The sequence below is a fragment of the Ostrinia nubilalis genome, chromosome 11, assembly GCF_963855985.1.
Source record: "Ostrinia nubilalis chromosome 11, ilOstNubi1.1, whole genome shotgun sequence".
Taxonomy (NCBI): domain Eukaryota; kingdom Metazoa; phylum Arthropoda; class Insecta; order Lepidoptera; family Crambidae; genus Ostrinia; species Ostrinia nubilalis.
Genome location: NC_087098.1, coordinates 6352758 through 6641115, shown reverse-complemented (window position 1 = coordinate 6641115; position 288358 = coordinate 6352758). Strand labels below are relative to the sequence as shown.

The following is a 288358-nucleotide window of genomic DNA, read 5'->3' as shown; positions in this document are numbered from 1 at the left end:
TATGCCGATCTGTGACACTGAATTTCACGCGGGTGAAGCCGCGGGCAAAAGCTAGTATGTCTATATTACCTCTTAAACTGCACTATGTAGCATTAACAATAATAGCTATGCAATTGCGTATAATATGCAATAACATTATAATAATGCTTATTGCTGTCATGTTTTCACGTTTCCATTTGCAGCAAGCTCTTCGTGAATACTAATCGACTCTAGCGCACTATGATTTTTGCCAAACAATAACATACAAAATTTTTATAACTTTAGATACCTAATCTGAGATGCAGGTAAAATGTCGCTTAATTTCTAACATCGCGTAAATAAGCTTAACAGGAAAGTGAAAACAGTGGAAAACTTTACCATATTTAGTAACATAACATTCTGAAAAAACACCGACATGATGTTGAATAAGCCATGTCCAATTAGCATAGGTTTTTAAAAAAAATCATCTTTCTTCTTTTTTCAGGATACGCAATACCCGCGAATAAGCAATAATTTTCCACCAGTATCATCATTCTCAATCTAATTGGTAAAATATTAGAAGAAAAACATAAAAGTCTGATAAAAGGTTCGCGATGCGGTAACGGCCCGTTCGACTATGACCCCTCATATTTTGACGGTAAACTAAATTTTTATGCGCGTGTATATCTCATTGTTTTCTCTCTGAAAAAGTTTACCGACCCAGAATAATAGGGTAAGGGACAAGAAACAAAGACGGCCCTGCAATATTTTATGATGAATTGCTAAAACCCCGGAAGAACTGACGGTTTTCATATTATCTTGCCAAACTTTATGCAACCAAACCGGCCTACCTTAAAAATAAGCAAACCCGACCCTTGAATTAATCGTAATTAAGAGATGACTCATCCTACTTCCTACTAATATTATAAATGCGAAAGTTTGGATGTCAGGATGTCTGGATGTCTGGATGTCTGGATGTCTGGATGTCTGGATGTCTGGATGTCTGGATGTCTGGATGTCTGGATGTCTGGATGTCTGGATGTCTGGATGTCTGGATGTCTGGATGTCTGGATGTCTGGATATCTGGATGTTTGTTACTCTTTCACGCAAAAACTAGATCGTAGATCAGGTGTTTCTGATATCATCCGTCAGCCTTAAGAAGTCCATTGCTGGACATAAGACTCGCACATGGGTCGTTTACATCTGTAACGGCTTCCCGCTACCTTTCTTTATCAGATCGGCCTACTCGGTGGGAAGGTCATACCCATTTAAATTATGGTAAGTAAAATCGTCATTTGTATAATCACAACATATTTCATCAGAAGATCCTTTAGTTATGAAACTTTCAAACTGGTCGCGTTATGACGTTGAGAGACCACATATGTGTGGTCTCTCAACGGACGCTATGGCAGAAACTTAGATGCAAATCAAAAGTAACTAGCAGTTGCAGTTTCGTTGCAGTTGCGTTTCACCGTCTGTTCTGGGCCTTAGTTATCAAAATATGTTCAGCTTAGATCATGATATCATTTTCGATTATGTTTTCACCAATAGACCGTCATGTAAATGCAATTTCAAATAACATTTTCAGTAGATCCAACTACTGGTACTAGATATTGGGAAATGCAGGAAATATTAAATCCATCAAAGCAAAACGACTTTTATGCAAAATGCTCCCAAAACGTTGTCAATTGACTCTTCGCGCCCTCTTTAGATAGCAAATATTGCAAAATTCAGCAGAAATTGAAATTTCAAATAGCCCCGAGTCTCCTTAAGGACCCGAGACCCAATATTAAAGGCACCGACATTGATTGTAAAGGAAAAGCTTTGCATACATTATTATAGAATTGTGAATTACATTTCTTGAGCCCATACAAATTACATGGTAGGTACTTACATTGAAAGCAGTAACTTTTCAAACTATTGCTGAATGACCCTCTGTTTCTAGAGATTTGAGAAAAGCTCTATACGAATATTTCAGCAGTTCAATCTCATTAATTGTTTAAAACACAGAAAATCTTGCCTTTAGTTTCATACGTGAACACTCTAAAAGTTGAAAAAGGTACTTAAAGGTAGACTTTAATGTACTCGTAGCTTTCCTAATTTATTACTTAAGTATTTATTTGAAGTAGGTAGGTACCTTTTCAGTGTCTGAGGTGTCACTTCTACTTAAAATAGCTGTTTTGTAACATCATGATTATAGACATGTTAATTTTGATCGTATTAACTTCCCAGAAGTTTTCATCGTCTACACCTAATATTCGGTGATCGTCAATACTTTCCAGTTAACAGAATTCACACCTAGGCACTTAGGCAATAAGTAACAATTTGCGATTAAAATACCCAATATTCTCAATTGACATTGTACCTTGAGCAATAGACATAAAGTTCAATTTTCAATTGCGGTATTTGCAATTTTGCGGTAAGTTAATGTGCTTATAGACCGCCACTAATTATTCACATTACGTTAACCGAAATAATTCGATCTCAAAGTCAACGTATTGTTTTACCAACCACCAAGGAGGACTATTTAGGTGAAACGTTTTGTACTTCAATATCGGTAAAAGGTATAGTAGAATAGTACGCGCTCAACTTAATAATCTGAATTTTCCAAAACTGTATTATGAGCTTTTGTTCTTATGCGATAATTAAAAACATACTTACCTGTATTTAGTTATGATTTTATGCATAGATCGCTTTTATTCGATCTTTGTGTGTGTGATCTTTGGCATATTAAATTCTATTTGAGTGATGAAACCCCGGGCGAAAGCTTGTACTTACTGATATAAAATTTTGAACATTTCATACTTATGGAAATTTTATATAAAAACTATCTTAGTTTTTTATATCAATCGATGGGTGTTATTAATTCTAAACATAATGATTTAAGAGATAAACAAAATATCTCGTACTTGTGATATCACTGTCACAGTATTTGGCAGCTGTCAAATGCTACATTACATGAATTATTTAGTCAATATTTTTGATTGGATTTTAAACGCTCATGGGAAACATAATATCAATTAGTTATCTCTAAATTAACAAATGATTTGATTTTGTTTTAACTGGAAAACTTATTTTAGAATGTTTTTATCAAAAAAATCAAGGGAATAAAATCGTACTGACATTAACACAACAAAAATAACTTTCAAAACTACGCAATTTCTAAAAAAATCAAACATGATGCTTTTAACAAATACAATATGCTACATGATATCAGCGACTGAGTATTCAAGCCCGCTAAATGCATTCAAAAATTCATCCGCAACGTGAACAGTGATTGTCATTTCTAATCCAAATGCCAGCAGCACACGTCCAAAATGCTAGTTTCAACCCAAATAGGAAATATGTGCAAACGTTGAAATCACTGAATCCAAAATTGAATCGCAATCAAATCAACTTTATACCGCTCACCGATGAGGTCACAATTTTGCGGTTAGTTTGCTAGCCATTCGGGTCACCGCAGAAAGTGAACAAAGGCTCGGATTGATAAAACAAAACTCTAAATAGAAAAGCAATGGACGTATTGTTATTCCACACCTTAGTTTGTTGGACGATATTTTTCTTTCCGTGCTACGACATTGACTCCCTGCCGACTACAGACATTTTATCGCCCGATAGTTTGATCGGCTTCTAATTTGTATATTTCAATGAATCGGCTGATACCAAATTGGCGTAATGTTAGTACTTTCATAATATAATGTAGATTAACTGCCTGACTAAACTATCAGCTGACAGAAAGTCCTTAGTCTGCGGGGTTTATTTAGGGTTTGCTCCCGGGAAATCCCGGTACTCATTTTTCCCGGGAATTCCCGATAATCTAATCCTTTATCTAGTTCCGGTACTGACGATGCAATTCCCGGGACTTTCGGTACTTTCGGGACTTCAATAATTTATTTTTAATAACAATTTTTTGACTAGATGCCATCATCTTTTTACGTACACACTATCAACAAATGAAAAAATATTAATACTTAATGTTCCTAATTCATTACTATCTTTTTAAGACTGATTGTTTTATCTGATTGTACTTAGATACTACATACTTATTATTTCTTTCAACAGCGTGTTTTTTTATAAACCTAATTTAGTTAATTTATGTTTTGTCCCTAAGAGTAGGCGCACACCGTTGATTTTACGTCGGCCGATAGTTTAGTCGGGCAGTTGATCAGTATGGGCATGTATGGGAGTGCGCACACTACGCCGATTCGATTTGGCCGATTCTTCATACAAATTTTGGGCATAACTATCGGCCAACTAAAAATCAACGGTGTGCGCCTACTCTAACTCTTGTCGCTGCCAGTATTTGACATTGATAGAAAGTGAGAAAACATATTTTAACTAAAATAGGTTGATTAAACGATTGTTGCTTTTTATGAATATGGCGGTTATGATTTTTAATAGGCATTTATAACTAGTTTTGTCGTGTTGTGTAACTGTTTGGACTGATTTATTATTAAGGTAACAAACCAATTGAACTGAACAGAAAAAGTTTAATATTTTTGTTAACCTATTTACATTTTTATTAAAATTACGTACAAATTAGGTAATTTGTTTTAATAAATAATAACCATTTACGTGGGTACCGAAATTCCCGAATTTCCCGGTTTTCCCGGTACTGGCTTAGACCTGGTACCGGGAATTCAGTAACACTCCTTAGTACCGGGACTTGCAACCCCTAGGTTTATTATGCATAAATCGACCAGATTTTGAAGAAGTCCAAGAAGTCTCGAATGAGTTCATAGTAACTTTAGTATTACCGGCTGAAAATTACCTATTCTTAATAACCACTAAGGTTCTTCGGAGTCAATCTGGTTTATCGTATTCAATTTGTATGACACACCAATGTAGCCAAAAAGTCCAACCCTTACCTAAACCTCCTTTGTGAAAGTCATGAGCTATGAGAATAAATCAAAGGCAAAAACAATTTCCCTTACAACTGGAGGTGTCATTACTTAGCCGCAGCCAGGGCAGGACCACGCGTGGGGGCTGCGATCTCCTGAATGATAAATATTACGAGCCGGAATAATGACGTCATCTGTTCACTTTTGGAATTAAGGGCTGTGCAAAATGATGCGGCGAAGTAAAATTGAGTGTTTTAATGTGTTTAACTTATTTTAGCTAGGTACTAATAGAAGTAATCAAAATTAAAGAAAAGTTCATAAATTAATATTAATTTTGATAGAACTGCTGAATGAACAGAAATTATTGCACTTCATTAAAATACTCGTAATTACAAAATTAAATGTTCTACTAGCTCAGCAATATTTTATTCAACCCATAAATTACGGAAAGGCCCGCAATACAATAAGTACGCCAACAGATCATAAATTATGGTCTAAAACAATCGATAATTTTAGCATTATAAATTCCAAATTCCAAAAGAATTGCAAATAGGTATTATTTGTTTTGTTCTTTTAACATACCTACTCATGAACTCGACCATTTTATAGAAGTACATAATAGTGCACAGCTTGACCGAACCATTAATCCATCACACGGCCGAGACACGTCCCTTCACGGAAGCGATACCGGGACCCCGTCCGGGAGGCGACAGCCCTCGGCCGACCCGTGATAAGAAATGAGCTTATCTCCCAGAAACATCGCGCCAATATCCGATGCAGCGGGAACATGCTTAATAAATCCGCCAGTCTCATCGTAAATCTGATACAATCGTCGCATTTTTTCCCTGTCAGGTCCTAAGGAGATATGGTTTGGTGACGCGTGTACTTTTTAGGGCTCAATACCTAAAGGGTGCGGTTGTTAGCCATGAGGTTCTGGCAGAGTAAAAAGAACTAACCCCACTCTTTCTTGGATGTCGTAGAAGACAATAAAGCAAACCAGACTAAAATGCATTGATCGCCATCGCTGCACGCCGGCTGATCGCGTGTGATCGCGTTGGTTTGGCCGAACCTTTAAGGGGCAAAATTACATATGCAAACATCAGGCCTCGTTACATCAGGCCTCGTGGGTGGTGTATAAGGCCAAATCCTCCATTTGCCTCTGGTAATTTAGACAAGGAATGAAGACCTAGATGAACTAATGACCCAAAGGGTGGCAACGTGACTCTTTTACCTGTGTCCAATCGTCTCTCGGTCTGTTAATGGACTGTATCTATCTTATAAATCCAGCATAGTCCAGCAGCCGAAGCGGAAAGAACTAGTGACTCCCGAAACGGTCATCATCATCATCATCTCAGCCATAGGACGTCCACTGCTGAACATAGGCCTCCCCCAATGCTTTCCATGTTACCCGAAACGGTCAGTCCGATCCGATGCCAAAACTGTTAAGTAATTTTGTCGTTTTAAGTCATTATTTTACACAGAATACTTACTTAAATACGTTCCAAAAAGACATCGCAACTTGATATCTCGGGTTTGTAGAACAAACCCGCGAATGTACAATATTTCTGAGAGCATTATTCTAATGAAGATGAATTCGTCGTTTTCCGTAAAGTCTGACGAATGAACCGAAATTAGGATCATGTATGCGGCCATAACTATAGAACAAATGTTAGGACCTCATTTTGAATCATTATTATACACGTATGAGATTGTGTGCGAATGGTAAATCAAAATGTTATTATAAAGCTATTGGCACGGTAATAATGTATTACCGTGCTATTGATTTAGCTGCCTGAGGTATGGAAGCGGCACAAGAGGGTGTTTTTGAGACGTCAAACCTCAGCGAGACTTCAGATACGCTTCAGATAAATTGTATGCTCTGTCATTACTTAATATGTCAATGTCACTGACCAACTAAAACACTAGAACTATAGTTTAGTTAGTGAGGAAACATCTAGATGCAGTTTTATTAAAAAACGTTTCCGTTCCGAATAAGCAACTGGAGTCTCATTCCGATAAAAACTGTCCACGGCATACAGAATAGAACTTAATGGCAAATGCAGTAGAATATAGGTACTATTAATTTTATATAGCAAAGCATTTTCCTTAATGGGCTCGTTATGTCAAGATTAACTGTTGCTAGGAAATTTGTTCTTTTAGCTAATGGACGAGGAAATGCGATGACGCGTCTTCATCGCCGAAATGCTGACCGAGCGCGGTTCTATGAATCAAGGTAGACGTCCACCAGTTCACACTAATTTTCCTTAATAATATTTTCTGGCGACGTAGAATAAGTCGTTATAATAAAGCGGTGCACTGACATAGTCGGCACTTTAGGCTATTGATTGATTACAAAGCCTCCATAAGTAAATTGAAAATGAGAGAATGGATTCGGCATATTTAATTTAATTAGATACAGGCTGACATTAGAAATGAAAATAAAGATAAGAATTTAAAATGAACGAGTTTATCTCAGGTAAACGAATAAACAAACAATACACGAAATAATTCCTGATTTAGGTACCCATAAGTAAATAATAAACCAACGCCTGTAAGAAACAGTTATCAAAGTAGCATCAATACAACAATGTATTAAATAACTAGGTAGGTATCTGGTTTATTATCACTCGTGGGAGTCGTAAACTAACAATGATAAATCGATTTACTCATAGTGATCACCATAAATCAGTCATATTATTCGATACTGTGGAGATACATAATAATAATTGTCATAAAGCTCTATCGATATTACCAATCGAACAATCGTAACATGACAAGTCTAGTAAGCACTCGTAGGACCTCAATAGAAGAAATGTTTCCACAGATTGAACATGTCAGAAGCCTTGTCGTTGAAGAAATCTTTTCTGAAAGATCTAATCAAGGCGATGTCTGGAAATTTTCACAACGAATTCACATGGTACACTTAATATTGATGACCAATGGTTGACCAGTTATCATAATAGTGTTTTAAAGAATGTGAATTTCAAGAAACTCAGTCAAATACGTAATACGAGGGATTTATGTACAAAAGTTACTTATTTTTATGTAAAACAATCACAAAAGCTTCCAAACATCCTTAAAATTAATAATCGTGTTATACCTACATGGAAAATCACAATTTCCTGCGGATCTAAGATATATTAAGTAATAAGTTTAAGAGCAATTTTTAGTGCCGAACACTATGTAAAGGGTTATGTGGCGAAACATCGACTAAGCTAACATTGTATGAACACCGTAAATGCGTGCTGCGGTTTGACAAGATTGGGTCAAGCCAAGGGTCGTGGTCGTCCCAAATTCTCTAATGCTATGGATAGTTCCTTAACTTACCTTTTCGAAACATAAATATAGATAGAAATACCTTTCCCTAGGATATCTTTATTTAATACGGTAAGTAGACTGGGTTGTCCCTCTTCAAAATTAACGACCTGCTCTTTTTCACTTTTTACGTAGCACCAAGCGATTTATTAGTTTTTACCAGTAACTTAATGGTTTGTTTATGGAAACTGCTGGGTTGTGTTGTTTTCTAGCGTCTGTCTTCTATGCTATTTAGGTACAGCCCAATCTATATAATAAAAGAAAGTCGTGTTAGTTACACCACTTATAACTCAAGAACGGCTGAACCGATTTAGCTGAAAATTGTCAGGGAGGTAGTTTAGAGCCAGGAGAAGGACATAGGATACTTTTTATCCCGTTCGAAATTAAAAAAAAGTCTGCTTATTTATTGCCATTAAGGCGGAACAAAGTTCGCCGGGTCAGCTAGTAATAAATAAAGCTAGTTTTAATGAGTATTTACATACTAGACGTAATGCTACCAAGAAGGAGAATTTTCTGTTGTTTGCAGTGACTGCTTCTTTTACTCGTAATATAAAGAGTGTATTTTGACCTTTTCTTTTTAATTATTTCTTTAATCGCAAATACATTATTGTATTTACTATTTATATTAGATATCATTTTTTATCTTAGTCCTCATCTTCACATAGTATCAGTCGAGATTGAGGTTGGACGAGTAAGTCCACTTCCTCATGTAAAAAAGATAAATCCATCGTCCATCGTAGCTTTTTATTTCAGAACTTCTATTTCACTTTGCTCACGGATCCGATTATATCCGTTTCTGACAAATTAAAAAAACCATGTTAAAAGTTTAACTGCTTAATTAAATTCAACTATAACTAGTTAATCTTTCATAATAATAGACTAGTCTTGAAAACGAATCGCTGCACTTTCTGATGCGAAAAGATGAGTCTGCAATTCTGCATTTCAGCAATTTTACGAGTAATTGGTTGTGAGGAAGTTTTGGATAGTTGGCAGATGATATTAAGTTAAAGTTTTAATGATAATACCGCTATGGTTAAATGAGTAATTGTATATGAGTGACATTTTATATGCTCAAATCCGACAGATTTTTGCACTTTAAAAACCAAAAATCCTGATAATTTATCTCGATAATTTGTTAGGAAATTGAAATTAAAAAAAATATACACTTTTAGTCTCTTATTACAGATCACTTGTCTGGTTGTAAAAGAACCCATAAATAATTATAATGAATTTAAAATCACCTGATGGCGAAAACCGTTCCAAAAACTCGACTCAATTATTCATTGGTTCATTTTAATCCCGCCCCATCAGTACAGTTATCTACACTAATATTATAAAGAGGAAAACTTTGTTTGTTTGTTTGTTTGTTTAGTTGTAATGGATAGGCTCAAAAACTACTGGACCGATTTTAAAAATTCTTTCACCATTCGAAAGCTACATAACTCACGAGTAACATAGGCTAAATTTTATTTTGGAAAACAATAGGGTCCCGTAAAATATTTGGGATTTTCATAGGACGTGGAAAAGCGCCATCTATCGTCATTGCTTAAAATCTTCTTGCGCCTGACAAAAATTTTTGAGGTACGTAAATATTCATGAAGGCAAAGCTGTCAAACGCCATCTATCGACATCATTAGTAAATTAGTAACTAAATATTACATGTACTATGAATAGCGCTGTTCGTAAATAATATTGAAAAATTAATAAATAAAGATATTTTATGTAATTGAACCATTCACTGTATGTACCTATTTGAATCATTCACTGTGTTTACACGAGCAAGTCAAAGTGTTAATTAGTGACTTTTTACAAACTTCCTTGCAAATTCTTACTATGTGCCGCCATCTACCGAGATGAATATTAGGGTACGGTTCAGCGGCGGACAAATGGGATGGGCGCGTGGGCGATTGTAGTTAAATAGGATAAGAATTACTTCGTTTTTATTTTCTGTATGTAATTTGTTAGTTTTTTGGTAGGGTCTTTATTTTAATTACTTAGGTTGGTAGGTACTTACTTATTTGATTTTAATGATAATTACTATAGGTACGTATAATTTTAGTAGAAAGAAAGGTAATTGAATGACTAAGTGACTCACTCACTCATCACGAAGTCTCAGAAACTACAAGTCTCACTGGCTGATCAAAGCCAGGTGATCAAAGTGGAATACACCTCCTTTTAGAACGTAAGTAGTCACTACGACGAAATTTTGCAAAATTCAACCCTTATGGGAGTTAAAAAGGGGGTTGGAAGTCTGTATTGCAGTCCTCGGTTTTTAAAGTAAGAGACTTGAACGTTAAAATGTACGCTCACTATGATCTCTAGATATTGTGGAGGTGTACATAATATACTGTTCGGTACACTGTGGTACTGTGTACACATCGGTTTGCCGACGATATTGTGGTCATGGCAGAATCGTTGGAAGATCTTGGAACAATGCTCGAAGACCTTAATCGATTTTCCCAACAGGTAGGCCTGAGGGCGAACATGGACAAAACGAAGCTTATGTCGAATGTCCATGTTGCGCCCTACCCAGTTTCAGTTGGGAGCTCAATTCTCGAGATTGTCGACAAGTAGGTATGTCTATCTCGGACAAACGATCCAGCTAGGTAGGTCCAATTTCGAGAAGGAGGTCAATCGTCGAATCCAACTCGGCTGGGCAGCGTTCGGGAAACTACGCAACGTCTTTTCGTCCAAAATACCTCAATGCCTGATTAACACTAGAGTGTATAGCCAATGTGTGTTACCAGTGATAACTTATGGCTCGGAAACGTGGCTTCTTACTATAGGCCGTATACAGAAGCTCAGTTGCACAGCGTGCTATGGAGAGGGCTATACTTGGTGTTTCTTTGCGAGATCGAATCAGAAATGAGGAGATCCGTAAACGAACCAAAGTCGCTGACATAGCCCAACGGATTAGCAAGCTGAAGTGGCAATGGGCAGGGCACATAGTATGCAGAACTGATGGCCGATGGGACAGAATGGTTGTGGAATGGAGGCCGCGTACCGGAAAACGTAGCATGGGACTTCCACCTACAAAGTGGACCGACGACATCGTAAAGGTAGCAGGGAAGCGCTGGACGCAGGCCGCTTCCAATCGATCAACATGGAAAGCATTGGGGGAGGCCTATGTTCAGCAGTGGACGTCCTATGGCTGAAATGGTGGTGGTGGTGGTGGTACATATACTGAAAATGTATCATTAGAAATCAACCACGAGGGCTAAGGAGATAAAAGGAGGGTTGGAAGTTTATGTTATGAAAGTCCATGTGTTTAAAGTAAGAAAGTTGAAATTTAAAATGTATGCGCTATAGATGCTAAGAGCGGATTTTACGAAACTCCACCCCTAATGAGTAAAACGAGGTCCACGCGTACGAAGTCGCGGGCGGCCGCTAGTAGGTAATAAAAACGATTGTTATTCAAATAGCGTCTCACACGACCATGAATAAAGCCCTGTAACATGTAGATAGACGAATCTGGGGACAAATGACGACGCAGTATCACATATCTCAATTTTTTATAGGGAGACGTATAGCCGTTTCATGTAGATGCTTACTGGAACAGCGACATGAAAGTTTTATAGATGTCCCTGTTTACGATTTAGGTTTAAAAGAGATAAAGGACGTGCTCTACGCCCGGTGATTCTTCAAAATGGATGTTATTTAAATTTCTTTGGCCCAAGAATTTTGTCGGCCATTCGTTTGACATAAAACGCTCCCTTTTTTCGGTCAGCAAAGTCGATGCATCAAAAGGAATGGTAAAAAGATGAAATAAAATTCAAATTGATGTTGCATGAACAATCGTAACAGAAAAAAATATTTTTGTATCCATTACACACCGAGTGTTGTTGGTGAAAAATCAGCAGTTTTATTAAAGTACTAGCGGCCGCCCGCGACTTCGTACGCGTGGACCTCGTTTTACTCATTAGGGGTGGAGTTTCGTAAAATCCGCTCTTAGCATCTATAGCGCATACATTTTAAATTTCAACTTTCTTACTTTAAACACATGGACTTTCATAACATAAACTTCCAACCCTCCTTTTATCTCCTTAGCCCTCGTGGTTGATTTCTAATGATACATTTTCAGTATATGTACCACCACCACCACCACCATTTCAGCCATAGGACGTCCACTACTGAACATAGGCCTCCCCCAATGCTTTCCATGTTGATCGATTGGAAGCGGCCTGCGTCCAGCGCTTCCCTGCTACCTTTACGATGTCGTCGGTCCACTTTGTAGGTGGAAGTCCCATGCTACGTTTTCCGGTACGCGGCCTCCATTCCACAACCATTCTGTCCCATCGGCCATCAGTTCTGCATACTATGTGCCCTGCCCATTGCCACTTCAGCTTGCTAATCCGTTGGGCTATGTCAGCGACTTTGGTTCGTTTACGGATCTCCTCATTTCTGATTCGATCTCGCAAAGAAACACCAAGTATAGCCCTCTCCATAGCACGCTGTGCAACTGAGCTTCTGTATACGGCCTATAGTAAGAAGCCACGTTTCCGAGCCATAAGTTATCACTGGTAACACACATTGGCTATACACTCTAGTGTTAATCAGGCATTGAGGTATTTTGGACGAAAAGACGTTGCGTAGTTTCCCGAACGCTGCCCAGCCGAGTTGGATTCGACGATTGACCTCCTTCTCGAAATTGGACCTACCTAGCTGGATCGTTTGTCCGAGATAGACATACCTACTTGTCGACAATCTCGAGAATTGAGCTCCCAACTGAAACTGGGTAGGGCGCAACATGGACATTCGACATAAGCTTCGTTTTGTCCATGTTCGCCCTCAGGCCTACCTGTTGGGAAAATCGATTAAGGTCTTCGAGCATTGTTCCAAGATCTTCCAACGATTCTGCCATGACCACAATATCGTCGGCAAACCGATGTGTACACAGTACCACAGTGTACCGAACAGTATATTATGTACACCTCCACAATATCTAGAGATCATAGTGAGCGTACATTTTAACGTTCAAGTCTCTTACTTTAAAAACCGAGGACTGCAATACAGACTTCCAACCCCCTTTTTAACTCCCATAAGGGTTGAATTTTGCAAAATTTCGTCGTAGTGACTACTTACGTTCTAAAAGGAGGTGTATTCCACTTTGATCACCTGGCTTTGATCAGCCAGTGAGACTTGTAGTTTCTGAGACTTCGTGATGAGTGAGTGAGTCACTTAGTCATTCAATTACCTTTCTTTCTACTAAAATTATACGTACCTATAGTAATTATCATTAAAATCAAATAAGTAAGTACCTACCAACCTAAGTAATTAAAATAAAGACCCTACCAAAAAACTAACAAATTACATACAGAAAATAAAAACGAAGTAATTCTTATCCTATTTAACTACAATCGCCCACGCGCCCATCCCATTTGTCCGCCGCTGAACCGTACCCTAATATTCATCTCGGTAGATGGCGGCACATAGTAAGAATTTGCAAGGAAGTTTGTAAAAAGTCACTAATTAACACTTTGACTTGCTCGTGTAAACACAGTGAATGATTCAAATAGGTACATACAGTGAATGGTTCAATTACATAAAATATCTTTATTTATTAATTTTTCAATATTATTTACGAACAGCGCTATTCATAGTACATGTAATATTTAGTTACTAATTTACTAATGATGTCGATAGATGGCGTTTGACAGCTTTGCCTTCATGAATATTTACGTACCTCAAAAATTTTTGTCAGGCGCAAGAAGATTTTAAGCAATGACGATAGATGGCGCTTTTCCACGTCCTATGAAAATCCCAAATATTTTACGGGACCCTATTGTTTTCCAAAATAAAATTTAGCCTATGTTACTCGTGAGTTATGTAGCTTTCGAATGGTGAAAGAATTTTTAAAATCGGTCCAGTAGTTTTTGAGCCTATCCATTACAACTAAACAAACAAACAAACAAACAAAGTTTTCCTCTTTATAATATTAGTGTAGATGAAGCTAGGTACTGCTTACCATGTTTACACCTATGTTCTTCGAAAAAAACAAAATTAAATGGTAAGCAACATGGAAAGGATTGATCTTGTTTCCGCCATTTGATCTGGTGGTTGGCGTGGTTTAAGCATCGGAGTTCAAATCCCGGCTGGATTTGGAGCAAATCTTTAACATTAATATTTAAATCCATCTATGTGACTGTCGAAACAATTTATCTCATAAAAGCATTTATCATCAGACATTATCTCCCTTTGTTCCAAAACTTCGCCCATAAATAACTTGAATACTGAAACATCAACAGCGTTGAGCTGTTACGAATATTGGTAAACTCCTGCGCCATCTTGTAATCCTACTTTGGAGAACAATGCGAACTAGCATTGTTAAATGTCAAGTCTGCAGGTACGGTAAGTAACTAGCGAAGTTAATTCTCTTCCCAAGTTGTTCAACTTGCTGCATAATTTTTAACTAGGCGACTGTACTTTTATTTTTGAACTAGCGGCCGCCCGCGACTTCGTACGCGTGGATCTCGTTTTACCCCCCCTTCATCTATCTTACGTGGTTCAGATTTTTTCATACAAATGTTTTTTCCCGCTAACTCCCGTTCCCATGGGAATTTTGCAATATCCTGTTGTAACTAAGCTTTAAGTTTACTAAGGTACTTGCATGCCAAATTTCAAGAGTCTATCTTACGCGGTTTAGATTTTTTCATACAAATGTTTTTTCCCGCTAACTCCCGCTCCCGTGGGAATTTTGCAATATCCTGTTGTAATTAAGCTTTAAGTTTACTAAGGTACCTGCATGCCAAATTTCAAGAGTCTATCTTACGCGGTTTAGATTTTTTCATACAAATGTTTTTTCCCACTTACTCCCGTTCCCGTGGGAATTTTGCAATATCCTGTTGTAACTAAGCTTTAAGTTTACTAAGGTACCTGCATGCCAAATTTCAAGCCTCTAACTTAAGCAGTTTAGATTTTTCATACAAAAGGATTTTCCCGCTAATTCCCGTTCCCGTGGGAATTCCTAAGTATCCTATAACCTGCCCAGGAGTATGAAGAATAATTGTACCAAGTTTCGTTAAAATCCGTCTAGTAGTTTTTGTTTCTATAAGGAACATACAGACAGACAGACAGACAGACAGACAGACAGACAGACAAAAATTTTACTCATTGCATTTTTGGCATCAGTATCGATCACTAATCATCCCCTGATAGTTATTTTGAAAATATATTTCATGTACAGAATTGACCTCTCTACAGATTTATTATAAGTATAGATTAAAGCGACAGCGATACTTGAAGATACAGAATGAAAGAAACGCTCATTTGATGAAACTGCTAGTTCATACGGCAAGATGAAATTTACAATTTCAATCATTAAAAAAGTTGTTATTTTATTAGATTAAAACCGCAGACGACGTCGTTAAAATCATCCATAATGTGACGCTAAAAACTAAATCTGATTTATAAATATAAAAAACAAAGTTACTACAAAATAAATCGACCTTCCATTTGCTTCTGCGAACCGTGTTGAGTAGTTATTTGGGAATAAGTATTAATTAATTTCATTAAGAGGGCGTCTTCTTAACATGACCTTCATCCGACTCAGACGAAATTCCAGGAGTTCCTAGTACTTATACCTAATTTAATAGATTAATACTTGATCATATTTCTAATAAGGTGTCTGATAATACTCGTAACACTTAAAATGTTCGTAATTTTTACGAGCTATCAATTTTTTCTAGAAAACATTCCAATAAAGCCAGTAACAAGTGCAAACATCAAAAATGATGTAAACCAATAAAAACACCCGTATCCGTGATATTTTTAATCAACTTGTGGGATTCAATAAATCATTTATGAGTGTTACTTGTGGGAAAGGAAATACGAATGTTTTCATCTGCTTCCCGAAAAATAAAAGCTGCCAAGTAAGGGATACTCACACCTTTATATGTCCGCATTAGTTCCGCTCGAGAGAAACCACCTTTTACATGGAGTTTCCTTCTTCGCTAAGATTTTTTCCTTTTCAACGTGTGGAATTGTTTTCAAGTAGCATTTAGACTTTCTTGTAAGCGGTTTCAATGTTCGGTTTTAAATTTCATTGAGTTACAGGTTTATCTGGTTTTACTAGATGGTTCGATTTTTAAAACGGTCCACTACTTATATTTTAAGACTGATTTTTATTACTTGGATGTTCTTAACTGGCTTTAGTGTAACAGCAGTGGTGGATGTAATGTTTAAAAAAAATTCGTGCCGATAACGGATGTAATCCACAAAGTCTATAACTTTAATACTTGAACGACAATTGGAATCAAAACTTCTGGACTAAGACACAATAAGAAAGCTTTTGATATCCGGAACTATTTCATCGAATGCGGGCTTTCACCATAATACACAAACTTCAATCTATACCTACTTATAATAAATCTGTAGAGAGGTCAATTCTGTACATGAAATATATTTTCAAAATAACTATCAGGGGGTGATTAGTGATCGATACTGATGCCAAAAATGCAATCAGTAAAATTTTTGTCTGTCTGTCTGTCTGTCTGTCTGTCTGTATGTTCCTTATAGAAACAAAAACTACTCGACGGATTTTAACGAAACTTGGTACAATTATTCTTCATACTCCTGGGCAGGTTATAGGATACTTAGGAATTCCCACGGGAACGGGCATTAGCGGGAAAATCCTTTTGTATGAAAAATCTAAACCGCTTAAGTTAGACGCTTGAAATTTGGCAAGCAGGTACCTTAGTAAACTTAAAGCTTAGTTATAACAGGATATTGCAAAATTCCTACGGGAACGGGAATTAGCGAGAAAAAACATTTGTATGAAAAAATCTAAGCCACGTAAGATAGACGCTTGAAATTTGGCATGCAGGTACCTTAGTAAATTTAAAGCTTAGTTACAACAGGATATTGCAAAATTCCCACGGGAACTGGAATTAGCGGGAAATTCCTTTTGTATGACTGACTCACTGACATACCCACGCACAGCCTAAATGGCTAAACGTAGGCACTTGAACTTTAAGTATAAGGGACGTAGCTTAGGTACCGTAGAGGTGCACTAAGAAAGGAATTCCCGAAATTCCCACAGGAACAGGAATTACCGGGAAAATCCTTTTGTATGAAAAATCTAAACCGCTTAAGTTAGACGCTTGAAATTTGGCATGCAGGTCCCTTAGTAAACTTAAAGCTTAGTTACAACAGGATATTGCGAAATTCCAACGGGAAGGGAGTTAGCGGGAAAAAACATTTGTATGAAAAAATCTAAACCGCGTAAGATAGATGAAGGGGGTAAAACGGGATCCACGCGTACGAAGTCGCGGGCGGCCGCTAGTTGATAATATTATGATAGCAACCCTTTGCATAGCAAATTCAGTCATGTAAAATAAGATAAAAGAAATAATATTTTGGTCCGTGAAAATTGGCGCTCCGCCTAACGACTCATTTTGGGTAAGTCCTCTTTTTTAATACCCAATCTAATGTTTTATGGTATTTTATGTGCCATCTGCTCCGAAATGAGAGTGATCTACGCCGAAATAAATCAGATGACTAATCCTCGTAGCGATTGCGTAAAAACGCTTCCAACCTTTTCATGCGATACTGATACTGTACCTGGCAGATAAAACCACAATCTGCAAGGGTACCCTTTTAAAATATATGCAGGTCACGTCCCCTGCTGGTAGGTTAGGGCCTGATAACTAAATCAAATTTATTCGTAAGAACGACCCGTCGGCAAAGTACCAACAAGTTTTGTAAGATGTTGCAAGTGGAGTCGCGTGGGTATTAAATTGATACTTAGACATAATTTTAAAAGATTGGACCGTTTTTTTAGAATGTGAGACGTATGTTTATAATCCTTGGGAGAGGAGAGGGAAAGATCAAAATACCTAATTAACTAAATTTTATGCGTTTAGGTCCATTATGTTTAGTCAACAGTCTATGTAAAATTAGGAGACCCGGGATAGCAAGATATATAATTGGAATAATTGGAATTAGATAACGATTTCAAAACAGGTAGTAATTTGTTTTTCCAAATTCAAGCTACGTTAGCAAGCTACGATTGGTCTTAATAAATTCAACTAGAATTCAAATTTAATCCTAAGGCTGAGTTGCACCACCTGACTTTAACTGTGACTATAACGATAACCGGTGTATTTTGTATGGAGTTTGACAGATTTTTGACGTTTGTCAAAGTTAAAGTAAGATGGTGCAAGTGCAACCCAGCCTTAATCTAGCTTATAAATGCATCGCTTAAAAATTCAAACCAAGCTAAATGTCCATCGGTTGAAATTTTTGTTCAGATTAAATAAATAAAGTTTGTTGCAAGTCACTACATTAACCAATAGGCAACTTTCCGATGCGAATGTCTTGGGGTCTATTCCCAGGTGACGCCTAAAAAGAAATAAAGAAAGGACTTTGTGGTGGTTCCTTGTTTACATTATTATTTGGACATTGCACGGAGATTTTGTCTTAAGAAAAATGATAGATGAGCTAGTCGAACGCCTGTGGTGACACATTAACGATAATGTTAGTGTAGACAGACACAAAAATAGAGCTATTATCCGAAACAAGCAATATTGACACATTAATTTGTATTTTGTATGTTAATAACTCTATATTACTACGGTTAATCCTTTTTAAATCTAGCGTCTAATTTACTAAGGGTTGCTTCAAATAAATTAGCCTGAGCAAGTTGGAATGAGAAAATGAAATTAAGTAAACAACACTGAACAATACCAAGAAACCACTATCCTCTCTAAAACCCAAATGAAAGCATTAAATGTAATCTACGGACTAAACGTTAAGCGCCTGAAACAGCAGAATAGCAAAAGTTCAGTGCGCAACATTTGCTTGGTGTTCGCTTTCAGGCGCCTATAATGCTCAGCAATAAGTTCGATCGTTTGATAACAAGTTGTAGCAAACAACAAAGATAAGAACGCAACACAACAAATAGAAACGATTGTGTTTCTAACTTTCCGTATGAAACGCATGGTTATTTGTTTCGAACGTTCTCATTTTCCTAATGTCCTATATCTACAAAATTAATAAGCCAAAGCTTTGATAACGACCTACTGTATTATTAGATTTCTGTTTAGCGTTATTTTGAACCACTATGTCTAATTGGTAAAAGAAAATCTTCAAACTAATCTCACTCACCAAATCTCACTTATGTTTGCGGTATAGGTAGGTGCTATTTTTCACCCCAAAAGTAAGTACTCGTAGTTATAATCTGATGTGCTGTCGATTTATGTCAATTAAGTAAGTAATAATTTATTTTATCTTTCTATCAATAATAACAAAATAAACACGTGTTATGTCTACATTCTCGTAACAAGGTTATGTATGATTTAACTCTCGAAATAGGTCATCACTAATTAATTGCATAGCAACAAAATAACGGAAATAATGAGCGTCGTGTATCGGTTTCGTTTAAAAGGGAGAGTAGACGACAATAGAGATTAATTCATTTAAGGCCGAGGTTTTTTAGCAAACAGCTTTGTGGGAGTCAATACCATCCATTAACAAAACCTTTGTGTTTTTTACATTGTTAGTTCTAAAGCCTTTACGTAAAATTTTATTTTTCTTTTGTGTTGCCTTTTCCATCCTGTTTATCAAATTCCAGAAACAGATAAAAATATATTTTAAGCCACATTAATGTTGTAAAAACCTGAGAATTACCAGCTCTCGATTTTAAATTGATAGATCGCCCGGAGTCCTGCCAGCAGGACTTAAAGTACTTCCGGTAGGACGCAAAATTAAAAGATCACAGTTTCGTAAGTATACATTGTACAAATTTCAAATTTACACGAAAAAATAGAGTGTTTCTCTCTCTTTCGCCCAATAGTGCCCAAGATCGAAAAACGCGACTAACCGTTAGTCGGAGCCCGATGGCGCACGAGTATATACGGGGGCAGCGCGTTCGCGCTCGCGCGACACATTTTGACGCGCCGGGCGTGGAGTCGGCAACATTTTGGCGATAATATTATAATGAATGTGAAGTATTCCAGCCTAATCAAACATTTATAATTTATTTCTTGTTTTTGTTTTTAATTTGTAGTGTATTTGTAAGTGATAGGTGTAATTTCTAATACAAAGTGACGTACCAAAGTAATTAATTTAAAGTTCCTTATTATAGTTCCTATTAGTTAAGGTGAAAGAAGATAAACAAGTTTATAATATATTAAGAAAAGTAAAATACTGGTTAAACAAAATGATTCTACGACATGACTTTTTATTTAAAAAACACTAACCAAGTGTTTACTACTTCTGGTGAGGATGAGTTCAAATTTGAAGGTCACCGTACTGCTGGAAGGACCAGCAAGCAAACACGTACAAATTGCGTACTGCGGGCAGGACTTGCGATAATCTTCTGGCAGGACGTTTAGAACAAAAGACCAGTCCTTCCAGAAGAGCTTCCAGCAGGACAAAGCACCGGGCGATCTATAAAAATGCTTAATTAAAAAACGAATTAAGATATTAAAAGTGTAGACCAATACACCCAGACAAAATAATCTAATTCGTAACCAAGGTGCACAATATTCTTTCTCTTATTTCACTACTCATTTTTTACTTCACAAAATAATCACTATAAATATACTATTTCAAGGCACAAACTTAAAAACATTTTCAGAAACACGTACAAATATAATTTGCTCAAATTGAAAGAAGACAGACAGTGATATATTAGGTATTGGTATTGAAAAATTCGAATATGGCTATTCAAAAAAAAGCTGTTCAATGAACCAATGATTGTAATCGTTTGATGAATTTCATCTTTAGAGAACAGCTGGAGTCGCCTTTGGGAACAGATACTTATTTACTGGAGACGTGACCTTATGAAGTCTTTTCAGAGTTTGTGCAAAAACCTCTGTTACTTTTTAATATTGGTGAATGGTGACGGCTGGGATATTGACCGGATAGGGTTCTGTCCCCTGCTTGCGGCTACCGTCCTATTAGTTTTAAAAAACCGTGGAACCATACCCACGTCCCACATGTTAACAAAACCGAAAGCCTGTCTGAAAAAAATGCTTTGATGCTTAGATTGATAACGCCTAGATATACATGTATAATCTTCAAGCAAGTGCTTAATCCATTTTCATCTTAACGTATGGAAAAGCTAAGCCACTTTTGAAGTGTCTCACTTTTCTTGCCGTTTCCGGATGTGTGACAGTGACATGACACTGACACTCCTAAATATTTGTAACTTTTTAGGGTTCCGTAGTCCTGACAAGGAACCCTTATAGTTTCGATATGTCTGTCTGTCCGAGGTTTTCCTTGGAAACTGTTGGCACTAGGGAGCTGTAATTTTGTGGAGGTATGTAATATTAATCACGCCGAAAAAACGGTAGATTTTTTTTTTAAATGATCCGGTTCTGATGCCAATAGTTGGACATGAACAGGCAACACGACCCTACCTCTGGAATCGGTTTACGTTGGCCATTCAATAAATATGTAAATTTCCGCCAATATCTACAGGACCAATGCGGGGACGATTTTGTACTTGCAAGTTGATCATAGATCTGTACTCGTATTGCTTGCCTAAATATGATTTAGGCCTTTTGGGAGCAAAATTGTTGGTGATAATACCGTAATATCTTCCTCGTATTTTTTTATCATAGCAATCTTCAATTTGGGTCCATTTTTTTTTTTTGTTAGGTATAGGTGACCTTTCTGGGGGTGTATTTCTGCCAATGTCGACTGGCGAGTGGATATTGATTATGTAGTAAGAGAATAGTGGGTGTTTTAATACCATTGTTTTTTCAAAGATTCCGTGGAGATCCCTTCAGCGGACGCCATCCAATGATTTAGATGAAGCTTATATAAACCTTCCTCAAATAAAACCAATCTTACTCAAATATTTTATGAAAAGATTAAGTAAAGTAAGGCATATGCATTATCAATTATGCCGACTATACAGGTTGGGCCAAAATTTTTAGTAATAAAGTTACACAAAAAGCACGATATTGTTTCATGAAGCTCTAAAATAGTGACTAAAATTCATGAAATTGTGCACAGTTTTCGAGATATAAGGCGTTGCAATTTACAAAATTTGGTCCATCCTGTATTTTTTTTTTACTTATCATGAGTCGCTGTAAGTTTTTTGTCTCTTGTATGTTAAAGAGACAATGGCCAAGCTTTATTCATTAATTATGTCAGAGATTACGATAAAGTGCCCACCGCTTGCTAACATTTGCAAATCTTTTTTTATCGGTTCGCATAAAAATACGTTTTCTTCGATATCCCAAAAAGAAAACTAACTACTCACACTCCTGTAAAGTGTTTCGTTGACTTAGGCGCGTAAATGGCTTTTTCAAGTCGCTTGCATCGTCGTAAGAATTTTGAATATGTTTGTATAGTGCCCAAAAGAAAAGGGAAAATATGGTTTTTCGATAAGAGTTTGATTCATGTGCATAATGTTGAACGGATGACGTCATATCAAGCTAAACACTGTGGGATCTTTTGTAGTCGTAATAAGTGGTATTATGGGTATAAATTCCAAAACATCCATTCAGCCGCAAGAATATTAGCCTACATTTATTTGAGTTAAATCAATAGTTTCAAGTAGGTACCTAGTAGGTCGAATCATGATTTAAATTAATTAATTTGGTATAAGAGTATGTAGATTTTGTTGTTCTATTTTATAATAGGTACTTCTTTTGATTATAATAAAATGTCTTGTCGAGTCGCTATCTAAGTATACAGCCGAATACACAGTTATTGATATTATAATAATAAACAATATCAAGTAAGAGATAAACGTCTAAAAGTAGGTATAATAACTGTTATATTTATTAAATTATCAAACACAATTATTCACACTTGTAACAATGAATTAGCATTTTAATCGAATGTTCGTTAAAAGTATACCTACCTACCTACTTATCTTTATCCAAAGTTATTGTTAAAATTATTAAAACAATCACATATTAGGAATCACAGTGGACAGCGATAATGATTGGGTTGATGACACCACTATACTTAATATTAGACTAAGACCTGGTGAACGCCAGACTAATTTTTGCAGTAGCTTTAACGGTATATTAATATACTGTAATTATATTATTAATAATAATAAGTTGCATCTTCATCAGCCAGATAGTTTTGATCGATCCAAACCTTTGCCAGACAATCATTTTAGGGTAGCTGCTAAAGCCACAATAACCCAAACTTTTTTCAGCTTTTATAGAATAACGCAGGTTTGGCGTTTACTAGCTCTTAGTCTATAATCAATTTTTTTTTCACATGCTGTCTTAATGCTATACGTCAAATAACTTCATTTGTTAACCAAGTAGTAAAGTAGGTACTAGCTAACCTATAGAATAATTGTTAACCAATTTAGAGCTAAAATTAAATGTTTTACGAGTGCCTAAAAATGATTGGTTACTAGTTCGATTTCAAAAATAAATCTTTAGGAAACAATAATTAATAGCTGTTGGAGGATCTTTTTAAATTTATTCATCGTTTACGCAGTCTGCATCAATCTAGTTTAGCTGGTAACCAAGGCTAAACTGCATAACAAGTTATTATGATGAACTCTTGTGACTGCTTATCTGTTATTCTCGCTTTTACTTATTCAAGTTACTTGATTATATTTTGTTGTTCTGTTAATTTGTTTCATCCATGGCCGATGATAAGTACTCGTAATTAAACTAGCTAACAGATAAAATGTTAATTCCAAGTATTGTGTTGGATTATTTTATGATAATAATTTTTGTGCTTAATTTGTTAGGTTTAGGTTAAGTCTGAAACTTTGCAAAATCATACTTAAAGTCATAGTTTGTTTCGTAGATTTATCAAAATTAATTCAGACATTGTATACTGTCGGAATAAGCTGCACTTCTGTTAATAAGTTAACTTACATACTAAAGAAACATGACTACATTTGACTAGAACTAGAACTATTAAAAGTGTGCTTGTAAAACATCTGAGAGTAATTTGTGCTTCTGAGTGCACAATCAAATCAAACCAATAAAAGCACATACTTAATCAGATTGAATCTCGATCGACTTGTTATTGATGTTTCAACAAGGTCGAACAAGTGCCTTCAGACTTCAAAGATATTTAAAAAGAAGCAAGTCACGCCTTTGTAAAAAAAAAATTCTGCCTACAGACTTATCAAGACGTCTGCTCCAGTTTTAAATATTTAAGTAAGTAGTCGAAGAAAATACGTAGGGGAAAGTCGGGTATATTGAACCGACTGCTAAATTGATTGGGCCACCTTAATATTTAGTAGTTTATTCTTTATTTATATGGTTGCAACGGCCACTATACTCAGCGATACATAACAAATTTTTCTGCATAACCCGAAGGTAAACTGCATGAGAATGTCTGAAGTCATTAAATTCGCCTAATGTTAAAATTTTGGCATTGAAGTACAGGGTGGCCCAGAAAGAAATTCACTTTTGAAAATTCAAGGAAAAAAATTCTGTGTAATTTTGTAGAACTTTATTCATTACAATTCAAAGAAAATAAAATGAAATTTATTTTTAAATTTACCTTCATTGAATTACATCGTCCAGGAGATTTCCTTGACGCTTACAACATTCGATCAACATACCTCAAAATCTTGAAATGCGTTCGTTAGAATTACCTCGAAACCCATTTTTCATTTTTTGCCGAATGTTCAGCTCCAGTTGCTGCATGGTTGTTGGATTATAAAAGTATACTCTATTCTTAAGGTAATACCACAAAAAGGAGTTTTCTGGAGTGAGGTCAGGGCTTCCTGGTGGTCAGGAGATGTCACCCCTGCCTGAAAATATTTTTTTGTGGGAACATGTCTCTTACCATCTAAATGCTCTCATTTGAAGTGTGACACGTAGCCCTATCTTGATGAAATCAAGTGTTCCTGTCATAGACTTGCGAATCTTGCCACTTTGAAATCAAAAAGCTTTTCAGCATGTCAGTATAGCGCTCTCAAAAATTAATCATCGTTTCGATGCAACAAACCAATTAAGCAGGGGTGAAATCTCATTGCCACTAAGAAGCCCTAATCTCATTCCAGCAGACTTTTTTTTTGTGGGGTTACATTATGAGCAGAGTATACTCTAAAAATCCAAAAACTCTGCAGCATTCATCCATCCTGAATCCATTTCAAGGTAACTCATACGAAAGTTTTCCAAAATGTTTATGTATGTTGACCGAATGTTGTAAACGTCAAGGGAATCACATGTACGATCAAATTTAAAAAAGAAAGTAAATTTAAAAATAAATTGCATGAAATTTCCTTTAAATTACGATAGTTAAAGTTCTACAAAAATTTACAGTTTTCGTTTTCTTAAGTTTTCAAAAGTGAACTTTCTTCTGGGCCACCCTGTATAAATAAATAAATTGATTTATCAGTATTTTTTTGCGTATCACTGTGTGAATAAATGATAATATGGATACAACATTTTGAAGGTGGTAAAATTTAACAGCCCGTCCAATATACCAGACTTTCCCCTAATTTCAGGGTTGTCTTGCCCTACCTAACTGGTTAAGTAAATGCCAACTAGAGACAAATAACTTATACCCACACCAGCGCCTGTTTTAAGTATATTTCAACAGACAGTCCTTTAGTGCTAAGATTTTGTTTGAGGCCATTTAATGTTTAGTTAATTTCTTTGTTACTTTTCCAACTACTTATACCGATTGGAAAAAAACCTATTCGTGGATACTAGACGTAATCAGCTGATAACAAAAGTACCTACTCGTAGCTAAAAACTTTTGCCTCTAAGTACCTATTTGTCGCTATTAAGTACCTACTCTTCGGAAGTGCTGCAACTCTTGTGCTGTGTGCATCCTGGATCTCTAAGTTAGATCCAGGGACAACCAAAAAATGAGAGCTAATTTAGATCCAGGAGCAAGTGAATGCTAATTTATCCATCCAGGGAATTTCCCTGTCAGTCAAAAATACTACTGTTTTTATATGATAGTCGAAATTTGGTAGGGCATCCATTATTTCAAAAATTAACATAATCATTTAAATAATTTATTGTTTCATTTATATGTCTATGAAGAAAGCGGTTTTCGGGAACACTCTCGCTGCAGCACGTAGGTTGTGTATGACAGTGACGTATGATTTCGCCATGATGACTGACAACAGGTCGCGACGGAGTTCTACGGATCGCTTTTCGTAGTCATTTTTCCTTGCTAACGTGTCTGGGTCTGAAACAATAACATTACTTAGTTTTGTTATTTTAAAGGCAAAAAAGAAAAGGCACTTATAGGGCAAGTAGGTATGTGCTACCCCCTTTATTACATCTACTCTTAAAATATCATCATGACCTGTCATCATCATCATCATTTCAACCACAGGACGTTCACCGCTAAACGTAAGCCTCCCCCAATGACTTCCACAGCGATCATATCGATGGGTGCCTGGAATAAAGCCGCAATAGCCATAGCAGCAGTTTTCCGATTAAGCGATTTTCGTAATCTGGGGGTCCCTATACACCTTGTGATTTTTTTTCAGAATTTTATCTTTGAAACTGGCTGATTTACCAAAAGCACTATGGATATTGAATCGTTATTCCCGGAAATTTGTTTACCAGAATAATCGTGGCATGTTCAATGTTAAAAGTTTTATTTCAAACTTCTACAAGTAACGGCCATTGCGGCTTTGTTCCCCGAAACAAACTATGTGTACCAAGTCACAATAAACATTACCTACTTGTACAATTTCTTTAAACTTTCTTAAGTAATAATACTTCATGGTGTTCTTCTATGCAATAAAAATATGTTGATTGGATTTACATTAAGCAATGCTGTGTACCTACCTGACAACTGCTGGAACACAGTAATGCTGTCAACATTATTGTTATGGCGACAGACTTAGGAAGATAATGGGGACTTAGGAAGAGAAGAAGGAGGGATATTTGGTTTATGTTCATTAAAGCTTATTTATAATAACAATATGTTTCGGCATTGGAGGTAGGAAGCCATAGTTTCTCTGTAGTTGAAGTTTCCTTCTACCTTGAGCCTGATCACAGTTTCCACCAGGTGTGATAAAGGGCAAAAGCTTCCTTGCTGAGAATAAAAACATGTTCTGTTCAGTTATTGTCTCTAAATCTGTTCTACGTAATGTAAACTTAGAAGATTGCCCATATTAATTCACTTTAAGAAAGTCAAAAACATTTAGCGACTTACCACTTTAGTGGAGCGATTACAAAAATAGTGGCCTATTAAGTACATGTTTTTTTTTATTATTATGAATGTCCAGAAAACTGCGCAGTTTTTAAAATTATTTTAGACCTATGAAAGTTCTCATTTTTTATTATTTAAACATTTAAGTTGAAATTTTGAGAATGTTCTGCTAAAAGCATTTTTTTTATGTTTCTAGCAAAAATTTTGAATCTTGCATCAAAGATAGGAAGGTGAATATTTTTTTCAAACATTTGCAATTAATAGCGATATTGTCAAAATAAAGAAATCTGAGATAAGTCAACCCGAAATAAAGATAAGTTTTTTTAAAGCCTACTAGGTCATGAAATTGAAAAAAAGTTACAAAATTATTGATAACTTCTAAACTACGAAAAAGCCGCGGGCAAAAGCGTGTAATATTATAATATTATCATTATGTACTAATGAATTCCACTACTTTATATAAAGATATTAACGAAACACTCTAGATATTCAACTTTGTACTCATTTCGATACGGACCATATGAACATAATAGTACACAGCATTCACCAGTACATTTTCCAAGTCGATCATTAAATTCAAGCAAACCGCTATTACTGTATTCGCCATACATCCTTCAGATCAGCGCACAACGCTGCAATGCACTATTGCTGTATGATTACTTTTGCACTTTTTACCGGAATAAAACCACAATGGACTCTTACGGAACCGACTTTCAATGTATGAAGCGGCAATATGTATTTCTACCTTTTTTAAGGTATATTCTAAGCACTATAACCTTATGCACATTATATGTTACTCCAGAAAAAATAACGCATCGTTTGATATACAAACCATTTGGATACGCCTCGTAGTTTAGTTATTATTCAAAAATTTCACTAAATCTCTTCTCCTGTAAAATTGTGTTTTGTCGATTGCGGCTTTATTCCAGGCACCCATCGATATGTGTGATTGTGGTCAAAACCTTACAATATCATTTTAATCTATTAGTTTTTGAAACTTTGATGCTGTTAAAATATTGGAAACTACGTAGTACAAAGGTTTGAATCTATAATTTAGTTTTCTAATTTACTTATTTTAAAATATTTACTTAATTATGCACTTAGGGTTATTGTAGAAACATTTTTGAATCAAAAATCATTGCATTTCTATCGACATCAAAGGGTTGATAGAGATGCAATAATGCATTACATAAATAAACATGACGTTTTACTCAACTTTAAAACTATTCAATCTAGTAAACCTTCATTTTAATAAAAATAAAGAAAATATTTTTACTTTATTAATACCATAGAAAAATAATAAATACTACGTACTACTGGTAGTACTTATTATTATTCTGTGCTACTACGAAGTAATCGATATTCATGCCGTCCAGACTTCCTGCTCTATTCTTGGAATTTCGAGTCCGATTCTGGCAGACAAGTTATTTATAGCCTCTTTGAAAAAAAGATGTTTAGTATTTTCCGCTAAATGGTTTAAAAAAGCTGCACTGACAATAGAGTATAAATTAAAATTTATAGCTATTGTCATAAAAGATTTATTCTTATTTATACCTACTTTTGTTTTGAGAGTTATTTGGAAATCAATAATCAGGAGTTAAGCAATTTGAATATGTATTCCCCGAACTGATCGATTTTTACACTGAGTTTTCGGAAGGAATTTGAGTGAGGTCTTGTCTCAGAAATGAGACCAGAGGTGGAATTGTGTAAAGCAATCGTAATCATTTGACAGTTCATAACGTACGATTATTCTATCAAACGCTTTGTTTAACTGGACTTTATCGTACGTTATGAACTGTCAAATGATTACGATTGCTTTACACAATTCCACCTCAGGTGGTAGGTAAGTACTATCTTCCTCAACCACAACAAATGCGGATATCAATACAAAGTATTACCAGAGTCAACAAAATTATCTCTAACGGGACGCAAATAGGAGGGTAAATGACTAACTATATGTCATTGTGGTAGGTCAACTAATCAGTTGATGATAGTCCACTACAGAACATAAAGCCTATCCAATTTACGCCGCAAAATTCGGCCTTTCGCCAAATTACCCCGTCAATATTAAACGACGAGCTTACAACATAACCTCCTCGTATATTTGGACGATCTTCCCAAGGCCAAAGGTCTACGCGCTTAAACTAAGAGTAGGCGCACACCGTTGATTTTTAGTTGGCCGATAGTTGTGCCCGATTTTAAATTGTATGAAGAATCGGCCAAATCGAATCGGCGTAGTGTGCGCACTCCCATACATGCACATACTGATCAACTGCCCGACTAAACTATCGGCCGACGAAAATCAACGGTGTGCGCCTACTCTAACAATAATTCTCGGTCATTCAACAAAAACATAATTATCTTCAAAATGTAGCGTTACTAAAATAAAACTTTAAGTACTTTAAGTAACGCTTTTTTAGTAGGTACACCAGTTTTTTTTACATTTTTATTCTGGTTCCATTGGGGAGGTATAATTATGTTTTTCTGCAATTGAAATGGTACGAAATTATTGCCCTTTACTTGAGTGTTGAAACATGTGTGATTGACCTCTACATATTTTTTAAAATTACTAGGTAGGTGCTCACAATTTCACATTAATTTTTAAACTTATTCACACGAGTATAGTACTATAATAATAATGATGACCTTACTTGTTAGGACTTATCGATAATTTTGGAACTTTTGTGAAAATTCATGTAAATCAATTTATAAATGCGAAAAAAACAAAATTAAGTTAATAATTATGTATACCTTACAAACTCATTACCCTCCTTTTCCAGAGTCGGGTAAAAACTACTTTGTATTTTATTAAACAGAGCTGAAATCTTTTTCTTGTTTATCTCAGATAAAAAGCTCTGAGAGTTGCGTTCTTTGAAAATCCTCAGAGAAAATCGAGGAAAATCAACAGACCTGCCATCCATCAGGATTTGCGTTGATTCAATTGAAAACAATGAATTTAGAAGTGTCTTTTTAAAGAAATCAACGGATTAGGGAGGCTAAAAATATTACAAAGGCTTTTTGTTTTTATGTTAATGGCATTACGTAACTCTTACACCTTTTAGAAGATGTTAGTAATACATAAATAGGAATTATATTTTCGATTAATTTTATTTATTGAGTTTTCAGTAAGTCACTTCAATCAATGACATTGACACATTTGTTTAAGTTTGGTATTATAATGAGACACGCAACTTATGAAATAACTCCGTTTGAATATTATTATCTTATTTTGTTCCCAACGTCTTGAATCACTGTCCAAATATAATTCTGTGCTTCAAAATATCATGTAGGTCTGATTGATATTTTGATCCTTGGTAGGTAGAAGTCACAACAACTCATAAAGTCTGCCACAAGGCAGACTATTTATTGTTACATCACAGCACACATAAATTATGTTAGTTGGCTTAGTATACAATTCCATGTAAACTTTACGAATGTAATAAAATTCGTGTTTTAGCTTGGATTTAAGTATTTGAGTTTAATGTTGCTACAGGTCTAGCGGTTAACTCAGTCAGTGTATGAGGTATGGAAGCGGCCCGGGAGGAGTGACATTGACATAATTATGACGTTACACAGCATACAAATCTGAAGCATATTTGAAGTCTTGTCTTGTCTTCCACCGCTCCCATCTCAGGCACTGGCTAAGTTAAGCGCCAGACCTGTAATTCTCACCTGTGGAGATAGCTTCCATGAGTTTGGAGTCCAGGGTGACCTCGGGAGTACCCAGGGTCTCGCACGTGATGGTCTCGGGGCCGACTTCGAAGTATTCCACACCCTCCTTGTTGGGAATCAGCTCGTAGTTGTATTTTGAGGTGACGAGAGCGGCTGTATTAAAAAAAGTAGACATTAAGAATTTATAAGGGCTGCAGACTAAGGCTGAGAGCTCATGGCGCGATTTTCACCCGCGCCCGCGGCGATTGCGGGCCCGCAGCTTCTGTAGAATGCAGATACTTATGTAAAAACTAATGCACAACTCACGACGCGGTTTTCGTCCGCAGTTTTCTTAGAATAACCGCGCCAATAACCGCTACCGTGAGTTTTGAAATAAAACCGCAATTCCACAACCGCCGCGGGCGCGGGTGAAAATCGCACCGTGAGTTCTTAAGAGCTAAGCTAAGTTATTAGATTAGTTCGCAGAGCTGACGCAGTTTTACTGCAAATTACGAGTATACAAACGCTATGGGAAACTGAGCTATGCGAGCTAAAGTAAGCCTAGGCGCAGACACACAGACTTTTAGTTGGCCGATAGTTGGGTCGGGCTGTAAGTATGGGTATGTAACAAAGTGCGCACATTACATCGATTTGGTATCGGTCGATTTTTCATACTAATAGAATCGGGCCCAACTATCGGCCGTCTAAAAGTCTATAGTCTGCGGGGAGGCTAAGGCTGAGTTACGCCATCTTACTTTAACTTTGATAAACGTCAAAAATCTGCCAAACTCCATACAAAAACACCGGCTATCGTTATATGTAGTTACGGTCAAAGTTAGATGGTGCAACTCAGCCTACTTAAGCGTTTTCAGTTTACTACAGACAGGCATTTGCAATCTGAACACTGTACACAATGTAGGATTATGGAGTTAAACAATTAGGCCCCTCAAAAGGCTCTACTAAAACACATAATAGTCTGTTTCAATAGAAATGAATTTAACTGGTATAATTCTGAAAACAAATAACCCGGCGAGCTTCAGCCACTGATACTAGTCTATGTTCATAGTATTTGATTGCTAAGGGAAATACTCAATGTAATCGTATATTTAGATTTCCCAATATGTATCAACAGAATTTATGGTTTTCTAAGAGCTTTCAAAACCACCAATATTGTTGTAACTAATTATTGTACTAATAAAGTACACTTTAGCCCTGCAATATTAAAAACCATCCATCGAAAAGCAATGTCATTGAAAATATTCTACAAAACATTGCAATCTGCATCGTTCCCGAAAGTTTCCCAAAACATGTCACTTTCTGAACTTACTTGTCTTAGCGTAGTAAGTTCCCGTGAAGGACTTCGATAGTTTCGGAATCTCCACCGTCATGTCAGCGACGATGTTGGCATCCACCCGAGTCTGCAGCACGACGGATTTGGCATCTCTGTCCATTCTAAAAAAAACAAAATTATTTAACTTTCACTCAAAGGCGTAAGACTTAGCGTCAGGAGGGCGAATTCGCTGCGAATCCTCCACGCGAACACGAAAAACGCGTAAATCTTTGCGTAAGTTAGGGCCGCCAATGATGGCTTTTTGCAAAATAAGAACTAGTTCATAAGATAAATTCTTGGATTCGTCCAAGGATAAATCGTATTAAATTATACTGATATGTTAATATGTTAAGTTTTTTATTCGTTAAATTAGCTCATTTTTGCTCAAAATACAGTGAGATTTAAAGGTGAAAGTGTTTTATTTTTCAAATTAAAGATAAATATAGCTCTGATGATAGAATACAGAAGCGTGACTCGATTGAGTGTAAATATTGGTTTATAATCTCGCTATGAAGCCTTTCCATAATTTTTCTGTTCTTAAAAGCAAATATTGTGTAAATAGCGAACTGCGACGTCGATTGGAAATCGTAATCGTTAAAATCTATTTTCGATTGTGTGAGATAATATCTTGAACGATTAATCCTACATTATCCAGATGCATCAATAATCGAATAAAATTATTCTTCATCACGTCCGCACACTTGACGTGGGGAATCCTGCCATTCGTCTTTTTGGGGTTTATCTAACTACTTCACAACTTTAATAATTTGCAAAAGAAATTCACGGTAGGACTTGTACCTATCAAGTACTGGGTAAAAGGATTTCCGTTAATGTCTACCGGGGAATTCCTTTTTGAGAAAGTAGGTACTCGCTTCAAGTTAATTATATTTCTCAGTCAAGGGCGCACTTATGGGGGAAGTTTATTTTCGTTATTTTGATCAAAGTTAATTCAAAGGACATTATGATGAATGTTAAAAAAACTGAAATAATTTTGGGATAATGCTTTGAAAATTGTTGTCACCAAGTCAAAAATACATACTTAGAGAACTATCACTCGAATAACACTTTACATAGATTTAGAAGCAAGTTTTACAGTCATAATCATAAAATATTTCGTCCAGCATTGCTTTCGCTTGGCTCGAATGCAATGTGTGAATTAAACATCTAAACCTTCTTCTGGAATCACTCTATGCTATTGATGAAAACCATTGCGTACTTTAATGAAAACAAGCCATATGAGTCGAAAATAAGCCGTAACCGTAACTTACCTAAAATCTGCGATCTTTTGGTTCTTCAAGCCTGTCACAGTTATATTCTTGAAGTGGAAGACCAAGTCTGACTGTGGAACCTCATAGGTCAGCTCTGAGATGACCAGGGGGTCTATGGCCTTGATGTTATAGGCAGGGATACCAGCGCAAGTTTTGCCTAGGAAGCTTTGGGTCGTGCTACTTAAGCAGTCCATGTCCTTTATTTTGCATGGGTGTAAAATGTTTTCTGTAACAAAATAATTATGAAAAACATGATTTTGTTCAGTAGTTCTGTGTACATCCATCTTAAGATTTTTAACATATGGCATATGTACGTAGTACAGTAATCTAAGAACTACCTATGTAGGTGTTTTTATATTGGAAATATTATGATTTTACGTAACCGTATAATTTTACCTTTAATCTGATACAGTTATAGATTACAGCCTTACTTTCTCAATATTATGACTAATGGTTTACTAAGTAAGTAGTAGAAAAAAGTTTGCTTTCGTACATCATTCATGTGCAATAAAGTAGGTAAAATAGTTAGTTCATTTGTAACTTTAGCAAAACAAACAAGTTGCCAGTGAAACTTGCTTAAATAATGCAACTATCGAGCTTTTATGTTTTAAGATCAATGAATAGCGATTCAAGAAAGATTTCTCAGAAGCACAAAATGCATCTTTAAAATGAATGTAAGTTGACATTAAGATGAGAACTTTGATGCAGTCGCGTCTGGAATTATAAACCGGTTGCATGCGGAAATTCGAAAATGTTTAACTCGCACAAAATTACTCAAATATTTAGTTGGTTTTGGTTTTATGAGCAAACGAGTTGCTCGTAATTATTATACTTGTTATAATATTAAGGACTCTACACATCAAGACAACACGGTGGCAGCTTATCTTCAAAAAATCATGTCGATGATTTGAACTTTCTATGACTTATGTCGGCGAGTCGGCGGGTTTTGTGAGTAGACTGTATCAAAAAGTCTTCTGAATAAAATACAATTTTAACTATCATCTAATAAGTATGTGTAAATGTACTGAAACACTTATTTACCTATTAGACTTTTTGGGAGGGCATAAGAGTAAGTAACTCAAATCCTTATTTATCGTTGCAAATTAAATTAGGTAGGTAAGCTTATATTGCCTCCTTTACCGGTTCTCATAGTAACAACGACTAGCCTACTTTCTAAACTCCTGATTTCATGTCGGTTAACAATAAAACAACTCTACATACCTTCTGATAGAGCACTCTTACATAACGCAAACAAGAAAAACAATTTTAGCACTTCCATTTTTCCACAAACTTTTATCAACTTTATTCACTTCTCAGTCGGTTCCAATTCGCGTCTGTTAGTGATAATTTAAACTTATGACTTCAATTATATACGGCTATAATAATTATCAGCGTAAACATAATAATTAACTGCGGATAAAAGGAAAGAATTCTGATATCATAGGTCAGAAATTATCTCCGACACATGTCCACAAATGGCGGTGGTGACTCGTGGCGATACTTATGTCATTATTAAGGTTCTTACACATAATTTTTCTATGCTCATTTACCATTTACCGCCGCTGGGGCAGGAAAGTTCTTGAGTGGCGACCACGAGCTGGAAGACGTAGCGTGGGCAGGCCTCCCACTAGGTGGACCGACGATCTGGTCGCGGGAGGTACCTGGATGCAAGCGGCGCAGGACCGGTCTTTGTGGAAATCCTTGGGGGAGGCCTTTGTCCAGCAGTGGACGTCTTTCGGCTGAAACGAACGAACGATTTACCATTAGAAAGAACATTATTGTACATTAAAGCAATAACTACTTAACAGCCTCGTATTTTTAACGGATAAAAAATATCTTTGAAATATTTATCTTACTTTTGATTATTGCGTTAATAATCCGAAAGAATCTTACCAAATAATTGTAGACATTAGACGAAAAACACACGACTTCTGTTATTAGACAAAGTTGCATTAAACTTTCATACGTTTCAGCTTGATACCTATTATGGTAAATGGTGGTTTCTAGTTCATTAACAATGGTATTAATCTTTATTTTAAGAGACCACTGGAAGCTTTCTTGGTGTCATTAACATTATTTACGGAATGGTAATCGGGCTTTAATATTAAATAGCCTAGCCATCGATTTTCCATTTAAATCAATTAGCACTGGATGCATTACCTAACTAATTGCCTGCAATTAATACCCATCCCGTCAGAACCATTATTATTTTATACATATACTTAATTAACTATAATATCATTAAGTATCAATATCACTTATGTAGGTCTCTTCTCCTCTATTTATAGAGGATTTCCTAATTAGTTAGGAAGGACTAAATGATGCTGAAATGTAACATTTAGTTAATTTAAACATTCATTCAGAACGTCAAGTCATTTACTATAAATTATTTTAAATCAATCACTTATTAAATAATTCCGTGAGTTCCGTCTCGTAGCCTAAATTGCTCACTCAAATGTGTTTATGATAAAGCTACGATCAGACCAATATTTACACTTCCAATTGATTCAATGAATTGGAATTTATTTAGGGTAGGTCAGGAACCTCGAGTGGCGACCACGGGCTGGAAGACGTAGCGTGGGCAGGCCTCCTACTAGGTGGACCGACGATCTGGTAAAGGTCGCGGGAAGAGCCTGGATGCGGGCAGCGCAGGACCGTTCATTGTGGAAAACCTTGGGGGAGGCCTTTGTCCAGCAGTGGCCGTCATTTGGCTGAAACGAACGAAGGTCAGGAACCAAGGCATCAAGTCACCACAAACTCTACATTTTGTTATAAAATAGCATCCATTACAAATAAATAAGATGCCTCTATCTCCAGCTTGATGTGCTGCCGTCTGTTGATCCAGTCTCACAGACAGTGCGTACTTATGATATGTGGTATTTATAAGACAATTGAATTTATGTCATACCAGACGATCGATTGGTGTAGTGGTTCGCATACCGGACTGCGATGCTAGGGAAAAATTTGAGAATAAGAACCTATTATAATCTATACAAATATTATAAATGCGAAAATAACTCTGTCTGTCTCGCTTTCACGCCTAAACCACTGAACCGATTTTGATGAAATTTGGCATAGAGATAGTTTGAGTCCCGGGAAAGGACATAGGATAGTTTTATGTTTTTCTGTGACAGACAAAATTTGGAAAGCTAGTTCCAAATAAATAAATACTCCTTTTTTATTAAGTCAGTTAAATTCTCTCTTCTCTCTTCTGGATTAACTACGATACTATTTACTTATTCCCTGCTTTCCTCATGTTACCAAATGTTCATCTAAGTATTTATTTTTCCTTTTCAAGCGTTTAAAATTCTGACGTTAATTTTATTATTAGATTTTTTAAATGCTTGTGGTTTTTACCAAATTACAATGACCTTGTCTACAGATTTCTTATGATACGTGTCTTTATTTAATTGCTGGGGATTTTATGAATGAATTTTGTAAAACCACATTTACCTACCCCATTTAAAAGTTATAATAAGAGTGGGTAATATTAACTGTAATTACTTTAACTTTATGAAAATAATTATAAGAAACCGTATCTCAAGACAATTTTATGTAAGTTTGAGATTAAGTATAATTGTTCTAAACTTAGTTGTCTAGACTTTTCATAAGATTTTATCATTAAGCGTAGATTTAACATCATTAAACTTGTAATTAAGCAAAAAGATTTTATGCAGCGCAGAAGAAAATTTACAGATTGAAATATTATGACAGAGGTCAAAGGTCGTGAGTTCGTGTGCCATCCATAAAGTTAATATTCCTTCCGCTAGGTTATACCTAAATCTGTCTTAGATGGCACCATAAAGTTAATATTAACAGATTTTTTCAGCCAGTTTTGAGATGATAATTGTACTCGTAATACCTATTTATTGAATTTACGTAGGCAGTTATTTAATCCTTTTGGATAAGTATGTAGGTACTTCATAAATAAACTTAGATAACATTTAATGGTTCATCATTACTCCTTCACAGATTAACATCTGTTGCTGTCCATTTAAATTGTGAATTACTTAGTGGTGACTCAAGTTTTTTTATAGGCGTATTTTTAGGGGTCTCTACTTTAGTGAGACTCTTTGGTGGAGTCACTTCCAACAGAATCATGTTTGCATAGCTGAAGAGGTTACCGGGAAAGTAATTTGTTTAGAGGCGATTATGGGAGAAATATGATAACCCAGGCCTGTGTCCATCTGGCTAGAACTTGGAAAGTCTAGGCCCAATCCTTCTTTATAATCTGGTAAATTGAATTGTGATGATGATGATGACGTGCAGTAGAAATTAGTCATGCTCGTTTAATTAAAAAAAGGAGTCAGCAATTCAATGTCCTCAACAAATATCAACGCCCCAACCCGTTTCGGACAGTGCACTGTTGGACTGGTTCTTTTGTTTTTCAGAAATAAAAGATCGTATAAGTATAACTCGCGGCATTGAACCGGTCGCTTCTTATTAGTGCAAAATGTTGTGCCGAAGTGTCCGCATCGTGGTTTGTGTGCTCTTGCTGGGGCAATGTGGTGGCCAGTTCATGTTCAAATTTAGGGAGAGACCTATGATGTGTGAGTAAACACTTTTTTTATATTGTAAAACTCATAATTTTTATTTTTGCAAGTAGTAAAAAGCACTTTACACGTCCAGTATTAGTCCTACCACTGCTTCGGGACATTAAATGGGCCAGTGCTGAAAAGAAGCAGCGCAAGAAACTTCGGAAGGTACTTGACCGTACCTACCGTGTTTTCGAAGTGTAAACAGTTTATAAACAAGTTTAGAGTGACTTGTGTGAGTAAATACTTTTTTGTAGAGTAGAAAGGTACTTGACCATATGTCACCGATATGATGCAGTTTTGGATGCAGTCGTACGTTACGTCTACCCGTCTCTACATTAACTGTGATGTCAGTGAACTTTTTTCATACATTGAGTACATATCTTTTACATTAATTATTTTGTATTTACTGAAATATTAAGTCACTACACTATGTATCGTCCGGGAGGATGGATGACTTGCCACTGAAGATCAGGCTAGGTGCTGGTCGATTTTTTCATGGACTTATGTCTGTGAATGCAAAACTTTTGTGAAAGTTTAATAAAGAAGTTCGTACAACATTCTAAATTGACGAACTCTACAGAATTATTTTGATACGCTTGTATTTTACCTACTGTTTGTCTGTAGGTATTTACTATCAATCATTATAAAGACTGCAACTGAAATAGCAACATCAACATTGCATTTATTTGTTAAAACCGATTTAATTTCTATCCAGAAGATCCAAGATGCTAAAATAAGTTTTCAGTTTTGTAAAATAGAATTTTAGACCACAACTGCCTCGCTTTGGCTAGTATTTTGTAACCTTATTAGCATATTATACTTAAATAAATGCGGGTTTCTTTTATGAAATCAAAGGTCGAGGTTACATCAATTTTGGTAGGGATATTGAAATAAATTCTGTAGTTTGGTGACTAGAGACCAATTAATAGCATCAAAATTTTAGATGAATGATGCAGCAGATGGCCTCGATAATTCCTTAAAGAGCAAATATCAAAGTCATTATTTTTCGTACCGCAGACGTGCAAGCAAATTATTAAGAAAAAATGCTCAAGTTAACCCATTTTAATTTTTTTAATGAATCCCATGATTAGTATTGTAAGGCGGAAATATTTTGCAGAAAGGAAACCAAAAATCAAAATCCTTTAACTTCTCTATTGTCTATTCTTACTATTTTTCGGAATTTTCGTCCCTCTTTAAACGAACCTGATTGTCCAAAGGGAATTTTGATACCGTCCTATCCAGACAATATGTTAGAGCCTTTTGAGCCTTCATAAACGTCTAACCACATTGGCACCTCAGATATTTTCAACCCACACGACAGAAGGAATAGACAAGTACATACAAACGTTGACTTTTGTAAAAATAGTAAAATGGTAAGTGTTGATCGCTAGCCTACGTTATCTGGCCGACGATGTACGTAGGTAGGATAGGTAGGCACTATAATAAAATGAAATAAGCCCGAATAAAGGGAGTACAGCAGCCTTCGCGTGTCGTAAACAATACCAAAGTGGGGGTACCGTAGGAACGTTATATTGCAGCCCGTTCAAATTTACAGCAAGGGAATTTTTATAACCCTCGTATAGTGTGGCAACGCACCCACAGTTCGTAATGAATTTCAAGATAGTAATAAACTGGGTTAAAGCTTCATAATTTTGATTAGGATTTCGTAGATTTCATCACAAAACAGATACAAATAAAGATAACCTAGCTAATTCTATTTTTAGTTGGTTTGTCAAATGCCGATGTAGGTAACTGCTTAATTCTAATGTCAGTGACCATGAAAATTGATCTCGTTTTTATTATAATTCCAGATAAGATCCCAACTAATATTATAAATGCGAAAGTAACTCTGTCTGTCTGTCTGTCTGTCTGTCTGTCTGTCTGTTACGCTTTCCCGCTTAAACCTCGCAACCGATTTTGATGAAATTTGGCATAGAGATAGTTTGAGTCCCGGGAAAGAACATAGGATAGTTTTTATCCCGGTTTTTGAAACAGGGACGCGCGCGATAAAGTTTTTCTGTGACAGACAAAACTCCACGCGGGCGAAGCCGCGGGCGGAAAGCTAGTATCGCATAATTTATAAATCTGGGGCAGTTGATGGTTAGGCTAAAGTGTATTAATTAGTTTTAAATATAAAAATGGACAAGTTTGATATCTGGCTATTCACTGGCGTTTTACGAAATAGTAGTTACTCCAAATGTGAAAATTATAAAATCTTTAGTTTTTGGGGATTAAATACGGTGAATTGAGCTATCATTTTAAAATAAAGGTAAAAATTACACTTCCTATCCTTCAAAATTTCCCGATATTTAGCCGACTTCGCCAGAAGGAGGGTCATTTTATCGATTTGTAATCCCAAACTAAGGAATAAAACGGTCCTTGCTAAACTCTCATATATCTTGAGGTTATTAGGTGTATAGGAAACTCAAAAAATGCATCTAACACTTTACACGTAACACGAAATTTTGGTTCCCTGAATCTGGCTGCATTGGCGTCCCACAGGACGGACTCAATAACTCTAAACCGCGATTGTGTCCAGGGAAATCGGGTACAGTTGTAGCAGTTCTGAACAATGTGGTCATTTGTTTGTTTTTTATACGTAAATACCAACTACTACAATTATCCGAATCATGTGGCATTGCCAAAATACTTAATTGAGCTTACAATTACAATAATTTGAAATGCATTCTCTTAAGTTTTCTTTATTTACCTGTATCTCATAAATAATTATTTCTAAAATCAAAATACATAATTCTTTGAGTATTAAACCAAGACAAAAGTTTTATAATACTGTGAGGTGTGGCTATCAAGATATCCCATCAAGTCGGGTCGTCACACCTTCTGTCATCTTTGCAGTTTATAAAAATGCATGTGAGAGCTTATTCATTAGAATTAAAATAAATACAATTTCTTAAAAAAGTATGTTGGGTGCAAATGTTATTTCGTTATTATTTTGCTTTCCATATTTTGTTAGAAGACTAATTTTCTTTATATTTTACGCGTAAAGCACACATCGTTTTGAATAATGAGTTTCGCAAACATATTTTAATGTGGTTAGTTGATATAACAATCCAAATTTTCTCCTCCTCAGAAAATTTAGAACTATAGGACGTTCTTAGTTCTAGTTAGGTATTTGCTAACTTTTATAAAAGAGAAACAAAAGCTAAAATTAAGTTTAGTGTCGGGTTTTATAAAACATCAGTTTTAGGTCAGTTAAATTAAAAATATAAAGCGTTATAAATTCAGAATTTAACATTTACCATTCAAAACGTTAAATCCACTTCTCAATTCATTCAAACCACTTCCGTCTAGCTGCACACTTTAACCCTTTATTTAGCAAGTTACCCGCAAACTGACTCTAACTGTTTGTCCCATTGCAGCCGAGTTATTTGTATCCCGTGAAGTTTCGCTTTTGCTGTAAACAACAGCCATTTTACGTTTATCAGCTTTAAAGTTGAATTTTGTTTGTCTTTTATTGTACCTAAAAATAACTGTACCTGAATAAATGGCCACATGTCTGGAGATTTAGGTAACAGACTGCAAAGGCAGCAGGAGGTGAGGTTACCTACAAGTTTGAATCCTAGTGGGGCCAAATGTTAGTGCAATTAAACGAGCATTTTCACTTTTATACCTATATTTTTATTTTAGGTTACAGTCTTGGCAAAACCGTGAGAGAAAGCCTTTTACACATATGATTCTCTTCCCTTGAAACGTATAATTGATCAATGTTCCAAGAACTCTGACACCAGTCAAATAAATCATTCACATTCCAGTCTGTCTGACCACACTTCACCGATTAAATCTAAAGTCAGTTCGGTTCACTATTTATTAGCCAATACGAGCAGTCAATTGTTACACAAAACTCTGATGCAACCAAACAGTAGGTAACATAAATCTTAAAGTTTAGAAGCTGACAAAGTCGATTTATAAAAGCACTAACCGTTAAATAGGTATGCTCGATAAATAAAGTGTTAGAATAATAAACAAAGACCAACTCTTTGTGTTTATTAGTTACTATTTTGGCAATTTGTCCTAAATAATATTGCTTTTAACTATCCCACCGATAGCTAATCCCAAAATAAGCAGAATTTCTATCTAAAATTTACCTAAATAAATACATAAACATGAAATTAAACTAACTTAGTTTACGTTGTGCTCATCGCACTAACATTATTTTATTTTGTCCTGTGTTCGGAGTTCGAATAACGAACATTATTTTCAAACTGCAATTCAACACAATTTAGATCTCTTTTGCAAGTTTATAGTATCGTGACGTCATTATTTCGCAGTCAGTGATTCATGCTACATCTCAGACACAAATTAAACTAACAACCTTTTAAATATTGCTGATTTTTCATATAAATTTTATTACAGACAATCTGCCACTCGTCACTTTTTAAACGAAGTTAATCTGGAAAACAGCACGTGGAAAATTGCTTTTTCATTTAAAAAATATTGCGTTTCATAGCTAGATCTGTTTTTAGGTAATTTTCCTATTTTAACTGCACCTTTGGGCAAAATAGTCACAACTGTGCTGAGATGATTTTTACAATTTCGACATGGGTCCCTAATAAAGTTACTTACTTTAAGGCCATAGTCATAATTAAATAATGTACCTACAGAGTTAAAAGGTCAATTAACTGGTAATGGTTTATTTTACAACATAGAACACTAATTGTAACATTGACTGCACTTTAATTCACTTCACACATTCACTTTGAACCGCATTTTTTAGTTACACTGCTCTAATACCTACACTTTTCAGGGTCAATGTGTTGTGTTAAGTCTAATTATTTAATATGTAGTTAGTAACGACCTTACCTAAATAGAGTCATATTATCTTTTCAAGTGTCATTGAACCATTAAAACAATGAATCATGATTAAATCAAGAAAAACAAAACTGACTTTATCATTCATCAGACCTAGCTACTTACTAATCCGAAATTGAATTTTTTGTCTCAACTGCATTCACTGCATACTATGAAGTTAGTCGAATTCAACTTATAAGATTTTACTCACCGATAGCTGATAGAGGAAACTAAATAAAATGCTGTATGTACCTAAGTAATTTAATATTAAATATACTTCAATTCACTATACTTACGTACCTATATGACACTCAAAAATATGAACCGTGGCAATTTTATTTTTGAGAAAATATCGGAACAAACGTACTCAAACAGCGGTGTTATGTGTTTGAAAACATTTTCCACGTTCCACGCCAAAAGGCATTTTCTTCCCAAAGTGGAAGTCACGAAATTGTGCGTATAGGGGGTAAATACCGTGTGCGTTCAAGGTTGTCAACGTGCCAATTGAGGGATCATTCCTGTAAAACATAGTTCTGTGACAGGCAGGTAACAACGCGTGGGTTTTGATATTTGGGATTTCTCTGAAAAATCTCTTTGTAACGTTCATGTTTTCGCCGTATTTCCGGCTCTGTTATTAGAAGATTCAAGTGATTCTATCTATAGTATGCTTGTTGGGATAAATAAGTAGTAGTCCTCTTTTAAACTCTTATTGGAATTCGCCAGTTTTTCAGAATCGACAATAATAAATATGGGTGAATATCCCAAGCAAGTTTTTTACGCGGCGTAGCTGAGAATCGATGGGAGAAATGTAACTAGAGCGATGATTTTTTTTCTGTATATAGTTTAAACAGCGTTTTACACGATAGCAAAGTCTTCAGGACAACAGGTAGTTATTTTATGTGCTAAAAAAATTTTCAAAGACCCAAAATCTAATAGCGGTGGCGCGTCCTAACTTTATTTCTACTCATAAATTGTGTTATTCCTTCTTTCTCGGGGATTCTAGTAATTTAAGAATAGTATAGCCATAAAATACATTAAATAAGACTTCCAAATGATATGAATGAAATGTGATATTTCAGATTTTAAGTGTTTTAAATAGCCTTTCAAAACTGTCCCACGAAAAAAAGCAATTACAGTGGCTCAATTTCGACACTCTCTTACTTCTCCAAAGAAGCTTTGAGAGACGTAGAGTTCTTCTTCCCTGCATCACTCAGCTGTGTCCTCCTGATCGGGCTATAAAGACTTGCGACTTGTGGTATTGTTTTTCCAACAGACCCGTAAATATTTGTATCAGCGGCACAGGGGGCCGTCCATATATTACGTCATTCTAAATTAGGGGGGGGGGGGTTGGTCTGCGGATGACGGTAAATGATAGATAGGGGGGGGGGGGTGTTTCGAAATTGACGTCATTCTTATTTATTTATTTATAGTTTATTGTTCACCTACAAAAAGATTATTTCTAAAAAGAAATTTCTTCCAGCACACCTAGGTTGGCACCCGGGGCGATCACCCCCCCCCCCCCCCCCCCGTCACAAGTCCTATGGCACCCCCTGGTACCCCCGCCAGGATTTTTGGGGTTTCCTACCGATTGAAAGACAATCGCACCCCCCACCCCCCCGTATCATGACATAGACCGCAGATTTGCCATGCAGATGTGCCAGTGAGTACTAATCTGCGCGACTTGTGTCACCCCCTGATGCTTGGCACCCGGGGCGGACCGCCCCCACCGCCCCCCCCCCCCCCCCCCCCCCCCCCTTCCGCCGCTACTGATTACATATAATACTAGCTGCCCGCCCCGGCTTCGCCCGTGGTACTTACGTGTATTATACATATAAACCTTCCTTAAGAATCACTCTATCTATTAAAAAAAAAATAAAAGGTGATTCTACAAGTGTTTTAATTTTGTCAAACTGGTAATGACGTCAATTTTGGGAGAAGGGGGGGGGGGGGGTCATTAAGAAATGACGCTAGGATGATTGTAGGGGGGGGGGGGTCTAAAATCTGAAAAAAATCGATGACGTAATTTATGGACGGCCCCCAGGAATACAAAATTTTTCAATTTCGCTGACAAGTGTATGAGTGAAAGCTACCTACTTAGATGCTAAACGATTCTTTAACATGATTAAAGTTTGGTGTTTTGTTGTATCTGCATACAGAAATTATTGATCAGAATTATAGTTTTCTTTATAATTTGAATTTTGTTATAGTTTTTTAATTCCGGTGGCGCAATTTCGGTGGCTCCGGTGGCGAATCTATTGCAAGAATTGGTCTTATTGGCTCTGGAGCATTGTACCTAGGTCTACTAAGGTCTCAGTCATAACTACAATATCGTCAGTTAATCGAAGTTGTGTGATGTACTCGCCGTATCTTGATACTGAGCTCGGTTTAGCTCTGAAGCTTGAAAACCTCTAAGTGGGAGGTAGTGAAGACTTTAAGACATTATGGTGTCTTCAACTCTGAACCCTCGCAGCAATCAGATAAGTTTCGAGTTCTGATCTTGGGGGAGGGCTGATATGATGAAGTTTTCATACAAATACTTCAGAAGTTGCATGTATCGACAGTCGACAGTTAAAGAGACTGTAGCACAGCCCAGGTCTTGACCGAATCGAAGAAGGTACAAAAAGGCCAATAATAATGACTGATTATAGTCCTCAGTCTTCTGCATAATTTGACGCAGCATTAAATATGTACGTAGTATTACGAACGTCTTTTCGAAAATGAGGTTGTCTGAGAGACTGGATGTTAGATAGCGAGAGTGTCATATTTCAGGAAAAAGCGGTAAAGCCCGAAGCAGGAGGCCTCACCTGACTCTGGACCATCGCCAACGTCCATTCCATTCCAGTCTCTACCACCACCACCATGTCTTATTTTTTGGTTTATCGGCCAATAAACATGGTGGTATTTAAGGGAACTTTAGTACTAGCATTCCATCTGATTTCATAAGCTCAGTTACGATTTTATTATCTCCTGGTACATACGTTGTTGTTTTTGTTTGTTGTTGTTTTTTTGGATATCTTCGCTAAAGTGTCGGAATAATCTTCAGCCTAATTAATAAAAAATACTAGTAGTGCTTCTTAGTCTCTCCTAGCAGCTTAGGCATTTACCAAAATGGTTCCGCTATCCTCGTTATTCATGTTGGTATATTCAATTTGGTCCTCGCAAATACATACTTTCGATTTATTACAAAAAATCGTCTCTATAATACACTTCGTATCAATTTGAGGACTTGGAAAGCTATTTATACATAGATACTAAGCAGAATCTTAAAAACAGATGAGAATAGTTCTGAAACAGCTAAAATTTCCCTAGTCTCGTAGGTTGCAATCTATTCTGCCACTTGAGCTGAAAATTCATTGGTTTTTCTCTCTCCATGAGGCTGGCTGAATTTAGTCCTCCGTTTCTTTGCTCTTCCGTTGGTTTGCATAGTTTTCCGTTTAATTACCCTGTCGATGATACTGAATAAACATTTTTTCTTTCTTTCTTTCACAAATATGTAATTTGTTAGTTCAATAGCTGGTATAGATCTAGAAATATCTTTATACTTAATCTCCAGTTCGCATGGTCCTTAGCGAATAATTAGTTGCGTAATTCTGAGTGTAGGATAGGTATGATACCATCATGAAAACTTGGCTAGCCTGAACCAATATTTTTACTTATGGAAGATAAACCTAACACCAACCTGGGGCAGTTGGTCGCCCTTCCGGGACTAGAGTTGGTTTCTGGGTTTGAACTTGAGGGTCATGTAATGATGTCTTTGTGATGAGTCTAGAATAACGGGGCTGTTGGATTTTGCCGTTATCACCATGCTTAGCAGGCTGGTTGGTAGTTCCAGTATGATAGTATAATACCTGGAAAGATGCTGCAGCCCACCCTCCAGTATTTTGATTGCTTAGTCGGCTCTAACGACTCACATGGGAAGATCTGAACCTTTTTTAGGGTTACAACACAGGCCTGAATATTGTTTTTAATTATAACCATCTTTACAGGATAATAATACTTAATTGATTACAAATAAATAAGTAATTTGAGACAATCATCCATAACATTCCGAATTCCGCTGTATAAATAAATTTCGGTGGATTGATTCTTAATTCCGGTGGCTCAAATACAATTTCGGTGGCGCTTGATAATTTCAAATTAACATATCTCGAGAAGTATTAATAATATTTTGATCTCTACCATATCATTGAATAATACAAGTTATTTACTATTATTTCTGCCACAAAATAGTTTTGGAAAGTGGAAATTAAAATTCACCACCGGAATTAGGCAAAAAACGAGTTTGTTGATATTCACCCATATCGTTGTTCAGAATTAATTTAAAAGCAGAGAAACCTAAAGTTACAAAAACGGGATCCTTTTACATTTTATGTACAGTTTGTTAATATATTATTTCCTTCGTTATTTCCGCAATTCCGCCACACTGATTTTCGTGGTGGCATCCCTGTGCCTGTCGAAAATCTAATATTCTGTCTGCGTTAAAAAGGGTCAACTTGAAATATTCACATTGTTTAGGCAAGTCGCGCCCGGATGGTTATGTCTGCTTCTATATGTACATACGTAACGTAAGCTTACCTTGTCTAAAGCTAGACTGAAATCACAGCCTGGAATGCCTGTTTATATTCAAATTGACTACAATTTTCACTGTTTTCGCTGAAAACCCTGATCATAAGGAGAACAGTCTGGCCCGTATTCCAAGGCTAAGCTTATTAAAATATTAAAAGACGTTCACAACTTGATTCAATCTTAGCTTAAGCCTGTAACTGACTGAATTTCAGGGTCCGTGGCCAAGTCCCCCTGTGTTCGACGCACCCGTGGTCGACGCCCCCGATCAGATAGAAGCAATTTTTAATCAAATGTACAGTCAGTCACAAAAATATTTATAAACGAATAAATATTTATACTGATCGTACAAATAAATGTTTAATATTATTTTACAATAGTGATACCTAAAAATATAATAGGTTTTATTTTAACTTATCATATTTTATCATAGGTTTTATTTACCTATAATAACATGTAAATCGTTTTACCTAATCAAAATAATTGTAACAATCAGTCCTTAAAATAACTCTTCTCTCTCTTCATTTAACTAACTACAAATAAAAGTTTTAATTATAAAAGTTTTAAGTATTTTTAACAAAAAATTAAATACATCATTTTAAATAACGCATGGTTTTCGTTGACTGTACTTAGTGCAAAAGCCGAAAAAAATATGATATTAAATTTATTTAAATCGGGGGCTTCAACCACGGGTGCGTCGAATACTGGGGGACTCGGCCACGGACCCGAATTTCAATATGTAACGAAAACTTTTAGATAATAATAATATGGATAAATTATTAGGTATGTGTAAATATTTTAACTCAAAGGTGACTGACTGACTGACTGACAGTGATGTCAGCTGTTAGAAGTAGCGAGGAAGTACTATGAGAGTCTGTACAAAAGTAAGACATCAAACATCGCCTCACCATTAGATGGACAGTCATATAGGGCACAGCAGTAAAGTATCAAAATTAATCTCTTACTTTTTGAATACTTAAATATTAATTAGATTGTAACGGACACTTGAGGATTAAAAAATGAAATAATAAAAGTATTTTATATGTATTCCATAATACCACAGAATACATAATAGTAGCAACAGAAATTGCACTCCTTTGTGTAGGATCAGATGCCGACATTTTAACGGTAATAATAATAATGCAAAATATCCAACGCACATGGTGCATTCGAAATCGCACCTTACTACTACGCTCACAAGAGCGCATTTTTTGTGTGTTTAGAATTGATCTACGTCACCGCTCAAGCGTCAGGGTTGTATGAGCAAAGTAAAATAAATAAAAACTTAATTTTAAGAAGCATTTATTGTATTTTACGATTAGAAAACTTTAATCTAGTGGAGTTTGTATAATCGTACCATCTCTAAAGTACCTATTAATAAACTTCAGTGTTGCGATAATTCGAAATTAAACAAACAGTTTTAAAAGGTGTAGTGTCGGAAAATAGACACGGTGAAGTAAAGTTAATGTTTTTATTAGCTAAAATAATTTTTTTGCTATAGTTTTTTGTTATAAGTATTTCAAAATAATTTATTATTTAAAAAGTGTAGTTTTTTTTTATTATTTAAATCACTACAGTTAATTATTATTCCTAAATATTAAAATTTTTCATTAAAGAAGAATAACAGTGCTGTTGGAACAATAAACCTTGATTGCGACTATGATCGACCGAGCGTGTTTAGATACGCGTGTGCAAACAGGCGCGTGGCGGCCCGGACTGATTTGCAACTTGAAGTTGTCGCGCGCTGTAGGTAATTATCTCGGCCGACATAGGCGAGTGACGGAGGCCTGATAATACTATGACGACATCCGGACATTTTAGGGCGTGGCCTGCTCCATATCCTATGAAGTTCCATAATTTGTGTCGATAAAATCTATGTAAAATCGGCACAAGGCAATGCCGTACTTCATTGTTAGGAATCCATGTAATAGTGATGTTGACTGCGGTCATCATAGACAATAAGATACCGATCTTGTAAATAAAATAAATCGACCAAATTGCTACAGTATGACTAGATTTTAATTAAAAGTTAAAAATATATTGCACGATACTACAAGAAGCTATCTAATGTGTCCAACTGGTCGAAGGTCATGAATAAAATAAAAAGAATTGTGATCATAACACTGATATAGACAATGACAACAATATGGGATCATCTTTAATATATCTGTTACAGTTTCAAAATTCGATGAAAAATCCAATGCCGCTTAAAGTGAGAGAAATGTCTAAAGTTCTAATAGAATTGAAAGTTTTATTGGCTCAAAATGCTTATAACAATAATTGGTAATACATTTCAAATATTAAGTACCTTTATAATGTATCGATAGAACCAAAATGATATCCTCTCAGCTTGGAAAGGGAAAACCCAGGATTGGGGGAGCGCTCCAGGCAATTTTTAGAACATTTCATAGGTGGTAGTAAATAATATTTATTTTATTATTAAAATTGAATATTTTGATATTGATAAAATTGAATATATCTTTCGATTCAAATACCGAATATTTTTCAATCGATAATAATTATCGAGAATTGTTAATAATATTCAATTAAAAGTTGTTCAATCCCTAGTCATGCATAGACTAAGACGGTAACCATGGAGATAGTTAGTTTGGTAAGTCACGTGTTAAATGTCAAGAGTGGAAAGTAAACATAGGATTCATGTTATTTATTTACGTGCAAAATGTAAGTAAGTAAATCATAAAAGTGGAACGCCGAGCTATTTCCAAAACCCGTCCAATATTATAATACAATTTGGCTGCGACAACTACAATACAGAACATCTCCCAAATCGATGTGCATAAAATAATATAATACAATACTAGTAAGTAAGAGGTTATGATAACAATATTGCTATCAATAAGTTTATAGAATTGGTCCGCCAGGAATAATTGTTCTTACATAAAGATTTGTGTCATTTAGAACCTAGAAAGTATTATTTCGGCACTGTTGATCTAACGGCGAACAATGTATGGAGAACGAACATTGTCCTTTGGCATGCAGGTAGATGTTATGACGTAGGCATCCGTTAAGAAAGAATTTTACGAAACTCCGTCGCGGGCGGCCGCTAGTCTATACAGGGTGGAAACGATAAGTGATCTCACTCGATTATTTCTAAACTATACAAGATATCAAAAAACTAGTTACTGATCCTGAAAGTGCTTCATGAGCTCTATCAAACGGTACCAATAATAGGTTAAAGAATAAACTGGATCTATCCGAAAATCAATGTTGCCGGCTTCCATACATTTGGTACAGCCTCATAATATTAAAAACTACAAATGATATCGTAAAACTGGTTACTGATCCTAAAAGTGCTTCACGAGCTCTATCCAATAGTATTAATATTAAGTTCCAGAATAAACTGGATCTATCTAAAAAAACGTTTCCATCTTCCATACATTTAGTACTATCACAGATATGGAACTCATCTCTTAATAAATATTATAGCAAATTTTATAGCAAATAAAGCATAAAACTAATGTTTTCCATAAAATATTTTAAATGAGAATGCAATTTACGAGTTTATTTAAGTTTCAAAAAAATTACACTTCTAATATTGAGTGGTTGGCATACATTTAGTATGGAAGCTGGAAACATTGGATTTTCGGATAGATCCCGTTTATTCTGTAACCTGTTATTGGTACCATTTAAAAGAGCTCGTGAAGCACTTTCAAGATCAGTAACCAGTTTTTCGATATCTGGTATAGTTTAGAAATAATCGAGTGAGATCACTTATCGTTTCCACCCTGTATATAAAAAAGAAAGTCGTGTTAGTTACTCCACTTATAACTCAAGAACGGCTGAACCGATTTAGCTGAAAATTGTCAGGGAGGTAGTTTAGAGCCAGGAGAAGGACATAGGATACTTTTTATCCCGTTCGAAATAAAAAGAAGTCTGCTTATTTATTGCCATTAAGGCGGAACAAAGTTCGCCGGGTCAGCTAGTTATGTATAAATTTATGTTTCCATAATAATGTACATAGTACTGAGGTACTCGAATATTTATTAAATGGAATAATGGTCTTAAAACTCCTTAAGATGTTATCTTATAAAATACTTATTTGAGTCTTTCAAGTCTTACGTTTTGCCTTCAAGTGCTTAACTTACTTAGATAAAATAGTTATTAAACTGTTAGGTTAATACTAGAAAATCTTGTTCCGTTACTGACACTTTTATTAAAGTAAAAACAGCTGAGCCGTCACTATGCCAGGCTAAAACAGTTTCAATAAGATGTAAAATGTTTTGCTGATGCAATGCATACGTAGAAAACGCTGCACAAAACTGTCATAGCAGAAACCAAAACAGCCAACAATCTGAAAATATAATGTAATAATAATAATAACAAATCTTTGGACAATCTCACACAGCGCCAGCCACCAGATCGTCGCCACCGCCAAAGTAAGCAACTTAAATGCTTGTGTTATGGGTGCCTAATATAAATAGTGTATAGTTGTAAATGGTGTAGTTTCATAAGCAGTGGTTTTTAGTCTGCTATTGTTTCACTGTATGTTTTTCGAACAAAATAAAACAAAATATTTTTTTTTCAATAAGTACATACATATGTACTTACAACACCCAGACCCGTCACAGAAATTAAAAGTCAAGTCATCATTTCATTTTGCTTGGATAATCCGTTCTGAACCACTACACCGCCGTAGTTTTGGATTACGCCTAAAACATAATTGTTATCATAGAGTGTATTCAAAACTGAAACTTAATATCTATGAGTCACAGCCGTTCTTTCATCCTAGGTAAACATAGAGGCACAAAATATAGAAGTCTACCTTCCAGAGATCAGATTTGACCAGAGAACCAACAATTTTTTGGGACCTGTGAGCTAACTCTCAAACAAGTTTGCTTACGACCTTTAAAATACTGATCATTAATATCCCAACATAATATCGTAGATTAGTACCAGAACACCAAACGGCTTGGTTATGTAGGTAACTACCTACCTACCTACCATATTTCAAGTTGTGAAAGAACCACTTTTACTAACCTAGGCATACATTCACATGATTAATAGTTACCTGACTGCGCCAGGAGGGTTATGTTTTTTTTTTCGAAGTGATATTAAAGGTAGATAAGTATAAAATTATATGTCCTGTTTAGATATGAGATAATTATAGGTTTATTGTTGTTATTACTACTTTAAACTTTCTGCTTGGTCGAACGGTTGACTAAATGATAATTCCATATTAATTATAATCAGAGAGCGACATCGCGACATCCAAATATTAACACGGTGTTGCCGTGATGGTGAAATCAGCAGCATTGCGACTTCCATTCATCTTATAGGTAACCCTACCCTATATTAGCACATTTCCTACTCATATAACCCGCAACCATCGGCATAGCAAGTTTTCTTAGCAGTTTAGTTAACAAAAGCTAAAACAGATTATGGTACTCACAGCATGGACATGCTGTTCTTTCTGGTCATGGACTAGTGTGGATTTATAGCGCAAAGCACTTGACCGCTTTCGTAGCGTACCTACCTATTGTTAGCTTCCGACCCCTTTCAAGGGGATGGAATAGTAACGTACGAATGTTTGCATTAAATCGGTTTAAGGCACAGATTCCCGCCAAAAAATTATCACCATTAGGTTCTTTTTTACTAGTTAATTATTTTTATTAAATTATTTTTCTAAAATTATTTCTAAACGACGACGGGTCTTTATGACCCACGAATTTCTTTAGGAGCCACCATTATAGGGCATGTCAAGTATAATGTAACCATGTTAAGTACTTCTAACGTTGTTACTATTAGTAGGTAGGTACTTATTTAGTTACGTGAGTGTTTGTTTGTCATCTAAAACAAACTATTATAGTAATAGATTATTTTGTTCATTTTTATGTAATCTTAATATTGTTGCAACTAGTGCAACAATGATGTATCGATCGACCGATAATATTGACATTTACATGAAGTATCGACACGATATTATCCAAATGAACCATTTAACCGGCATTATGAGAGTTGGCACGATTTTAATCGTCCAAATAGCTGTTTTTAATTACGGCTTTGCACAATTTAGATTTATTACTGTAGTAACTTTGAAAAGGTCAAGTGAAAACAACTAGCAATAGCAGTAGCCTTCTTAATCAAATCTAGGTACCTATTCGCTGATTCATCCCGTTTGTGAGACAATTTAAGTAAATAGTCAGGTCAGACATGTTGAAAAAACATTGGGCTGATTGGTTAGGCCTGAGATAGGTAGGCAAACAAATGGAATTACCTCATTTGGTCATGTTGTCAAATTATTACCTATTCATTAGGAAAAGGCTCTAGGTCTTATCTACCATTACTTACATAGGCATTGGTTATGCAAAAACCATTTTATTTTATTTACCTAATTAGATTACATTTTCGATACTAAACTTTGTTATGTCTAGGACTTATCATTCAATAAATAAATGATACCTACTTACTCGTACTTGTTTTTTGACGTCAACATCCTTACTTAAGTAATAATAATAATGAGCTAATTTACACGAGTACGAGCGAGGCACGAGTAAAAGATTGCTCGTATTATAAAATAATCAAAGTAAACCTGTATGCGTAAATAAATACCTAACTACATACATATCCTTATTCCATAAACTTTGTTTCAGCCGCGCCCATACCTTTTCCCGCGTGTCGCGCTGATAACATTGACTGCCTGCGGCGCGGGCTGCGGACGTTTTTCATCCTCATGGACATGGGTCTGGCCGGCATGAAGGCCGTTGACCCCACGATTGTGGATAGTGTGGCGATTGCGTCACCGGAGGAGCAGATGTCGGTTCTGCTGAGGAGGGCGAACGTCACTGGCGCTAGGTGGACGAAACTGGGGGATAGGAGGTACGTTTTTGAGTTTTAAAAGTTCTTAGCAAGCAGCTAAGTAAATGACGCCTTACTATTACTTATTTTAAACTAGCTTTCCGCCCGCGGCTTCGCCCGCGTGGAATTTTGTCTGTCACAGAAAAACAATATCGCGCGCGTATTTGTTCACCGTTTAGACCTACCCTGGACTACGACAAACATTTTAAAACCAAAATCAGCTCAATCGGCCCAACCGTTCTCGAGTTTTAATCAGACTAACGAACATCAATTCATTTTTTTTTATATAGAAGATATAGATAACTGACCTTATAAGTTGTCTGGAAGAGATCGCTAAATAGCAATAAGACCGCCTAAATTGTCTTTCTTTTCTTGTTTTGTGTGATGTGTACAATAAAGTACTTAGGTACCTACTTAAATGTTTATCTATCCATCTAAATAGTAACCATCTTGTAAAATCAGCATTGTTGGACGATGCCCTTTTCGTAGGTAGGTCAGAAAAGATTTGTTTTGTTTACAGATAGGTCTGATAGCAAAATTTTTATTTATTATTAATTTATTTAATACATTTGTAATCTTATTAATAATTAATATTGTATTTATGAAATAAACTAAGGACAAGTTCTTTTCAAGTTAGTAGAAGGTGGTCGCCTATTTCAAAGCTATCCATCACCGGGGGTGTAACTCAGTGGTAGAGTGTCTGCTTCGCATGCTGAAAGTCCTGGGTTCAAATCCCAGCACCTCCAAATGACATATTTTTGTTATTTTTATTTTATATTTTTACATTGTTTATTTTTAGTTATTAATATTCGAGTGTAAGTGTCTACTTAGTGATTTTTTAAGATAATATCAAATGCAAAAATTTTAGAAGTAGGTAAGCAATGAGATAACAAGAGTCAAGTAAGTCAAGACAAATAACTGCCTTGTTATGCATAAAAAAAGTAGTTAGTAGTAAGTAGGTATACCTACTATGATATGTTTAAGTTAGTAATTATATTATGGACAAAATACTACAGCTTTCTGTGAACGTTTCACTTCAAGGCCCTTCAAGGGACGACATCGAGTTTCGGAAGCTATTAAACGTTACTCGTACTTACTTGCTATAAAACTGGTTAAGTGGGAATGACTCGCACTCCGAGAATTCCGTAGCAAGGCCGATTGTTGTTTACTTTTGAGTAGGCTTATTTGTTTTTAATTTCTTTTCGGTTTAAGGCATTATCTATAGGCTAGAATACAAAAACGTTAATTCCTAGGAAAGTGTCATTACTTTAATACCTACTACGCGTAGTAGGTAGGTATAGTGCTCAGATCATAGAAGGGAAGTATAGTGAATAGTGATCGGGAAATGTTTGTCACTCAAAAACATTAATACAATGTATTTTTTGTAAGTGGACATTGTAAAATGACAACCAGTGAAAACTAGCTCATGAACAAAATAATAGGTGCTAGGTAAGATAACTAGACTTATTCAATATAAGTAATTTTAGAGACAAAATAATGCTTGTTGTAGCACAGAACCACGGTTTTCCGAAAACCGGGGAGAAATATCCAGCCACAAAATAGGGGACCGGCTCTTTTGCGCTGGACCCCTGATACTGTTAGTACGAAACATTCTACATACGTTTCCGAACTTATTATTCGCCTGACACGAAAATGAAGTAGTAAATTGCGCTGGGAATGGGGGAAATAGAAGAAGGAAGCAAATCACGACGTGACCTCGATGCTAGCGGCTGTTTGCCGAGATGTTTGTCAATAAACTGAGATGCGCTGTGGAAAAACATGGAGGATTTTATTTTTTTTAACGCAACTTCTGAGTTCGGTTTGGATTAGATTTCCGTAGTCTGGAGATACACGCGTTCGAGATTGTAAACTGTATCGATTTTCGATTGCTTTGAGTGGTTAACATGTAAGCTTTCTCAGCTTCAATTAACGATAACAGGGTTTATTCAATACTAAGCTATTTACAGACTTAAGTGATAATATGTCTGAAAATAGAAATACTTACCAAGGGTTATGATATGGATGGTAGGTAGGTAAATGTTCCACCTTGTAAGTAGGTAGTAGGTAGTAACCAGGAATAGAATTCTGTGATCTGAAGATCACTCAGAAAACCTTTGTTAGTAAATCGAACCCGGGACCTTTTGCGCTCAGAGCATCAAGCGCCACTGCACATGCGCTTACGATCGAGCGGTATTTCTTAAAAAATTTTGTTAGTGAAGAACAAACATATTTTTTTATTTACCTACATAAAAGTATCTACCTACGTAAGGAGGCCTACCTATTGTGTAATCGCACATAATATAATGTGATAGAATGTACCGGGGAAGTACCTGCTTATTTCAATTAGATAAAACGTTGTTATTACCTAATTAGTAGATGACAGAAACAGAATTAACTATTAAAGTACTTTTTACATTTGAATAAAGCAGTATGCATTCCTGCCGTTCTGCACTGCACACAGCGTTTAATTACCTGCTATTAATTAAAATTTTACTTTGACAGATTCAACCTCGACGGTGGCAAAAGTGGAACGGTATTCATAAGCGATCTCCACGTCTCTGGCGACATAAGCCTGACCATGGGCGGAAGGGTCGATCCCTTCAGCGCACACATAACTATGGATATCAGTAAGTTCATTTGCATGCAAATCGGACCGGTGTTATGCAATCTTGATGTCACACGAAATTAGCCACGCAGAGGCAATGACACGCGCTTGAGATATTGCTTCGACAGGAGCTAATAAGCATAGCTGGGCACCGTTAATCAAATAGTTAACTTCTTTTTTAATTATTATAATTTTATTTTACACTTTTTAGTAGTATCTCAATCTCAGAGCCTTGATTTAATTACAATACAATTTAGCACCAAAGTGCTCGAAAATACAAATCCAGCAAACCCAAACTCGATAAGTTTCCACCGTTTCGTTTAGGAATTCCTATGGCCACCTCCTGACTCCATCATCAGGACCCTGGACATCATCTAGTACTAACACAGAATAATAATAAGTACCTAACTACTACGGTACTAAAGTGCTCGAAAAGACAAATCCAACGAACCCAAATTCGATGCTATGCCGCCGTTTCATTTAGGAGTTCCTATGGCCACCTCATGACTCCATCATCAGACCAGCTCAATGGTACCATAACATTGCATTGTCCTTACATAAGTATACCTTTCAGCTCAATCGGTTGAGGAAAACTGGTCTTAAATTCAGTTGCAAGAGTTGTCCCACACATACTAACAAGTAAATGTCGTTAGTGATCTGGTTACAAAAACTGTTGTTTTGGGTTCTGGAAGTTCTGGAAGCCCGAAAGTACTTGTCAGAATGCGTTTGTCAGCGTGCCTGCTGTATCTTTTTGGTAAATAGTAGGTACTGGATTAACGATTAACGGACTTAGGATAATTTAACGGAAGTTAACGAGTCCGTTAACATTTTTTAAAGTTAACTTAAAAGTTAATCCGTTAATAGAAATGTTAACTTCATTAATTAACAATTAACGGATTAACGAGTTAATGCCCAGCTATGCTAATAAGACTAAATACCTACCACTAGATATGTCGGAAAGTAAATGCAATTAAGTCCCGAGCTCAATAACAGTCCGAAACCTTAAGAAAGCTGGCAGTGGCTGAAAGAAAAAAGCGGGAAATCGTTTATTCTTGGGATTGCCAAATCTATACATTTATTTAGTAGTGGACTGCCATAGGCTTAAATTATGATGATTATGAAAAACAGAGGAAAGCGAAACAGAGAAATTGATACAGCTAGGTTTCCGTAGCGTATAGAGGTAGGTAGGTACGTTTCTCAAGAGATAGATACTAAACTAGATTGTCCTAGATCGCGTTAATTTCTCGGTAAATGTAAGTAGTACTTAGGTAGATAGGTACCTACACTACTTAGTAATGGCGTCGGAAACTCCAGGATCGAGAGTGTACGTTGTTTACATTACTTACTCTTCTTTCAGCCAAATGTTGTAGTGGCAGTTACTAACAAAAGTACCTAATACAGAAAATGGGTGCAACTTGGCTAACTTTCAAGGAACTGGCTAAAAACCAAGCTACATCTTCTGTTTACGGCGGGCAGAACATTTACACTAAAGTTGTTTAACCTGGAATATTTGATGGTCAGTTACATTAGCTATAGCATTCTGTCTTTCATACTCGCAATTTTCAGTTTCTTACAAACTTGCAGCAAGAAAGAATTAACTATGAAACTTTCAAACCCCAGTAAAACTAAGCTAAGGTGATTACTTACTGCTCTAATAAATGACTTACGTTAATAAGTAAAAGTAAAAGCAAACGACAGTGATATACCTACCTATCCAGTTGTTATTTTAATTGGGTACTTAAGCAAAGCTTATGTTGCATGAGATAATCACGTAAGTATATATCCCTCTAAAACTAGTAGGTAAGTACTCGTCTTGTCCACTGCTGCAAGCAACTAATTACAGATGTTCTTCACACAAAGTTAGAAGTAAGTCCCCTTTAGAACAATTGCATAGCAGTTAGTAAGTTAAACTAGTAATTAAACACAGGGTTCAAATTTAAAGACGTTAAACGTGTCTAAATTATATTATGCTGGTGCCTTCCCAAAACCGGGCGGAAGGAACGAAGCGACACGACAATTCGCATACCTTCGTTAAAGTTTCTATTACAAAGTTGCAGGTTGGCTGGCGGTTGGCGTAGATAAGGGACTTACTTAGACACTTCGAGTGTAGGGCAGTGAAACCCTTGTAATAATTACATTTTCAATAATTTAACCGCAATTTCAGGAATGCTAGCCCCAGTTAATTGGTATAACTATTCAAAAATAACTTTGTCTCCCTTTTGAGTGAGTGTTAATTTGTTACGATGTTTTATTCATCATCCTCCTACATTGAGTATTAATTTGTTACGATTTTTTATTCATCATCCTCCTACATTTAACGCATACCGGAAAATATGAAGGCGTTAAGGCTTTTCAAACAAATCTATTCCTCCCTGTACACTCGGATACAGTTTTCACCCCAGATTGATGTCACCGGTTTATCGCGAGACTTAAAAACCATCACTCAGGGGGTTAACGTATTTCACTTGCCCCTCTGTGCCGAAGAAGAATGAAGCTATGTGCGGTTCTTGGTTGAAGGTTTAAGTTCAGCTAAAGCTCAGCCGGATTCCATACAATGAAAGAAAGAAAGAAAGAAAAAACATTTATTTGGTACCAAAAAATTAAACAATAAGTACCTACCTACAATCAACTTAAAAAGCAAAATACAATGTTGCCACTTGCGCTTTAGGTGATTTCTCTGATTTAAATGTTTGTTGTTATTACAAAGATTACAGGCGAAATATCTCTTTTACTCCAAGAACTAAAACAAAATTAACACTTGTTTGTTTTTTGTAGGGTAACTATGACCTACGTTCTTGAAAGCAACCCCACATTTCTGACATAGCACTCTGATTTGTGTTTATAACTTTGTTTCATTCGGAAGGCGCATTGAAAACGTGACGGCCATTTATTTAAACCTAACGACAATCGAAACTAGAGAAATGAATTGTTCGAAACGTGAGCGGATATTTGTAACGTTGCTTTTTCGAAAGCCTCTTTAAGTTCTTTAACGGGACCTCTCTTCTCTATAGATTTTACTACTTTATGTATGTTAGGTCGATTTAAAGATTTCGGAAATTCTTATCACGTAGCACTTGGTTCTTATTATGCCTACAATACATATTGCATGTTTCTTTAAACCAATTCTGTGTTTCAGTGGAAGTGCAGAGCAACATAACTTATCCCTGGAGCGGTGAGAAGGGCATCGACAATGAAGACTACATCCTGATAGGACCTGAGCGAATTGCTATCAGAAACACGAGAACACCGACATTCTTCTTACAACCAAGTAACTAATTAATTAATTTATTAACAACTTTAATGAAACTTCCATATCCATTTGTTACCATTTACATCGGAAAATTACCCTTATAAAGTTTCTATGAAAAGTTGCTTAGGTATTCTCATAATTTTCGACTTATGCACAAAAGACAAAACAAATTAGTAAAACTTTCAGACTACCTACAATATTACCTAGTAACTTAATTTATTCAAGAACTTGCTAGTTTTTATTGGTCTCTACCATCACGTAGTTACGAGGGAAAAATGCCCATTACGCAAATTAGGGCGCTTCACGCAGATTTAATTAATTAGTATGTATGTATGTATGTACCAAACTTGATCTTCACTGGTTGGGTTTTTATTGACAGTCAAGCTGTAGATCCTGGCTACACAGGAGTTGCAGCGATGGGAACGAAAAGTGGGAATAGTCCTGTGGCCATACTTAGCTATTAAAAAAATATTAATAACAAAGATATAAACTTCAGAGCCATGTGAAATTTTTTTAAGATATTCTAGGTCAAAATCCAGCAGCAATCAAGTAGCTCTTTTTTGGAAAGTCACAGGAACAATAGCAATTATTTATCAACCTTTTCAACATTTTAATTAAATATCAAATTTTTAACTGATTAATATTTTTTTTACAGATGATGAAGACACAGCAGTTATCAATGAGCTCCTACTAGCCAGGCCAGCCATTTTAGATCATTTATCAAATGAAATCACAGCAGCACTGATGCATACTATTGTGGACAATTTTAGACTTTTTGCGAGCAAAGTGCCAGTAAAATATTATTATGAATACTACTAAAAATGTGTTTTATTTCATGTTATCATCTTTAACAAGTGCCTAATATTATAAAATTAGAAGCTTAGTCACTCACATAACACAAACACAACTTAATTTTAAAACTTATTGGGAAGGAATATGGTAGGAGTCTTACCACACATACCTACTTGTCTAAGTTTAAAAGAAACTCTGAAATAAACTTCATAATTTTATGTATATTGATCGAGACACTCTTGGAATTTCTATAATCGAAATACATTCATAACAGCCTTTGAGAATGGGAAATCTCACATTATTGCATATTGTCTTACAAAATGTTTAATACTGCACTTAATAAACAGTCTTAAAATGCATCACCAAGGGATTCTTCCATAAACTTTTTGTAGATAGCCATAAACTTAGCAACAAATGCTTCTAGATGGAAAATAGGTTTGTTTCCAAGTCTCATTCTATGTTCATACATTGCAGCATGACTGGCCACTTGACACTTCATCGCCATATCACAGTTACGAACCAATTCTTTCAGCAGGCCTGCAAACACCATATCAGGAGGGACACCATGTATTATCAACTCATACAGCTTCTGTCTAACTTCCCCAAGTTTTTTTGGAGATTGCTCAGATAAAATCATAGAAGCAGTTTCTCTGATAAATTGTTGCCAATCTGGTTCTGGAACCTTTTGATCTGCAGTAAATGGGTATTGTTGGACTTTGCATGCTTCACACATAAGTAACGCACGTCGCAAATTGCGATCAGCACATTTAGCTATACGCATTGCCAACTCGGATGGCAGACTTAATCCTTCTTTCTTACAAACCAAATGTAGAACGGATGAAATCTCAATTTCTGTAGGTGCTGGGACTCTTATTGTTAGACAACGGGACCGAATTGCTGGAATAACTCGTGATATCGAATTAGCAATGAGTATCAATCTACAAGTAGCTACATACTTCTCCATAGTTCGTCGTAACGCATGCTGTGCGTCTTTGGTGAGGTCATCAACTTCATTCAGAATAACAACCTTAAATTCCCGCTGGCCTGATGAATCAATTTGATGTGTCTGAGCTACATTCTTCACTAAATCCATGATAACAACACGATCGTGTATTCCTACATCAGTTGGGTTAACCTCAATGTGGTAATTACTACTTACAGTCATAATTTCAATTTTTTTGTTCGATGGGGTGGTAAAGTTCATCGTTTCTTGCCTTAGGCGTTCCACGCCTGAACCATACAATTCTCTCAGCAGGCACATAATACGTGTTTTCTTACCGGCACCAGAGGGACCGTATATCAGCAAATGTGGGAAATCACTTTGTTGCACTAAACTCTTTAGCCGGACTGCTTGATCTTTATGAAAATCTAGTTTCATAAGATCTCTAGGTCGGTGTTTATCCACCCACAGACTCATGTTTTAATCATTTAATGCAGAAAATCAACAACAAAACAATTGTTCACCAAAGTAGATTGAAAATATTGAAATGTCATCAATGTCAAGTCAAAAAAATTGGCGCGAATTAACGTTTAGAAATAGCTCATCCGTGGAATTTTTGTTTCTCACAATACTTTCTCCGAGAACTTTTTATAGCTTTAGCTATACTGCTACGCCGAATCTATCCTCTATTTCTCAACCTATCCTCTGCATAAATAATTGTGCTTTTAACTTTTTTATTGCCTTATTTATAACTTTTCTGTGGTGTTCAAAAAAGAACGTTCAGAAACTGAACTGAAAGTGTTCCGATTTGATCATAATACGTTTTAAGCATGTTCTTCGCCCAGTAAAAGTTGATCAGTTGAGGCGATCAACCTCATTCTATGACCTGCGTCATGATCATTCTGTGATCAACATACAAGTAAATATAAACCATCAAAAACAATACTTGTCAAAAAAACCAAGTCTCGCAACTCAGTTGTTCTACGGTAAAAAGTTGTGAGATCCATGTAATACCAAGTCCAGGCCAGGAAATCTTTAACGTTTTACATAAATATATTGACTTGGCCATCGCATGAAAACACGTGTAAATTAAATTATTTAGTGCGATGGCCAAGTCTGGGGGCACTGCCGTGCCCCCAGATAAAGTTAGAAAATGAGTTGAGGTGAACACAGAAATAAATAAAGAAAGAAAAAATGTTTATTCAGTATCATCGACAATACAGTCTAATTTTTTAGAAATCAGCAGAAATGTCATCAAAAATGGCCAACTGACATAAAAATATTTTTAGTCTGTGAACTAGTGATGCGACAAAACCTCTCGTTAATCGCGAAGTGAAATTATTGTAGTACTTGCGTATCATCGCCGGGTGATCGTCAAAATACCTACTAAAAATATGCAACAAGGTCGCAACATTGAATGTGAACTGATTATGAAATTTTCGAGAACAGGAAACAAACTGTATGCACAGATGTAATCAAAAAACACACTGGACAGTAAAACAATCAATGATATCCGTAAAGTTATTAAACTTCAAATAGTTGCAAAAAGTTCTGTTTGACAGTGTTGCTATAGGTGTACCAGAATCTCATGGCAAATAGGGAAAATAAACTTTGTTGAGAGCAATACTGGGGAAATTGGAATAAACGATCTTGATACTATTTAATTTTTTACTTTTATGACTTTAATATTAATGAACATGAAGTACGAATATACATTTTAGGTAGGTATGAGTATGAAGAATATTGTTATAAATAAATCGTATATTACTTAAAGTAACTAATTTTATTATGCACCATACTTTTAACTTATCACTTCATTCAGAACTAGAAAACGATTCTAAGAACTCAACTTGCATTTCTTGTTCTTCAATAGATGATCAAGATAAAGAGGTGTTGTAAATAAATTGTTCTTCCAACATTTCAATGGAGAAGTTTCCTGATGTTAAAAAAAACTATATTTCTCTGAATGGGATTAAAATATATACCAAAACTAAAAAGACGGTGAAGTTTTTTTTAAAATCGATCCAGAAATGTCTGGGAAATTAATTATTTAAATTACCTACATACTTATTTTAGCGTGGAATTGGAACAGGCGGTGCCGTTCTTTTTGTATAAATGGCCAGGTCTGAGATATTTAAAAAAATGTTACAAAATTTTACTAAGAAAGAATCTTGAGTGACTTAAAAAAATAGAAATAGATTTAAAAAAAATATGGATCTGTCAACAGCACTGGATCAGGGGTGATTTACTGTTTGTACCCCGAATGACTGTCGTGCGTGAATACACCGATCAAAACGGCGTGAATAGTTATGCGCAACTTTAGGGCCCTGTAACTTATTTATTTGTAGAGATATTTTCATGATTCTTTCACAATTATTATTAGTTTTACTTATATTTATTTCAAGTTTATTTAAAAGAAAAAAATTGGAAACTTCTCCATTATTCAATCTTGCTTGATGAAATCTTTTTCAATTTTCTTTACATGGTCATAACATTTTGACCATTCCTTTGCACCAATTTGTGAGATATACCTGAAAACATCGATAAAGCAGCTATTAAGTAAGAATAAAAAAACATAACCCTCCTTCTGACGCAGTTGGGTAATAAGCTAAATGTATCAAACATTTCAGTCCAACTCACTGTCAACTCGACGGCGCGTTTAGAATCAAAGATTGACTTTGAATTATGCCTTATTTTACAATTCACATTGAAAACAATATGACTTACTTGAGCTTTTTCGACTTTTTCACAAAAATAACAAATAGTCAAGAAGAGATTACAAAATTTTTGCAGCGACTGACAGATGTCATAATTTTCTTTGACAGGTGACAATTAAACCATAGACAATTGCCATATGAAAAACACACTTTTCCAATATTTTTGTTTGCCATGAGATTCTGGTACACCTATACTAGTGACATCTCGCTCGCTTAGTTCTTTGTTGCTCTATTCCGCTAGGGAGGTAATTTAAGATGCTATCAATGAGGGTTTTCGCTATTAAAAAATCCGCCAGATGGCAATACGTAGACGCGAGGTCCAAATGCTGCATGATTGGTTATTTTTGACATGACATTGACAGATATGTCAAAATCCAATAATCACGCAGCATTTGGACCTCGCGTCTACGTATTGCCATCTGGCGGATTTTTCAATCGCGAAAACCCTCATTGAAAGAAGATTTTTATTTTCTTTTATTTTATTTACTTATATAGGAAAATAAGCAATGGAACAATACGTAAGCATAATTGCATAAATAAGTAAAATAATTTCGTTTAAATAAAACCGACTAAAAATTAAACTGACTCTGAAAAAGTAGAAAAATAATTTTTACGTTATCTCCAATATCGTCGAAGTTATCGCTGGAAAACTAAACAAAGTATCGTATATTTTTTATTTAAAATTAATCAGTAATCGAGATAAGTGAATACTTAAAATAATATCGATTAAATTTACAGATTATTGTCTATGACTCACAGGTTACAGCACTGATGTGTCAGAGACAAGTCATAGACAATATGGAGATAACACATGATTTTAAACGTCAAGTCAATTTGACAAGTCTCACAAATTTTCATCGTCCACGTATTTTGCTAAAATAATTTGTTTCAAAGATTGATTTCAAACTTGTATAAACGTGAAAATAAAGTTGGTTTCATGGGCTTGTTAAATAATGTGTATGATATTATGAAGACGTAAGTGATTATGGTGTAATTGTGTATGAAAGTGTATGTTTACATCTCTGCTGGATTCTAAAAAATCAAGGTATACACATAACTTACAACGTATTTGAAATACAGAATACCTACTATACATTTTTATTTGTGTAATGTGTAGTAAACATGATGAGTAGCTGATTTCGGAACACTACCATTGATCAAGGAATGTTGGATTGCATGAAGCTAAAGATAAAAATGGAGGCCAAACTTGGAACAACAACTTGAGTCCAATACCTACTTATCTCTATCTCGCTCTCTGTGGGCCGACCTCTCTTTTTAGTGTGAACTGTAGTATTGCTATCTCCTTATTGAAATCTCCTAGTAAATTCTTCGAAATAGCCAATTCACTAACCAAATCAGAAGTTAAACAAATAAATAATTAAATATTTGAACTACGATTACCTAGTTAAATTAAAAAACACAAAATAGTCGGCCGTTTAGGCTTAATGTGTTGGCGAATTAGGGAATTACAATCCCAATTCCTGGGAAATCGATACCATGTGGCAACATCGGCCCAATCCGGCCCATCATGGCGGTTGTTTACTATTTTGTTTATTAGGCAGTTAATTTCATTTGAGATTTTTTACAGGACAAAATAATTGTTTTATCACAAAAAATGGTGCAAAATTTTGTAGTGTATGGTTGCGGTAGTACGTGGTGTCCTGGAAATGACTTAAGATTCCACGCGTAAGTGTTTTTTTCGTGATTTCCGACATTGGATCATTTGTAAACATTTTTCACAGTAATTTCTTCCTAAAACGTTTTACTAGTATTTACACTTAACATTTAATGATACCTATGTCAAGAAATAAAGATTTTACATTGAGTTTCATTGACTTTGAGCAAATTTAATTTTGTTTTTTGTTTATTTAGAAAGAGAGAGTCTGCCCACAGAGAGCGAGATAGTGATACAAAGGTTGTGCTTCAAGTAGGTATTCGGAGTGTGGCCTCCATCTGTGGACCTGTCATTACTGTCAATAGTGCACTGTAGAAGATGGGCGATTGTTACTCCAACAATCGAATGGCTTGGTTAACTACTAATATTAAGAATCGAAAATAAAAATCAAATGAAATCACTAGTACATAAATTCACATTGCCAAACAAAATTGGTCTTTTTCGCTCTCAAAATAAAGTCCACTTGTGATTGATTTGATGCTTTGATCATTCTATTGCCACACGGGATTTATTGATTGCTTTACATAAGAGATTACTTTCATATGAGATTCGAATAATGTCCATAAACTAGTACTAGTGATAAAACTATAATTAATTTGTTTTTCTCTTTTTCCAAATACGAATGATTTTGTAAGGTTTGTCCAACGACACGAAAGACTTCTGCAATCGAATAATTCAAACATTTAGTATAATTGCCTATCTCTAGTGCACTGTCAATTGTCATTACTGTCAAATTAGATGCTTTTTGAACAGTTGCTTGCAATTTTGCAAAATTCGATTTGCATTTTCAACATTTGGCATTCAACACGATACACGCTTGATAATGTAAAGTGTAATTAATAATTGATTGATACTGTTGCTTGCGTGCAGTTACAACAAACGTAATATTGTTAAATCGACCGTGAGTCTGAGAGACAAAGTTTGTACCAATAAGGTACCAAATTAATCAACATGAAGCTATTTTATTTATTTAAAATCATTTTGTGGTTTTGCTCGATTCGTGCGGAAGAATACAATTTATCCGGTGATGCCGGCCAAGCGTACTCAATAGATATTCTTATGGGACACCCTAAACAAAAGGTATGGAAAAAACCTTGTAATATTATTTTCTCTCTTTGTTAATGTAAGTTTTGTATTATTATAGATAGAACACACTTTATTCTACACAAGATAAAAAAGAATGAAATACACAAAAAAGCTGGCACAAATTATTTACTTATTACAATAAACATTTTCATTACAGCTTCGAGTTATTGTTGATACTGGTAGTACAACGTTGGCTATAGCTTCTTACGCACGGCGTGAAAATGACGAATATTTTCATGTAGATAACTCTACAACATTGGACGACAGTGGCAAGGAGGTTTGATATTTTTAACAGATTTAATTCAAACTTCTTATTCTTCAACTATACCATCTTCCAACAAGATCTGAGACAGCTGTAATTCTGATAGGAAATGAACAAGTTAGACAACAGTGTACTAACATGTTATTTAATATTAAATCACAGTATTTGCTTAACTGATAAGATAGCTGTTGTTTGTAGTTTTGAAGCTAGGAAGTTGTAATTTGATAAAAGTTTGGTATCTTTTTGTTTTATTTATTACTAGAAACATTTACCTACCACCACCTTTAAATTTTTACAGGTTCAGGCGAAGTATTCACAAGGCAATTGGATAGGACATTATGTGACAGATTTTGTTGAAATACCATCATTGAAAAATATTCGAGAAGTAAGATCAGATTTTGCAATTATAACAAAGAGTCACAAATTCTTTGTGAATGGATCAGGTTGGCAGGTATGGTTTATTCTTGCTCTGAAACATTCTTATCATTTTACTTTTTCTGATCATTTTAATTCTTAAATACCTACTGGTAGTAATTTCAGAGAAGCCCCTAATTCATCTGATAATAAAAATACACAAGGATGTATAAATATGGTTATTATCTAACTTATGTAAATTCATAATAATGCAAATTTAAATTACTAAAATGCCTGGAAGTTTGCTCTTTGTTCTGTACTCGTAAAATAACTGTGTTATCTCTGGTACTTTCAGAGTTTGAAGTACCTAAGCTAAGTGAACAGTGAAGCGAACAGAATTGAAGCTATTGTCTGAAGTTCAGACACTAAAATTAAGTCACTAAGATTTATCTAAGTTCTGTAAATGTATTCTCATTGCTTTCTGTAATATGGTAGTTTATGTATTAACAATTTATTTTATGTTTTCAGGGTCTTCTCGGCTTGGCATACGAACCAGTAGGGGCGTGGGGAGAGCATGTGATAGTTGGATCTTGGTTGGACTCCCTTGAATGTGATTTGGGCAAAAGTGTCAGCTTTGAATTGAAATTGTGCGGAGTTCAAAGCACAACTAATGCTATTCACTATGGAAAGTTTTCTATGATAGGTTCGTACATAATTTGTGAATAGATATAAGTGCCTGCATGTATTGTGCCATTTAGAATCACATACACTGTAAAATACTGTGTTAAAGATATTTCAATAGCACACCACAATAAAACATTCCTGTAAGCCTGTCATCATCACCATCGTTTCAGCCACAGGACGTCCACTGCTGAGCATAGGCCTCAATGACTTCCACATCGCGCGGTTGGTAGCGGTCTGCATCCAGCGCCTTCCTGCTACCTTTATCAGGCCTGTACGCTTGTACCTGTACTCTATCTATAGAAATCTTTTATCATTGATACCATATTTTAATGGGACGTGGTACGTGGGACGTCCACCCACAAGGTGGACCAACGACATCATAAAGGTAGCAGGAAAGCACTGGACGCAGGCCGCTACCAACCGGGTAACATGGAATGCATTGGGGGAGGCCTATGTACAGCAGTGAACATCCTATGGCTGAGATGATGATGATGATGATGACCATATTTTAATGCTAAAATTGATTTTAAATTTCAGTTGATGAGAATATACCAAATAACACATCTCCGTTCCGAACACCAATTCTCCACAAGCGATGGTATGAAATTGGCGTTCTTGCAATCGGCATCAGGCATCCAAATGAGACATTGAATAATTCAATCGCACCTGACACATTTGTTTCCGATAACCCCAATGAAGAAATGTGCCAGAAACTCAATCAGCAGAAAAGTATTGTTGATAGTGGTACTACAGACATTAGATTACCAGATGAAGTATACAGAGAGGTAAGATTAATAATAACACAGTAAAAAATTAAGTCACCATCTGTGTAGATTTCTCACTGTATCAATTATTTTAATTTTCATACAAATCGGATTTTATAAAATATATTTTGTATGAAAATTAAAAAAATAAAATGATGATATCAAATTTCTGACTTCACCATACCATTTATATGCCCATGTTAACATGGGCTAGTGTCGGCTCATATACCTATTTACCAAACACCCTGTATAAGTGAGGGATTGTGTATGTTATAAAGATGTTATGCATGTAAGAATGAATTTTTATCCTATTTTTCAGTTGGTGCACAAATTAAGGCAAGAGTCCCAGGCACTGAACATGCTAATATTAGATGAATTTTGGTATCATGGTGAGGTAAGTTACATTTGATTGTTAAATTTTGTAAGGTAATAGAAATCCTACTATTCCTACTAATACACTCGTCGTCAAATAAATCGCACCTCCCGCGACAAGCACTTTTAAACGTATGCATCCCCACTTCCCACCAATATTGGCACTACTTAAAAGCCTAGTTCTAAACTTGATTTCATTATAGGAAAGGTTTTTACCCCAAAAATTTGTCTTTAGAAGGATCCAGAGTCACTTCTTCAAAAAATAGGTAGTTACGCTGGAGCCAATTTTTATGGCTATAAAACTGTTAAGTTGGGATTAATCACTATCCATCGGTTAAAGAGGACACGTGAGATCATTATTTGGTTTTATAGCCATAAAAATTGGTCTAATTGATCCCAGAGGTGAGCCCAAAGTGAGGTCTTTTTTCAAGTCACATTTATGGTATATGTTAATCATTTATTAAGAAATTGAATGTATTTTTCTTTAAGGATATTTATTGGGCTTTCAAATAACACCAATATTGTTGGGGTACCATGATTGTGTCAGAAGAAAATCTTTAAAGTTCGAGTCGCGGAAGGTGCGATTTATTTGATGTTGAGTATATTATAAATGAAAATCACGCAAAAACTACTGAACGGATCTTGATGAAACTTTACAGTATTATTGTTTATAGCCCAGAATAACATATAGGCTATAAATAATGACGATCTGTGCCAAACGAAATCTCACGCGGGTGAAGCCGCGGGCTAAAGCTAGTCTATACTATTATAAAGAGGTAAAGTTTGTATATTTGTAAAATTGTAAGGGGTAATCTCGGGATCTACTGAACCAATTTTAAAAATTCTTTCATCATTAGAAAGCCACATTATTGCTGAGTGTCATAGGCTATATTATAAAAAACCGAAAAATTCCACGCGGGCGAAGCCGCGGGCGGAAAGCTAGTAGAAAATAATTTTAAACTTTTATTTTTTAGACTTGAACCTGTAACCATTCACTTGTTAGATGATTGCAGATGAACTTCAGAAATAATTGTTTTCGATATTTTAATGCAAGACTATATTTTTAGGCAGCTTGCTGGCCCGAGCCTCAAGAATGGTTAGCGCTGCCGTGGCTTCAAATAGACCTACTGAGCGATGTCGCTGATAACCAATACTTCACTTTGGAGATACCGCCTCAGGTAATACTTATTTCCACTATAATATACTGTGGGTAAATGGATATTATTATCCATTAGGTAAAAACTGACACTCATGCTAAACACGCATTTAATAAGAAATCGCCATTTGACGGCGACGTTACACCACACTGTAGTGCAGGGATGGCAAATCGATGGCACGCGCCACTAGTAAAGTGGAACATTGATTTTGATTCATAAAGTTTCGCCATCCCTGCTGTAAAACAACATTACCAAATTATTAGAAAAATATTGAGTGTCAGGTGTGGCACACGACTTATTTTATACAGCCTTATTGAGAATATGTAAGGCGATTATCACACTGCACCGCGCTCCGCCATCCGCTCATTGTATGCAAGCACCTCAGTTTGTATAGAAAACACGCGCGGCACAACACACTGACAACGCGTCTCCGCGCGGGAATCTTTATAATGTAGCCACGCGGACCGCGGCGGAGCGCGGTGCAGTGTGATAATCGTCTAAGGCGCAAATCTCAGAGTCAGTCTTCTGTCCAATTTCAAACTATTCAAGTTATCTGCTTTACACTGGTCAATTCTATGTGAGCTTGTAAGTATTTTCATAAAAAATATTTTGTTGACTTTGTTTCTGATATAAACTTTAGCGTTTTGGGAACAGAAGTTGCGTCAGTTTTAACAAAAGATGGGAATAATCATCATCATTTCAGCCACAGGACGTCCACTGCAGAACATAGGCCTCCCCGAATGATTTCCACATCGCCCGGTTGGTAGCGGCCTGCATCCAGCGCCTTCCTGCTACCTTTATGAGGTCGCTACGTCTTTCGGTCTTATTCACGTAACAAAACATCAACGACAACAAATCGCTAAGTTGCGAATGTTGCGATCCTATCGAGTAATCGTTCTATCGAAATCACCCTTGTGAAAACGGATTCAGAACTGTTTTTCAATGGGACGACTTCTGAACGTCAGAGAGATCTTGACTGTCAAAATACGTAAATTAGGCCATAATAGTAAGGTTCGGCCAAACCAATGCAATCACACACGATCAGCCGGCGTGCAGCGATGGCGACCAGACTTAAGGTTCGGCCAAACCAGCGCGATCACACGCGATCATCCGGCGTGCAGCGATGGCGATCAATGTATTTAGGTCTGGTCGCCATCGCTGCACGCCGGCTGATCGCGTGTGATCGCGTTGGTTTGGCCGAACCCTTAAATGCATTGATCGTCATCGCTTCTCGCCAGCTGATCGCGTGTGATCGCGTTGGTTTGGCCGAAACTTTAATAATAAAAATTCAAATCCTGTACAGTAAATAATAAAATAACCTTGTCGTTTCCAGAACTATATGCGAGTGGTGACCGCTCGCAACAGCAGCGGGGACGGCGGCTCGGTGTCTCAGTTCTGCTACAAGTTGGGGCTGGAGGCGGGAGGTGTGGATACAGTGCTCGGATATACTGCTATGGAGGGTCTGAAGGTAAATGATTTATTTCGTAAAATATAAATAAATTTGCTACGTAAAGTTGCTTCTCTAACGGTTTTCTACAGGCTAGTGAGAATATGCGAAGGAATTATACAACCTAGTTCCACCAGGCCCCTTCCATCACCGGAGAACCAGACGCAGGCTAGCGTACCATCCCTACATTGTCGATACTCCACCAGCTCGTACTAAGCGTTTCGACGACTCGTTTATAATGCGAACAGCTAGGGACTGGAATTCGCTGCCTGCTGCTGTATTTCCTGAACACTATAATCCGGGCGTTTTCAAGGCGAAAATGAATAGGCACTTACTGGGCAGATATGTACCATCCTAGACTGCATCTCACTTAACACCAGGTGCGATTGCGGTCAAATACCTGCCTTGTCTAGCATAAAAATAGAGAGTGATGCCCGTTTTCACCATCAATCCCTAATTTTTAAGTGACCCCTTTGACAACAAAATTCATGTCATGTGTTACCATAGAGGTCACTTATAAATTAGGGATTGATGGTGAAAACGGGCATGAGACTATCAACTTGGAGGTTCTGGGTTCGATTCTCATCTCACATGTTAAAACCGCTTGGTGTATTTGTTTTTAATACCGTGTCTTACTGTAGGATTGTATCAACCTGATTTCCAAAAGAGAAGATTCTGTGCTTCCTAGTTCTCAAGGGTAAAGGGACGTAAAACCGTCGTTTCCATTGAGTCACGTCAGATACATGTAGCGGTTCAGTAAGAGCCAAAGCACACGAGGCGTTGCGGCGCCACACCGCAAAGATTTCTCCATATCGCGCGACGAGGCTTAACACCAGGTGCGATTGCGGTCAAATACCTGCCATGTCTATAGTCTGGTCCGGCAGCACGTAGAATTTTGTCCAATGACCCCAAGCTGGGTAGCTTTGGGATGGGTATCCTTATCGCTCGCGCGTAATTATGTTGCTGTCACGCTCGCACACTCACTGCGGGCGCCCGTCCCACAGTCGCGACAGCAATATAATTACGCGTGAGCGATAAGGATGGGTAGCTTGGGGTCATTGGTCAAAATTCTACGTGCTCCCGGATCAGACTATAGCATAAAAAAGGCGCCCCACCGTTCGTGTGCCTGCCACAGATATTTCTATGTAAGACGACACAGTGACACCGCTCTGGCGTCGCACCGCTGCCGCAATGCATAGTGAGCTTTGGCTTTGAGTATGACACGACTATAATAGACTAGCGGCCGCCCGCGACTTCGTACGCGTGGAAATCGTTTTACCCCCGTTAGATATCATGTTGATAGATGGCGGTTCACGGCTTCCCCTGCATGAATATTTACGAATGTCAAAAACAGTAGTTAGTCCAGCGCTGTAGATTTTAACCAATGACGATTGATGGCGCTTTTGAGACACCTCTTATTTATTTATTGAAATTTATTTGTCACATGTTGTCATAAATTATAGCCTATATGTTAATCTGGGTTATAAACAATAATACTGTAAAGTTTCAACAAAATCCGTTCAGTAGTTTTTGCGTGAAAGAGTAACAAACATCCAGACATCCAAACTTTATAATATTAGTAGGATATTAGTAGGAAGAAGAAGACCTGGTACTTGCCCTAATTTTAAAATTTCATTTTGGAATGTGTTAAGGTTCAAATCCAATGAAAATGCATAATTTTGCACGTGACTATACTAACACCACAATCATTTATTTTACAGGTACTCTTCAACAGATCAGGAGGTTGGATTGGCTTCGACACATCCTCCTGTGGGCCCAACGCTCGCGTATCAGGCCCGTACACCGTTCCATACTCCTTCATCGACTCTTGCAAGCTCACCAGATCGGATTCTGAGACAGCAGTCTCCATAAAAGCTGCACAATGGGCCCTATGTGTCATATCTATTGTAGCCGGGTTTGTACTGATATATCTTTTGGCACCAGCTGTCAGGATGTGCATATTGAGAAGGAGACAAAGCTCGGCGCATTCTGTATCGCAAGACGCGTTGGTTGATCAGGAATTGAGTTAAAATGGCTGCTGTTATGGGCAGAAATTTTTGAAAAACTGATGTTTACGCTATCTGTCTCTCTTACTCATGCACGGTTATTGTGTGAGTGAGAGAGGCAGTGATTCAGCGTAAAGTCTCTGAAGCAAGTAATTGCAAAATTGAGAGAAGAACAACCGATAAAACATTAAAAATGAATGAATATTTGACTTTCTCGCACTTGCACGCTCCTTGGATGAGTGAGAGGGACAAATTATTTTTGAGAAAGTGTGACTTCAAGAAATCAAGTCAAGAACAGATGACAACCCATCAGACATGTGTTGTTGTAGCAAAATGGTTTCTATTACAACTAGATAAAATACAAAATTCTTTATAGTATGATGAGTCGTCTTCAGGGCCGGATTAACCATCTCGGGGCCCCTAGGCACAGCTCGTTTCGGGCCCCCCCCACAAAACCGCAATTTGGAATTTTTTACTGTCTACCTTACGAAATAGAATGAATAAGAATAAGAAAAACTTTATTTGACACAAAAAGGAAAAAACAACAAAGGGACTTAAAACTATACACGCATATTTTTGTGCCAAAAAGGCCGAATGAAGGTACCATCATCATCAACAACAGACTTCAGTCATCACATTGCAAAGGTATACGCCTTCCATCAAGTGAAAAGACTTTCGCCACTATCTAGTACAGCACGAAGTATCGGAGTCATTTAAAAATTAAACAAAGAATAGGAAAATCTTGCATATCTATACTAATTATTATAAATGCGAAAGTAACTCTGTCTGTCTGTCTCTCTTTCACACCTAAACCACTGAACCGATTTTGATTAAATTTGGCATAGAGATAGTTTGAGTCCCGGGAAAGGATAGTTTTTATCCCGGTTTTTGAAACAGGGACGCGCGCGATAAAGTTTTTCTGTGACAGACAAAATTCCACGTGGGCGAAGCCGCGGGCGGAAAGCTAATATTTTTATAAAACTAACATAAACATTAAAAAATAAAAATGTACATAAAGTAATGTAAACCAAAGCAGTAATGCCAACTAGGCCAGTAGAATAATAAGGCTGAGTTGCACCATCTTATTTTTACTTTGACGAACGTCAAAAATCTGTCAAATTCCATACAAAAATTTTGGAATTGTTACGCTTAAAATAACCATCCACCACTTAATAAAACCACCATCTTATTTTTACTTTTACGAACGTCAAAAATCTGTCAAATTCCATACAAAAATTTTGGAATTGTTACGCTTAAAATAAGGTGGTGCAACTCAGCCTTAAACATGAAAATCAATCAAATCGGAAATAATTCCTACAAAAAGTTTTCTTGTTTTAACTAGCTTTTGCCCGCGGCTTCACCCGCGTGAAATTTCATTTGTCACAGATCGTAATAAATTATAGCCTATATGTTATTCTGGGTTATAAACAATAATACTGTAAAGTTTCATAAAAATCTGTTCAGTAGTTTTTGCGTGGAAGAGTAACAAACATTCAGACATCCAAACTTTCGCATTTAGGTATAATATAAGTAGAGTGGTTTCATTTCTTGCTCTTTAAGACTATCCTAGGTTTTCGACTTCGACGGAGCACACTGGTTCAAGAAACGATTAAAATGGAATTAGCGATTTATTCACTTTTTTCGATGGAATCATGTGTAGAATGTTATAAAAAACGTTTTGTTTAAGTTCTATTTTTCTAAGAAATGCGTAGTTTTTGCTATATTACATGTTTTGTGTTTTATTTGTATGAAACGTTTCCTTCACGAGGCTCTTATTCAAAATGTTAAAATTTGTTAAAGATGACTACTTATAGGTTTTAAAGAGTTATACTAATAGAAGCTAATACAGTAACAACTTTGTCCCAGTACGTCCCCGTTTAGGATATAAGTGATATTTTCTAAGGTACGAAAAAGTATACAAAATATATGGCTATAAGGCAACTTAATGATAATTTATTGATTTTTTAAAATAAAAAGAAGCTAACAATCATTCCAATCTTAATCTTTTATTATTCAACATCATCATCAACATGTATAAACTCAAAAGTTTCATCATTATTTGAAGCTAGTTCATTAGGAAGAGGAGATTTTGGACTCGCACTCATTTTTGGTCTTATTGTTGACAAAAAATGATCCGAAGAAATAAGTTTATTATTTAAAATATCACGATTGGTCACTTTTCGGTTAATTTTACGCGTATGATTCTCTCTGATCTTTCTAAAATCTTTGTTCTGCGATTCTGCAGTTTCTTCCGATAGTGCTCCTATTGGCATAATATCTAAGTACTTTATGATGTCACCTCCATGTATAAGAAGCTTATGCATGCTGGATGGTATGTAATACCAACCGTATAAACTGACGAACAACTCAGCGGTTTCCCATCCATATTGTGAGGTTTTGGTGGTTTATTTGCTCACCGGAAGCCATAGCCCATAATAATACAGACAACCTAGCGATCAGATCTTGACTAACTCCAGTGATGTTGGATGTTTTTTCTGGATCTGCAAAAAATCTACGCGCAGTATTTCCGTTGTTTGTTGTTCCAACCCCTTGCTGCACAATATCTATTAGCAATCCAGTTTCATCGCGAAACCGTTATTGTATTTCAGCTTTTCGTTTCTCCATAATTGCTTTTTTATTTCCTCTTGCTGTCCAAGTTTTAAATTCTAGTCTATAAGCAATGTGTAATATAGTCTCCATAGCCCGTATCCATGCGTGCAATGAAGATAGGCCATACTTGTTCATATCGACATTTAAAGATCAGTTTTAATTTTGTTAAATTATTCATGTCAGTTGGTTTTGCTTTGCACTTAGATATTATGCCAATAGGAGCACTATCGGAAGAAGCTGCAGAATCGCGGAATAAAGATTTTAGAAAGATCAGAGAGAATCATACGCGTAAATTTAACCGAAAAGTGATCAATCGTGATATTTTAAATAATAAACTTATTTCTTCGGATCATTTTTTGTCAACAATAAGACCAAAAATGAGTGCGAGTCCAAAATATCCTCTTCCTAATGAAGTTAAAAATTTACTAGCTTCAAATAATGATGAAACTTTTGAGTTTATAGATATTGATGATGATGTTGAATAATAAAAGATTAAGATTGGAATGATTGTTAGCTTCTTTTTCTTTTAGAAAATCAATAAATTATCATTAAGTTGCCTTATATCCATATGTTTTGTTTACTTTTTCGTACCTTAAAAAATATCACTTATATCCTAAACGGGGACGCACTGGGACAAAGTTGTTACTGTATTAGCTTCTATTAGCATAACTCTTTAAAACCTATAAGTAGTCATCTTTAACAAATTTTAACATTTTGAATAAGAGCCTCGTGAAGGAAACGTTTCATACAAATAAAACACAAAACATGTAATATAGCAAAAACTACGCATTTCTCAGAAAAATAGAACTTAAACAAAACGTTTTTTATAACATTCTACACATGATACCATCGAAAAAAGTGAATAAATCGCTAATTCCATTTTTATCGTTTCTTGAACCAGTGTGCGGAGTTGTGCTTAAGTGGTGGGGGCCCCCGAAAGGGGGTGCAGTAGGGTGCAAGGAAGAGGGGCAGCCATAGTAGATAACACAGAGTCGTTCAGGAGAGTGCAGAGAAGATGTGCAGCAACCGTAGTTAAGGATGAAGGAGGAACAAGGATAGGTAAATCCAACTCGTGAGGCATAACAGGGATACGCTGGTTAAGGCGGCGGCCCTAAGGCGGCGGCCCTTTTCAAGGTTTGGGACCCTGCGGGTATATTTTCTCACTTTGTCGAAGATAAGCACGAGAACAGTTTGTCCAAAACATATTATTATGTATTTGTCTTATTAAATGCAGGATTGAATGTCCTTCAACCGTCATGAAGATCAGTTTTCGATACATTAAGTCCTTTACGCGGTATACTTAACAGTAAACCGCAAAAATGGCCCTTTCGAGGGGCCCCACCACTTAAGTACAACTCCGCCGCAGTCGAAAACCTAGGATAGTATTAATGGGCAACAAATGAAGCCATTAAAACAATAAAATCTTTTGTAGGAATTATTTCCGATTTAAAATCTAATTCTATGGCCTAAACGTTACGAAAATTAACTTCCACAATATCGAAATATGACGATTGAATGTGTAAACCAAAATAAGGCGAAGTTTTGAGGTGGTTTGAGTTTTGTTGCATAAAAATAATCTTTAACGTATGTTTTTTTTTTTCATTTTTTTAATCGGGAGTGCTGGGCCCCTGGTCATAGTGGGCCCCTAGGCACTGGCCTTAAGTGCCTTATGGATAATACGGCACTGGTCGTCTTCTGCCGGGCTAGGATGCGCGCCGTGATAAAATCTTATCGATTTAGACGACAAATGTATGGGCTTATCGCGTAAAATTGATAAAATGGCGCGATCAAGCTTATCGCAGCGCGCATCCTAGGCCTACTGATCAAGTAAAGAGGAAAATGTAATGTGATTTATGTTTAGGTAATAACAAGTTTAACTTGTTATCGGTTTGCCAATTGACATTATCTCTTGAAATATAGAAACCAGACAAGTCTCACAGCAGTAGTAGTATGTACTGCATAAATAAATAGTCGTGTACGAATACTAATATTACATTTCACTAGTACACTAATGTGTTTTAAATTAGTCAGTGTAACATAAATTACGTAGTTAAATTACACTAACATTTGTGTTGTGGCTGGAACCATCAATAAGCTCTATAAGAGTGATATATTATCATAAGTCTGAATGTATAGTTAAGTTTTATTTTATCTCAATTAACTTATGAAAATTTGTGGTAATTAGGAATGTGTGATATTTATAGTGATAAGTTAGTTATCAAGAATTTTGAATTTCATAAATTCAGTGACTTTATTTTCCAGCTATAGAAATAAAATACAAAAACATTTTTTCCAAGTTATTGTGTCATTTAAAAATCATAGTCTAGTCTAGTCAAATTAAGGAAAACAATTTTGAAAATTGCTTGGTTTAGTGACTCGTGTACCGGACTTCAAAACCGTATAATAAGTTACTTGTTAACAATCCAATATCTTATGGCATAAATTGGTATTCTTTGCAAATTATTTTTACAATAATTGTATTGAACACAGAAGGATAACACTTGATTTTACGCTTCTGTTTAGTATTAGTTTTAAAGACTGTAGTTAGTTATCCAATTTTGTGCTGTTTTAGCGTAAGTTCTTAGATATGTATATGTTATAGTCAAACCTCGAAGTTCCGGCACTCCTAGGTTTGACTAGTCAATCCTCAGGTCTGACTAGAAGTCTTAGTCAAAGCCCAAACATTTCGGCCTTTGACTAAATAATGTTAGTCAAACCTAGATGTAACTAATTTGGTCAGGCAAAGGTCGAAAGTCAATTTAATGAAATCGGGGTTTGACTAGTCAAACCTCAATTAAGACTTTAAACTAAACTATACTTCATTGATCTTGAACTTATTGCATAGGCGTTACGGGCGGTTTTCACGCGCACGCGCAGCTGTCTCTTTAGGTGAAGGTACGAGTAACTAAACTTATTTACTGAGGTTGTTTGTCAGTGTTTCTAGATCGATCTTGAAATTACTAATTTTTAGGGTTCTGTTACCTTAAATTAAAGGATAAAGAGTTAAAACGCGACCCTATTACTATGACTTCGCTAAAGATTGTCTATCACCAGGCACGTAACTCATGATTCGTATCTCATGAATCATTCTCAAAATATTTAGTTTTTTATTCACTTTAAAAATAAATAATTCAATAAAATACTTAAATATTTAAGGGGGGCTCCCATACAGCAAAAGCGACTTGTTGCAGTTTTCTACTCGATATTAAAACGTTAAACAGTTGAACCCTTGAAATATTCACATAATATTTAGTTGCATATCTATTTTAAAAATAAATCATAAAATTAAAATAAAATAAATATTTATGGGGGGCTCCCATACAACAACAAAGTCTCACGAAACCCTTCCCATACAACAACAAAGTCTTACGAAACGAAATGAAAACGTGAGCGAATCCGACTCGCACTTGGCCGGTTTTCTATTTGCCGTCTACTTTTGACCGAGTCTGCCAGTCGTTTCTAGGATTGACTAGGCAAAGCCCGAATCAGATTATTTTAGTTTTGACGTTTGACTGAACAGTTTAGGCACTTCTAGGTTTGACTTAGTCAAAGGCCGAAATAAGAATTCACTTCGGGGTTTGCCTGAAGGTCTTGGTCAAACCTAGGATAGACCAGTCATTCCGCGAAGAGACTGCATATCGACCTTTGACTATGACATATACATGTTTTCATAGCTTCCGATGCTTGTAGTATAATTTATATGGAATTAGTTTGCTCAATTGTCCATAAATGCGAGTGGATTTGCTCCAAAATGTGCTTGCGTGTGATTTATTTTTAGTATCAAGTGATACTTTGTCACACTTTGAAGTGACTGTAGTTTAGTAGTGACTCGATCCGGTGATCCTGTGGTCAGTAGCTTTACCGTGAGTTACATTAAACGTCATCGCTAATGAGTGCGTCAAAATTTCTATAAAGATTAGTTCTTGAAAGTTACTGCTACGGGCGCTGTACAATTTGTCGTACATTTCCTGTATTTTTTTACGCGGTCACTAGCGAGCATACCTAATGTAAATGGTAAGCACACTGTCCTCAAATCAGAAACATATGAAAATCGCTTTCTTTGCTACTCCTTTGTTTGGTGTTTTCGATTCTTCGAAAAAACGTGACTGAGCCATGTCTATTTCAGACGCATAATAGCTCAGAGGGCTGAGTGCGAGTTTTTATGTCAAAAAATGACATTAAATGTATGACGGATTGTACAGCGCCCCTAGCGGGAAACGTTTCAAAACTAAATTTTTCATTTTTGTAAACTCACACTCAGCCCACAGAAAGTTTGACGACAAGTGATGTGACTCCAGTTATTGTATCTCACATCAGAGAAGAAGAAAAAATGATATTTATGAATAATTTTTCTTATTCTTTTGTTTCTGATTGATGAAGGTCAGTTATACTTAGGACCTACATCAATCCGATAGTAACTACGCTTGCAGTTGATTGACCAATCATTTGCGCAAAAAGTGGATTTAAATTCAATATGCATTGCATTTTTTTCAATAAAATTACATGGTGCAGTCTCCAACTACTACTAATCATATCATTTAAGTATTCTTGACGTTATTTATTACGGTTGTACTTGTAGTATTATTATATTATTTGCTTTAACACATAGCTAATAAGTAGGTGTCCATTATTATATAATTTAGTCATGTGTTCTATGTTTTTCCCAGTCATTTCAATTAAGTTGTTATTTTAATTAGGGTGCCACGTGACGATTCAATTATGGACTACTTATAATATTAATTTAATTTGTTAAGTTAACCGTCAGATTCAAAAGAAGTTACTCTTCGGGTAAATAAAAGTATTAGGTATTTGATCTCTAAAATCGCAAGGTTAACACTAGTATAATAATTTGTGTTAAAAAAAGAGTACTTAACCAGTTTAAAAAAAATGGTCTTGCAGAGGTGACCCTCTAGTGTTTATTTATGCACAGCAAATAATGTAAAATAACGATAATTTGTGTTTTTATCGTTTTTGATAGCAATAATGTATTAGCATCATTTCTAAATATTTTTTCTTCTAAATGTTCTGAAAGTCATTTTAGTATTTTGTGAATGCCGTCTTGATAGAAAAATCGTTTCTGTAAAAATAAATGTACCTAATTATGTACCTATTGTAAATCGAACAAAAATGTATAGGAGTTGAGGATGAGTTAAATTGTAAATGTAAATTTTATTGACCAATAAAGGCAAAAGGGTTGAATGCTAATATTTTATCAAAATTCTATTTACTTAATAAATTGAAATTTGACAAATGGATTGTTTTATTACCATTAAAAATAAGTATATTACCACACTAGGAATAAACCGACGAACTTGACATAGCTGTAAAGTTATGCCAATAATTTGGTCGGTTTGATTTGCGTGGTCTCAAAATTTTCCGATTCAGAAGTTCGTTCGCGAAATGTCAGGCTCTGGTTGAAGAAAGTTGAGAAATAATAATATTTTATGTTGGGATCATTGATTTTTATACTGTGTAAATTGTAAATGACAGCTAGAAGACTCGATGACATTTGTATGAATATTCCTTCTTCTCTATGGTAACCTGACCTGTGCAAGACGTAATAAAATAAGTTAACTAAATACTCTTTCATTTAAACTAATTCTAACAGGTTATGGGCTGATATTAGATTATAAAAGTGATAAAGAGTGTAATTTGCTATTAAGCCAGATGGCACAGGCCGTAGGGAAGCGTTAGTTCTCACATTTTTCAGGAGCGTCTTTTCTTTGTTACTATCAAGTCGAACTTAAAGATGGCTACCGGCTCAACAAATTTATTAATGCCTCAACTGACCGATAAATTGAACTTTTCCCATTGGAAATTTCGTATAAAAACTCTACTCGAAGAGAGAGGTGTAGTCCAAGCAATTAATTTTGACATATTGAACGAAAAGGACGACAAAAAGATCACAGCGTTCCAGATTGAGGACGCCAAGGCGCGGTCAATAATTGTGCAATGCGTATCAGATAAATATATAGATATCATTAAAAAGGCGCAAACTGCATCCGAAATGTTACTAAAATTAGAAGAAATTTTCGAAAGAAAATCTGTATTTAATAAATTATATCTAAAGAAGAAATTATTATCACTGAAATGTACAGATAACCAAAATCTACAAGACCACTTTCTGGCATTTGACACTGTGATTAGTGACATGGAGGCTGCCGGACATAACATGGAAGAAACGGACAGGGTGGCCCATCTTTTATTAACTTTACCGGATGTGTATGAAACAGTAATAACAACGCTGGAAACCATGACTGTGGACAAAGAGTTAAACCTAGACTTTGTGAAATCAAGACTGCTGGATGCGGAATTAAAATTAAAAGGCAAAGAAACTATACATGAAATTAACTTTATGGCATGTTTTAAATGTGGAAAGAAAGGGCACAAAGCCGTTAATTGTTATACAAATTCGAATCAGAACTACAGAAATTCATTTGGAAACTATAGAGGAAGAGGCCGAACCATGACCAGGGGCCAAGGTCCAAGATACAGAGGCAGAACACCACAAAATAATAGACAAAAGTTAGCATTTCTAGCCATGTGTACTGTGGAGAAATTAAATAAATTCATTTTAGATTCAGGAGCCAGTAATCATATGGTAGCTATGGAGAATGAAAAATTTATGACAGACATACAAGAATTAAAACACCCAATTAAAATACAAATAGCAAATGGAGAAACTTTAATAGCGAAGAAAAAAGGTAAATTAAACACAAAATATCAAGACATAGAAATAGAATTGGAAGCATTACTAGTAGAGAACTTGTCCCATAATTTATTATCAATAAACAACATAACAAGAAAAGGATTTCAAGTAATCTTTGATCAAGAAAATGTAACATTAAGAAAAGGTGATATATATTTGAGTGGCACAAAAATGAGCAACATATACACTCTAGATTTGGAAATTGTAATAAATAGTGCTCACATTTCAAAAGAAAATGGAAATGATATTTGGCATAAAAGGTTGGGACACATTAATTATGATGATTTGAGAACATTGAATTTACCTGTACCTAATAAAAAGTGTACAACTTGTATAGAAGGAAAAAGTACTCGAAGAAGTTTTCATAATTCAAAGTCGAGACATAGTAAGCAAATAGGAGATCTTATTCATTCAGACGTCTGTGGTCCAGTAGAACCTACAACTTTACATGGTCATAATTACTTTCAAGTATTAATAGATGATTTTAGTCATTACACTGTGGTTAAACTGTTAAGAAGAAAAAGTGAAGCAGAAAGTAATTTAATAAATTTTATAAAATATATAAAAACACAGTTTGGGAAGAAAACAAAAAGGCTGAGACTAGACAATGGAGGAGAATTCAGTTCGAATATGCTCAAGAATTATTGTATGAATAAAGGAATAGAAATAGAGTATACAACTCCCTACACCCCCCAACAGAATGGTACCTCGGAGAGGATGAATAGAACATTAATAAACAAAGTGAGGACCAAATTAATTGAAACAAAATTACCAAAAGAACTATGGGGTGAAGCTTTATTCAGTTCAGCTTATGAATTAAACCGGAGTCCAACTACTGCACTAAATGGGAAGACACCATCTATGTTATGGTATGGTAAAAATAATTTAGAAAAATTGAGAGTTTTTGGAAGCAAAGCTTGGTGTGTAACTTTACCAAAACCAAAGAAATTGGAACCAAGAGCTAAACAGATGATTATGGTTGGATATTGTGGATCTGGGTATAAACTATGGGATTATGAAGAAAATAAAATAGTTGTTGCTACTGATGTTACATTTGATGAAACAGACATACACTACAGGAAGAATGAAAATGACAGTGAAAATATAAATGAACATAAAATAATAATTACCAGTAATGAAGATGAAAATGTTATGGAAGGAAAAACTGAAAAGAAAAACATGATTATAAATAAGAGTAATGAAGAAGAAAATGATACGAAAATTAATACTAATGAAGAAGTAAATGTTGAAGAAATGAATATGAAAGAACAGGAAGATAATATTAATGAAGAAAACAATTGTGATGAAGAATCAGAGAGGCCAATAAGACCTAGAGTTACACCAAAACATCTTGACGACTATGAGTTGTATATGGCATATTGCTTAAGTAGTATAGAAAGTCCAAACACATATAAAGAAGCCATTAAAGACAAAGATTGGGAAAATGCAATTAATAAAGAATTTAAGTCTCTACAAGATCTACAAGTATGGACAGAAAGTGACTTACCTGAAGGAAAAAAGGCTATCGAAACCAAATGGGTTTTTCGCACAAAACAGGATGGAACTAAAAAGGCGAGGTTAGTCGCAAAAGGGTTTCAAGCTGATGCAAACACTTCGGAGTTATATTCTCCAGTTGCAAAGACAACAACTATAAGATTAATGCTGTCGCAAGCTATGACAAACAATTGGGAAATACGACAGCTTGATATACCATCTGCATTCTTAAATGGAGAGTTGGAATCAACAGCAGAAGTATATATAAAAGTTCCTGAAGGGATGAATATTAAAAATGGAAAAGTACTAAAATTACAAAAAGCCTTATACGGACTTAAAGAAGCACCACGTTGTTGGAATGAAACAATAAACAAATTTTGTGAGTCCATAGAAATGAAGCGATCTAAATATGATGTGTGTTTATATACTGGAAATGGCATATGGCTTGTTATATTTGTAGATGATATTTTAATAATTGGAGACTCAAAGACAATAGAAACAACTGTACAGAAACTAAAATCCCAATTTAAAGCCAAAGACATGGGTTATGTAAAAAGTTTCCTAGCTATTGACATAGAGAGAAATGAAAACACATTAACATTATCACAAGAAAAGTTTATTGACAAATTGTTACAAAATTTTCATATGGCTGATTGTAATGCAGTTTCTACACCAATGACAAGTAACTTCCAACCTGAAACAGAAAACAAGATTATTAATACAGTACCTTATAGAGAACTAATTGGAGGACTTACTTACCTGTCAATGATGACACGGCCCGATATAATCTATGCCACAAGTTATCTCAGTAGATACTTGGATAAACACACTGAAGAACTGTGGAGAGCAGCAAAGAGAGTGCTCAAATACTTAAAAGGCACCAAGGATCTTAAACTGACTTATACCAGAAATGATGTCAATAATATTTCAGCTTTTACAGATGCAGATTGGGCAGGAGACAAGTCCGATCGAAAGAGCACGAGTGGCATGGCAGTGTTCCATGGGAACAACCTCATCTCGTGGGCATCCAAGAAGCAACCTGCTGTCGCCTTGTCAACTGCCGAGGCGGAGTATGTCGCCGCAGCACTATGCGCTGCTGAGCTCCTGTACATCCGAGGACTCGCCAGTGAATTCAATGAATGCAGTGTTGTGTTGTTTGTGGACAATAGTAGTGCAATTAAAATGATATCGAACTATGAAAACACTAAACGATCGAAACACATTGACATTAAAGTGCATTTTATAAAAGACATCGTAAATAAGAAGTTATTACAAGTGAAATATGTGTCGACAGATGAAAATATCGCGGACATCATGACAAAACCCTTGTGTCGTGAAAAGTTTCAGAAGTTTAGGGAAAATTTGATCAAGTAAGAGGTTTTATTTTTTTAATTTAGGTTATTTTTTGTTTGACAGTTGACAATCACTGACATTTCAACACATGACATTTGACGTTTGTAGTATGACCAGTAATAAAAATGTGTCAATTTCAAGTCCGAATTGTAGATTGAATATAAATTTGTACTTTAGTTTAAAACTTGCTTAAACGGAAACTTGAAATTGCAGGCGGGTATAAGATATAGTGTAAAATAGGCTTAACTAAAATATCCTACATGTTGCTGATATATGTAAATTAATATTATTATCACTTTATACTTACACTTAAAAGAAAAATGTTAATGTTATTTAATTAAGTTGCCAAAGCTGACAAGTGTGAAATAAAACTTAATTATTATTTAAGTTTTAATAAATTGTCATAAAAATTGATTTTTGATGTTACTAACTTCTAAGATTTGTAAAAGGATTTTTATCTTGATTTCTTTTTTAAATGTTTATGTTAAAATAACTAATAACATAACTAATGTTGTGTATTAAAGTGTAAAAGTTTTGTTTTTAAATGAGGATTCTAATACTTTATTTGATAAGTTGATTTGTATTATTTAGCGATTTAAACTTAACAATACTTGTATTTTATAAGGTCTAAATCGAGGGGTCGTGAAGAAAGTTGAGAAATAATAATATTTTATGTTGGGATCATTGATTTTTATACTGTGTAAATTGTAAATGACAGCTAGAAGACTCGATGACATTTGTATGAATATTCCTTCTTCTCTATGGTAACCTGACCTGTGCAAGACGTAATAAAATAAGTTAACTAAATACTCTTTCATTTAAACTAATTCTAACACTGGTAAGGGCGTTAAACCCCTCCTTTCGGAGGTTCTGTGTTCGATTCCCAGTTTACACGTAGTGTAATTTGGAAGTGTAAAAATAAAGTAGGTAGTTACATAATATTACCTATTTACCTATAGAGTTGGTTAGACCACGTAGTTGCTAATTTAGGCTACTAAGTTATCACCATAATATTTTGCTAAGAAGCCATTTCCCTATCCTTGCTCTTGCTCAAGTTATTAAATGTTGCTCCAAGTTTAATAATTTAAATTAACTCTATCGCGGGTTATGCATAGCCATAAGTGCGTGTATATTTTAATTTCCTCGGAGGAGGAGCTTCGATTTCCTTCGACCTAATAACTCGTCGTCGTTGGAAATTACGAGTGGAACGATTTCCGAATATGAATCTAATCGGAAAATTAATTTCACTCGATTCATTTTATGATGTTGCGATGAAATTTCTGGTGTGTAGGTAATTAAGTGGGTATGGTGATAAATTCAAATAAATGATGTGGGATGGAAGAACAACTTTAACGGCCGAATACTGAAACGCCATTTAAATATTTGACGGCTTCTCAAATAGTTAAGCAGCTCCTAAACTTACATTTCGCATACTCAAAACAATATCTGAGCAGTTCTCAATTTGTAAGCACCTCTCAAATTAAGTTGCACTTAAACGCCACTCAAATGAATTTTCGCATACTGAAACGCAATTCAACGCTAAGCATTACTCAAACAACTGTCAAATCGTCTTAAGCAGCTGTTAAATTTGAGAGTGCTTGCCCGGTATCTTAAATCCTATTCTTATACCTAAATCGACCTAAATAGTGGTAAATAATGTGTGTCATCGTTATCATTTCTTTCGAGCCTTGAGGAAATACCTACCTAGATCTAATCGCAGGAACGCAATAAGGCTGAACGCTATTGAAAAATATTATTATAATGACATGCAATTCCGAGCGAGGTTCCGCGTCTCAAAAGAAACGGTGTTGTTTCTGGATTCATAATTTGGAAGCTCTTTGAAACCCCTCACCAAACGCCATACAACCAGTGGACCAAATACTTATTATAACCCTACGGTTCTACGCAACGGGAAGTTATGAACGTGTGTACTAGGTGATATCAGGCCTCCGTCACTCGCCTATGCCGGCCGAGATAATTACCTACAGCGCGCGACAACTTCAAGTTGCAAATCAGTCCGGGCCGCCACGCGCCTGTTTGCACACGCGTATCTATACACGCTCGGTCGATCATAGTCGCAATCAAGGTTTATTGTTCCAACAGCACTGTTATTCTTCTTTAATGAAAAATTGTAATATTTAGGAATAATAATTTAACTGTAGTGATTTAAATAATTAAAAAAAACTACACTTTTTAAATAATAAATTATTTTGAAATACTTATGACAAAAAACTATAGCAAAAAAAATATTTTAGCTAATAAAAACATTAACTTTACTTCACCGTGTCTATTTTCCGACACTACACCTTTTAAAACTGTTTGTTTAATTTCGAATTATCGCAACACTGAAGTTTATTAATAGGTACTTTAGAGATGGTACGATTATACAAACTCCACTAGATTAAAGTTTTCTAATCGTAAATACAATAAATGCTTCTTAAAATTAAGTTTTTATTTATTTTACTTTGCTCATACAACCCTGACGCTTGAGCGGTGACGTAGATCAATTCTAAACTCAAAAAAAATGCGCTCTTGTGAGCGTAGTAGTAAGGTGCGATTTCGAATGCACCATGTGCGTTGGATATTTTGCATTATTATTATTACCGTTAAAATGTCGGCATCTGATCCTACACAAAGGAGTGCAATTTCTGTTGCTACTATTATGTATTCTGTGGTGATATCTTCCACATCGAACAGCCAACTGTGCATCGTATAGAGCACAAAGTAACAACCAAAATAGCTGCTATGAAATCGCTTTACATAAACATGCCTACTTCTGAGGAATAATAATATGGGGACATCGCAGCATTTCCAAGAGTTGTTGATTTGTCAATTTGATGTTCTGTCAACAATGATAAATGTCAATTGTGGTTACGTTTCGGTCCACGATCGCCACATAATAGATTTCAACAATAAAAAGTTTCACCTTTAAAATTATTTTTTAATTAAATAAAAATGCAAGCGTTAATTATTTTATATAATAAAACGAGAATTATGTATAATAGAAACTAAAAATAAACTGTTCTATGTTAAGTTGATTGAGTATATTTCCATAAAAGACAATACATAACCAAACGATGCTGCGTGTAATGGATAAAAAACGTAAAGTTATCATTTGTGTAAATGAAAACATACTTTTTTTGGTAAATGTTGCCAGTAGGTAAACATTTGAGAGCTGCTTAGCTGATCACGGCTTCAAATCCTTTGAGTGGTGTTTGAGAATACCATTTAAAATTGAAGGATACTTAAATTTAGGAGCCCGTCAGCTGAGTGAAAGATTTGAGTAGTGTTTCAGTATTCGGCCGTAAAACTGTTAAATAAAAAAAAAATACTGAAGCTGAGTTGCACCATCTTACTTACTTAGGTACTTTAACTCAAACGTAAAGACAATTCTTTTCAAACTCCATACGAAACGCCGGTTATAGCTATAGTTACGGTTAATTAAAATAAGGCGTTGCAACTCAGCTTTGAAAAAATCTATTATTGCTTCAGGTGAAAATAAAACCAGGATTTTTGGAATTTTGAAAATTCGATATGTTTATGTACCCAAGGTAGGCAAGCCAGGCACGGATCTAGGAAAACAAAAGTTACTGCGGCAAGCGGACGGTGTGGGTTTAATTCCCACCTGATGCAAATAAATATTTTTTCCAAGTTAATTTTTTTTTTCGATGTGCTCGTTTTAAAAAAGCAAAAATCTGAATACTTAATTTTATTCTAAAAAATAATGTAAACATTATTTAACACCCCAAAACTGCGATCCGATTGCATTTTGGCCTGACCGAATGGAAATAGTAAGTCATTTTAACTCGCGCCTACTCTCCAATGCCAACCTGAGCCGTTGGCTGGCATTCAAACGTCTGATTTACAGCTCTTATCTTTTTCATGCGCCACCAAAATAATCTGTATTGCTATTTTATTTATTTTTGTGTTGCCTTTAAAAAAATGCGGGATATCTGCACAAAATCAAATAAGTGTATTAAATTATTTTATTAACCTTGCCCTACCTATTGAAAAGATTTCAAACAGTTTGAACATTATATATTAAAAATAAGTACCTAGGTATCAATTAGTACGAATTTAAAACATTAGAGACATAAAATACCTGCAGTATACCACATAAAATAAAACTTAAATTGTACTTAAGTAGGAAGGTACTTAACATTCTCAGCACCATTTTCAAGAACTGTAGATTAGATACTATTAGGTTGTAGGTACTACTTAGTATAATACCTTGAACGGAAACCTAGAATCAGGAGTTTGTTGATGTCATCTCCATTGATTCAATGGGTTTCAACTGGGATTCAACCTTTTAAGTAGGCTCTAATCGTACAGAGGATAAGCATATTATAAATGTAGGATGTGGTAGGTACTACACACCACACAGAGCATAAGTAATAATAAGTACATAATTATATTAAACAAATTATTTACTCACGTATCTATTTAGCCTACATAGAACAAAAAATAGCATTTCTGCGACAGTAGTTTTGGGATCTTGACAGTGCCGGATTAAGACTAAGTACTTATTTGATGCCCTAACAGTAATTAGTAAAATCTAAGCAATCCACACCGTGTGCTTTTTTTTGGTCTTTTTGGTACCTCCCAAAACGTGATGCCCTAAGCATTAATTGATTAATTCGGCACTGATCCCATACACCTGTATTGCATTTGTTCCTATTTTACTTACTTGTACCTTTTAGTTAGTGGAAAAACACTAGAAATTCGGTAGGTATCTCGCTTCGATTCAACATTTCAGTCGTCAAGAGTTTTGCGCCAATTTGCATAGAAACGAGATCAGACAAGAGTCGCGAGTCGAAACCGAAATGAAATTCCGATTATACCGAGATTGGAAAGCATCGCGGCCTAATGCTCAGAAGAAAAGAAATTTAATTTTCTACGCGATGAAACTTCTACATCACTGCAATTTGGTATGCTCCCATTTAAATAATTCAGTACCGTCAAGGGACAGGCTTGACTGCCATTGTGGATTAGGATGCGGAATATGATGGGGTTTTTGTACAATTTACGAATGAACCTCGATTAATCTACGAATGAAATTGCGTATAAAAGTATTTGTGCAGGGCTAAGGTACGAGTGGTTGCAAAATAAAATTGGTTGAAGAACTTCCCTGGTTCCCTTCACAGCACGCGTTAATCGGTTTTAGCTAATATCTGAGTATTTAAGTGATTAAGTGTGACCCAAACCGATTATCCAACCTGCATGCTCTGACTTTATAATAAGCTTGATTTATGTGAAACGAATTAGTAAATGTGTAGGTTACTGCATAATAATTATGTATTCTGTAGTTAGAAGATTACTGCGCTATAAGGCTTAAATAAATCTTGATGCATACCTATTTCTAACTTCTTAGAAAATAACTATTCAAATAAAACTTTTATATTAGAAATAAACTAAATTCTCGAGAGCGCACCTACGGGTTGCATTTTTACATGCAAACACATGTAACAGAGAGTAGGTACTACCTACTTACAACATAAGTAATTAATCCATTAATTGCTGTTATAATACACCATAATTAAATTAATTAACACTGCGGTACAAACGACCATCTTAATAATAAGAGCAAAAAATAAATGCATTTTTCACACAAACAATCTAAATGCATTTACCTACTTAGTTGTTTCGGTGTAATAAATCTTAAACATACGATAATATTACTACCGGTCAATATCTTTCAGTTTTAAAGTCATATTAAATCCAATTAATCGACGGGTCATTAAGCAAAAGCGCCATATTTTAAAGATTAATTAATCTATTGAAAATACAAGTGGGATTCTGCAATTTTTTAGCAATTAGTGACATCTAATGGCCCTGCCTCGCTAACGACGCGATCCGTATGAGCATATTAAGGGCATTATTGATTAACATTAATTGATTTTAACCCGTCACTGAGTAAGGGAATCTGGCTTTATAAAAGTGATTGATGAAAATATGGTTATTCTGATAGGTATTTAAGGTACTAAGTGTATGGGCCTTTCTTCGACTGGATACCAAATACAAAACTGGATTGCCGTGGTGAAGGACCTAAAAATTAATGAACCTTAAATTGATGATTTTTAAAGAAAATAACCATAATAACTTTCAGTCTAAATTATGAATATTAACTAGACGTAGAGGTACAATATATACTACTGTATGTCAAACATGGGCAAAAAATTTGTATCTTTTTCCAAAAATGTTCAACACTAGACTTATCCAACTACGCCAAATCAAACATGTATTGTGTAATATTTACTTTTATTTGACTTACCTACCTACTTTTAGAACTGGTTTGCACCGAATTATTACCGGGCCAAAAATCAATAACACTGACTTTGTGCGCAAAGCTGTGTTTATTTTGTTTTTTCTTAGTATACCTAAAAAAACTGTAGGTGTTAGGATTATACCTATCTTGAATCTGATTAGCGGACTTCTTCGCGTATAGTTAAAAATATTTTTATATTATTAAAATAGACACATTTTAAAGCGCCTTTACAAAAATTCTAATAAAGTTAAACCCATCTCCCCTGAAATCCCTGAATGCGGCTCTGTCCCAAAATTTGATCTTGCTGTTACCTCTTTCTTAACTACCTACCATTAATTTTTCGTGTTAAGCAGATTTTTTATTCATGTTGAATATCCTTCAATTTTTATAGGTCAGTCTAATACTTATTTTAGATCAAGGTGCTAAGTAATGTTAGGTGATAATTATGCTACAAAGACGCAAAATTTACCTGTTTGGTGTAAAAATCTCAATATTTTTGACTGACTGTGCCAAACTCGTACCTACTACCTGCTTTATTTAAAAAAATATATTAATTTATCTGCTCTTCCGTCAAAATATAAGTCGGGTATTTGTTAAGCCAAAGCCGGGTTAGCCTTGACTCAGCCAAGCTTACACTTAAGAACAGTTCGCACGTGTAATATCGCGTAGTCTTCGTGTGTACCCATCAGAGTTCAGATGTTCAAGATGTCAGGGCTGTGGATAATATTCTTGGTGCAGATCATATTGGTTGCTGGAGACTGTAAGTTATTTCAACGTTTTTTTAAGGTTAAAATCCGGCCGAAAGCATGTCGAGCCACGCGTAGTGTAGGGTTTCGTAGTTGCCCGTCGTTACGTTCTTCTTTTAAGTCACTCTTAATGCTTTTTTCTACAGAATTTTTATTAAGTTCGAAATTTTCTATTAATAGGACGTTGAACGACTTATTACTTATTTTGAAATAACTGATCTATCACGTTATTTTCCTTAGAATTGCATGAGAAGCATATAATAATATTATGTTTTTTTCTCGATTTTGGGGGGCAACGAATCCCTAAATCGGACCATTTTAAAGAACCCTTTCAACGATACTCCAAACGATGGGGTAGGCGATGAATGATGAAAAAAAATCACGTTACATCCTAAATTAAAAGAATTAAAACAATAAAAAAAAGCTGACGTACCGACCGACCGGTAATGAGAGATTGTTCTAAGACACCGGGTAGGAATTTATTTGAGGTTTCTAAAGCTCAAAATAAACTTAAAATAAAGTAAATATTATTTGCACTTTAGTAACTCAGTGTACCTACATTTTTTTTGTATGTACTTCGAGTTTTTTACCTCTAAGCATAACTATAAATAATATTGACACGTCATCATGATGTAACGTACAAGAGATTAGTTCCTGTTTACTTACTTGGTAGAAAACCCATCTAGATAAAATAGGTGGGTTCGTTTAAACAACTCATTTTCAACCGACTTCAAAAAAGGAGGAGGTTCTCAATTCGACCCGTATGTTTTTTTTTTTTTTTCTATGTTTGTTACGCGATAACTCCGCCAATTATGAACCGATTTGAACAAATCTTTTTTCGGCGTATAGGTAATACCTCAAGGGTGGTCCCATTTAAATTTAATAATAGAAAAAACAACCCCCAAGGGTGGAAAATTGGGGATGAACTTTTTTATACGCAATATCTCCGCCGATTATAAATCAATTTGACTGATTATTTTTTTGTTGAATAGGTATTATCAAAAGGGTGGTTTCATGCGAATTTGAAGAAAATATTTCACCCCCAAGGGTGGAAAATTGGGGATGAACTTTTTTATACGCAATATTTTTAATTTTTAGTTTTTTTTTTGTGTTCACGCATTTGAAGTCGGTTTTATTTTTTTTAAAAGTTAATTATTTGGAAAAAATAGGTAGGTAGGTAAAAAAAATAAGTAAGTAAGAAGGTACTAAAAAGAAATTCAAATTATGTTCTATCTATAGAAAATGTAGAAAAAAGCTTTAGTCTTGAATGAGTCTTTCCCAGGTCCCAGTTCCACAGTTTAAGGCAGTTCTACAGGCTAACTTACTAGGGCCGGCTTTAACCTATTGGGGGCCCTAGGCATTTAAGAATCAAGGGGGCCCAATTTTTGAAAAAGGAAATTGTCAGCCTTACTTCTGTAACTGTTCATATTTTTTTATACGTTATTGTTCTTATTTGCGAGCATACGGGGTCCTCCTTGATTTTGGGGCACTGAGCACGTGTATGAGTGCCCAGTGGGAAGGAGGCGCATGCATCTTACCTTACATTTAGGTTGCAAATTCGCACTTATTATAACAGCATCCTGCGCTGCCCGCATCCAGGCTCTTCCCGCGACGTTTACGAGATCGTCGGTCCACCTAGTAGGAGGCCTGTGGAAAACCTTGGAGGAGGCCTTTGTCCAGCAGTGGACGTCATTTGGCTGAAACGAACGATAACAGCATAAGTAACCACTGAGTTTAGCTTACGTGCCGTCAAACGATTTATTATGTTCATTTACATCACGCTATCACCTTAGGCGATACTAAATCAATGGTAGTTTTCCTGTCATGTAGATAAGTGACATAAAACTATGAATTAGTTTAATAATCCAGCTGCTACTGTATCATTAGCTTGTCAGTATTATTACACCAGTTATTATGTTAATTTGCATTGATTAAAATCAGTAAAAAGTAACTACTAAGATATTAGATAAGTACTTACTTAGGACAGCTTTAATCGTAGGTACCATATCTTCCATGTGTGGTAGGTACTATCTATTCACTTTATCCTCAATATCGATTCAAAATCATCTGGATATTATTAATTGTCTGGCCTATTTGTTGTACATAATTATTTTTACTCAACTTCAAAATTAAACTTTTCAGCGCCGAAATGCGAGAAGTCAGACACCGCATGCCTCGTGAATACTGCGCAAGAGACTGTGCCGGTGCTGACTCCTGGCCTACCAGACATCGGGGCACCGTCCCTGGACCCGTTACACTTGGATAAAGTCACCGTGAACCTAGCAGGTCTGAATCTGCTTGTCAGAGACGCAAACATCAAGGGGTTGAGGAAGAGCGTTATCGACAAAATCGAGTAAGTTACCAAAATTGTAGTACTACTTAGGCTGAGTTGCACCATCTTACTTTAACTTTGACAAACGTCAAAAATCTGTCAAACTCAATACAAAAAACACCGGTTACTGTTATTGTTACGGTTAAAATAAGGTGGTGCAACTCAGCCTTAGTCAGTAGTCTTTTTGTTCGTTATTTGAAATTAACTGTTGGTTTCCTGTGGAAAGTGGTAAATTATTTTATTTTGTACCCTATTGTTTTACGAAAAACATCAACGCCTGACCTTTTCTTTCGACTTCTCGGACACCAAATGCCTCAAGAAAAGGTTGCCTCTTCAAACATTTAAGTAGGTGCTTAAAAGTTGAAAACAAAAAATATCAGTATCATACTTGATCATAGAAAACTAGACTCAATTTCGGTTTGGTTTAGCATAATATTGTCGCTGTTAATTTCCCCAATAAATTAATAAATTCATTATTTATATTTTCAGAGTGGACCGAAGCAAGAAGATTTTGGAGGTGAGGTACCACACAGACCTCGTGATGAAGAACAAATACAAGGCCTCGGGACAACTCCTCATTTTGCCCATTAGTGGTGATGGAGACATGACTTTGAAGCTGAGTAAGTTTTTTGTAACCCAATAAAATATTTAATGATTAAAAAAGTCGTCAGATTTTTTTGATTTAATAACTAGTATTGTGGACAAAGATACTATCATTTAACATTAAACTAGTGGAAACAGCAGTGATGTTTTTAACCTTAATGGGCTTACTAAAATCATCAGGATCTAGCTGGATGCTCATATTAAAATCGAATTTATAATCAAATTATTACTATTTCCCCTATATTAGTAAGAACTGAGCGGCAATAATTCATTTTAACATAAAACCATTGCACTTTCAGAACATCTGCAGGTCGACATGACCATGCCGTTCGAATATGGGAAGAATGCAAACGGAGACACCATTTTAGATTTGAAGAGCTTCAGCCTGAAGTATGACGTCAGGGATAACGCACATTTCCATCTAACCAATCTGTTTAATGGAAACAAAGAATTGAGTAAGTATCTCCTATTACTTGATTAAGATCTCGATGAGCAAGGGGTGTTTGAATCTATTAAATGGATTACTAACGTCTCGGACCGAGCATTTAATCGATTGTTTCTTTGGAATGAAAAACATTTTTTTCCCTTTGGAAAATCCTCAACTCGTCAAATAGCACTTTTGGATTCCGCTGCCTTTAATATAAATTTTATGGTATTATTAGCTTAAATAATGAAGGATGGTTACAGTCTTTTCATTAGAACTTAGTTTGATTGACAAGTCGGACATATTGTGTATTACGACAGTTAAATGCAATTAAATGCTGTTGAAACATTGCTAAAAAATAAAATAACTACTAGTCCCAGTTTGGTTAAGACTAACTCGTTTTTCAAAATGAAATATTTTTCTGTAGGAAAGCCATGTCAGACAACAACGTTAATTTTAATGTAATTGTTACAAGTGTAGGTACCAACTTTATTTTAACTCTAAAGACTAATTATAACGAGAATAAACCAACAATCGCGCGCTAATTTGAGTTCCTCAAAAAATACAGATTCTCAGATTTTAAAAAAATGCCACGAGTGTGAACTAACACGTTAAAATCTTCTTTTTCCAGGTGACGCGATGTTGAATTTTATGAACACCAGTTGGAAAATTTTGACGGAAGAGTTTGGACTGCCCATCCTGACTGCCGGACATCAAGTCATATTTGACGCATTAAAGGCGTATATGGCTACACAGCCTATAGAAGAGTAATAAGTAACCAACGCCAATAGATTATAACAACAAGAAGTGATAAATATACCAAAACTAGACTATGCAATTTCAACTCTACGTTACATTGCATTATAATTTTACAATCGTTTTATAAAAACTTGTTCGCAAGATTTTTAATTTCTATTGGCGTAGTACCTACATATTATTATTTTTAAGGTCTGATATAAAGTTATTATATTCAGTTAGAAAATAAGGCGAGGTTAATGTTGAGGTTAATAATGGTTTATTATTGTTACTATTTTTCAGCCACGGATCTACAAGCTTTTTAACCGGGGCAATTTTTTGTGAATGCCGCCCGGGGCAAGCGCCCCGGTTTGCCCCCACCTAGATCCGTGCCTGACATTTTTATATTTTTATTGCAAAAATCGACAGAAACAGAGTCTGTCATATAGGCTAGTGACGAAATTGTGCAATACTTACCTGCATTGAAAAAAAATGAAGGCATAATAATTTATTGAATCTGCTCACTATTTAATGTTTTTGTAAATTTATTTTCGACTCCTCTACTTTCTTTCTATCTTCTTCTCTTTATCCGGAAGGCTATTTTAAATCATTAGAATTTTCAATAGCCTACGAATTCGCACTTTACAAATCAAATATTTAAACTTGTTACATTATATTTTATTTCTAGGGAAAATATTGACTTGATAAAATAAATATTTTTATCTGCGAGTATTATTAATTAGCCAAGTGTTATTACATTAAATTATTGTATGTTTTACTGTGTTTTATTTATCTATTGCCTTGATAAAATCAATATAGGTAGACCGAGGGTTTTGGAATGTAGGTCTAGACAAAGTGCACATTATAATCGCAAACCAGTCGAAAAATGGTCGAAAGGCCTTTTTTTGTATAGAGTTATGACGAATTCGATTTTAGATTCGATCAATAAGTGCGACTTGCCTAGGCTAGCCACTTCACCCCTGTGAAGTACATTAAATGTCATTTTTTGACGCGCTCATTAGTGAGCTTGATGAAAACTCACACTCAGCCCTCTGAAGTGACAGTCTTGTCGCTTAGATCGATCGATATCGTTAGCGATCTCGATGTACGGGACCTCGCGTCGGGTTCGGGGCGCAAGATGGAGGGATACTTATAAAACAAACGAAAACTGGATTTGTAAACATTTTCCTCATTCACTCTCTACAATACCTAAAGTTAGTGAAGAGATCAGGTGAAAATTTTGTAAATGCCAATAATTAATAGATATTTAAAATTTTTATAATATTCATTAATCATTTAACCTTTTTTTAACTAACTACTAAGTAGATACCAATAAAGGAAAATACATATCAATATTTCCATGGTTAAAAACAACAATAGAACTTTAAGAAATTGATAACTATCGAGCTAAACCTAATAATCTATTGAAACACAACTTATAAACGCAATATCCAATAGTTTAGATACTACGCCAAGAGGTTGCGAGTTCGATTCCCGAACGATATAATATTATTCGTGTGCGTACAGATACGAATAATCTGATTATATTTCACGCTGTAGAGAATCGTCTAGAACAGGGGTCTCCAAACTAAGGCCCGCGGGCCATATCCGGCCCGCCACTGCCATCAATCTGGCCCGCGACAGCTTAAGACTAAGCCTATGTTTGTATAGGTGGGCAGAAAAATTGTTATGGCCCTTGCAACATACCGAAAAAATATTATGGCCCCAAGGCTTCAAAGTTTGGAGACCCCTTAAGTATAACTTAGTTCTTTTTTTCTGTTTTCTTATGGTTACTGTGAGATTTTTGATGTGATTTTTGATAAGCGAAAATATTGACTTTACTAAAATGTCAGGAAAACTGCAAACGAGTAAAATCTTCACTAAGGTGAAGATAAATAGTTAGTTATCTTTTTTCTTTTTGTAATAGTTCCACGAAAACCAAAACGAGGGTTGGAGTTGTATAAAAATGAGCTCGTTCGCGTATGAAAACATGGAAAACCTGTAACTAAGTATAATTATTACAAAAAGATAATTATGATTGTATGTTGTAGGTACCTCGCAATGTCTCGCAAGAAAAAGATTGGTAATTAATCTGGATGAGCTGGGTATTTACTATTTATTAGATGTATGTTGTTAACCCTATGTTGATTGACTCATAGTTAAAGGTTAGCCTAGTTTTAAGTTAAAAATGTTACGCTAGACTGGAACTGAACCCGCCATAGCTAATACGCGTATAGAGGAGGTTATTTGCTAATTATTGAACTTTACTTTCTATAGTTTAGGAGATATTATGTCAATTTTTAAACTTTTTTCAGATTTTTCCGAAATTTTACCTAAAAACTGCTTAAATTTTTTTCTCGCATGATTTTAACCGATTTTTTTATTTGATACTAATATCCAATAAACTTTTAGTTAAATAAAATAAATTTCAGATCCAGATAATGATTGAATAACTAGCCACGAGCCGCCAAAGTTCAACAAAAGTACAAACCACGATAAAAAATTAAAGTTCGAATTCGATTTAAAAAAAAGCTAATGGTGATAATGGATTGCCAATGATCTTCGGAAAAATCTAAAAAAAGTATAAAAATTGACATATCTCCTTAACTATAAAACTTTAGTCATAGAAAGTAAGGTTCAATAATTAGCAAATGACCTCCTCTATACGCGTATTAGCTATGGCGGGTTCAGTTCCAGTCACCCTGTATAGGTTGTCCCAAAAAGTAGTGTCAAGCCGAAGCCCAGAGGTGAAGCATCACTAGGGCTATCCAAATCACCCTCAAATCAATCATGTATATTCCGCGATTTTTGATAGTTTTCGAGTTATGATTGTTTTTAATTTTTGTGCTTAGGCACTTTTTTGTCACTATGGCGCGAGTAGTCAAGTTGCATGTCTGTTTTTTTTATTATTATAGATGAATACTAGGCCTAGCTGATTCAGAAGTATTTACATTCATAACACGAATGTGAACTAAAATCCTGTATGTTGTAAAAAAAATCATAACTCGAAAACTATCAAGTCACTGTGATTTGGGTAGCCCTAGTGGTAGCTCTACCTCTGTGCTTCGTTTCGGCTTGACACTACTTTTTGGGACACCGTGTATTAGCATACATGTTAATACAACGCCATCTAGCTTAGAACTAAGAAAAACTTTTGCAGCATTCTACGGTCTCGTAGACAATCTTATTGCACTGCACACAAAACGTATTGAAATTAGTGCAATCACTTTTTCTCAGAAACAGAATCTCTTCTGGAGAAGTTTCATGTTATAGGTGTGATTCTGAACATTGACTAGTGAATGCCGTTAAAAATATCACGCAGTGTTATTTTTTTTAATACTAATGTAATAAAAAATATGATGGGTATACAAAATAAATGATTCTCCTGTATGTACCAAAACAATGACTATGTAACAAAATACATTTTATATTAAGTTCTTGTTAACAATACTAGTCATTACGGTAACAAGAGTACCTTCATCATCATCATCATCATTTCAGCCACAGGACGTCCACTGCTGAACATACGCCTCCCCCAATGACTTCCACATCGCACGGTTGGTAGCGGCCTGCATCCAGCGCCTTCCTGCTACCTTTATCAGGTCGTCGGTCCACCTTGTGGGTGGACGTCCCACGCTGCGTTTTCCGGTACGCGGCCTCCATTCCAGAACCTTGCTGCCCCATAAACGTACTTATGTCGCTGACATAGCCCGACGGATTAGCAAGCTGAAGTGGCAATGGGCAGGGCACATAGTACGCAGAAGAGTACCTTACCTACTCGTAATTAGCAACTTATGGGTAGTTTAGTTATTTAGTTGCAGATTATAAATAATTACTGCACCATGATATTATACTCGTACCTAGCTCGGTACCGGTCATTATCATCAATTATTTCATTTGAGTGCGGAGACTTTGTTGGTTGATAGAACCTCTATCATCTTCCGTGTATTTTTTATCATTTTTGTTTTTTGTTTGCTGTGACCCTTCGAATTTGTGAAAAAAAAACCTCAATCTTACTTCTATGATCAGCCTTTGATTTCTGAATAGGTAAGATCAATTAATTTTTCTTTTAATTTATCCTCAGCAAGACATGTAGGTACATTTTGCACACAATGGGCACTGACCCATCATTTTATAAAGTTAGGTTTAATTTTTTTACTCTTTAGAATTCGGTTAAAACGCAAAAGTTAGATTTACACTCAAGTTACCATCAAAAGTTAGGTTTACACTCTAAAGTTGGGTTAAAACTGATACCATCGTTTATAGTTATCATTTTAAATGGATATTTCTTTATTGTGCAAAGATGTCATATTTTTCTATAAATATTATTTTATTTTATAAAAAACTAAATAATAAGCTATTGCTTACAGAAGCCATTAAACCATCATTGTTAAATTCCTTGCCGTCACAGATACCTACCAGTAATACTCGTGACTATAAAAATTATGTTCACACCACATAAAAATACTAAAATTTATTAATAATACTAAATACCAATTTTATACTCGTCGTACGCAGCGCATTTACAATGCATGCGCATCATACGGAATCTGGGTCGACAAGCCATGGATAAACTTACTTGAACCATAAAACGGCAGTCGTTTCAGAGTCATGGTCGTCAAGAATGCAAATATTATGTATATTTCCTGCAACGAGGTTTTGATTTCTATGGGGCATTTGAATGTGACATGCACCAAAAGGATTTAGTTTTCTCTAATAAGCACAGCCATATTTAAATTTGTGTGTGCGCATTTCCAGATTTGAAGCCGATTACATTTTAATAATCACGCTTAAATCTGCCGAATGTATGGAGAATCGTCTAAATTGTAACTTTGTTCTTTTCCTCCCTTTTATTATTGTTTTTGTCCGATAAAGCGAAAATATTTACTTACTAAAATGTCAGGAAAACTGTATTACAGTAAAAAAATATTTTTATACAACTCCAACCCTCATTTTGGTTACCTCAACTACTTACTTATTACAAGAAGAAAATAGTTATATTCAAAAATCAATAATTTATCTTCACCTGTGAAGATTTTACTCGTCCCATACAGTTTTTCTGACATTTTAGTAAGTAAATATTTTCGCTTAATGGATAATCACATTAAAAATCTCACAAAACACACGATAAACCTATACTTAGTATATTACAAGAAGATAATTATAATTGTATGTTGTTGTACCTCGCATTGTCTCGCAAGAAAAGATTGGTAATTAATCTGGATGAGTCTTCATGTATCGCAATTATTTTTGGACAAGTCTGACAAGCAGCTTCTCAATCGGCTTAATAACTGCCATTATTAGATATTATAAATGGGTTTTGTTAGGATAATTCTATAATTATTGCAAAATCGCTTGTATGATATGGTCATTTATCATCATGGTCACTCGAGCCGCTAAATGAGTATATTAACGGATGACAAGATTTTCCTCCCTCAGTTGTTCTTTGCACGTGTAGTTTTTTGCAAATAAAAATATGTTCTCGATTATTACCATTTTAGTTTTGTGCTCCTTTTGTGCTGTTCAATCGGGAGGTTTGTTTTTGTGTTTCTTTTATCATAATAAGGAAGGAATAAATATTTAGCTTGGATAACTGAGGACAATAATGCTGTTATTTACTATTAGATTTATGATCAGATCAAATTTTATGATTTTTGGAAGGAATAAGTATTTTTCTTTTTTTTCTATACTTTAAGGACAAGAGAGGAATGTCACCAAAAAATAGAAACTTATAAAACACTTAAAAATAATTAAAATTTATCACTTGATGGACGCTTAAATACTAGCGAAAACTTGCTTTGAAAGAATAGTAAAAATTGCAAAAATACGAGTAAGATCAATGTTTAAAATTAAAATAAGGAATACGTTTTAAGCTAATAAGGCAAAAACATATATTTTATTTAATTAATTTATTTATTATCGATGTAAAGAATAGATTTTCGACACAGAAGTTTATCTGTTGTAGAATTATTGATGGTACAGTCAGCGTCAAATAGTTCGTGACACACAAAGTAGCCAAAAAGTTCGCAACACGTCTTAGTTACAGTGTTGTCAACTTTAGGCCACTTGGGGTGTCACCAACTGTTTGTCGCTGAGTGTACCAAACCAACTTGTTCAGTGTCTTTCCCGAGTATTTATTACAAAACCCAAAATGTAGGTACCTAGTTGGTCAAAGTTCTGTGAGTGCTAATAAAATCATAGAAATGAAAGACAAATCATCAAGGACTCGACGTGGTCGTCACATTGGTGCGCTTTCCATCTCGCGAAACTTTCCTCAATAAAATTATCTTGTTTTGTCTTGGAATCCACCAAAAGTATATTTTGGATGTATTTTCCTTATTTTTTCACATTACTTCTGCTAGCATGGTCACAATTTCACTGTTTATAGAGCGGCGGTATATGATTACAGTTCCTCCTTCAAGGATCAAATGCAAAATATAATATGCGAATTTATTTCCTGTGCAGAGTAACGCAAGCACCAGTTTTCCTTGAAAGCTTTATCTGTTTAATTTTCTAGTTTTTCTTGGCGTCTGTCATGTAATCGACAATTGCCTTAAATGGTCCAATGTCAGGAAATAATTATGATCTTAAATGGATATCAGTATTTTTTCTAACGACTAAGACCACATTTGGCAAACAAATTAGTTTAATTAACTTCCTATGCATTTTCTTTTCTATAAATTGATAAGGCATCTTAATACCTTAGAGGTTATGCCTTAGAACGGAACAATTACACTTATTGTTATTTTGTGTGTCTGTCTGTCTCATCCCGATTAATCCCATCATCAACATTGCGGCCATAACAAGTAGCATCCTTGGATTTATCCATTCCTCTTTCATCATTCTGCTTAGACCAAATTGATGATTATAATTTTGTTTTACAAATTTTTCTGTTACATGATTATTTTGTTATTTTTCTCAAGTTTATGAACATTGAAGCCGTTTTCGAGAGTAGTGCCCCATTTATTACGATTAAATTACTCTTGGACAAAGTTCAAACTACCAAGGATTATTTTAACGACTAAGTACCTTTATGAGCCTAGATAACATCTACACGATGATATCAACAGTTTACTTAATTTAATGTATAATTTTCGCAGTTTTACCGGTCGACAAATGCAAGTTAACAGACTCAACGTGTATGGTGCCAGCCTTCCAAAAGGCTGTCCCCATTTTTATGGCGGGACTGCCAGACATGGATGTCGCAGTCCTGGATGTTATGGAGATGGATGACATCAAGTTCGACCTGTCTGGACTTCAGTTCAGCCTGACAGAAGGCCGCTTGAAGGGACTAAAGACTGCTGTCATTGATAATGTCAAGTAAGATTTTGAGTGCGATATGCTCGGTCTTTTAGTAATAGCTGTGTGTAATAGGCTTTACATTTTATTCAGTTAATGTTATGGGTTTGTATATTTACGGACAGAGTTACTACAATAAGGCTGAGTTTCACTACCTAACTTTAACGGTAACTATGACTATAACCGGTGCTTTTTATATGGAGTTTGACAGATTTTTGACGTTTGTTAAAGATAAATTAAGATTGTGCAACTCAGCCTAAGTTTGCAAAAAATAAAACCCTTTTTCTGGGCACTTGTACAGGCCCCAAATATACATAATATGTTAACTTTATATTTCCAAAAGCATCATAATTGCTCATATTTTAGATGGAGTGAGAAGAAGAAGAAGTTCGAAGTAGACTTCCATGTTAACTGCAATATAAAGGGACACTACACTGCTGGTGGAAGGATTTTGATCTTGCCCATCACTGGAGATGGACAGATCACTCTGAAGCTCAGTAAGTTCTTTGGGTATTTTATTATCCCCTCGTGGTAAGCTAATTTCCTCGGATTTGACTTGACATCATTGGGTTATTAATGCTTCAATCCTCACACTTGACCTCCGTATTATATTAAAAGTGCAAAGTTATTGAACAATTACGAGTAGGTATTCTTTTACTTTACTTGCTAATGCTATAGAATGCTGACAGTAAAACGGCCTTACACAAAAAATATGGGTACATACGAAGATTCTCCTCTTTTATGAACGAGATATTTTATATTATCTAATACAAGAAATAATAAAACCAAGAAAAATATGTGTTCCCTTGTATTTAATAAGCATGGAAGACAATTTTTATGCGTACCTACCTACCTCGACTGAATTTATTGGTATTTCCTAAAATGTAATAAATAAATAACTGGGGTTTCTTTGTAGAAAAAAGTGATAGATTTTTATAACTTATTTTATAATATATAACTAGCATAAACCTGATGAAATGTGACATTATTTTAAAACTTAATTTTAGAGTTTTAACTAATAGGTAACTTGTTAGCCAGTAGTATTTAAAGTAATCACGTCATATGATTAAACTCGAAACTTATAGGCTTAAGAACCTAAACCGTGTAAGTACCTATGTAAACAAATGAAAAACATTTTTTTACAGAAAATATTGTTGTCAAATTCTTCGTCGACTACGACATCGAAAAAAATGCTGACGGAGTTGAGATTGTCGTGCCTAAGAAGTACGATTTCCAGTTTGAGGTCAAGGATGGCGCTCACTTCACCATGACTAACCTGTTCAATGGAAACAAGGAACTTAGTAAGTACTTTAGTTAAGTTAAAGATAGTTTTCATAGTCTATATCTAAAGACAGCAATGACTGTGTGGCAGAGAATAGGACCACTGCCACTATTCCCGTAGTGTAGTCCAAATTCTCCAAGCCTCTGGTAAATTAGAGAGGGAGACGAGACCAAATGACATGACGATGTTAAAGATGATAATGATGATAACGACAGTAAATGTGACAGCTACAAAGACTTCATTACTAAACTAGCTGCGCCCGCAACTTTGTACGTTTTAATCGCTTGCATCAAACATCACCTGAGGGCTTAGTGCGAGTTTACATCAAACCTATTCGATAACAACTGCGTAATTTTTTTTATATGTATGATGGATTGTACAGCGTCCCTAGCGGATACTTTCAAGAACTAAAATCTTCTTATATTTATTGACGCACTCGTTATTGAATTTCGTTTTATTGAACTCACACTACGCCCCCTGTTATTGTCCATTAGGTACAATAACATAACAGATCATAGCAACCGATGTGCGTCCGTAACTCGACCAAACTCCTTGACCGGGCTGCTGTCCACTAAGAAACTTTTTTCTTTTTATTCAACTAATATCGATGTTCAATTGTTTCTACTCGCGTTACGGAAAAACTTTGCACTATAATTTTGCGACACGAATTCACTTTTTACTTGTCGTATAGATGATGAATTTTTTAAAATAAAAACTCTACGTATCGAAGTTTTTTATAAGAATACGGACGCAAGTAAGAATGTTTGATGTACAAATGAGACGTTTTGAATGTTACTTGTTCAATCAGCTTTGTAACTTTTCTAATCATAGAGTTGACCGATTTCTGTAATCGTCCTGTGATAATCCGAAGGCAAAGTCACGGAAACTTCCATTATTCTTTGTACGTTATTTATACATTGTGGTCTACTTTGATCGTTGTTAAGGGATAACGTTCCCTAATTGCATTCCTCGTGGGTCCTGTAAATGACAGGGGAAATGATCACTCCATTATGGCTTCGTTTACGTGGTTTATATGGTCGTATGAAGTATTAAGTAAGATTAATAGATTTATAATGGCGAGGCAGTAAACCATGGTTATCCTCGTAGTAGTTACCTACAATATCACGTTTCATTATCCTATTTTATAGTAGGTTGTAGGTAGTTTTAACCTATTTAGATATATTATATTTCATCATCATCATCATAATCAATCATCATGTTATAAACCTCCTTTAAAAATAATAATTTACACTTATCCTATTAATACTTCTTATCAAATCATAAAAATGTAGAGTGAAATTACCAATTGAAATATTTTAACACCTTAGAATTAACACCTTACCAAACCTATTTATTGTACAAAAACTAAACTTAGTGAAATCAAAATTATTAAAAGCTTTTCTATTCAATACTATTCCAGCACAAAATATAGTTGTAGGAAATCACATTTATAAAGAAAAGAGGCATAACTTTCTCACAATAATGTTGAACAAAAGGTTTTTTATTATTCCTAGGATCCTTATGAATGGCATTTGCATGATTCCTTATTCGCGCCACGTTTGGTCTTCGCTAATACATTTTCGTTGAGCGTTTTATTGAACATTGCGGTAGGATATTTATAACCTAATGATATTGCATTTTATGAGAAAATACTTTGATTTGGTTTTATATTTAGAGGTTTAATTTTGCAGGAAAATAGAACTAAAAAGAAAGTTGATATACTTAGCATCTTCTAGGAGATTGTGGTCGCAACAGGCTACACGATTTTGTTGCAAAATAGCATCTATCACAACAGGTCACGGTGTTTTCTTGATCTTAATAGATTTTGTGTACAACATAATTCATCATCATCACTACTAGCATCTGTACACAAAATAACAGAGCTACTTCAATAAGTAGCTAATTCAAACAAAAGTCACTTTTCAATAGATGGAAGAGTTACTTCAAAGAAATATCTCTATCCTAGTTATTGACATATTGGATAGGAATTTATTAACTAATACTTTTTTTTCTATAGGTGACACCATGCACACATTCCTGAATGAAAACTGGAAGCAGATAGCTACGGAGTTCGGCAGACCTATAATGGGCTCAGCAGCCAACACACTGTTCAAGAATGTGTCCAATTTCTTCAAGAAATCGCCGATCAAAGACATTGCTGAACTAGCTGCCTAAAAGGAGAATAATTTTATAGGTACAATACTCGTAATTATTGGGATTAAGGCTTAAAATACACGCATGTCATGTACAGTCAGCGTCAAATAGTTCATGAATCGTGACACCCAAAGGGACCAAAAAGTTGATTACACAACTTTCTTTTTGGCTACTTTGGATGACACGGACTATTTGGCGCTGACTGTATGTAAATCTTTCGAACACGTTGCAGTTTAAATTGGAAGACTTTCTTTAGTTACTGCAATATTATACGATTTTGTATTTCTTCCATCATAAACTATTATAGTTAACTTGATGTCAATTGCCAAAAAAGTTTGCGCAAGATGTTAAATAAACTAACTGATTCGTTACTATTTATGTTTTATATTATTACTATCTGCTGCTGGCCTGTTATTTTATTTATTTCTGTTATAAATATTTATTTCCTAATAAATTCGTTGTGGACGAACTATAGTATAAATGTTTTATTTTATTTACACAGTTTTACATCGTGATTGCAGATTATTGTTTTGCTTGATTTGGTAGTTAGATGTTTACCGTCTAAAATGGTATAGGTTGTTATTTTTTTCTAATTGTGTTTTTCATCTCGTTTCATTTATTATTCTTTTAGATTAGATTTTTTTTCTTCTCTTTGTACTATTTTACATCCTCTGGATCAGTAGATAAGTATTTATTTGCAGTATGAGGACCACTGTCACTATTCATGAGACTCACGAGTGAACTAAGTATAAAACTGCTTGTGAAAGAAGTCTGGTGGTAATTTACAATGCCTACTTTTCCTTGGTAGCCGTTACGACTTAAACCCCTTATTTATTATTGTAAGTTCAGCTTCAAGGCCAAACAAAGTACATTGCCATATAACAATACTTCATAAAAAAGATAAAACAATAATAAATAAATTAAAAGTAAATAAAAAAAAGCATAAATTAGTATAAAAAAGAATCGCCGGCGCAACTGTCAACAACAAGCCGTATTGACTTTGACTTTGACCGAGTTCAAAGACTAAAATATATTATTTATACAGGGTCTCAAGAAGTCAAGACAGTAGACGTTCAAAGCCAAAATTTAGATTCTTTTTATCAAGAAGTATCCAAACTTCATGTACGAGGATGTTCCTCCGATTTTGCTCAATTTAGGAGATAGACTAAATTTTGTGATGTAAAGGTAAAAAGTTACTTACCTACTTTTACTGTACTACCTGGGAATCTAGTCCTCTTTATTAACAGATAAAACAAGCCTAGTTAAATACCGTCTCATTTTCATCCTCTATTATGTTTGACATCACAGTTGAGTTCATAGCAAATAACAAGAAGTGTACGATTTTTTAGTATAAAAGAAGTTTTAATTAAATCGTTCTATTAGTTAAGGGTAATCGCACATTTGCTACTTTAGTATCGATGATATGCGATTCAGTCGCATATTCCTTTGAAACTTTACAAGGTATTTATTTACGATATAATAAAATGCTCCCATTTCGAATCCATCCATATCCACATTGAGAAACGAAATGGAATACATACAATTTTAATCCCGAAAGTTAAAAATTGTCATTGTAGTAAAATGACTTTTGTGATACTGTGAAAAATAGAAAACACATAAGAGAGTAAGAGCAACATAGGAACGAATAAAATTTATGTAGTGACCTGTGGTAGTGACCGTCTCTAGAAGTTGAAGTAGCGTGTGCTATTATGACCCTTAAGGCACGCGCGCAAGGGTGACATTTTTCACCGTGACAGTATGACTGTCTCTCCATTGTTTCAGCCAAATGACGTTCACTGCTGGACAAAGGCCTCCCTCAAGGATTTCCATAGCGACTGGTCCTGCGCTGCCTACATCCAGATTCTTCCCGCAGTCGGTCTACCTTGTGAGGGTTTGCCCAAATGCCCACGCTACGTCTTCCAGCCCGTGGTCGGCGAGTGTATAGAGAGATGTACTGTCACGGTGACAAAAAATCACCCATGCTCGCATGGCCTTAAGTTAAACGAAATGAAGACTCAGTGAAGGCAGAAAGCATTACACTCCCAGATACTGCTTGTTACAAAACTTAAACGTTATTAATCTGCTCAAACTCATTACTTGAAAGCTTCGCGTTTAATGAATTGAAATGTTTCTGCTACTTAGACGTCATGCTGGTTGAATATAAATCACGTCTTGTTCAAGAACAGCTTCCATTAAGTTTGTACTATCAATTTGCGGGGTTAGAGGCTTTATAGAACACTAGCTTTTGCCCGCGGCTTCACCCGCGTGAAATTTAGTTTGTCACAGATAGTCATAAATTATAGCCTATATGTTATTCTGGGCTATAAGCAATAATACTGTAAAGTTTCATCAAAATCCGTTCAGTAGTTTTTGCGTGAAAGAGTAACAAACATCCAGACATCCAAACTTTCGCATTTATAATATTAAGTAGGAAGTGAAATACTCCAAGGAGCCAATACCTATAGTTACTACGGCTAGGAGCTACGAGGGCTAGGAGCCAATACCTAAATTACTTATTTTATACTCAAGAACTAGAAGTAGGGGAGACCGGGGATGGTTGAATATAGGGGTAGGTAGACTAACCGCCAAAAACTCGCCAACGGTTTGAGTATTGCGTCATCCCAGCGCAGCCGCGCATCACTTTCCGCCCCCCGCACAGTCGTCGGTAGCGCCGCGTCGCCGGCACACGCCGTTTTCGAGTAGTGACCCGTGATTTGTTTTCATATCATGTAAGTAATATTTTCGTGTTGCATATTTTTTGATTTGGTACCTACACATTTTATGTTAACCGTTTGCCTATTAGTCAGAGTGTTTTATGAGTCCATATTAATATTATTTCTTGTGTTATTTCTTTATTAGGTGGCAGTGTGTAGGTTATCCATGCCATCGAAACTTAAAATGTCGTTTGGGGTTGGTAGACTAATTTCTTTCGGGGCTGGTTGAACCAACCAACATCAATAACATTTTGAGTTTAAAATATCTTTAAAATTATCTATTTATTCGATTCTTAATACATACATTCTTTTTATTGCTACAGCACGATGAGGATCTATAAACGAACGACTGAACGATGAAGAAATAAGACCCTTTCCTAAAGCGGCGCCACGTTTAGATAATAGAAGAAATACTCGGAAACGTAAAAGTACTATACTATACAGGGTGTCACAGAATGGGTGAATCAAACTTCTAGAGGAAGTAGCTCTACTAATGTACTATCCCAAAAAAATATGAAAAAAAATTGAGTTCGGATTTTTTTTAAAGTAAAGTGCTCTAAACTCGAAATCTAGTCATTATTTTCAAAAGTTTGTTTACAGATAAAAGAAGCGATCATGTACAATTAATATTGGTAAGACAAAAGTACAAATAAACTCCAAACGCAGCAATTATAGCCAGATACTTAGGCAAAGCTGATTTATTTTCATTTAAAAAAAAATGTTTGTGTCCTTATGCGCTTTATTTTTTTTTATATTATTTAGGGATAGTACATTAGTAGAGCTACCTCCCCTATCAGTTTGATTCACCCATCTGGGACACCCTGTATACAAAGATTGATATGTGATTTAAAATGAAACTGAAGAAGATTTTAGTTTAAAAAGTTTAAATACTAAGAGTTGATAGTTTTTTTAAAGACTTATTAAAGATGTCTGTACCTGATTATAATTGTTTTTGAATAAAGAGTTCAATTAAATTGAAAATAGTGTTTTATTACTTGACTCTTCTCGTAATTTCTTGCTTATTGATACGTAGGTCTACTTACCCCGGGCATATAGTCAATCTACCCCGGAACCGGGGTAGATTGACTAAGAGTTGATGTTCTATAAAATGCCTTTAAATATGATGATGATATTTAATAATGAACTATGTTTTGTTGTTTTTTAGTAGTTCAATAGTTCTTCTATCCATTAATGCGATTTATTTGTCTGTATGGATGAAAACACAAAAAATATGTATGATTTAGTAAAAAATTAGTCAACTATCCCCGGTCTCCCCTAAAGGGAAAAAAATATTATTATTGTTACTTAACACTTAGGTACTTACCTACAGTCAGCGTCAATAGTTCATGACACTCAAAGTGGCCAAAAAGACAACATAACCTTATTCTAATTGTGACAAAGACGTGTTGCGAACTTTTTGGCTACTTTGGATGTCTTAGGATGTCTGTCGAACTATTTGACGCTGACTGTACAAGCAACATAAAATCAATGATACTTTGTTGTGCAATTTATATGTATATTATTATCACCTTATATAAAGTGCATCGTGTAGTTTATTGTGTGTTGATACGACCTTCGTAATAACCATTATTTTGTTGGCTACCGTTATTTTCCTCTTGTGTAAAGTCGTAACAGACACCATTAAACATCCAATTAAACATGCAGCACTTAATATAACTATTTCATGTCTAAACCACAGATAACATTGAATAAATAAAATAAAATTAAATTTAATTAAAGGTAAATGAATTGTTATAATAAGATTGAGTGAAACTGTCTTTTGTTTGTAAGCCCGTTTTTTTGTTATTTCTTTGTTATTTAAATGCTGTGCCTGGCTCTAATCGGAGTTCAGACTTAATATTGTGCTATGTTGTTGTGTTAATTGTATTGTTATTGTTTGTTCTCTGTAGCTGTGCCTTATATAAATAAATAAATAAATAAACATAATACGCTAGTTTAGCGCTTAAGTCAGTCAGTACCTAAGGTAACTATGGGAACGCCACGAGATGGGAGTTTGGAGACGTCAAATAAATAAATAAATAAATAAATAAATAAATAAATAAATAAATAAATAAATAAATAAATAAATAAATAAATAAATAAATAAATAAATAAATAAATAAATAAATAAATAAATAAATAAATAAATAAATAAATAAATAAATAAATAAATAAATAAATAAATAAATAAATAAATAAATAAATAAATAAATAAATAAATAAATAAATAAATAAATAAATAAATAAATAAATAAATAAATAAATAAATAAATAAATAAATAAATAAATAAATAAATAAATAAATAAATAAATAAATAAATAAATAAATAAATAAATAAATAAATAAATAAATAAATAAATAAATAAATAAATAAATAAATAAATAAATAAATAAATAAATAAATAAATAAATAAATAAATAAATAAATAAATAAATAAATAAATAAATAAATAAATAAATAAATAAATAAATAAATAAATAAATAAATAAATAAATAAATAAATAAATAAATAAATAAATAAATAAATAAATAAATAAATAAATAAATAAATAAATAAATAAATAAATAAATAAATAAATAAATAAATAAATAAATAAATAAATAAATAAATAAATAAATAAATAAATAAATAAATAAATAAATAAATAAATAAATAAATAAATAAATAAATAAATAAATAAATAAATAAATAAATAAATAAATAAATAAATAAATAAATAAATAAATAAATAAATAAATAAATAAATAAATAAATAAATAAATAAATAAATAAATAAATAAATAAATATTGGACAATTTCACACAGCGCCAGCTAGCCCCAAAGTAAGCAACTTAATGCTTGTGTTATGGGTGCTAGCTTAACGGATATACTACTTATATACTTTTTTTTTTAAATACATAAATATTAAAATTCATCATTTCAATTTCTGCCCGGCCGGGAATCGAACCCGGGACCTCTCGGCATAGTAGTCCGTTCTGAACCACTACACCAAACGGCCGTCAAAAGGCTGCGAGACTTCAGTTAAGCTTCAGACAGATTCGTATGCTCTATCTAAATATACATATAAAAGGAGAAACTGACTGACTCACTGACATATCAACGCACAGTATAAACGGCTAAACGTAGGCACTTGAAATTTTGAAGGGACGTAACTTAGGTACCGTAGAGGTGCACTAAGAAAGGAATTAGCGGTAAAATCCTTTTGTATGAAAAATCTAAACTGCTTAAGTTAGACCCTTGAAATTTGGCATGCAGGTACCTTAGTAAACTTAAAGCTTAGTTACAACAGGATATTGCAAAATTCCCACGGGAACGGGAGCACTAACGGGAAAAACCATTTGTATGAAAAAATCTAAACCGCGTAAGATAAGTCAGATAAGTAACCGTATAAGTCGCGTGCGGCCGCTAGTTACGTCATAATATCAATGTCACAACCCCTTCGGTGCCGCTACTACAGGGTGTTAGGTAAATGGGTATATGAGCCGGCACTAGCCCATGTTAACATGGGCATATAAATGGTATGGTGAAGTCAGAAATTTGATATCATCATTTTTTTTTAAATTTTCATACAAAATAAATTTTATGAAATCCGATTTGTATGAAAATTAAAATAATTAAAATTAAGATATCAATTTTCTGACTTCACCATACCATTTATGGGCTAGTGTCGGCTCATATACCCATTTACCTAACACCCTGTATAAGCTCAGGTACTGACTAAGTAAAGCGCTACACTTATAGTCATAAACGAAGCAGGAAAGTCCTAATTAAGTACCTACTAATAGTTTATAAGTTATCAGACAAAACAGAAAAAGAAAAACAAGAAAAAACAAAGACGTATTAGTAGGTACTAAGCAAGTATTTAAAAAAAGTAAAAAAATAGTTTTGAGTTACGCCACTCCTACAACCAATTAGGTACATCGTCAATAACATAGTTAGATAAGGTTGTTTGCTAAATAGGCAGCGTCAAATAGTTAGTGACACCCAAAGTGGCCAAAAAGTTGACCTTATTCCAACGAATTGCGAACTTTTTTTGGCTACTTTGGGTGTCACGAACTACTTATTTGACGCTGACTGTACAAAGTGAAAATGTTTAAACAGTCCATCCCAAAAAAATATTTAAAATCAATGAGCCACCACCACCCACGAGGTGGACCGACGACCTGATAAAGGTAGCAGGAAGGCGCTGGATACAGGCCGCTAGCAACCGTGCAATGTGGAAGTCATTGTGAGAGGGACCTATGTTCAGCAGTGGACGTCCTGTGGCTGAAATGATGATGATGATGAGCATATCGTTTGCCCTGGATAGTGGCCGTAGTGGTCACCTGCTATATCAGTGTTTATTAAAAAGGCAAATACCTATAAACCTGAATAATAAATGTGGTAAATAAGTATGCTGTGGTTAATTTTCCGGATCGCTGCTACTTCGAGAGCCCAAGGCAAATGAGTGTGGACACCTAATTATAGGATAAATCAGTTTTACCTGACTACGTTCTCTGTGTCAATAAAAACGAAACAAATTAATTGAGTTTCGAGTGTATTGATTGGGTGAATTTATTCAAAATAGTGCGTGAAGTTTGCCTGAAAGTTGTAGGTAAGTAATGAACCATTTTTAGGCGCTTATCAAATTAATATTATAGATTCTAACCGGCACGCGGCAACCTGGAAATCATTGGGAAAGTCTATGTCGGTACAGCACTGGACGTCCTATGGCTGAAACGATTATGATGATGTTGGTTACAGGCGCAAAAGGCGAATCGTTTTTTATTCGCTAATGAGTTGGTATCACTATACTTAGTTTATGTTTAGTCTATAGACCTAAGTTGTCTATGCCTCAATCAATGCGAGTTAAAATGAAATCGTTGACCGCACCGAACAACTAAATTAAATAAAAATACTGTTTCGGCCTCCAAAACTGTTATCTTTTTTGATTTGTGCACAAAGTGTATTCACTGTTTTGCTATCCAAAAATGAAGCGTGATAGTTTTTTAAACCAATAAGTTATTATTGTATTTTGGCTGCATTCCATTTTGCTTCGAAATGAATTGTGACCGAATGTGCCAGTGTAGTATTAATGTTATTCTGTAGGCAAAAAAACTTTTATTAATTAATGACAGGTACCTACATACATTAATAAATGCAATGGTTAAATTAATACACAGGATTGAAAATTGTCCCACAGGGGACAAGATTATAGTATGATTTGTTACAAGCTAAATTATGTTCAAAGTCGATTATAGTGTGAATCATTTATTAATTTGTTTCATTATTTAAGTAAGTTTATCATCTGTATGTCACGGGGATATGTTGTGAATTTACTTTTTTATACAGCTCTTAAATATCAATAAAAAATCTAAATGTATTTCATCGTTCCTATTTTCATCCGACAGATAAAATGAGCTCAAAGGTGTAATATGTTCTGGTTCATAAGCTCAAGGGCTTAAGGGCTGTAATACTCGATCGCTCATGATTTACTGCGATTTGCGAAGATTGTCGGAGTCATGCCTTGAAAGGGGCTTTCTTAGATTAATATCGCGATCTCTTGTATTGTCTTTCATCTTTTCAGTGAATAATACCATAGGTATCTAGAGTTCGTTTAATCTGAAAAATGTGTTCTATTCGTTGAAACTAATTAATCGTTTTTTTTATCCACAACGAGGAAGCTCTTGGCTTGTATCTCACCTGATGGTAAGTGATGATCAGGCCGAAGGTGGAAGCGAGCTTCACCCGGAATCCTCAACCAGGGAGGAATTGGCTATCTTACCTCTAACTGCCGGAACACAACAATGCTGTTAACATTGTTGCTATGGCGACAGACTTATGCAAGATGGTGGTAGCTAGCCAGGCGGACTTAGAACAAGCCCTACCACCAACCAAACCGAACAGAAAAATCTACCCCCACTGGGAATCGAACCCGGGACCTCTGCGTCTGAAGCAGGTGGTCTTACCACTAGACCACAGAGGCGGTTATGCATTACATTTGCTGTTTATACAATGCAGTAGCTTTGCCTTAGGATTTGCTATTCCAACATTGCTCCAACGTTACTATTCTCTTAAGACGCTGCAGTTTACTGAGCCACTTCCAAAGCTTAAACTGCAGAATCTGGTAAGTACACAATAGTTTCCTATAGCACAAATACCTTCATAGTATTAATCTACAAATATTCAAATCTCTCATTGGCAAATATTGAAATTAAAGTTTTGAACTTCATGTTCGTTTGGTAATATGATCCTTAGCTGTTCGTGTATTAAGCCCTTGGATTAACTAAGGTATAGATGTATAACACCCTTAACAGGGTCAAGACTATGCAAATTAAGGGTCCATATTGACTGATCCGAGTCCTTATTAGCATTTATTACCTCCGATGTAACAAGCAAGCGACACTACAAAGCTAACGCTCAGGATAGATGGGTATTGCTACAGTTTGATAGCTGTTAGTATCCAAGTTACTAAAGATTAAACAATTAATACCTCTCCCGTCTGGCCAGGGACTGTAGGCCAAATCCTGCCTTTGCCTCTGATCAATTATAGAGGGTAGTGCTGCAGTGGAGATTGAATGACTGATGATGATGATGGAATAAATAAAAGTGATTTAACGTGGCCGTCTGGTCACATCTGTCGTTGGAAAATTAAAGAGGGTTGTCCTCCTAATGATGACGAATTTCAAATGCGGGGTGATTTTTCTTGACAGCCAATCATCATCATCATCATCATCATCATCATCTCAGCCGTAGAACGTCCACTGCTGAACATAGGCTTCCCCCAATGCTTTCCATGTTACCCGGTTGGTAGCGACCTGCGTCCAGCGCTTTCCTGCTACCTTTATGACAGCAGTAAGTAGCAGCAGTAAGCAGACAATAATTAACGTCTTCTTATATCATTTAATGTTAAAATGTCATACAAATGGAGGCCACTAAAGTCCTATTTTCAGTCTTTGAGCCGTCACTGGCGTTTAGTTTATTTTTTTCTGAAATGGAAAACAAAAAATAAAGCAATAATTCAATATAATCTAGTTATAATCCTAACAACATCTTAATAATTTCAGTAATAACAGATGTAATTATAATCTTCTAACAGACGCTCTGAGCATTTACACTTCTCAAACTCAACATGACATTTTGGTAAAACCACAGCTGATTGCGGCGGTTCATTTAAATTTAATTAAGCCAATATAGGCTGTGAATTGAACAAACCTCGCCTCCAAATACATTTGTAAAAGCAACAAGACGCTAGTACAAGTCAATTTAAAGTTATTCCTTCGCTCACTCCCTTCCATATTAGCATGTCGTTCGGTAAGCTACTCGCCGTAGGGCTGGCAAACATTTATTTACTCACAAACTTACAAATAACATTACAAAACAATATTTTGTGTATGTACACGTGGAGATTTTTTCGCATTCCTATTTTACTTAGTATATCATTTAGATACAAAAAAGTAAAGACGGTATTGGATACAGGCCGATACCAACCGACCAACCTGGAAAACATTAGGGGTAGCCTTATTTTTAACAGTGGACGTCCTATCACTCCTTTGGAAGTTATAATGATAATGATGATGATGAGATAAAAAAAAAGTATGGCAACAAAAGACTGACAAAGTTATATCTCTAAACAAGACCTTTATTTATACAGTCTATTTTCTAATTTTGAAGATAATGTATAAAATCATGTAGCATATCTGGGAAACTCTGTTTTATTTCTATCCTCTAACATAAAGGTTAGTAATTAATTTGTTTTTAATTGTTCAGTAGCTCACTTTGTGGCAGCCCTAAGAGGTTATTAGTAGAGATTGAAAGTCACAAATGGCGTTGGAAAGTTTGCGTCCGCAAGCAGTCGGCGTAAATATTTTAAGCGTTAGTGTGAATATTGTTTTTAACGTTAGCGATTCTATTACGTTCGGGCTATTTAAACCTCATTGAAAACACATAAGTAGGTATGGTGTAAAAAGCTTTCCTTATACATATGTACCTAATTATGTCACCTTTTTATCAAAAAATAATTTATTTATTTGAACACCAACAAGGTGATTGAAATTAATTAGACGCGCGCACTTTTTTCAGGTAGGTTGGTAACTTGCGGTCAATAAAAAAGAAAGATTTATTTATACAAATATGTATAAAAATACCGTTTTATTTTTTAAAATACCTACTTAAGTTTATGACAAATAAGAAATCTTGTAAAACATCAAAAACTCCAGATTATGCCGTAATTTTTAAAAGACAAAAAAAATTAGGACGAGTTCCACAACAATGGTTTACAGTCGAACTAGAAAACATTTGAATCGACAATGTGACACCGAAATAATGAGGGTTTTCGCGTATGAAAGATCCGCTAGATGGCGGGACGTGGATGTGGGGTCTGACTGCTGCGTGATTGGTGGATTTTGACATATCTGTCAATGTCATGTCAAAAATAACCAATCATGCAGCATTTGGACCTCGTGTCTACGTATTGGCGGATCCATCTGGCGGATTTTTCATACGCGAAAGCCCTCATTGGCCTATTCTTGCCTGTAATAGGGGTAAGCAGATTACTCTGGATAGGTTATAGTTAGAGGGATCACTGCGGTTCACTTGCAGTCATTAGTCATATTATTTGTGGGCAAATAAATAATTATGGCTGGAGGCACAAAGATAACACCCGCTCTACTTATTTTAACTAAGATGTCCATATTTTAGGTCAAGTACAAAAAATAAGTATTTGTTATCGTAATATCGTTGCAAAGTTAATAAGTAAGTACCTAATCCTACTTTGAGAATAAATCTTACTTATGTTAAAAAATACTAACTATCTTCTAACTCGGACCTTTGCCACATCAAAATTAGTTTGCATTGCGGTTAACATTCGTTTTAACAATTCAACGTGTGGGCACCCTAATAAGTTGGAGGTCACCCACAAACAGAAAGTTTATGTGGTAAATAATGCGAAATAGATAGGGATGTTTATTATTGGTGACACAAATAAAATACATATGTGTGCGATTTCAGGGACAATAAAACTAGTTGTTTAATGTTACAGAAAATTGCCATAGCGCCTCTGTTTCTGGGTGATTTATGTTTATCCCTATTTCATATTATGTGGGTAACTTTCATCGTAATATATTTATTAGTTACTTAAATTATGTATTTTTAATGAGCTCTATTTAGTCGTAGCTCTATGTCTCAAATTTTGCCCTTGGAATGTGTATTTGGCATTAATTCAATCAAATAATCAATTACAGTACTAATACTACTTACTTTTTTGATTATATTGATTTGAAATGTAAGGTACGTAGAAATTGTGTTATTATGATTCAGAAAATATACATTCAAATATTTTTTGAATATCTACTGTGTACTAACATTTTCACATCACTATTTTGTCATCAGAGTTTTGATACTGTGAAGGTGCAGACCAACGGACTCTCTCGCAGTTGATGTAAAATCTCATGTTTTTTATTTTTCAGAAAATTTTATATCCAGATTTCAACCATCTGTTGTTTTCACAGTTTTAATGATCTGTATTGAATTTTCTTTTCAGCTAAGAATTCAAATAAAAGTGTAAGCAGGAAAACACATGTGTGCTTTATACATACAACGTGAATGAAATGGAGTGCAATGTTCATAAAACATTTCGAAGTGACGGCAGAAACAAGAGAACATTCTGAGGATGTTTTGTTGTTTGTATACTTAAGATAATATGTTGTTCGTTTTTGTGGGAAGTGTTTTTCATTAGAATTAACTTGTGGCAAATTAATTCGATTCTCAACGTTATTTTATAGGAACTAATCGACATTTTAATACCTTCTAAGTGAGTAAGCCCCACACGTATATCTTTTCTCAAAACCCGTAAGTCTTTCCAAACAATTAGTTGTCTATTTGTTAATTAGAAAATTTGGTTGTAAAGAACATTCTGGGAACTGGTCTCATGGATTCAGCAGTTCTAGGTACATGGACAGAACATCCGACTATCATATTGTTGCAAAACAGCATATAATAAGGTGCTTAAAGCATAAGCTTGATGCAAATCGTGTGCACCGGTCAAGTATCAACATCATAAACTCCCAAACATATTCAGAACTATAGTTTATCTAACAACCCTTAGCTGGTCCCAAGATGCCATTAGCCAAGTCACCGCGTCACAATATGGCGGGCGGCCAAGCAATAACATTCACACACATAACAACACTTGGCAAACCCTACCATTGTGCTTAACTGATACACTGCGAATCGATAATGGACATACTGCTCAAAGTAATAAATATCTTTTTGAAACGTACAAGTACATACATTATTGAGGTGTATTGTACAGGAAACTATAAAGAAGCGACGCGTGAATGATTCTAACATCAGAATAATTTAGGCAAATTCGTGTATTTTATACACGTGTCATGATATGAGGTGATATGTAGGTGAGACCGAGGTGAGTTGTAACAGAGGAGAGTTTGTGACATTGTCGATTTTTTGGAACTTATTAAGTACTAGCGAGCTTGTAACAGTGTGCGTTTTTTTAATTCAAGTATCGAGGTAACAAATGCGCGCCTATGCGCTGATATAGGTTTCCAAAAATTTCCTCTGTTAGAACTCACCTCGGCACGCGAGAGAGATTTTTTTAATTTACATTTTTATTTCGAAATGGGCTTACCTAAGTATTTTTTGATGGTAATTCTTTTTCCCAGAGAAAAAAGTTTATCGTCCAAGTTGATATCTATTTTACTTCTTAGTATCGAGATCGTGAATTTTATTTACCTAATCATTTGCATTCTATCACTTTGGTAACTTTATTGCTATCCAACATTCTGTGCATGTCGTGGCAACCGTTAATTATGGCAACACCTTCGCTTAATTTATTTATAAGGAAACTGTGAATGTATGGTGTAGGTATGTTTTGTTAGTTGTCCTTAAATAAATAAATATAAATATAAAATATATTTCTCTGTGTTTAGTAAGTATAATCGTAAGTTAGTTTTTTTTGTTTTTATTTTACAGTTAATTTTCATAGCGTTGTACAAAAAAGCTTGTTTAGTCTTTATTGGCTTGTCACTACAATGTCAAGGACCCAGATGGAAAAAGAGAATTCCTGTCAAAATCAGATTCAATTTAAGAGAAATATTGTAATTTTTTGGTACCAAGCCATTTTTCTTTTTCAATGCAGAGGCGGACGAGATTAGTTTCTTTGTAAAAATGTTTTTTGGTCCCACTTTGATCTTACCCGAGCAGATGGCGAGCGAAAATGAGTTTCTGTGTGGAGAACAATAAACAAAAGCCGAAATAATAAATAAATAAACCATTATTATGCATTTCAGGTTGTTAACATTGACTGAATTAAAGTAAATATTGTGTTAGGTACATACCTAATATACACATGTTTAGCAAAATAAATAGAATGGCAGCGTCATCCAAGGGTCCGGATCTTCACGTAACTTAACGTAACTTTTAGGAAAATTATGAATAAGTCGACTCATCCTACAGGGTCAGTCAGTAGGAGTTGGTTACAGAAGTGCCCATTGAAATGCATTAGAATAGTGTTGGGTGACGCTCTCCTTATTATACTGGATGTATCAAACATACAATTTGCTTAGTCATGCACAGTCACAGTTATAAGATTTATCCTTTTTTCGTGCTTATTTGCGTATCAATTTAAGTTCACTGGATTGATAAAAGATAGAATAATATTTTGTAGGTACTAAATACCTTTTTGCGTATTATCCAATCGGACATACGAGTAACATTTAAATTGCTATTTTCTCTTTAGATTTTCTGCTTTTCTCTACAAACGTTATTGTCCGAGAAAAGAAATTGTCACTTGCTTTGTCCTCTGCGATGGAATGTTAGAAAACCGTGACAATCTTGACACTTAAAGCTTTTGTTAATGTTTTTCCAACCGTTTTACTGCGATACTTTAGAACGGACATTGTCCATTTTATGGATCGTTTACTCGTACAAAAAGAGCATAGAGTTTATATGCGTCGAAGAAACACCAATCTGAAAGAGCCCTAAGAACCAAATGCAATCCATACTAATAAACGAAAGTAACTGTGTCTGTCTATAGGTACGTAGGCTTAACCGATTTATATCTAATTTAGTATCATACCCAGAGAAAACTTTATCCCGATTTTTGAAAGAGCGCGCGAATTCGCGGGTAAAGGATAGTTTCTCTAATATAAAATAATGTCGCGTCAGTGAGTGTAATTCTAATGTAATTTTGTGTTAAGGTATTTTAGTAGGTCTGAGAATAGGATGTAGGTAACCATTTTTCATAGGTAAATAGGGATTTTTACGCGTACGAAGTAGGAGGCATAGCTAGCATAGTAGAAGGTAATATTTATGATTGACTGTGGTATTTTAATGTAAAGAAAGCCTGACATTACTTTTTTGAAGTTTGAGAATCTGGAAAGACTTTTTCATTATCTTTTGACGGAGTTTCTAATTTACTTTTCAAACAAAGCAGATGTTCAGTTTTTGTATTTTTTTGGCTTAAGTGCTTAACGCAATGAATTATGCAATGGTTTTAGAAATTCAAAATAAGTAACGCAGTTCAGGATTCAATTAATGAAAACTGAACATTGAAAATCAAGTACCTACCTACCATTTTATGATAATACGATATCAGTAGGTACGATACCTACGACATGAATTAATGAAAATACCTACCTGCTGTCAAATGAATGAATCCGCATAGAGGAGATGTCTAATGTTCTACTCGTATATTAAAATTTCAAGTCTAGCTACCAAGATTAAATATTATTTCAGTTAGTTTAAGTAAAACGGTTAAGCATACTGATACCTATACTTTACCGTTTCTTCTTTGATTTTCCAAATAATTTTGTTGCGAAAGCACTTAGGTATTTATAATGTAAGTAACTTAATCGTGCCGTGTGGGGACGGCCGTAAAAGAATACTTTTCCCCACCGCCGACAGGAGGCGTGTCGTAAGAGGCGAAAAAACCCCTGTAGCACCAGACGGGCAGCAGCGTCTGCGTGCGAAACCAAACAAAAAAACTGCGATCGCCAACCCGCCTGCCAAGCGTGGCGATTAGGGCAAAACCCTCCAGAATGGTTGTACACACAATAAAACGGCCCCTAGTCCCCGGCGGCCCCACTATCCCGGACCACGGTAGCGGTCACGGTAACGGTGGGGCAAGGGGTGCGAAGAATCCCCGGGGGATGCCAAGCTACCAACAAAACGTAGCGTGGGCCTCCTACTAGGTGGACCGACGATCTCGTAAAGGTCGCGGGAAGAGCCTGGCGGGCAGCGCAGGACCGTGCATTGTGGAAAACCTTGGAGGAGGCCTTTGTCCAGCAGTGGACGTCATTTGGCTGAAACGAACTTAACACATTGAACGCCAACGCGGTCAATGTTGTCCGACACTGCACTTTCCTACCAGGCCAAGTAAAAATTCCATTTTTTTTCAATTTTCGTCGATTGTTTTTTTTTGTTAAATCGTTCCATTATAAACATAAATAAAGGATTTTATTAACATATAGTTGTTTTTGAGTCTCTACATCGTATTATTAAGCGTCGGACATCATTGACCCCCATGGCCCCAGCGAGCGAAAATTCGAAAATCCGTTCCGTAGGGCCGCGCGGTCATGTTGTCGACCATCCCCGCTCGCAACCAAAAAAAAAATGAGAACAACCAAAAAAATAAAGAGTTTTACATTGGTAGATTTTTGATATATTATATTACGCATAAATAGGAATATTATAAGGTATAAAATGAGAAACGAAACTAGCAGGATAAGTCGTAAATAGCGATTAAAAATAATAATAAATTAATCGATGATACCGTAAAAGGAACGCTAAAAGTGATTTTTTTCTAATTGTTTTAATTAAAAAAGGTTTAAATTTTATTTAAAAAAAAAATAATTTATCAATAATTCGTATAAAAGTTGTCCAAAACTGAGCCGTCCCAGCTATGGCATTGTCAGGAAGGCGCTACTAACAATACTGAACTATTAGTTCCGATTTTTGCCTCGTTTGACAGCCATATAATTAGGAAATTTACAGGAAGGTGTTACTAACAACTGGGTTATTAATCCAATTTTTGCCACTTGATGTTTTAGAAATTGTTTGACTGTATTTTGAATTTTTCATCCATCACTGTAGTGTCACTTTCGATCGGTTCTTTTGTCAAAACTATATTGAATTGTCAGTATATTTACAAATAATCTTTAAAAATATACTTAAAATTAAAATTAATTATAATGACATAGCTGATTTAACATGCCAATAATTTGACCTACATGAATAATAAAAAAAGTTTTAGAATAGAGTATCCATAAGAAAAAAAATTTTTTTTCATACATTAAACAAATCTATTTTTCTCGACAATCCTGCTAGGTGTAAGCATCTAATAAGTACAATAATTTATGCCACTAATAAGGTTTTAAATGGCATAAGTTTTGTAGCTGTACAAAGAACTTAGTACCTGTACCAACCCTTCATACAAAGTGGTTGTTCAACAATGAAAGTGGTTTTTTTTATTGTCCTGCATAATATAAATTATGTAAAATAAGTAAACGATATGTTTTAATTAATAAACCGTTATTGTCTTGCTAAAAAGTTGATACATTTGCAAAAATGCATTGTAGTAATTACCATGTTTCATTGCGCTACCGTTATCCACATTTTTTTTTCTAAGTCCGAGCTTTACTTGAGAACCAAGTGACGTACACTAATCTTGGGAGCCGCGCGGGTCAGCTTATATGAGAATTATTGAAGAAATGCTGTCCATCGGCTCAATACAGAGGTTTGAACATAGGTCTGACTCGCGGTCATCATTGTCCGACGCGGCCCGAACGGAAAGTTAAAGTGTCGCCCATCATTGTCCCCCATGGCCCGAACGGAATAGTGCCATTTTTAGGCTGGCAGCGAAGGTGTTAATCACCATACGTTCTTACTAGTCAGAGAACCGTGTTTAACGTTAACTAGTATAAATGTTCTTCAGTCAATTTGTGTATGAGATGCATATTCATGAGCCTGATGAAGATGAGGGTAGCTGCCAAAAACTAATGTGTTTGGATTTCCGAATAAAACTTAGGATACACAGTCGCTTTTATAGTGTTATTAATGTTTTGGTAAGTACAGAAGTAGTACATACTGATTTTTCTAGTGATGAATAAGAAGCTTAGTAAAATAATGGCCATGGTCTACATTGATGACTTATTGGTATTCTCCAAAGTATTTATGCGCCGTGCCCTTCAAAAATTGTCGTTATAACGTACTCGTATTTATCAAATGACTACATTTCACCTTACGAACATTATTTTTAGTTCAAGACAAAACAACATTTGTGACTAACTAGCACCTCGAATTATTTAGCGAAATAATTCACTTATCGAAACTTTTAAAAGATCTCGTAGAAGATATTGTTTTCTATAAAATTTTCTCACGAATTTTGTACAAAAAAGATATACTAGTATAGTCGTTGAGAAAATCATCAAGAATTTAAGCTTAGTAGAATCAAGTAGAATTTAAGCGAAATATTTCAACTTTTAAGTACAAAATACATAACATTGTAAATGTTATGTTCAATGATTCATGCAAATGTAGCATAAAAACGCAGTCGGAAAGTGCAGTGTTGTGCCATTTATATTTCCATCTCATTTCTGATGTTCTCCTTTCACTAAGTAAAGCAATTTATCTAATAGACGTTAAGAACTTAATGTTCTTGACGACGCATCTTGGAGAAGAAATACGTATAACTTTGTAATATAAAACTTTACCTATTTTATTTCTGACTTTACCAAATTATTATGTGTTTTATGTTCAAGAAAGAAGGTAGGTAATCCAATATTAACGGATCCATGAGGAAAGCCATGGATATATAACCCGGCCAAAGCCGGTACCCGTGTACGATGTTAATGGTCAAAACGTAATCGAATGAACCCGATTTCCGGATAAGAGAGATGATTTAGTTCCTGGAAGTAGGGTAATATTATAGGACGCTCAATCTGATGCCTGGGTAGCTTGCAGTATAAATAGAAGTGGTATTATTTTAGTGTACATGGCACTACTTTCTTGTCATGGCAGGTTTGGTTTATTACACTATTTTGTGGTAGAGAAGCACGGTTTGGTCGATGGCTGCGTGAGGGAAGGAATGCGCCAATTTCCGGCATTCTTTTTCTGTGCCCGTATCGAACCGTTTCTGTAACTTTCTTTTTCTTTTTAATTTATAATTGTCTACTGGTCTAGTTTCAATTAATAATTGATGTTACTAATATATTGCGTGTGGTGTTTACCTTAAATTAATTGTGCATTTAGTTATTACCACTATGGCTGTATTGTATGTATACTGTGTAAGTATCAATGTAACAATTTCTGGTAAATCATAAAATAAATTAATAATTTTTATGTTCTAAAGTTACACATAGGACATAATAAACTCCAGCTCGAGAACAAATAATTTTAGTAGAGTTTTCATGATTAGTAGAGTTCAAAAATACGTATACCCAAAATATTTTCGTATTATGAAATGCAGATTGGCCCTTTGTCGTTCTGGTATTATTGAGGTTTCCTATTACTAGAATTGGAAGAGGATTTGAAGCTTTGGCACCGATTGCAATACATAAATAACTGCTATTTATCAACTTAGCTCTAATTCAGTACCCCATCTCCCAAAGGTATCAGTACCTAAAACACCAAGTCACTATAGACTTTCCGCTTCATTCAAATTCAAATTCGGTAGAAGGTGCCTTTATTCAGAAATGTAAACTAGTGTGTGCTAGCTTTACCAACTGAGCCCTCGTTATATCAAATTGTAGAGCGTTAGTGATGTCACTATTACATACGTGTTCAATTTGTTAGCAAAATAATTGGTAATAGGAATTAGGTGCGTACTGGCGGTCGGCTACAGTTTTGACAGTATAGAAAAACTAATATTGATCGTTTTATTTGTTGTTTTCGTACAAATATATGGCGTCATTTGAGGTCTCTAACCCTTTTTCGTCGTCATGAGGTTTTTTTATTTTGTTTTGAAATACCGACGGTAATGATTATCACAAAAGGAACCTTTGTTTTCTACATTAAAATTCTGACAGATAGATACGAGTACCTACCGAAATTGGATAGTTTTCCAATTTCTATGATTTCAAGCATCCACCGAAAATCCTTGATTTCGCATTGATTTACTGTAGACTTTTCCTATAACTTTCAGTTCTACTATTGATATTATTGTGGTCGATTTTTTCAACCAAAATATAGTTCGTGTTGATATTATCGAAGCGCTGTCAGTGCTTCAATAAAATACATGTTCTCGTAATATAATTAATAAGGACACCCATGTCGCGTCCATCCGAAGGGGAATGTACAGGACTCGGATGACGTGGACTCATTATCCTTATTAAAGCGAATGCAGGGATACAAAGAAGTCAGTTTTTTTATTATTTTGCGAATATCTTTAGTAAGTAGATAAAACTAGAGAGACGTTATTGTGTGCTCATCTTAAATTGACCAGAGAAGAGATACCTAGAGAGCCTTAAGCTACCAAGCTTTTAACTTATAATGTTAAATGTTTTTTAAAAATGCTTTGATTTCCTTTTAGTGCCTGAAAACGCAACCTGTAGATTTTACTTCGTCATCAAAGTTAGTTTTTTTTTATCCACAGCGAGGAAGCTCTTGGCCTGTATCTCACCTGATGGTAAGTGACGATCAGGCCGAAGGTGGAAGCGAGCTTTACCCGGAATCCTCAACCACAGAGGAACTGGCTGTCTTACCTTTAACTGCCGAAACACAACAATACTGTTAACATTGTTGTTATGGCGACAGACTTAGATAAGATGGTGGTAGCTAGCCAGGCGGACTTAGAACAAGCCTTACCACCAACCAAACCGAACAGAAAAATCTGCCCCCACTGGGAATCGAACCCGGGACCTCTGCGTCTGAAGCAGGTGGTCTTACAACTAGACCACAGAGGCGGTTAAAGTGTTTAGGTATCTTTGTTCCCGTTGAGTTACAAGCAGTAGAAACAGCTACGAGTATAGAGTTCTTTAATTTGACATCTTTGTATCATAGTCATATATCTGCTCATTGATGGCACTGCAAGCTTGCTCAAGATTCCACACTGTTGATAAAAAAACATTACATTTAATACTAAAGTGGGTAGGTACAGACAGAAACACATTAGCTAAGTATGTGACTATAACACACGAGCAACTACCGGCAACTTGCAACGGATGCGGGGCGTCTCACGCGTCGCTCGCCTGCCAATATCCGTCTACCGTCACTTTGCTAACACTTCTACACTGCGATAATGCTCTACTTTCGCGTTAATTTGCGCGCGATTATCACGTGTATTGTTACGAATCAATGTAGCCAATGAGTTCGTAATACGTTTTTGTTAAAATAAAATTGGAATAAGGTTGTGTTCTCAACTTGGTTCGTTTTTGGGCACTTTGTGTGTTACGGTTACGAATTATTTGACGCCGACTGTACATGTAAAACATGTAGGTACAGATGTACAGAAAATATAGATTAAAATATTTTCTGAATGTTCATAAGAAAGAAGTTTGTGAGTTGTTTTACATGTTCAACGCATGTTTTTACCTCAGTACAAGATTAGACCTACTCCTACGATTGCATTCATATTATAAAGTTTAAAAATCTCACCAAATAGTTGTACTCACTTGTCTTGTACATTGTAGTAGGTACCTATTTCTTTATTGTTAATCATCATCGTCAATCTCTAGTTTGAACTTGTTAGGTACTTAATACAATGAATATAATAATTATGGTATTAATGTTCGTAATAAATAGGAAAAGTAATATAACAATCATCATCATCATCATCTCAACCATAGGACGAACATAGGCCTCCCCCAATGCTTTCCATGTTGCCGGGTTGGTAGCGGCCTGCGTCCAGTGCCTTTCTGCTACCGTTATGATGTCCACGGTCCACCTTGTGGGTGCGTTTAAATACAATAATAGACGGGGTGATATAACAATAAGTATGACGTAAGAAGAAGTATCTGCACTACGATTATAATAGGATTAACACTGAAAGTTACAAGCGTAAATTATTTCAAAAATAAACAGACTAGTGTAACGATAACGAGTCATTGCAACTTTATGGCCGCTGAAAAAGTGTAATCACATTAGAACCGCGGTCATCTGAGGATTTACGCCGGGCGGTGGACACTCTGGCAATGATCACACTATAAATGCTTATCACGCTCGCCCACCACTGAAGGTACTGTGGTTATGGACAGTAGATCCATAGTTTTAAAGTAAAACTTATTAAAAAAATATTCATTAATACGTAAAACAAATAACTTTCCCTCCAGTATACCGGACCGGAAGATATAGCGTCTCCCACTCGGTGGACCGACGATCTAGTGAAGGCGAGAAACACCTGGATGCGAGGTGTGTACAATTCCTTGGCCTTTGCTTCCAGCAGTGGATGACGGATCGGAAGACAAAGTGTAGGCAGGCATTCCACTTGGTTAACGGACGATCTGGCGAAAGTCGCGGGAAGCACCTAGATGCAGGTAGCGGAGGATTTTCGATCGTTGTGGAAATCCTTGGGCAAGGTTTTTTTTTGTACAGCAGTTGAGCAGCGTCTTTCGTTTAAAATGAACGATATGCAACAAAAGATGTTATGGTTTATTATCTCTCCATTTTAGCTACTATTTTAGGAGGTGCAACTGTAAAAATTTGGATTACTTAGTCTAGAACGTGAGCCTTCTATGCCATCGTAATTTGTGTCTTAAGGCTTGGTATTTCTGCTAAAGTAGGTATTTCGCGCTGTCAAAATCTGCGCGCGCAATACTTCGCCGAAGACAGCGCGCCAAAGAGCTCTCGCGGCTACACAGTATAGAAATACGCAGTTTAGAAATACGCAGTTGGTTAGGTTAGGTTGACTTCCTTCCGTTCAAGCGTCACACTCACAGCACTTTCTAATACAAATCATATCCAAGTGATACAAATTAAAACAACTTTCAAAATTTTTGGGAATATATTTTAGAATCGAATAAATATAGAATATAACTGCCAAAGTAAACACGGTTCAAAGAGGCGTGGCGTCACCCGACCTTCCGGAAGTTCCGCGCCGGCTAAAAGAATTTCAAGATTACGTCACCCGACCTATCGGTAGATCCTCGGGAGCTTGAGCGATTGGAAAAACATTTTATGATCAGTTACTCGTAGTAGCGATGTAGAGCTTGGATAATAAATTATAGTTGTTGCAATTCACAAAGCTTTGCATGTGGTTAATTACATTAATTTGTACACGCATCTATTTTGTTGTCTTTTTGTTTATTAATAAATAAAAATATCATACTAAAATTGCATACATATTTGTTTGTATTGGTCTGGGTGTTTTCTTTCCATAATTTATGTATAACGTATGTACGGGGCTCTGTATCGCAAATCACTATGAGCAATGAGCATCACACACTGTTACCTGGAGTGCATTACCGCAGCAAAATTTTTATAAATGTTGTGCTTTAGAGAGTCGAGGAGAGTATAGCAGATAATTAGTCCATCGTGAGCAGAAATTTGTCCACTAATAGCAAAATTCGTTCAAATTATAGTTTTAAAGTTATTGGCTAGAAGATTGTTTTATCTTGCAGCTTAGACCTTTAGCTACAGACCTTAGACAGTATTTTTGAAACATTCTTACGCATGGTGGAGGAAGGGACGCTCTAGAGCAGTGGTTGTCCGCGGACCACTGGTGATCCCTGGAGGCATTCCAAGTGGTCCACGATGTGCACTTGCACACCTTGGTCAAAACCACTTTTAACTGATTTTTGCAGTCAAACTGGTTTTGACCGATTATGAGGTGGTCCCTGACAAGACAGAAATTTGGTAAAATGGTCCCTCATGACTTAAAGGTTAAGAACCACTGCTCTAGAGACTCAAAACTACAAGGATACACATGAACTCCAGTTTTAAATCCGTTGATATCTGCTGCATCTGCCATGTTTTTGGCTATAAGATTCTTCTATCTTGCAGCTTAGACCTTTAGCTACAGACCTTAGACAGTATTTTCGAAACATTCTTACGCATGGTGGAGGAAGGGACGCTCTAGAGCAGTGGTTGTCCGCGGACCACTGGTGATCCCTGGAGGCATTCCAAGTGGTCCACGATGTGCACTTGCACACCTTGGTCAAAACCACTTTTAACTGATTTTTGCAGTCAAACTGGTTTTGACCGATTATGAGGTGGTCCCTGACAAGACAGAAATTTGGTAAAATGGTCCTTCATGACTTAAAGGTTAAGAACCACTGCTCTAGAGACTCAAAACTACAAGGATACACATGAACTCCAGTTTTAAATCCGTTGATATCTGCTGCATCTGCCATGTTTTTGGCTATAAGATTCTTCTATCTTACGGCTTAGACCTTTAGCTACAGACCTTAGACAGTATTTTTGTGAAAATTCTTACGCATGGTGGAGGAAGGGACGCTCTAGACACTTAAGTCCACAAGGAGTCACATCAACTCCAGTTTTAAATCCGTTGACATCTGCTGCATCTGCCATCTTTTTGGGTAGAAGATTCTTCCATCTTGCAACGTAGACCTTTAGCTACAGACCTTAGACAGTATTTTTGAAACATTCTTACGCATGGTGGAGGAAGGGACGCTCTAGAGACTCAAGTCTACAAGGAGTCATATGAACTCCAGTTTTAAATCCGTTAACATCTGCTGCATCTGCCATCTTTTTGGCTAGAAGATTCTTCTATCTTACAGCTTAGACCTTTAGCTACAGACCTTAGACAGCATTTTTTATTATTTATTTGTGTCAGTGTGCTCTTCTAAAGAGTGTAATACGATTGTATGTAGGTACTATTAAAATGTAATTTTAACTCATTGGTTTTGTCTCATATTTGAGGAATGTACTATGTATCATGAGTAGAGTCTTCGTTTAAAAGGATGCGAACGATTTAAATTTCAATAGGTAGACAAAATTGATAATTCTTAATTATCAAAAATTTAAGCTTTCTCCAGTAACACTGATATTATTATACTGTGACTCATCAAAGTCATCATTGTCAAAAATATTGACAAATCGCGAACTGTCACGGCCATAAAACTGACACGCGTCCGTCCTCCGTAAGCGCCACCGCGCGACTGATTGAGATTGTCCAAGCCGTCATGGACGATTTTTTCCACATTTTTTAACATAGTAACTAAATAAGACGCAATATAAAAATTTCATCCGTTAAAAGCCCTCAAGTTATTTCTGAACTTTAGTTTAGTAAAAGATTTAGAATCTCAAATCGCTTATTTTAAAAATAAAACCATAAATAGAAAACGAATAGAGGTAACTTTGGGAATATATTCTATCGAGTCAACTTCATCAAATCGTGTTTCCATCCGTTAATAGCCCTAGAAAATATCCTCAACTATGCCCAATAAAAATCTTAGCCTTTAATTTTACTGTTTAGTACCTCAAAAATGAAAAATGAAAACCTCATTTTCGCCATTTTCTCTGCTACCCGGCCTTAAGTAAGAGTAATAAAGAAAATATTAATATATCATCCGCTAGCTGAGGGTTATTTGACGGGGGATTGAGATAAAAGAGACATCGCCCATCCTTCGATAGCGCGAGTGATATTTTGAGAAATTATCTTTGTTTTTTAATATACTATTTAAAACTATTCTACTATGTACTTTTTTTGACTTTAGGATAGTTTTAAAACATTTTTTTGCACATTGAGGACTACAATTTCCAAATGAAAAAAAAGTTGTAAACAAAATATTTAAAAGTTGGAAAGTTTCGATATAACAAGAATAGAAATAATAGGTACTGCATCATTATCATGCGGGTCGAAAACCGTACATTTTTATGAAATTAAAAATATGCGGCCATATTTAATTAATTATGCTAATTTTTCGAATCGTCTAATGATCTCTGGGACTAAGTGGAGATTTATAACGCTCTTGTGTGTTAAGTAATATTAATAGCGTTTTCGTTAAGTTGCCTTTGTGGAAAATAAAAATAATAATTAATTGGTACCTACAAATTTCTCATTGTCATGAAGCTAATGAAAAATAATAATGCTTTGTAAGACTATCACAAAGATGGTCTTAATGGATGGTCGGTTTTTAAGAAGGTTATAACGACTGGTGAGTTTGGGCACAGAATAAGTAATAGTACAGGTACAGAAGGATTACTCCGCAAGACGATTTAAATAAATGCGAGTCTTGCTACGACGCGATACAGTGGAATTCAGCTCGCACAGCACTACGTACCTACAATTTTATTCACCTACAAGTTTTGTCTCTTTCTATCGCGTGCCTCTGAACTCTTCTTACGCTGTTAGGGTTGCTGTCTAGTGAAAAAATAATTAATCTACTTATTTGTAATGAGGTACGTATGTAGGTAAGTACGCATTCATTATGGAAAACCTTGGGGGAGGCCTTTGTCCAGCAGTGGACGTCATTTGGCTGAAACGAACGAACGCATTCTGAGCAGTAGTCATGGTAGGTTAGGTTCCTATACCTACTATCCTAAGAATTATTGATTACCTACATGGCCAACATACCTTTCAGCATCTTTGAGAAGCCAAAAAAAAGATAAATCCGGTAGATTTATTTTCGAATTTAAACACCCGAACGCCGCACAATATTTCTTTCTCTTTATGTCCATTTTTAAATAATACTTCGATTATAGAATTAGGTTCTACAACGCACGCCAGCGTCCTGACGGGCGCGCGCGTGACACTCGACTGATATAATACCCGCCGGCGGGGCGCTTCGCTGTAGGTAATTATCGGATGTACCGCGCGGAGTGAGCCAGGCCTGGTTTGGGTTTCATTTGTAATTCAGTTATTAAAGCAATAGTTTATAGTAATAGTTAGTTGTGTGACTTACATAATATACGAGTACTAAGAGAATCTATTGGATTGAACTAAGCACACTTAAGACTTTTCTATTACAAACAGAAATTGTCTACTTCACAATAAAACAACGTAGGTGTCTAAAAACATTAGAATCTGAAAAAACATTCTGCGTTTGTCCCGCCTATAAACTAAATCAGAAAAAAACATAACATAAAGATATGCCGCTACCAAAAAACACGAATACACGTATTTGTCAAAATAAAAATGAACCTTGGAACGTAGCCAGAGAATACTTCCCGCATAAAAATTGCTCGAACTGAAAAGGCGGAAGCTTGCCGTAAACTAATAAGCACGTTCCTCATTATCGATTTATGGTTCCAATAAATTATGGTGAAGTCTAGAGAAATATTGCCCGTTTTCTGGCAAGGTTTTCAAGACTAGGTTTTGGTGTAAAAAGAAAAAATGGTCAAGTGCGATTCGTTTTGATGCACTCCGGGTCCCGTAGGGGATTTTACTTTTTTGAGTACAAAACACGATAGAAGAGCTTTAATGTATATTGTCATCATTTTAGCCACAGGACGTCAACTGCTGAACATAGGCCTCCCCAATGATTTCCATATCGCCCGGTTGGTAGCGGCCTGCATCCAGCATGGGGCAGCAAAGCAAGGTACTGGAGTGGAGGCCACGTACCGCAAAACGCAGCGTGGGACGTCCACCCACAAGGTGGACCGACGACCTCTTTGAAACTATAAAGAAGTAGAACGAAAATAATAATTTATTTAACATTGCTATTGGTGTAATATGTGATGTAAACTAGTCTTTAGAGGACCAAGATAATGATACTTTATCGGTGTAGAGTCGGCTTACAAAAAGGAGAAAGAACTATCTCTTCTTTCTACTCTTCTTTTCTCTTATGTATTTACAAATTATCAATTTTAGTTCCACGGGATCGTAATTAGTTTTGTTTGGTACATAAATTATGCGAAAGCCGTGTATTTTGTGATTGCGTTAACCTGAAAGCTGAATTTATAGCCACAGGGGTCAAAACCGCAGTGTTTAAATTTTGCTTGACCCTCTCTTGAAGTAAAGGGTTTTGATTGTTTAGACTTTAGACAGACGGACATAGACAAGGAAGTTATCTTAAATGGGAAACATTAAAGAACATCAAAACCAAGTCAATCTATTTGTCTAAAGCAATCATTTTCTTAGAAACTACTCGACAAAGAGAACTGAGATTTGCATGAAGACGTTGATTGGACAAAAATAAATTGAATAGACTATTATTTATTTAAAAGGTTGCTTTTCTATGACGTGTACTAATGTGCCAAGGTGTATATTAATACCAATGAAAACTATAGTATTATAGGTAGTATAATAGAATATCAAAAATGATTTATTTGGTCTCCATCATCTATCTCTATTAAAAGGGTTGCAACAAAAGGTCACAAACAAATAGTTTGATGCCGAAAAGATGCATCTATGGCTCAATCTAATAAACCAAATCTCCTTAACACAGGCTCTATAATTTTGTAATAAAAACGGGACATTATAGTTTGTCAGTTTTTTTAAGTGCGGAACCCTAAAACCGTAAAAGACGTAGCTACTAGTAGAGGCGAAGTTTCCCCAGAGACTTTCCGGAACTTAGTAAATAAACAGATTTATCTAGAACGTTGTAATGGAGGCCGGGCCTTTATAACGTGGAATTTCGATACGCCTGAGAGGATGAACTAGTTGAGACCTAATTAACTTGGTAACTGATACGAACTTTTAAATAGTTTGCGTTTTGAATTATTGGCACTTTTTGCAAATGCTCGTTTAGTACTCGGATACATTGTAGGATTTATAGGTAAGTATTTGATATGTGGACCAATGTGACGAAATCTCTAGGTAGTTAAGGCCATTTGTCCACAATGCTAGGGCAAGTTATTTGAGACGTGTATAAGCGCCCTGGAATGGACCTAGGTACTGAAAAAAGATTTGTATTTGTACTTGATCCTGAAGAAGTATAGTAGAATTTAAATGATAAAGATCTTTGGACATTTTACACTGCGCCATCTAGTCCCAAACTACGCAAAGCTTTTAATTAAAGATTGACCGTACACAAACCCCTGGAAAAGACGACTCACTTAAATCGTGCGGTTCTACCTGAGTATGTTTGTCTCTGCACATTTCTGCAGATTTACCTCACATACCGTTCCCCATTTCAAGCAAGGAACAATTATTTCATGTAAATGACCTTTGCACAGGCGGCACGAAACATTAATAAATAAACGGGGCACGTACACCGCATTAACTCAGTCTACGTTATCCTGCGCAGGATCACAATACAGGCTGACTTTGCAAACAGTGTCTAAGGCTAGGTTGCACCATCTTACTTTGACTTTAATAAACGTCAAAAATCTGTCAAACTCTATACAAAATACACCGGTTATCGTTATAGTCACGGTTAAAGTTAGGTGGTGCAACTCAGCCTTATTTTAGGAGCGACTCCGAATCAGTAACTTAATCTATTTAGAGCCGATTTTTCAATCGTCAGTATCTTTTAACTGAAGAATAAGCTTGTCATTTTGACACATTTCCCATAATACTGAAACTGTCAATGTGCCAAACTTAGGCTGAGTTGCACCATTTTACTTTAACTTTGACAAACGTCAAAATTCTATCAAACTCCATACAAAAAGCACCGGTTATTGTCATTGTACCAGTTGAAATAAGGTGGTGCAACTCAGCCTTATTCTTCAGTTATAAGTTATCTGACGATTGCAAAATTAGTCCTTACGTTCATTATTTTTATCCGCTGTGTGCGGTTTCAAAATTGGCACACTCACAATCATTCATAGAAAAGTACGTAAACTGTTAAAATACGGTAAAGCTTAAAATACATAATGGTGCGCGAAAATAAGCCTTAACCTTCAAAACTTAAGATAAGGGCACCCACTAATAACTACTTTTTTTTTGCGAAAAATAACCACGATGAAAAATAATTACGATAAAGTTGTATTCTTATTGTTCTATAGAGCTTATTAAAAAAAAATAGATCCTGTTTGCAAAGTCACCCTGTATGTATAGAATATACGTCGTATAACACCGTAACTGACAATAAGCCGACAAATATTTCTGCAAGAATAAACCTTTGTTGCGTGTCGCGACACGATTTATAATAATTTCCCGTAAACACAGCCTCGTATAAAATCGCGGCAAATTGTGACAAATTATTATGTCTTCGGTTGGACACACAAAAACGGGCAATTACTTTTGCGAATATTTCAAATATAATAGCATTCATTATGTTACACTGAAGGAAGTTCCACATAAATTGTAAGAAGACAAAGCTTTGGAATAAAGTCCCAAATAATTGTAATTTTTTGGTAATTTGTGTCTAATATGTACAAAATATAAACTTTTTTTTCTCGCTCGCTTGCTACTTTTAGGTAATGTTCTACAAATGTATGAAGTTTTTCTTTAATTACTTTTTTATCCACACTGATTAAAAGGGTGATAATTTGCGGTACCAAATTCCATTATAAAATTATGTACCTAAAGTATTGTAAAGTAACGAAATTGTGACGTAACTAAATAAACATCTTCTTCTCGAGGGTTAAAACTCTAGTAAAAGCTTTAATAATAATACCGTTAGAGGTGGAATAGTGTAAAGCAATCGTAATCATTTGACAGTTCATAACGTACGATTATTCTTTCCATGTTAAACTTTTAAAGTTGTGCCTTACCTTTGATCAATTTGTTCTACATTTTTAAAAGAAAGAACTCCGTTTAAAGTCGATTTGAATACTATAGCATTATTATACTGACCAGACAGCTCGATACCACTTTATACAGCGCTACATTATGTTTCACTGTCAATAATGTACTGTTACATTCGTGTTCCATTCCTTTTGTGCTCTGCAGAAACCTTTTTACCCTTCGAATTCGCGACCAAAAGGGAACGCTTTAAGTGCAAGGGTTACAAAAAAGCTTACAATGCCATTTTAACACCTCTTTTTTGTCAATATAAATTAAATTTATAGCACCCGTGTCCTCATAAGCTTTTTTTGTCCTTGCTCTAGTTTGAGAACTATTTTCAGCTGGCGCAAATTATGCCCTAATACAGCAATTATACAGAATATTTGACCAATTAGGTTTCGCGCACTGCTGAGCAGATAATTAGAAATCGCATACGTTAATTAGGTACGACTGCACTTTATAAAATGGTGTTCACATAATGATTATAGTCATAAAATATTTATGAAATATTTCCATATAAATTCATTTAGTTTGTTTTCAAAATTGTTCATTATTAGTAAATTTCTAAATACTTAGTACGAGTTGTTTTTCAACATCATCATCATAATAATTTCAGAACATAGACTTCCCCCAATGAATAATTTCCATAATGGCCGGTTGGTAGAGGCCTGCATCCAGCTCAGTATTTGTGTAATAAATACAGTTGTTATTGTCCCAGTTATCGTCATGATGTTTGTACCTACATTTATTTCAAATGATAATATTATTGTCTACATCGGCTCTGACTATGAGTTTAAACTGAAGCATCAAGGGTTACAGATGTACTAAAAACGGTGATGAGACCAAGCGAACATCTATAGAACAGGGACTCTCAAACTTTTTGAAATCCTTTCGAAAAATAATTATGCAACTCTCATAAAGTTCAAAAATAGAAAATGTATAAAGTTCTTTACAGATCAATGATTGCATTGTGAAACAATGAAGGTCTTTTAGTAGGGCCTACAAAAAAACTTACCTACTTTGTCAACTTTGGCATTTTTGGCAGTGAAATATAATGTAGGACAGTAATCCAAAAGAATGAATGTATGTACCTATATAGCCAACAATATAGCACTAACAAAACATTCGTTAGGACAATATGCCAGAAATTCATAAATAAATATGCATATTAAAATTAATGAAAAACTGTGTTAAGTTCGATGGATTACCTAACTAGTCCAGTAGAATTAAACACAAAAATGAATTAAATCGGAAATAATTCCTACTAAAGATTTGAATGCTTTAATGGCTTCATTAGTTGCCCATAAAGACTCTCCTAGGTTTTCGACTTCGACGGAGTTGTGCTTAAGTGGTGGGGGCCCCCGAAAGGGGTGCTTTTTCGGTTTTCCGGTTATACCGCGTAAAGGACTTATCCTATCGAAAAGTGGTCTTCCTGACGGTTGAAGGTCATTTAATCCTGCATTAAATAAGACCAAATTCATATGTTTTGAACAAACCGTTCTCGTGCAAATGTTCGGCAAAGTAGAAAATATGTGTATAATTAATGACCCTCTCCACGTCCAATGGCTCGTTACCCGCAGGTTTCCAAGTCTTGAAAAGAAGCGTCTCAACCAGTGTAACTCTATCAAGGCTTACGAGCTGGATGCGCCTAGCCTTGTTCGTCCCAGCCGTTCCTTAACTGCGGTTGCTGCACCTCTCCCTGGCACTCTCCTGAACGACTCTGTGTTACCTAATGTGGCTGTCCCTCTTCAGGGACAAGGAAGAGGGACAGCTGTACAGGAGGGTACAAGGAAGAGGGACAGCCACATTAGGTAACACAGAGTCGTTCAGGAGAGTGCCAGGGAGAGGTGCAGCAACCGCAGTTAAGGAACGGCTGGGACGAACAAGGATAAGCGAATCCAACTCGTGAGCCTTGACAGGGATACGCTGGTTAAGGCGACCCTTTACAAGGCTTGGGAGCTTACGGGTGACGAGCTATTGGACGTGGAGAGGGTCATGAATTATACACATATTTTCTACTTTGCCGAACATTTGCACGAGAACGGTTTGTCCAAAACATAATATGAATTTGGTCTTATTTAATGCAGGATTAAAATAATGCCCTTCAACCGTCAGGAAGAACTCTTTTCGATAGGGTAAGTCCTTTACGCGGTATAACCGGTAAACCGAAAAAGCGCCCCTTTCGGGGGCCCCCACCACTTAAGCACAACTCCGTCGAAGTCGAAAACCTAGGAGAGTCTTAATGGGCAACCAATGAAGCCATTAAAGCAATAAAATCTTTTGTAGGAATTATTTCCGATTTAAAATCTTCTACTACTTCTACTGGCCTAAACGTTCGATTTAGTAATAAAGGTTTCGAACAACGGCACATCAAGGTAAATTGTGGTGGCACCTTAAATAACTGTATTAGTTGCGATTTTGCAATAAAAATATATAGTCTGATATGCTGACGTTGTAACTTAGAAATTCTTGATACCTATACTTTGAGAATAAGCTGGTTTCCCAAACATCTTAGCTTATTGTCTCGCGTAATAGCATTTCCAGTAGTAAAGCACTGTCTATAAAATACCCTATAAACTGGATATCATGATATTGCGTTCATGTAACACTGCACTTTTATGATGCATGTTGATATAAATTTTTATAGCGTTATCAGAACTGCGGATTCAATTTTCAAAAGAAGATTACGGCGCTATCAATTTTGATTTTAAATTAACTTGTTTTTCTTTTATAATCCGTTGTGAGTTTTGTGTTTTTTGTGACAATGACAGATTTATAGTGGTTTTACAAGATTTTTTAAGTTTCTAAATTACTTTTAATTGGTGTTAATGTCATTTAATGAAATAAGTAAGTACTTGAAGGGACAAAATCGCAAATTTTACCTTGTACCTAACTTAATTTAACATTTGTGTGTTTACTCATAAGTACTTTATTAATTTTTGGAGTTACATCAGGCAGGAAACTGCAATTGGAACCTTTTTTATTCTGACTTTCATACCGATGTAGGTAGGTATATTTGTGTTAGGTTGGCTATGTTACGCACATGGCTACAATACTGAAAAACTTCAGCTAAGCCATTTTTTTTGGGTGTGACGAAAACGTGCGTAACAAACAAAGGTATGTTATTGTCACGTAAACATGAAATAGGTACCTACTTAATTATAAAGCAACGTAACTTTTTGGGGTAATTCACGATGTTTATTTTACATTTTTAAAATTTTAATTTCAACCAAATCACGTCCACTGATGGACAAAGGCCTCCCCCAAGGATTTCCATAACGACGGTCCTGCGCTACCTGCATCTAGATTCTTCCAGCGATTATCACCAGATCGTCGGTTCACTTAGTGGGGGGCCTTTATCATCAGCCGTCAGTTCTGCGTTCAAAAAAGCACAGAGTGCTGTGGAGAGGGCTATGTTCGGTGTTTCTTTACGAGGTCGAATCAGAAATGAGGAGCAAGCTGAAGTGGCAATGGGCAGGGCATACCTACTTACTTGAAGTTATTGTTTATGCCTATATCTTGACTTACCTAGTATTACCTCAGTGAGCTTTATTTCGATCGATCATAAGCTATAAGTATTTTAAAGTAATCATCACACAAAAACGTGTTAAATAATATTTTCAGAGAATCATCCTTCACTACGTCTATGTTTACTACTACTATTGATAAATTTGCATTTTAACTACTCCTAGACTAGGCAGTTCATTTTTTATATATCCGCTCAGCTGTAATAAATAGCCTTACATTTCCTTTAGTTGTCACCCTCATAGAGTAATAGTTGGTCGCCTAAAGGTGTGGTCGTTTATTATCATTTACTAATTTTTTTAAATTATTTGTGGTAGATTTTTCTTAGCACAAATACAATATGGCTTCACGATTACTTGAAACAGATGAAGAACCAACTGATACAGATTTGAAAAAGAATGTAACGCCATCTGATTTATCACTGAACAAGTTACAAATTGTGTATTACTTAGTTATATTTTATATTTACATCCATGTTGCTGCATTTTATGGCCTTTATTTGGGTTGTACATCAGCTAAATGGTCTACTATGGGATTTGGTGAGTAGTTTATATAATTTTTATTATTAGAAATATACTTATCAATGTATTATAGTAATTTAAATTGAATTCGACCAGGTAACGATAGATTATGGTGCTTACCTTTACACGGGGATGACTTGAATAGATTACGTTTTTCTAACCATCCGTGTGAAATTGGACATGAGTGATGATTACTATTTTCTGTTTATTCCTATGTCCACATTATAACAAATAAATGAAAAACCATACAATATACAGGGTGGAATTTTGTAATGCCACCTGCAGTGCGATTCTATAAAACCTTCACCTAGACATCGCAACTAAATCCGCGATGAGTTTTTAGATTTGCATTCTATAAACTCGATCGTCGGCACGAATTTACTCTAGCGCTACGCTTGTCGGCGCGGCAGCGGGTTGAACTAATTGATCGTGAGATTTTGTATGGGATGACGTTTTGAGTGGCATTCTATATGGAAATTCCAGCCTCATTTCGAAACACACTTCGCACTCGAATGCGCTCCAAAATGTCAAATAAAAAGTTAGTATTTTGTGAGTGAGAATAGACGGAGTTTTAGAAAATTGCATTAAAATTACATTTATTAGTGTTCAAATGTGTTAAAAATAAGTTTTGTGATATTTATTTGAACTAAATTATGCATATTAGGGATGACACGAATGTTTTTATTAAAGGAAAATGGATTTCAACTCGAGTAGGTAAAGGTAAGCTTATGTAAAGTTATTTTTTTATTAAGTACATTGATATTATTACACAGTTTAAAATAGATTTCAAACAATGAATACATGGATCTTCATACAGTATCAGTAGCTAGAGTCTGTATTTTATTACATACTTCGTCCTCATTGGAATACCTACCATATATAAATTTAATGATTTGTTTCAGAGATATTATGCACCTTGTAATTTTTGGCTAAAGGCAGTAAACTGTAAAGTAATTAATAAATTTACCAGCAGAGAACGATAACGTTTTTACTGTCGCAAAGGTTACGATGCAAGAAAGTGCAATTGGTAGGTAAATTGGGTATCAATTTTGTAATAGTTTTTTTAGACAATTACATTGGGACAGTTGCATTTAGATAGCTTTGAAAACCACGGGTTTGATATAAAGCTAACGAGTTCACAATAGGTACATTCACATACAATTACATAATAAATATTGTTACATTAGCAAGGAAATTTAGTCCTTAAGCTTATATGTAATACAATAAATAACTTATGTCCTTGTGTGATAGAGCAGGTCTTTTTCCTGTTCTTTGATCACCCTTATGTAACCTCATCACTCGAAGAATGTGTCTTCTAATATTATTTCTTTTTTCAGATAACAGATAAAGATCTAAATAAGTCAAATGTGGATTCAACTTAATATGGTGGAATGGTGGTGCTATGCAAGTCTGATTTATTTTTAATCACTGTATCTACCTACCTATAGTAAAAAAACCACTTAAGAGATGTACAAAGGCTGGTGATGAAGTGGTTTTGCTTGGTGAGTCACTACTACTTAGGATGTGAGGCAATTTTAATTTTTGTAATGTGTGATTGATGCTTGTGTTCTTTTTTTAGGTGATTTAGGATATGCTCCAAGCGCCTGCCTAATGACACCAGTGAGTGGTACCGAAGATAATTCCCCAGAAGCACTCATATAAATAAATCTAACTATAAATCAAACATTTTACATCTCTATGTACCTAAAAGAATAATAAGTGTGGATATGTACAAACTTTCATTAAAATTTTTGTTTCATCTTAATTATTTTGAATAATAAAGTATACCTATGTATAAATGTTTTTCGTATTTAAAATAATTATTAAGACTACCTCTAATTTTATCATTACTTTCTGAGGGGCACAGTAATAGAAATATGTAGTAAAGAAATTAAACAAATAAAGCTGTAGTAATATTTTATCTTTAATCCATTTATTAGCTTCTGCTAAAGCTTTCAATCCTTTTCCCAGTTCAGTCAGGGCTTCAGTCAGTATCTCTTCTCTTTCCGCTTTGCGTTCCACACAATGTCTGCAAGTCCTGCTGTTCTACCACCCTCAGGAATCTCTCAGTAAATGTTGCGTATTCCGATCGCTGTTGAGACGGCGGTGGAGTAACAGTACGTGGAGGAGTTGTGGAATGTTATGCTGAAAAAGACAGTATGAAAAATAATGTATTAAGTTTTAATGGCATTTGTGACATAAGTATGTGCATGGCATAACATCCATACAAGATAAAGTTTTCTATATCTGAAACAAACTTAGTGGGTTGGTTTCAACTACATCTCTATTAGGTACTTGGGCTTAAATAAAATACACTTTAGTAAAGTAGGTACCTACTGAAGCACTTTGTCATAAACTGCACAAGTAGTTCATGATTATTTCATTAAAAATAAAAAAAGCCCCAAACTTCGGTGGTTTTTGTCAATTTATATCTGACTGGTCTTTACAAAATATAAAAAAGTTAGAACAAAATCATGCATTACTCTTTTAATTTAGATTTCGGTGGGGCTATTAATGAATCCAACGAGCACACTTTAAAAACCAACATTCGTTGCACATCTTGTGGTTTGCTTTTAAAGAATGTTAAGTGGGTCAACCATGTTGATAAGTGGATACTAACCTTGGCCTTTGTTCATTGTTTGTAATGTTTATAGTGTTTAGCGCACGGCTTGTTCCTCCTACTGAAGCTGCCAACCTCGTTATGTGGTATTTTTATTCTGTATAATGGCTTCAATGGTGTGTATTTCAAGAAACCCTTTGCTAAGCCAGGGTTTCTTTTTTTTTACATAAATTCGAACAGTTTCAACTTGGGACTGACGATGGGTGAGAGGATCGTGCCTCATTTGGACTGAAACATTTTAAATTAATTACATTATTACTTAAGTAACTTAAAAATATAGTATAAAACTTTCACAAACACAAATGTATACTTACTTTAAGATAATTTCTCAATCTCAAACATCAATAACATCAAACGTAAACAATCAACAAGTAAATTTGACATTTTGTTTCGTTTGTAAGAGCACAGATTATGTATATGCTATGAATTAGAGATTTCTAGTTTTTAACGTAAAATCTGCCTTAATTTGTTCAGATTATGACATTTAAGTTAAAGAAATAAATAATGACTTCAAGTTTTGTGCCAAAATCTCAATATTTTAAATAAAAAACTTGAATCGAAAAACTCGACTAACATTTTTGTTGCGTGTGTCAATCCCTAGGCCGCCTCACTGTTCACTTGTCATCACTCGCGCTGAGAAATGTTTACAGAATGCCGAATCAAGGTCATTTTGTAACTTATGTGAAGGGACTCTGAACATCGTTGGGTGAAGGGAGTTTTTGTTAGAATTTTATAGAATCGACATGCTGGAGGGAAAGTACTCTTAATATTGTAGATAGAAATTTTTTCTCATAGAAAACATTCCTTTATTTTTGAAAAGAAATAGAACTGCATTCAAAGATTTCCAAAAAATTGCTTGCTACACCCGGGAATCGAACCAACTAAAATCTGTTAAAAATTCACCCTGTATTTTTATTACATCAATCGTTAGGGTTAAGTAACTATAAGGATGAAATCTCTCTAACAAACTTGATAAATCAAATGAAAGGAAAACCATGAATCCTTAAATTATTTTAATTATACTACAGAAAGTTGTACGGTATGGTAGTGAATTTTCGTAAAATTTTCGAAAATCTTTGAATGCAGTTCTCTTTCTTTTCAAAAATAAAGGAATAATTTCTTTCAGTAAAATTTTCTATCTACAGTATTGAGAGTACTTTCCCTCCAGGTGGCATTACAAAATTCCACCCTGTATATGTGTGGCATACCCACAAACATTTCTACAATAAGTGACAATGATGTGAACTCTACGGGTATTATACATATTTTCTTATTCCAGGAGTGCTGATGCATATATTGGGTACCATCGGCATCACAGCAGGTGCCCACAGACTGTGGTCCCACAGATCATACAAAGCAAAACTTCCCCTGCAAATAATGCTCATGGTATTTAATAGCATAACCTCTCAAAAGACAGTGATAAATTGGTCAAGAGACCATCGCGTCCACCATAAATGTTCCGATACCGAAGGAGACCCTCACAACGCCAGCCGTGGATTCTTCTACTCGCATATGGGTTGGCTGATGACCAAAAAATCGGAGGAGGTTATAAAACAAGGGAAAGTTATAGATGTGTCTGATTTATACAGCAATCCTGTCATACGCCTCCAGAATGAGTAAGTGTAGTTCTAACTTGTAATTTAAAAAAAAAAAACTATGTAAAGTTTGTGGTAATTAAAATTCAAATAGTTATTCAGTACAAAGGCCCTTTCCAGGGCACTTATACACGTCCCAAATATAGCTTGCCCTACCACCACATCAGGACACCATATGGGCTGGTGCTGAGAAGAAGTGGCGGAAGAAACTCAGTCACGTTTGTCAGTCTCTTGTTCAATAAAATACAGTAATTTAAAGCTTACATGACACGCAATTGAGTGCGAGCTAGGCTGCTAAAATCCACGCACTCTTGTCATTTAAATAATTAGATAATGAAACATAAATGATGATTTGGAAAACCATAATAAGAAGTTGTAAAATTGGCATTTGGCAGTGATACATGGTTAGATGGATATTTAGACATTAGTATACGAGTTAGCCTCGTTAAAAAAAGAAACGTTTTCCTCTGCTGTGGGGTTGCTTTATTTACTACTAAGTAATACTTTCTTAATCTCATTGCAGTTATCCGGCACCTATTATTGGAACACTCTGCTTCGTTCTCCCGACTGTCATACCGATGTACTTCTGGGGTGAAACCTTCAACAACGCTTGGCATTTGAACATGTTACGTTTTGTCGTGACCTTGCACATCATCTGCTGTGTCAACAGTGTTGCCCACTTCTGGGGTTACAAACCGTACGACAAAAAACTTCGACCTTGCCAAAATCCCATTCTAAGTTCTGTCGTTCTTGGGGAAGGATTCCACAACTACCACCATGTGTTCCCGTGGGACTACCGCGCTTCTGAGCTTGGAAACAAATACCTGAACCTCTCTACTATGTTCATTGACTTTTTTGCTTGGGTTGGATGGGCTTATGATCTCAAGGCAACATCTGAAGAGATTATTAAGAATCGAAAAGAGCGAACAGGCGACGGCACGGATCTATGGGGACACGCTGATTGAACTATGTTTATTTCTTAATATTTTATACTATTGATGACGAAATACAGTTTTAAAATCATGTTGTTTTATTTTCTCAAAGACAATTATTATGTCATAAAATATATTAACGACACCATTGTAAACTGAAACCTGCATTTAATAACATTTATGAAAATATGAATAAAAATCATTGTAACAAAGAATATGTTGTTTTTCAATATACACTAATCATTTTCCTAACACCAGATTGGAAGAGCCTTTTGAGAGAAATATCGATCAAAAGTCATGTCAGACGTCCGCCATGGACGGATGTAAAGAGTCCTTTACAACTGAGATTATAACGATGGTGTTAGACTTCCCGCAAACTATAGACTTTTTGTAATCGGGTTATACGTTACACCGATTTAGTATTGGCTGATTCCTCATAAAAATAGAAGCCGATCAAACTATCGGCCGATAAAAATTCTGTAGTCTGCGGATACTCTAACACCATTGTTGCCAGTCAGGTAAAGGACTCTACACACCAAATCCGACTCATATTACGACGTCTAAAGTCAACTCATGTCTTTGGGTCGGCGGGTTGGACTGCAAAAGAGCCACACAATACAAGACAAGACTATTACAAAAGCCTAATCAAAGGTAGCAAAACATGATCGTGGAAATAAATGGAACGTATGCCACATGTAACATGAATTTGTTTTTGTTGTTGTCTGATGGTTTTAGGAATAAAACTGACTAGGAGAGAAAACAAAAATAATAAAAGTAGCTTGTGTTTGCGGGATTAGTGTGAGTTCCTAGACTTCTACTTTCTAGCAGGTGTTTGTGACTCCTAATCTTCTTGAGTGTTAACACGGGTAAATCAAGCGACTTTGAAGATATATCGGGATTTTACAAAATCGCCTTCCAATCGAGATGTGTACGAGCAAATTGAAAGGGTGCTTATCGGTGACCTGCCGTCAGTTTCGAGCCTGTGGCAGGCCTTTTTGGAGTTAAATTCTATTGCTTATATCTTAGACGAACTGTCCACTCGCTAACAGCTATCTTACGAACATTTCTGAGCTCTTGATGGACATCGATTCCAGTCAAATGACGATTTCATAGAGAGGTTGACATGAAAAAACGGTCTTCCCTCTGCGATGTGCACCGGCGCTGTTCAGAACTTGGTCTCGGGATAAAGCCACTAGTCTCCCGAAAGCGTCTTGAAACTTTCGAAACCCAGGACTGGCTTATGTGGCGCTGACGTGCGACAGCCCGCTGGCTGAGCCTTTCTTGCAATAGTGCAACGATTTGTGCTGCTTCTGAAGGTGTAGAATCCCAGGTAAAGTGTCAAAAGAAGCGGAGATGTGTATGAATCAACGTGTGAAAGCAAAAATCTAAAAACGCGTGCTTTTATAGGGGGTAAATAGGCCGCAACTCGCGACGTATCAAACAGTTCATACATGTCTTTTTCGTTACTTCTTCACATCAGCCGGGATATCTTTTTAAATACTGGTGTGATTTAAATGAATTTGGTATCAATTTAAAGATAAAAGTTTAATCTTTAAAATGGTGCCACTTTTTTGTTACTAACAAATTCGTTAGTACACAAGTTCGCGTGGAAACAACTTCATGTAAGTGATTCCATAGTTTTGCTCGCGAGTGTATATGTTGAGGCCAGGGATAGATGAGCGTCGTTGTCGCCGGCGGCAGGGTTTTCTGGTTCAGGGTTCATGGCGTAGGTCTCAGGCAAAATAAAATCCACTCGTAGAAATTAATAAACTCAGGTATTCACGAGAATTTACACACAGCACTAGAGTCGTATCGGAACTGAGTGAACCAACGGTCTTGCGGTAGGAACCCGAGTGATAGTCGAACACAGACTGCCACTAGCTCAACGATGCCAACGATGGCCAGAACGCACCCATAGGAAACTGCTCGTGTATATTTTGTAGTGCCCGTTTGTAAATCTGTGACTCCAAACTATACACGAATTTTGCGTACTGATCGTGTATACTTTGGAAGAGCTTAATAAAAAAGTCATATCCAAACTAGTTTAGTTTCTACTACACCACTTACACTTGACTAGAGTGTGTTTAGTTGATATTGATTTAGTAAAATATGGAATTATATTTAAAATTACATTTATTCGATATTATTACATAAAATATTATTATTTTACTGAATCTATAATAAATCTAGATTTTTAACACTATTGTAAGTGGTTTTTGAAATTAAATTGATTAGGTAGATTTCAAATTAAATAACAATTATTAGTGTAATCATAAATTCATTTAAAATGAGAGAGAGTGAGAGAAGAAAGTTCAACGTGCATTATTAATACATTATGCGAGACTTTAAATGCTAGGTTTGTATTATCGGCCGTTTGGTGTAGTGGTTCGAAACGGACTACTATTCCGGAGGTAGCGGGTTCGATTCCCGCACAGTACAAACATTTGTGTGCATGAACATATTTGTTTGTATTGGACTGGGTGTTTTCTATGTATAGTAAGTATGTATTTACAAGCTTTGCTTAGTTTGGGACTAGAAGCGCAGTGTAAAATGTCTAAGGATATTTATTTATTATTTATTTTATTTATTAACTTTTATCTCAAGAACAAAATCATTTTGACATATTTCCATACCTACATAATTCTTAATTTAAGAGTTATTCGAGAATTGGTGAAAATTAAATATCAGCCCCAAAACAAATATCTTTTCTATGGCAGAATACGTGTCGAAAGATGATTCAATGTTTAAAGTAGACACGCAGATATGAATTAACACTAGAGTACACGCGCGGCCTACTAGAGTAGACCAGGGTAACATTTTACGCTGTAACTTTTTAAGAACTTGCGCCAGAGAGCTGGCATTCCAGGAAAGCCTCGTTTACTAAATTGTCAATATGCAAGTAAAGCTAGAGTCGCTAGCGTCTACGCACTTTTCTAAAATTGGCCGTCAAAACTGCGGATCTACTCAAAAGCCCGAAATCACTCAAGAAAAAAATTATGGAAGACTTGCAAAAAATGGATTTACCCCGTGTACCAAGCAGTAGAATACTATGACAGATAAAAAACAAACCATATTTTTTCGGTAATTTATTTTTTGCTAACATGGATCTCAGAGTGCAATTTTGGTCCAAAAAATTTACAACTTTTTAATCTGTTTATAATGTTTTATCCCAAATAGTTATACAAAGAAACTTTGATTATAAAAGAACTATAATAAACACTTTTATTATTTACATAGTAATTTTATTCATAAATTGCTTACAAACTGATTTACAGTGATTTTAAATTGGCTTACCAGAGTAGGCCGCGCGTGTATTGGTGTAAAAAAGGGGGCGCGTGTACTGCAGTGTTAATATGTAATAGAAAGAGAGGTCAATAAGACAAAATGACTAGCATGCAACTCGCGTATAAATTGTAATCACGCATTATTACAATACATACATGATTAGTCCGTATGCGTACTGGCGATGTATATTTTGGAGTAAGATAATTGACCTAAGTCACTACAAAGTATACGCGAGCAGTACGCAGCGTATGCGTACTGGTCGTGTATAGTTTGGAGGAGCTTAGTAAAAAAAGTCATCTCCAAACTATACTCGATTAGTTTCACACCCTTGCGTTCTGGCTATGTATAGCCTCCTGGGGCCCGGGAATTATTTTGATCGTAAATTCATATGAAAACTATCCAAATAGTATTAATAATTGATATAATTATCATAAAAAATAAAATAAAAATTTTTATCTGGAAAACGGCAATTTTCTCAATCTATATATATGTTACAGGAAATGTATGAATTCTAGGAATTGTATACTATTCCTAGGAAATGTATATAAATCCGAAGCTAATTAGGAAATGTATAAAATATAGCCACAGAGATTTTTTAATACGCACATATCCTAGGAAATGTATACTTTTCCTAGGAATTTTATAGAATTCCAATATTGTATTAGGAAATGTATAAAACTAAGCGGCACAAGCGCGGTCGCGTAATCGGGTGGTAAATTTCTTAGCCAAACCACATTGGCCAATAGGTACTTTTAACTCACAATTATTATTGTGTATAATATGTAAGGTCGCAAGTCTAACCTAACCTAACCGAGACTTTGTTATCCAGCTACAGGAGTACTAAAACCTTCATGCTAACAAGTTGTTTTCGCACTAATTACCTATACTTTGGCCGAAAAAATATTTGCCTAAAATTTATTGGCATTACCTTTCTTTCGGCATCACGCATATTACGCTGAAGTATTGGAAATCCCTAATTTTAACATCTCTTTTATTAAACTATTATTGGCATGAAGGTTTTAGTACTCCTGTAGTTGGATAACAAAGTCTCGGTTAGGTTAGGTTAGACTTGCGACCTTACACATACACAGCAGCCGAAATCTTAATTACATTTCCGAATTTTGTGTAAAAAAATTTTAGGCTTAAAATTTGTGTGCCATTGACAACTAGGCGTACAAAAAATTTGACGATTCGATAGAGACCCCGCTTAATCGGATGATGCGATATCCTCCCCGCATGTCCACGCGTATTCATTGAAATCTTAATTACATTTCCGATTGCTGTTTAGGAAATGTGTAAATTTCCTAGGAAATGTGTCTAATATAATTTACATCACACATTTCCGGGTGATTTTAGGACTTATACACAATTCCTAGGAATTGTATACAATGACGGATTTCATACATTTCCTGTAACATATATAAAAGAAAGTCGTGTTAGTTACTTCACTTATAACTCAAGAACGGCTGAACCGATTTAGCTGAAAATTTACAGGGAGGTAGTTTAGAGCCAGGAGAAGGACATAGGATACTTTTTATCCCGTTCGAAATAAAAAAAAAGTCTGCTTATTTATTGCCATTAAGGCGGAACAAAGTTCGCCGGGTCAGCTAGTGTCATATATTTACGACATCGGTTCCCAATGTCAACGACTTTTTTATTTCATGTACAGGATGTCCCGTAATAAATTGCACAAAAGTAATTCCTAGTTAAGTTTCTTGACTATCTACAACGAATTTGAATCGATTTTTGAAATATATTGAGAAGGCAAAAATTTTTTTGCTATATTTTTAATTTTTTTTCTGCCTGTACTAACTTTTTTCTATGCAGTGGATGCAAATATTGATATTTTTAAGTACCTTTTCCTTAAAATGTAGCTAGATAGATTCTTTATCAAGTTTTATGTCATGTTTGGGCAATAACATTGCATCTCTATTTTTTTTTAAATAGTATTTCAAAATTTTATTGCATTTCATTTGGATGACTCAAATTAAAAAATCCTCGTGATAAAAAAATGCATCACACCAATGTGTAATTAACATTAAATGATGTAGATAAGGTCAATAGCAATAAAAAAAATTAAAAAACAATTTGATTAGGTGCCATAAAATTTATTTAATGTCATTAAAAAAAATCAAAGTGACTTGAGGTGTTGATAATACTTCTGGGCCGACTTTACCAGTAAAATCGATTTTTGAGCGTTCTAATATGTTATATTCACATATATCTACCTAAACAAATAAGAAAATAATATCAGATTGTATGCTATTTAATAGAAAATGTATAATGTCATACAGGTATTACACTGGGCTCTGTCAGTTTACACTAGTAATTGGGACCTCATGTAATACCTGTATGACATTCAGATTTCACCATGGTTTTCGTAGTTTTCATACGTATTTCCACAATCAGTGATACTCAGATAATAAAACAGTTCAAATCCCTAAACGAATAATAACAAAGGATTATAGAAATCGTTCATATTTTAGTAAAAATTTCATTATTACTAACCACTTGTTCCCGGTCGCGGCGCCGTCGCTAGTTCAATTAAAGATAAAAAAATATAAATGTCACTTCACTAGCCAATCACAGCTAAGAATGATGGACAGATGCACCATCTAACTAACTAACTTAAAAGTTCTGGTAAATTTCAACAGATAGCGTTGATTTACATTTTTTTGTTTTATGTAATAAATATATGACGCCAGGCCCCAGGAGGATAGAACGGAAAGACGCACGATTCCCCCACCAACACGATTCCGTTCTCGATTCGATCGTAATAACGCTACGGCGTTAACTCACTTCCGGTACTATATTAATCAATTTGAGAACTTATTGCAACATGGTATTCAACATTGTTTTTACCCTAATAAAATAAAAAATAAAAAATCATTATGTTCAATGGTATTCTTCATTAATATTTATATTTTTTTACGCTAAGAACTCACGGAGTAGTGTTACTGATGCCAAAAGTGGGCGGCAATTTTTATGCTATAGTGGTATTGGAGTATACAATCACTTTAGTATACAAAAGATCATCATCAGAAATCAGTCAGATGATGATGATCTTCTTCTTATCGTGTCGACAACAAACCTACACAGTGTCAGCCCAAAACTCCGCTACAAGAATGGCGTTGTCGGCAGCATTAATTAAATCCTCCTGCGTGCAGTTGCTCGGGCACTCATGGCACGACATCATGTGCTTCATTGACTGGGGAACAAAACCGCACCTGCACATTTTTGAACCATCCAAGAATCCCCACCTGACCAGATTGTCCTTACCACGGCCAACCTGCATCCGAACTCTTTCAGGTAAGCCAGGGGAGCTGATGATGATGATAAATGGAATTCCACAATCGCAAAGCTATGTTTTTACTAAAGTCTACTACTATTTTGAACTAAAGTCGCTGACATAGCCCGACGGTTTAGCAAGCTGAAGTGGCAATGGGCAGGGCACATAGTACGCAGAACTGACGGCCGATGTGTCAGCAAGGTTCTGGAATGGAGGGCGCGTGCCGGAAAACGCAGCGTGGGACGTCCACCTACAAGGTGGACCGACGACATCGTAAAGGTAGCAGGGAAGCGTTGGACGCAGGCCGCTACCAATCGATCAACGTGGAAAGCATTAGGGGAGGCCTATGTTCAGCAGTGGACGTCCTATGGCTGACATGATGATGATGATGAAAGCTATGTTTTTATTTTCAAGAAACTCTGCACATCTTGACTGTTACAGTTAGATGAGGGTAAAATAATTTGTGGCAAGTGGTGCGATGGTGGATGGTTCAAATTGGGTGTCACTTATCTTGTGGTACATTACCAATTAATAATTGAGGACAGGACGTGACAACTATGATGATATAAAAGAAAACATGGAAAATAAACGCCATGACACATCACGACAGTAGGCCGTCATTTCGTACCGGCTTTGGAGGTTTTCCCAAAAAAAGTAAGTATTTATGTTATGTTAATTTTAAACAACATCATTTAGACTAAGCACCTTCACTTATTGTTCTATTGTAATATTTATACCTAGGTACTTGTGACGTTATTCCTTAAAAATATATAAATACGACACCAAATAAAAAAAGTAACTGTACCTGTTGATACTTACACGGAGTCACATTAAATTCTGTACGAATTGGACATTACTCGTTCTAACTCAATTCAAAATTTTTACTGATAAATTTCTTACCTAGTTTCCATCAATCAGTGATCGAATATTACTCGTAATTACTTAACTTTTTATACTATAAAATCATGACTCCACGCATGACTGAATCTGACGAAAAACCAAATGAAGAAAATATGCCGCAGGATACAATAAAACCACCAGAGAAAATGGAAAAATTGAAAATAATACATCATTTAGTTATTGTTTACATCTACTTCCATGTCGCTGGGTTATATGGATTATATTTATGTTTCACAACAGCTAAATGGCTGACTATGGGATTCGGTAAGTACTTATTATAAATTTTCAGTTATTAAATAGATGCCTGATACAATGTTAGATCCATTTACTTTAAGAGTTTTTGAAATACTTTTTTTTCTTTTGCGATTTAATTACTCAAAATGTATTTTTTAAATCACGCAAACTTGCTATTGAACCTTTGATATTTCATTTTTATTCTACACTACTTTATATCCTTTTTTAATTTTTTCTTAAATTCGTTTTTGATCCAATACCGTTTTTAAATAATAATTAATTTAATTTGTTTACAGGTGTGTTGGTTTACTTATTAGGAATACTGGGCATCACTGCAGGTGCTCATAGACTATGGTCGCACAGAAGTTACAAAGCAAAACTGCCACTGCAGATTATCCTCATGCTACTAAACAGCATAGCATCCCAAAAGACAGCCATAAACTGGTCTCGGGAACATCGCTTGCACCACAAATGCTCAGATACTGAAGGCGATCCTCACAACGCAAACCGTGGATTCTTCTACTCTCATCTAGGCTGGCTGATGACTAAGAAATCTAAGGAAGTAATAAAACAAGGAAAGTGCATAGACTTGTCAGATCTATACAATAATCCTGTCTTACGTTTCCAAGAAAAGTAAGTACTAATTTCTACAAAAGATTAATAGAATTCAGTTTAACAATATTTTTTTTATTTCTCTTAAGAAGGTATAATAAGATCCTCTTCTTCTTGCATAAAATATGATTAGAAAGTTCTGTGTTATCCTTCAACGAGCAATAGGTACGTTTCTCTCCATAGAGTTCTTGTCCCATATTACATTAGAAACTATGTATTTACCTACATCTATAAATAAATATAAGTACGAGTATATTGATAGTCTTCTGCTGGATAACCAGTGGTAATCCCTAAGAAATGCACCATCTATTTTTTTCACTGCTGCTATCTTCAGCTACAAAAAAGCTACGGTATCGAATTTACTGTAATATTTTTAAATTTTTGTTTCAGATATGACGTACCCATTATAACTACTCTCTGTTTTATCCTCCCGACTGTCATACCGGTGTACTTCTGGGGCGAAACCTGGAACAACGCTTGGCATTTGAACATGCTGCGGTTTGTCGTGAGTTTGAACCTGACCTGTTGCGTCAACAGCGTTGCCCACATGTGGGGCTACAAGCCGTACGACAAAACGCTTTTGCCCGGTCAAAACGTTCTACTTACTACTGTTGTCCTGGGAGAAGGTTTCCACAACTACCACCATGTGTTTCCATGGGACTACCGGACCTCGGAACTTGGGAACGTGAAATTAAACTTCACAACGTACTTCATCGATTTTTTCGCTTGGATCGGATGGGCTTACGATCTAAAGTCAGCATCCAAGGATGTTATAAAGAATCGATCGGAGAGAACTGGCGATGGCACGGATCTATGGGGACAAAAAAGTGATTAATTGACCGAGGAAAATAGAGAGATATTGATTGTAAAACAATCAAGTAAAAATCATTTTGATGTACCTAATTTCAAATTACTTAGATCAAATTATTTCTACAATTGTGATTTTAATATTAAGCTTTACATTAGGGATGGCGATATGAAAATGATAATTCAGGAAATAAAATAAGTAATTCTTAAAATGTTAGATCAATCTCGTGAATGTACCGAAAATCAGGATCGATTTATCCTTAATTTTCCTCTTCTCCTGTGAAATTCATCTATGTCATGATATGAAACTTATTTTTTAAGATAAAGTAAGTAGGTATTTTTCACTTTGTAAATTATACAGTAACATCATCGTGCCATTAATGACTTTGGGAAATCTTAGCATACTAAATAAGTCTGGTCATAAGTTCTGTCACATGATCATAACTTTTGAATTTTGAATGAAGGTCTCAAAAATATTTATTGAATTAGAATTTAGAATATTTAACGAAATTAAAAATGTTCACTGTTTTGAATTTTATTTGTTTTTAAATATGTAGTGGATGCATAAAGAAGACCGAACAGCGATTGTCACGCTGCATTGGTGCGGTCACGCGCCAAAGCAGATTTTCGATGTGCTGAAAAAATTTAATTAAATATTGATATTACGTTTATCGTTTCATCAAACGATATAATGAAGTTTTAAGTGTAGAAGACACAAAACAAAAGTAATTGTTCTTGCACGGTTAGGACTCCAGCAGCGTTAAAAGCTGCGAAGGCGCGAACTCAAAAAAATCCCATGCGTTAGCAGACTTTGCCTGCCCTGGAGGTAGGCTAAAGCAGAACCAGGGTGAAATTGGTATTTATGAAGACTAAAGGCTTTTTGAATAAAAATCAAAAATTACTTGGATGCGCGTTTAAAAGACCTAAGATTGAAGAAATCCCACGTTTTGCTTAAGCGGTACGCGGGAAAAAAGTACCTTGAATAAAATTTTTCGAATGTTTTAATTTACCATGGAGGAGAGTTACAAAAAAACAAAATGGTAAGTTGGATGCGTACATCAATGAAGAAGCACCAGCTTAATTTCGGCTGTCCAGCTAGGCCAGCTATTATCGTCACTCAAGGTTTGGTAACATGTCTCAAATTTGGGCTTTTTGAGGTATTTTTTGCATGAAAGGCATAAAAACGAAAGCTATTCTGTATCAAAATTCAGTTCTCACAAAGCTTATAGAACCTTTTTCACATATCATGCCCAATAACATACACTGGGAGTTCCAGCAGGATTCTGAGCCAGCTCATAGAGCGAAAAGCGCGCAAAACCCGCTCGTAGGGCGTAAAATTGACCTCAGCCGGCACGAAGTCTGGCCCTCATCCAGTCCAGACTCTAATCTGTTGGATTAGAAAATATGGCAACATTTGGAGAGGAAGGCCTGCTCTATGCCTCATACTGATTTGGAGTCCCTCAAGGCATCCTGTATTAAACCAGCCGCCGATATTGATACGAAATTCGCTCGTGTTTCTAGAGACCATTGACCGCGCAGTTTGAACCCTTGTATTCATAATTGCGAGGAAAATTTGAAATAATTTTTATAAGCATAAAATCTTTGTTTTAATACCTTTCTATTGGTATATAAATGATTACCGTAAAAGAAATTTAGTATCAATTATTTCACTATAAACATGTGACAGAACTTATGACCCGACTAAGTAATTACACGTATATGTAAGTAGGTGACATTGTCCTTTATGAGGGTGCGCTAAGGTCTTCTATGTTGTATTAAGTTTAAGTTTCTCTTATCATTTGCGCCTTTAACTTAATTTCATTTCAATAAGGACTATTTTAATCGTATCTTATTTTTATTCATAAGATTTGCTTAATTATGCGATTGCATTCTGAACTAATGTTTCCTACCATTGTATTAAGACTTAAATTTAAATAAAAACTTTTAAATGAAACCTACACTATTAATACTTTGATTTCACTACCCTTACATCCTACCCTTTAATATAATGCTGTGACGTTAGTGAAAATGGTCATAAAACACTATTAAAAGTAGGCACTTAACTAAAAAATAAAACACTGTTTATTTTTCTGGATCATTGGCAATTGGTTAATTAATAAATAATAATAAATATCCTTGGACATTGTTTACTACGCTTCTAGTCCCAAACTAAGCAAAGCTTGTACCTATGGGCACTAGACAACGGATATAAACATACAAGGCCGGGTAGCAGAGAAAATGGCGAAAATGAGGTTTTCATTTTTCATTTTTGAGGTACTAAACAGTAAAATTAAAGGCTAAGATTTTTATTGGGCATAGTTGAGGATATTTTCTAGGGCTATTAACGGATGGAAACACGATTTGATGAAGTTGACTCGATAGAATAAATTCCCAAAGTTACCTCTATTCGTTTTCTATTTATGGTTTTATTTTTAAAATAAGCGATTTGAGATTCTAAATCTTTTACTAAACTAAAGTTCAGAAATAACTTGAGGGCTTTTAACGGATGAAATTTTTATATTGCGTCTTATTTAGTTACTATGTTAAAAAATGTGGAAAAAATCGTCCATGACGGCTTGGACAATCTCAATCAGTCGCGCGGTGGCGCTTACGGAGGACGGACGCGTGTCAGTTTTTTGGCCGTGACAGTTCGCGATTTGTCAATATTTTTGACAATGATGACTTTGATGAGTCACAGTATAATAATATCAGTGTTACTGGAGAAAGCTTAAATTTTTGATAATTAAGAATTATCAATTTTGTCTACCTATTGAAATTTAAATCGTTCGCATCCTTTTAAACGAAGACTCTACTCATGATACATAGTACATTCCTCAAATATGAGACAAAACCAATGAGTTAAAATTACATTTTAATAGTACCTACATACAATCGTCTTACACTCTTTAGAAGAGCACACTGACTGACACAAATAAATAATAAAAAATGCTGTCTAAGGTCTGTAGCTAAAGGTCTAAGCTGTAAGATAGAAGAATCTTCTAGCCAAAAAGATGGCAGATGCAGCAGATGTCAACGGATTTAAAACTGGAGTTCATATGACTCCTTGTAGACTTGAGTCTCTAGAGCGTCCCTTCCTCCACCATGCGTAAAAATGTTTCAAAAATACTGTCTAAGGTCTGTAGCTAAAGGTCTAAGCTGCAAGATAGAAGAATCTTCTAGCCAAAAAGATGGCAGATGCAGCAGATGTCAACGGATTTAAAACTGGAGTTCATATGACTCCTTGTAGACTTGAGTCTCTAGAGCGTCCCTTCCTCCACCATGCGTAAAAATGTTTCAAAAATACTGTCTAAGGTCTGTAGCTAAAGGTCTAAGCTGCAAGATAGAAGAATCTTCTAACCAAAAAGATGGCAGATGCAGCAGATGTCAACGGATTTAAAACTGGAGTTGATGTGACTCCTTGTAGACTTGAGTGTCTAGAGCGTCCCTTCCTCCACCATGCGTAAGAATGTTTCAAAAATACTGTCTAAGGTCTGTAGCTAAAGGTCTAAGCTGCAAGATAGAAGAATCTTCTAGCCAAAAAGATGGCAGATGCAGCAGATGTCAACGGATTTAAAACTTGGAGTTCATGTGACTCCTTCTAGACTTGAGTCTCTAGAGCGTCCCTTCCTCCACCATGCGTAAAAGTTTTCCAAAAATACTGTCTAAGGTCTGTAATAAAAGTCTAAGCTACAAGATAGAAGAATCTTTTAGCCAAAAACATGGCAGATGCAGCATATATCAACGGATTTAAGACTGGACTGGCACCACCTTGCAATGTCATCCTCTCATTGTTATCTGTAATGTAAATTATTTTTAAATAGTATTTAAAAAATAAAATGTTCGTTTTATTATTTCAATAATCTGACCTCTCAACTCAACTACACTACACAAACACCTTTGTTCGCAACTGTACTGACGAAACCTCGATATTATACCTACCGTTCATTTAAGATGGCAAGCCTTATGTATGGAACGGTCGCTTTTTTGTAACCTTTATAATTTGGTCGGCTTATAGAAGAATTCCTGATATTTTTTTGCAGTTTGATAACTTTCTTATAAGTCGTAATATAAAGCTGAAATTAACAGGATAGCTTATTCAAGGAACATTTTAATTTGTCCATTGTATGCCATGTTCCCTTGTTTTAAGGGAATCGCGTATTCGGCCACGAAAGTAAGACTGTTAAAATAGATTATATTTCTTGAAATCTCTCTTTTGCGCAAAGCCACATCATTTATATTTACTGTGGTTATAAAGGTGTACCAGGGGTACATGCTACACCTTTTTATTCGATTGTAAGAGTACTGGTTTACTCACAAATCCGTTTTATCTGATTTTCGAAATCTTTTAATTACACTGGTGTTTATCATTCAAATCAAATTTCTGCGTTGAGCCATTTACGAGATTTGGGACATCACAAAACATTACCCCAGCAAAATTCTAAATAACTTGAGAACCGGAACACGAACAAATTTTGCTATTCGTGCACAAATTACTACGCAACAAGAGCTATCTATCCATGTATTTGGTTCCGGGATAGAACGACTTTCAAAAAAAAAAAATTGCCAGGGTAATGTTTGAAACGTTACCCCAGCAAAATCTGTTTTTTCCTAATAACTTTAAAACTATAATTTGAACGAATTTTGATATTAGTGGACAAATTTCTGCTCACGATGGACTAATTATCTGCTATACTCTCGACTCTCTAAAGCACAACATTTATAAAAATTTCGCAACATTTAAAAACCGTGTGTGATGCTCATTGCTCATAGTTATTTTCGATACAGAGCCCCGTACATACGTTATACATAAATTATGGAAAGAAAACACCCAGACCAATACAAACAAATATGTATGCAATTTTAGTATGATATTTTTATTTATTAATAAACAAAAAGACTGAACAAAATTGATGCGTGTACTGATTAATGTAATTAACCATTTCGCAAAGTTTCGTGAATTGCAACAACTATAAATAATTTATTATCCAAGCTCTAATTAATCGCTACTACGAGTAACTGATCATAAAATGTTTTTCCAATCGCTCAAGCTCCCGAGGATCTACCGATAGGTCGGGTGACGTAATCTTGAAATTCTTTTAGCCGGTGCGGAAATTCCGGAAGGTCGGGTGACGCCACGCCTCTTTGAACCGTGTTTACTTTGGCAGTTATATTCTATATTTATTCGATTCTAAAATATATTCCCAAAAATTTTGAAAGTTGTTTTAATTTGTATCACTTGGATATGATTTGTACTTATTAGAAAGTGCTGTGAGTGTGATGCTTGAACGGAAGGAAGTCAACCTAACCTAACCAACTGCGTATTTCTAAACTGCGTATTTCTATACTGTGTAGCCGCGAGAGCTCTTTGGCGCGCTGTCTTCGGCGAAGTATTGCGCGCGCAGATTTTGACAGCGCGAAATACCTACTTTAGCAGAAATACCAAGCCTTAAATACTTTTTTTTTGTAAATACATACATATACATAGGAACACTCAGACCCGTCACAGAAATTAAAATTCATCTGTTCAATTTCTGCCCGGCCGGGAATCGAACCCGGGACCTCTCGGCATAGTAGTCCGTTCAGAACCACTACACCAAACGGCCTACCGAGCAATTTAGCAAGTCTATGTGTCACCTGAATGACATCAAAAATATTGTTAGGTATCTACGAGTACAGTCCATTTCGTCAGCTAGTATCTAGCCAGAATTAAATACAATAGAGGACCGGAGGACCGGCTAGGTACTCGAACAAAAATTGACACTTTAAACTTTAATATTTTGCAAACAGTCCCCTAAATGGAAAAATAGTCTTAGAAACCCCTAAGCCATTTTAAAACACCTATCTAACGATACCCCACACGATGGGGTAGAAGATGAAAAAAAAATTCATCCCCACTTTACATGACATGTAGGTAGGGTACCTATGTAATTTTTTTTTTCTTCAAAATTTAATTTTACAGTTTTGTCGGCGTGATTAATATACATACCTCCACAAAATTACAGTTCTCTAGTGCCAATAATTTCCAAGCAAAACCTCGGACAGACAGACAGACATATCGAAACTATAAGGGTTCCTTGTCAGGACTACGGAACCTTAAAAAGGTCAAGTGTCAAAATTGTATCAATTTGTGCCGCGGTCTCGTGCGACCATTAAGGGCTCCATGAGCTAAATAATCTGCGTCCATATCACTATTCATCATCAGTCATCATCTGCTGCTTCCAGACAGTTTAACAATAACAAGAAAACGTGCAACGTGACTATACTTACCCAAAGAATACTCACGTGTGATTGAGATAATACCTAAGTGTCTGTGCTGTGCCACTTCCTTTAGTTAAGCTGTACAACACTTCCTTTAGACATATTGTGTGTTTTCAAACTTTTCCATGTTCGCATGGTTATTGTATTGGTCGGTGCATATGATTTTTCCAATGAATCACTTCCTTTAGACATGTGTGTTTTAAAACTTTTCCATGTTCATGGTTGTTGTATTTGCATAATATGATTATCCCAATGAAGACGAAAAAACTTAGTGCAATGGTGCAGTAATTTCACTATAAGTACCATTCCGTTCGAGTTCCGTTTTACCTAAATGACGTCCACTGATAGAAAAAGGCCTTCCAAGGACTTCCACGATGACCGGTCCTGCGTTGCCTGCATTCAAATGCTTTCCGACTTTACTAACCCCACCTCTCGTAGTACAAGTTCTTCAATCTAGGGGTTTGAGCCTTCAGCTATGCGCTCATGGCCCGGGTTTTATCCAGGACCCGGCAACACGACAATGGGATGTGAATTTGTTTGTCTTGTTTAATTAAGTTAATAATAAACATGATTGTGTTTATTGTTATTCAATACGTTTAAATCTTATTCGAGCATATGACTTAGGTAAGTACTATCGGCCACAGTTCCAGCTACCCATTTCCTAGTAAAGTGTTTTAATGATTGTCATAAAGAAAGATTATGGCACAAAACTTGCATTTTGGTCTCGATATTGAAAATTATTTTTCATCTTGCGAGTAACATCTGAATGTTTATTGTATAACTGAGTGTTAAATAATCTATTACTTTAAATGTTCAGAAATGTGTTTCTTCATACTTTCATATCCCTTTCCTTTTGTTGTAGTGAAGCCTTTCTATCCTTCAAAGGGGACTAAGTGAAAAGCTTTACGAAAGCTTATACGAAAAGCTTATTCTAACACCCACCGACATTCTGTCAGTAATACATTCTGCTCATAGGTTTTTACTTACAAACAGTTCTAATATCCTTTTAAGATTGTTGTCTCAGACGATGTTAAGAGTACCAAAATTATTGTTTCGCTATGACAAATAAAAGTGATTATTTTAATGCCAATCGAGAAAGAAAAACACTTATTTTGTAAGAACACGTGATTAAATGACACGTTTCTTTTATAATATAGTAATTTAAAAATACTTTAATATCTTGCAGTATTATTCTTATATTTTTTTGTAACAACGTCAACCAGTAACCAACATAAGGTTTGGTGAATTAGACTAAAATTAGACGATGAAATAAAACCACGGTGTATAAAAACAATTTATTTCTCTCCTCTTTGCTGCATTAACATTTATGTAGACATCAACAATTGTTATTTCATATAGAAGAAAAAGTGTTGTATTGTGCGATTCTGAGTATCCTTAAGAAATCTTGAAACAGTCTTATTATATTTATATACACTTAGGAATTAAACAAATAAAGAACAACTAGGTACAACGATAGTGAAATATATTACATTAAAATAATAAAAGGCTAATAAAAATGATAAGGAATTTCAAAGTAATTGCATTGTTAGATGCCTAGGTAATACAAGTGTAATTCGATAAATAAAATTAAATAAGTATGAAAAGATCAACTAGTTATTTTGAAAAGCTACAGTAAAATAGCCTTAAATAATTGGGCATTACAGCTATTACAAAAAATACAAAATGTACTTTTATTTCATTTACATAACTGTTGTTATTAATTTAGATGGCAGATAAAGTAGGAGAACATCCACAATGCCGGAGTAACGAATATTCACGATATTTGGTTCATAGATGAAATATTATTGACTTAAATTCATACAATCTTCTTTACTTAATCACCATAGGAGCTTAGTTTACTATTATTTGGCACATCTTTATGTCTTACCAAAGTTTCTATATTGCTTTATTGAAACTAAAATATTTAGATTACAAAAATTAGACCTGAATCTACTGGTCCACATATACTTAAAACTATTTCTCTATCCATCAATCAACTAAGGATTTCTCTTATCCGTCAAAGTACACTTTTGTCTACAATGATGTGTGCGTTCCGGGGACAGTTCCAAATGAACGACATTCACTGCTTTATCAAAAGTCACCCTCGGAAGTCATCGCGTCAAAGTCACTTCTGTATCACTCGAACTTATTGAGCTCTCTTTAATCACATCAAGTTCTCGGTTAGACAGGGAAGAGGTACGGGAAAACTTATGAGTAGCACTATATTCACTTTTTTCTTCACAACTTTCACGAGCACTCGCGGTAAAGTCTTTGGTATTATACGCATCATCGTCAACTACTTCATTCACTTCAACTTCTAATAAATTGTCATTATCTTTTACACCGTACGCGTTAAAGTTCCTCTCGTGACTGAGACTTCTTATTCTATCCAAATTGTGTTCCAAAGTTTGCATATCATCGTCCATGCCCGGGGAATCATCAAATTTCCACTTGATGTTTGTGTTAAAATGTTCTACACCTGGATATATGCCTATGCTATTACTTCTGTGCCCGAAAACCGGACAGTTGCGGAATTCTCACAATTCCGGATGTCTACCGTTACAAGTCTTGTTGAAATTGCCCTCGTCTAGGCTCAAATTGGAACGGGATCGACCGCATTCAAGTCCTGGTGTGGGTCTGAAGAGGCAAAAGTCAGAGTTTTTGAGTCTACACTGCCTTGAACACGATTCTATTTGGAAGGCGGATCGGTCTAGGTGATAGTCAGTGGGTCCGTAGCCGTCGAAAAATCTAGGATCATGTTTACATGAACTGCTGGGGCATCCTTTGAAAGACCCTGTGCAACGAAGAGGATCTCTGTGACATGCTTTCTGTATGGCGTGTAAAGACGTAGAGGAGACTGTGCGTTCAAGTATTTCGCCCCAGTACTTTTCTCCGAGTCCTTCAAATTCTCCTTTCGAGTGCAAGCCGTCAGATGTGACGGGAGATCCACAGCACCCTGTTGGTTTTTCGTAGCTAGGAAATGGTTTTGTGCGCCGACAGCATACCTGTGACAAAATAAAACAAAACATTTAACTTAAAAAGTTTATATTAAAAAATAATAGTAAACTGTTAAAGGCTATTAGAAGCCGATGTTGTAGTATGATTGGTTCTGCGGTTAATGACTTAGTATGGCTTAGGACTACCACTCTATGTGGTTAACTCCACTATCCATTACACCACAAACACAATGACCGGATTTAGTAGGCAATAATAGCTATGATTTCCAAGATAATTAATAAACATTACCTTATATCGTATCAACACAATGCATGGTGAATGTTAGTAGCAGAAAAACATTTAATTAATTGGATATAAATAAATATTCCAATTATAGTTGCTCCTTTCATTCGTGGTTTTTATGTTTTTATTTTTATTTCATACTTACATAATATTGTATTAATTCATTGCTGATTCTTCGAAAGTGGCTATTCAAAAGCCAATACAGAAAAGGATTCCAGAAACTGTTGCTTAGCGCTAACCACGTCACGATAAAATCCAGGGAAGGCGGTACCTGTAAAAAAAAAAAAAACATGTAAATAGATATTTTGTGACGTAAGCATAAATAATGAAAGTAGATTTGCAAATAATTCACAGTAGACTTGTCCAAGGTTGAGAAGTAAGTACAGCGTACAGCTCTGTCTCTCAAGTTAATTAACTAGAAATCGAACCATTTTTTCTTTCCACTGATTAAGAATTTTCAGCTTTACCATGTTTAAATTTTTGATGATTTTAATTAAGTTGCAAAAATGGAAGTGCAAATTATAATATATAGGCAGAATAATTAAATTTACCTTACATCCCGTACACGCTGCTACAACCTCTTGTATTGTAGCTGGTGTTACCATTACGATGAATCCTAGTGACATGGCTGCCATGGTTCGAGATGTGCTCACGCTGTGAGGTCTGACAGGAGCTTGGATTTGCTGTAAGTATACACAACACCAATCAGATCAGAAGATAGAGATAGAAGAAGGGAAATCTTTGGGGGTACGGCACTGGATTAAAGGTTTCGGCGCAATGGCGTAGTATTTTCTCCTTAAAAAGCTCACTGAGTTGAATCCTCTACTATTTTCCATTCCTGTAGTTAGTAGACTTAGGCTGGGTTGCACCATCTTATTTTAACTTTGACAAACGTCAAAAATCTGTCAAAATCCATACAAAAAACACCGGTTCTCATTATAGTTACGGTCAAAGTTAGGTGGTGCAACTGTGAGCCTTAGTAAGTAGGTAGGTACGCGAATGTGAAAAAGTTCAAGACTTAGGCTTGGTTGCACCATCTTACTTTAACTTTGACAAACGTCAAAATCTGTCAAACTACATACAAAAAGCACCGGTTATCGTCATAATTACTGTCAAAGTAAGATGGTGCAACCCACCCTTAAATGATACGACTATGCTTGTAACATTTTGCGACTAAAATAGACTGACAAATTCGTATAGATAAATATTTATATATTCCCAAATAGAACAACAAAATAAGACGTCATTTAGCCTACCGTTTTTCAATGAGAATTCACATAATTGTTTGCTAATTTGACAGCGAACTATAGTTTTCATACATGTTCTTGATGCTTACAAAGAATAAGATGAACGTGTCAACAACTATTTTAAATAAATCTATTTCTTCCAGTAGTTTCTGCAATTCGTAGGTAAGTAAGTACATACGTCAGCACATCAGTATATACCTACTTTTTATCGCAAATTCGGTCCTATTACAACTACTTACATAATGAGAATAATACTTACAACCCGGTCGAGTTAACTGTGTACCTGGCAGCCGTGAGGTCACGTCGACAGTCTGGTACGGACAGGGCGAACGCGGGGAGGTGTGCGGGTGAGTGCAAGGGAAAGTTGCATTCCAACGAGGTGCGCAGTTAGCTTGATCGGATTGTAAGTTGTAACCCCCTTACTAATAAAAAGTGACACACTTTTTTTTTTGAAGGGATGCGCGCTGGTAGCTTGAGGAGCTTTTCCAGCTTCACCGGGCAGAGTGGCGAGTACAGAAGGTACTCTAGCCCAGGGTTTCTCAATTTTTTTTTGCCAAGGAACCCTAATTGATTATACTTTTCCTAGCGGAACCCTACTTTGATAAATGGAAATTTAAATGAAAAACAATCAAGTTATTATGCAATTATTTGTAAACAAGTCGGTGCGCGCGAACAACGTCGGTCACGAAACGTGGGATAATATTTTTATGGAACCCTTGCGGCCTTTCCACGGAACCCCAGGGTTCCGCGGACCACCTTTCGGGAACCGCTGCTCTAGCCGTTTGGCGATCGTCGGTGCGCGTGCACACGTCGTGTTGAACACTGTTTTAAAATGACAGCTCCATACTAAACGAGCGTGTAAGTTTTATTAACAAGTGGTTAGCTTGACCTGATGTCGTCAGTATAAAGAAAGATTTACGCACGTGCGGATATCCTAGTAACTAGGCAGTTTTCTGAACGAAAGTTTATCCAAGAAATGTGTAGTTCAGATGTATTATGTTAAGACAAAAGAAAACTGGTTTGTTTTGCTTGAAAGAGGAATTCGTTTATGATTTTTTTTATTACAAAAGTTCTGTTGGCGAATAATGAATTGCGAGGGATTTACTTGTTAAAATAAAAAAGGGAATGTTTATGTCAAATCGTAAACATGGGATACGTTTAAGTGGGATCTCATTTACCTTCGGAATAAAAAATAAGTATTTTTCGGAATACTCAAATACTACGGAATAATAAAAACGTAAGCATGGTCGGGTTATTTACCAACGCGACACAAGAGACTGCTGGACACAAGTGTGTCCTGTTGGTGAAACCCAAAATAAAGCCTTGATCACACCGAGTGGAAGAGCAAAACAGTAAAATGATACTTGGCCGAGAGAGTTGGGTGAGCGAGTCACCTACTCGCGCGCTTGGCCGAGCACTCGGCGTAAATGTTCATACACACCGAGTACTCAGCCGAGAGCACTGTCTCGCCCGTTTGCTCGGTACGTGTGATCAACGTGTCTCACTTCAGATTTTATGATCACGCAGGGAAACTCCGGGTATAGCACGCTCAAGTAAAGAAATATACTTATTAATTACCTTATTAAATCAGCCCTTACCACTATATCATGTTCTCCATGCGAAGTCTTAGCGCAGGCCACAGGGACCCCATTGGGCCTCGCAGGCTCCGGGTCACATTTACTCCTGATCTTGCTGACGTGGAACCCTGACCCGTAGCAGTACATCAGTGCCATGGTCGTTGGGAAGTAGTAAGCGCAGCAGGAGAGGATTCTAAAAGTTAAAGTTTTTTTAGTAAGCAAGGTCGAAAACGTAGAAACAGAAAAAACCTACATGTTTTATGTTAGAAAAATTTTCATCATAATCAACCATTTCAGCCACAGGTCGTCCTTTATGAGATCATCTGTCCACCGGGTGGACGTCCTACGCTGCAATTTGCCAGTACGTGTCGTGCCTCAGAAAAACTATTATAGGTAGGTACCGTTATGTTCTAAGCGTAGATATATCAATTTCCACTCTGTCTATTTATTTTTAGGATGAATTTTTTGTGTAAATTTAATAAGCTTGGTTTAGCTTTTACCTGCCTCTTTTCATCAAAATTGAAGGGTTATGGACGAATTAAACCTAATTTTGCGACAGTAATTCCAAGTTATTATATCGACCAAGACCTTTTCTTAAGGAAATGGAACGTGAGCCGTATGAATGAGGTAAATTCCCTTTCAGAAGCGTTTGCATAAAATTTCTGTTTAACTTTTTCACTTGACTCGAAGTTGGGGTGTAACTCAGGGACTTCGTTAAAGCCGCACAAACCATTATATTTTACATTGAACTGAGGTTTCAAAAGTTTGTCCATTATGAGACTCATTGTTAATGCATGATAGTTTAACTAAAATCTATGCATATAAATTGTTATCATACTTACTATCTTCTGAATTAATAGTAGCGTGTATAGGTAGAAAATCGAGCGTTGCAGATTTTCAGAATTAAACCTAGCATTGTGATTGAAAGATCTCATCGATTGTTAACTACATTTCCCCAAAGGCTAATCCCAGAAACTACTGTATTATCAATAATCCTAGATTTACGAGGGATGTTTGATAAATTCAAAGCTGAAGGCTGTTTAAATATTGATACGTAGGTAAGTAGTCAAAATTTCAAATGTCGTAAGGGACAAAAACGGTTTCAAAGATTTTGTTTCTTAAGTTATTTGAAAATTAGGTTCAAATTGTATTTTACTGTACCTGAAAGCAACTCTGCTGTGGAAGACATCGCAGGCCATCAAGCCAGTCGAGTTGAAGTAGTATCCAGACCGTGGAAGGACCATTATAGCAAACAGTGACACTGACAGTATCCAAGTTATACTTATCACTAATACACAACCCTGGAACAAATATGCAATAGTTAGAAAGGATAGGCCAAAAATTTCACAAAACGAAATAATTAACAAATTCAATTCAGCCTAAATTGGACACAGAATTTATTAATAAAACATTTACTAAATGCAGGTTTTGAAACAGCAATTTTGTAACAGTAAATAGTAATTAAACCAGAATATTTGGGACAGCTATGTTGGGATAAGTACTATCAGTGCCCACATACTAATAAAGGATTTGAATTTATATCAGCGGTCATTGAATTCAAATAAAACCTCCACTAAACAACGTAAAAACTACGTTCATGTTAAAGATTATTAAAAATGTTACATAAAATGATGTTACGTAGCTATTAACGATGATCCAACAACAAAACAGTTTAATAATTAAGTAATCAAAATGTGGCTTACTCCGTACTAACTACTCGTATTATGCGCAAGTACGCGGATTAGGTACTTTTCCAACTTGGTTTCTAACTTTGATAAACACCGTAGAAACGCTAACTTCTACTTAATAAGCGGTGTTAACTATTAAATTATTAGTTAAGTAGCTTATTATTCTAGCGTAGTATTCTAACAGATTGCAATTTGTCTAGAAAATAATGTAGGAATATGAAAAAGAAAATGTTTCTTAAATGAACACCAATATGAGAGCAAATTCAATATTATTTCTGAAACCAATCTCATCTAAAATAGCTATTACGAATGTTAAAAACCATTGTTGTGTTTCAATTAACACTGTTTATAGAACAAAGCTCATGCATGCCTAATTTAGCAGCACAAAGGAATCCACCAGCTTTTATGTCTAAGTCAGATTTGAACCCCGTTACGGAGTTCTTAAGCGGCTCAAAGAGATTTTCTTAGAGAGAGGTGTTATCAAGTACGCAAATCCTTCTTTGAACGCAACCTCGGATTTGCAGAATTCTAAAGTCCCGGGAGTGTGAATAAAACTTTAATATTCAATTAATGTGGATACTCTCATCCTTTTAAATGAATTAAGTGTGAATGTTGAATTAGGATGGGGTGTGTTGACATAAAATCTGTTTGGATTCAACCCTTGAATCCCGCGACGTATACACTTATAGCTATAACTTAACATGTTAAATAATTTAATATTGTTCTCAAACCTTTTTACTGGAATGCTTGTGATAAGTATTCGGGTGCAATAGATAAAGGTATCTGTCTATCGCCATACACACGAGTATCACAGCACTTTGTTGACTCACGGCCCCACGTAAAAGTGCCTGAAACACGAAAACCATCAACATAATGCAATAATATTGAGATACTTTTAGAGCGATGGAGAGCTAACGTGTTTTGTTTCTTCGCGTTCCACGGAAAATATTTTCAGTGTAAACTTTACCTTCTACTGTCACAAACAAGAAAAAGGAACTGGAGTTACGACAACATCGTAACAAAGACAAGGAAATTGCGACAGCGTTCAAGAGAATCTGAATGACCTTGATCTACAAAATACAACAAAGAGGGAACACCGAAAAGAGGAGCAACTTACAAAGCTAAAACTTTAACAAGCCACCGACTTTTGCGCGGTCACTATATTCCATTAGCTGATTCGCATTAAGCCCCGAGGCACGACCAGCGAAAGTTTTTAGCGATTTTATTGTTCATAGATTGCAGCGTCACCGGATCATCAACAATTACTCTTTTAAATCCTCATATTGTTCCCCTCGGCTCAAAAGAGCGCGCCCACAATGCGGATCACTTTCATTATTTCACATTTTGTCAGGGGCTTGTCGTAATTCGTGACTTATTGCTTCTGATCAAAAATGATAAATAACTTTTTTATAGCAATCATAAAATCAAAATTCAGGGGTGGAACTTTGATGAGAATGAGTGACGTTGGTGACTTGATGAATCTTTATCCTTGATATCCGATTAACTTTGCCTCTCCAATTGAGAACTTTTTTCCGTGACGCAACTTTACTCATTTTCTCGCCGTCTCTTGTTTAAATAAAGTTTTGCACTTCGTAGCTCCGCCTAGGTCTAACTGGATTAAACAACTCTCTTGAAATTTTGATGAAAAACTAATTTACCCATTTTCAACACTCCCGTTTTTTATTTCATTATCGCTAGGGCTGTGTTAGGAGATTTATCGTAAAATTATTCACCTTTCTACGCACGGTATTCAGAGTAAACATTATTTTGTTCTACGTCTTTACTTACGTGATCTTTAACAAAGATTCATAAGTAAAGGTTATCTCCGCCCTTTCTGATATGTTAAGGTAGCTGGCGTAAATAAAGCGTGAACCTTCATGAATAACGTTAGCGGTATATTAAACGCTCGCTAGCTGAATTTAATTTTCGTTCCTCTTCAAAATATTATTATTATAACTATTATCATAAACCACAATACGATATCTCTCGATTTCATTACCTTTCTTCATTGTATTTTACGACAGTCTTTAGAGATACTATTGAACATTGTCGAATCGCTTTTCATGGTGGTAAGTTGTATTCGATAAAAGCCATGAATCCTTTGAGAAGGCAAAAAGGCGAAGAGAAGGGTGTAATAAGCCGCAACTAAGATCGTTATAAATTCCTTTTCAATAGTTTACCTGTATCTGACAGAATATCTCGCCGTAGGGCCAACACTTGTAGAGAGCGGGCAGAAGCGCCACTGGAGCTATCAAGATTCCAGTGAATAAGTCGTTGAGAGCCAACGACGTAAGCAGGTATCTCGGCTGCGGAAAATAAGGCTCAAATTTGAATGAACACTTTTGTAAACACCCGTAAAGAAAGTAAAATGTTACTCTTGTTCCTATTCCAAATACTTTTAATGATGTACTTATTCGTTTCCACCAGCAGTTTCAGTGAGAAAACACGAATAAATCCTTGCGAATTTCTTTCATTTTACGGTTCTATCTTACAATAATACACATCTTTGAATGAAAGAGATATTTGAAGCTGCCGAAATTTTTAAAAATGAAATTAAAGATAAGCATATTCTGAGAGCAGGGTTCTATTGGAAAATATTTGAAACTGAGACTTCATATACAACATACCTGATTGTCGATATACTTGATGTACCTCCTGTTGTTCAAGACACAAATGAGGACTAGATTCCCGAAGACAATCGCCATAGACAGTGCAAATATGAAGAAGGCTTTTAATATATCAGCTGGTGCCGGGAAAGTGGATGGCCAGCCTTTACCGTTGATCCAGCAGGAACTGTTAGAGAGGGACGGCGCTATGAGCAGTGCGCCTTTGGTCGAGTCGAACATAGTCGGCGCCTACGGCAGCGCACGGTTCTCGTGAATAAGGCATTTAGATCATAGATGCTGAACTGCTTGTGTAGTTCTTTCAGACTTTGGTTTGCTTCTGGGATTGGGATTGTCAACTTGAAACGTGCATTTTGTTAGAGTTTTTCGAGCGTGGTTAGGGTTCCGATTTAGTACGCTGCATCGTGGTATCTGTAACAAAAAAAATGGCTTGATTACTTTATTAGGTCCACCTAATATTCGAAGTCGTACCTTTTAATTAAGTAGAAAAAGGGATATTATTAAATCAGATTCAATACCTATAAAATTAAGTATTCCTTTAATTTAAATAGTTGAATAGTATTTGTATAATATTTTTTCCATATTGCACATTGAAAAATTAAGAACAGGCAACAGCACATCACATTTTTAAAATCACTTCTATTACAAATGAATAAGAGCCGACAGTGTTTGCCTTGACGTGTTGTCGTCTATACTTCCAAATACTTCAAAAACCTTTCATGAAACGAAATTCAAATACGCTTTTAAAAGGGTATTTGACTGTACATCTTTATCTACATCTACAAAAGTCTGTCCAAGTTGACATAAAATATTCCTGTTGCGTCTCAAAGAAAGAGGGACAGAAATGATCCTAAGCCGTGGATACTGAATCAATTTCACTTTCCGCTGGGAGGATTAGCTTGACAAATGATCGTGTCCAAGACCTCGTTTATATCTGGTTCTGTTTTTATTAGCCCGTGAAAAATTGCCGTCTTTAAGGGCCCTTCTGACTTCTGTCTTTAGGTGTCGGGAGCTTTCCAAACTATTATGTGCTACTTCGTTGACGTCTTGTGTGTATATGATTTGTGTAGTGTTGATTTTGCTGTGATGAAAAAACCAAACAGTATTGTAGCTTAAACGCCGGTATTTGTTTTTAACACGAGGATCAAAATTAATTCTATTGTCGCGTAACTTAAAACTATAATTTTTATTATTATTTGTATGAACTTAGTATAAAAAATATCCAATTAAAATAGCTATTTGTGTGGTTAACAAGTGAATTGATTTTAGTTAATGTATTCGTAGGATTTTCATTTTTCAAAAATATAACACAAATAGTAGTTGCGGAATGAAAAAGTTCAGATGTTTTTCATTGGTCCAAAGTAAATTTATTTTAATATTTGTTTTGCATAATTTCTATAATCCTCCGAGTTTGAACTTCCATTGTTATTTTTGTATGGCTGATAAAGCACGTGTTCACCTTTTTGAGCAATAATAACACGTCTTTTGTAATTAGCATAATTAGTAATTTTAATTTCCATCTTTGAACCTTACGATATTATTAGCACAGTAGGGTAATTGTTATTTATTACTATTGTCTTCATTATTGTCTTATTCTGTAAAAACTTGAATATTCTTAAACTTATTTGTTTTTTTTTTTGGTTTGATGTTAATGTTTTTTCATGCTGAATTCGCTTATTCAACATAACATATTGAAAAACCTCCAAAGTTGCTTAAATATTCACGATGAAGATGCTCAAACAAAACCCAAGAGCAATAATACTAAGGTTCATACCGAACGCTATTTCCTCAAGGAAATTGACAAGCCCTTCAATCTTTGACTGTGGACGAGAAATATTTCAAGAAAGATTCCCCGGGTATGTCACGGCACGTACGACGATTCTTTCCTTTTGTTTTAAAACGCGGATGCCGGGAATTCTATCATCGTATAAATCTTTTTCTTTAAGCACCGTCTCATATCGATGTGAGCTAGTTTGGTATCTTGACAATTTCTGCATTGATGCCGGAATTTTTTGAAAAGTCGAATTGACAAAATGTGACTAAGAACATAACAAGTTTGAAAATGATGACCTAAGTTATTTCTAGAGACAGATGATGATAATAAAAATGATCACCACACGAGAAATTAATATGAAATGAATTATTATGTTGTGTCTACCGTGATTTGGCAGAGGCGTATAGTATAGGGAATTAGGTATGCTATTTCTCTAAATGCTTAGTAAGTTTTATCGTTAAACCTTCATGCATGTAACACAAAAATATGTTATATTCGCACCTTTAATATTTCTTTACCAAAGATTCCCCTATAATGGCGGTCAAAGAGTAAGCGAGCTAAATTGATATGTGCCTATCTCCCCGTAGTCTCTCCGCGGCTTAGTGAACAAAAGTGCCTTAATATCAGAGCTCACACTTTAGTGACCCATATAATAATGTGGGCCGGGACTCGCGTCTCCGGCGGCACGGAAGTAACCCCCTTTTGGCGCTAAACCACTCCACATCAAACAAGTTAATATAAATGGTGTAAGCCTTTCATTTTCACTTGCGATTTATGTTACTCTATTAGTGAAGCGAGTAACAACTTCAAAGGACTTGGATTTTAGAAGCTTCTACACCTACGAAATGTTTTATAGATTCTTGTATTTCATTGTGGGGCTTTGTTTAGTTTCATAAAGTATTAATTTTTCTGCTCTGTAGGTTTTAGGTAACACCAAAGGTACATGAAAGACTAAGTACGTCTATCTAGTATCAGATTTTATCAGAAACTGTTTTTAAGTGATTCGTTGCTGAATGTCATTTGTTTCACCGCATCCAGCAATACGCTTTTATCCTTGCTAACCGATTCCCTTTCTGCTCGTATTGTCCGCTGCTGTCGGTCCGAATGCATTTTATAATCTTTGACAAGTCAGCGCCATTTCACTTTGAATATGTCCCAGTTTTTGAATTCGGAAATCGGATTAAACTAGTTTAGGCCGATATTTGGTAAGCGGAGTAGAATAGAAAATTCAGAGTTTTAAGTTAAGTCACGAGTAAGCCAGGACCCATCAAACCGAAACGGTTTTTTCGAAAAGCTCGGTTTTATCCGAACGCCTGGCGACCCTATGCACAGTGTTTCAGAGTGTTTTCCGTTTTGTGGAACAAGTGAACTCTGATTTCGCCCACTTTTCGCTTCGCTCGTAAAACACGGCTAGTCCCAGTCCACTTCGGTTAATTAAGTGGGCACTAAATTTCTAACTAACATACATTAACTGGAAGGCCTAAATCTAACAATCTATTCGAAGCTCTAATATGCTAATATTGGTATGCCCGGCTCATTGCACGTGATGCCAATTTACTGCACTTAGCTGTATGAAGTAACTACGTAAATAGGTAGTTATTTATTATTCGAATATTCAATATTGAATATTCTTTTGTACTTAATGTTTACTTAAGAAATTCCTTGATTTGTTCAATGAAAATTGCAATTGAATTATTCTTATACATAGATCCACGAATAAAGTTATAATTTCAAAATTTTATATCTTGGTCTTGCCTGTATTTCAACTTGCTCATCAGTAAAATCCGTATTTTTATCGTCTTTAAAAATTTTACTACTTAATGTTGTTAGGGTCCTAACGAATATTAGTGTAAATAAATGAAATAGCGGACTGTATAAAAATAGGTGCTGTATTCTCGCCAGCCTAATTTACAATTGATTATCTAGGATACGCGGTAATCGTGCGACGACGGTGGTGTCACAAAGGCGAGTGTGTGACCCGAGCGCAGCCGATGATGACGCTGTCGGCCCGACGTGACGTTAGTCATCGTACGCCGCCCGCACGTCTCCTCCCGCGCGTTGTTGGGTTCCCAACAATGTTATTTATGTAAGTCTTAATATATCGAGATAAAATAAACACATCTTAATCAGATACCCAATACCTACGTTCAAACCAAATAATCGAAGTTATTTGCGTGTTACAACGTATCCTTCCTAGAAATCGGTCCTTATCTAACCCTACAAATAAATATCAAAACTAAGCTTGATGACACAGGCGTCGACCTGTCTGCCCGCCATTCGAATACCAATCGATCAAAATCCATCGAAGTGTGACAAGTGGAGATAAGCAAACTTTTCAAAAGGATCAAATAGGATACCATAAATAAACTTATACATAACAATAACTCTATCAACATGCCAAGGGACATCACTATTCTGAACTTTTATGGCACTGTTAAGGTCGCAGAAGTTGAGAAAAGGCGAATGTTTTGATAAAACCGCACCACTGTCACGTTATCAATTTGTTTTGGGTTCCATTTTTTCCTTTTGTAGGAAAAGGCAAAGGTATTATGCCATACAGCCAAGTCTTCAGTATTTTGTCACTTTATCAAAAGTTAATGCATTGAAACTTTTTATTTTTGTCAATACAAAAAGAATTTACAATCATGTTTAACAATTGACGATCATTATTTACTTATTCTTTTTTCGTCTGGGCATTGTGTTTAACTGCCAGTAAACGTGCAATTATCGGTTGTAGGTAGCTTTTCAGGTCACAAGATTCACAAGTTTGGTTAGTCTGAAAATCAATTTAAAAAAAGAAATTAAATGAACCTTACATAACCAGCATAACATAACAATGGTGATGAACAACTGCCGATCGACTATTTTTTCTTTTTAACCGATTGAGTCCCAGACGGCATTAATTAATGTCATAACAATTGATTATCTATTGTGTCTAGATTCGCGGAGCTTGAAGGATTAATGATGTTTTGTGTTTAGATTGCCAGTAACTATAGCGCAGTTATCTACTAAATTAACAGGACTTAACTTTTCAATACAGAACAACGTGTCTAACTTTTTTAAGTAGCTTGTTACCAAATAAATGTGTAGTTAGGCATTAACGCTTCAGTAACCATAACCGCAGTCTATTAGGCTGCGAACAGCAGTAAACTCGGTACGATTTATAGAATCTCCCTGGAGACAGCCTCTATAACTTGAGTTTTTTTATGTGCCCGCCTCGTTTCGGTTCCCTAATCTTTAACAATAAAATTATGGGTCACGAGAAACATTGGGGTTTCGCTTTTATTGTGGAATCCTTTGGCTTTTAACCCCATTTTCACATTTATTTTAATCCCGTGCTATTTTCGGATTGCACCACTGGTTTTAACGGGCTCGTAAGTGACATTAAAAGTGGTTTTATTTTTTCTGTTTCAGATTTACTTTTTTTTACTAACAAAAATAAAATGTCGATGTATCTCTTGAAAAATACTATAAATTGAGCGACCTATATCGTTTACAACTTAAAAATGATTTTATTAGCAACATCTGTTTCCCTGTGGTACTCATTTATTTTACTTAAATAAACGTAAAAATATTCTTGTATATTTGAACAAATAAACTTGCTCAACAAATAATTTAACTAACAAACCAAGATATAACAACGAATTACGACGGTAGTTCGGTAGGCAGTTCCGAAGTCGGTAATAACTTTATTATTATCCTGAATCCTGATCATCCCTGTCGCAGCCAATCTATTTCCTATATTATTTTCGTTAAGTTGAGCAACAATAAAGGCTTCGGCAGACCAAACGCGGGGCAGTAGCAGCGCTGTTTGAATGCGGGCCCGCGCAAGTTGTAATACAAGAAACTCTTTCAAGTGTGTCACACCAAATTTGAAAGTGGGCCAGCGCTCCAACCGGCCCGCGCCGCGCCGCATTGCAATGCAACTGCCGAACGACAAACCAGGCGGCGCGGGAGCGGAACAGAAGCGGCGCGAGCGCGGGCTGTTGTATTACTATGGCGGCCATTATTAGCATGACTCACCGGAGGCAGGACGGTAGTAGTGCAGCGCAGCGCGTTGAAAGCTGTTTACGAATATTGTATTTTTTTTACAACCGCCCGCGTTGCAACTGCTTTGAAACTGCCGCTGCCGCGTCTTTCCATTCTATACATAGCCAGAACGCAAGGGTGTGAAACTAATCGAGTATAGTTTGGATGTGACTTTTTTTACTAAGCTCCTCCAAACTATACACGACCAGTACGCATACGCTGCGTACTGCTCGCGTATACTTTGTAGTGACTTAGGTCAATTATCTTACTCCAAAATATACATCGTCAGTACGCATACGGACTAATCATGTATGTATTGTAATAAGTTCGCGATTACAATGTATACGCGAGTACTTAGTTGCATGCTCGTCATTTTGACTTATTTACCTCTCTTTCTATTACATATTAATTCATAACTGCGTGTCTACTTTAAACATTGAATCAATTTCGACACGTGCCATTGTTTTGATAAAGAGCTTTTTGGTGTTTCATATTCTGCCATAGAAAAGATATTTGTTTTGGGGCTGAATAACTCTGAAATTAAGAATTATGTATGTGAAAATGATTTTTGTTCTTGAGATAAAAGCTTATAAATAAAAATGAATATCCCTGGACATTTTACACTGCGCTTCTAGTCCCAAACTAAGCAAAGCTTGTACTATGGGTACTAGATAACGGATATAAACATACTTAAATACTTTTTTTGTAAATACATACTTATTATACATAGAAGACACCCAGTCCAATACAAACAAATATCAAAATATGTTCATGCACACAAATTAATGTTTGTACTGTGCGGGAATCGAACCCGCTACCTCCGGAACAGTTATCCGTTTCGAACCACTACACCGAACGGTCGACAATTTTAGTTAATAATGCACGTTTAACTTTCTTCATTCACTCTCACTAATAAATAATTGTTATTTAATTTGAAATCTACCTAATCAATTTAATTTCAGAAACCACTTACATTAGTGTTATAAATCTAGATTTATTATAATAATATGTAGATTCAGTAAAATAATAATATTTTATGTAAAAATTAATGAATTTAAAAATGGCATCACCGTACGTGATCTACATAGGTAGTTCTTATTTCTAATCTCGAGGACAAAGCACGAGCATAATATCTAATAAATGTAATAATTTTAAATATAATTCCATATTTTATTAAATCAAATAAACTAAACACACTCTAGTCAACTGTAAGTGGTGTAGTATAGTTTGGAGCGAAGACGGAATCCATCCACGACACAAACTATACACGATCAGTACGCAAAATTCGTGTATAGTTTGTAGTGACCGACTTACAAAGAGACACTCCAAAATATACACGAGCAGTTTCCTATGGGTGCGTTCTGGCCATGTATAGAACGGAAAGACGCGCCGCTGCCTTCAGTGTGCCTACTGCCGCGCTGCAATTGACCCGCACTGCTTCACCCGCGTTTAGTCTGTGGAAGCTTTAAGGAGTCGCGATCTATTTGACGTAACATCGTAAAAGCAGCACACTTCAGTTTCACGACTTTTCACTGAATACATAAAATCTTCGTAAATCGACGCAATCATTTCGCTTAACTTTATTGAATTTATTTTATTTTGTATCTTTATGGTTTACGTTTACGTCGTCAGTGTATTTCGCATTTACGCGGTTTGTTACCTAAAAAGACAGTGAACATTTGCCAGCAGTTAACCTGCTATAAAACCACAGAATAAGTAATAGTACAGGTACAGAAGGATTACTCCGCAAGACGATTTAAATAAATGCAAGTCTTGCTACGACGCGATACAGTGGAATTCAGCTCGCACAGCACTACGTACCTACAATTTTATTCACCTACAAGTTTTGTCTCTTTCTATCGCGTGCCTCTGAACTCTTCTTACGCTGTTAGGGTTGCTGACTAGTGAAAAAATAATTAATCTACTTATTTGTAATGAGGTACGTATGTAGGTAAGTAAGTATTACTGTTATTTTACCTTTGTAAAAATAACATTTCAAATATACCTAATTAGGATTAAAAAAACTTGTTTTATTACAATGTCTTCATTCATACCTATTTTAACATAAGACAGATAAATTAAACATACTATTACAGAAAAAAGAAGAATCCTATACTATCCTAAGAATTTTATTATTGATTACCTACATGGCCAACATACCTTTCACATCTTTGGGAAGCGAAAAAAAAGATAAATCCGGTAGATTTCTTTTCGAATTTAAACACCCGAACGCCGCACAATATTTCTTTCTCTTTATGTCCATTTTTAAATAATACTTCGATCATAGAATTAGGTACTACAACTCACGCCAGCGTCCTGACGGGCGCGCGCGTGACACTCGACTGATATAATACCCGCCGGCGGGGCGCTTCGCTGTAGGTAATTATCGGATGTACCGGGCGGAGTGAGCCAGGCCTGATAAAACGAAATAGTCTTTGATTTCGAGTCTTGTGCATTTGCCAATATTGGGGACATTCATCTACCAAACTTGATAAATATAGGTTTAGTTTCTGGGTTGATCCCCGTACAATACAAATATTTTTATTATGTCTGAATTAATGTATGTTTTTTTTGTATTTATAATAATATTTGTGTAAAGATAATTAAGTTGTGGTTTTATATTTTGTCGTGGTTCGGACTACTCGTAGAAGGCGCAACGGAAAAATTATATCAATGTTCAATATTAATTATTGTTATCATCAAAATATCACAACTCCTAAAAGGTCTGCACTTCCATCCAATCCAATAGATAGAATTAAATTCATTGGCAAATGTTTATTTTCAATAAAAATAAACTTTTTTTTCTCTCTTTGCCATCCAATGAATGCCATTTTGCAGTTCCCATAAAACGGGGACAATAATGGCGGCCGTTAAGCTATTTCAGGGGTTTGTATGGGGGTTAGAACGACTTTGATAAATTAGAGGAAGACATAAAGATTTCCCCCTTGAATCTCTTAATTGCAGTGACATTATAACCAATTAGCAATAGCTTATTATTTTCCTCAAATTAACATTTTGCTATCTGAATTTTATTTACAGATATCATTTAAAAATATTTTATTCGTTTAGATTTTTGAGGATTTTTGACTTCATGTAACAAAAATATACTTAAATTATGCTACCTAATGTAGGTAGTACCTACATTAAAGAAGTAAACCAGGTAAATCAAGGTGTAGGTAGGTAATTATTTGACTTTTTGCCAATTAATTTTAATTCAGTTCGTTAAAAATCTGACTTTAGAATTCAGATTAAGTATCTTGAATTTTTAATTTGTTGAAAGGATCTTCACTCGTCTTAAGAGGACTTCTCATTAACTCGACTCTAGGCATTCATTTATTTACATCTTGCAAGTTGATTTACACTTTCGAGCCTTACAAGTGAACATTTCATAGATAACTTGAATGGGGCTACAGCTATAGTTTATTTTTATTACGGCGCATACAACATAATAATGCCTAAAGAAATGTGGGTCAGGATAATTATGAAGTTCTTTCAATGCGTCGATGGGGCGCCAGTCCGGAAACATAGTACAAAGGAATCGCCAGTAGTTCACACTATCACTAAAATATTCGCGACGGTTGTGAAGACTTGAATTGAAAATTGTAGGAAATTTTCTAAATTACCGGCCAAGTACGTGCTACAATTAGGTGTTGAGGCCGTTGCATATTTTTGTTTCAATCATACTTTTCTTACCTTACTGAACTTATGAAGAAAAGTTCATCATCTTTTGAAATTTTAAACGGTTACTAAGACTTATTTTTGTTGTTGTAATTGCAACATTTCACAATAGCATAGGTAGGCACTTTGTTTCAAAGATACAATACCATCAGTAGTAATATCTAGGCCTAGATTGGAAACGAACTGGTGTTACTGCATCATTTACTATAACACGCATTATTAGGAGGCCAGTGTGAATACGATATCATGGTTGGCTGTATTTTGGCTTAACCCAGACCTCCCACGGCGAAAGTTATTGCTCTGCGTCACGATTCATTTAACCATTTCCTAGACTTTTTGTAATCTCAATTTCTTTCCTCAGATTGTTTTTTGGAGTCGAGTGCGATTCATTATGTTACTGTTTTTTGTACGCATTTTCCTCGAGAAACGGACAGAAAATAATGAAGAAATCTTTTTATGATCGTTAACTAATGGAAAAATTGCAGAACCGTTCACTATTCATTCATCAATTTGAAACATTCAATCTATGATTTTGTTGAACAGTTCTTTATCTTCCCATTTACCAATAAAAGGTATCGGATAATCCATCCCTTCCTTTATTTAATTACATTATAAATATACATTAAACTACCCACGATTCCTGAAAGAAAATAATAATAGGCTTAAATTTAAGGTGAATTTAAAAGAAAAGAGCTCAAGTTGGGGAAGTTTCGGGAAGTATACTATATCTAGGTCAGGGTTATGAATTGCTCTATTTGGCTAGGAAAAGCAGTAAAAAAGCCAAGATTGGACAATGTAAAAACCAATTTAATTTTTTAAACCGAACATGAATTGGCCTATTTGCTACTGACGTCTCATGGTGCAAGACGCAAATCTTGGGAATTGGAACAAGGCTTTTTCTCTAGGTCGCTATAACCATACCATAAGAATATCTAGAGTTCGACTATATTGTTTCATCGTACCTATTATAAGGTTAGGACCCAAAAACTTCTGACGGTTTCTATGTAGGTACATACCTAATATCAATAGTTGTAATTGTAAGGTCACACTTTGTTCAAAGTCCATCAGATTAAGAATAAAATCTTAGTCTCATAGTAGCTTTCGCCCCGGGTGACCTTATCTGTCTTTAGACAAGCTGTTAGCTTGTTTTCAGAAAAATCGTAACACTATTGTGGATCTCATACTCAAAGTTACAATAATATTCTTGAAAACCTTCATAAATATAATTCCTCGTAAGTATTCATTCGGATGCACGGATTACAATTGTGTTTGCGTCACCTTTTTGCGAACACGCTGTGCTCCAGACGAGAGCCCGCAGATACGGGATAAGCCGCGATATGTCACTGAGCCGACATTTACGCATCTGCCTGGAAAAACTGGGACTGTAGAGATTTTCGTGCCAGTTTAGGTGGCGATTGTTAACAAATTTATTTAACGCATGTTACGCAGCTGTATAATTCTTGGGAAATGTTTAATTCTGTATTCGTTTTTTTAAAGAAAAAGCGATCTGGCCAATCCCCAATTGGATAGAATCAACCTTATAGTCTCATATGAAAAAACATTGTCTGATAATTATAAAGTCATACACCCAGAGTCGTAAGTATGTTTTTGAAGCGACATAATGAACAAATTCGTATAAAATTGGAATATTTTATTTTCACGTACCTTATATGTTGGCAGTAGTGAAATAAAGGCACTATTCATTATTCTTCGAAGACTTACAATCGAATCTGTTGTTGGTAATTGATCAATGCATTTACCCAAAATAATCAGGGCCCATCTTATTCCTACATTCACTACAATTCCCTAATCATTACGGTAATTTACGGCAACAAATCACACATCGGGTACAACCATGTTTTCTTCACTAGATATAGTGGGCCGTAGATTAGATTTGTTACATTTCATCAAGCGAGGAGCAATAACTATAAGGAAAATTTCATAAAAAAACAGTCGAACGAAAACTGGGGCTTTTAGCTGAAACTGTGTTGAGTGGTTTGATACCATGCCAACCAGGGAATTGGGAAAAATGGCTGCGCTCACAATCCTTACTTTACAAGGTCTCTATGCTAAACTGGCAGCATAAATTGACTGTTAAATACTTTAGACCAAATCACGCCGAAGTTGCGAACTATAACTGACTTAATAGCGAAAACTCTGAGCAATAACCGCCATTATTTAGTTTCTTAACAATGTTTATCTGCATTACAACGCAATAAAGGAAACTTCAGAACTAAATAGGGAAGTTGCTTGGTCAGCTTATTTTTCCGTACCACACTGCTAAGTTCGGAGTTCCGCCATTTGCCTTGTATGCTTAAGTCGAAAACAACATTTGACACGGTCTGGTTGCCATGGATGGCGGCCTATCTTTTATTATCTGTAGTTCTGTTTTGTTTATATTGAAGGCACCAGATTGGGCATCTAAAATAAATCCGTTGGCTGAAAAAAATTACCTACCTACATGGAAAATACGTTTATAATGATGAGATTTTTTCCTTTATTACTTCGATCATATAAAATTTTAGAGTTAATCCATATCAGATTGTCATATTGAGCCTATAGCTACGCAAAAAGTCTAAAAAGACAATTGTAGCATCCTTCGTAACAACTTCTATCATGAAGAAGAAGGAGCAAATTGCAGTCACTTCTTTAAATTATTGTCGTAATTTGATACTGGCTATTTTTTACCAGTAAGTACTTAACTAAATTATTGAAATTAAAGGTTAAATACTATGAATATTTAGCTAAACAATTCTTGCTAACCGGGAATGTATGATTGATGGATCCACAGCAAAATCTGAAATGCCATCTAGGTTCGAGGCAATCCATCTTTTTCAGCAGCACTACGATAAAGCATATTTCATTTTGGAGTGCATTTCGACAATTCTATTAGACTTTAATAGCTGTAATATTTGTAGATTGAATAACTAATCATCTAAAGTGCGATGATCACATTGGAGATTTGTGGAATAACAAATTTTAGTGGCTAAGGCTTAAAAGCCGTTTCAGGCTTATTGCCAAAGGTCCAGAGCTCTATCGTTTTCAAAAAATGTAAGTCCATACTTTGATTCCCCATGGGTCTACGACATTAAAAATACAAAAGAATTTTCTAAGAAAATTTTAAAATTTAATGGACCCGGTGGGAAAAGACGAACAATAGAGTCGTGGGACCTTTAAGAATAAGTTAAATAATGTTTAAGATCCACCATTGACTTCAGCCAATCAACAGTGGATAATAAATTAGTCAGACGCCATAAAGTCATAAGAATTTGACTTGGCTCATCCAATTTACGCGCCTTTCGAAGCATGAAAACAAATAGTACTTGGTTTCGGAGAATGAGCAATTCAACTTCCCGACTCTCTTTTAAGTTCTGTAAAAGCATATTTCAATATCTAGCGCTTAATTTGTCACTACTGACTCAGTACTTCTCTGTATACAAAAATAAAGTTAGAACACCGATCCTGGATCGTTAGCACAGAACCAGAATTTCCACCTCACTTAGTTCTTAGAAGGCCATTCACAAGCTACTTCCAATATAACTTGGTAATGTTACCACTGAATTCAAAGGCAAAGGTTTTTTTAACGAAGTATGGAAATAACAAACATCCGCAAGGAAAAATCGTAACTTTTGTGCTTTAAATCAAGACTCCCTCTGTATTTTTATGATCCACATTTTATAAGGGTAAGCATACATTAGCAGTAGGTACGCGATATTTTATCCTCGTAGTTGGGGTACGATTTGTTTTGCATTAAGAATAAATCCACGTTTCTTTCGATTCAAAGTGGTTTTAGTTTAAGCCAGCCAGCGATGTGATTTAGCGAGTAGAGAAGATAGATAATCCCATCAAAAACAATACTTGTCAAAAAAACCAAGTCTCGCAACTCAGTTGTTCTACGGTAAAAAGTTGTGAGATCCATGTAATACCAAGTCCAGGCCAGGAAATCTTTAACGTTTTACATAAATTATTGACTTGGCCATCGCACTAAATAATTTTATTTACACGTGTTTTCATGCGATGACCAAGTCAATATATTTATGTAAAACGTTAAAGATTTCCTGGCCTGGACTTGGTATTACATGGATCTCACAACTTTATACCGTAGAACAACTGAGTTGCGAGACTTGGTTTTTTTGACAAGTATTGTTTTTGATGGGATCTCATTTCTTTTTGTATTTTGTAGACAGCAGTTATGTATCTAGAAAACTGGACCGAAATTGAAAAATTTTACTCGACTTGGCGGTTGCACTACCGTGCCCCCAAATATTTTAGTTTTTCCTTGATTCATACACCAAACACTACTTATATTCCAAATTTGAAGCTTCTAGGTCTGCTAGAAGTGCCTTAGAGTTTTGATGATCGGTGAGTCAGTGAGTCAGTGAGTCAGTCAGTGAGTGACAAAATTAAGTAACTTTGACCCGTTATAATTCTTAAACTACTGGTTCAAATTGAATGAAATTTTAAATATACCGTGTCTTTACAATGCCTGCATAGCTAATGAAAATTCAGCCTTCTAGTTTTATCCACAACGAAGTTACAGGCGGTCGAAAATGGCCTGAATTGCTTCGAGAAAAGGATGGTACGGCCGTGCCGCTTTTTTGCTCGACTTGGTGGGGGCACTGCCGTGCCCCCAGATTTGGTTTTTGATGCTTACAGAGTTGTCAATGATTATAAACATCGATAAAAAGACCCAGAATGAATTGGAATCCTTAAAAAAGATTGAGAGAGTAAAGCAAAAATACATTTTGCGTGACAATAATATTACAAGAAAGAAATAAAATGCTCTTACAATAAATTGATGTCTCACTCGGTCTCACTAATGATTTACTAGTAGAATAAATCTTTGATTTTTTTTGTAATATGTCTTCTAATAAAAATGATAAGATAAAAATAAAATGTAGAGCTTTTTCTAATGCTGAGGATTTATTTTCTAAAGTAAATAATTACACAAATTCACAATCAAGAGCGCACGTAAAACAAAACCATTCCCATTTATCTTGCAATCACTTATAACCCATAACCTACGGGGCAGAAACGAACGGGCCGAATAAATCTGAGTAAAATAGTGATATGACAACCCCGACAATCCTCGGCCTTCCCCTTCGCGCGTCGGCGGTATTTCTGACAACGTTATACCGACGGTAGAAGGAAAAAGATAAGAAACACAAAGACCGCTCACAAGTAGGGTTCCGGTTATTATTTTAGAATTTCCACGCTTATTTCTCTTTTCACCGTCGATTAAGTACCTACATGTTTTTTTAGAAAATTAATGGAAAACCTTGAGTGTTATGGTTTTTGTCTGTAGGTTAATCACAACCGGAAAAACGTGTTTTATAACTTTATTAAGAAATAAACATATTTTTAGAACGAACACATTTTATCACTGAAAATGTAACCTTAAAAGCGCTGTTACGAAGAATTACAATGACAACAAAAAATCACGCAATCCACTTGATTTAGACTTAAATATTGTATTTTGCATAGTAAAATATCTATAAAATATTGTTTTATTATACGTTACCTATTTAAAATAGTAGGTGTTATAATAATATGTTTTTTTAGCACGTGAAACTATCAATAAGCGACTCTATACGCAGTTTCGCTGTGATGAATAATGTGTATTTTAATATTATTCAACGGGACCCTAAAAATAGGACAAAACCTCCACGGTTATTGGTTACGGGAAGCAGAAAAACTTACAGAAATAGGTGTACATATTTATTGAGTCGCTATATTTCGTATTCAGGGGACGTAACAGAAACTATGGCACTCTTTCTATGTATTTACTACGCTTTGCTTACACGGATGATTTAGGTGTATACTTGGACAAAAAACGAGATTTATTTTGAAAGTTTCAGAAATGCGATACATTTATGTTCAACTTTTTCCGTCCTTCAGAATCAACACTTGTTTTAATGCTAGGTATTTAGGTTTCTGTTGTAGTTTGCCTTTCTGTCGGTGGTTTCATACCTAGATTACAGAAGGTTGTGCAGATGAGTTCTAGGAATCCTTTATGTACGAAACAATGTAATAATTAGGTATTTACATAAGTATTAGTGGAAGAACCATGATTATTTGTCAAATTGTATACTTTTGCTGCAAAAAAAAACCTTTGTCAACTACATAGGACGCTACATTGCTTGATGAGTCGTCTTCTGCCCAACACTAAAATTAAATACATATTATTATCCAAAATAAGGAAATTTTCTTTAACACACATCTTGAAGATCTGGTAAACGAGCTCTCTAATCGCGGGTCAAATAACAAAATTAAGAACCCCGAGGCCAAGAAAACCGACTTGGCACGGACTTGGCGAACAGATGCTTCAGAAGTTAAGTGTGTAATATACACGTATAGTATTTTCTCAACGAATGGTATTAGAAAAGTAAGAAATACAACGTTGCTGCCATAATACAGTGTTGCGTAACTCTCTGTTTTAAGCAGCTTTAAAAGGTGAAAAACTATTTTCATGACAAAACAGAATCTGAATTAAAAAGCATAATATTGCACACATTTTCCATAATATAAGTAAGTACGTTTTATATTTGTATCGTTTGAAGCTTGCAATATAGTCATCGCTTTGACTAGCAAACGTAAATACGTCGTAGTGCTAGTTTGAATAAATACAAGTTGAACAATTATTTGATACGGTAAGTTCCATTTAAGCTTCAATACGTACAAACGTAGGTGATTCAAATTCATCTAATAGCACTTAGGCGATTATTCGTTCAAGTCCAAAATACAGCATTCACTTCAATACCTTACATAGCTTGCACCACGTTTCACAGCGATGAAACTGACTGAACATAAGTTAGGTGTGATTTTCCACGAAAGGAAAATGACTGCCTCTAACAAGAAGTAAAGTATCGAACCTGTATCGTGGTAGACGCGATATCTCCGAATCCAAGTCACCGGCACCTGATCGAAAATCAATAACACAATTTGCATATCTCAACAACAGAAATGATATAATTTAGCGAATGTAAATTTTATTTGAGCATAGCACTGAACTGATAATGGTGATTTACACTTGGAACATCTATTTTATTGCAATATTAATGTTGGCAATAACTTTGAAGACGCTCTTCGGTATACAGCCTGTACATAAGAAACTGATGATAACGACAGTTCTTGTATTTATATTTTCAATTTGAAATTGACTTCTAGTTGTTGATTCTTTATCATCTCATCTCTACAGGGTGAAATGTAAAGCATTGGCTGGCATCCTTTTCCCATCCCTACTCTACTTAATAATAATAATAATAAAAATTCATTTATTTCCAAAATACTTGTATACATAGTTATTACCGAGTCTTCCCGGTAAGTAGTCAGAGACACTTGTATTGGGAATAACTCGCTACTTCCCATTAGGATATCTCTAATTAATTCTAGGAGTATTAGTTCACTAAGTAAGCATTTACTTTGGTATGTAAGAAAATTACAGCAGTATATTGTAATAAGTTATGGTTGATTACTGACTCTCTTTCATTGACATAGAAAGATTTACGCTTAATGATAGTATATTAAAATAAGAAAAGAATAGGATAATGCTCGTTATGTGTGGTTGTGTGTAGGAGTGTGAGTGTGAGTGTGTAAGTGTGAATGTGTAAATGTGAGTGTGAAGGTGTGAATGTGTAGTATATGTATTCGTTAAGCATGAATAATATGAACATGTTCAAATACTATGTGTCTTGTCACGAGTCTGTCCTGTATGCCCTACGGAGTGGGTTCCTTGGGATCAGTATAAATGTATGTACTGCATACAGGGATCGTAATGGTGAGTTTTACAGTCAGGTTTTAGTGGTGAAATTTGTTTAAATAATTCGTACTAGTAGGTTTTCAACCTCCTCATAATTAAGTGAATATAACCATTTAGTTAAGGTTTCCTTGCAAGTATGAGTTATCATTGGGTAAATATTCAGTAATTTATTAATTTTATTGTAAACAAAGGCAGACTGGCTCAAATATTGCCTTGTAGCAAAAACTGTACGTATTGTGGGGGCAGGCGCAACAGCATCTTTCCTTCTCTTGTGGGTAAGGTCGACATGAGTTAAAGATTTATGGCATTTCAGTACAAGGTTCAAAATATAAAGTTTCCTAATTGTAAGTAGACCGCTAGTTTGATATAATTTATCCGTAGGAAAACGGTAAGGTTTAGAATACATGACCTTGATGAGGGATCTCTGAGCTCTTTCTAATTCAAGAGCGTGGGTTTTGCCTGCACCACCCCAGATTGGGATACAATATGTAAGTACTGACTGAGCTAGGGCTATGTAGATTTTGTTGTTTAATTTATTTGTCATGACTTGTCTCAGAGACTTAAAGACCCAAGTGAGCTTTCTGGTTCTATTGATTAAGAGCTCCATGTGTGGGTACCAACTGAGTCGCTGGTCAAGTATAACACCCAGATATTTGGTTTGATTGACTTTATCTATAGGGGGACAAGTACAGTTCAAGTTACCAGGGTTTCGACAATTGTGAATTTTTATTTGAAAATTACTGTTAGGTTGTGATTTGTTAGATGGGGTAAAGCAAATATAATTAGTTTTCTGGATGTTTAATGTTAGGAGGTTATCTCTGAGCCAGTTGAATATGATATTCAAGCCCCTCTCAGTCCGTACAAGAACTTCATTCCAAGTGTTGCCAGTAAACACCACAGCAGTATCATCCGCATAGGAGAAAATCCTCCCCCCAACATCCCGGAGATTACATAACTCGTTTATATATATTAAAAAGAGTGTTGGGCCGAGGACACTTCCCTGCGGGACTCCGAAGTTGACTGTTGCTTTTTCACTGATGAAGCCGTCAATTTTTACTTCCTGGGTTCTGTCCTCCAGGTAACTTTTAAATAGTAGGAGTGGAGTGCCTCTTATTCCTATATCCTCAAGCCTGCGCACAAGAATAGGCACAGAAACGGTGTCAAAAGCCTTTTTAAGATCCAAAAAGACTGTAAGACATTTGTTGCCTCCGTCAACCTCTTTGACTATTACTGAAGTAAGATCTAAAATGGCATCTTGCGTCGAGAGACCCTTCCTAAAACCATATTGTGAGTTAGATAGAATTTTAAATTTATCAAGAAAACTAACCAATTTATTATTTAGTATTTTTTCGATGATTTTGGAGATTGAGGTAAGTACAGAGATAGGTCTGTAATTGTTTGCATCCGCTCTGTCCCCACTCTTGTGCACAGGGGTGACTACTGATCTCTTTAGTGAACTGGGGAAGACGCCCTTCTTGAAGCAAAGATTAGTGAGACTACAAATGTGTGGAACAGTAAACAATCTAGCATGCTTTAGGAAGGCCGTGCTAATATTGTCCCAGCCAGGTGAGCTACCCGAGTCTAGGTTCATGAGGACTCTTTCTACTTCCATTACATCGGTGTCCAGCAGAACAAAAGATGAAAGGTGGGTATGATTAGAAATACTATCAAGAGTACTGAAGTCTCTGTGTCTGGATTGCTTTGTAATTATGTCTGCTAGGTTTGCGCCAATACAGACGAAGAAATTGTTAACAAAGTTGACTGAGGCCTGAGGTTCGGGTTTTGTTTCTAATAGGGCTACATTATTAGTTTTTGGCGCTTTATAATTAGTGATTTCGTTGACCGTTTTCCAAAATTTACGTGGGTTATGAGTAGTTTTGTTAATTAAATCTCTATGGTATAGTCGCTTTAGTTTTTTTATCAAATTTGAACAATAATTACGAAAACGTTTATAGGTGATTTTTAAAATAATATTGTGGGGGTCTTTTTCAAGCTTCAGTTGCATTTTATTTCTGAGTTGAATGCATCTCAGTGCGCCAGCAGTTATCCAGGGCTTTAATGTCCTTTTATTATTTGAAAAGTAGATCTGCTTAGAGTTCGCTTTTATTGCAGACATAATCTTGCCAATAAGTGAGTCAGCATAATCCTCAGGATCAGTACACGTTTCTAAATAGGTATTATCGGCGGATGTAAGGGTTTTTAAGGTTCCATCAAAATCGGTAAATAATTTAGATCTAGTTAAAGGTTTACAAGCAGTAGGGTTAGATAAACTAAGTAACACCGTGTTATGATCGGTAATTGTAGTGTTAACGACAGCTACGAAAGCAGTATGAGCTTGGACATCCAGTTTCAACATAATATGATCCAGACATGAACCCTTCCTCGTAGATAGATTGTGCCCAGGCAAGATACCATGCAGAGACAGTACGTCTAAGTAACTAAGCCTATTACGACGATATTGAGGCTTTTCTTTGTCAGTTGGGAGCAGGTTTATATTAATGTCACCAACGATAGATATATTTTTATAATGGCTAATAGTTTCTAAGTGTGTGTTAAGTGAGCTAGTAAAATTATCAGCATTTAAGAAAGAGGGAGAACGGTAAATACCCAGGAAGACATAGTTATCTATCAGTATCTGGAGCCCAGTGGCATCTGAAAGGTGTAAGTCAGTAACCTTTGATAACCAGTACTTATGATACATAGTAGGTACTCGTACATTCCCTAAAGAAACAAATCCAATCCAATTTCACCCTGTATACAAAACTAAATTAAAAACTGATTAGCGTCTGAGGTAGAAGAAGCTGAAGCTGAAAGATTTTTGAAGTCATCTAAGGACACAAAATAAAATTGTACCCACAAACATATAATTTATTTTGCAAGTTGTTTCTTTTTAACTTAGTTCAATAAGGCTGGGTTGCACCATTTTATTTTAACTAAGACAAAACACCGGTTATCGTTATAGTTACGGTCAAAGTTAAGTGGTGCCTAAGATTCTTACTAAGTTAGACCTTAAGTCTTAAGGAAAACTTTTACCAAGTAATTTTTAAGATAACTAAGCCTAAGGCAAACTTAATGCCATTTTGGCATTCTTCTCTAGTTAACCTTAGGGTCAAACTGAAAATAGACATTTATTATTTTTTTTTTTTTTTTTTTTATGTGATAGGAGGCAAACGAGCAAACGGATCACCTGATGGTAAGTGATTACCGTCGCCCATAGACACCCGCAGACCCAGGGGCGTTACAGGTGCGTTGCCGGCCTAATTAGGTTTGCCATTAAATAAACTAACATTTATTAGCCATTGACTTCAGTACGAATTAATAATAAACTACATCCTATTTACGAGAGTAGTGAAAAAGTTAAATTCATTTATATATAAAAAAGCGAAAGGTCACTGATTGACTGACTCACTCACTCATCACGAAATCTCAGAAACTACAAGTGCTAGGAGTCTCAAATTTTGCATGGGGGTTTCTTTTAGAACGTAGGTGCTCACTAAGAACAAATTTTACGAAACTCCACCCCTAAGAGAGTAAAACGGGATTCACGTGCACGAAGTCGCGGGCGGCCGCTAGTCCTAAAATATAATATTCAGTGGAAATGGAACAGATTTCAGTCAAACACTCCCAGCGTAATTTATCTTGTAACGTCTTAGGGTGCAGAATTACCCTTTAAGTCGATGTTCACTGAGCGAACACCATCAGCGCTGTCAAATGTAAGAAATCAGATGCTAATAACTCAGAACCGAGTATGTATTAATCAAACAAGAACAAATTTACTCAGAACGTGATAAAGTTTATATTTCAGTGTGAAGCGATGTCTGCGATATCTTTCCACAATTTCTGAACTTACAATGTATCAATACCTACGTAAATTCTGCGAATGGATAGATACGAGTATGCGTATTTTAATTAATATAACAAAAATATGATGGAGTTATCTCTATACTAAGAAAAGATGTGTAAAACAGGTTTTCGGTGTCGAAATGGTGGAAGTGCTCCTGAAAATCAATAAATAAAAAGCTCTCTGTCTACTAGAATTTAGAGCTAAGTAGGTACTTTTTATGTTACTTGTGGTCGAATACTGAAAGGTTTCTGGATTCTGTCAATAAAAATGCTAAAAAACTAACCCGTTCTTCGTCTAAAACAGTTTTGTTACTTCTTTTGGTATCTGTAACGTGTGGATTCAATGCCGTCCATTTCTCTGTAATCGCATCGTTTGTCTCACAAAGGGAGTAGTGGCACAACGGCTAATGGTACACTTACCTACATTCGGTTGGCGTAATTGTAGTAGATGCATAATATCATATGACGGCTTTACGCTCTTATTGGAAATTGCTTGAAATTTTGCACAATCATGTCACGTTTACGTTTACGGTAATAATTGAGTAACTATAGTAGTAAATCAATGTAAAACGTTTTAACAACAGACTTAGTCTTGTGACTTTCAATGTAAAATATTGTGTATTTTATTACAGCTATGTGTGTGTATTTTATTGTGATGATACATGTTATTTGAAAGACAAGTAATCTTTAATAAAAAAATCAATGGAACTCTATTTTTGTAAATAAAGTTTCATTGAACTGTCTTAAACAGCAGTTACGCTAACTTTTATTTTTAGCTGATTTGTATTAGTGTTTCTATTACTATGTTTTAAGCTTTTCTTTCCAAATATTGCCTTGCTTGCAAAACTTGATTACGTGTACTCTGACCAACTTGCTTCTGAGATATTTTGTTGAAAGAATATCGAAAATTAGCTTCTAGTGGAGCCTGGAAACTCGACGCTAGTCCCGGCCAGAATTATGTTTCGCTACAACTGACATTTTTACTAGACTTGAAATGTTTACTGCTTCTTGAAACGTGTTATTTTACTGAGCATACAAGGGATTATAAATCGTTTAAGGAAATCAGAAGCATTGAGGGAATATTCAACTGAGTGGATATAGCAACAGCTTCAAATCCTATTAAGTTTCGAAAAAGTAACTTAAAAGAGAAAAATGTAATATTTTTGGGGTTCGTTTTATGTAAATTTTTTTCTGATAAAATCCGGTAATAGTCAATAAGGCACTCGTTAATACTTGGAAATTTATTGAGACATCTGAAACTCTAAATTTGGTAAAATCAATTGGAATGGATAATCTGGGGCAATTTGTAAGCTACTCAAGCAGATCGTTTCGGTTCACTCGAATGAAAATATAAACGACTTAATATTTATCGTTTCAATATCTTGAAGCCTTAGATCTGATTCATTAATAAGTTTATCTTTTGTATTTTTTTTACCTCTGTAAGTAAAAGAGTTACTTTAAAATCGTGCCAAGTAATATCATTTATACGGAAAACAATATGTACAGTTATTTCAATACTTTTAAAAATACTGTAAAATATTCACATCGTCAAACCTGTCATAATACAGAAGTACCTAACCGTTTAAAGACGCGTCATCCAATCTTATTGTACCTACATCAATATACCGTCCATCAACAGATGGCTCTAGTTTACTAATGGAGGCCGATTGTAGAATACCAGCTGAATGTAACGGCCTAATGGGACTACTTCAGCTAAATGGCGTTTGCAGACGCGGATTCGGTTGTTCAGTCAACCGTGTTGTACCCGATTAGGGTAAGTGTTAGATTTTCAAGCTTTGGAGACATTGCTTTGAAGGTTAGTTTTATTCCTATTTTGAAAAAATATTGATTTACACTATTTAAATCGAGGCTACTTTGATAGGTAAAATAAATCCAGCGTTTTTTACATCCAACTGTCAATTCTGTACGTCGTTTTTTCTTATAGGCATTCAAATATTGTCAATAAGACCTAAGTATTTTATTTTATTTGATACAATTTCCATCCACAAACAATGCGTAATCTACATAAAGATCTTGAAAACAAAACACAAAGCATCTAATGGATTCACGTGCTTGAACTTAAAATGTCTAGACTGGAATCTCTTGAAAATATTTGTCCATTAGGAAGGCATGTCTCTATTGAAGTAAAATTTCAACATAAATCAAGCAGTAATTGGTTTTCACGGCTCTTTTACCTGTGATGTTAAATTAATGGTTTGCGACAAATTTAATTTCACGCGAACGAAGCCGTGGACAAAAAAGCAAGTAATTTCATAAATTTGTTTGTACTTCACTTTCTACTTTTAACCCGTGTGTATCTTAAATTTTTCCGCTGAGGAAACTAGCAGTATGAGGTCTAAATGATGTTATTTCCTCAGACCGATCACACGAAAACTAACTTGTGCATCATAACTTTGCCGATACTTGCTTGAATGTTATTCGAGCGACTTTGTTTCCGATCTGTCTACCTGAGTGCTTTAAACATACCGACATACTTGTATCTGTTCACATAGCTTGATATCGCTTTTGAAGTGAAGTTCTCAGTGAAAACAATAACTATTCATGTGCATGTTACCGAGAACAGACTGCTTTCAGGAGTATGTTCTATTAACGTTATTAATAAAGTGAATTGAACACTTACCGTAAATATTTTAAGCAAATGAATCTTAAAATAGTCATCTCTTCTTGGTCTTAGCCTCGTACATTTTTAATTCTAAAATCCAAAGTTTGTACAGTTACGGAGAAATAAAGTTTATAGGTAGGTACATTTTTCCAGAAACATTCCAACAGCTCCTTAAATTCCCTAAGGAACCGAAAAAATATGTTACATTAACTTGGTATAAATCCAAAAGCGAAGTCAATTGTATTTCTTTTCCTGAAGGAAAAACTTAAAATGTGAAGTTAACAATTGGCACGCACGTCACGTATTACTGTGTCGGGAATTTTTGCATCTCCGCGGAAGACGAGGCGTAGGCATAATTGTTTAAGCAATAAAGCCATTTCATCGTTTTCTGGTTTAATTTTCCAAGTCAAAGTTTATCGCGCGAAAAAGTTTCTAATTACAAGACAAAAGCAGAACAAAGTTTGTACACTTTTTGTGAATATTTGAAACATTTTTAATGTTTCATGCTAAGTATTGAACGAACGATAAGTTTACCAATCACTCTTTTATTTTCTTAGTAGGTTGTACACTTTATAACTTAACTACTGAGAAAGTCCAGTCAAAGTTAGTCCTTACTTAGCAAACTCGCAGAGTCCATACAAGTGTAGCGTAGTTTTTATCAATACTCGCGGAAAACGTTCTGAAAACTCTATTTTTGCTCTCCAACCTTTTCATAGCAAATCTATTAATTAATTTATAGACAATTTTATATGAATGCCTTTCCACATGTCGAGCAATTCGAGATACAAGCTTATATAATAGTTTTTCAAAATAATAATGAGACCGAGGAACGCATTACCTACATTAATACATTTTCTCAAATAGCTTGAGATCTAAGAGTAACCTAATTATTGATGCCACCATCTTCGATTACGCGCATCACTGTTTATTATGATAGTACGTTTAGGGTTGTCGTTACATTGTCATGATTTAACAGTCATATGAGTAAAGACTATAATAAAATGATGAGATTAATGGTACTGGTACCTACCTTATGTTGTAAAATTACATCTTCAGAATGAAAATACTTGGTACAATGTCCCTATCATTGAATTAAAACAATTTTTTATGCTTTGATATTAAATAGTTTTGATCAGAAGACAACCACATAATAAAGATATTCTGAGTATTATTCAACTCATAGGGGTGAAGCCGCTGCGGCAGTGCCACCACAACTGTGTTTAGATAATAGTGACTGAGTTTCTTGCGCTGATTCTTCTCAGCACTGGCCCATTTATTGTCCCGAAGCAGTGGTAGGGTTAATATTGGGACGTATAAAAGTGCTTTTTAAAAGCTTATTTGCAAAAAATAAATGAGTTTTATGAGTTTTTTATAAAGGCGTCGACGCATTGATTCGACTTACTACTTCTAAGTACTACTATTATTTAATCTCTGCTTAAATATCGTTGTTGCTTTACAATATCTTTAGTTCCATATCAGTTAAAATGATCTGATCTTGTTTTGATTCAAATGTGTCATCCCTATATTTCGTACTGTCGCGAGTTGCAATGTATAGCGTCTCAGGAATCTTGTGGTGACAGATAACGTGTCCAAACAATGTTCCAATTGTGTCTGCCATTATCTACAATGCTCAATAGCGAACGGGTGACACATCCATTGATGTACTCGTACATTTTGTTGTATAGTATTGATTGATCGTCAGTAGTTGATAGTGGAATTATTGATTTTAGTGTCAAATTCTGGCAACCTCGAAATACAAATAACGATACTGATAAGTACTTTACTACTAAAATACCTAAATTACGAGCTTTTTGTTGGCTTGTTTTAGTTTTGGATAGCATTAAAACTTGTTTTATATACTCGTACCTACTCATACTAGGAATTCTCGTAGGTAAACGTATTTTTCAAGAGGGATTATTTTGTCCAGTCGGCATACAAATTACAAAAATAGACATTCAATTATTTTGAAAAAGCAAATGCTGGATGGACAGGTAAATTAAAGACACATCAAATAGAAATAGGAAGCCGCACTAACTAATTGATATAAGGGATCTCAGAGCGGTAAGTGAATTAAACGGTTCATTTGTAAGGACCCATATCTCGATAAATCAGACATATTCCAGTAATTGGTACAAGGGTTCTAATTGCAAATTCACAGCGGGACATCTCTGCCCGTTACATCGATAGTCCTGCGGGAATGGTCAGAAATAAGTTATGACGTGTAATTGTATGGGATTGTCCGGATTGTCTAATAGTTGCGCTTCCCAAAATAGAGATGTCCATTTGATTTGAAATGTTTTTCGTATCGAAGTGTGTACAGATAGGTCACGATCTCTTTTTATGTGCTTGCCTGGTATGCTTTAGCTACTTCGTTTGGTTTCAGCCAAATGCTACTACTACTGGACCTCCTCAAAATGATTTCCATAACGACCGATCCTGTGCAAATCCCACAAACACTTTCCTTACTTCGGAAATCGAACTTGTTGCAGCTGGTATTGTGAATGCTATTCACTGGTGCATGATGATGATGCATTTCTTTATTGATTGGCACTCAACAAAGACTCCGTAAAGGCACATGTTTGTTTGATTCTTACATTTCGTACCCACATGCATCCGATACCCGTTACACAGAAAGTTCGGCAAAAAACTTGCAGGTTTTGTGAATTGTGTTCGCTGCTTGTTCAGCGGAGAAAAACAACAGACCGGCACAGAGGGCAAACCACTCCATTAATTCCGATAACGTAGTCCTGGATGTTTCAATTCATTGAGTAAGCGATCAGCGTTGAGCAGCAAATAAAAACTAGATAAAAGCTGCTTTAGCTGCTCAACATGCAAGGATTTTTCTGCTTAGCACAGAGATAAAATTGTAGATAATGCTTTATGGCATTACGATCGCTTTAAGTACCATACTCGTATGTGGCATTAAATAAGTAGCATACACTAAAAGAAAAATATGATTATGTAAATAAGTTGGTAACTGTTTGTAGTTTGATTGGGAAATTGTTGACTAGAAAAATATTTTACGAGAATAAAAAACATGCTTCTTCATCATGAGTCATCTGTGGGTTCATCATGGGTTGTGATACAATGCAGCCTAGGTACATGTTTAGCAAGGATTTTAAAGTGTCTATACCAACAAGGGAAGACTGGAAAAGAGGACCAAAACGTCAACAAGACAGCCTGATCTGGTATACTGATGGCTCCAAGATGAACTCAGGAACAGGAGCGGGCGTCTACTCCAAACAATCTGAGCACAGTGAAAGCTTAGGGAGGTTTGCAACAGTGTTTCAAGCTGAAACCTATGCTATAATCATGTGCGCAGTAAGGAATATAGAACAGGCGCATAAAAAGCGTGACATTTACATATTAAGTGACAGTCAGGCAGCACTCAAAGCCATTGCCTCAGTGAGGGTTGGATCCAGACTCGTTTTGGAGGCAATCTTGGCACTGAATAAACTTGGAAGGCACAACAGGGTGACCCTCATGTGGGTACCTGGACATACTGGAATCGAAGGCAATGGGAGAGCCGACAGTCTAGCGAGACAAGGGTCAGAGGCGGCACCTATTGGGCCAGAGCCGATAGTGCCCTTATCTATAAGCACTGTACACATGGCCATGAGGCAATATACATCCAGGAAGCACAGAGCTGAATGGGAAAGCTCCAACGGCATGAGCCACTCCAAACTATTCCTAGTTGGAAACACAAGATCATGGGAAAAGCTCATACTCAATGGAAACAGAAGGCAAGCCCGAGTGATCACGGGTGCGCTAACAGGACACTACACTACAAACCACATGCTCCACAAAATGGGCCTAACTACGGATGACAGCTGTCGAGCATGTGGAGAACATGCGGAGTCCATGAAACACCTACTCTGCGAATGTGACGCGCTAGCCAGAACTAGAATGGGTCTCCTGGGGTCGGCTTATCCGACACCAGAAGAATATAGGTCCTTCTCACCCAAGCACTTGATCCACTATATGGATAGGATCTTTGTGGATGAGGGGGGATAAAGGTATAGGGAAGCACAAAAGATCCCAATGGGTCGACGTGCACTGCGCCCATGCGCGGCCCTAAAATAAGATAAGATAAGATGAGTCATCTTGTCAAAACCTTGCCTTTTGCTATATTGTTACATATAGTTGATAACAGATTATATTTTTGGACAATGTATTAGGAACATGATTTCGTAAAAACTCTCCAATCAATATTAACATCAGAATTAAAACTTCTCAAGGCAAGCGAGATCATAAATCCCTCGATGGGACGTTTTGGTAATTTTGACGAAAAATGTTTTTGCTGCTCAAGAGAATTGCCTTAAAGTTAACAGGATGAAAGTTCCACGGAAGAAGTCCTGATTAAGCATCTACATTAATCCAGGGACAAACTCAATTTGCTTTACTCAAGGGGTTTGTCGCGATGAAAATAGGGTACTTCAAAACTTACATTTTTGTTTTATCAAGATTTTGAACGGACAAAAACATCAGACTGTGTACTTTTTGATGCAAAAAAGACCTTATTAGGATCTTTTAAGATGTCACAATGTATGCCGTATAGTCACTAGAAGGTTAACCTGCACAATATTTCGAATTCAAACACAACGTCTCAACTATCTTGCTGAACTTTCAGCTGGAGATAAAAAAAAAACTATAATGTGCATAATTTTGACTTATTTGATGTTTTTATGGTATGTTGAAATACTCTACACTTAATTAAATACAACTAAGGCTACTGTAATCGTACCAAATAATTGGATAATAAGCCATACATAGCACATACTCTCTCGCGAGTTTATATCCCCGTTCATGAATACAAATATGCCAAATGATATCTGGGCCGCATAATATGCTCCATACAATATTAATACTCATTTATTTTAATGGATCCTTCTTTACATTCCTATTGACGAAGGTGATTCCAATATACGAATTCTTTTGAATAAAATCAAGAATAATAATACGCATGTGATAAAATCCTTTGTTGAAAATAATCCTAAGAAAACTTTATATTATTATTATTACAGCATGTCTTTATTTTTAGGGATGATTAATGGTGATTACATGATTATCTTTAATCTAGAAATCTATAAGTTGAGGGAGATAGTGGCTTGAAAGGCTATTTAACTAGTAATTGATTTGAATAATATTGATTAGTGCTTATCGATTCACATTCATACTCGTAATAACTTTACAATTTATTTTATTCAATAATATTTTTTAATATTTTGTAGATGTCTTTGTGACCCAGGCCAGTACCTCTATTACGAAAAACTTTCGAGTTCGTTTCGTTGCGTATTCAAAGTGTCATCGAAAAATTTTGTATGAAAAATTAAACAGCGCCCCCTAGGGCGGCTATAATATAGGGGGCGCTGTTTAATTTTTCGTACAAAATTTTTCGATGACACTTTGAATACGCAACGAAACGAACTCGAAAGTTTTTCGTAATAGAGGTACAGTTATTATTATTCGAGGTAATGAGTTGTTGGTACGAGTATTTATTTACCTATCCACGAACTGCTCTGTGAGTAATATTTAAAGCGCTCCTAACTCTATTTACTTCAAATGCTATCCATGAATCGGCCCAATCCCAATTTATTCTATAGATCATCCCAAATTCTACACGCTCACGTGCGCACGATTATTTGGTGATAATTAAAACCGGGCCAGAATTACTGTGGTATTGACGGTTGAGGGTTAACCCTTAGTGTGGCACGTAGTCATTCCTTGACGTACGTAGGAATATTTCGCTTTAGGGTTGAACTTGGTGCGTTAAGATAATCCATCGAGTTTATAAAGCGTTAGAAGTTTTAGATAGAGAAGAGAAGAAGAAAAAATGTTTATTCAGTATCATCGACAATACACTTGCAATACTTAACATTATTTAATGAAAAGGTAATTACAATGATACTGAAAAGGTATCCACTCAGCATGGTGTCGTAGCATCTCAGTAGATAATGCCACGACGCTGGTCTTCCGTGGACACCCAAACAGGGAGAGCACTACTGAGCACAACAATTGCTTATGAATCATGATACATAATAATATAAACACCTCATAAATACGTTACATATTGTACACCTTATATATAACTCTTTACATAATTATAAGAAAGTTAGCACACAGTTACCATAACAACCATAGCAATACATGTTACTGATGAAACGTGGAACTTGAAGTGAGTGTATTTTAATTTACATTAATTTCAGTTTGCTGTCCTATAATGAGTCTTTTTGCAAATTTAAAAGGAAACCTTTGTATTTATATTTAAAAGAAAACAATGAGAAACATTTTTTAAGGGGTGGAGGGATGTTGTTCCAACATTTCGTGGCTGAGTATCGAAAACTTCCACGAAATGCAGCTGTACTGTGGCTAGGACAACATAGAAGAGAAGCAGTTCTGATACGATTAGAAAATAACAATTTGTCATATAAATATGAGGGCGATTTATTTTGAATTACACCAAATAAAAGACATGCATAATGCAGTGAACGTCGAGATTGCATATTAATTAAATTATTGTGATTTAGAAACGGAGTAATATGAGACCTGGGAGGAATGGTAAAACAAAATCGTGCACACGAATTTTGAACTCTCTGTATTAACTTTTTGGTATAACCAAAGAGGCACTCGCCCATAACAGTATCAGCATAATTCAGTTTTGATAATATAAGCGCTTCACAAAGCTTAATTCTTATATTAACATCCAAGAACATTCTAATCTTATATAGCACGCTAAGCCTGTAGTAACAATTTCTTACTATTTCCAAGACATGGTTATGAAACCGTAGCCTATTATCCATGAGAACTCCTAAGTTGCGGGCTTCAGTTACTTTCTCGACATCTGTGTCTCCTATCTTAATTGCAGGATTTAACTTTTCTATGCTGCTAATCTGAGTCGCAGAACCCAGCACGAGAAACTTAGATTTAAGCGGGTTCAGAACTAAACCATTTCTATTTGCCCATTTGTCAATCCGCTCTAAATCTTCATTGATTTTATTGACAGCAGTTAAGGTTTCACTAGGCTTGAATTGGAGATAAATTTGCAAATCATCTGCATACAAATGATAATTACAGTCTTTGATAGAACCAATCAAATCAGTGCTATATAAAATAAATAAAATTGGGCCCAATATGGATCCCTGCGGTACTCCACGACTTATTGGGGATGGCTTCGAACAAGAGCTAGTACCATCCACACCAACCACCTCCACCCTCTGCGATCGTCCATCAAGATAGCTGGCAAACCATCTAAGTGACCCACTGTCAAACCCATAAAATGACAATTTAGACAGTAAAAGATTGTGGTTTATAGTGTCAAACGCCCGCGAAAAATCAAGAAGGGTTAGTATAGATCCGTGTCCTATATCCTGTCCTGCTAAAATATCATCTACTACATCCAATAAGGCCGTGGCTGTGCTTCGACCGGCACGAAATCCAGACTGTTTAGAGGGCAAGATGTTGTTTGCATTCAAATAATCAGTTAACTGCTGACAGACTACTTTCTCAATTATTTTGGACAAAAAAGGGAGGATACTGATCGGTCTAAGGTCTTTTAGTTCGCTTGGGGTGGTGGTTTTTGGTATAGGCTTGACAAGAGCCTCCTTCCAGATATCAGGAAAAATGCCAGTTCGAATAGACATATTGATCATTGTAGTGATTACTTTGAGTGTCCTTGGCATCGTTAAGATGATCATATCGCGGGAGATCCCGTCGACACCCATTGCATTAGTTGATATACTAGTGACTATTTTTAATATGTATGATTCATCAACTGTGTGAAGGCTGAATGAAGAGGAACCAAACCGATGGTATTCAAAATATGTAAGATCCGAAATGGTGGCGTTATCATTACCAGGTACCAGGAGAAAATGCCTATTGATAATATCTGGGTCGCTAATGTGAGAAGGTATTACAGATTGTTTACTTTTAAAGTCCACAATATTTCTTTTAATATTATTCCAAAGCAACTTGGGATCCTTAGTGTGCTGGTTAATATTTTTGCGGAAAAATCCTGCCTTTTCGCTGTACATGGCCTTATTTACAATTGATTTCAACTCTTTATAATATTTGATATCAGCATCTTTACCAGTACGACGGCACTTGACGTGAGCTTTATCCCTCAAACTCATCATTTGCTTTATGGTTGGCGTTATCCAAGGGAAGCTTGGCCTCTTAATATATGCTCGGCCTACGGGAGCATATACATCAAATACGTGCAGTATATAGGCATTAAAACACAGTATGGATTCATTAATATCCTCGCCAATCAATTTTTCCCATTGAATACAATTCACAAACGCATCAAACTCGTCTAGATTGATATCCTTGAGAGGCCTGTAACATATAAATTTCGAAGGCGTTTTAGGTTTGTTAAGGCGTATTCTAAACGAGATAAAGGCATGACTACTTAAATCAGGGATATAATCAACGTTAATTTTCGGTATTTTGATGGTACTACAGACAATATCTATAAGTGTCTCGGAATGATCTGTGAAATGAGTTGGTAGAGTTACATATTGTTCCAAATTTAAGGACCGAAAGAAATCCGTGAGCTTTTTTGTGTTAGTATCATTGATAGCAAGCATATTAATATTGAAATCCCCTACAAGAATAATGTGATCGAACATTGAGAGAGCGCCAACTGACTGAGTAAGAGCGTCAATAAAAATGTCCACACCAAGCCACGGAGGGCGATAAGCTGTTCCTATAGCCAGTTTGAGTCCCCCCAATGTGATGCTTAGCCACATTTGCTCAACCGAGTCTGAGTGTGGGGGTTTTATTTGTCGCGTACTAATACCATCCCTAATATAAAAACCAACCCCTCCGCCTCGCCCGCGCACGCCTGGGGGGCGCGGTATGTGGCGAAGTTTATAACCAGGTGGCGCTGGTGCCCGTTTTTCCTCACCCGATCTGAGCCACGTCTCATTTATGGCCATTATGTCTACTGAACGATTCTCCAATGCAACCACAAACTCCTCGTGCCGTGTGCCTAGGGAGCCAGGGTTTAGGAATCCAATTGTAAAGTATTTACTTTTAATAAATTGAAAAACAAAAGAGTACGAGATGAAAATAAATTTGGAACTATTTAAGTGAATTCTAATTATTGTCAGATGCCGCATGTCAAGAAACAGTCTCCAAGCCAATCGACAGCGCGTGAAAAATTCTGGGAAACGACTAAATGCATAATTTCTATCAGCTCTCAAAACACTCACTACTGTAATACGGTGAAAGTATGCTGTGTGCAATAAAGTTTTCAGCAAATCTATGACATATTGTTTGATTTCTAAATATTTACCATAAAGTAACATGTAATTATACAACAACAGCGATGTGGCAGTGACCAGAGAACATAATATTATGCAGCAAGACACATGGTCACCTTCATGCACATAATAATAATAATTGCACATAGACATAGACTTAAGTAGCCTTAACAATAACATGTAATTATACAACAACAGCGATGTGGCAGTGACCAGAGAACATAATATTATGCAGCAAGACACATGGTCATCTTCATGCACATAATAATAATAATTGCACATAGACATAGACTTAAGTAGCTTTAACAATAACAGTCCTTTTAATACACAAAAGTTTTGATAAACACAAAACGTTTTAAGGCACTGAATCTCTATTTGGCGAGATATAATAACAAAGCTGCAGTAATTAGCGACATTATAGGTATTTTTATACAAAACAGTTAACAAATTAAGGCAATATTCTTGTAAATAAAACGATACAATAAAATTAAATATATCCAGTATAACATGAAATGGAAACACGTACAAAAAGAGACAGTAGATCATCCAAAATAATGCTTTGCATCCTAACAAAATTAAATAACAAAAATCTAAGTTAAGATTAAGTATGTTTTTAAAGTTAAATATTTCAATAGAATGTAATCTTTCAAGGCAAAGACTATAAATGTTGGACAATAATATGGTAAAAAAGTAACATGCGTTAAAAAGATCAAAAAGATCAAAAGATAAGAACCTCCACGCTACAATCACTAGCTCAAACCAAATGGTGACTAAAAATTCGCCTCAGGTCATCTTCAGAGCGCAATCTGTGGCGCGGCTTACCGTCATCCTGACGTATGTAGATTTTACCTTCTCGGGTCCAAACATATTTGTAGCTATGAGTACGGGAGAGTTCCCTCGCCTTTTGATGCAGCTGTCGGTTGTACTTGGTAAGCCGCTCGTTGACGTAGAATGGGCGTGGTGGACCTGATGATGGCAGACCTTCAGTGGTTACACCTCGACGCACGCGCGCAGCCCGCAGCAGAGCGTCACGAGTGGAACGGCGGGTCAGACGTACCGCTATGGGCCTTGGGCGGGCGGGGCCGTCACCCCGCGCCGCCGTCCGCGGCGGGCCCGCTCTTTCCGCACTCACCACATCCCTCTCATCCAAGTCAACCCCGATCCTTTTTGCGAGAGCGATAACTACGTGGGTGCTGTTCTCGTTGGCTTCCTCCGGACACCCAGCTATCTCCAGGTCGTTGAGCAGTAACACTTGGTCTCGGTCATGTATTTCTGCTTGCAGGTCAGCTATTGTGCTTTCGAGAGCTGCGATGCTTGGGTGGTTAATGCCTTGGTTCTCCAGTTCCTGCACCCTGGTCTCCAACTGCTCAATCCGACTATTTTGCGTCTTAATTGTCTCTGTCAGCTCAGTAATAGCCAGGCGCAAGCTGCTCATCTCGCTCGTAATCAAACCACTCATAAAAGATTTCAATTCATCGACCACATCGTTGGAATGGATACCCTCAAAGTTGGACCCCGGGCTTGATACTTCCGGCTCATAAAAGGTGGTCTCATTCGTGGGTTGTTCAAATCTCCTGCGATGTGTTACGTTGTGATTGTCTTCAATACTACCGGCTGAGGGGCCCGATGGTTCCATATCGTCTGCCGTCACAATTGGGCGAATTGGTGTATTAAGATTTCCTGTTTTAGGTTTCTTGTTCATACACTCCGGGCAGTTCCATTGATCTTTTTTCTTCATTATGCCAAACAATTTGCTTGATACATTGCCACACTCTAGGTCGTACACCCCTTTGCAAACCATACATCGCAAAAATTCTCTCCTATGTACTGGTCTTTGACAACCGGCGCATTTTTGTGTTGCACTCATATTGAATAATTGTACAACAGATCACGCTAACGCCCTCTATCGGAGATTTGGAAAGCACTATTGAATAGTCACGTCACTTCGCTAAACCAGTCCCAAAGGCAGATCCCGAATGCATTAGTACTTCAGATAGGTTTCGATAGATGGCGCTATATGGCTCAACTTGCTTGTAATTATTTTTACGAGTCACGAAATAGGTTATAATAATTGTCTTTGCATAAAACAATTGTCAATCACAGCACTAGGTATTGTTCCCTCCTCGGCACATAGCAATTGTCCATTTATTTTGTCTCGTTTCAAGCGGCACGTTCGAGTTTGTCCAAATAAAGTGCACCGACAATGACGGCATAAATTGTCACTTATCACTGTTATTACAGCAAATTTCTTCAAAACTCCATACACACACAACATCCGCAACACAATGCACCCGCAAGTCAACTCCGTACAGATATTAAGTCACTTTAACTATTATTTATAATGTTTTTAACACAGATGTATGTTTGCCTGCGCTCAGCAGCGCCCTCTCTCTTTATATAATAAAGATATAATAGATAATATTTCTAGATAAGCCGTCAGAGTTGATCCATGAGCTAAGGACAAGCGGGAAGCTAAACAGTACCTATATCGCGGGCTTTTCCATTAGTTTGTTTTCTATTCTCAGTATCTGATGAATTTAAAATACAATCAAAGTGCCTGTTTGTATTGTGAAAAGATTAAGCTTTTACTTTTGGCAAGAAATTAGTTACAAAAAAATGCTTGCTTATGTTTTCTTCGGCTGATCTCCGAAATATCTAAATCAATTTTGGAATGACTTTTTGTAATGAATAATTACAAATAAAATTTTCAATGCAGTAAGAAGAAAATAGTTAATGACTGAAATACACACGGGTAAACTTACGCTACAATACTTCTTCAGTCAACCTAAAGTACTTGCTTTGACCTAAAAACGTCCACCAGTTAGGTTGCCTCTACAAAAATGTTCGGAACATTTTCCCAACTACCCTCCAAGTTGCTACCCTATTTATTACCTGTACTAACGCTGAACTGACACCCCTATAAGTCCATTGCAATTTGAGATATTCAAAAGGACGGCCTCGCCACCTGTTTTAAAGGGCCTCGCTATTGAATTCACGAAATAATTAAGGAAATAGAAGTTACAGACCTGACAGATCGTAATACACACGGATAAAGCCGTGGGTAAAAACTAGTATCTAAATAATGTGTGATTAGAAATTTCGTACATAGTTTTCAGACTTTTATAAACTTGCTACAGTACTTCTCCATTCAAATTGATAATACGTCTACCGCCTGGTCAGGTTGTTCCTACAAAAGTGTTCCCAACATTCCTCTTAGTTGCCACCCCATCTGTACGCTGAACTGACACCCCTATAAGTCCACTGCAATTTGAGATATTCAAAAGGACGGTCTCGGCACCTATTTTAAAGGGCTTCGTTATTGAACCTCCGCGTATTTGTTGGATGAATGGAGCTTTATTAGGATTTTCACAAAGTTTTGGACAATTTTTTAATCGACTCGGATATTTTGGTGGCCGTTTCTAAGCGAGTAGCTAAAGTGGTTTCAATGTTAATTTTTGTTTTAGATTGCGCTAGCAAATAATTTGACCGTTTTTAATTAAGTACATTTATTTCAAAGAATTATTTACGGTATATAGGTATATATACTCAACATCAAATAAACCGCACCTTCCGCGACGCGAACTTTAACGATTTTCTTCTGACACAATCATGGTGCCCCAGCAATATTGGTGTTATTTGAAAGCCCAATAAATATCCTTAAAGAAAAACACATTTAATTTCTTAATAAATGATTAACATATACCATAAATGTGACTTGAAAAAATACCTCACTTTGGGCCCACCTATGGGATCAATTAGACCAATTTTTATGGTTATGAAACCAAATAATGATTTCACGTGTCCTCTTTAACAGATGGATAGCGATTAATCCCAACTTAACAGTTTTATAGCCATAAAAGTTGGCTCTAGCGTAACTACCTATTTTTTGAAGAAGTGACTCTGGATCCTTCTAAAGACACATTTTTGGGGTAAAAACCTTTCCTTTAATGAAATGAAGGTTAGAACTAGGCTTTTAAATGGTGCCAATATTGGTGGGAAGTGGGGATGCATACGTTTGAAAATGCTTGTCGCGGGAGGTGCGATTTATTTGATGTCGAGTGTAGTTGCTCCCTAGCATTGATGAATTTGATGTCTACGTCTAAAAAGTAAGTACTTATCAGATCCAAAAGGAGCTGATTCTTGCGCTCAAAGTCGATAACTTACAAAATCGAAAACTCAAGAAATAATCCGTTTACCAAATTAATTTACCAATTAGCTGCTGTGAAGTAAGTACCTACCTAAAATATGTTGTAGGTACTAGGTACCTACCCAGAAGCAGCCCCTTTATGATTGGACAGGCCTTTTTTACGTTGTATTTTTTTTAGGTATTATGTAAAAGCAATAAAGAATATATAAACTTTTTTAACAAGAACCTCTAACAGAAGCCTTGCATAATCGACTTGAAAAAGCGTAAGTCATCATCAGTGAAATAAGCAGAAAATAAGCCAATTACGAAAACCCTCTTTCTCCCTGCACAACCATTTTGTATTTCAATTTAACAAGCAATGAGTTTCAGTACACAATAACCTGATACATCTCTGGTGATTTAATGTAATCGGATAAATATAACAGTTAATTAAAGTTCTGTTTGTAATAGCAGAATTTTATTACAGTTCTGTTAATGCAGTTTAAGAGAAACAACACCTACGAGTAAACATTGTTTTACGTAGGTAACTTACCGTTGACTTTGGTTTGGTTTAGCTGCTGAACAAGCTTAAACATTATTAGGACACTTTTAATTTAGAAAGTGATAATCCTATAATCTATTTGCTAATTACAGATTGCAGAGGTACCCCTAACAACGAGTTAATTTATCATACGAAGTGGTTTTTACATTCACATTTTTTCTCAACCTATAGGTACATACAAACTTCTTGTATCGTCACCGCATCAATCTTAATTTACATGCGCATTTTCTCCTAGCAACTACATTGTATTTCAACACAAGTGCGTAGCTCCTTACATGTTACTTATAAAGGTATTATTCATAGTGTGGTTTATCGCTATAGGTCATTAGGGGTCCCTTCGAACATTCTATCTGGGATGATGGGAACCCTCATCCATTAAGAGGGCCTGCGTACTAATGGCCTGCGATCCACCTTAACGGCTAAAATCACGCACACTACCTACCACATTTAGGCCTAAATATTTAAGATCAATTCGTCGAATAGCCCCTAAGTCGGCCTGTAATCACTTAAGATTTCGCTGAAGACCACAACCAATCTGTGTGTACTTAGCATGATTATTATTTGCATTAGTAATTTTGTCTGTGTATTTGCATATTGAGTCTAGAACGAATGTTGACGATTTATTTGTGAAAAGATATGCCCTTGTAAAGGACAAAATAAACTGAAAGCGGGTAAAATAGCATTAGTATAAGAAAGGTTTACGAGGCGATTCTCAGTAAAAAATATGAAGAATCAGATTTAGAATTTTCCGATCTTATTTTTGATGTAGAGACGTAACTCTCATGAGGACTTTCTATTCGAAGACTGAAATTATGAGGGTGAAACCGCGAGTACGAACTAGTATAATATGATAGATTTATTTGACCAATATGACTCGTGAATACGCTTTACCCGCCCACGAACAAAGAGGGGTTTATCGACCATATAAGGATTTTTATTTGCTTAAGTTACGTAACTTAGAACTATGGAGAAAATTATGCCTCAAGTAAACCAGAGGTGACCTTATATTTGTTTTTGTGAGAGTTTAGGCATAGTGCCACGCCGCTTGGCCTTCATTAGCTGGGTTTTTTGTTTGCGGTTAGTTGTAGTTTTTTGTTTGCGGTTAGTTGTAGCTATACAAAAAGTTGTTGCAGTGGGAACATTGATGGGAAAAATCCCGTACTCTGCCAATATTACACTTACACAGTATTACACTTTATGTAGAGCTTTTGATATCTCTAAATCAAAATGGATTTATTGGGATTCACTGATTATTAAGTGTCTATATTTATTGGAGAAAATGTAGACAAAGTTAACTGCTTAAGAACAACGTTTTATTTACTTAAATTACCTTCTCAAAATAGACATACTGTAAGCTAAGGATTTATTTCGTTTATTAGCACAATATATCAGGAGCGAGCAAACTTGGGCTCCTTAATTAAAAGCAAGGTAAATCCGCACGACGTGTAGGTTAGTACACGCCTGTATACATATACAGGGTGGCTGTGAAACCTCAAAGTAAGAGGCGGCAGACAACCTGCTCACTAATAACTCGCAAAGCTGTGAGCATTTTGTTGAAACAGTTTTGGTTGGAGGCATTTTATTAATTTTTGATCAACCTGTGAACGATGAAATGTTATAAAAAGAATACTTACCTATTTACAAGAAGAGATAAAAAAAAAATATTTTTTGAGTGTTCAAAAAACAATGGAATGAGAAAAAAAGTCTTCAAAAAAATAAACAGTAGTCTTCGTGAGAGGTTATTATCCTTTTGTTTAATTTTTTTTTGCCTAAACACATAGGCATATTATTACAATTTTAAAACTATTTGACGTAACTTCTTGTTTTGCATCTACTACATTGGGCTATTAACATACAATGTTTCATAGCCACGTGTGTAATTTGAATAATCGTAAAGCATAATGTTGTAAACATTGTCACGTGTCTTTAACAACTCTATAAATTATATAATTCCTTACTTTAAAATTTATTTTTAATGCTAATTTGGCATTTCTTGTAGCACTAGGCTGCTGTGTATATTATTATAATATGACATTCTGTGTATGTCATAATAATAATATTAATTCCACTTAGAGCACCTGCCCAAAATATCGATAGGTGCTCTAAGTGGAATAGGTCAGGTGCTATTCGTGCAGGTGATATTTGAACGGGTGCTCAAAGTGGAATACGTAACTAAGTAGGTACAACGTGAATTTAATTTAGCAACGTTTCAGATACTATAATGGTGAATAAAGGATATTTGTTCGTTTCATTGTGAAGCTATGACGGTTTTTCTTGAGGGAGTTACTTGAGGAAATCAAATCAAAGGTTTTGGGACGAAGAATAGGTTTATTTTGGGAGCCGCGTTGTTTATCTTGAAAATGTAGTAGGAAAAAAACTGTCAGGTCCTATTTTTGATGGACCGTAATATGAAGGACTATATTACCCACATTTTCTAGTACTTTTGACAACATGTCGGGTCGATGAATTTGGTGTGTAGACTGCATTATGTCCTGCGTATTTTAGGAAACGAAACCAAGCAACACCAAAAAATCGTCATAATGTTTTAAGTAATGGCATTAGGAATTTTCATCATCGTTTTTACTTAAGAATTGAACCTGGAACTTTTAAACCAAAGAGATTAATCCATAGAGGTGTTACCATGTGTGTGGAGTTTTCACCTAATAGCAACACTATCGAAGAAGCACGTAGGTTTAAAAATAGCAAAGTGTCAAGAAATAGCCTCGGAGGTCGCTCCCACTCTGAGTCGAGCCCTCTCGCTGCCTCCAATATGTCGGGCTACCCGTAAAGCAAGGCTTCTCTTAAATAACCTAAAACCTGAGCTTTCTAGAATCTAGATCTTTAAACAAGATTGGAAAGAAGCTAAGAAAAACCTAAGTTTGATGCAATGCGTAACGTAATTTGTGCTGATGTGTCTTTCTTTCTGTTTGTTCTTATCAAGTCCTTGCAGATTTTCATATTAATATTTTCAGATTATGGAAATCATTGGGGGAGGCGGGAGGCCTATGTTCAGCAGTGGGCGTTAGGGTGGAGCGAAAATTTTTTTTTTACATTTGCGTTTGTGAATACCTCTTAAAAGTTGCATCTTGTTGCAACAATTACGAGAAAAATAAATAAAAAAATATTGCGACCATTTTTGAGCCCTCTACTGGCTTTTGAATATTTCATAAAAATGAAAAAATAGGACTTTATTGCAAAAATCATAAATTACCTTAGAACAGGTTTTATTTGATAAATAATATATTTTTGTAACTTTAAATATAATATACATCGTTAAAAATAATTGTATATCATTATAAGCTTGTCATAAACTTAAAACAATACATTTTTAAAAGTGCCGATTATAAGCAAAACTCACGGTCAGCGGGTAACTTTGCAATTTGAACTATTGACATCAGAATTAGTCCAGTTACCTATTTTCTTCTTTCTATCTTTGTCTTATGTCTTTATCTTTAGTTGACTGATATGAATCAAGTAGATAGTTCGTAATTGCGTTTTCTAATTTAATTGTTCCAAAGTCAAAATAAAATCGAAATTAAGCACTCGTTGTGACCTATTTTAGGATCTCCTTATTTGTTTTGTACCTTAATCAGTGTTACCACTGATACCTGTTTTTTTAAATTAGATAGAGTGATTCAAGAGGAAGGTTTTTAAGTATAATACATTACGTTGTACCTACCTATGCGAAGCAGGGGCGGGTCGCTAATCGGAAATAAAATAAAAAAAAGGTAAACAGCCCGTTGTATTTCTCAAATTTTAGTCGAAACTAAGAGGAAAACTTCTTAGCCTGTTGTTACGATACAACGAATAAAACATCTTTGTTTAAAGTGTTGTTCCAATAAGTATTCACATTTCATTCGCTTTCCATAACCAAAACAATCAGATATCTTCAACGCTAAACTACAGCAATGGAAAAAATGCATACAAGAACTATTAGATAGTTTTCTTATAAATCTAGTAATTTGAGCACTTGTAATTGTTCAAAAGATGAGAAGTAACATTATTAGAAAGAGCATTTTCACTAGATCAGTAAAAAATAGAAAAATAGCTACAGGAAGTTTAGATCAGATCAAGCAAAGCAAGACTGAAATTGATTACATTATTAAAGTCTTTGGAATCAAATGTTAAGGAAATTATTAAACGAGTTATTCAAAGAGTCACGTTTTTTGCACACCCTAAGCATCTTTTGTTAGCTTTGATGTACTATGAAAAACAATTATGTACATCAGAGAGCTTGAGACAAATACCTAATGGCAGCAAGAAAAGACAACAAAGTACCTGGAGTATTAGAGCATTCAAAAATCCGAAGTTTACCTTTCATTGATATGAATTAATTTTAAAATAGTGAATGTTTCTAAAGCAAAAGATGGATTTGGAAACAATTGAACAAGCAATATAATGGCATCTTTCAATACCATTAGAATTGTAATGTTCTAAATAAAATTTAAAAAAAAATCTAAATTTTGTGACTTTTCCACATATTTTTTAATTATTTCTAATATTGTTTTTTCGAATAAAACTTTTTAATTCATAAAATTTATTTTTTATTTACAAAACACATTTAAATTTATTCTATTTTCATTATTCTGTTTAATAATACACAGATTTTAGAAAATTCCCATACAATAAAAAATAAATAAATTAAAACGACGGTAGAGGGCTAAAAAATACATTTTAAAAATAAAATAAAAATATCCTTGTTATTATCTTGCTCTCATGCAACTTTTAGCAGGTATTCAAGTTCGTTTACGTAACTTTTTTTTTTAACCATACAATGACGCTCCACCCTAGTGGGCGTCCTATGGCTGAAATGATAATGGTGAATATTTTCAGTGATAGATCATTTAAAAGACAAGTGCTATTGAAGTTTTTCTTAGCGTGTTGTTAAAAGCAAATTGTGGTGGTAAAACATACATAACTTAGGCTGGGTTGCACCATCTTACTTTAACTTTGACAAACGTCAAAAATCTGTCAAAATCCATACAAAAACATCGGTTATCGTCAATATTACGGTCAAAGTTGGTGGTGGTGCAACTCAGACTTAGTATCTAATAAAATAAAACTTAGAAAAAATGTTGTTCACCTCGGGAATCGAAAGTAAAGAAGGTCGTATAGTGGAAGGTTTTTCCTGTGAAATCCATCACAATTATGTTATTCCTATTAGAACTGAACGATCTCTTTTGTTTTCTAGGTACATAGGTACGCCTACTTGAAAAGACTAAGTGTGTGTCAACACAGTTCGATTTAGATTTAGCCAGTTCAAATACAGCTCCCAGATAAGCTTATACGTTATCACAACAAAGATAACAAACCTGCTGTAACGTGAAACTTTTAGGACACTTTGATAGCTACATTCAGTCAGTGACAAGAATCCCCAACAAAAACTGGAGTAATCACCAATTAGGGGGGAAAATAGTTGTCAAATAGTCGCAAGTTCTCGGCTCGTTAACATAATCAAGGGCGCTTGACTGAGAGGTGTCAAGTGTCCATCGCTTTGCCCGGGCAATGGCGACGAACTACTGATCGATGCAAAATGGGTATATCTTGAGGATGGATCGATAAAGATTATATTGTGGTCGTTCTTATTGCAACTCTTTTAAGTTAAATAACAGAATATAATAAACCTAAACAACAACATACTAAAGAAGTGTAAGAGTGTTCGAGAGTGATACTCTTACAAGTGACGTAGGTATGTATTTTTTTAGTATTTTTCACATTCTTTTTTTCCATAATTTATTAAAAATATTCATAACCTCTACCAATATTTATGACTGTGCAGACATTTTTAAACAAGTCAGTTGTAATTGAAAATAGCGATGAAGGCTAAACGGACAATGCACATTTTCAGGAACGGAGGACATTTATGAAAATTTCCCGAATAAGTACTTCGCTTTTATAATTAAAACTTCAGACAGTTTAATGAATTCTTTAATGAACTAATAAGTAGGTACTTATTGTTAATTAAATAACCTGAAAGACACTTTTGGCTACTGTAAAATTAAATACGCAGGAAAATGAAAGATTGGTGTTTTCGGATGGGATAAAATCTGACCCGACCTACATAATCTGTATGGAGTGTTACGATAAAGACCTTTTGACACTCGAAAATAGGTTAAGTGTTTCAACGCGACCAAAATGTATTTATCTCGATCGAGTACGGACGTCGGCACATCAAACTTTACACTATATCTTGTGTAGTTGGATTAGGAGCTATTTTAAAACAATTATATCGTATGTATACTGTAGTGTAGTGAAACGATCTATGTTTCATCCACGAAGACGCGCCCCACCAATATTTGGTCGAGGGAAGCGCGGGGTGCGGGAAGTTTTATCCAAGCAATCCGAGCGTCATTATTGTAGTGTGCGTGTACACTCATGGATAATTTGGCGTGTACCGATTACACTCAAACATTAGCGAAAGAATGGTCGTCTTCGTGGATGAAACGATCTATGTATACGTACAGTCAAAGAAAAGTCAAAGTAAAGTTACATCTTGAAATATGCTTGGTATTAGCAGATTGTGGTTCCGTCCAAATGGGATTATCGGTGAATAAGGAGATGGAATGGAAGGAGATCCTTGATTCGGTACAGTTGTATTTGTATCGTATTGATCGCGGATATATCGTTTCGTTAATGTAACATGTAACGACTAGGAATAGGGCCTATTTGCCGATTGAACGAACGACACAATATTATGTTGGCAATGAATCCGGTAGAAACGACTGTCAGTGATAAGTACGTTTCGGAATCAGATGTTCAGTCCTAAATGTATGTAACAGCACTCAAGTAGAGTCAGTGAATCTTATGCTGTTGTAATAGATTCTATTTTACAAAAATACATATCTGGTGTACTATTTTGTCCGTAACGCAGCACACGCTGCATTTAAAGTAAATGGTTCGTTTTTTAAGCACATTGACATAAAACTAAAGCCCATCATTGTACGAATTTTAACGCCCGTATTTACATACATTACTATGAGGTCTCACAGTGCGCGTGGACGCACAGGGTCACACACGAACCAATCACAGAACTCTATTCAACGTTGTGCCTTCGATTTTCTATTTCACTTAAGCATGTATCGTTTGTGAATACGGGTGTAAAACATTTTCCCTAGCACATTGCTTAGTTGATCAAAAATATAAGCAGAAGTTTCAGTTAGTAATACACAATATTACTTTGCGGTTTATGTTATTTATAACTCCAAAAATATGAATCCCTAAATAATACCTCCGATATTCAATGTGACATCTTTTTCTAATACAAAAGATTACCAGAATATCATAAAATTGGTTTATCCTTTTTCAAGAAAAGTGGTAGAAAATGATAAAGCTCCATTTGGGTTATGTATAAAGTATGTAACCTACCTACTAAAGTATGAGTATGCGTATGTTTTAGGCAGTGAAAATCAAATCTATCTTATAATGTTCGTATGCTTTTTCGATTTCAATGGAGGGTATTTGCTTCGAAGTAGGAAAAAGGTAAGAATACATACGTCATTAACTGTCACGAAGAATATAATTTTTGTAATAGGATATCCACTTTCAAAGTTAAAGCATCAAGAGAGATACAATTCATTTATTTATTTGGCTTTTCAACAGTGATCCTACCCTATTACAGTTGGAATTGAATTTTAAATTACAGCTACAAGTGCCCCATCACTTAAAGAAAAGCACTGCATGTAACACTAATGAAAATTGCGACACCTGTCTCTAAACTGGTTGACAATTTGCTGAGCACACTTTGCCAGAGATACCCACTAATTACATTGTCGTGTCAACTGAATTCAATCGCTGCTAAAGTGTTTAGTTCGAGAGCGCACTCAGAGTGAGGCCGTTGTCCCCTGATAGTCAAGTGATGCAAAGTTTTAGACATGTGATTTTGCTCGCAAAATGTGACAATTTAAGGCGTGTAGACTGTATGTGTACGTCTTGTGTACACTACACATTTAATTTTATTTGAGTACCGAACTAGATTTAGATTTGATGGCTTCATAGTTTGCAAAATTTTGATACCAGGTGCGTTGGTACTTTGCTAGCATTTCGTTCGTTTCAGCCGAATGACGTCCACTGCTGGACAAGCCTCCCCCATTGATTTCCACAACGACCGGTTCTGTGCCGCCCGCATCCAGGCACCTCCCGCGACCTTCACCAGATCGTCGGTCCATCTAGTAGGGGGCCTGCCCACACTACAACCGCACTACTAGGTACTTGAACTTTTTTATCCATAACGGAAAAGATCTTAACCTGCATCTCCCCTGATGGGTGATGCTCAGGCCGAAGGTACAAGATATCTGAAGAATCAGATGTTTAGCAATAATAATTTTAGTAACATTTTTTTGTTAAAATTAATTACTTATTCAGTCACCATAATAGGTAATCACTGCTTATAATTTCTTCATTGCAAACGTTGTGATTACTTGTGATAGGGATAGACACATGCGATTTTTGGTTTTACCACAGAATAAGTAATAGTACAGGTACAGAAGGATTACTCCGCAAGACGATTTAAATAAATGCGAGTCTTGCTACGACGCGATACAGTGGAATTCAGCTCGCACAGCACTACGTACCTACAATTTTATTCACCTACAAGTTTTGTCTCTTTCTATCGCGTGCCTCTGAACTCTTCTTACGCTGTTAGGGTTGCTGTCTAGTGAAAAAATAATAATTAATCTACTTATTTGTAATGAGGTACGTATGTAGGTAAGTATGCATTCATTATGGAAAACCTTGGGAGAGGCCTTTGTCCAGCAGTGGGCGTCATTTGGCTGAAACGAACGAACGCATTCTGAGCAGTAGTCATAGTAGGTTAGGTTCCTATACTATCCTAAGAATTATTGATTACCTACATGGCCAACATACCTTTCAGCATCTTTGGGAAGCGAAAAAAAAAGATAAATCCGTTAGACTACTTTTCGAATTTAAACACCCGAACGCCGCACAATATTTCTTTCTCTTTATGTCCATTTTTAAATAATACTTTGATCATAGAATTATAATCATACTACACCGCACGCCAGCGTCCTGACGAGCGCGCGCGTGACACTCGACTGATATAATACCCGCCGGCGGGGCGCTTCGCTGTAGGTAATTATCGGATGTACCGCGCGGAGTGAGCCAGGCCTGGTTTTACGAAGGTAATAAGATAGAAAATAATACAAAGTAATAAAAACCACCGGTTATAGCGGCATTTTTTGGAGAAATTTATCAAATAACTCAAAAAACACGAATTTAAAAGCAGATTTTTTTCAAAAAGTATCATTTTTTATTATTTGTTGGCCTTTTTTGTGTATTTTATGTATTTTTTAGTATCGCCTGTTATTTATCATTATTATTGTTTTTATTTTATCAGGATATACCGCTTAGTTTAAAAGTTGTTACGTTTTCTTTACAATAAGTAATAGGAAGAAAAAAAATTCTATAAAAAATTAAAAAAAAATCTCAAAAAAATTTTGACCCCTTTTTTGTCTATAAAAATAGGTCTAGTTTCATCTATTTTCATATGTACACTTTAACGTGACTCACACTGTATTATGTAAAATGCCGGAAAAGGTCGTTCCGTTAGGTGAAAAAATACAATTATTATGGAGTCTCTAAAACGATTATAACAGCGCATATGTTTCTGAAATAACCTTATTTTCACATAAGCCTTTCAAATGGACCGTAAACAATAAAATGGGTAATTGGATTTAGATAATTATTCATCTTTATTATTCCAGTTGGTCTCATAAAGGTAAGCCTATTGTTACTTCGATAGTGAGTGTAGTAGAAGTTAATTAAATGAAAGAGTGGACTGTATACAATTAGTTGTCTATTCGGTATAAATAATTAACAATGTTATCGAGACCGTTTTGTGCAAAGTCGTTGAAGAGAGTGCGTCAGGATCGTCTTCTTCGATGTTCGCTCGCGAACCGAACATTGCTCGTTCGTTCGCCGAACGCTCGCCGCTCCCTCCGGTCACGCCGCCCGCGGGCAATGTCCGTGAGTAGACATGCTCCCCGGGTTGAAGTGGAAACTTCAAGAAATTGGTAGAGGGCATATATTGTTGAAGCCACGGCGGATAGTCCCCTTCTTTGTCTTCAGTTCGGCGACCCTCACCACGCCATCGGAGCCCGGGTAGGTCTGCACGACGCGACCCAGCAGCCAACAGAGAGGTGGCAGCGCCTTATCCTTCACCAGAACCAGGCTCCCCACAGTGATGTTCCCTTTGGATGTGGACCATTTTGTTTTCTGCTGTAGCAAAGATATATATTCTGTGTTAAATCTCTTCCAGAAATGTTGTCTTATGAACTCCACTCTTTGGAATCGCTCCATTCTGGTAATGTTGCCGTTGTCAGTCACCTGTGGATGTGGAACGGATGTGAGTGACCTTCCAATTAAGAAATGTGAAGGAGTTAGGGCAGAGAAATCAAGAGGTTCAGGTGAAAGAGGAGTGAGAGGTCGGGAATTTAGAATGGCCTCTATTTGAGTTAGGCACGTAACCATTTCTTCGAACGTGAAGTGAGTTAACGTTAGAAGTCGCTTTAAATGATGCTTGGTTGAGCGAACTGCGGCCTCAGCAACGCCATTAAAATGAGGGGAATAAGCAGGTACAAAATTAAAATCGATTCCTTCCAGTGCAATGTCATATTCAATATTTGAAGTTTGCAAAAAGTGACGCAATTGATTGCAAGAACCGACAAAGGTAGTGCCGTTATCAGACAATATACTACGAGGCTTGCCACGGCGCGCGATAAAACGATTTAAAGCAGCCATGTATGCTTCCTTGGTGAGGTCCGAGACAAGCTCCAGGTGAACGGCTTTAACAGCTAGGCAGACAAAAATGCAAATATACGTTTTTATAAGTCTACATCCTCTACCCTTTCGATCAGCAATAAGTATCGGACCGGCATAGTCGACACTGGAATTTAAAAATGGATATTCAAGGTTACTACGTGAATTAGGAAGCTGTCCCATAATGGGTTGTATATTCTGTGCTTTATGTCTAAAACACACTGTACATTTTTGCACTGTGGCTCTTGACAGGTTCCTACCTCCTAACGGCCAATATTTCTGACGTATGTTTGCTAATAGTAATTGAGGGCCAGAGTGTAGTAATTTTTTGTGAGTTGTTTGAAACAAAATTTTTGTCAAGTGATGCTTGCTACATAAAAGCATCGGATGCTTTGTGTTGTAATCATAAGGCGAATTATCCAATCTACCGCCGACGCGAATGATGTCGTCGGAATCTAAAAAAGGAGATAAGGATATTAATCGATTTTTAGAAGGCAACGTTTTCCCGGATTTCAGAATCAGGTATTCATTCTGAAACATTTCATATTGAGCTGTACGTATAATGCATTTCAAAGATGATTCAATTTCCTGATTTGTCAGACAACCTTGTAATTTATTATTTTTATTGTTTAAGTTGTACATATATCGTTTAAGGTAGGCTAAGATTCTTTGTAAATAATTAAAATTAGAATATTTGTGTATTAATTTTTGTATTATAGTGTGATTAATCAAGTCAGGAATTTGATTATTTGATTCGTTTACAAGATTACAAATCAACTCTGGCAGATCCTGTTTCTCGATACACTTGGACAACTTCGGCCAATAGCATTCATCTTGTGATAAGAATGCAGGTCCCGACCACCATAATTTGGAATCGCTGATATTATCAGCCTTCACCCCTCGAGAAACAAGGTCCGCGGGATTGTCCTTTGTTGGCACATAGTTCCATTTTGACCCTAAAGTGGTGTCTTGTATTTCATTGACACGATGTCTTACAAAAGGTTTTAGATCAGTAGGCGAACTGGATAGCCAACCCAGCACAATCGTCGAATCGCACCAAAATATGCAGCGGCTAATCATTGAAGTAAGGGATTCCCTTACCTTAGTACACAGTCTTGCGCCTAAAAGTGCTCCACATAGTTCGAGTCTTGGCATTGTTGTGGGTTTTATGGGGGCTATACGATTTTTAGAAGTCAATAAACGTATCGTGACTGCATTCGAGCTATCTATAGATCGTATGTATAAACAAGCGCCATATGCCATTTCACTGCTGTCTGTAAACACGTGTATCTCGTGACTTATGAAATTATCACATGAAAACCATCGCGGAATGCGCAGAGAATTCAAACATTTCAATGTATCCACAAATGAACACCATTGATATGCTATATCCTGAGGTATGGTATCGTCCCAATCGCACTTATTTAACCATAGTTTCTGTATGACTATTTTTGCTTCGACAACACAGGGTCCAATTAAACCCAGCGGATCAAAAATCTGACTTATTACCGATAGAATATGCCTTTTTGTTACGTCCGTAGGAGTTTCAATGTTTATGGAAAATGATAGAAGATCTTGCCTACAAATCCATAACAAACCTAAAGTTTTCGATGAATAATCATCTGACAAATCTAAGTCAAGGTTGCAATTGTCTTCAATATCTACGACCTCCTTCAAAATATCAGGACTATTAGATTGCCATTTTCTTAAGTTTAGCTTTGCCGAAGCCAATATTGCTTTTATTTCCTGACAAAGTTCAACTGTCCCACGAATAGTGTCCGACCCAGTCAATAAATCATCGACGTAAAAATCATGCTGTATACTACGTTTGACTTGTTCATTATTCGTGACGTCAGCGAGGCTCACAAGACACTTGGTCGCGAGATAAGGTGCCGACGCCGTCCCGTAGGTGACCGTATTTAACGTGTAAGTTTTAAGCGGCTCGGAGGGATTCCTTCTAAATAAGATACGTTGTAGGGAGCGTTGCTTAGGATCTAGTAAAATTGCTCGATACATCTTCTCAACATCTCCAGAAATTATATATTTGTGTTGCCTGAACCTAATTAAAATTGAAAATAAATCATTCTGTACAGTTGGACCGACGTATTGGATGTCGTTGAGTGATACGCCTGACGTAGACTTAGCAGACGCATCAAAAACTACTCGCAGCTTCGTTGTTTTGCTAGATTCTCGTAATACGCCATGGTGGGGCAAGAAATAACTAATTTTATCCCGATCACCGTTTGATAAGTTTGTGTCCTCCGTCATGTGACCCAAAAATTCGTACTCATCCATGAAATCCATGTACATACGTTTAAATGTAGCATCGCGCTCGAAACGTTTCTCTAAAGTTAAAAACCTACGTTTAGCCATAGCGTATGAGTCACCGAGAATGCCGGGATCCGCACTGAGCGGCATGGTAACAATAAACTGACCGTCCGGACTACGTTTGGTATTTAACGTGAAACTTTCTTCGCACGCGCGTTCATCCAAAGAAAGACAATGTTTAGGAGAAATTGAATCTAGCTCCCAAAATTTTGATAATTCTATGCTGTCTGTTTTTGAAAAATTACAAAAATGTGAATAATTGACGTTTAAATTATTATTAGTAGGTACGGAACCAGAAATTAACCATCCTAATTTCGTTTCGCATAATTTTGGCAAGTTTTTTCCTAAATTTATGTGATTGTTCTGAATTACATCCCAAAATATTTCAGCTCCTAGCAGAATATCTATATCTGTTGGAATGTTAAATGATGGGTCCGCTAAAATTAGTCCTGTAGGAATTGGTATGCAATTTATATTTATGTAGGATGCTGGCAATTTTTTAGTTATTTCAGGCAAAATGTGGCAATTAATTTTAACTGAGTACTCATTATGCATTGATTCGATGGTGAGGTTACAAGACTGTGTACTAGTACTAGTTATATTGTTAATACCTGTAACCTTGGAACTGTTGCCAACTCGGGACAATCCGAGCTTGGTACACACGGCGTCAGTAACAAAGTGAGCTGTACTACCGTTGTCGAGCAGGACTCTGGCGCTGTACCTTTGACCTTTGTCATTCACCACTCTCACCACAGCTGTGGAAAGCAAGATATGACTTTGAGAATTAGGTAGTATATCTGCAGAAAACGAAACATTGTTACTAGTAGTAGGCATTGGATGACGTTCTACTTTATTGTTGGATTGATCTAAATGAAGTAAAGTGTTGTGCTTATCCTTGCAATATTTGCAGCATGAAAACCTACAGCGCCTTTCTACGTGGCCTTCCCGTAAACAGTTCATGCATACCCCGAGATATTTTGCCTTTTGTAATCTATTTTCTACAGTAAGACTTCTAAAAGAATCACATGAGTAAAGAAAATGATTATGTGAACATAATGGACAAATAATTTTATTTTTATTTTGCATATTACTATTATTACTTATATTGTGTTGATTAGATGTTATAATAAGGCTTTTTGATTTGTTTGTTTCTGAGATTTGTGTTGTATTTGATTTTTTATTGTCTTCTATTGTTTCAAGTAAGTCGGCTTTATTGTTAATAAATGTGCAAAACTGAACTAGTGTTGGTGAATGAGGCAGAGTGTTGCGATACTCCTCCCAATTTCTAAACGTGATAGAATCTAGTTTTAGAGCCATTAAATAAATAATGAGCGTGTCCCAATATTGAGTGGGTTCACGCAGCGCTTTTAACGCCCTTATATTTTTATTTATAACGTCAATTAGCTGGCGCAAAGCAATACTAGACTCATTGCTAATGGACTGAGCGTTAAATAATGCCTGAATATGGTTGTTTATCAAAAGGCGACTATTGTTGTATCGATCGCATAATAGTTCCCATGCCATTATATAATTATCGCTATTAAAATCAATATTTTTAATAATTTCGGCGGCTGCTCCCCCTAGGGACGCACGCAAGTAATGGAACTTGCTTATGTTATCGATACTATTGTTGTTATGGATTAAGGAGAGAAAGGTGTCTCTAAATTCCAGCCAACACTGATAACTTCCATCAAAATGAGGTAGGTCTATTTTAGGTAAACGTATAAAATTGCTTTTCGCCCCACCTGATACCTCGGAGCCTGATACGGAACCTGCAGAAAGCTTGTTCTGAAGTTGCTGACTGGCCTCCAGGAGCTTTCGCGCCTGTGCAACCAGCGGATAAAAGGTGTCTTCGAATTTGAAGCGCTCGGCATAGGCCTCCTCTGGATTGTCTGATAGCAGCTCAATGTCGGTCTGTAAATCATTAAATTCATCATGTAAGCTTTCAAATTTATTAAATCGACCTTCAAGTTCGAGAGCCTGTAGGTCCGAGAGTTGTTTGCAGCTTTTTATAACTGTCATGTAATTGCTGAAACTAGTAAGCTTAGCCTTTACGGAGCCGCGCTGTTTAATTAATTTTTCAGCCATTGTGGGTAGGAAAAATAATTAAGGGCCTATGAAAAAATCTAATTGGTGCGGACGTAAATAAAGATCGTGCGTAAATTAATATTATTCGTATGAATAGGCGCTCAGCTGATGCAGTCTAACGGTAGCGATGTATCTATAAGTATAGTAATATCTACGAAACTGGCCCGTGCGCTTATAATTATTGACAAAAACTAGTGGCGGCAGTACGGGCACCGCTAGCGGAAAGGAATGACGTGCGAATTAATTAGCTTGCGCCAACTCAAATAAAAAGCAAGAAAAGTGTTGTGAATTGGACTTATGCAAGAATTAAGTAACGGAATTTAGGAAAAGATGTAAATGAGGGATAAATTGGAAAGAACTCACAAAACACCCGTATCCTTATCCAGAAATTCCACAGGTGACTCTGATCTTCAACTCCTCGGATAGCGATGGTGACACGGCGCAATAGATCGGCGGACGTGTCGCGGGGTCAAAGTTCGATACCGCAGTCGTTTCTTCAGCGGGATTCAGTTTTCCGGTAGATGGACCAATATGTTACTTCGATAGTGAGTGTAGTAGAAGTTAATTAAATGAAAGAGTGGACTGTATACAATTAGTTGTCTATTCGGTATAAATAATTAACAATGTTATCGAGACCGTTTTGTGCAAAGTCGTTGAAGAGAGTGCGTCAGGATCGTCTTCTTCGATGTTCGCTCGCGAACCGAACATTGCTCGTTCGTTCGCCGAACGCTCGCCGCTCCCTCCGGTCACGCCGCCCGCGGGCAATGTCCGTGAGTAGACACCTATCAACGATAAAAAAATCCGGCCAAGTGCGAGTCGGACTCGCACACCGAGGGTTCCGCCGTACAAACGTAGCGGTTTACAATTTATGACGTATTAAATCAAATTACTTACTAGATATCGTAGTAGTCTTTAAGTTTTGATTCCGTTGCGAGTAGTGGCGAATTACTACCTCAGCGTTTTGAATTTTTGCGTTGATTTAGAATTTTTCACAGTTTAGAGGCAATTAGATTTAAGAAGTGTTTGATATGAATTTCAACTTTAATATCTCTACGCGTTCATGTGAAAAAGGGTAGGTAGTAAGTTTATAATTATTAAAAAAATATTTTATGTCATGTAAGCAAAAATAATATTTTAATATTTTATGTAACTTCAAATTTATCATTTTCGCAATTTTTCCTTTATCTGTGATATATAACGTTGCTTCGTGCCGAATTTCAAGATTCTGAGTTCACGGAAAGTACCTTGTAGGTTTTGATTCCCTAGCGTGTGACGGAAATTCGTCTAAGGTGTCGGTCTAAACTGCTGTATCTTTTGATCGCGTTAACTTAGAAGTTGGATTTTTTCACTGTTTAAAGGGACAATAGACTTAGGTATTTGGTATAAATTTCAATTTGATACCTTTATTCGTTCGTGAGAAATAAGGTAGTAAGTTTCATTTTATTAAAATATTTTATTATATTATGTAACTAAAAAAATGTGATTTTCGCAATTTTTCCTATATTTGCATTATATGACAATGCTTCATGCCAAATTTCAAGATTCTGAGTTTACGGGAAGTATCCTGTAGGTTTTGATTCCTTTGCGAGTGTCGAAAATTTGTTGAAAATATCGACATAATCGGCTGTATCTTTTTATTGGCTTGGCTTAGAAGTTTGATATTTTCACAGCTTAAAGGGACAATAGACCTGAGTATTTCATTTTGATACGTCCACGCGTTCCTGAGATAAAGGGTCTTGACAGACAGACAGACGGACAACAAAGTGATCCTATAAGGGTTCCGTTTTTTCCTTTTGAGGTACGGAACCCTAAAAAAGATAAGTGGACCACTGAATAATCCACGATTATGCGTGCGAGCGTGATTTTGTATAGCCTATAGCCTTTCTCGATAAATGGGCTATCTAACACTGAAAGAATTTTTCAAATCGGACTAATAGTTCCGGAGATTAGCGCGTTCAAGTAAACAAACAAACAAACTCTTCAGCTTTATAATATTAGTATATAATATGTATTTTTATTATCTAATATTAGTTGCCGATACAAGTTTATAAAGTTTCATAAAAGTTTTTTATTTATTACATTTTAAAGGCATGAACTGTGGTGTACAGATATTCCTATTTATTTATGATTGAATGCATTTATTGGCTGAAGGCATTCGATAGATAGGGGATTATTATATTTTAAATTTGATCGAAAGTCTTCAACAATAATTCCATTATTGATGTTTCCTTTTGCTTGCGCGCTTGCCAAAAGGCTTTAAATATCTGCAGAACTACTGATATTAAGCCTTTATGGATCATAACATAACATAACCTATCTTCATTCATAAACATCGTTTTATACATAAAACCTAAATGGGGTACATAAGTGTATTTTCTTTTCCGAGATTTATTTTACTGCCATTTTAGCGAAGCCGGCAGAGAAGGATGACAATTCATCGCGTTTTATTTACACCGTATATTTTTATGTATTGTGTAAAAATCAACGATAATTTTACATTTTCTGACAATAAACATCTTTACGATCAATGAATTGAACAAATCAAATCGAATTACTATAAATTGGATAGTAAAATATTTTTTCATCTTATTCGTCGGCCTTTTAGAACCTAAAATACACAACAAACATCTAAAAATGCATTGATGATTTATTACGAAATAAAATTTAACAGTCGACAGGCTCGTCATCATTTTTGTGGCAAAATAGCACTTAGTCTAAAGACATTAGGTACTACTATGTTTCGCTTGATTTTCCGTAGTCTATAGATACTTGAAGAAAGAATTAAAGTTTTTTTTAACTTTGTGATCGAGAATTTAGGTTGTACATAGGTACTAACTTATTAATAGGAACTTTACTAAGTACTCCAAGAGCAATCTCTCGAAAACTAAAACACACTTAATGAACATTGAGAGAATTCAGACTGAACTAAGTTATTAATAGAAACTTTTTAAGTTAACTCCCAGTATCCTCTGATGAAAACTAAAAAACACACTTTGTCACTTTTAAAAGGACATTGAGTAATGACAAGTAAACTGACGCAAAAAACCTGACATTTTCTATTATCATGACAAGAAAAGAAAGTCGACGGGTAAAAAGATGAAGTGACTCGCTATTAGTGTCCACTGTCCACAGATGGGCAAAGGTCTTTCTGTGCGGCTGAATAGAAATCACTTCTGTGGGGATTATTAATTGAAGGAAAAAGGTTACGAAATCTAAGCCTATAAGAATGAGTTTAATTCTCGGAGTATTTTTGCAGTTTTGATTCAATAGAGTGAAAGCTGTAACTTAGCTTACTTGGGTATATAAAATGGTGATAGATGTAAAAAAACATATTGTGAAAATTAAATTAAATAAAGTTATCTCTTTATTTATTCATTTATTTATTTTATTGGGCTATCAACATGAGATACCTACAGTATTAAACACAACAAAAACAAAAATTAAGCCAAAGCCTCTTTAAAATGACATATTTGCAGCTTATTGTCCTCAATTTTTCCCTTGAGGAAATTTTCATGACTCGGTTCAAAATTTTCCGGATCACCTAAAAGTACCATAGAGACAGACCTTGTACATTTTTAGAAATAAACCTATTTAAACAAAAAGCACACTGCTTTTATTCAGATTGATACAAATCCATAATTTTGGTAGAGACCCTACTACAATAGAGAGACCTGGATCTACTCTATGTTCGAAGTTGTCATCAAAAATACGTCCAGAACAATACGCCATCACCATTCACCTTAAGCCAACAGTAACAAAGCTATAAAACCTGAACACGTTTACGAAGGTAAACGTATTATTTTCAAGTTTCATTCCATTAAACGTAACACGAATATTATTCCCGCTCAGCAGAAAAGTCGTGTTCGCAAATATCCTGTTTACATAGCGAAGACAAAAGTATTCTTCGAAGTAAACGAGCCAAACGGATTCGCTGTTCGGTTAATAATTCTTGTAATAGTTCTCGTGAGCCGTCGTTCTTGATGTTTGTGGAGCTATGATTGTTATTTTACCTTATTTTGTACATTTGAATTTTGATTTCAAAGCTTTTGAATAATTTAGATGGAATGTTTGTTGTTTTGTGTCGTTATATCGGAAAATACGATGTAATTTTAAAAGGTATTCAAGATTAGACACGTTATTTTACGCAATGAAAATCACAGCGTTATAAATAAAAGCTGTATTGACATACAATTGAGATAAGTAATCGTTTATTATTAACTTTAGCTAAAGAGAATATAAAAAAAATAACAATCGTAAAGATTTTTCTATTTGAGTTTTAACCTTTGATTTGCTAAAAAATAATGTTTTGCGATCTATAAAACTAAGCATTAAATTTAAATTAAGTAAATTATCAAAACTTAAAAACCTAAGTATTTAGATCTCAGTAGCTAAGAAAAATAATATAGACTTAACTCTTAACAGCAAGTTATCAGCGACTAGAAGTTAGACGTAGAGTCACAGTACTAACTTGCAATCGTACAGTTTTTTATTATACTGCAAGTAAAAGTTCAGTCGAGATGCGACACAAACGTTAAACTTGTATGAAGTTTAATAAAGTAGTCACTTCTTTAAGATCCAACCCCATAGCATTCTACTATGCCCATAGCAACAATTTTATGAGGTATACGATGCGCGCTCAGCGTATGCCGTCTCATTTTTTATACATTGTTATAGCAAGTGTCAGCTTGTGACAAAGTCTAGTCTAGTCTAGTTTCCAGACTGTGTGAATAAGTTACTAAGTACACTTAGGCTGGGTTGCATTATCTCACTTTAACTTAGACAAACGTCAAAAATCTGTAAAACTCCATTCAAAAAACACCGGTTATCGTTATAGTTACGGTCAAAGTTAGGTGGTGCAACTCAGCCTTAGTAACTTTTGCATCGACGATATTATTTCTTAGGAAGATACTAAAGAAGGAACTTTGTCGGTCTGTAAATGTGCTTTATAACTCTCTACAAAAGCTAGAAACAGCTTAAATTTACCAGTTACGTCTTTCTGTATCAAGTATTCGGGGATACAAACAAAACTAGGGCATAATGAACTATGAGCTAGTGTACTGACAAACAAATTATATTCTGCAATTTTGCGCAGTTGCTTAATATTGCTCACTTTTCATTTAACTAACTGAAACTGTTTGTGTATTTTAACTTCACAGTTCTGATTGTTTCACGCTAAAATGATGTTTCTAACACACACATAACAAATTAAGTTCAAATATAAAAAAATATTTCTAACTAATGTGGCCTCGCGGACACTGGTTTTTAGCAATTGCTCTTAAGAAGGAGTTTTACTAAGTAAATTTGAATTAAGACAGAGTGAGGTTGTAAGAAAATACTACTTTAGTAACTAATAATTGTGACGAGAAAAAACAACACCTTTTATTTAATGATATCTATTACTTACTCCCAGAAAACCTTTTTTGGCTGTCACAAAATCAAGTTAAAATGAAATCAAGCGACCGTCACAATATCTTCATCTTAGCTGTTTTATTTTTAGCCACAGAAATCAGTTTAGTGTAGGGTCACCAATAAATTTTAAAATCCTCACAAAACTCCGTTTACTTACAAAATGTTTAATACAAGCGTTTCGATAACTCTTTTATAAAGCGAACAGCTAGGGACTGGAATTTGCTGCCTTCTGCTGTCTTTCCCGAACACTACAATCCGGGCCTTTTCAAGCCGAGTGAATAGGCACTTTCAGGGCAGATAACATAATATGTACCATCTTAAATTGCATCTTACTTAACACATAACATCAGGTGCAATTACGGTCAAATACCTGCCTTGTTCTGCATAAAAATAATAAAAATTGACGTAGCGTGCATCTTGTGGGTTAGATCTTTTGACGACCCCAAACTAAAATAAGTTTCAGACTTTGTCCGGTGTAATACGTACGAATGGTGCCCCTAGTTTAAAGGCCTTTCAGAGAGTGTTGGAGGCAGGAGAAAAGTTAAACCAATTATACGGGAATATAACACTTAAGCTTAGTGTGGAAGTAATGAAGTTCGAGATTTATTACAGTCCATTACTCGAGACAAAGTAGAAGAGCATTAAAATGCGAGAAAGAAGATAAAAATCAGGCAGCTTTACTTGATGGCAGACGACACGGTCACGGGAAATGTAATCTTCAATCCAGTTTGCTAAGCATCAAAAGGTATTTATAATAAATTCAAGGAAAATATTTCACCACCGAAAAAGTCAACAACTTTTTTGTATTTCCCTAAAAACTCATATAAACTTATCCCGCTTTGAAAGTTTATCTTCAACAATTTTGATTTACAACAATTTGGTTTTAATTACGGGAATGTTTCTGCTTTTTCCCACCCGGGAGTCCGAACTTGTAGGTACGGTAACAGGAAAATATATTCCCATTCAAAATTATACAGGAGTTCGAAAGTTTCAATCTGGAACTGATTTATCTCGTTCAAACAGTAATAAACCTTAATCACAATAAATTGCTTTGGCGTATTGCGTGTGAAATGATCAACTGTTTCTATACATAAATTAATAAAATACTGGGATTCGAAGGAATTTAATCTTAACTTTGATAACCTTAATATATTATTGTGAACTCCGCTAAATTACTCGCTTTTTAAAAAAGTCCAAAAATAAACCGCAATGTAATCAAACCGGTTAAAACCTTTTTTAATTTGGGGGCACCTATGAAACCCATGTAATTATGTTACGACCTTTGTTTAAATCAAGTCTTAATGCAAATTGCCACAAAAAAGGCCAACAAAAACCGAGAACAGACGTTCACGTTGGAATAAAACAAAAGAGTTAATAAAATGACAACCAGCAGGCCCCATCTTGATTAAAGTGACAAATTAGGCTTTGCTTCTGTTCATCCCGGATTACCCCAGAGTTTGTTAACAGGAACTTGACGAATGGCTTTGACCATCCCCCTGAGTAAATTTTCAAGAAGCAACTTGAGTCGCAACTTTTACTTCTTTATTTCCCCTAAACGACATTGGGAGTGTCCGCTTTATTTCAATTTTCTTCGCCAAATTGTTTTCTTATTTATTTAATGTCAAAGGTAAAGTAGGTAAGTAACTAGAAATTGTTTTAGGAAGTTAAGTTAATCAAGTTATCTGTCCCATTCGAAACGTTTATCCGAAAAAACACTGAAAAAATAAATTGGAGACTGAAAGAGCTTTTCAGATTTCCAGGAAATTGGTTAATCCCGAACATGACACTTACCGCACTCATCTGTCAACTGCGTCAACATTCGCAACGAACACCACCTATTAAAGTTGGCACGAATATCCAGAGCTAACGCACAAAACGAATGCAGTCACAGCTCACTGAGAACTGCACCACTAGAGTGTCTTAGAAACCGAGCGGTTGAATTTGAAGTTTCGTACGAAATGCGGCGTGCGAGGGAGCGACGCGCGGTGACCTACCCCGGCGGTGTCAGAGTGTAGACTGAATCTGCAATTCGGTGATCCCGAAGGATAGGGATCCGCCACCATAAAAATATAGTCCACCATTCCCCCTAGTTTCAGCGCAAACTTGATTATTGTTTCTCTTGTGGTGCAGGCTCACCCAACACTTACAACCCCTTAATGTAAGCTTAAGTAATGAACGCTTTTCGGGAATTCTGCCGCCTCGGGAATGGAATTCTTATACGCTTCAATATTCATAGCGTATTTTCTCCCATATGCGGTTCCCTTTTTTTCTACCGTAAAACAATCTTCAGTATCTCACCCAAGGTTATCAGCTTGTATAGCCCTCGTGAAAAACAATGGGCTCTATTGAAATCACCTCTTTGTAATAAAAAGATGAAGGGCGAATGCCACTGGATGCTTACAAGTACATATTCCTTTATTTGTGTCAAAATAAGGAATGTTTTTGTGACTGAAATTATATTAAGAGTAACCTAAAAAGGGTAATTTCTCTTCGTTTGAACTATGTTCAGAATTCATTCAGAATATTTTCCAACAAATTTTCTGGAATAAATAAGCCCATACCTATATTTTTGTAACTGTGTTTTTAATCTTTAAGTCCTAAAAGTTATCGAACACTTTATTAATTTACCTTTTTATCTAAATTAGAATATTTCAGGAACTTAATTTATTTTGGGACCCAATTCAATATTTCTGCGAGACGAAAACTCCTGGGGCTAATTGGCTTGCCCCATTTGCAGACTTCGGGGTATAATCCTAAAGGATTAGCACTCAAAGGTTTCCTACCGTTTAATGAAGTGTATTTTCGACTGAGTATTCATAGTTATAATGAGTGATCACGTGATAGTCTGTAATTGGGTGTTATAACTGCTGTAGTATAGCCACAGTGTTAATTGTGTGATGAAGCGCGTATAAAGGGCTTGTCTATGCGCTATGTGTTTTAAACTTTTAGGCTGGGTTGCACCATCTTACTTTAACTTTGACAAACGCCAGAAATCTGTCAAACTCCATAAAAAACACCGGTTATCGTTATAGTTACGGTCAAAGTTAGGTGGTGCAACTCAGCCTTAATGTTAACGTTTTTAACATCCCCTTTGAAAACTGGATTTCCGTGGGATCAAGATATCGGCGCAGATTTACTATATCGAGTTATATTTCAAAGTTCAAATCACTAAACGAAGCACATACACAATAAATAACTTAATTTTATAGACACACCTACTGGTTTTTGTGTCTTTTCTAGTACCTAAGTGAAAATTTTATGTTTTTGAAAATTTTATTCTGGATTAATTAAAACTATTGCTCTAGCTAGACAATAGTCTATGCTCATTCTCATTACATATAGCATCAGGCATAGCTTTAGGCGGGTTTCGAACCTGTAACCGCAGACGGCGTTCATCAACGTCATGTTTATTTTAAGTGAATTGTAATGTCTTGTGGTTTGAAGTGCGGTCGTAAAAATATATACCATTAGAGCTAAATCACACGATGCGTTACCGCACCGCAAAGAGTTCGTCGTGCCTACTTGTGACCATAAAGTTAATATACCTAACGGAATAAAACAACAAAGAACTGAGCGAGCGAGATGTCACTAGCAGCAACACTGTGTGATAAAAAGAGATGTGTGATGCCGTCGCCGTCACGTCGAACAGGATCGTTTTTTGCATGTATTTGACAGTTCGTTAGTAATCATTGGCACGCTGAAAATTTTAACTCTGAGATATCTTCAGATTTTACGTGAGTCAAATAGTGGATATTTATGGGAAATAGTGATTTAAAAACTTGGTGACTGGTTCAGTGATTAATTTATTGTACGCCGCACCGCACGTGTGCTTTGGCTCTTAATGTGATTTTCTGTTTACGTTAATCTTAATAACCTACGTAAACACGGAATAATAAAAGACTAAAATCTGACCTTTGCAGTTGTTTCGAAGCGCATTTGGGAGGAACCTATTTTGTCAAGGTTGATTTAATAGAATGCATTAGGTTGCTGCTGCAAACGAAACACTTCCTCAGTACATTTGTGTGGATGTAAATATACGTAAATATGTATATTTCAGTCGTGAAAAGATGGTGAAAGAAAAAAGCTCAGAAAGAAGAAAATTTTTACAAGTGACGGATTATACTCGTTCATTTATTTGTACGTTGTAATTGCAATAATTATAATCAGGCACTGAAAAACAACACCGAAATACTTTACAACAAAGGTTTATAATTGGAAAGTTTATTTTAACTAAGTACTCTGATATTGGAAATAAAATATTCGAAAATATTTTAACGATATTATTTATTGTCAGTAGTAACATTGTAGTTGGGTTATTACTATTAATGAATAACTAAATAAACTATATTTACCTTAAACTAACTTAGTCATTAAGGATAACGTTGCAAAAGTTTTCACCCCATCTCCGAATAAGCTTCCGTGTCAACCGGAAACTACTTAATTTAAATAGATGGAAGTTTTGCACTATTGTTTGGGGTGATATCGTCACGGAAATAATAAATGTGCAAATATGTCGATATATTTCAATAAAAAAGTATTTTATTTAGTATACCCTTGTTTTGTTGTCTGCTGTCATCGGTACATACGGGTATAAACCTTGCATTATCTTACATTTACTCTAATGAGAGTCAGAAGTCTGTCAAACTCCATACCTACAAAACACCGGTTATAATTAGTTACGGTTAAAATTAAGGTGATGTAACACAGCCTGTATCGTAACAGTGCCTACGGTATAATTATTTGGTACACATTAAACACGTTGTATTGGGAAAATAGCGTAATAGCAGATGAATTTTTGGACTTAAATTAGGTATTGTATTTTATTCTTCTATTCTTTTCTCGTTTGACCAGGATGTAAGCTGTCCCGCAGTGCACTGGAAGGTCGCTCGGAAATGTATAGCAATAGGACATTTGTAGCCAAATACATTGTAGCCAAGTTTCAGATAGCCCAACGTTGGAATAAATCGCCGTTCGGTAACTGTTCAGAGATACTGAGCTGGAGCTGATTTTACAATGAGTTTCTAAACTGTTATAATAAATAAAATAGATAAATAATAAAGTAGGTAAATAATAAATACGTAATTCGTACTTTAACTTCTTTTTGTTAGCGGATTTCTCTTGAAAACTTTCAACTAATGTGCTATATAAGCATAACACTTGTCTATTACAGAATCCGTCTATTTTTTGTTCGGGAAAAGAAAATAGTCATTAGACGTAAATGAATGTGTTAGATCTCACAGTCACCTACCATTAGGTGGGACTGAGGAAAAACCAAACCAAAGACTACCTAATTATATCGACTTTGGTACCTAAAACGATTGTTTTGCCGATCTGACCCTTTGATCATTATGAGTAAAAAATAATGATACTACATCACTAAGAACAGTCTACGTCAGTCTTGACAGTAACCTAACACAAGCGTTAGGTAAATTGCCATAATAATAAACATGCCGCTTATGTTTATATGGGCGATTATGCGGATTGACGTAATTCAAGCTCGAATTATTCAAGTTCCTGAATGTCTTCCAAAAAATGGCGCGACCTTTTGACAAATAGCTAGAGGAAATATTTTTTTCTAAGAACTAGTATAAGTGAAGTGTTACTTCAATTGTAAATTATGTGTAGTCCACGCCAAGAGTTTGGGGAATAAAATATTATGATACGAGTATAAATAGATTCAATCAGAGTTAACTGTCTGAATAAACTTAACACTACTTCATTAAGGCTGGGTTGCGCCATCTTACTTTGACAAACGTCAAAACTCTGTGAAACCAGGCCTGTTCATCTCCGCGAGTTTACATCCAAAACAAAACACGCACGATTGCCCCCTACAAGAGTACTATTCGACAAGGCCTCACATACGAGCGAACATTGACTCACGCACGCGTATTCTTGTGTATGATGGAAAAAAATAAAGAAAATGGTGTACTAAATACTGTGCAGTATTTAACTGCCTAAATAATAATAAAAACACAGAATGTACTTTTTTAAGTTGCCTCAAGACACTGAGAGGTAAATAAGTAGTTAATATTATTCATGATAATTCATGCTAATTTCCTCCGCCATTTTCCGCAGTTTGGCACCTCACGTCACATCATTTTACCGAAGTCAGCCCTATAGCTTCGGCGCAGTACCGATCACTGACGTTTGTCAACAAAACTTCTGACAAACTTGCTTGACTCTTGAGACAAGCTAAATTACACCATATTGTTAATGACATTGAGCATACATTTTTTTAAATACCTTCGCGAAGTAAAACTTCTGTACGTAGTACTTATTATTATTCTGTGGTGAAACTCCTTACAAAACGCACCGGTTATCGTCATAGTTACCGTTATAGTTAGGTTGTGCAACTAAGCCTAAGCATTTGAAGAAATGTTTAAATATTAAAATACGTAGAGTTTGGCATTAGTAGTCTTCAGCTTTACCTGTCTGTTAGAGAAATATACAGTTTTAATGGCGCGGAGAGCAGGCTGCTTACTTACTACTTATATGCAAGTAAGAGTATAATATTTCCATGAGACATCCGTTTGAACTTTGAATTATTTAGGCTATGTTTGCACCATCTTATTCAAACTCCATACAAAATACATCGTTTATCGTTATAGTCACGGTTAAAGTTAGGTGGTGCAACTCGGCCTTAATAATGCTATTAGTTAGCTCTTCCCTCAGTTGAGTTTACTAAAAGAAATTGACTCGCTCCATGTTTTAGTACCATGAGTGTTATAAGTTCGCAGAAAGAAGCGGCGGAGAGGGAGCGAGAGGCCTCGCCTGACGCTCCACCGAACCGTCGCCGACGTCCAGGACACCGCAGGAGACACTACCATCTCCATGCCCCCTCTTAAGGGTCCTCGGCCACTAGACACGGGGGTGTTTGGTGGCCGCTAAAGGAGGACCCGTGGCGGCGGCGCGCGCATGTGTTCACGCGCACCGTTAGCGAAGACCAGGGGAGGTACTACTCCCCTGAAGCCAGTCGTCGCTTGCTCAGACCAACAGAGCGAGTCACAGTCTGGTGCGGAGCCGCAAAAGAATGTCTAGGCCGTCTAGCTCGGACAATAACTCGCAGCACCGTCCCAAAGACTTCGGGAGGACACCGTCAGGTTTTAGTGAGTAGGCCCTGCCCATCTGGCAGGGAGAGCCTTACATAACCCACTGGTTCCCCCGGGCCAGTGAGTATGTAATTTCATGCATTTCCTGACGAAAAAAAAAAAAAAGGCTTTATTGACAAAACTCAGTAGTCCGAATAAAACAGTCTCTACAAATAACTCGCAATGGATATTAAACTCCATCGTATGATTCTCATTCTACAACTTTTTGTATGGCCACTGACAAGTAAAGTTTGAAACATTGCTCCATGAATAATGGCCAAAGTTGAAAGAGTTTAAAATTGAACTGTCTGTATTTTGGGTGAATATTAATTTCATGGAATCTAGTTGCCATTCATAACGTTAAATGAGTTTGGAAGTTTCGACTATGGTTTATATTTGCTTGCCGTTTCGGGCATGGGAAAATTGAGACAAAGTGGAGTATGGGACATGTGACATTAATTAGTTTATTAATCTCTCCTGACTTAGTGATTAACATACTTATGATACCTGAGAGTCATTAGCTCGAATTCCAATGAACCATTTTATGCTTGATGCTATGAATATAAAGTAAGTGAATATTATGAATATAATATCTGTATTAATTTAAAAAGCTTGTGAGAATGCAAACAATGGTTTCTACTTAGCTTTGTATTATCTGCCTATTCTAACGCCCGTATTCACAAACATTACTATGAGGTCTCACAGTGTGCGTGGATGCATAGGGTGACACATGAACCAATCACAGAGCTTTATTCAATGCTGTGCGTTTGATTTGCTGCTTCACTTAAGCAAGCATCGTTTGTGAATAGGTACGGGCGTAAGACTTGAATAAACGTTCACTTAAGAAAACTATTTAGAAGTAATTTAACTAACAACTCCGAAAGTTAAAGTTTGCTTATGAATATTTTATAAAAGTTTTGATTATTCGTCGAATGTAGGGCCCTAAAAATTAAGTCACCGAAGTTTTAATTATCCATTGTTCTGAGCAAACTTCGTTGTCTATGGGGTAGGATTATGGTGTCTAATATCTTTGGCGTAACTGTGACAAAGGCGTGATTAGATTAGGGCTAGGGTATTCCCCGTGAAGGAATTGAGGTTAGAAATGCATTGGATTTGTAGTTTTGATGGCATTTGACGTTTCAGTAATAATTTCCTAGTTCAATAACTACAATGGAAATGGAAAAAAATACCGTTGCTTACAAGACTTGACTCTCTTTGATCCCTCTAAGAACAATTTTAATTTCTAATAAAGGTTCTTTCCTTTTTTGATTATTTTTTAATTCTAAGAAGGTAACATTAAAGTTTACTTCACAATCATAGTTCGTTAGAAGTTATAGTCTCAATGGAAAATATCTTATACCTCACTTGAATTCATTGTTGATTAAACCCATGCTTTTATGAAAATGAGGTTAGCAACAAAATATTCATCGCTGTTACTAAATTAAAGCAATCAAATTATTGTGTTCAACAACAAACAAAATGTAAACAAAACAATACAAACTCTTTCCAATCAGGGCTGCCGTGTTGTTCCCGGCTCCTATTGATCTTTAGGATGAATTGACTCAACACCGGGCCCTGAGTTAAACCGCTCATAAAATCCAAGAAAATCCAACGAAATACATTAACATTGCAAATTCAGTTGCTAATGAATTTTGTTCACTCTTCATTAAAGTTTCCCGTGGCAAATGCAAATTACAATAATTGTTATGGTAATAGTATGATGGAAACGATTCCTGATTTTATTACTTCAATTTCATAAACAATCATGTTTTTGCTACATTAAATGTATCAGTTATGTAAGCTAATAAGCTACCAAGCTCCATATATTATCTAAAACGTGATTATTATAGGTACATACATACATAATACGTAATGTAGACGTAGAATATTAAAATACCTATTCACCATTTAGTTTAATCACGCGTCATAAGTTAAATAAACTAAAATTAAGTTATCTATTTTCATCATCAGTGTTTGGCTGGTCGGTTGAAATTGAATTGTTAAATTTTTTTGAAGTGAGAGATTATGGGCAAACCAATTTTTCAGATGTCTTGGATACGTAGGTTTACAACCCTACAATTGTAAGCTAAAATATTAAAAAAGTAGATATTCTTAATAACTAACTATCTTAGTAATTATTACGAAATCGACAGATTCGAATTAAGACCTAACCTATCTAACCCCAGTTATCTCATAGGCTCGAATTAATCAACGTCACGGGGAATGAGGGCTAACGTTACCTCAGTGATAACAACTTTGACTTACGAAGCGAATGATAGATTGCGTGACGTCACCAAAAAGTGCGTTACATTTTTTTAAGGTTTATAGGTCGAATAACCTAATACCGGTACTACGAAGCTGTTCAGCGTAAAATTTGGAAAAAAGTGAACATAGTCCAGTAGAATTAGCTTTTAAATCGGAAATAATTCCTACAAAAGATTTTATTGTTTTAATGGCTTCATTGGTTGCCCATTAAGACTCTCCTAAGTTTTCGACTTCGACGGAGTTGTGCTTAAGTGGTGAGGGCCCCCGAAAGGGGCATTTTTTCGGTTTTCCGGTTATACCGCGTAAAGGACTTACCCTATAAAAAAGTGGTCTTCATGACGGTTGAAGGGCACTTAATCCTGCATTGAATAAGACCAAATTCATATGTTTTGGACAAACCGTTCTCGCGCTAAAGTTCGGCAAAGTAGAAAATGTACGTATAACTAATGACCCTCTCCATGTCCAATGGTTTGTTACCCACAGGCTTCCAAGTCTTGAAAAGGGCCACCTCAACCAGTGTAACCCTATCAAGGCTTACGAGCTTGATGCGCCTATCCTTGTTCGTCCCAGCTGTTCCTTAACTGCGGTTGCTGCACCTCTTCCTGGCACTCACCTGAATGACTCTGTGTTACCTACTGTGGCTGCCCCTCTTCCTTGTATCCTCCTGCATGACTACGTTGCCTAGCCGTATGCCTGGTCTAAGGTTCGACGCCAAAAAATCAACAACAACAAGTTCATATTAAAACGCTGAAGAGTTTTTTGTTTGTTTGTTTGAACGCGCTAATCTTAAGAATTACTAGTTTGATTGAAATCATTATTTTTGTGTTGAATAGCTCATACATTGAGGAAGGCTATAGGATATATACAATCACTCTACGACTAATAGAGGCGAAGCAGTAAAGAAAAATGTTGCAAGCACGGGAAATAGTATTTAAACTATTTTCACTCGTACGAAGTTAATTTTGTGGCGTCGAACCTTGGACCAGGCATATGGCTAAGCAATGAAATCGTACAGGAGGGTACAAGGAAGAGGGGCAGCCACATTAGGTAACACAGAGTCGTTCAGGAGAGTGCCAGGAAGAGGTGCAGCAACCGCAGTTAAGGAACGGCTGGGACGAACAAGGATAAGCGAATCAAACTCGTGAGCCTTGTTAGGGTTACACTGGTTAAGGCGACCCTTTACAAGGCTTGGAAGCATGTGGGTAACAAGCCATTGGACGTGGAGAGGGTCATTAATTATACGTATATTTTCTACTTTGCCGAACTTTAGCGCGAGAACGGTTAGTCCAAAACATATGAATTTGGTCTTATTCAATGCAGGATTAAGTGCCCTTTAACCGTCATGAAGACCACTTTTCGATAGGGTAAGTCCTTTACGCGGTATAACTGGAAAACCGAAAAAACGCCCCTTTCGGGGGCCCCCACCACTTAAGCACAACTCCGTCGAAGTCGAAAACTTAGGAGAGTCTTAATGGGCAACCAATGAAGCCATTAAAGCAAAAAAATCTTTTGTAGGAATTATTTCCGATTTATTCAATTTTTGTGTTTAATTCTACTGGCCTAACATAGGTTTATTAAATTCTTACCGATAAACTGAAAACAAAAGTAAATATTGCTCATAATTTTTCAGGAGGTAATCAGGTTTTTTCAGCCCAAAAGATAGTAGAAATGTGACGATAAACTCGAATACTATTTAAAAGAGGACTTTTTAGAAATTTATGTGGGGCTTTTAAAATATTTAATACTGAACCCTCTGCACGTAAGTATAGTTCACACTCGGTCAGTTAACTCATAATATCAGATGTAAGTTTACACCATAAAAATGTAATTTATAGATAGGTATAACTGCTTCTCATCTTTATCACACGCTTAGGCCGCTTGTACACGCTAAGAGAAGTCGCCGGGTCTACGCAAGAATTCGTGTCGTTTCTACACACGAACCGTGTACATTGCTCCGGCGCTGACCAAGGAATAATTATTTTCTGCGCTAGCGATACGACACGCGGCGGACTTACACTATGTGACAAATTTTCGTAGCTAGGTCCGACGAAATTCTTGTCTTGTTTGCGGCAGACACGGTGAAATTTCTTAGCGTGTATAAGAAGCCTTAGAACTTTATCGATTTTCCAATCAAAGTTTTCTTCCAGCCATCTATGATCTACAGATACTTTGTAGGAAGAAGCTACATTTTATTTAATAACTCAAAGTTGCCAGTAAGGTTTATCAGAGCTGGGTTTATGACAATCTGTACGTAAACAAATAAAATATGAACGTCGCAGACTAAGGTATATTTGAACACAGTGTATTAGAAATAGTAACTCGCCTCTGTTCAAAGTTTCTGTGCTATTTAAATACATTTAGTCTTTGATTTAGTCTAAAGTCAGAAATGGGTTAAATTGTAGAACTGCTTGATGTTGTTACTTCTTGTTGGTTTTTACTGGTAGCTAATCAGAGTTCAGTTGACTTCAGGCAAACGTTTGTCATGACAGGCCGGTAGAGCATATTATAACCTTTTTGAGATTCTTGTAAAAATATTATTGATTGTGGTATGATGTTTCCAATACAAAAATATTATGTGAATAAAATTAATTTCATGTGCCTTCATCTTTCCACACTAAAGTGTATTTTATTTACGACAGTTAAAAATGTTAACAGGTGATCTGAAGTAATATTGAAATAAAGAGTTTAGGTTACTGATAACATTTTTGTACTGTTCCCGTTAGATCATCAATTTAATGGGCCACACCGCGTAACAGGTGACGCACAATAATTCATTGCGATCCATTTGTTTTGGCAAATATTTATATTTTTGTTTACGGATCGTTAATTTTGTTTACGAGTGTGAATCGAAAGGTTACGCCTATCACAAAAAGTTCATAAATACGTTCCGTACTCGGTTGACAGAGTTTAACTGGGTGTAACCAGTGCGATGTTTTATTGTTTTGTTTATTTTGTGGATCGGTTTATGATTTTTCTATCTGTACTTAACGAGAGTTAGTTAGTAGGTGCATGTAAGTACATAGTTTATCATTACAGATTTCTGAACTATTAGTTCACATTTCTAGTAGTCTACTATAATATTTTCAGTATAGTCCACTATAAATTATTTAAATTACGTTAGCAACTTCAAAACCAAAATATCTGGATACATTTTCAACCGACTTCAAAAAGGAGGAGGTTCTCAATTCGACCCGTATGTTTTTTTTTTTTTTTCTATGTTTGTTACGCGATAACTCCGCCAATTATGAACCGATTTGAACAAATCTTTTTTCGGCGTATAGGTAATACCTCAAGGGTGGTCCCATTTAAATTTAATAATAAAAAAACAACCCCCAAGGGTGGAAAATTGGGGATGAACTTTTTTATACGCAATATCTCCGCCGATTATAAACCAATTTGAACGATTATTTTTTTGTTGAATAGGTATTATCAAAAGGGTGGTTTCATGTGAATTTGAAGAAAATATTTCACCCCCAAGGGTGGAAAATTGGGGATGAACTTTTTTATACGCAATATCTCCGCCGATTATGAACCAATTTGAACGATTATTTTTTTGTTGAATAGGTATTATCAAAAGGGTGGTTTCATGCGAATTTGAAGAAAAACTGGTCATGGTAGGTACAACTCCTTAATGCTTAGGAGTTGTAGGATAATTCTTTAAATATTATAAGTACAAATAGACCAATAGTTGTATTCTTTCATGTTTTTAAGGTGGGCTGACGGTTTAAGGTCTTTTTAGGTTTCCTATTATGGTAACCTGTATTTTGTAGGGAATATTATTTTACACTAGACATGAAGAATATGGTCTCAATGTACTGCCTACCTTCAGTGGTAACATCAAGGTAATAATTAGTTAACTAAAAAGCAAGAAATAAGTAAAATTTTATAAAAAAAATTAAAACCGACTCCAAAAAACCTACACTAAAAAGTAGAAAAAATAATTACTAATTACCTACTTATTTATTAGGACGAATTATTAATATTTATGTAGGTATACCATAATTGATACTTTTGGAGTCGGGGCAGGCAAACTTTACATGTTTCATAATCTTGGCACCGACTCCAGAAGTATCAATCATGGTATACCAACATAAATATTAATAGTTCGTCCTAATAAATAAGTAGGTAATTAGTAATTATTTTTTCTACTTTTTAGTGTAGGTTTTTTGGAGTCGGTTTTAATTTTTTTTATAAAATTTTAATACAACAAATAGTAACTAATTTAATAAAGCATTTAACAATGTCCATAAATTTAATAGTAGGTAACAGTTGAAGCATTTTGAAATTTCTCCTATTTACAAACCAAATACACCACTAAAGATCAAACCAGAATTTTCATTGAATGCCCTTTGCGGTCAAGAGTTACGACTAATGTCCATTACTTGGAGCCCTGAGGGACACATGCCCTGTCAACACCGACGACGGCCTTTGTTGGGCATTTAATCGGAACACAATTGATTCTATTTTAAGGCCTAGTTATTGCTCAATTTAGTGTACACCGGCATTACTTAAATGCCAAAAAAAAACTAAATATTCTAAGAATGAACGTTTGTTGATAATTATTTTGTTCAAATTCTTAATTAGTGTACCTATAGGTCCTTTTCTAGCTTGACCGTCACTGAAAACCCAACCAGTGAAGTTCAAGTTTGTCCCGGGGCAAAGTTGAACTGTCATTGGACCTGCAACGAAATTAATCAGAAGAACATAGGAGGAGTTCGAATTTTAGGTTTAACTTAGGACAACATAGCATAAAAATTGCTAAAGTTACAACTACAAAATTGCTATTATTAGGCAAACCGGTTTAGTAATATTAGGATTTTCCGTTACTTTACGTTCTAAAAATATAATGTGTAAGATTCCAGTCCTTTCCGTGACAACAAACAAGGAATTTTATGTGATCTATAAATATTTCTCAAATTGTAATCCACATTCTAAAAGGCCCACTTGAGAACTTCTAAATAAAAAACGGAACGTTTCCATTATTATTCATTATCACTGAAGTACAAACAATAAGGTATATTTTCCTCACTCTCTCTGACCCTTCTACTGAAACTAGCCAAGTGCGAGCTATTATCTTTGTAACCCTCTGGGTTCCGTACATTATTGTTATGCCCCATAATTTGCAAATGAATAGTTTCAGAAATCTATTAGCGACCCGCCCCTGCTTCGCACAGCACAGGTGCAATGGATTATACTTAAAAACCTTCCTCTTAAATCACTCTATCTATAAAAAAACGCATCAAAATCCGTTGCGTAGTTTAAGCATACATAGGGACAGAAGACAGACAGTGAAGTGCCTTTTTTTTAATATGTAGAGATAGTATAGTAACTATAATATAACTCACATTACACAACCGAGTTTTTGAAAACTCAGATAATAATACGCCAATAGATGTGAATTTGTTTATCGTTTGTATCGTTTTATTTATTTTAAATTGTAGTTATTATGAAATAACAATATTCTTGTTTACATAAGGCGACCTTCTTCGGGTCACCAAACTATTAATATTTTTGGCCAAATCAAGTTTATTCACCTTGACAAATGTAGTACAAACTATTTGTACTTCTCGAAAACACTTGCTAAATAACAGATTTGGTTTTGAAAACGTTTTACTGGACCCTAAAAACCCTTAAATCCAAGTTGGATTTGGTACGGAGCTTGTCTCAAGATTCAAGTGATGCCGGGTAGAGGGTAGAATATTTAGACATTCCATTTTTTTTTTCAGATATTCGTGGGATGTAAGAGACTTATTTTTAAATATTAGTATAGTAGATAATATGTCAGTTAAACTCTATCGTTATTTTTCGTATTTATTTTAGTACCTCCTACACTTTAGGTAAATTCGTCCGTTTTCATTTTATCAGGACAAGTTTATTAAGGAAAAAAGTAAACTGGAAAAATTCCCTTATGAAACCTTAATTAACTTCTTGAATTAAGATAAGGACTCAGTTAGGCTTGAAAGTTTAGTTTTTCCAAGAAATTTCATTTAATTAATATTATTTTGTTCCTAGTTTGGTAAGGACATTTAGGCTGAGTTGCACCACCTAACTTTGACCGTAACTATACTAACTAACGACAACCGGTGTTTTTTGTATGACGATTCTTGACGTTTGTCAAAGTTAAAGTAAGATGGTGCAATCCAGCCTTATTGTCTTGAACAAAATGCTAACATGAAACGGTCTGATTATAAAAATATTAACATATTATTATTAGCTATCGATTGGTTCAAGTATGCAAAGTTACGTTGCAATAGTTAGCAATAGGTATTCATAATTAACTATGCTTTTGTCTTATTTTTATAGTTCTTACTTGAAATCACAAATTATTGCTTTGAAATTAATTTAATATTAAACCTACCTAATATTATAAAAATAGATAAGACAACATAAAAACGGTTAGTTTAATTCGAATACTATAGCATCTATTAAATTTTTCTAAGCATATTACGTAAAGTAAGCAATTTTAATGACAAGACAAAGTATTCAATTAATTTTAGCATGGCTAAATTTTATGAAGTAAAAACTGCATTTCTTGTTGAATTCGAACAAAAAATGAACAAGGTCAGAGACTAGAGATTCTTATAAGAGATGCCAAAGGTGGCTTTTTTGGGCTAAAATCTTAGGTTTAAAATAAACAGGGCGTTTTTGTAGGTTGAAGGAAACAGCAGTGATTTGTCTAGCAATTAGGCAGGTACAGTGGGCAGCAAATTAGCACCTATTTCAATAAAATAGATGCCACAGATGATTTAGCATGTTGTGTCGTCGTCATCTGTTTATTTATTGTGAGATAATAAAACTAATACGCTTAGTATAAAAAAACAATAATTATGCAACCAAAAATCTAGAAATTGATTTCAAGGTCGTGATTAGGAAAAATTTTGGAATCAAAAGTTTGAAACCTCAGTTTCAATCGAGTTTCAGGGGTCACTTTAGAAAACAATATCTTCCAAAATGACTCCTGTCTCCTGTGTTGGTGTCTTGAAAGACTCTTGTTGACTTTACCCCATACCTCGCACCACATAGATATTTATCCTCATTTAAAGACCATGAATATTGAAATATCTAGAACTTGACTGATTAAAAACAAATGTAAATATGATATTAATATTATTGTTATAATTTGAATTAATTGTTGTTTTGTTGATGTTGGCCTTAGAATAAATTGTTTATGCTACGGTATGATTCACAGAAGTTCCCATTGACGTCATCACATACATATTCAAATCATTTTCCATTGGGTCAGATGGTTCTAAAAATAAGCAAACTTAATTGAATGGTCAACTTCATAATTGATTTTGTTTTGATTTCGTTCATCCGTTTATCAATTTGTTTCTAGAATAAAAAACTGGAACCGACTCTACAAGTTTATAAATATCGAAAATACGTTGCTATATTACATAACATTAAGCCCAGAGGCTTTGATTAATATGTTATGTATGTAGTATAGCGAAGTTTATAGTATGTCAAATTCTTCCTGGTGAACTTGACATCATACAAATAGGAAGGAGCTAATAAAGGGTGTTTTGTAGTCCTCGCATCTCTGAATGATTTCAATTGGTGATCTAGTGTCACCAATTGAAATTGTTGATAGATGCGAGACTCTACCTCCCAAAAAATAAACATTTATCATTGGAAGCGATGATACGATTGTAACTCTTTATTAATGCTTGATTCTTGTCTTAAGCTTTAGTTTTTTTAATTATGGGGAGATAGATACCCTTTTATTGCAGAAACAGACTTCGTTTCAGCCAAATGAAAGTCTGAAAGACAATAGAGCTCTTGAAACCGCTTGCAATTTTTCGATCATAGTCTCTATCAATGGCTATTTGATCATATTTATCATATTTTTATAAGACTATCAGATATATTCAGGTTAGCAAAGTTCTGAACAAACTGGTAAATAGGTACAGCATAAAGGGATCATCACTTGGGACTAAAGACTGTCGACTATCCGGCTTTTTCAGGCTTAAAGTTTCTTGCTCTATTATTTATCCTTCAAACTAGAGCTAGAGCCTCATAAGCAGGTAGGAAGACAATAACCAAAGTATAAAGTCCCAACCTAATTACATTAACGGCAGGAAAACCCGACGGTTAAGTTCTTTCCTCGGTCAAAGGTAGTCTAAATGCTTATAACTTAACGATTACCCTACAATAGGTATAACAAACCATCTTTATTACGGAACCGGTCTCAGTGAGTTTTTTAGAGTACTAGGTATTTATAAGTGTGGTGTGTGATATATATAACGCGGTAGTCCGCCGAGTACGTCATATCAAAATTGTTATCGCCGGTAGAAGGATGTACGTGAAAAAGTCGTTAGTTGTGTTGTGCACTGTTTTGGTGTTTAGCAGTGCGGCGTTTGGTGAGAATTTTTGTGATTTTCAATGCTTTAATGTTAGTGTTACTATGTAATCCACGTCAAAGGACTTTGGCAATTTTGAAACTAATGAACTTAACACTGAATTTTCTATTACCCTAGTAATTTCAGCATTATCTATAATAATAATTATTATTAAAAAGAGTTTGTTTGTTTGACTAAACACATTGATCTGATAAACTACTGGTTTGAAATTAAATTCAATATTGCTGTTTTGGATATTAGTCCGTTTCTCATAAAAGAAAACATCAAGCTATGACCAATAGGATAGAAGCATCAGTGAACAATATTGCAAAGACGGGAAAAATTCTTCGAGACTATTTTTAGGCGTACTAAGTCACGGATACACGGCATACACAAGCTAGTGCATCATATCATTATTAAAGTACCTAAATAGTAAAATATTCTTGAGATCACAAAGACAGTCAGTTCCGTCCATTAACATTACCATCACATTATTCATCACGGAATTGCCAAAGTTTATTGTCGCGGATGGAAAACTACCCTCAGCACCGTTGACAGTTTACGTGTTTGTAAAATACTTAATAAATTCTGCAATAATAACTTGCGTGCCTGCTGTAGTCTTTTAAATTAAATTATTAAATTGCTTTATTGTGTAAATGCAACAATACGCATAATATCTTTGTCTGCCAGACGTAACGACAACATCCTTTTATCAAAAGAAGAAACATAATAATAAGTCACGTGCGTTCAAATTACAATGCAACATTATGATTGCACTAATATTCATTTTTGTTATGAAAATTGTTTGGTTAACATAACTATTCTTGCGAGTTACATAGATGCCATAATTATAAGTAATTTCAAAATATACAAATAAATTCTGAAAATTGTTTTTTTTTAAAGAAAATATTAATTCAAATGGCAGTTATTGGTTAGTCAGGGTTAATCGAGTTAAGAGAAAGGTATAAAATTATTTTTTGAATTTATTGAAGTTCAAAGTTATATGTTTAAATTTTTTATTTTCAGTGGACAATATCCCAAAATGCAGCATCAAAGACAGCGACTGTCAACGGCAGTCTCTCCAGTACGTCATTCGGGAAGCCAGCAAGACGGGAATCCCTGAGGTGCAGATCGCTCCGTTCGACCCCCTAGAGCTACAGCAAGGCATAGACATCCCCATACAAGATATAGTCCAGTTGCACTTTAGTGATGGTGTCGTCAAAGGGCTAGGGAAATGCCTGGTCAATGATTTTGTGTGAGTGACTATCAATTTATTAAATATCCTCGGTGGAGGCAGTTAGTGCCTTTTTTCTGTGCGGATTTCGACACGCGTCCGGAATTAATTTCATATAGGTACACGATGTTACTTTGCATTCTTGCACAGAGGTATATGAAAGACACTGAACACAAATCAGTAAAAAAACAATGTCCTAAAACTTTGTTTTTTAAACTTGAGTATTTTATTCTATCGTCAATCTTCTCTATTTTTAAATATCTATTGGAGTTTTTAAAATTATTTTTGACACTTTTGTAAAAAGCTGACGCCCACTGTTTATTCCAACTGCGTCTGTTGAATGTGCGTGACAAAATTGGTTTATTTTAATTTGTACTGCAAAACTAAATTTACTAAAAACTAGTGTGCTTTCTTTACGGGAGTCTCTTGTTTATCTAAAATATTAGGTATTGTTCCCTACTTTTATGTCTGTGAATATGGCAAGGATTCGAAGTTTTCCTATTATGCGGGCTACACGCACGCGGAACACGGATTGGCTGCGGGCACACAATACAAAATCTTGGTCCTGCGTGCAACCAGCACCCGAAGTCCGCAGCACAGGAAAAAGGCACTTAGAGTTTAGGCAGTTACGTAACTCTAGGTCCAATCTTAAAGTGAAGTACATGTGTATCGGTTCTTCTTCTTCTTATTCGTTACGCTCTTGGCAGAGCGGTCGTGGTCACGTTGAGGCGTAAAGGTTACCAGTTTGGTTAAGACATTGCAGAGTCGAATACCTATATCGTATTGGTTTGATTGAGCCACGTGAGACGTTAATGGCTTATCACCAAAGTTGTGACGTCAATTGTTTCACCCCATTTGAAAGAAGATAACTTTTATAGTTGTATCAAAAACATATTACTGTCGTAGAAAATGTAACAAAATTAAGTATAAGAAGACGTACGAGCATAAATAAGTAGTAGGTACATAATCTGCCAATGACATTCAGAAACTTTTAATACGAAAGCAGTGTGGAGATTGAGGTAAAAACTTTAGCTTTCCATCTTATTGACAATCTATCTTTAGGAAAGAAGAAGCTAACTTTTCTTTTGATGATCTGCAACTTTACCGTCAATGCCACTTCAAGGACATCAACAGGGCTGTGGAGTATATTAATGCTGATCTTGATTACATTGCTGAGTGGTCTGGTCGATTTGGTGTAGCCGTCAACCCTAACAAGTGCCAAGCCATAATTATTGGAAGTCAGCGTCAAATATGTCACCTCAACGGTGTGCCACCGGTTAACTTTAATGGAGTTGACATTCCTTACTGTGCAAGCGTCAAAAACCTTGGCTTGCACTTGGACACCACGCTCAGCTGGAATGTACAGGTTGCAGAGGTCAGTCGGAAGGTTACAGCCACAATGCGCTCCCTCTGGAGGCTCAAAAACTTCCTCCCAACAAAAACGAAAATTTCCCTCATTCAAGCTCTTGTCCTCCCGATAATCGACTATGCCGACGTCTGTTACCCCGACCTGAATCAAGATCTACTTACAAAGTTGGATCGCCTTGTCAACAATGCCATTCGCTTTATTTTCTGTCTCCGTAAATATGACCATATCTCCGCTTACCGTTCCCAGCTTCAATGGTTGCCTCTCCCACTTCGACGCAAAGTCAGAATTCTCTGTACCCTTTTTTCAATTCTAAATGATCCCAACTCTCCTTCATATCTTAAGTCTCAGTTTAATCTTCTCAGCTCTACGCACTCACGTCAGCTCCGTTCCTCCAACAAATCCGTTCTTTCCACCCCTCTTCACCGAACTGGTTTTCTCTCCGACTCCTTCCGTCTCCAGGCCATTAGGCTCTGGAACTCTCTGCCTGAAGAGACCAGGCAAGCGTCGAGTAAGTTTTCTTTTAAAAAATCTGTCCATAATCACTTCCTCAAAATGATCTCATCTTCATGAATTGTAATTTCAGTTTAACTCAATCATCTATTTTATGTATGTATTTATTTATTATATATTTTATATATTATTTATGTATGTAGCATATTTGTTTTTGTTTTTCTTTCCTGAACTAGAAGTACCGCCAAACAAATTTCTTTTCTGCTCAACCCAAAGGTAAACTGGTCGAGAATGCTTTAGTGCATTAAGTTCGCCTTATGTTCAAATTTATTTTGGCATAAAAGTTTAAATAAATAAAATAAATAAATAAATGAATTTGAAATGTTGTTGTATTTATCACCTACCTTATACACTCTCAGTAATGTAGCTTAATGTTATTGAAATACCTATAGACTAACTTCTAATGTAGTGACTCTTTGTAAAAAGTAGACGTAGAATGCTTTTACCTTTTATCAGCGAAAATTTTAAGCAAACCATAAAAGTCTGCATTGGAATCCATGGAGAAACAACTCTAACAACACAACCTGTAACAACTAAGCCTTAATAGAGCACAAAATCAAAAATAAATCACTTTTGTCAGTTGATGCACTGCCGAATAAAAAAGAAAACAATGAATAAATCATGCCAAATTTCTTTTGCAGAACCAAAATTGAACAAGGTCTGGCCTCCCTGGATATCACCTGCAACATCACAGTGAAGGGCCACTATAAAGCCAATTCCTCCAGCCCTGTGATCAAGTCTTTACTTGGAGGCGAATCAGTGCATGGTGACGGTAGAGCCAAAGTGAAAATTGGTAAGTTTTTTTTAATAGCTTGTTATATCTAGTACATGGGGTAGACTGGATGCGGTTGTAATAGGACAAACGGGCTGTATGGACTTGTCACTCGCATTCCCGTGCTTGGTTTCGTCGATAACATTCGAGTTGTTACAACCGTACCCTATTACAACCGTACACAGTCTACTTTATTATCACCATATTTTTTTCACCATAGTTTCCTAGTTAGAGTTTAGTTAACACTTATAAATGTCTAGCTAAGTATACACTAACACAAGCATACGCTTGTGTTAGTTTGTTTATTTTCTATCAAATACAAAGTTTGCAAACATATTACATAACTTTGTTCATGGTATTACGTATCACTGTAATTAGTGTTCAATGAAACAAGAAGGTACCTACCCCATAATTGGCATGAGTTCAGTGTCGATTATTCTTTTTTTGTGCTTTAATAATTAATAGACCATTGAGTTTCTTAATGTTCTTTAAAAATAGCAGAAAAACATTGATGTACCTATAGTTGTTTCATTACCTATGCAGTTTTTTTGATTACATCAATGCCAATCTTAATCTTGGAAATTCGTCTAACTCTAAATAACAAAAAATAACGTTGATGTATGCGATTTGCAAAGCTAAGATAAATTAAGTCGTTTAATTCCACAGGAAGTTTAATTTAAATTTGACAGGTGTTAAATTGGCCGTAGAGGATACAACAACGATTAAAACATTTTTTTTTAATCAGATATTAAAACTAGTAAAAACCATTCGGCACAGCTTAATAATGCCCCAAAAGCCGTTATTAAAGTTATAAATCCAAGGCTTACTGAGATTGACGCGCACATATCGGGTAGCTCAGGGTAGCTCGCCCACTAATTGATTGCGGGGTAAAAAACCGCTTGTATGCGGCATTAATTAAATCTCATGACTAGCAAAAAGGGGAAAGTTGGTGATTGCTAGTTTTGGTGAAAGGGTAAATATTGGCGGGGTAAACAATCAGTGAAATTTTAATGGGAAAATCAGTGCTGTTAGTTGTTTAAATCGATCAATGTTTATGAGAATATGCAATGAATTCTGTTGTTGTATCACTTGATAACTTTTATGTAGCATAACTTTAGCGAAACAATCGAAATATTGAAAAAATCGAAATATTGAAAAAATCGAATTCCCTAAAGTGGGAATCAAAACCTTTCACTAGCCGGGAGACTCACCACCTTAGCTACTTAGATATGGAAAAACCCGTCTAAATCAAGGTGTCTAGTTATTTTAAGTTGAACGTTACTCTTAGGGTCCTCCTCGCCCAGTGCGACTTTTTGTCGTGATGCAGTCACGCTGCTCTAGCGCGTTAGTAGCGCGTTGGCAAATGCGATTAACGCGCGTTAGTAGCGATTCTGAAAAGTCGCTATGGGCGAGGGCACTTAATGCTGAAAAATTGTCATAACTATTGTTAATTATTTTCAATAATATCTAACTTAATGTTTCGTGGAATCTTATGATCACAAATCTAAATGCAAAATCTTTTTTCTTTTCAGAGAAATTAAATCTGAAGTTTGACTTCAACTTCTACGTGGAGAAGCGGGACGGGGAAACTTATTTCAAACGCAAAGGCGAGAAAGTGAATTACAAATACGATGTCCTGGGACAAGTTCAGTTTGCTGCCGACCATCTTTACCTTGGCGAGCGAGATGCGAGTGAGTATAATTTACCAAATATTTGAGTATTTGCATCTATACAAATAAGGCTCTTGATATGAATGTTTGATTTCCTGGTAAGTTGTCATTGAATTGCAATGTTTATTTATTTGATTACCTTTATTAAATATTTTTGGGGAAAACGCGTGTCCATTGGGTATTTGGGTAGGTATGTATTTTGTTCCGTTAGCTTCTGTTGATGAAAGATATTCTTCTATTGTGTGGATTATGTTCCCAAAATGGGAAAAAAAATTACCTGACTGCACCAGAAGGAGGGTTATGTTATTAATTCTTACTACATATTTTAGTGAGGATGATGGTATGTCGTGATAAACATAGTGACGTCGAATTATGTGATTTTAATAGTTGCTTTTTCTATCACAAAAAAAATATAGCCTGGATGTGCCGTCATAATACCTAATATCCTTATTTGGTTACCCATAATCTCTAATACTATAATTTAAAAAAACATAACCCTTCTGGCGCAGTCGGGTAATAATGGAACTAGTTATTTGGTTGTATGTCTTAACTTTTTTGTGCCCATTAAAGTTTACATAGAAAAAGATGAAGTCACAAAACACAATGAATTAATGTCAGTTGTCACATTAGTAAAAACATTATCAAGGAACTTGAGTTGTTTCAAGTGTGTATTGAAAACTTAGCCTTGAATGACTCTTTTTCCTAGTAACACATTACTTGTTTTTATAGACTGATGCTTTTATTCTAAAAAGATTCGCTTCTAAAAATAAATCCTGATGAAATAAACCTATGGTGTATTCTCGAACACCTTAATAGCAGATTGTAATAAGGATTCAAATACAGGTATTTCAATTATTATTATTTCAAGTATTCAAATTATGTAGGTATATTTTATACAAAACAAACAACATGAGTTTAGGTAGGTACGAGTATATGGCACCAACTAACCGTAGGTACCGTGCAAAATGAGATGACTCTACTTTTTGTTTTGTTTACTCTGAGGCTTCTCAAAGTAGTAACGAAAATGATACTAATTAGACATTGATTTATTATTATGATTGACTATAGGAAATTAGGCGACAGCACATCATCCTATCATACATATATTAGAAAATTATCAGATTAAATCATAACCATAATATGTATTTGGCACCTACGTATACTCGTACATATCCCAAATATAGTGTGCCCTACCATCCAAACTCTATCAAATTATCTAATATTAAATTATACTTTTGTTCGCAGGTGAACTCCTAACCAATATGCTGAACCAGAATTGGAGACTAGTCATGCAGTCCGTAGGCAATAACATCATGAAAGGCGCCATGGGCACCGTAGAAAAGTTCTTAAGGAATTTCTATGACAATATTCCCACGAAATTCTACATTACCGAAGATCTGTCGCAATATGCATCCAACTAAACCAGTTCCTCAAATCATAGTTTAATAACATGTGATAATAAGTATTATTAGGGAGATGTGATATACTTTTAATGTTTTTGTCTCATTTTTAAATAAATATTTATATAAAATAATCATCTACCTACTTTAATTTTTTTTGCAATCTACTTACTTTTCATTTGCAATGTATGCCATGATAACCGACTCATGATCATCAACGTGGATTCGAGTCCCGCCGCCGCTCAACTATTGTGGTGAGCCCACTCGTGATACAAGCATTTATTACGAGGGCTAACGGGACTATTAGTAATTTGTGTAATATAAATTACTAATAATCTTTAAAAAAATTAAGTCTTGTATCAAGAATGTTATTTGGTCCCACAGAAATTATTACAGATATTATTATGTTCTGGTGTAAAGTGGACAGACAGCCTGTGACCCCCATCGTGCCTCAAAGGTCGTCCAAATAAGATAGATCCAAGAACACGGCTCTACAAAAAATGATTTTCACGGAATTAATCAATCAACAGTAAACCGCTTAAGGATGGTAACTAATTACTACTACTGGCACTAATTTATGACGTTTTGTTGGCAAGAAAGACAAATTTTGGAAAATCCTTCCGTATAATAGTTACTAATTTCTTTATACGATTCCTTAGTAATAACATTTGACAGCGACATACCTACGCTAAAGGACGCATGGAAAATTAAAATAAACACAGATGAAAAGAAAAAGATATAGAAACATCCTACTCGTATGTAAATGTAACTTGATTTTGATCAAGATAATGCAATAATTAGTATTTATAGATGTTGACCTTGTTTGCGTAGATTTAATTAACGATTGTGAGGATTAATTGGTAGGTATAAACAAGCGGTGCACAGCAACTGCAAGGCGGTATGGAAGAAAATAAACATCAGTGAAATCCATTACCAATGTCTTAGTTAGTTCTACTTATTAGGTACATAGCCAGCTGAAGTTGTGGCTTCGAATCCTACTGGTGACAGACTTGAATGTTGTGAGCACGGCATTTAGTTAGCCGTCACTGGTTGAGTTTTTATTGGCATTCAAGCTGTAAATCCTAGCTGCACAGGAATTGCAGCAGTGGAAACGAGAGGCGGGATTAGTTTCTGAACCTGCCTTTTGCCCGTGGCTTCACTAAGTCCGCTTCAAAAGTCGAATCTGATTTTTACCTACATAAAATGCATCAATTTTAAACAAACAGCCGAAAGAAGTTGTTTAAATTGGTCTTAAAATTACCCGTAGGCCCAGTTTTTTTATCCGTAATTAAATTTACCAATTACAAACAGTTAAATAACAGCAAAATGCAATTTTTGAACTATGGTTAGCTTGCCTAAAAACAATTTTAAACATAAGTAGGTATGCATTTTATTTATATTAAATCATTGCGACCAAAATTTGACAAATGGTTATTTTAACTATAACGGATCAAAAAACTGGACCTAATGTACCAATGAACAATTTCACCATAGTACAAAATATCTCTTTACCGTTTAAACCCTAATTGAAAAGGGCCGGGCCAAATTGTATGCCTTTTATTTAATCTGTGTTGTTTCAACATCCTGCGTCGCCTTTAAAATGACGTGTTTCCGCGGTCATAAATAATATTGTTCGTCGCGGCCTTTTTAAGTAGAACATGAAAAATGATGACCCCTACAAGCAAATTCCTTTTTAATTAAAAACTCTTTGTTATATGAATGTGCCACGGAGAAGCGCACTTTTAAGGCACATAAAGGCGGGTACAGAATTGTGTCTCGTTATGTTACGTGTAATGTAACGGGAATCTGCGTGTAACGCTCGGTCAGCGTTCGTGCTGTTGTATCGACCGTCAGTTTTTACACACTCAGTTACACACGATCAGGATTCGCGTTAAGTTACGTGCAATTCAAACTATTAACGTTACATTTCACGATACATTACATTCCACAAGTTGAACCCGGCTTAATTGAAATGTGTACGAAGTTAGGTCGAGGAATCTCTAAGAATAATGCGAAGTATTAACGTAATTAGATCGACATGACGTCGATAGTTACGCCTTTCATTCATGAGTAGCGTAGTGTAGGCTGCAGCTAACAAAATAATACCTGCCTATTTCATTATTACATTTAAATAAAAATCTAATCGATCGATCTCTCGATTTATTAACACAGCTATTATCTACTCATGCCTTGCATAGTGAGAAATAAAGATAGATACTTTTTATTGCAATATTACCAACTAAAAACACATCTAAGGTATAAAATAAGAGCCATAACAAAGAGCCACTTTGACACTGTATCAAAAGTGTATAAGATTCATTACATCAAATGCATAAAAACGAAATATTTTAGTAAAAAGGATTTAAGTAGTTTCATTAATAACTATTTTAGGTAACAACTCTGAAGACTTTTTTGAAAACGGTCAAAGTAAAAAGACTGAAGGAATGCCTTTCATAGTAAAATTACCATGGCGTGAAAATTATATGCAATTTACAGCAAGTATGACGTCAGAGATTCCTGTAATGTTATATTAAGTAAGTAGCAGCCACAATTTCAAACTAAACGTTACTTACTTCTTATTAAATGATGATGAGGCATTTTAAAATTACCTTATTTCAAAAGATACATGTCATTATGCTATTTTCTATTAATACAGCCTTAATTTTGGGTAAGTATGACAATTTTCTTTTATACAGGATAGTAAGTAAGTAAATTGTTGCAAGAAAACTTTCAGTAATTTGGAAAATTCATAGTTATCAGTTAAAATTCAGTCGTATTCACTAGAACGAGAACAAAATAGTCGAAAAGCGTCTCTACATTGGCACCTCTGACAAATTTGTACGACACGAAAATTAAAGGAGTGACAAGATCATTGATGACGCTCCTCAACATCACCACACTTTTAAATCATGCCATATGAATAACAAACAAAAGAAGTTAAAACTAAACTATTAGGAAACATTTGTTGATAAACTATTTATGACTAGTGTAAAACAAGTTTAACATAAACACAGATTATTTTCTGAAACTTGGCCGTCCACACTTGCTCTCCACTCATAGCGGGAAGCACGGCAACATGTATAATAAACAATGTTTCGTCACCTATGTTTATGGACTGTTTATAAACTGTTTACAGTGATGATGAAACATTATGAAACATTGTTTATGAACAGTTTATAAACAGTGTTTATCTACAAATGTTGCCTAATGAATACATGGCTTAATTCTTCTAGCTAAACACCTTTTGACACAGCCAAAACTGTACCCGAAAATCTATTTTCCCACAAACGCCCCAAACCTCAATTCCGAACGCAAACGAGAAATGTACACCGAACACCGCGATGCAAACGAGATAAAACCGTAGAAACAGAATGGGCCCAGCTAATAGCTCTCATACAGCCACGTCACGTTCACAAACATAATCTAGGGCAGAGATGTTATGGATATCCTTAACCGTAACCGAAACTTTCGGATATCCGAAATAAAAAAATATCCGTAACCGTAACCGATTCAAAAGTTTCAGATAGTTTCGGATGTAGGCAGTTTAAATTATTTTTTGTATAGCATAATATTATGTAAAGGCATAACAGCCTGATTTACCTTTATATGCCATCTAGTATCAATTATTATTACTTTTTATTCGATGTAAAGTGTGCGGCCATGAATGAACCGTGTTGGATAACTGTTGCAAATTGCATTCTAAAGCAAAATCCGTAACCGTAACCGTAACCGAAACTTTCGGATATCCGAAATAAAAAAACATCCGTAACCGTAACCGAAACCGGTATAATATTATTACTATATCCGTAACCGTATCCATAACCGAAACTACATACTCATAACATCCCTAATCTAGGGGCGTTGTTCACAGCCTAATGAGGACCTGCAACCTGCAATTTGGTGTGTTTATAAAACTGCCAGACAAACCACTGGAGTGGTTACTCTGTATTCATCCCGCTGTAGGGCAACGTAAAATGTGGAGTTTTCCTTTTCCAGTGTTGGCCTTAATTAGTTATGTCACGTCAATGGGCCTGCGTAAGTAAACTTTGTAGCGTTGCGAGTTACCCTTGTGCTTTAGATTAGATTAGTACGTACGTACGTACGTTTACAGTGGCTTTAATTTAGTAACGTTTAACTATCAGTTTTGATTCAAAGTATTGACTCATTTTCATTATTACTAATTGAACTTAAGTAATTTGCTATTGATCAAAAGTAGTCATAAAACAAATGACTATCAGACGCGAAAGATAACTTTCATATTATTATATTTTATTTGTCAGCTAGCACCATTTTGATTAGCTCCAACTATTATCTTCATAGAGCTAGGCCAAGTTAAATAACAGTGCAGCCCGAGCTTTGCTCTCATGGTAGCATAAGTTGAATCTAATGGGCATTTTGTTTTCTTAGAAATATTATTTTTATTCAGAACAACAAACTATTACATAGATAAATTAGTTAGTTTTCTTATATTTAAAATTTGCAAGCTTAAAAATTCAATAGCAAGATTGCAATACCTAAATAAAACTGTATAATCTATAGGTAGGTATTATTATTCTGTTATTTAGAACAAGTAATCAGAACCGTAACAAAATAATTGAATATCTTCCAGCTGAATACATAAACTCATGCTCAAGAAACGACCCTGAAGTGAACGAATGTGCTCTCAAATCTGCAAGAGAATCAATCCACCAGTTCTCTTTGGGGGACCCAAGTAGAGGCCTGCCATCTTTAGACCCGGTGTATGTTGAAGAGATGATAGTATACATTCCTAATGAAAATGGGTTGAAATTAGTATTCAAAAATAATTATTTCCACGGTCTTGCTGGGATGCAGCTGGAGAATTTGAAGTAAGTTATTTTACGTATTTTATTTAAGGTCATAATGTCCCCTAGATGGGACATAGGTTCTCCACAACAGTCCTCCATCGCGTTCGATCTTTAGCTTCACGTTTGATCTCGCTCTTAGCTTTACCGATCTTCATCGCCTCGTCTTCGAGGCTCGATTCGAGCTAAGTTTGTTTGAGGCGACCATTTTACACATTGGCAACATTTTAAGTCTGGCAACGAGACTACGTATTTTTTTTAAGAATTGTTGGGTTTTTTTAAACCCCTTTTTATTTCAAACAGCTATTATCTCACCGTTGTCTAATAATAATATTATCTCTTTCTAGCAATAATAAAATCTTGAGTAGGTACTTAGTGAGGTAAAAAAATTATACCAACCGAATTAAAAACCTCCTCTTTTTGTTGAAGTCGGTTAAAACTGAATATTATTAAGTTGATGTTAAAGTTGTTCAGCGTTTTCCAATTTCTCAATAAGCCCGTGAGTGGTGTTTCGCTTTTATTGAGTTGAAATTAAGTTAACTCTTGGTTTAGGAGCCTAAAAGGAGGGTTAATTAAATTATCGCCATCATAAAATCATGACTTAGGTATATTAACTTGACCTTTGTCAAACCTTAACTTCAGCAAAATGTTACTTAAGTTAACACATTACTTCGAGAATTTTGCGTCGGTATTAATTTATTATTAACGAAGAACGTATAAAATAATTGAAATAATTTTAATAATAAAACCATCCGCTTTCTTCTGCAAAATGTTTCGGTTGTTAATTATTTTGTAACCAGGGAATTCATTCCTTCTGTTCGATTTCCAATTCCATGTAAAGTATTTTTATTCGTAATTATTCACCGCAAAGTTTATAAGGGCTCTCTTATTATTTGGGACATGACAACTAAAAATATCCAGCTCTATTAAATGAGTTGAGAAATCAAGACGACTAAAGCTTCATCTCAAGGACATAGCCATTTGTTAGAGCAGTTTTTCCTTTAGCTGCGACATACAACGCAGAAAGTACAAGCATTTGACAAGATTGTTTTGAATTAAAGCCGACACCAAGCCGCTGTATGTCGGCGGGCTTTGTGTGTTGAGTTGAGTCAACGATGCCCTTGATAATTATGCAACGTCAAATCGTCTACTTCACCACATTCTGTGCCAAAAACTACCAAATTATTAAAACAAAAAATTGCAATAGCAAGTCATTAATAACGAATTACGTAACAGTAAAACCGCATGCATTGCAAACTCGGTAAATTTCCGCACTTGGCAACACAACAACTACTTATAGAGTTTCTTGTCAAAGATTTAGGATTTTTTGTTGTTTAACCTTCACACAATGTGGTATTTAGAATTAATTGCAAGTTACTTACCAACTTACAAAGATTATTATTGCCTTACGTTTATTTATCTCTAAAGAATTCGCAAAATGTTTTTAAAAGCTCATTACTTTATACTTTTTGCTTTACTTCGAGAGAAATTGAGTTAGTTCAAAGCTTTTTATTATGAAATGGCCATATCTACTTTAATGCAAACCTTGTTATGATTATGTTTAGATATTTTGCCTATGTACATCATTAAGTACTTAAATTGTTTTGTTATGAAGGCATGATTGAGTATAATTAGTGAAAATCAGTTTTCACTGGTGCCATTTCAGGGCATGAAGCCCGTGAAGAACAGCACTACATTACAAATTATTATATTATTGTAAGAAACGAAAGTTTAAAAACATCATTTTTTAGAAATTGAGAATCATTTAGAAATTATTTCTTACTTTTTCTTCCTTTCAGTTATTTATTTATTTATTTATTTATTTATTTTATAGAAACCAACAGCGATACATTGAAAATATTAGTTATAAGATTTAGACTGATAGTATAGCCAATGAAAGGTTTCCCTTTTTATAAAAGTACATTGTTGTTGGGAAAAAATATGAATAAAAGATGTTAAAAAATAATAATAATTAAAAATAACAAAAATTCACAAAGAAGCAATTCATTGCGTCAATAATAGTCAATGGTTTCTGAGTGCCTTAATGACGTCCCTTTTAACTGTAAATTTAGTACTTGCAAAAAGGTCGATGTGTGCAAATTGTTTATTGAATGTACTAACAAGTCGCGACAAGACTGAGTTTCGATTGTAATTTGTATAGTGCTGGGGAGTATCCAACAAAGATACGTTGCGGGTGCGATATTTCGGAGTACGAAACGTGATCATCGAGACCAAGTCCGGGCAGTCAATCCTGCTATTCACTACATCGGACAACAAAGCCATGTCCAGGACAACACGCCTGTGCTCCAGAGATAAGAGGTTATGCTCAATACAGCTTTCTGTGTAACTACTAATGCTATTACGACAGCGAAAGTTGAGGTGATTTATAAATATTTTTTGAATTCGTTCAAGACGGTTTTTGTAAACTTTGTATTGCGGAGACCATACGGAACCAGCATATTCCAAGACACTTCTAACGTATGCAAAATACACCATTTTGATTGCATCGATATCTGAGAATGGCTTACAGATGCGAAGAACAAAACCCAGATTTTTGTAAGCTTTGCCGATAACATATTCAATATGGTCGGATAGTATCATTTTATGATCGAAATACACGCCTAGATCCCTTACATTTAGTTTTCGACTGATTTCTACTCCATCGAAGTGATAACTGTGTGTGACCGGCTTTGGTTTCCGCGTAAATGTTATACACTCACACTTACCTGCATTGACAGTTATATTATTTTGCCTATAGTACTGAAGCAAACGATCCAAGTCCTTTTGTATTAATATACAGTCTTGTCTTGTGTTAACTTTACGAAAAATCTTTTTGTCGTCAGCGTACATCAGATAGCTAGTGTGTTGCATGCATGATCCTATGTCATACAGGTAAGCGCTGTAGAAAAGTGGTCCCAAATGAGAGCCCTGGGGGACTCCGGTAGGTATGTTTACAAAATTCGAACGATATCCGCCTATTACAACTGCCTGTGAACGATTGGAGAGATAAGATTTAGTCCACCGGAGCAAATCACCATGGATTCCGAGTGTTATAATGATTTAGTTATCATGAGTCGTAAGTCGTAGCATTTCTGGGGGCTCGCGGTGAACAGAACCTCCATGGAGGCATTTTGCGCCCGTATTCACAAACGATGCTTGCTTAAGTGAAGCAGTAAAACGAACGCACAGCGTTGAATAGAGCTTTGTGATTGGTTCATGTGTCACCCTGTGCGTCCACCCGCACTGTGAGATCTCATAGTAATATGCTGAATAGCGTATTATTTTACTTTTACAGAATATTAACTCGTTCTAAAAAAATATACCTACATATTAAAATCTAATTTAGTGTAGGTACAGAATGATAAATAAAACCCCGGATTGGTGCAATATGCTTGAAATAGAACCACGATCTTAATTTTCAGATAAGTTTTATTAGTATTGACTTGCTTGTTGTTTTTTGGCTGTTCTTTAATGAACTATGTGCCTAACGACGGAGTCATGACTCACGGACAATTAGCCGGGCCTTTTAATTACGGCCAATATTATGAAAGACCTTAAGCTAAAGGGCGCTCAAATAATTAGGCACAGCCATGATTCAACAAGTACAAAAGGCGTAATGGAGTGAAAAACTCGCAGTGATCCGGCAGAACTTCCAGGGATGAAGGATTTTTAGGAATTAACCCATTTAGACCTACCGTACCCTATGTGGTACGGGATCTTTTTGAAAATATTTTGAAGTACCAAACTGTCGTTAATTTTTAAAAATGAATGTGACAGTAAGCTTAAAGTTATTATTTTACATAAAAATATTTAAAAATATGTTTTAACGAGTAGTTTCGGAAATATTTATGAAATTCCTCGACAGAAAACAAAAAGAAAATTTGCAATGTATTCAAGAAGGTATATTTCTTATTATTTATGGTAAATTATGTTATTTATCAATTTTATTTAAAAAATAGAGTACAATAGATATCATGACTACAAAAAAAAAATTATTGAGATTATTTTTATACGGTTTATTCCAGTCTTAAATAGGTGTACCGTATAAGGTACAGTAGGTCTATGCATGAGCAAATCATGCGAGAAAATATAATTTATTTTTTATTATTTTTATTTGTTTTATGCTATTGATGCTTCACTATATTGCCACAACTCATGAAAAATTTGATAATTTCAGCAAACATAAAGCAATGTTGGTATTTTTCTACTGCTGTCTTGTCAGATGACCGCTAATGATGATCAGACTGATGAAAATTCAGGCGATAAAGATAGTGTCAATGTAAATAATTACCTATAGAGTTTTCTTCGATGGATTTGCTGAATTTCCATCATCGTGTTGCTAAATGCGATTATGAATAGCACTAAATGTAACAAGTCAGAAGAAGCCAGGTCTTCTTCAGCCTTCCTCACTAACTTCGGAAAAGGTAGAAAAAAGAACCAAACGTGGTTAGTATCACAGAAAACGTCTTACAAGATATGCCAGGTATGATACAGGTGATTATGTGATTTTATTTTTATTTTATATCATACAAAAATAAATAAAAACCTTCTTTAAACAATGAGTATGTTTTGCATGCTTATAGACCTACTGTACCCTATATGGTACGGGCTCCCCACGGCCCCCTATTTATGGATAATTTTTTTAAATATTTTTTTCATGATTTTTATGCTTCCCTTTGTTAGTTTTTGCTGAAAAATCAAATTTTATTTACAAAAATAATTATCGGTCTAAATGGGTTAACTGAAACTTTAGAAAGGATGTTTCGGTTCAAAGCCATACTTTAAAACAGTAGGTACATACCTAGTTTGATTCAGGATAAAAGATGGAAATCCTTTGTTTACAAAGACCGAATGATTCTTATAGTGGTTCTGAGAAAAACGGTTTCGCTAGAACATCTGGACGCCATTTAGTACGATGGACGAAAGCCGTCAAGATGAAAATTTCCAAATAAACGAACTACAGAAAGTTGTGGACTGCCGTTAAATATTCCGGAAGTTCTATCCAGATGGTTTTTAATTAATTAAAATTACTATTTCAACTGCAGTTTTTTCAAGTAATTTCTGATTTCTTACCATAATTTAGATCATTAATTGTATCATTCCTTAGCCAAAATGATGACTTTCAGGTTTGATTTCGACAAGAAAATAATAACAACGGAAGCTCTAGTCAATTTGGACGTAATAAACAAGTACGAACTCTCAGGCAAGCTTATGGTAGTTCCAATCAAATCCAATGGGGATTCTTCTATAAAACTGAGTAAGTTAACAAAACATCAATTATTGATCTTCAAGAAATAATACCTACTCGTATAATAGAACAGAAAATTGGGCTGTTTATGAATTTGACGATATTTTCATACTTCGTTTACTATTACGAGTAAATATGGTTGTACCTAACGATACAATTTTTCCAGAAAATACCGATCTCCGTGTCAAAATGTGGTACGAACACGTAACGAGGGAGGACGGCAAAATACACTGGAATATCACAAAACACGACATCAAGTACGAGGTGGAGCGAGCCGTCTTCAGATTGGAGAACCTACTTGGAGATAAGCAAATTGGTGCGTGACGTAATATTTGCTGGATTTTTTTACCGCTAGGGAAATGTTAAAGTCAATTTACACACTCTTATGTTAGGAATTACGTCATGTTACAAATTATTAGCACAGTACATTCATAACTTCAACTCGTTATGAAACAGTAGAATGTGTAAAGGGTCGGTTAGTTAGATTTTGGAATGGATAGGTACTTTTAGGATTTCGGATTTTCTACTACATCAACTTCAAGGTAAAACACTGGCTAATAATAATGATCAAAGACCAAAATTAATTTTCTAGAATCAGCAATTTCCATTTAAATATTCCAGAAATAGTGATCTGCTCTTTGTGCTTTAGCACTAAATAACGCATCGGGGCCATTAATTTGCTTAATTAGTTATATTACAATTAATTGGATTACCGAAGGTTGGAGTCCTATTTCCATCTAATAAGATGGGATTTGTTCTTGAGACGACCTTGCATGAGATGCTAAAGTGCCAATTACATTTTAGGTTTTGTTGGTAGAGCTATTTATTATAGGCAAATATTTTAGATTAGATTAAAATTTTTACTAGCAATTTTTTGGTTAGGTATGGTTCTTATATCTTCATTCATCTTCTGCGTAGTATTTATTTGTTTTTGGATGAGATTTACCACTACTTCATTCGCTCATATATCTTTTTCTCAAAGAGCCCTAAGCACTTAATTCATTAATGAAAGTATTGTTCAAAAATTAATCTAATTTATTTAATGGTTCTAAAGCAATCGACATAAATAAATACAATGTCTATCCTTGGACAGACCTTTGGGAGACCTTTGTCCAACAGTGGAAGTCATTTGGCTGAAACGAATGAACATAATGTCAAACTTAAATCCGCAGATGAAAAATAAGCTAACAACAAAATAAAACAAAATAACATGACAAAACAATGGAAAAATAAAATAATATTTGTTCATCTCACATTTCCATTTGAAATAACATACAGTGATAATTCCGTAAACAGAAAAAAGGTTGGTAAACTTTGACCCTCAGAGCCGAGTTATTTTATAGACGCTCTCAACACGATGACCGCAAAAATGACCGAAAAATTTATGATGGATCACCACAGTACCCGCTAGGGGCATTTACAGGCGATAACAATGAAATTGAACAATTTACGAGCAAACGTGGATAGATAGATGGACAACATGTTCGTAATGCCTGAATTAGGCGGATTGTCTATAAATCAATCTACGAGTAGATTTCTAGACACGAAGTTATGAAGTATCAACTAAAGTCAATCTACCGAGGGTTTCCTAATCAGACAAGTAGCTTCAACCTAGCTTACATATACCCGGTTCCTAAGCAAAAACTTTTTGAAACCTATTGTTTACATGGTGGCTCTTTGCCCTTTGCTAAATTTATGTAAGCGATTATACTAATCAAAGTAAATAGGTAAATCGTTTGTACATTTTCACTCTAAAACGAACATCTAATTCGTGGTAGATTGTATCCGGTTTGTGTGGAATATGAATTTTTGAAAATTATGGCTTAATTAAATTTTTGAGTATTTACTTAAATTGCCCCTCACTACCTTTCTAAGAAACATTGAAAATAAAATAGTAATATTATGCAAGTTGAGATGATAAATAACATAAGGAAGTCGTGTGTTATTGATGAATGATAATATTATCCATTAGTTACAATATTTTTATCACACGCCAGCAGTCAGGCTTACCTTAAGTCATTAGTAACACTGGACCTAACTAATCAATAATACGAGATTATTGAACTGTATCATTTTACTTTTCTATAATACCTGAGTGTGAACACTACGTAAATAATAGAGTCAGAATAAGACATTAATAGGCTAGTTTCCTAAAAAAAATTTTTAGTCCGTCAATTTTAATATAAAAAAATATTGGACTCGTATACTTTTAATTGTCAATCAAACAAATAATTACAAAGTTATAGTACGTTAAAGTTCCGTGCGACGTCACAAAGTGCTGCACTTTTACGCACTCACTGACGTCACGGGCCTTTGCTTTAGAACTTTGGCACGCTTTATCTGTTTACATTTTCATTAGTTTTAAAAAGTGAAAAATACGTGTCGAGTAGTTTTTGATAAGCTAACTAACGGACTAATTAAAACTCTTGCTTTTTTACCCAGGAAACAACCCTATAGAGTATCTCTATGTTTGATTTGGTCCATGTTCTATCACCCCTGAAGTATCATTTGCGGTTGTAAAAAAGAAATCAACGGAATATTTTTTTTGTATTTTGACAGATTATTTCAATGTTTTAATATCTAAATGATTATAGTATTTAAAATAAGTCTTTTATACAATTGTAGGTGACCAAATCAACAATCTCCTGAACGAGGTGTGGCGTGACATAGTGGCTGATGTTGGCCCATACATCTGCAACGCGCTCAGCTCGGCCGTAGTGAAGAACTTGGGAGTGTTCCTGGACCAAGTGCCTATCGACGAACTGTTCCCGGAATAATTCAATACAGGGTGTAAGGGACATGTTAGCGTGTGATTTATTGAACTAGATTGCAAAGCGAGTGTTGGCTTTATAATATGTACTATTGCTATGTACACGAATGTTGTGAACAAAAATGTTAAAGTAGCATTATTGTTTGCGCTGCACAGTGTGTTATGGGACTGTATAAACGGACATTCTCATTGATTTGATGAAACGTATAGAGCTCAGTTATACAAACATGATAGTAAAACTCCCGTTTGAAAATTCCACGTAGTTTTCGCGGTATCAAAATTCAAAGTTACCTATTTTTTTACTTCAAAATTATGCAAAAATATTCTCACTCGTTAACTAATAACATTTAATTCAGAATTGTTATAATACTTCATAGAGCTCTTAAAACTACACGTAACTAGCGGCCGCCCGCGACTTCGTACGCGTGGATCCCGTTTTATCCCCTTTAAATTTTTCCTGAATTTTCTTTACTATAAACCTCACGGAGCCCGAGACCTTTCCAACGAATGCAAAACCGTGGAAATCGGTTCGTGCGTTCTGGAGTTATAGCGTCAGGGAGGAAAACCCGACTTATTTTTATATAGTAGATAAGCGTATTAAGTGCTTCGTAAACGCATTCAGTTAATTAGAAAAAATGATTTTAGTGATTTTTGTTTTTATTTTTTTTCTCAATTATACCTTAACTAGCTGTGCCCGCGACTTCGTCCGCGTGGAATAATGACTTTGGGTACTGGGTAGACACTTTTAATAATTTAGTCTAATTATTTTACAAATAGCTTTTGCCCGCGACTTCGTCCGCGGAGAAGTCGAAAACGTTCTCATTCGATTTTTAAATGTTATTATCTAAATGTTTGAATACTTATAAAATATAAAAATCTTAAAGGTTAAATTAATAAACATAAAAATAAAATTTTCTTATATTTTATGAATATGCAGCTCGGCCTTTAATCGGTGGTATTATCTTTTTACAACGAAATCGAAAACTACACCTACCGCAGTATTATTGGTAAACTTTTTTTTTATTTTCCAACAGGTGCTAGAATCACCAAGCTTCTAGCATGCCACTGGCCGTGGGAGAAGGAGCTTTTCCTCAAGACTACTCCCATTACCTCAAGGGCCTCCGCCAAAACTCTCGCGCGAAAATGAGTTTATGTATACAGCGCAAGCAGGTGCCCGCGGCTTGACCGTCATGCATTACTATGCATTGTTAGGCGAGCGCACGCAGCGGGCACCAACTCCGAGGTTAAGTGGAGGCCCCTAGAGTATAATAGTCTTTAACATGACATGATTGTAAAAAAAATGCACTAATGAGTAATTAATATCAACTTTGAAGCAAATCACCACTAAAATAACTTCCTACCCCTTTTTAACATAGTTAGGGGGTGCATTTCACTAAAATACGAAACACATCTTCCATTAATTCTGTTATAGAATGCTTATGCGAAATTTGAAGTAGATTGAACGAAGGAATCTCGTTATCCCATACAAACTTTGCCCCCCCTTTTTACCTCCTTAGGGGTAGAATTTTGGAAAATCCTTTCTTATCAGATGCTTACGTCTTACAAAGAATACACCGTCCAAGTTTCAGGTCTCTACGATCAGCGGTTTAGGCTGTGCATTGATCCATCAGTGGCGCGCGCAGTACTTGATCATTATTTTGCTGCGATGATATTTTAAAACTGCGATATCTTCTAAGATATTTATTGAAATCGAATGGTGTAAAGGCCAAGTATGTTTAAAATTAAATACTTGTGATGAATAACTTATTTATTTGGATAAGGATTAATATCATGTTTATGAAAAAACCTGCGCAAATAATGCATTAATTTAAAACAGATTTCTTTTTGCATAAAAAGGGTTACTATGAGCCAACCTTAAAAGATAGACATATGCTATCGCGGACTTTTTTTTAGAACTTTTAAAGGGGAACAATTCTGTCATACATGATTTTTGCGAAACTTTAACCGTTTACGCAGCGTCAGCTCTCAAAAGGAAAAAAATCACTGATTTGAAACATTCTTCATTGGTGCTCCGCTCCTATTGGTCTTAGCGTGATGATATATAGCCTAAAGCCTTCAGGAACTAACGGGCTATCCAACACAAAAAGAATTTTTCAAATCGGTCCAGTAGTTCCTGAGATTAGCGCGTTCAACCAAACAAACAAACAAACAAACAAACAAACAAACAAACAAACAAACAAACTCTTCAGCTTTATAATATTAGTATAGATATATGCAAACATTTTTAATTGCAAGATATAGTCTGATATTTAATCTAATTGTATTAATAAAATCAGCTTTAAACTCCGTGATATATTTGAGAAAAAACATAAAACGTCTTAATAAAATTTTTACGAGTCTAGGGTCGACAATTTTGGAAGAAATAATTCATGTCTAAAAAGTTTCAAATCCCGCCTGTTATGTGCATAGTGTAGAAGGTTCTAAAAAGTCACATTCACATTGTTTTTAACCGACTTCAAAAAAAGGAGGAGGTTCTCAAGTCGAGTCTTTTTTCTTTTTTAATACTCTTATATTAACTTAAGTTGTATGTAAGTAACTAACTAAAAAAGTATGTAAACAAATCTAGGAAATCGAATTTATCCTACCTTTAATCATTTTCTCATCGATTTGAAACCTGTGTAAATCGGATGTCAATACAATAATTTGGTACAATCGAGCTGATGATATTTAAACATCCAAAAGAAATATTGCCATTAAAAAGTGATGGGAAATTTACAATTCTATATGGCGCATATTTTCAATTTGATTTTCCTCAAATATGTCACGGAATTTAAACCTGATTTTTTTATACAATTAGATTAAATATCAGACTATATCTTGCAATTAAAAATGTTTGCATATATTAAGGTATAATTGAGAAAAAAAATAAAAACAAAAATCACAAAAATCATTTTTCCTAATTAACTGAATGCGTTTACGAAGCACTTAATACGCTTATTACGTGTAGTTTTAAGAGCTCTATGAAGTATTATAACAATTCTGAATTAAATGTTATTAGTTAACGAGTGAGAATATTTTTGCATAATTTTGAAGTAAAAAAATAGGTAACTTTGAATTTTTATACCGCGAAAACTACTTGGAATTTTCAAACGGGAGTTTTACTATCATGTTTGTATAACTGAGCTCTATACGGTTTATCAAATAAATGAGAATGTCCGATTATACAGTCTCATAACATACTGTGCGCTGGCGACACGAAAAATAACAATCATGATAATTTGTTTTACACTCAGAAACATAATAATTAATTTGAAAATTGTACTATTTGGTGCCGACGTGTTCCTTACCTACACCGTGTAAGTAGAAAGAAATGTATAGTAAGAAACAGTAATGTAACATACCTACTTTTAGTTAGTAAAAAATACATCATATTTCTACGCGTCAATTTTCTGGTCCCGACTAGTTTATTTCACCTAACTAGTTTATGATACGCGTTACGATAGAAGTAACATAAGACAAGTGACACATAAGATAGAACCATTAAGATCTCAAATGAATTTAAAAGTTAAAAACCTACATAATATTTGAAGCACTCGGTTCCTCAAGTTTTAAATTCTTTTGAGATAACAGGATAACACTTTATTCCGAACGAAAAGCCTTTTAGCCCAACAACACAGTTTTTTCGCTATCGAAATGTTTTTCAGCCAAAAGATGTTATTAAATGTCTTTGCAAATAGCCGCCTGTTTTCATTTACCATTTTCCAACGGATGCCTTTAATTAAAACGTTTGCGGGTCAGAAATTAAATGCCCCTAGAGGGCCGGCTCATTCCCTAATTGCTGACTTACTAGTATCCGATTACCTACCTTTGCGCTGGCTCGGATCTTTGTGTCAAATATTATTCAAATTCAACGCTTGGGTTTTCTTTTGGTGCTCCGGATTTTTCACTTTAATAATGAATTAATGTATTTATTTTTCTTTTGTAGTAATTGTGGATCATATACGTGCGTGCGGCTTGAATGGATGTGTAGATGTGTAGAGATATGAGGAATTCATTATAAAATAAGTTTATAAGGGTTCAATTAGGTTGTTGCATGCATGTAAAGTTGGATAAAATGGTTTGGTTTGAATTTACACCGAAATTAATATCTAACGATCAGAAGATCAAAGGGCTAACGTAATTTCAATTAAAAAGGTTACGTTCAGAATAATTTCAATAAATAGATCACAGAACTTTTACTATGGATTTGACTCTATAATAGGTAAATTCTTGATAAGTCATGATTCATAAAATAAATTCTGATATCTTTTAATTTACGCCATTTTATTTCACTGTAGCCTTTAAATAAATTTGTAAAGTTTTGTCGTAACCTTCCTTTATAATCCCAAGAGTGCGTTATTAATTATAACTTCAAGTAAAACTGCCCTGAATATATTTTCATGGTTCATTCATTAAAGGTTCGAAATTTTGGATCGCGAACTTGTAGACGTCTTGTATTAAACGAAACAGTTTCAATTTCTCCTTTCGAAAGGGGATTTAATTTTAGCAAGTTGTCAAATGTTGAGTTTCGAGTGGATTTGCAAACTTCCCATTGGTCTTATCTATGAGAGCCAAAATGTTGTTTAGATTTTCTTGTGTAGTGCCTTCGCTTTTAATTATAAAAGCCTGTTGAGCCAAAACTCTAGCAGCTTGGATATTTCATTGACTTGCTTGATTGCGTAAGATGTATTTTTTTCACTAAGCGAATCCCTTTACCTAAATGTTTATCTGGATCTAGACATTTGTGGCAGATTTAATTTCGGGATTCACTGTATTTTTTGTACTTTTATGGACCATGAAATTGAATCTGTCACGAATGTTACATTTTTTAGACAAACTGGGTAACCAAAATCGACAATCTTCTTTTTTGTGTTCACAAAATACAAAACAATAAAGTGTCTAAAATGTTTACTAATAGTGTTCCCTAGGACATGACAGATCTAGATTAAAATCTGGGCCTTGTATCAGATAATACAAAATGATCAAAGTCAATACTTAGAGCTTAAAATAGTCAGATTTTAAATAAACAGTTGTGTCAAAGGATTGCAAGAGCCCTATGAATCACATTCTTCGAAAGCCAAAATGTCACTGAATGATTAAAATAGCAATATTAATATACACCAAACCATGAATGTGTGCTTATTTTACTCAAAATTTTAAAGTCATTGAATAACCGAAAGAAGTTTTTCAGTTATCAGGAAGGACTTAATTTTGATAGTCAAACTCTGATCTCTGATTAAGATTGAATAAAAATGTAATTCTATGATTTTTTTTTCAAAATATTTATGTGTTATTAATTAAAGTATTAATTGTATGTATTTTTTTGTACCCAATTTCTGGATATTTCACTGTTCATATTAAGCTTCCTAAATCTCCTTTTATAAGGGTTATTTCGAGCCCAAGGGGTTCTATGTAGTAGCTGCATTATAAAGGCAATCTCTCCATTTAATTAAAATTTTAGATCAACGGGAAGGAAACCGCGGCTGTAACAGCTTTAATTATTAACTGTATTAGACGTTTAATATGAATACAAAGCGAATCCTTCCTTGTTTTTCGGCTGTAGTTTTCATTTGTAAGCTAAACATGTACGTGAATTTGGGCCAAGATTATTACTGGGTCTTCAACAATGGCTAGTGGAGGGATGAGCCGGTCTCCCATTTTAAAAATTGTTCCGCTTTTGCTCAATGAATAGAATGTTTTTGCTTAGTTATGCAGTTCTATGAATAGCTAAGCAGGTTTAACAATAACATATTCATTGGTTGCTTTTAAAACGTTATTATCAAAACAAAAAATGTAAATTAATTAGTATTGTGATTACCAGGGCTTAAAATTTTCATTCTTATAATATTGGGAAGAAAAAAATATAAGCACGCGTTTTTTTATTTCGAAAAAAAGTTCAACGACTTTTTTGTAATGTTAACCCTGCAACAGCCAGAGCGAAATCATCAGATGGCGGAACTTTAAACGCCGTAGGGACGCAAACATCATTACGGGCCCATTCCCGGTAATCGCGCCGGTCCCGGGCGTCTGTCGCGCGTTTGTCGCAGGTAAATTGCGTTAGAACATTCGGTTCTTTTGTTTTTCCCGTCTTGCCGAGTAATTGCGCGGCTAAACACTCCTTTGGCGTAGGAATCTTTAATGCTGGTCTATCTGATGGAATGGCTTCGATTTGGTTTACTACTGGAAGGGCGGTAAAACAGGGTTTGAGGGACAAACCCAAATCGCAGTACAAATCGTCAAAGGTGCTATAGACTCGATAAGTAGGTACTTTAACGCCAAATTACAATCGCGGAGAACAAACTTAACACATTTTTACCCATATACCATAACTAGCTAGATCGTCATAAATTATAACCTATAATTATGTTATTCTGGGTTATAAAAAATAATGCTGTAATGTTTCATCAAAATCCGTTCAGTAGGTTTTGCGTGAAAGTGTGACAAACATCCATCCAGACATCCAGACATGCAAACTTTCGCACTAATAATATTAGTAGGATTATAGCTAAAAATCCTGCAGGCAAGGCGCAAAATCTATAATTCTGCGCCTAAAGCGTTGATTTAGCTTATTTCTTCGTCTAGTACCTACTTAACGATGTAGACGTAACTTTTAGAAATAACAAAGAAGTCCTAACGATTGTGAGACTAGTTTTATGTTGTTAGCTTTGTTGTTTATTGTGCTAGAGAATAAAGTATGGCCTATAAAAACTAAAAAAATAATGACACTAAAGAGCCTTATCAAAAGAAAAGAATGTATTTTAATAACAAAATAAAGTTATTACAAAATATTGAATCAAAATCACCGCCCAGAAATCTAATAAAAACATCATTAGTTAGCGACCAATAAAATAATATAAAATAAAATTAATTGTGTCGGTGCTCGATAGCAACCAAAGAGATTCTGAGGGAAAAATTGGATGGCCCTTCAAAACGTTGGTCCCATATTTTGTACTGGATTCGTAATCATGGCAGGTGCGGCTGGAAATACGTTTTATATTTACAACGAAAATACTGAAGAATGCTGACGATTTTGTAGAGCCTCACGAAATTTTAAAAGCGATGTTGTATAAAGTGTTTGTTTTACTCTTAAATGTCTGAGGGGCCTTTTATCTTGAATGCTATTGAGTTGTTACTTATTTATTTATTTATTTATATTAGGAAGACCAGGGTTTACATAATTGATTATTTTACAGTTAATAACACTTGATAACCACTTATAGGTCCCCACAGATAGAATTGTGGTGGATATTTAAAGAAATTATAAAAACAGATAAAATTTATACGATACACGATACACCTAATGTTGTAATAAAGAGATAGTAATTTTACCATATTAGAGTTCCCGTTACCTCATATTTATAATAAACAACATGATAAAAAAAAATTTACATGATAGGCTTGAAAAAACGCTCGCTCAGCAGCCGCCTAAGCGCTGGTATGCTAGTATAGAATAAATCAATATCTAGTTACGTTTCGTTTAAAATTGGAAATACACATTTTTTAGGATTCTATGGAACCAGTTTGACGTCTTAGGTCCTCTCTATTTATAACATTCATATTGTGATCATATTGACTTAGTTGTTAACGTACACTACAATAAGTAGGTAATTGCTGGTTTTGATCCAGCTGGGAGTAGTTATACCTATGTGTATGTACTACGTACACTTCATGGCACGATAAGTTTGACTAACTAAATATCTAGTGCCACATCTTATGTAGTTATAACAGACGCTATTTCACAGCAAAAATATAGTCAAATCTGCAGTCGACTGTACAAGATTTGCTTGATGACGCGCTAGGCTATTCAGGTACCAAAAACTTAAACCTTTTGTTCTGTAACTATGACAGTCTTTGTGACATAAACGGCACGTCAAGGAAACTAGCCATTACCTTCTCAGGCTAAATGGTCAGAAATGGCTCCATTCTTCGCCATCGCAATAGCATCCCAACAATCCGTAGCACTTCCTCAGTTAAAAGCTTCTAGTTCCTTGAGTTTGTTAAAAGGCAGTACACAGTGTGGATCGGCCGCACAATAGACGGGGAAGCATTACCAGCCGGTCTTAGGGTTAGGGCACACTGATTATTGAATTGCATTAGTAATCTAGGTACTAGGTACTTAACTATCAAGGTTCTGATCAATGTCAACAATGAGACAGGAAAGGAAACTGCCTATAATATAGTAAGATAAATAGTATTTTAGTGCGTGTTGTTACGCACTAAAATACTATTTATCTTACTATGCAAAGTGGTCGTCTGTATTATTCAGTTATCACTAACGCCCGTATTTACAAACGATGCTTGCTTAAGTGAAGCAGCAAATCAAACGCACAGCGTTGAATAGAGCTCTGTGATTGGTTCGTATGTCACCCTGTGCGTTCACGTGCACTGTGAGTCCTTATAGTAATGTTTGTGAATACGGGCGTATGTAACGTATACTTCCAGTGATTCCGTAGGTGAAACTTATTTCAATATTACGCACTGGGACTACCACAGAAAATTTACATGTCCCTATTTTCTATCGATGTCTAGAATTCAGTTAAGGAACACATTTTCAAAACCGACAAACAGTAACATTCGCTAGTGAGTTCTTAGCCTTAGAAGCAGTGACTTGAGATATTATAATGCACACGCACTCAGGGATTAATGGAGCAATTACGCTTGTAATGTTTTAGATTGTAATTAATTTACATTTCGTAAATAGTACTAGTAAAATTCGGAACAATGCCTGGTTTTAAACAACATCATTTGTGTCAAAAACAAAGAAAAAATAAAGTTGATTTTCTTTTGTTTCTCCCTCCTCAACATACACAATCCAGATGATTGTAAGACACATTTTTATAACAAAATTACTCGTAAAGTACTTACATAACATGCCACAGAAGTCATGAAGCGTTTGTAAAACTAAAACATGTTTCTGTAGTAACAGAGTGACTTAGTTTATAAATCCTGAGGTCTGTATTTCAAGGAGTGGGTATATTTTTTTGCATGCCCAGCCAAAAAGCAAAGAGGAAAATCGTGAATTTTCTAGGAAATCGTTTCATCGGTTTTCACAACTCATCTCACTAATGTGTAGATGTAATATTTTTTATTTCCAATTATTGTTAGAATTTAAAGTCAATTTGGCCGAAAAATCATTACGATCTTACTGGTGACTACATAAATAAAAAATCTTCGAAAATTGCACCAAAACATCGTCCACGAAGTCACCGAACGTCTCGACTGCCACACAAAGGGTTGCATGCAAACGTTTACTAAACGCGAAACTTTCAAGCTGAAACAACCATTTAGAAGTGTGTTCCGTAGGGTAGACCGGGTACAATAGTACCACGGGTCAATAGTACCATCGGCGATATTTCTTCATACAAGCGACGTTAGATTGTGTGCATAGCGTCAGAATATGCGCTTTTTGTGTTTCCATCCGCTCACCAGTCGGCGGCGCTTGCGCTGAAAAACGAAGGTGTACAGGAAGGATTTTTGTTTTTTGCCCAGCCGCAGTAAGTTTTTATGTCAAATATATGAGCCCATAAGTTGCCTAATATGCTATTTGTTACCAAAGTATTGTTGTCAATAGTTTATCCAGGCTCTAAACTTTGTATCGACAGCGAATTATTGGCATTCACTGTGAAAATGACAGAATTTTAGGTGAAGTTCTCTTGACTACCTACTTGGAACAAATGTACCAGTCTCCATGGGGTCAATTGTAGCGGTACAATCAACCCCGTGTTACAATTAACCCCCGGAACCTTATTTTATACTTAATATTTTAAATTGGTTTTAAAGTACCTATACTTATAATAAAATAAGTTATTATAAAACATTCACGTGGTTATTTTACATTTTTACAATTATATTTTTATAATTATAGGCATACCTACCTACTGAAAAAATAGTTAATGTGTTTTATTAAATAAGTAGGTAGATGTCGATAAAAAGGTGATATAAGTACCTAAATGCCTACTTAAAATATTTTAATATAGGTTTCTAAAACCCTTCTGAATATGTACATTTTAGCTTAATTCAGTAAGTAACTAAGTATTTGAACGTTTTGTTTTAGATGCCTCGACGTAGAGTCAAAAGTACTGATCACGGATCAACGGATCTATTCCTTTATGAACAGGCTTATGAATTTTTTTTAAAAGGGCGAAGCATTAGTAGGTATAAATAAATCAGGGTCAATTGTACCAGGGGTCAATTGTACCCTTATACAAAAATAGATTTTTAAGTTTTGATTATTCTATCATTGTTATTATGCTTATTGTTGTTTCAGGAGCAATATCCGAGCCAAATAAATGACATATTATGTAGAAACAGTTAGCTTTTTCGTTTTTATGGAAGAAAGGTTATTGTTTTGTTTTTAAACTTTAGTGTTGATTTTTCATACTTGTTCCTAAATATTTTCGATCTCAATTAATAAAGAATGATGATTGTAGGAGATTAAGAGTACAGAATACCAATAAAGGTGATGATTAGATAAACATAACGACTTTTATAGCCTCATATATTATTGGTACAATTAACCCGTTGTAGGGGTCAATTGTAACATGAGACATCGTACAGTTCAAACTCGTTTTTCATTAAGTATTCGAAAGAATAGTTCAACTCTGTATGCTTAAATTTGTAGCTTAGGAGTCTAGTTTTTACAGCATACTAACAGAATAAGTTATATTTCATTAGATTTCTCAATATTGAACAATTTCCAAAAAATGGTACTATTGTCCCCGGTCTACCCTACATGGTAATTATTTATTTGATTTTTATTAGTTTGGCCATCTGATCATCATTCGGGGAGGCGTATGTTCGGGTGTGGATCCTGTGACTGAAAATGATGATGATGAGACGATTTAATTTTTATTACATAATCCCTACTTATCATTATTGAAAGCCGACTGTCTGAAAAATGCTTTCCATCCATGTGCTCATAAAGCTTGGTGTTGTAAAAATAGGACATTAAAACTTTTTTCATTGCTAAGGCTGGGTTGCACCATCTTACTTTAACTTTGACAAACGTCAAAAATCTGTCAAACTCGATACAAAAAGCACCGGTTAACGTTATTAGTTACCGTTTAAGTTAGGTGGTGCAACTCAGCCTTAATGTTTTGTATCACTTTAAAAAAATATGACAAATAAACAAGCCATTCAAACATGGACTCTAATCACACAGTCATTATCTTTCACGCACTACGCAACGGATATTATGTCGGTACGTGCTCACACGGTCCAATGGCGGAGTGGCCTTGTGATTTGTCTATGACACGTAGCCTTCAGATGGGTTGTACTACTACAGGTTATAGTAAGAAAACAGCAATTTTAAATTAGGTACTTGACTAATCTTTGGTACCTTTTGGAATAAAAGGTTGTATTGTAGATAAGCTGCTTCCTATAACGTATGAAATCAAACCCTGCAACATTTTGTATGGAAAGTAAGTATTCCAATACCGAAATCTCAAAAAATTAATTAGCTTAACCATATAGGTAGGACCTACTTAAATTGTTTAGTAATTTATATGGATGTAGTTAATGTTTTTTTTTGTTTTCAACCAAATATCCTTTTAAAATATCACAGATGCTAGAATTTTCCTCTTTCAGATCATATCGGTATTGATACGGACATTGTGTAGTTTTGTCTTTGAAACAACGACAATATTTTACCTAGTCCCTTAGCAATAACGTTTCACCACCTTATTTTAAGCGTAACATTAACAATAACCGATGCTTTTTGCGTGGATTTTGACAGATTTTTGACGTTTTTCAAAGTTAAAGTATAATGTTGCAACTCAGCCTAAGTAATTACGTACTTTTGTTAGACGCACACATTCCGTTTTCTGATCCTCTACGCGGAACCCTGCCACCACCGCTTAATACCCCAGCCCTCACTGCCTACAGGCACAAAAACAATTTACCGTTCTAAGACCTATCCACACCCAGGACACCAAAGGACTAGCTAGTACTTTTAGAAGCCCATTTCCATCACAAAGTCGTACCTGAGGCGAGCAAAGACTGGCTTTGTGGGACTGATTGTTTTTTATTTACGGAGAGAGGTTGTTAGGGAATTGTTAGCGTGTAGTCGTTGATTGAGTCTTGCAATTAATGTTTTGTGACGTGGTAGGTACAGGTTACGCTGAATCTGCTTGAGTGTCCCTTTTGAAGGTCATGATCATTATTTGGAACGAAACGGACACTAAACTACCTATTTTCGGAGCATTTAGTGTAGTAGTTTCTTTGTTATATTAACTTGAAAACCAATCAGCAAAACTAATCTAACTACATATGTAAGATCTATGTAACCTATCAGTTGCTAAGGCTGAGTTTCACCACCTAAATTTGACCGTAACTCTAACGATAACCGGTGTTTTTTGTATGGAATTAGACAGATTTTTGACGTTTGTGAAAGTTAAAGTAAGATGGTGCTACTCAGTCTTTTAGGTACTTAGAAGGAGAAGAAAAATAACCATATAAATACATGCTAACATAACATGAACATTAGAAACGATGCATTTACTTTGAATTATTTACGTAGCTCATACATACACTTCTATACCTATATGATACTTTAAGTACATTTTAGTCCTTTACATTCGACGCAACATTACATGAGACAGGGCGTTTGCCAAGTTTTTACAACGTATCGAAAGTCTGCAAAGTTTTATAGCTTAATATTGCTTGACAGAGTAGATAAAGTTCATTTTATTTTGTTAGCTACATGTTTTATTACTTCTACTTTACATTTAGATTACGTTTTCAAAGTTTTCGTGTAAAACATTAGATGTAAAAGTGAGGAGTACAACTTTTATATCGAAATAAACGTTAGAAGGTAGGGATGTACTTCAGGAAAGGGTAAGTTCTTCATATTTGTGCATCACACCACACAAAGCTCTTGGTCTCCAATCGAAGTGATTTGTTGTACTAATTTTAACCCACTTTTGACCCATAATTAATTTAAGCAACATAAAACAATATATATCGATAACACACAAAATGTGTCAAGTTCTAAGTAACAATAATACGATAAAAATTGCGTAACTACAACTCAACCAAAAAAAGAAATCCAATCTTAGTTGACTATTCCTAATCTCACCACTTTTAATGAAGCAGAAACTTTTAATAACCCATTCCCTTCGATTACTTTAACAATGAAAAAGTGCACCAGAGACTGCTGCATCCTGCTATTAAAATCCTATGCATCGCACGCTCCCATAATTCCAGTAATGCCAGGAATAATGGGATCCTGGATAAATCCATGGGCAGAATTTTAAAATCTCTAGGCAGCGATCTAGCGATCCGACTATTGAGACCGTTGGGTGTCCGTCTGATTCTAAACTTAGCATTATTGAACAAAAGCGCTTTGGCAATTTGAAGATGGGTTCTGCACATTCAAAATTATTTCAATTGCTTAGAATTTAATGAACGAGTCTCATAATTCTTTTAATGTAATTAGAAAGAGTGCTCAATGGTTTAGTGTATTTTGAAATAATGTGGCTAAGTAAGGTATATTTAATTTCTTAGGGTAAATACGTTACAGTTGACAATGTCCTGAACTTATATTCCTAAGCAAGGTTATTAAGCACGGACGACATCACCGTGTACTGTTATTTTTGATCAATAGAAAAGGCGTTTCGAGTCATAAAGTCTTGTAAACACGCTATTTTGACCGGAAGTATGGTATTACTAGTTTTAATTATTATTACTGACGTTAATAAAATCCTCATAGAACCCGCAGCACACTCGTATTACCAGCGCAATAATATTATCATCGGGACCCTAAAACTGCCTCACTACGAGGAATATCAGACATGCATTTTGCCTGCAATCCCGGATTATAGCTGCAGGTGCCGCGAAATAAAAATGTGCCCGGAAAAATACGCCAAGTCGCGACCGGTTTCACTTTAACGACTGAAATGGAGTTGCAAAATATAGGGGATTTGCATAGAGAGGTTTTTGAATATCAATTCACAGGGATTAGTGTCTGGATATTGGCTATTATTATTATGAAAAAACAATATCATTAGTTTAGGTTAGATTTAAATAGCTTTTACACGAAGTTTCGCCCACGTGAATAATTTCTATCTGCTATAGAAAAACGTTATTCCTTTCAAAAACCGGGAAAACTATCCTTGGTTTTCTTTGGGTCACAAATTGTCTTTAAGTCAAATTAATATCTAGATCGCTTAAGTAAAATAAGTGTAAAATGGTAACGGGCAGGCCAAGTATTATAATATTAGTAACGGACTTCTAAAAATGCAATAATTAGATGTAACGTTATATTTTTTTATGCTTTCAAAGTCACGGCGACTTTCATATAACTTTCTGCTTATGATGCGACGAATAGTTACTCACTTTTCTCTCAACTGTCCTCGTTGTTCATAAAATATCATTTTGTTTTTCTTCTTTGCATCGCTAAGAAGTTTAAAACTTGGTCCTTGTAATGTCTTTATAGTGCCCTTAAAGTTTAATTTACTTTTAAAACGGCTCCGTAAACATTTTTGGATGTTTTAGTTAATCGACACGTAGTCGTATGTCCTTATGGCGACCTCGCCATTAAACATACTTGGAAATTTTTACAGTGAATTTAAATTAATTGACTTTCTTTTCCTCAAAATTTTAACGCTGAAAGCTTAATTTTAGTGACATTAACAATTTGTGATGAGAAATTGAGATTTTTCGTTGCTAAAAAAAATGTGTAAAAACAGCATGTTTAAATTTATTCTTCAAGTAAGTTTGAGAATGTTATCTATCAAGTTGGTTTATTATTAGCATTAATGAAGTTTCAATTTAAATAGGTAGATAGAAATAGATATTTATTGTTTAAAACCCTGAATCGGATTCAGTTTCAGTACATTAATCGACAGCAACCGCGGCTAAATAGCGGCACTTAGCCGGCGTATTGGCAATTAGGTGCAGTGTCTTAGCTAATGAAGATTGAACGCTCCGTCGCAGAGTTGAGCTATGAGCCCTTAGCATGCTCTGTTGTAAAGAACTATTGTAGTTTATGACTACTATATTTACTAATATGAAGAATAAAGTTCATAGCAGACTTATCATCGCCTTTCGCGCGCTGTCAAATGCCAGGCGAGGTGTTTACGTTGTGAAAATGTGCATTGCAGTATGGAATTTCATACAAAGAATACTGACCGCCTCGAGTTGATACGGTTACGATCCCTTTCCGGTTTGATAAAGTGCGACGATCTTAAGGCGTTAGACAACTAAGACGTTTTCAGCTGGACGTTACTACGTTAGTATTCCGCAGGACTGCAAGGAGAAAATTGTATGACGACTTTGTTAGAAGAAAAATGCGGTCTTGTAAACACATAAATAGGTACGCCCTGCTCAAAACCAAAAAAGATCACCATAAAACACTTTTGTTATGTGCTTTTTGGGATTTCTTATACAAAAAGATGTTGTTTTCCAGCACCAGAATCACTCCTTTTCCGATTATTCTTACTCCAATACTTATAGATTGATCTATGATGGATCGAGTATACGGTATACTCGATCCATCATAGATCAATCGGTATACTGTATACCCAGAATACCTAGTGTCCTCAAGTTTTGGGGTTATATTAATTTAAGGCAAATAAAGAAATTATCGCCATTAACAAAAGAAGAAGAAGAAGAATTTAAGGCAATATTGGTAAGGCACATTTTTCAATTGAAGCACTCAACTATACGAGTAACTTTATTCTTATTTTCGTCCTATAGCAACCAGCCTTGGATTCCGGTTATGGTCAGATTCGTCGTATTCAGCCTTTGCTAATGAAGACCGATCGTTTTGTACCCGCAGTAGGCTCTTCAAAATTCCCAGAGGATTTGACCGCACACATTAGTAGGTGAAAAGGTGGAGAAAAAGATAAATCGTGTGTTGGTGTCAAACCTGAAAATATCAGGAAAACGATAAAAATAGTAACTATCCTGTAAGTAAGTCCTATTACCAACATAAAAAGTGTTCGTAATTGATGGATCAGTATGATAGAGAGCAAAACGTGTTTACTATATTTTTCGTAGATATTTTTTGTTTTAGAATGACTTGATTTAAAGCGAAAATTGATTAAAATTACTCCTAGTAAGTATCATAGCACGCAAACCACACCCTTCACAAAATCTGAGCCACCGTTACAACAGGACAGTTAGAACAATACAATAGCCATTCAGCTCTCCTAATAACATCGGCGGCATCGCAAACTGTCCTAACGGCGCCATTGACAACCCTTCTCGTGCCGCACGAATATCGGCACTTCGGTACAAGATCATTAATTAAAAGAGCAGCTGCTCAGAAGAAACTTGCAATTAGTCCGGGAAGTAAGTGAGAGGCGAAATGGCCATCCCGTGGGGTGTATCTACCTACCCCCATCCCCCCTTTATTGCTATCCTAGATAGGTGAAGAGCCGATAAGAAATCCGTTATCCTTTAAGGTTCAGCTAAACCAACGCGTGCAGATTGCATCAGTGATGGCGATGGCGGTGGCAATCACTGCGCGAGCATAGATCGCCGCGACCAATGATAGGACGCGTTGATCTGCTGAACTCATCGCTACAAATTCGATATCTGATCGCCATTGCCATCGCCATCGCGCACGCAGGCTGCACGCGTTGGTTTGGCCGAACCTTTACATAAATCACGGAAACCTTTCGAACCTAATATTTTATGTGGATTGGCATGAATATGTTGTCCTATTTTATGGATCCGTGGAAATGACTTTCTGTCGTGACAAATTGGGCTGTAAGAAACTTCGAGAATCTATTGTTTGCTCAAAATGACGTCGTTTATTATCAAACATAACACATGTTTCTTGTGACTGAAAATGGAAATGATGAACGGCATTTTAATTGGTTTTGTATTCAAATCAAAACTAAGCTAACTAATAATTAAATCACATTATTAAATCCACACGAGTTTGGAGTTAGCATTAATATTTTCAGTTAAGCCTACATGCACGTTTTATGAATATTCATTGTGTCTGAAATGCCGGTATTTTTATTTTTATTATAGCACCTGAAAAATTCAAAAAACTACACAATGGCAACTAGATTTGAATAAACTTATTGTTTTGTCCGTGTTTCAAATGTCAGAATACACTGTGACAAAACATTTTTTTGTTTATTTGGTTCAATAGCTTCATAGCGCGCGTTTAAAGTGTCTAGTCTCAACTTTGAAGCAGGGCAGTTTTTGATATTGAGGCCTCATTAGGGAACTACATTTCTATGTGTTTAATGCATCACTCTACCTACCTACTACGTACGACAAACATACCTACTTTGCAAATAGCATTTAGCGAAAGATAAAAGGCATAAGGACAGGAAAGTACAGGGTGATATATTAGCATGGTAATAAATCTGGCCATCTATATCTGGCTGGTCCATTACTGCAGGCGGAAAAGGGAGAGCTTTGGCCAACCTCAAGGCCCTGAAGATGGGTGATAAGGATAATAATTATATCAAATCGACGGTCCCTACGTATAGTTCAGTATCTACCAGTTCCGTGATTTGCCGTTTTTGTTTGCAAAACCTTCAGAGCACCCAACAGTTTCGGCTCAGTTAAAAAAACATACAGTTTTTATTCAAATTGAACCTTAAAACGTCAAAAAACAAATCCCGCAACTACAAAATTAGAACGATTTCCGCAGTAAAATTGCATTAGTGGGAGTTAAGAAATTTTACGTTGGACCGCACGCCTTAATCCGCGCGCCCAGCCCCGCAACTGCCACTTTCATCCGCGCAGATCGAGTAAATTGATACGTAATTTATGAAGGAAATAGGTATTATTATGATTTCTGACCTAATTTATTTCAGTCAACATTAAACCAACGGTAAATTAATCAGTTAACTGTAGGCATAACGTAGTTGCGTTGTTTTACTCGGGAAAATTGAAGTTACTATTATAAGTAGGTGGCACTTACTTATTTTTACGTCGGAAAATTCAAGAATCTTCTAGCCGTAACTGCCACTATAAATGTTTTACTTTGGAAAAGTTTGTTTTTTATCTATAAGTTAGTGCCAGTAACGGTGTTTTACGCTGAGAAATTGTATTTTGGCCATATTTGGTGGACACAAAAGTGAAGACAAAACAATATAAAATATGATATACAACACGACTGAAGTATCTAGGGTCATTTATTAGACTCAACGCAACCAAGTTCTTCTCCTATGCTACTTTATAATACATGATATAAGTAAAAAATCGTAAAATTTATTTTATTTATTTATTAAGCATATTAAGGCATTCAGAAATAAAGATAAGCAGGTAACACTTACAAACAAAAGTTTAAATTAACTGCATTTAGAATTTACTATTACATGATAATGCTTACATGATATTGCAAACATATACCCGTCAGAAGGATGAACATATACCCACTAAAAATACCCTGGTGCCCCGTCACTCTCTATAAGTGCTAACTTTGAGATTCCGGACAAAGATCTCCCACCTACACGGCGACAGTTGGGACGAGAGCAACTGGAAGTACACAGCTTTTCGTACACACACTCACCGTCAGCAGACGGTGGTGGTGGCCTATCTATGCAATGCCTTCCGTGCGGCCTCACGCCCCCGTTACGCTGGCCATTACCGAAGAAGGAAGATAGGAGGCAATCATACTGTCACCTTCCCTGGAGCGAATTAAAATGCACCCGCACTTGGTTCGTAGTCGCGCTATCGTACTGCAGCTTCTTGTGGCACCTTGTCTTCTCAGATATATGTGCTTCATTACCACCCAACTTTTGTTACCGTCCACATAGCTTTGACTATGCTATCCCGCAAGAATATGGTGTGTCGTATGCTCCTAGCCACCGCAATACAGGTAGGACTCGAAGGAGCCGTGCCCAGTCATGGTGCGATCGCTAGACCTTAAACTTCAGCACGAGTGCGAATAAGGTACCCAACTTAGCCACAGCCCACGGCGAGGTGGTTTATCAACTATTAGACTACAGCACAGTCTAGCGAGTCTCACGTCGAATGGCCTCTCTGTCCTCCTATGGCGGAGCTTTCACCTCGTTCTTCACGCTGCGTTAAAGACGACGATGTAGCCCTGTAGACTTTATGGCGCCTGTTAAGGTCTTAGAAGATGGGCAGCGTTACCCTTTCCTATGAGGGTGATGCCTTAGATGGGACAGAATCATGCTTTTGAGGGTACCAGTATAGATAGCGTATCTCCATAGCCTTCCGACATGAGAGT

The 288358-nt window shown here is 35.5% G+C and overlaps 11 protein-coding genes, 2 long non-coding RNA genes and 1 other non-coding gene across 14 annotated transcripts; 10 read left to right on the top strand and 4 right to left on the bottom strand.

The window, feature by feature from the left end:
- Positions 1-26014: 26014 nt before the first annotated feature.
- On the bottom strand, positions 26015-34798 carry LOC135076099 (juvenile hormone-binding protein-like). Its single transcript, XM_063970557.1, has 5 exons — positions 34653-34798; positions 33432-33657; positions 32161-32285; positions 30855-31007; positions 26015-26204 (listed from the first exon to the last, which is right to left on the bottom strand). Exons 1-5 carry the CDS (start codon positions 34708-34710, stop codon positions 26041-26043), a joined length of 726 nt encoding a protein of 241 aa, XP_063826627.1. The 5' UTR covers positions 34711-34798; the 3' UTR covers positions 26015-26040.
- Positions 34799-37855: 3057 nt separating this feature from the next.
- LOC135076138 (uncharacterized) lies at positions 37856-60834 on the top strand. The gene is made up of 5 exons (XM_063970606.1): positions 37856-37981; positions 53953-54178; positions 56660-56784; positions 59899-60030; positions 60668-60834. The coding sequence occupies exons 1-5, from the start codon at positions 37885-37887 to the stop codon at positions 60829-60831; spliced, it is 744 nt and encodes a 247-aa protein (XP_063826676.1). The 5' UTR covers positions 37856-37884; the 3' UTR covers positions 60832-60834.
- Positions 54832-54903, top strand: Trnaa-cgc (transfer RNA alanine (anticodon CGC)). The gene has a single exon. It is a non-coding gene; the product is annotated as a tRNA-Ala (tRNA).
- Positions 60835-61005: 171 nt separating the features above from the next.
- On the bottom strand, positions 61006-62313 carry LOC135076122 (replication factor C subunit 3). The gene has a single exon (XM_063970588.1). It carries the CDS (start codon positions 62219-62221, stop codon positions 61154-61156), a length of 1068 nt encoding a protein of 355 aa, XP_063826658.1. The 5' UTR covers positions 62222-62313; the 3' UTR covers positions 61006-61153.
- A 4570-nt stretch (positions 62314-66883) lies between these two features.
- Positions 66884-74635, top strand: LOC135075857 (beta-secretase 1-like). Its single transcript, XM_063970316.1, has 9 exons — positions 66884-67216; positions 67380-67499; positions 67783-67935; positions 68367-68541; positions 69060-69307; positions 69606-69680; positions 70726-70836; positions 72149-72283; positions 73984-74635. The coding sequence occupies exons 1-9, from the start codon at positions 67088-67090 to the stop codon at positions 74290-74292; spliced, it is 1455 nt and encodes a 484-aa protein (XP_063826386.1). The 5' UTR covers positions 66884-67087; the 3' UTR covers positions 74293-74635.
- An 18712-nt stretch (positions 74636-93347) lies between these two features.
- LOC135075977 (uncharacterized) lies at positions 93348-108748 on the top strand. Its single transcript, XM_063970424.1, has 10 exons — positions 93348-93459; positions 95588-95798; positions 96267-96397; positions 96680-96835; positions 97436-97571; positions 99591-99622; positions 104640-104859; positions 105205-105335; positions 105984-106139; positions 108138-108748. Exons 1-10 carry the CDS (start codon positions 93396-93398, stop codon positions 108293-108295), a joined length of 1395 nt encoding a protein of 464 aa, XP_063826494.1. The 5' UTR covers positions 93348-93395; the 3' UTR covers positions 108296-108748.
- Positions 108749-142361: 33613 nt separating this feature from the next.
- LOC135075976 (acyl-CoA Delta(11) desaturase-like) lies at positions 142362-147722 on the top strand. Its single transcript, XM_063970423.1, has 3 exons — positions 142362-142560; positions 146442-146778; positions 147281-147722. The coding sequence occupies exons 1-3, from the start codon at positions 142362-142364 to the stop codon at positions 147720-147722; spliced, it is 978 nt and encodes a 325-aa protein (XP_063826493.1).
- Positions 143021-144329, top strand: LOC135076097 (uncharacterized). Its single transcript, XR_010258177.1, has 4 exons — positions 143021-143262; positions 143445-143569; positions 143880-144044; positions 144122-144329. It is a non-coding gene; the product is annotated as an uncharacterized LOC135076097 (long non-coding RNA).
- Positions 144449-145652, bottom strand: LOC135076098 (uncharacterized). The gene is made up of 3 exons (XR_010258178.1): positions 145477-145652; positions 145163-145390; positions 144449-144687 (listed from the first exon to the last, which is right to left on the bottom strand). It is a non-coding gene; the product is annotated as an uncharacterized LOC135076098 (long non-coding RNA).
- A 7345-nt stretch (positions 147723-155067) lies between the features above and the next one.
- On the top strand, positions 155068-157352 carry LOC135076130 (acyl-CoA Delta(11) desaturase-like). Its single transcript, XM_063970599.1, has 3 exons — positions 155068-155427; positions 155694-156030; positions 156400-157352. Exons 1-3 carry the CDS (start codon positions 155229-155231, stop codon positions 156842-156844), a joined length of 981 nt encoding a protein of 326 aa, XP_063826669.1. The 5' UTR covers positions 155068-155228; the 3' UTR covers positions 156845-157352.
- Positions 157353-164357: 7005 nt separating this feature from the next.
- Positions 164358-233700, bottom strand: LOC135076116 (trace amine-associated receptor 8b). The gene is made up of 9 exons (XM_063970580.1): positions 233497-233700; positions 173454-173861; positions 173007-173132; positions 171558-171674; positions 170300-170439; positions 169160-169331; positions 166866-166997; positions 166460-166585; positions 164358-166079 (listed from the first exon to the last, which is right to left on the bottom strand). The coding sequence occupies exons 2-9, from the start codon at positions 173670-173672 to the stop codon at positions 165612-165614; spliced, it is 1500 nt and encodes a 499-aa protein (XP_063826650.1). The 5' UTR covers positions 173673-173861; positions 233497-233700; the 3' UTR covers positions 164358-165611.
- On the top strand, positions 200229-201170 carry LOC135075975 (uncharacterized). The gene has a single exon (XM_063970422.1). The coding sequence runs from the start codon at positions 200229-200231 to the stop codon at positions 201168-201170; it is 942 nt and encodes a 313-aa protein (XP_063826492.1).
- A 15613-nt stretch (positions 233701-249313) lies between the features above and the next one.
- LOC135076135 (uncharacterized) lies at positions 249314-256486 on the top strand. The gene is made up of 5 exons (XM_063970604.1): positions 249314-249418; positions 250424-250652; positions 253152-253303; positions 254815-254973; positions 256198-256486. Exons 1-5 carry the CDS (start codon positions 249355-249357, stop codon positions 256371-256373), a joined length of 780 nt encoding a protein of 259 aa, XP_063826674.1. The 5' UTR covers positions 249314-249354; the 3' UTR covers positions 256374-256486.
- A 3818-nt stretch (positions 256487-260304) lies between these two features.
- LOC135076140 (circadian clock-controlled protein daywake-like) lies at positions 260305-270131 on the top strand. Its single transcript, XM_063970610.1, has 5 exons — positions 260305-260387; positions 260962-261199; positions 266302-266432; positions 266590-266739; positions 269049-270131. Exons 1-5 carry the CDS (start codon positions 260327-260329, stop codon positions 269198-269200), a joined length of 732 nt encoding a protein of 243 aa, XP_063826680.1. The 5' UTR covers positions 260305-260326; the 3' UTR covers positions 269201-270131.
- The last annotated feature ends 18227 nt before the right edge of the window (positions 270132-288358 follow it).

Coding starts and splice junctions, on each gene's coding strand:
- LOC135075975 (XM_063970422.1), top strand. CDS start 200,229: ATGGGTTGTGATACAATGCAGCCTAGGTACATGTTTAGCAAGGATTTT.
- LOC135076130 (XM_063970599.1), top strand. CDS start 155,229: ATGACTCCACGCATGACTGAATCTGACGAAAAACCAAATGAAGAAAAT. Junction 155,428..155,693: donor ATGGCTGACTATGGGATTCG/GTAAGTACTTAT, acceptor ATTTGTTTACAG/GTGTGTTGGTTTACTTATTA. Junction 156,031..156,399: donor GTCTTACGTTTCCAAGAAAA/GTAAGTACTAAT, acceptor TTTTTGTTTCAG/ATATGACGTACCCATTATAA.
- LOC135076116 (XM_063970580.1), bottom strand. CDS start 173,672: ATGTTCGACTCGACCAAAGGCGCACTGCTCATAGCGCCGTCCCTCTCT. Junction 171,675..173,006: donor AGATATTCTGTCAGATACAG/GTAAACTATTGA, acceptor TTCGTGTTTCAG/GCACTTTTACGTGGGGCCGT. Junction 166,586..166,865: donor CAGCGTGTACGGGATGTAAG/GTAAATTTAATT, acceptor TTTTTTTTACAG/GTACCGCCTTCCCTGGATTT.
- LOC135076138 (XM_063970606.1), top strand. CDS start 37,885: ATGTTGTGCCGAAGTGTCCGCATCGTGGTTTGTGTGCTCTTGCTGGGG. Junction 37,982..53,952: donor TAGGGAGAGACCTATGATGT/GTGAGTAAACAC, acceptor ACTTTGTTTCAG/CCGCGCCCATACCTTTTCCC. Junction 56,785..59,898: donor ACACATAACTATGGATATCA/GTAAGTTCATTT, acceptor TCTGTGTTTCAG/TGGAAGTGCAGAGCAACATA.
- LOC135075976 (XM_063970423.1), top strand. CDS start 142,362: ATGGCTTCACGATTACTTGAAACAGATGAAGAACCAACTGATACAGAT. Junction 142,561..146,441: donor ATGGTCTACTATGGGATTTG/GTGAGTAGTTTA, acceptor TTCTTATTCCAG/GAGTGCTGATGCATATATTG. Junction 146,779..147,280: donor GTCATACGCCTCCAGAATGA/GTAAGTGTAGTT, acceptor ATCTCATTGCAG/TTATCCGGCACCTATTATTG.
- LOC135076135 (XM_063970604.1), top strand. CDS start 249,355: ATGTACGTGAAAAAGTCGTTAGTTGTGTTGTGCACTGTTTTGGTGTTT. Junction 249,419..250,423: donor GTTTAGCAGTGCGGCGTTTG/GTGAGAATTTTT, acceptor TTTTATTTTCAG/TGGACAATATCCCAAAATGC. Junction 254,974..256,197: donor CCTTGGCGAGCGAGATGCGA/GTGAGTATAATT, acceptor TTTTGTTCGCAG/GTGAACTCCTAACCAATATG.
- LOC135075857 (XM_063970316.1), top strand. CDS start 67,088: ATGAAGCTATTTTATTTATTTAAAATCATTTTGTGGTTTTGCTCGATT. Junction 68,542..69,059: donor TGGAAAGTTTTCTATGATAG/GTTCGTACATAA, acceptor TTTAAATTTCAG/TTGATGAGAATATACCAAAT. Junction 72,284..73,983: donor CTGCTATGGAGGGTCTGAAG/GTAAATGATTTA, acceptor TTTATTTTACAG/GTACTCTTCAACAGATCAGG.
- LOC135076122 (XM_063970588.1), bottom strand. CDS start 62,221: ATGAGTCTGTGGGTGGATAAACACCGACCTAGAGATCTTATGAAACTA.
- LOC135076140 (XM_063970610.1), top strand. CDS start 260,327: ATGTGGAGTTTTCCTTTTCCAGTGTTGGCCTTAATTAGTTATGTCACG. Junction 260,388..260,961: donor TGTCACGTCAATGGGCCTGC/GTAAGTAAACTT, acceptor AATATCTTCCAG/CTGAATACATAAACTCATGC. Junction 266,433..266,589: donor GGATTCTTCTATAAAACTGA/GTAAGTTAACAA, acceptor CAATTTTTCCAG/AAAATACCGATCTCCGTGTC.
- LOC135076099 (XM_063970557.1), bottom strand. CDS start 34,710: ATGGAAGTGCTAAAATTGTTTTTCTTGTTTGCGTTATGTAAGAGTGCT. Junction 33,658..34,652: donor TAAGAGTGCTCTATCAGAAG/GTATGTAGAGTT, acceptor ATTTTGTTACAG/AAAACATTTTACACCCATGC. Junction 32,286..33,431: donor CAAAAGATCGCAGATTTTAG/GTAAGTTACGGT, acceptor TGTTTTTTTTAG/AATGGACAGAGATGCCAAAT.
- LOC135075977 (XM_063970424.1), top strand. CDS start 93,396: ATGTTCAAGATGTCAGGGCTGTGGATAATATTCTTGGTGCAGATCATA. Junction 95,799..96,266: donor AGCGTTATCGACAAAATCGA/GTAAGTTACCAA, acceptor TTATATTTTCAG/AGTGGACCGAAGCAAGAAGA. Junction 97,572..99,590: donor GCTACACAGCCTATAGAAGA/GTAATAAGTAAC, acceptor TGTATGTTGTAG/GTACCTCGCAATGTCTCGCA.